Here is a 243793-nt window from a genome sequence, read left to right on the forward strand (position 1 = left end):
CTATTTTTAAAAGCGATTTTAAATGTAAACAGATATCAATCAATCAATCAATCAAACTTTATTTGTATAGTACCTACCTATAGTACACAAGGTGCTTGATAAAGGGTAAAAATATGATAGATATCGCTGTCATCGGCTTTGAATCAGGTTTGTCTGAGCTGGGAAGTCCTTACGCAGTGCTGTGCGCTGTGGTTTATCGGCCTTCCAAATACAACAGAGACTTTTTAAATGACTTTTCTGTGTTCTTATCTGATATCATGCCGAAATATGACCGGGTCCTGATTGTCGGTGATTGTAATGTCCATGTGTGTTGTCCAGAAACCCCCTGGCGATGGATTTCTGAAACATAATCGACTCTTTTAATCTTGTCCAGTCTGTACTGGGCCCGACACACGCGCACAGGTACACACACCTGATCTTGTTTCATCATATGGTTTGCCTGTTTTTAACTTGGAGGCCTGTGAAGCGTTGTTCTCCGATCTCATGCCTGTACTTCTTGAAGCTGCTGTTTGCTGTAGCTCAGTTAAACCTCCCGCTGCTGCTCGCAGATGCCGGGTTTTTAACTCTTCCACTGCTGCTCGCTTCTCCGCCGCCTTCCGTCAGAACTGCGTCTCCTCCGATCCTGAGTGCGGTGATTCAGAGGCTCTTAGCGCTCAGTTTCTTGGCACTTGTCAAACTGCCATCGACTCTGTTGCCCCACTGAAGAGCAGGCAGCATAAAGTTAAATCAGAGCCTTGGTTGAATGAAACAACCCGCACTGCCAGGCGGGAGTGTCGTAGAGCTGAACGCAGGTGGAGACAGGATAAACTGGAAAGTGTCTTTTCAAATATTGAGAGATTGTTGGCGCGTTATCAATCCTCTGTGAAAGAGGCTAAAAGAAAATACTTCTCTGATATTATTGTCCTGAACTGTCACAAACCTCGTGTGTTGTTTAAAGTGATCAGCTCTGCTCTGAACGCACCACAGACAGTGTGAATTGAGGCCTCCCCCTCTGTGTGTGAAAACTTTCTGCAAGTCTTCACTGCTAAAGTCACTTCTACCAGAGCACTGATTTCACCTCCTGCTTATGACCCCGCAGTGTTTGTCCCTTGTTCTCGGTTTAGTGTGATGAGAAAATGTACTAGTAACCTGAACAATGTCACTTTAGATATGAAACATATGCTGCATGTGGTTTGCGAAAAACATGGCAACATTTTGGACTGCACGCAAGAGGCTAATTAAGTAATGGAAGGCAGTCAGAAAAGGTTCCGCGTGTCCGTGTTTGTACATATGCAGCTGATCTCCAGAGACGTGGCTAAATTCAGATCTTTTTTTTTTTTTTTTTTTGAAGTGAGTGTTAAGTAAACATGTTTTTGGGCAGCAGTGGAAAGAAAAGGTGAAGCAAGTGCCGTAATAAGCCTGCAGGCACTGTTTGTGTGTATCAAGGTGTTTGCAGGTGAGAGTTTGGAGTTTTTTCTTTCTATAAAATCAAAAATAAACACCACTTTCAGCAGTTATCTATAATGTCCATCCTTAGACGCAGCTGGACACTGAAACTCTTTAAATTCAGGCGAACTCATCCCATCAGCCAGGAGAGGTTTGAGGCTTCAGGTGTAACTTTCTTCTGTCAATCACAGCCAACCAATTACATAGGAAGCTGGAGCTATAAGGAGCGTGCAGGCATGCCATTCCACGTGCGGCGATTTGATCTCCTCCTCCTAAACTTACCTGCAGCTGGTAGCTAGGAGGAGGCGGGAAACAGGCATGTATCTTAGGAATGGGCCGGGAGGGTATTGACCCGACCATTGATTTTTACTCAGAGGGTGGAAGAGAAGTAGGAAATAAATAATTATTCTTGTGGAGACACCTAGGGCTTTATTTTAATGAACTGGTGGTTTCCTTGTAACTCCCGCGTGCATGTCGTGGCACATGCTGACAGGTCTGTATGAGGTGACAGTCATTCACGCCGTACCCACGTGTGCAGTGTTAAAACAGAAATGTGACAGAAGTTATAACAAGGGACCTGTTTCAAAGCCAAAGAAGCCAGCTGTCTTTTAAAGCAGTTGGTGAGATTTTGCTTGTGCACAGACTAGAACTTCATGTGCGCCTTTGATGTGGTCCGAGCAGGCGGGAAGAACAAGCACAAATTCCAGTTATTGTTGGCAAAACTGCTGCGCTGCTTTATTGCTGTTAACACATCGTCTGCTGCTCTTCCTCCGTCATTAAAGCTCGGTCAAGTTCACAGCCTTGGACCATCACACACGGAGAGCCCCTACATCTTTCTGCAGGAATATCTAGCTAACTTTTATGTCGGCTCCATATCTAAAATTGATGTGAGATTGCATTTTAGCGATGCTCTGTGATCCTTTTATCTCGTGTTTGTAAGGCCGTAACATGTTTCTGTAAGTAGCCTTGCAAGTTGTCCTTGGACAAAAGGCAAAGAGAATAGAAGAAGCCTACCATGAGCTCTGAGAAAAGTTGTTGATGGCAGTTTATGTAACAATTTCAAGAGTGAGAGCGTGCTTTCCTCTACTTTTATCTTGATTCGTTAAATGAAAAGGGAAGGAAACGGTGCAGAGGGTGGACGGAATGAGCAAACACACAGTATGAGGTACTTAATAAGGGGGTTAGCCTTGTAACCTCCCAGCAAGATGTTTTTCTTCCAGACCCTCTGTGTTCCTGCCCGACATTAAATGCTCTTCCCTGTGCTGCTGTTTCCTTTTACTCTGTGAAGGTAAAGGTTAGACTAGCCTCATATCTATTGTAGTATCCGTAAGGGTGAAGGTATGTATGGACGGGCATGTGTTGGTTTATATCCAGCACCAGTCCAGTACACAGCGGACAAGGAATGAATAGACGGAGTAAGACCAAGCTTTTTGGTTTCATTGTGCTCGTTCATCTCTTTTCAGTCAGGCTGTATTATTTTGGAAAATGCAATATCCACCATACACTGTACGACACAAACAGCTGTTTATTCTATCTGTTTCTTTGACTAATGTGTTTAAACCTGCATTAATTGGTTTTGGCATTTCAGGGGTTGCTCAGCAAGCCATAAATACGATATTACCATATTTTCACCTTATAAAGTTGATTTAGCATGACATCGTGGCAAACGGTGTCTGTGTTACACATTGAGCAGACATAAAGCAACATTAGCATTCACGTGGGGTCGTGTTTCAGGCCACTTGGGAAATGTAAGTCCAACATAGCTCTGATCTGCTCTCCGCTAACTCCTGAGAGAAACATCTGACTCTTTAGCTGCTAAACGCTCCACTGTGTTCGCCAGCAAGTTGCTATTTGTGCCCGGCTTTTTCCTGGCCGAAAACGGCGTTGATGAGAGCCGTGAGAGCGAATCAAAACAGGAGAGATGAGCTGTGAAGCAATCAATTAAAGGTCACTAACAAGCTGAAAAAGCTGAAGGGGACCGAGGAGTCAGATGATAATTCTGTGAGGGTTCGTCACTGCAGGCGACCCCCTTTTAAATTACACTTTCATTTGAGCCATTATTAATGTTAAAATATAATTAAGTGACTTTTCTGTACTTAAAACTTTCCCAGAGTGACAAAAAAGCCAGTTCAGTCAATTTAGTTCACAGAGGAGTATTAAAATAGAGCAGTCGTGTGTGGGTGGAGGACTCGACGTCGAATTCACCATGGATTTATATTTGAGTTCTGGCGTCAAAATTCTATTAAGTAATTTTCTACTTGTTAAAAGTTATTTATTCATCATCTCTGGCTGATGAGAGCCAGAGCAGAAGCAGAGTGCGGTAAAACACATCCTTTTGTTTCTCACTCTGTTCATTCGTCTGTCAGAGACGCATTTGGGTGAATGTTCTGCATCTTCGCTGGTCTCCTTCACTATTTCAGAGATACTGTTTTATGCCGTTCATTTGTTCCTGCTGTCCACATTGTTACAGCTGAACCATGACAGGCATGTTTTGATTTACTGCATGAGATTTGTTTTTCACCATCCTTTTTCCACATGCACACATGGCATAATTAGCAAACATATCGGGTACTTTTTGAGAACACGGTTACCTTGTATTTCCATGGGTAGTGATAAACTGCTACACATAATATTTGATGGTATTTATATATATTCAGGCCTCTTGTGTCTTGACTGGATGTCAGAATGCTCTGATTCATCTACGGCACAATATTTTGTTGCCCCGTTAAGACACTGTGATTACAGTAAGTCTTCTGTAAAAGACCCACAAGCTCAAACTGATTTGTAATGTGTTCTGAGTTAAACATGGATGAGTGTGATATCTTCAAGGGACTGTATAGTAGTTGAGAAATGGTTATGGTCTCCTATCTCGCAACAACTTCCTTGGTTCTTGGCTTTGTGTACTCCCCTTCTGGGCCCGAAGAGCTGAGAGCTCAGACTAAAGAAGGATGAGAGAGACAGAGATAAGAGGCCCATTAATCATCTTTCCTCTATGCCTGAGTAGTTTATCTAGTCCTATGAAATAAAACAAATAGAGACAATGTGATATGAAAGAATCTGAAAGTTGATCTTGTACACTGAAACAGCGGGATGAAAGAGGTCTGGACTACAGCGACTGTGCTGGATGTGTCATTCTGCGATGTGCTCCTGCTGCTGATGGGAGCCTCCTGATAGGCTTTTCTCTTGCCTCCAGCGCCTGCCTGGTGGTATTGGACAGGCTGCCACCTGTCAGGACCTACTCCAACCCAAGAGGCTCCAGGGCTGTCCTCAGCGGTAGGCGAGGATGACACCGAAATGGAGGTGGATTCCCAGGAAGCTGTCCTCTTTCCCAGCCTGATTCACAAAGCTCGACAGTGTACTGACATCAGTGACACTGAAGCAGTATTTCACCTCTGCAGCAGCCAGGGGCATGATGGGAAAGTTACCTTTGTGGCTGTACTTTAACCGTAATCATGGCGGGGCTCGCGATGATGATGTGCCTTCCATCAATCAGGCTGACGCGACTGGGAAAATTCAATCTATCCACGAGCATATCATCGATGGCCCTCCAGTCGTCCTCCTTGAAAACAGAAATGTAATCAACAGACAATCCCGAATAGCCTCTGTCACAGAGGGGACAACGGCTGCTGCCAACAACACTCTAAAGCAAACAACAGTTCACATGTGAAGTACATGTTGTCCGTATCTTGCGGAATGATCTAAATGAATAGTCCAAATAGTTTTTGGAGCGGAAACGCGATTGTTCCAAAAGCGAAAAGATGTAAATGTCTGTAATAACTTCTCCACTGTGGTGTTTGCAGAGTAAAACAAGCACCTGGCAGGTTGTGTAATGTTTACAACTGACAGTGTTCCAGATAATGTCAGTCAACACAGAGGTTCACCTTCACAGATGTGTCTCTGCTGTCTGATTTGGCTGACGTTATAAAAGAGAATAATCTTACAGCAAAGTCTGCTAACTGCCATCTACATGAAATCTTTCAGGACATAACAGATATTTTCTTCTCGTCTGCCATTAAGAGATTAGCACGTGGCACAGTTTCTAATTCTTTTGTGCTGCAGCTGGCTCTTAGCATATCATGCAATCAGCCCCATTATATCAACATCTGCAATCAGCTGCACAGCTGGAGTTCTTCACGACCTTCTACCTCAGTCTGAGAAGACAAAAGTGCGATAACGCCCCTTTTTTTCATGGTTTGGGGGCTGATTGTGACACTCAGTGCATCCCAGTCTTGATTGAGTTTGATTGCACTCACTATTGTTTTTTTTTTTTTCCCCCATTTGCAATTTAGCCACGTGGCAGAATGAGACACAATTAGAGAAAAAGGAACATTGCTCAAGGATGAGTGGGGCAGGAACCACAGATTTAGTCAATTATATTATTTTTTAAGTATATTCCTATTTTCTACTGGCCATTCATGCAACGTTTTCAGTTTTCATTTTCATTTTTTGGGGGTAAACACTTCTGTCCAGTCCTGTTATTTTCTGAGTAATCATGCACACCAGCAGCTGTAAGGCTCAAAGAATCTGCTCTAGCATCTTGAAGCAAAGCAGCATTTTCGACACACTCACTGTCACAATTGTCATATCCAGTCTACTGTACCTTAACACGAGAGCTAGACTTCTTCCATGGTGTTGCAGCTGTCGTCTTGTCGTCATAGTGGACGACCCAATCCGGCCAAAGTGTCATGTTTCTACTCTCTGGAAAGAACCGCAAAATAAACCATTTATGCAAAGATTCACCAGAGCCTAATGAACCACAGTCTGCAGTCTGGGACATCAGGTCTCAATTCTTTTTGTAGTGTAATTCATTAATAGCAAGTGTTTAGGAGGTACATAAAGGTCCTAAAAATGCTCCTGATTCAGCTGCACCTGGTGCAACATCTGTCCTATCCCTCGGTTAAACACCTGCCACCCCGACCCCCACCGCCCGCCTCCAGTCTTATTCATCACAGAGACAAACACTGTGGAGAAAAATTGCCATAAAGTATACTGTAAAGAAGATTTTGGCATACAAATACACTTTCTCCCTACAAAATCTTACAATGGGAACAATATAATACCCCATACGAGCAGCTGCGAGGCTCGAGACAGAACAGCACTCTGTCCTACTTTTCCAGCATCAAATCTGTTGAAGAAAAGCAGCATTTTCTTCACACTCGCTCCCTCGACTGTCATCCTTTCTGTGGTGAAAAACCTGCAGTTTGGACCACCTGCCATAAAGCACACTGTAAAGAAGATACAGAATACAATACGCTTTCACCTTAAAACATTGTACAATGGGCACAAACAACTTCATTTATCTGAGGATAGCAGCCGATATGACTCTGAAATTGGTTATTGACCGTTAACCACCATGGTGCAGACTCAATAAACAATTACAGCCTGGCATGAAAGGTATCCTGAAACCAAACCAGAAAGACTGAAGTGCAGCCCTGAGGGTCGAGAGAAACTTCCACCAGAACAATCAAGTCACTAAACATTTAAGTATTTGTCCTTTTGAACATGGCTTCAGTCAATTTAAGCAATCACGTGACTGTCAAATACTTATTAAAAGATATGATCAGCCTGTCTTCAGGTAGGAAACAAGTGAAAAGCTGCACAGATATTCACTTACATGCTTGCCCTGTAGGAAGGTGTGTGTGTGTGATGCAGTATTACTTTAATGATAGTAACTGCACTGTGTGTGTCAATCCAAAAAGAATGATTTTGATCATCAGCTATATGTTTCCATCCATTTTTATATGCATCCTCCTATCTTTTACCAACTAAACCGAAACGTTATCATGAGTGTGATGATGATAATAATAGGAAAAACATAAGCTGTGCTTCTGGAGCAGGCCCACGTCTCAAACCACATCTCCTCTCGTTAACTCTTCACATTAAAGAGTCATTCCCGTTTGATGTAATGGACTCTTTTAATGAAGGTACCTAAATGTAAGGGCAATGTAAGGACAGCTTCCCTCTTCTTCATGCATGATTTAACAGACAAATGTGGAGGCCTGTATACTGTAATTTATAGTCAAAGTGAACTGCACAGGCTCCCCAAAGCTCAGCTCTGATTGGGCAAGAAAGCCTTTGTGATCTTTAAACCCTTTTCATGAAATGACCTACACGAAGACTTGGAACCTCTGGAACAAGCTTCTCTCTCTCTCTGTGACTTTAAAGCCGTAGTTAAGGTACTGGCAGATGAAACTACTGGGGATTGGTTTTACTTTGAATAAGTTGCCTCTCACTTTTTGTGCTCCGTTGTGGCGGCTGAACCCACACTCACTCTTTCTCCTTGTGTGTGTGTCTCTCTGTGCTCTCCCTCAGCAGCTGGATCACAGGACAGTGGAAAAACTTTCCATAAATGTGACACCTCCAGGGTTTAGCGTGGCATTTTCATCATTTATTTTGGTTTTCATAGGTTTTAGTTCTGCATAGTGTGATTTTTAGATGCAGTGGGAGACCACAATGGGTAGTTCTAAAATTGCTTTAAGTATTCACTCCTATTTCTGGTACTACTGCTTCTTTTACTGCAGCTAGTAAAACTGCAAACCTTTGGTACAATTTAGACAACAATTATACTGTGTTCTCAGAATTCAGGTATTCAGTACTTTGGCAAAAAAAAATTATGAAATTTTAAAATGTCCACTGTTTTTTGCAGGTTTCAACTCATTGTCTCAGTCAATGGGTGAAGATGGCGGGTGGCCAGGAGGAGTGACGGAAAAGCTCTGGAGAAGAGGAGAGAGCTGGACGCTTTGCTTGAAGACCTCAATGATCTTCAAATACCGGTAGGCGACTCACTACATTCCCTTTATCTCTGCTGAACGTTTGGCTTTCTTCATGGCAAAGTGGCCCGCTGCGGCTAAAAGCTGAGTTCATATGTTTACGCCGCTTTCAGCTCACTGTTTGTATGAATGTAGCTGTTTGTGCCGTATCGTCATTCGAACTGCTGAAGTTTGTCACTGCACGCTGTGCACACGCAGACGGTCAGCACCGCGGACAGAGCCTGCTGGGGTTTGAACTAATGTTGAATTCCTCAGTTTCAATAGTTGACATCACCTTTATGGCACCGAGAATTATTGGCTGTACGGAGTGTTGTGGTTGCTTGGTGGAAGATTTGGATGCTTTGCACCTTCATGAGAGACTCTGTCTTTATATCCTGTATATAAAAGGCCTGTGCAAGTCATGTGTGTTTGATGCATGCATCCACTTTGATATGAATGTAAACCTTTTAATGTTGTCTTTTGTGTGGTTCATTATATTTTGCTACTGATCTTCCCTTTGTGTCCGTATAGTTAAGAATGATGAGACGAGGGATAAGAAATCCGTGTGAGACCGTGTGTGTTTTGTACATTCCAACATCAACCGGTCTGTTTTCTGAAGGTCAGGAATAAAAGCAATGTGTGGCAGTACTTAAAATGTCAGGTTAACATTGCTCGAGAAGAAGGACCAACATCTTGTTTTTTTCCTTATCCAACACCAATCAACAGTCAGCCCAAATAAGAAGGAGTAATTCCCTTTGCCTTTTAGCATCATCTTGTTTATATCCTCATATCATAAATATGTACATTTTCTTGTTCTGTAAAGTCACAGTTTTGCGTCAACTGTGCCGTCTCCAGGATCACTGTACACTTCACTCAACACATGAGCAAAACGATGCTCACCAGTTGGTACGAGATCAAAATGTCGGCTAGTCTCAGAGGAGAAATCTATCAGTGCAGTGTGCCATCGCCGATCAACAGAGAGAGCTCATGGTTTGTTTATTTATTTACTTATTTTTCAAGTGCAGTTTTAGAGATGGTTGCTTTTGTCTTTCATGTGTTTCTGCAGCCCTGCTTTAAACTGCAGGCTGATTTTCCCGGAAAGACATCAGTCCCAATCAGTTTTCCATTAGCATCCAAATGTTAATGCTCCAGAAATGAATGGGCACCAGCAGTTGCTTTGTCCTCCTTCAGACCACATGCAGTACAAAGCAGAGTCTTTGCTGCCGTTTGTTCTCGCCTGAAATGCGGAACTAAAACAAATTTCAGGGCTGCTGACTGTTATCGTCTCATCTTGTAAGAAGTCTGACAAATCCTATTGATGTTTGACAGGATCCGAGTTTACTGTCGTCTTCGATAAAGTGTCCTGTTTGTGAAGTGATTAAATTTTAAATTTATGTAAACAGCTGGGCAGCACTGCACTCATGTTAACTCGTTGCCACAGGTAAAAAGGAATCCCAACGACACATTTTTCATACCGCGCCGAACAATTTAACAACAACTGACAAATATGAGAAATGGGATTTCTTTTAATAAACAGGATTTAGACAATTTAAACCCGGTAAAATTACTGCAAAACCAACAGAGGCTTCCAGGTTTAAATTACAGACACTGCTTGTACTGGAATCGGTATCTTCATTTCACATTTTCCACATGAGGGGAATCAGTGTTAGATTAATGCAATCCTCTAAACACCTGCTAAAAACAAGTCAAACACTGAAAATAAAATTAATGTATTAGTGTTAATTCAGCTGCAGAACACTCACACCTGTCATGCTCCACTGAAGTGGTTCGAGTTTTAAATTAAAAATGTTCACACACACACACACACACACACACACACCGACACACACTCACACACATGTTCGTCAGCGTGCACACTGGGGCATTGCCGCCTTGTCCATGAAAGGCCGTGAGGGAAGAAGTGAGAGATGACCCCTGAGGATATTGTGGCTCTGTGATGTGATTGTATGTGCGAGTGTAGCTTGATTGCTCTGAAACAAGTTGCAATTCAGCATCTGACAACCCCATTTCAGTTCAGTACTTTCAAAAGAATCACTGTGTATGTGTGTGTGTGTGTGTGTGTGTGTGTGTGTGTGTGTGTGTTCTACCTCTGAGGAGTACAAATAATTAAGGATGAAGTACTGTAATCAGTTTACCTAATTAAAATGGAGCTCGATCCACTGTCTACACTACACTTTTCATTAACCCCAAATTTGCTTCTTTACGACCACTTTGAGTAAAAATTTGCTAAAATATTTTCCTTTTTTTTGCGTCACTCCAGGTTTTAGCACTGCAGCACTTTGCCAGATTCTCACTGGCTACTTAATTTGTTAGCTTGTTTGTTGAACGGTATGAAGACAGTTGCATCTTTTTCTTAGATACCGTCTCCTTGGTCAAATGCTCTGGACTAGCCTGGGACTTACCTGCAGTGACATGCAGCTGAAAAACAACGCAGTAATCCAGCAGATGAGCGCAGAAGTAAAGATGAGGCCATTTCCCCCGTTGTAGTCTTCCATATTCAGGTGATGGACGGAGATATTTTACTTATTATGCAAATAACACTGAGTCGTTGAGTTCACTAAAACTTTAACGTGTGTGAACTTTAGTGTGACTGCAATGTGTAATCAGCATTTGAGAATGACTGTTACGGCTGCTGGCATTATCACAGTATTGTAATTAATTAACGCACCCGCTCTCAGCTGTTTCGCATAGTTGTCTGGCAGACCTAACAATACAAATGATTTCATTTAGCTTTTTTTGCACCCCAGAGCTAATGTCATTTTATCAACAAACCGACTGCTGAGACGATGAAAAACAATGCGGACGTTTCTGTTTGTTTGATGCATCAATGTGAGGAAGATTACATCCATGTGTTATGGGAATATCCGGGAATACGCTGATAGCGGAAACGACTTCTACTGCTTCTTCTTTGTGAAGTTAAATGCTCATTATATCAGAACTTATTTCGAAAGGGTGTTTCCATCTCACACTAAGTGCAATAAAAGGCAAAAACCATCTCAAGTGTGCATTAAAAGCCTTTTTTTTCCCCCAAATTGAGCACATCTTTTTCAAATTTGGACGTTTTTGTCAGGTTAAACAAGAGCATAAGTTAACTTTTGACAAAGAGGATCTGGAGGTCAGTGGAGAAAGCTTGAGCACAACCTGACATCTCTTTTCTGCACATCCCGGAGAGTGCTGTGCGAGCATTGATACAGCAGCTTTTCAAATAAATGACCTGTTACAACCACTCCTGCACAAAGTCAAGGCAGCGGGACAAACCGGTTGTGAAAGAGATTACTTGTGCTTTGATCAACTAATGTGATGAGATCAAAGGTGGCAAAGGTAGATCTTTAGGAACTTCTGAAAGGAGCTTTGGAACCGAGTTTCCTTTGTAATATAGAATATGTTGTTAAAAAGGGCAAGAAAGCACTTGTATATTTTCCTGTACAGCACACATACCAGAAAAACTGACATTTCAGATAAAGCTCTGTCAGAAAAAGTGCAAGTTCCACATGAATTAACCATATATTGATGGCGAGCAATTTAAGGAAAATTGCCTTCTTACTGTGAATGAGTTCACAATTGCACTTGCACTTTATGTGGATGACTCTGAAGAAGCCAATCCCTTCGTGAACATCAAAGTTGAAGCTAATTTCACAGAGTCCTTATGGCACCCAGAAGTGACGCTCAGCAACAAGTATGTTCTGGTTTCTTCCAACTCAGACAAAACCTCTCATGATAGACATGTGCAAGAGGTGATGGAAGGCCCAGTCCAAGACTTGGGTCCAGTCTAAAGCTCGTTCTTACAAACTGGGGTTCAGGTCTGGTTGCAGGTTAGATAACTGACAATGTTAGTCTGCTAAACTGACAATTTTTCTTTCTATATTGATCAATATTGATATTTATCACAATAAATAATTTGATAATGCTGCCAGTTTGACATTCCTTGGTTTGGAATATATTTTGAAGAGGTAACGGGCAGCAAGTTACTGCAGTCAGGGTGTTGGAACACGTCACATTTCTGCACGTTTGTGTTCTGCTTCTTCAGCAGGTCTTTGATAAACTGACTAGCTTTTGTTGCGTTTTATTTCTCTTCTGCAAGTTTCTCTGAAACTTCGTTCATTCATCGTTATCGACGTCAGTGTGATCGTGAGCTGCTATCGAGATCGTTTTACCTCCCAGCCCTACTTCACATCATCCCCTTCACAGCTGTTTTTATCGCCTTTAGTGAATAGCTCTGATCTAATTACACGGTGTGCTGTAATGAAATGCTGAATTTTTCATACTGTTGCAAAGTGGCGACACACCTGTGAAACTGTGCAGCTGTCCTGTGGATGTTCCGGTGGCGGACGGGGCGTAGATGACATTTCCTGAAATGTGGCTGTCATGCATTTGCTAACAGTGGTGGAAAAAAAAGAAAGGGCTGGGTTGGAAAATTCAGCTCTTTCAAATCTGACATCTATTACTTGTGACCTTTTCAGTCTTGACTCATCTTGTCTTCCTCTTTCATCGTGACTGATTTGTCAGGCAACATGGCTTCACCATGTCTGTCTGTATACCTGGCAGAGAGTAATGCGTGCTTTTTCAAGGATTCCTCCTTCAACATACAGAAGCTTCACACAGTATGAAAACTGCTTTCCACTATCAAACCATTCAACATGACCAGTTTGATTCATGCGTGAAGGGGCACCATTGTTGTTAATGTTTGCTTTGAACATTGGAAAGGGCAACTGTTTGAGTGAAAGACATCACTTAACGTCCCTAAGCAGGTTGGAATCTCATAAAATCTTTCAAAAGGCCAAACGAATAAGAAAATTGCTTTAATTCAGGAAAGGAGACGAGGTAAAAGTACAATTGTCTGAGATTCAGAAGTGTAGAGGGAGTTGTCCCAAGAGGGTTTCTTGGAGCTCATCAAAGCTCCTTCCATAGTTACCTGCACGGTAATTGGGCAATGCTGTGCTGAATTACTAAAATAAGACATAATGTACAGGTTCTTAATTGAAGTAACAGGGAGAAAATCCAGCCGTTTTCTTCTAGCCTTCAATGTGTCTGGCTGTGCTTGTTCCAGGAAATGATGGCTCAGCACATAATAGATCTCTGCATTGTTATGTTTTATTGTGAAAGTAATGCTCCAGTCTGCCTTTGGGGTTGTGGTGCCAACTGTATCTGATATTGGGGAAAATATTAAGTATGGTAATTACCCACTCTGGATGAGATAGGCCCCTGCACCTATTTTTTTCCACAGTTTAATTGCTTCCTTTGGGATAATTAGTAATCGTTAAGAGATAGTCAATTGGGCATTTATGCACTGTCATGATGCACTGTACCAGACGTCCAAACATTAAGTGGTGCGTCATTAGCTGAGAGGTTAGCAGAGTGGTGCTGTTTAAACTGGAGCCCCCACCAGTAAACTGTGTCTGTTCTGCTCCAGAGCGAAATACCGAGCCGTGCCGCTGTCAATATTTTTAGGATTCCATTGTAAACTACAGTTTGCAATCACCGTATTATCAACTGTCTGACAGATCTCGTCTACAGTTAAGACCCACTGCACAAGAAATGTGAAGGAGAAATGTGAAATGTCTGTGGGAGTGTGTGTGGGTGGGTGGACGTCAGTGTGTGAAAGGGTGGAAATGGAAGTAGTCAGTGGTGCGATAGAGTTCTGAAAATCTGTCCTCAAGTAAAAGTACAATTGCTCCTAGAAAAAAATGTTATCTACTCAAGCAGAAGCAGCAAAGTTTGTGTTTTAATATTGTTTAGTTTGTGGGGACCAGAGGTCCTCACAAGTCATTTTATGTCTGCAAGTCCAAGTCTTTGGACAAGACTCTGAGTCTGTTAAGTCTCTTTTTGAGATGTGGCAGTAACAGAGGAGCAGCGCAGTGTTGAATGAAGCAGACGGTAAGCCCATGTAGAGAGGGAGACCTGTGCGTCACACGTGTTTGCTCTGTTCCTCTGCTTCTAAAAAAATAGTTTGCTGAATAAATAACAACTGGTGGCCCCCAGAGCGCGAACCAAGATCAGCTTCACCAGCGAAACTGGATTTAATAAATTCACCATCAGCCATCACTGTAAGAAAGATAGCAACTAATGTGAATCAGAGAAAAGAAATGGGTGAGTTTCCATCAGGAGGAAGCCATGCTGTGCACAATGATGAGCCTCTGTCAATATCAGAATCAGTCCAGTCATTATGTGACTGTTGAGAAACAGCAGTGCTTGTAACATAATACTATACACAGCAGTATATTATCGTAACACTTAATTTTGTTAATTGGTAATACCCATCAATACAGAAATCAAGCGTTTTTACGGTGTAAAGATAGCTGATGTTTGCAGTGCGTGCTGGAGTTTAGCACATGTTGCTGTCATGGACTCCGATTACATTAGCATATTTTCGTGTGTGTGTGTTCTCACCTGCATTGTCTGGGTGTCATGTTGAAATTAGTAATGAGATTTTTCACTGTGCCTCCTCGTTTTCTCCTCTTTCATCTGCCACATCAGATTAGGTCAGCAGCTGGAAGGGTTTTTCCTACTGTAGATTTGTTTGTACCCCTGTTTGGAAACAGTATCATGGTCCATTTAGTCATGTCTATGTTGATTAATTAAAGCGCGGTGCTCTGAGTGCTCTCGGATGTACTCCTGCACAGCTTGATTGTTAGTAAGACATTTTAACGGTGGTAGTTACACCATCAGAGACTGTACTGGGTATAATTATGTCTGCACACTGTAGTGTTGTACGAGAAAGGCCACTTGACTGCAGTGGTTAATGCACTATATGCAAGATCCTTGATATAAAATAGGAGGTTAAAGCATAATTACACTACCTACGTATTGCTAGACATGGCGATCATAAATGCACAATGCTATATAACTTGAAACATAATGAAAATAGTACAGGGATTCTCAAGGTTACTAAATTACTGAATTACTCAAATGTCCACATAAGATTTTTCTTCAAGGTCAGAGGTCAGGAACGATGGGCGATAATGAAATAACATTTTATCAGGTCTCCCATATGACGTTAATGGCAGCAACAACACAAAACTCAGTTTTCACAAAACCTGTGGTCCATGTGTCCTGGAAGATTTCAATGACGGATAAATGGGGGAAATTCCTGTCAAATACATTCTGTGTTTTGGACCCTATTTTCCTGTGTTTTTGTGTCCAAGTGACTAATAGACCCAACGATTTTTGAGCGAGAGTGCTGCAGCTGTGAAACAGGCTGCAATGCAATTCCTCTGGGCGCTTGCACACGTCAGTGTGCGTCCACTAAAAGTGCTTGTTATTTGCATTGACAGGCTCAGACTGTTACTCTCAGTGTCTGACAACAATATGGAAAGGATCCTGTCAGAGATGGACCTTTCTGTTAAAGAGAAACATCATTTTTTTCTTTGAACAGAAACAGAAACAGCTGTTGTATCGCTCTCGCCAAAGCCGCCAGACTGCATTTACAAAAGAGTCATTTTTGTAATCTTGAAACGCTCTTCATTCAAACTTGACAGAAACAAAGTAAAAGTCACCAAAACCTTCTTGGTTCATCTTTCCACTGTTCCGGCAATCAGCGTCAACTCTGGTTTGGTTGAAATAAACCCTCAATTCACCGAATCGTGAGAGGAGCGAGGGGGAAGGTTGACGTCAGAGGAGCAGCAGTGAAAAGATTTAACATATTGTTCCAGTATAAAAACATAAATGACCTGAGAACAGACACCCTGTCTCCAGCTACACACAATATTTCAGGAGAAAATGTACTCCAATAATAAAAGCGTCACACTTCATATCATGTTATTGTCTTTTCATAAGAGGAGGTAGGCTGTGAGCTGGGTCCAGACTGGCCTGTCATTTGGTCCACTTCCAGACCGAGGTCCAGACTTTGGGAAGCCCTGGTGCAGCATATGCAAGAGAAGTTCCCTGCTTATGGGATACTATAACTCTTTCATGTCTTTACTTTATCCCTCCACATTACCATTGTAATGTAAGGACGAAGGTTGAGGTTAATGTGAAGCAAAGTGTCTGCATCAATATCTGCCAGGAGGAAATGGCTCGAGAGCAAAGTACCTCACCTTGCGCACTGGATCATATGCCGTCTCATTATCTAATGATTTAGTCAAGAAGCTGGCAAAAGCAAGGAGAGGAGGAAGTGTTTTGGGTGCAATGAAAAATTTAAAGGATGCAATCACGTGAGTCAGTTAAGAGGCTTAATTGTTCCTGTAAGCCCACCTGATGTAAAGCACTTGCAGGCCTGTATACAGCACTTTCCTGCACATGTAACAGTTAATATCGTCTGCGTTTTCCAAGCACAGTTCTCGGTGAAGTGCCAAGAAAAAAATGCCTTGGAAATAACTCACAGACCCAGCACTAAAATTGAGGTCCTGAAACTATTTGCATGTCATATCCTTGTAAATGGAGGGCAATTGCACCGGGGAGATTGTGTGGGACCTTAGGGAGTCTGCCCTGGGATCTGTGAAGTTGCTGTAATGTTATGATCTAAACTATTGCCTGCAGCAATTCTATATCTCACCACTGTCCCTTTCCATCGTCCTCTCCTGTCAGTCAAAGGAACAGAGGGCCTGTGGCAAATTGTGTGCGTGCTTCCTGCAGGTATGTGTTTTTAAATGCACACCGGTGAGTGTCAAGAGGGGTCCACATGTCATCCCCACCGCTGTAAGGGATCCTACATGTTCATTCAGTCAGCATAAAAACCTCACTAACGCCAGCAAGTGGGCGTGCTCCCTGGAGCCCGAGGGGATGGAGAAACCTGAATCCATTCAATAAAAATGAAACAGATAAGACATCCGAGCTACTGCGGCCAAAATGCAAGCGAAGCAGGAGCCGTCTGATCCTGCCAGCTCTCCTGAGGTCATGAAGACCTTGGTGGTTGAAGCTTTAATCTGGAGTAAAGGGAGATGGGAAGGAATTCAGGTACCTCGGGGGTTGGAGGTGGCGGTGCGGGAAGAGGTCTGGAACAAAAAAAGACTATTTTGTTTAACCATTATAATATTAGGTGTTAAAATGGCCCCCCTGTTGCAACATCAGTGTCGCTGAAACGTTGGTTAAGATCAAAAATGATTCTACTCTTATCTTTTAATGATCCCTTCGCGCAGTCTCGGTACTACAGAAGCAGAAAATTTGCATTTCAATAGTGTTAAATTAAATCCACTGAATGTATTTGGTTCCTAAAGTGTAAAATCTTATGTTAAGTGTTTGTGTTCAATGATGAACACCTGTGGTTGCAGGTAAAAGTACATGCAAAGACATTGGAATGCAGAGTAATAACAGAGACAATTTCTTCATCTTCATTTCATTAAAAGTCAGACTCTAAAATCCAAATTATTGTAGCTCCAAACAAGATCTGATCTCAGTAATGGTGCGATTATGATGTTGAGCTCCCTGTTGGTTTTCCATTGTCCAGATGACAAGCTATAGTGTTTTTCCTGCCTGCCATCTCTGAGGTACAGTAAATAGCACTGACTCAACTCGTACTCAAGAAAAGCATTTCCTTCCCCTCTAACCTTGGGGGAAGCACATGCAGCAAGTTATGCATTATTCTTATAGCCAAATCAAGGAAATTAAGTTCATAAGTTCAGTACAGTTTGTGCTATGTGCAGAAACATGTGGTGAGCTGTCTGATCCAAGATAAACCAGGTCTGATGACAGACCCCAGGAAAAGGTGGCAGCTTTTTATTTTTACAGGAGTAAAACAGCACATGCAAAAACATCAGCTTGATAACCACAAAAGATGATGGAAACGTCACGCTAACGTGTTAACGTTGAAAAGCGCGTTGAGGTCAGGCCATGAATCTTCACCTCTCGTCTGTCGGTACTTCACTGAATGGAATTTCTACATCTGTGGCAACCAAGCAATGATATGATGATGATGATGATGATTGTGTATGCATGCTTTTGTACAACGCTGAATTGCTGATTGAGGGGTTGACATCGCAGAGGAGGAGAGTCTCTACACATGGTTTTCAGAAATTTCTACAATACGTCACTGATTGCTACAAAGCCGATGGATTGAATATCTGTCTTCATGCATTATGTCCATTAGAGGGCAAGCCAATACAGACATATTGCTTGTATAGGTATAATTTTTGCAACTTAAACATGTCTTTTAAAAGATCAACATACTGGCACATTACAAAGTAAACAAATAATGTCCTATATTGTGAAATTAGTCACTTGTTTCAGCTTTACCTACATTTCTTTTTCTATCAATGGAAGTGAGGTTGTGTGCGGAGCTTCCAATGTCCATGTTGCTCTGGAAGATTTCAATGTTCCGGACAAAAAGCAGAAATTCTGCTCAAATATTATCTATTTATGGACCTTATTTCCAATGTTTTTGTGTCCAAGTGACTAAGAAAGACAGCAGTTTTTGAAATTAGTCCAGTGTTTAGTGAGAGTGCTGCAGCCGGCAGCTGGGAAAGGGCTGCAATGTAATCCCTCCTGGTGTTTGCTCACCCTGAAAATAGGCCCACTAAAATAGTTTGTTTTTGCTGCAGACAGGCTTAAATTGTTATTCTAAGTGCCTGACAACAAAATGGAAAGAATCCCTACAGAGATGGACCTTTTTGTTAAAGAGTACAATCCTTTTTGTTTAAACAGTAACAGCTGATATCTCCCATGCCAAAGCCACCAGACTCCATTCACAGAAACAGTCATTTTATTATCGTAAAACACACTTCATTCAAAACTCAACAAAACCTTTTTGGTTCATCTTCCACTGTTGCAACAATTACCACAAACAAATAAACCATTAATTCACCAAATCAAGCTGCAGGAAACCAGAATATTTACTTGGGAATTATTTAATAACGGTTATTAGTATACAATGGAAATTCTAGTTGTGTGTTTAGGGTCCATCATGCAGTGCGTTCAGTGCAGCAGCCCAGGCCCCTGCAGGAACAGCCGGCATGATAATCATTGACAACCCCAGTACAAGCACGCATATGCATACACACACTCACACACGAATATAGTAAAGCTGAAGTGTATGAAGAATATGAGGAAATGTGACTTTTCCATTTCAAGCATTTAAATTTACCAGGCTCAGAGAGTGGATCTGTTCCTCATATGTGCAGGTAATGACAGCCATCACAGAGGTGCTTGTGTTTAATTGCACCAAGTACAGCATAAAAAAGAAGAGGGTGGAAGAGGTGAGGGGTGGTGGGAAACAAATGGTGAAAAAATAGGGTAGGAGTGGGAGTTTAAGACAGGCAGGGAAGGAACGGGAGGTAGATTGATCCTGGAGGAGGTTGACTGTGAGGAACTGAGACGAAGAAAAACACCAGAGAGAATAAGATGATAACCAGGTGTGATATTTCTTTTCCCACATTTTATCTCTTCAGTGACATGCTATTCCCCGAAATCTTTTCATTGCTTTCCCTTTACTTGTTACATGGCGAGATGAACATTGAATTAGTCACAAACCTCCAAAATAGGCCAAGACCTGCAGCGCGCCTGTCCTTTTGATCGACTCAGAAATGTACAGCGATCCATTGAGTAAATGCGTTCGCCTACATACGCACATGTACAGTCCCGCACGCACAAACAGAACACACACACACACACACACACACACACACACACACACAGAGGAAACAACAGATTTGCTGCTGCAACATAAATGAACACTTGCCCTTTGATACTGTTGTAGCTGTCAGGAGCAAGGCGGCATCATTGATGCAATGGAGAGAAATCCCAGCAGTTTGATGTTTATTTGTTGTGGAGTTGGTGACAGCACAAGCTCGAGAAATTAATTTATTTCATCAGAGAATGGGTCTAATCCAATGCACAGCTGCTGATTTCCATCATGCCCCTGTGAACAGGACATCACTTCGAGGAGCACAGTTCACTTAATTGAAACACTTGTAAGCGGAACAGTAAAGAAAACAGAAGAACTCTCCTTCTAAATGTCATTTCAATCCGCTGAAGTCCAGCGCCGTGAGTTTGTCAAAGTACGAAAATCGATTTGGAACTCTCTCTCCCACGTGCACACGCATGCACACACGCACACATCCAAACAAAAGGGTGGCCCCTTGCTCCCAAGCCCAGGCCTTCTGGAAAAAAGGGTAATCTGAACCATTAAATCATCATTGACAGAGCAAGGGGAAGGCAGATACACTCGAAAGGTTACAGGACACTGAAAGCGCATTTTAGTCGTATCACACACCTTGCAGCTCTCCAGGCCATTTGTACAATCAATAACTGGATTTGAAACCACAGGGGAAAAATCATTTCTGTGATATAACAGCTAGATGAACTGCTTTTATAACAATAATATATTTCACATGAGGTAGTGTCATAGCTCCTGCAGGCAGGAGGAAATTCGTTTTAAAGTAAAATCCTGTCAGTGTTTTAAGACGCAGAGGTTTGCATTTAAAATTCAATAAACAGCTATTTTCATATTGTCTGTATTCGTGAAAACTCTGTTCATTGTAAATAGTTTATTGTAGGATTTACAACATAGAAACTGTGAGGTCTTACTTTACTTATCTCAGGAAAAAATGTCCACTTTGACTCAAGGATGAACTGATTAGATTTTAAAATGAAAAGAGCTCATATGCTAATTGTGACAACTTTTCAGTGATGACATTTTATATCTAAGACATTAAGGGTCAACTTCACTGTGACATCAAGACGTCCTGCAAAAACACCTTTCTGACCATTAATCAGCACCATAACTCTGGAACAGAAGGGGAGACTGTGACCATTGGTCAGATACTGAATCGGTGAAACTAATCTTGGGTGTCCACCTTGAAGCTGTGCTGATTGTACAGTATGGTCGTGCACCACGAGCTCATTGGTTCTGTTGATATTGAGCTTCAGGTGATTGTCTTTGTGTGATGAAGCTCTATATCAGTCCTCTGTACTCTAAATGAAGACTGCATGTTTCGCACTGGACCTTATTCACTGGAATCATACATGTCAGTGTAGTGATTTCACCAAAAACGCACTTTTATTAAATTCTTTCAAAGTCTTCTCTTCAAGGGTTTCTCCTCTCCATTATCTGACTCTGGACAGACGTCGATGTAAACTACGGCTTGACTGGTTGGCGGAGGCATTCAACATTGAGGTGGTGATTCTACATTGTAGAAAAATCAGACTGTTGAAAACTGGTTCACTCTGTGTGCTGCTTTCAGCTCATTCATTCATTCAGTGTTCCAAGGTCTGATTTGGGCCCCCATTGGTTTCCGTTGCAGCGTGTGACAGTGCCTTCTGTGATACCGCCACAAAGGTTTACCAAAGCCAGAAATCACTTTTTCTATCTATTTTAGTCAATAGAAAACAATTCCAATCAATATTTTAGCCACTAATGGCTGCGTTCTTGGTTTGTGCTTGTCCAGTGGTTCAGTAGTAACACTGTAATCGACTGCTCTCTAAACCCTGTCTGCCTTAGTTACTGTGGCTATGCTCATCAAGCTTTCTGTTCTAGCATTGACAGTATGACTTAAATGGTTCTTCATTTTCATGGAAGAGTATAAAAAAGAAATCCACGTCAGGATTTTGTTGGCCGAAATGACCACTGTCTCTAGCAGATTTTATCAGTTGTAGCTGGTTAGCTTAAGCTAAGGCTAGAGTTGGTGGCTGGCTCGATTCTTTCCATGTGGAGCTTGTATGTCCTCCCCGTGCCTGCCTGGTTTCCTCCAGATGCTCTGGCTTCTTCACACAGACATGCAGGTTATGTCTATTGGCGAATAAATTGCATAGGTGTGATTCCATACCTGTATGCTATTTGCAGAATATAGAGGATACCGTAGGTGTGATTGTGAGTGTGAATGTTTGTCTGTGTCGAAGTGTCAGCCCGGTGATTGACTGGTGAGCTGTCCAGAGTATACACTGCCTCTCACCCAGTGTCAGCTGGGATTAGCTCCAGCCCCCTGCGACAGCGACCCTGGAGGATAAGCAGGAATAGCTAGTGGATAGATGGATGTTCGAAAACTCTTTCTCCAGCTGACATGTAAGCTGATATTTATACCTCTAAAGCATCTTAAATATGCACATGATGGCTTCATACATGATACAATGCTAAACAACAGGCTAATGCTTAATGTCTTTGGTAAAAAGTCAGAATCCTACCAGCTAGTAAATTAAGAACCAACATTATAACAGAAAATATAACAGAAAATGAGCTCATTTCTTACACTTCAGCAGCTGTTTTATTGGGTTTGTTAAAAAGTCACCACCCTTCAAACTCTTAGAGGTAAAGCTCTTACTACAGCCCCCTGCACGCTGCTTCAGCATATGTAGAAATCCAATGCTTGACAAGACAGCTTTGCCTACCTTTATGGTTGCAAGGCTAGAATTTCATAATCAGGATTTAGCAAACAGTTAATTTAAATTTCAGTCTCACCAAGTGAATGAACTTCATGGTTTTGCTCTTCAGTGCACCTCATCCTGCATGGCTACGGGCGGATTATCAATCAGAAAATATACGAGTGAGAAAATTACATTAAAAGGGCAAGAAAGAACTAAAGGGAAGAAAAGGACGATGTGGTTTGAAAGAGACAAAGAGGGAGACATACATACTTAAGTATGTGTGAGTGGAGGTGTATAAGCTTTTGTGTCGCACCTGTATTCTCCGTGGTTGTTTTTCTGTGTCCCTGTACGTGTGCAGTCAAGCATGCACGGCCATGTGCACGTATGCTCGCGAGAGGCACACCTGCAACCTGTGATGGAACGGCCTAAAGGCAGGAGGTGGATGGTGTGACAAGAAAGGGAAAAGCAGAGGAGGGAAGGAGGACAGGAGAGGGTTATAAGGGTAGTCGGATCAGTGACAGTCAGGAGCTCCCCCTCCCCAGAGAGAGGCCATTACAGGGGGATGGAGGGGGGGGGCACGTTGGCGGGGCCTGCCACCTAGCTTATTGGCAATCTGTTAGCAAGGCCGCGGGCAGGAGGGGGAATAACAGGTCCAGGGACAGAAGAGCGCCTGCGAGAAAAGAAAAATCTACTCTCCTCAGGATTCCTGGCAATGAGAGAGGGAGATATGTGAAGTGGGTGGCGGTGAGGGGTCAGCAGTCGACAGGACCAGAGGAGGACAGCAGAGAAGAGACTGGAGCAGAATATATTGTGGCATTTTGTTACTGTGGAGGCCAGTTGGGAATGTCCCAACACTTGGATTGGCATTTAAATTTAGTGCAATACGAGAGAGGTTAGAGAGGTCTGCAGCGGGATTGTGAGCACAGAGCATGAAGATGGATTACAAAAAGAGGCATTAGGATGGAAGGGAAATTAATCAAACGGTGTGCTTGTGTGTCCAGTGAAAAGTAAATTATCCCGTTAGACAGAACAACACAATAGATCCCATTTTAACCAGGTGTTATGTGCAGTTACTGACCTGCTGCTGCTCACGCTGTCAGACATGTGCGTACTCTATACGTGGAGCAACCGTTGGTATGACAAAGCCTCACATTTGGAGATGAAGCAAGCAAAGTGAGGATTCATCGAAATGTCTACACCCGACTCAAGAACCTTAAACAGTGTTGGGTCAATCTGTGAAAAATACTGGAAATGAAGCATGTTTTCGTACAATGCTTTCATTTCAAACTTCAAGCTTTTTTTTTTCTTGTTTCTCTCTGGTTTTGCCTCCAAGGCCTTTAAGAGCAGTGCAGTCTGACAAAGGCCTCAGGGTCTTTGTGTAAGTCAAGACATCTAGAGTAGAAAAGAAATGCATATATTCTGTCAGCGCTGCGGTTTAAGGACTGTAACTTAGGCGTGATTTGGATCCTCTGCTCGGTTCTCCTTGACATGCTGTGATGATATACAGTAAGACTGATTAAGTGTGTCAGTGAGTACAGTATGTCACCACGAGAGGAATGACAAGAACCAGTAGAGGATAATTTCAGTATGAAAACCGAAATCTCAGCCAGGTTTATTTGTGTTTGACATTTCTCCTCCTGGCAATAAAAAAAACGTCACTGATTTGTTGCCGTGCTGGGAAGAAGAAGACTGGGTTAGTAATATGATGAAATGTAGACAGAGAGGGGAAATTGGAGAAATAGCCAGGAGTTAGGAGAAGCAGGATAACATCTCTCATAACCATTCAAAACAGGCACATTATTTCTTCCCATTTTCACGCCGTTTGATATCCAGTCAGATCCTGTGCTGCCGTGTGCAGCCTTTCATGTCATTGTTTCCAGCGACTTTAGAAGTTTCACTCTCCCCGATGAAGTTAATGATGTCCAAGGGGAGGATGAGACACATCAAACAAGAGTTGAGGTGACGGGCAACCTCATAGGTGAATTACCCACACTTACTGTAGGTAATGTCATATTAACCCCTTCCTCAGAGCCAGGCCAGCTCTGGCTTCACGTCATGAAGCAGAAGGTGGGTGGGAAATCTGAGAAACCAAGATTTCCCATAGAATTCTGTGATGGCGTCACATTGGAGTCTGTTCTGAATAGAAATGATGATATTTAAGACTTGAAATCCTTCAGTGTGACAGGAATAGAGACAGACCTTTGAGAGAAAGCAGCAATAGTTGATGAAGAGGAGCTGACCAGGAAGTGTTACCAACCGGATGTCATCGTTCATGACCTGTAGCACACGCTGCAAAATGTATAAACCATGCTGATTGGCAGCTGCGCCTGTGGTTGTTTTTTCCTGAAGTCATGTTTGATCACGCTCGTTTCTGTGAGATCCCAAAATCCCTGGAATCAGCACTCTGAAAACCTGTAGTGTAAATGGCCTCACTGCATCGTCAGGTGAGGTCATTCTTACCATTCAGATATTAAAAATGAGATAAATCTGTCGTCATGTCTGTGGTCTCTATGTTTTTAAAATGAGTTCAAATATGAAAATCTCAGATGTGCCCCATGTATAACCCAGTTTTCCAATATCCTTGATCCTTGGGGAAGCAAGAAAAGGGCAGAAAAGAAACTCTACTCCACACTTCCAACTAGGAGTCATTTTTCTCTCTAACGGATGAGGAGGGAGCATATTTCCATTCCAAATGGGCTTGGAGTTATTAGTCTGGTTGCTGGGTATTTTGTCACTGTCACAAGCACAGTGAGAATTAATTGTTGAAATGGTGCCCCACGAGCCACCTTGTGGGGTGCAAATGACATTTTCTTAACCTAAGGACCTTAATCAAAAGCAACGAGGTGGAGCACCCCTACCAAGTGTGTTTAAGCAGCGCCAACAGGTGCAGGCTGACACCAATTTAGACAGTCAGCAGGATTGGCTGCTAAAACAGGATTAGAGTGAGTCTGATTTACCATTTGTGTCCTCTGGCAAACAACCAAAGTTGAGGCTTTAAAATTGTCTAAAAGCTTAAAGACATGGCGGTACACAGAGCCGCAGTTATATTAGCTTGTATGTTTTGGGCTGACACGCGTTCAAAAAGATTCATCAGTGAAATGTGACTCAAAAACACGGCAGGTGCTGACTTGAGAGTGTGGGTGGAACATTTTGCATTGCCCTTCCATTCACAATAAGTCACTTGGAATTTAATCATGTGCTTAATTAACAATTGTAAACACTTAATTGCCAATATTAGTTCAGAGCTTGTGCCTGAATGACTTTCACACTTGATAAACAGTTGTGTGAAATACGATAAGTTGGGTGAAGTGGAATATATTTAAAAAAAAAAAAAAAAAAAAAACTAATTTGATGCTTGTGAATACAATCCAATTAACCTCCTCGAGGCTTTTTATATTTACAACGGGCGAGAAATGATTCCAGACTTCAGGAAATAGCTGCAGTGACTAAAGGCAGAGGAAATCAGCAGCGCCTGCAGAAAGCTGCTCTGTGATTTACTCCTCCAGAAGAAATGAATGCAGTGATTAAACACAGGCGTTTGGAGGGACTGAAGAAAGATTCTACATTTGTGTAATAATTGATATACTCTAAAAATGTGTCTAAATTATCACCACTTTATATATTTTAATGAAAGAAGTAGGGGGAGTATCATCATCTCAGTGTTGTCTTACTGCTGTAACGTCTTTCCTCTGCCATAACTTAAACTGACTCTTATTTCAGTAATAGCTGCACATTTAGTGAATGTTCCCACTCAGTGATACAAATCGACCCCTTGAAATACTCTATAAACCTCTCACTTTCTCCCTCTCTCCCTCTCTCTGTCCATTTTTATCTCTCCATCCTTTTCTTTTCCTCCCCCCTTCTCCCTCCATCGCTGGCCTTGTCTGGAGGGGTAAATAATTGATGCCCTTCTTCTCGCATTGTGAGAAATTTATGAATAGAAGGAGCAGAGGGATGGTTGTATTTTTCCTCCTAACTTTTCACAGTAGCCCTTCTTGGACTTATCTGTGTATCCGCACCAAGGTCAAAATAAGTGTATATTTTATAAAGATGGATCACTCCAGCAAAACTCTTGTATTCAGACCCGGCCAGCACTCTCCATGCCAAGATGCTTCCTGGCCTTAGCGAGCCCCGGGACGCCCATTTCTCACCGAGCACGCTCGTGTGTTTGCGAGTGTGCAGACATCCTTTTGACGACAAAATATGGAACATCAGCACCTGATTTATGCTTTAAGCCGACCAAATCAACATCTTTTACCCCACTACTAAGAGGGCATATGGGTATAAATACAAATAAAACGCCACTTCATGAATAGCGTTGAGCTTTCTAGCCCGCCACAATGTCACCAAAGAGAATCAGTGCTATCTTTAAAGGAGTGTGGAGCTCGAAGTTCCATCCAATTATTGTGAAGTACAGTGAAGTAAGACAGAAAAATAAGTTCTCGCAGTATCTTCTAAAATATACTTTTAAAGGCGGCCTCCGTGAACTGTACCGCGGCACGGTCTTCAATCACACTTAGCGACAGACAGGGAATTATAGATATCCCCTCACTGCTATCTGCTAGCATCTGTCAGCTCATGGGTGTATTTTGGGCCAGCTGTACAAAGTCGAGTCAACTCCAGCACAGAGCGAAAACGTCTACAGCGCAAATATCCCCAGCGAGACTCAAAATAGAGGGACCCCGAGCCGCTGTTAATCCCGGCGCTTCATGGATCATTTCTGTTGTTCGGGAATTCATTTTAGAGTGTGAAATTTACTTTGCGGTTGCTGAATTGGAAGAAGTCTGTATAGGTGGACTGTAAAGGAAGTCAACGCAAAGTATATATGATGCTGCTGCATAACTTCTAGCTGCAGAGAGTCAAGTTGATAGTTAAAAAAAAACCCCACCATGCAAGAGTCAAGATAATAATTGTGGAGGCTCAAAGACCCCATGCACACTGGGTTTTATATTTAGAAAAAGTCCAGATGAGGTTTAGCAAATGCTGCCACAGCTCCTTGTGCCCTCGCTGTGATTGTATAAGTTCAGATTACTTTTTCCTGACACTTTAGCGACGCAGGGAGAGCGACGGCTGATTACAGCGGCATAACTTTAGCTGCCGTTATCACAGGGGACAGCGGCTGTTTCCACAGACGGCCCGCTGACATAGTTACAGTGAGCGGTTTTGGAGACATGTTAATCACATGTATTTACTCCTTTGCAGCACCTTTGTAGAGTGCATCTAAAACCACCTCAGGAATGGGATTTCAGCCTGTCATCTGCCTCTTTTTTTTTCTTTTTTTTTTTGTGCTTCCTCAGATAGCTGTCTGATCCGCCGAAGACACTGTGTGGGTGTAAATGGTAAAAACATGGGTCTTACAATTGGATTTACTGAACAGGGAAGACCTCACAGCGAGGGGTGAACAAAATCCCACAAAATGAATTCAATTCTCAGACGCATTCAACACTTGTAAAGGCTGAAAGCTGCAGGTTTTATGTCCTGTTTGCCACCTTAACGTATAAATCAATTAGCTGTTAATCACAGTTAAAGGCTCACGTGACTCCAACATGACCACATAAAGGAAAATGGAAAGAAATGAAGATTGAACACAGGATTTTCATTCAGAATACACTTTAGCCATAATTACACACAGTAAGGCTGCAACTAAAGGTAATCTTCATCAACTGATCCATCAGTTGTTTTTTTTTCATTAATCAACAAATCACTGAAACAAAGACCTTCGAATTGATTGTTTTCTTCAGCGAGGGGTTCAAAAACCCCAAAGCATTAAATTTATAATCATATTAAACAGAGAAAAACAACAAATCGTCACATCTGAGAGGCTGAAACAGGTGAACGTTTGTCGTTTTTGTAGATAAATGATTTAATTGATGAATTGACTGTCAAAATCGTTTGGCTGTTAACGTTCAGTCGCTCAGCTAAACAATTAATCAACTGATCTGAGTCGACCAAGGCAAACTGGAATGAATGTCAGTTAATTAGATAGAAAACATGAGACAAAAAGGTCTAATTTGCCTCACACCACCATTTCTCACTTTTATTTTCTCCTCCTAAAGATCGAAATGAACAAACCCATCAGCAGCCGCATTTACTCGACTTTTAAAACACAGTCTGCTTTTTTTTCCTTCAGCATTAGAGTACTTTGTTGTCAACAGAAATTAATTAGAGAGGCCCGTCCTCACCACAAGCCCCCCACGTGTTCTTCACCCGCCTCCTCCCTCTGTTGTCATCCGCAACTAATTCACCTGGCAGCCGAGTGTCAGGGGCCTTAAGTTGTATACTGGTTAATGAAGCATGTAACCTGCATTTCTCCAGCCTCTCCTTCCTGCCCTGGGTGACATGTGCTGCTCTTCTGTGCTCTTCACTCCACGCAGCATCAAGGGCACGAGCACTGGGAGGCAGCTTAGTGCTCTCGGCCTGTCTCAACCATTCTTTTCAAGCCCTGCCAAAATGCTCCCTGGGTACTGTATGCAACACTGCTCGCTGGCCAAACACAGTTTATGGAGGGCACATTCACGCTAACATGCTGTCTGTCAGCACAGCTCAACTTTGTCACGCAGGTACAGTATTTCTGAAACGGTGACGGGTCAATTTACAGCTCAAGCATCCCTCTGATAAATATTTCAGAGTGAACGTATTGAGCCATTTGAAAACAGACATTACTGGAAATTGACTCAGCGTCTGTGAGCAGACATCCCTGTGAGCAAATGTGCTTCCAAAGAGACCAAAAACAGAATCGCTGTCTGCTTTTCTTGCCATTGGCTTCAGTGCTTGTTGACATCTAATATATTGCGTAAAAGCAGGAGTCAGTCAAACGCAGTCCCAAGTCTAAAATCTTACAAATCTGTCATTTTTCTTAAAGAAAGACATCAATAAACGCCATCACTTCTGTCCAATTAACTCTGCATTACTGTAATTATGTCAGGCATTTGTTGCGATGGCATGTTTACATTGAGGTGTTAAACCTGTCAACAAGGAGCACATAACTAATCCCTGTGAATTCCACTGCAAACAAACAGATTTCATGTTGTTTGAGCTGCAAATAGACCAACACACACTCACAAATACCACTGAAATCATGTAAAACACAAACAGAAATGACAGAAATAATGCTCTCCACAGTCACTGATGTACCTGGAATCATAAGAGCAGACAAATCCCCTTCACACATGGATCTATACAGATGTGTAACCAAGTGAAAAGTGTGATTTTCTTTAAGTCAGCGTTCAATAAAATCATAAAAGTGTGCAAAACTTTTCTAAATGCATTCTTGCTTTTCCTCTATCCCCCCTGTTATGGCTCAGCACTCGCTTTTATTGACTTGTTTACTGTGTTGAACTCCATGGCCGTTTGTTTAAAGGTCAGCACGCTTTAACACTGCGTTCTGTTAGCATGAAATTCTGTTTCACCATCAGTGACACCTCACACATCGCTCAAGCATGATCCGAATCCCAGATTAGACCCCGCAGCTGTTACATGCTCGGTTTCAACCGTTCTGGCCAGGAAATTGAGCCACATGTCACGCAGCGCACTTCCTAGAATTAGACATATTCACCGTAAAGAAGGGTCATTGTTCTGTGCTTTGTCTGAGCATGTCTGTCTGTGTGCGCTCTGCACACATGTTGTAAGGACAGGCTCTGTTGGCTCAGGTAGCTGTTTCCCCCAAAAACATGACCCACTGACCGCTTGATCCGTTTGTAGAGCTGCAAGTGAAATCCAATTACTTGTTTTTGTGTTTTATTTTCAGCATTAGAAGTGAAAGTCAGGCCTAGTCATTTCAATTAAACTCTGGCTTATTGAACTGTAACTGCTTTCTATTAACTTTATCTTAATTACTTCTCAGTGTCTGCTGTAACCTTGGGGGTGGCAATGGACTCGCGTGGCTATTAAGTGTTAAAGATATAGGTTTACAAGAAATCACTGCTTACTGTAAATGTGTTTATATCCAGAGAAATTAGTTTTTTTTCTGTTGTATGGAGTAATCAAATTAATACTTTTTGATGCAGGTCCCCGTGGGGACCAGTGGGGACTTTTCTGTTCTTGGCTGCTTTGTGCAGTGAAATGGTTTGGGAGCCGAGCCTGAGCCGTTACAGGCGAGCTGAGGTGAAATACGCAAACTGCATGGAGCGTATTGATCTCCGGGCAGCAGAGATCAGCAGCGCAGCCTCTTTTGCTCTGCTGATGAGCAGGCTGTGAACCTCTGACCTTTAGCTGTGTCAGGCTCTCTGGGTTTTGTGACTCTTTCGGGGTCATAAAATGATGCTGGGGTAGCAATTTCAGTGTTGCATGCTATATATTCTGATTAATTATAGCCTTAATGGGTCGCATTTATGAAATAATAACTCTTTTAGAGTGCGAGCATCTGATCCTTGCAGATCATGCAGCTGGTGTGCATGGTGAAATCAAAAGATATCCGAAATGAATTTGCATCTTTCTTTTACTATTTGATTTGTCTGGAGATTCTCATCTTGTCTTCTCCAAGTTTTCCCCTATGCTGCCCTTTGTTTTTACATTTCTGCTTCCGTTCATCAAATAATTGTATTATTCTTTGTAGATTTGCGTTGCATATCGAACGCTATTTTAAACAAAGATGTCATGGTTCACTTCAACCATATTGAAAGATTGATCAAAATTCATTTTAGAATGGCTGAAATATTGTTTTCGCCTGTATAGAAGGGGCCTCTGCGCTCCAATTTCCTGAATTTTGATTACTCTTTTTGAGAAGTTTGTGTCATCAATTATTCATCGCCTCACTCTTTTCCTATATATCTGTCTCTGTCTGTCTCTGTCTCTCCCTCCTTCCCTCTCATGCGTGAATATCCTTCCACCTGAGTAAGCACACTGTCATTCATAACAAACCAGCCTGGGCAGAGATAAATAAGTAAACCAGGCACATATAGGCCTCATTTCATGTGCCATTTCCATTTTCTTATCCATCACTTTCCTGCCTCTTTGGTGGACTATCATTCAATTAGACACCATTATCTGCCGGTGTGCTTGGGGAATTTTGCACACCTAAGTTGCCCCGTATGGCTCAACCTTTAATCTAAATCAAAAGGCAATTAATCAACAAGAATTAGTGCTAAAGAAAACAAACCAGAGACGGACGGACTTTATCAAATTTTCTATAATTAAGCAAATTACTTCAAGGGAGTGTGATGCAATTTGAAATGTACAAAAACAGTATTGGGGTTCAGAGGGGAGAGGCTTTGAAACATCTCTGAGAGGCGTAAAGCAACAGGGTTTAGCCTGGAGTGTTTTGATGAGGCGTTCATTTGAAAGGGATCAGATGACATGTTTGCTTAACTGCGTTTTATCCCACAGGGCTTATAAAGAAATGAACTGTGCATTCTAAATAATCCCTCGGTTTGTCTCACATTTAGCATTCATCTTACCAACAGTAGTAATAAACAAAAGCTGAGCGTGGACTGTCTTTCATAATGTATGCACTAAAGGAGGTAATGATATGAAGACAGCATGTTCATTCTGTCTGTCAAAGCGTTTGATCTGAGATTATAATACTGTGTTTAATCTAGCGTCCTGGAAGCTCCTTGTAGCTGCCCTTCATCGTTACATGTGTCGTCCACATGTTGTTTGAACGTGTCCATCTTCCTCCAAGTCATGCTGCCTTTAATGTTCCCCCTTGTGGCTTCAGCACCACACTCAAATCTCACAGCCTCCCTGAAAGCAGCTCATCTCAGAACGGTGATTATCTTAGCTGTCAGACTGCTGTTTCTGCTGCTAGGAATCAGCTGGTGCTCCTGCGGTGCTTTGCCAAGCAATTATTTGCTTGCTGTTGTTTGGCAATTTTCAAATTGATCACTGAAAGGCGGCTACAATTTTGTCAAAAAATAGAGTTGGGTTTACTGAAACTTTGTCAGATTAGCACTTCGAGATCAGTGCAACAATTCATCTTCAGTCTTCACTGTATGGAAACTGTGACTGCGTGTTCAGCAGGGTCTGTCATACAGTCAGGACAAATTCATCTGCAAGTAATCAATAAGCCACTGCAACCACTGTTTGCTTAATTCATAGTGAAGCAGGTGATGAGCTCGGACTGCTAGCCGCCGTCCACCACAGGTTCTCCTCACACCACAGCTAATGTCAACATTATTTCTCCTCTCTTGTACCTATTCCCAGTTGCATGGACAGAAAGCTGGCATAAACCTATAAGCCTGAGGTCCATCAAACTTGTAAGAGGGTATATTTTACATTTCGAGGGTGCTGACACTGGCTGACGGGCAGCTATCCAAAACATCAAAGAAATTAGTCCAAACGTCACCATACATCCCCAAATTGCTCTTTAAACTAGTGAGATGAGCTCTGCAGTGTATGTGGGTATCAGCAGTGCTACCAGATTCAACTGTCCAGGTAGAATTAAAAGAGGTTGGTGTAAAAACAGTGCTGTCCTCTTTCCAGGCTCAGCTGAGGAGGGTTGTGAAAGGTCACTGTCGTCCTCCTTATATTAGATGTCAAATTGATGGCAGGGCCCTTAACTAAAAATCTCACTTCATAAAACATGCATAAAAAGAGCAACAGGCACACTTGAAGCAGAAGTCTTGGTCACCAAATTCATGCTGAAACCACAGAACTCCACCTTGCCGTGAATAATGTGAACAAGCAGAATGATTCAGACATATGTAATAACCACAAACTCCCCCCATGATGCCGAATCATAAAGATCTGCTCAAAAGGCAAAGAGCCCAGTCAGCTTGGCAGCAGTATCTGCTGCAGTCTGATCTGTGCACATCTGTTCCTCCAACAGTGATTAATTGCTTTATTTAATGATTCTTCACATTGATTTAACAAAGGATATTTGACTTTTTATTTGGCAGGTATCAGAATGAGTTTGATTTCCTCTTGTGGAGGACAAGTAAGACTGGGGGTCACTCCCTGCTGCAGTGATCAGAAGTTTCAAAGACGCTACCTTATGCACCCAAATAAGAGAGAAAGGGCCGAGATGACCTGTGGTTATATAATATTTAACCTTACTTTCAGGGTACAACATCGTATATTAATTAGTGATTTTATTATGAAGGGTTACCTGACATTCTGCCTGACATTCTACCTCATTTAAACGAAGAAGAAGAAGGGGGATCAAATATTTAACTTGCTCTCATGACACACAAAAGGTCATCTGCACCGCACCATTCATGTGCTATCCATTGAGCTGCCGCCATCAATCACTCCATCAGTGTTGCTTTTGAAATAAAACTTTGGGATTTCACTTTCAAAAACTGCCAGAAAGTCCTGTGTGGACAGCTGGCCTCTCATCTCCTTGTCCTCGGTCATGCATATTTGAAAGCGCCTCCACCAGAAAGTACAGACATTCCAGATCATTTCACAACCTGACAACATTATTTATTATCTTCCTGACATTACTGTGCATTTGATAACGAATACGCCATCATGTGGGGTTGAGGAGAGTGACGGACAAGAAAGGAAGATAATGAGGATATATTCTGATGCGTATCTGTGTAACTTTTCCAACGTGGCCGTGAAAAGACAATGATCATGTTACCTGATGTGACCTGCTGCTAGCGACAGAGCAGAATGAGCTCTGATTTCCTGATCACTTCAACTGCGGCACAAACAACTGATACACAAAGGTCAAAGCCACCGTGCCCTGATAGTTTTAACTGCAACTTTAACGAGACCCACAGGGAAATTGGGTCTTAATCCTGGCAGGGAACAGGATAAAGATAAGAACCAGACAAATAGTGCTCACATATTGGAATAATGCTGAAAATAGAGATGCATATTTGCTTAAAGATAAACCAGATTTGTCTCAGGTTCAGGCCCTGGAATGATAACATGAGAGAGAAGTGCTGAGAAAAACAGCTCGATAGAAGGGCTTTTTATGACATGACTTGAAAATGTGAGTTTTCGGTCTAAATTCACACAACTCTGTCACCCACAAAATGGAACATATTGATAATGCCTTTTAGGTGGTTAATTTCCTCAGTTTATAGAAGTTTATATCCAGAGGTTATGTCTCAACAAATGGAAAAAAAATTGTTTTTTAGGTGGAAAATGTCATTGTCTCCTCTGTCATAACCTCGTATGCAAACTAGACGGCTAGGTTTATGTGTTCCAGTCCATGTAAATTCCAGTAATCTGATACCTTACTTTGGATATACATTACTGAGTTATTGAACTAACGTAATACCCCTTTTATATTGTATATGCATGACATGAGTCTCCTCACTGCATGTTTGACGTTATTGGACAGCTGTCGGTGGTTGTAAGTGTTAGCTACAAAGTGAGACTTCAGTACTGGAAACTGAAACATAATTCGAAGTGTCTGCAGGGAAGAAAAGCGGCATTTAGTGTCAGCTTCGAAACGGTTGGAGCATCTAAACGTGGGATCTAAAACGGAGGCCTTTTTAGTAATGACAGTTTCACATTATTATACCTGTTAAGTCTCAAATAACTGGGAAGGAAATCATGAGAGCACAGATCCCTCGTTCTGAAGGGATGATGAGGAACGGCTCGTATCAAAGGGTCAAAGAAAAATTGGGGAAAATTACATTTTACATTTACTTCTGTGCTGCTAAAGAAAACTACCTCATACTAATATGCTCTGTCTGCCTCTCGCCCTCGTGCTTCCTCCTGCTTCTTACATTTCCCTTCACTTTCGACCCTTCCTTTCCTTGCGAATAGCCAAAAAGATGAGCAGTAGAGAGTCGCTGTAATGCAACATTTAAATGAATCTACTGTTAAACAACAGAATACATTAAAGTGGGAGAGAATACAGGTTTTCTCTCTCTAATTGGCAGATGTGCATGATAAAATTCAGCTGAGAAAAACTCCTTTTGGAGGTTATGGGTGATGAAAAAGAAATTCAGGTCATGCAGGTCGAGGCCTGAATAGGAGTCACATGGATCATGGCGAGAGGCCGGTCTGCTGTTGGAATTGGAGAGCTGGCTGAATTTGGGGAGTGAAGAGAGGCATTAAGCCATGTGTCACACGGCCTAGAAGAGGAAGCAATCACTGATTTATTTTGAGGGTTGGAGAGGAGCGAGAATGAGCCTTCATCTTTTTCTGGGGAAGGAAGCCTAAAAGTTTCGAGGGGTTTGAAGTCGTATGATAGTGGCTTGATTTAGCTGAGGAAGTCAAACCAGTCGTTTTTCTTTGTGGTGCAGCTGCTTGGGGGTCAAGGAAAGTACTGGTTGTTCCACAGATTGATCCTGGCCCGGACGCAACTTAAATTTGTGGTTTTCTTTGTGCAACACAATGACGTGATCTTCAGCAGGCCAGTCACTCTTCCACTACGAAGGATTTCATTGGACTGCGAAGTAATATTAAGTTTTAATCATTTAGGACTAGTTATGGTAGTTTTACCCACTACAGCATCTGTAGCTGTACCTGCATGCATTTAGAGTGTCGATCTGCCTCTGCACATGTTAAAAAGTTGTCTCTCTGTACTCTTTTCTCTACTTTTTAAAGTAAAAAGTCCAAATCAAATTCACCCACACAGGGAACTCAGCAAATAATGCAAACTCAGTCACTATGCTGGTGGAAAACACTTGAAGAGCAACCCAAAGCCTGCTAGTGAATCTTTAGAGACTGTGACAATAGGATTAACAATAGGATCTATTGGGACATTGTTGCACAGTAAAAAGCAGCAGACAAGTGTAAATCTACAATAACAACACTTCTCATCCGGCTCCTCTTCTTTCCCTTTTTCTTTCCAGAGCGTCCCCCCTTCTTGTGTGCTAGCGTTGCCTTTTGTGGCATCACCCACTGCTGCAAGCCAAGTTTGAATAAATTATTGAACACACCTCAGGAAACGTGCTGATTGACTGAGAAGTGCACTGGCAACATAGAAATGAATAATGCCACTTAAGCTTTGTGGAGAGTGAGAATAATTACAGATTTAAGGAGAGAAACAGAAGCTGAAATGTGTTCGACAAGGTCGACTGTTTTTGTATCTTTAAAACATTAAGATGTTCATACTTTTTCATGCTCAAGTTACTCACACAAGAACAGAGCTTCTGGGGGAGGTTTTTTTTTTTTTGTCAATATATGGAGGAAAAAACTGAGAATATGAAGGAGAATGTGAGAGGATAGCAACCCAAAACAGTACAGAACAAAGCAGAAAACATAATGAGGTAATTAGTGAACAATCCCAGATGATTATCAGTCATCATGAGACACGCTAGTATTTCACAGTCATATAGAAACACAAAAGTCTGGATGTGTTCATTACTTCGGCTGAAGCGCCCCATCCCTCCACCCTGCCTGCTCATTTTCTCCAACATTTCTTTTCTTTTTTTTAAATGCCTGTATGAGAAAAGGATATTCAATTAACCAGACAGCAGTGGCTGTACTAAAAGCTAGCGTTAGTGCTAAAGCTCTGCCAGTAAATTGCAACCGGAAACCATATGGATCTACTGTAATCTGAGTATTTAATGAGATGGAACTGAAAGGCCTGCAGCGTGAGACAGTGAAGACATCCCTGTGCCTTCAGAGGTTACGCTGTACGCCGTCAGGCTTTAATCCTCATAGCTGTGCTTTGTCATAGATATAATTGTGCTCGGCAGCATTTGGAGGTTAATATGGCCGTACTGATACAGGATTTATGAGATAACAATAGTAATATAGATATTTGAGTTTTAAAAAAACCTGTAACATTTTCCATATGAGTCCAGTAATTAAATTTTTTTAAACAATTATGACCAAGACATGACTGAACAGGACATTTTGATGTTAACATACAATTATATAATGAGCTCACTGTTTACAAGCTTCCTTAAATATGTTGCTGTATCTGTACAGCAGTATCCTGTTACTCATTGATAGACATAAACACAGGTGCTGATATACTGATAAGTGAATATCCACCAATATATCGGCCTGCCATATGTTTTGGTCATCACTTTTTTAAGGTATCTTCTCCTGACAAACATGGACGAGTGAGAAATGCGACTTGATGATGGGACTAGATGAAATGTCGGGGGATCACTAACTTGCCATCTGCACCTCTAATGTGGCTAAAAATAGTAATAATTAAAAACTTTAAGCTGGCAAATTTTCAGTTTTGGAAAATCAAAACAAACAAACAGAAGCCCAGAAGCGTTGCCAGTTAAAGTCTGTTCAGTTTGACACTGCCAACACATTTTCCTCTTACCTCCATCCAAAGAGCCCCATGGCTAAACCAGCAGCACTTTCACTTATCACGGCGTTGGAGATTAAACTTAGTTTTACTGTTTTATCATCGAAAAGAGAGTCAGAGGCTTGTGTCTGAAAAGTCTGAGGCATTCATTTCAAGTATCTGAGATAATTGCTGTTTTATCTTTTTTTTCATACCTTTGCTTTAGAATTCTTGTATCTCAACACCATGTACTGTGAAAAGAGAAGGTGTTATCGCGTACACAGAGGATTTCAAGCCTTTGGAGATATCGGTTTGACTGCACAGAGTGTTTTAGGGAACTGCCCCCTTTGAGCTCGTCTGATCCCATTTAAATTGCTAAGTTGGTTCTCAGACTGTTGCACAGACAGATTCAAACTGTTCTCATCCATTTACTCGGATAAAAATGTTTGAAATGACTGGAAAACAAATGCATATTTATCACATTGCCAAGGTTAAGATAGAAAACACATAGCTCTGAAGTGGGGGTTTCACAGAGGAGCTGACTAATAAAATAATAGTAATAAATGCATCTGCAGCAGATATGCAGCTGCGGCTGCTGCGAGCAGTTGTTGTTGACAAGCCATGAGTTGTCCTGCATGATTTTAACACTGAAGTGTGAGGCACTAAAGCAGCAGACATGCAGCAAAAGGCAGAAAGAAACATGGCCGTACGTCCCAGTGCATGACTGCCATCAGCAGCATGGAAAACTCTAACAGACACATGACATAGATTTGTTTCCAGAATCATTTTCTACATTACGGTATGTTAAATAAACAGAATTTAAGGTATTTAGAGAAGGAAAAACCTGCAAGAAAGCAGTCCAGAAATGCTTGCTGGGGGTTCAGGTAGTCCAATCAGATCACGTCTCATTTGTGGACAGCCTCCCAGAGCCAATCGAGGACCCCCAGGTCGGCCCCACCCACATTATTTAACCATTTTCTGGTTGTATTTGAGAACTTTTTGATCAGTTGATCATTGTTATTGGATGGATGTATATGTAACGGTTATCTTGTGCAATATTACATATATTTTTACTGTGCTTGTATGTTTTTTCTGCTGTTTTATATATTTTTCTAAGATATAGCACAAAATAACAAATAAACTGTTTTTTATTGTCCATATCTTACCCAAGTGCAATTGAAAAATGTTTCATTTTTAGGCAATATTATTTTTATACTCTTTTGTTTTCTTTTTATTGTCTATTTGTTCTTTTTCTTATCTTATGCTGTCTTATCTTAATTCCCACTATTAATCAACTAGTCAACTACTTTTAGGGTGTAGTTGATAACCACTAAAATGCTGCAGTCATGAATGCCCGACTCTGAAGTGTGTAAAATATTTGTTGAGCGCTTGTTTGGACTTCACATGGGATTCATTTGCACCGTTTGTTCAGTATGTCACAGATGTAAAAATGTGGTTTTTCTCATGGTCAGTCGCCAGTTTTCCGGGTGATTGGTCGCTAAAACTGAATTGTGGAAAGTTGAGAAAAAGCAAACACGGTGCTAATGACAAAGAGAAACCCTTTGGATAGAAATGACTCAGCAAGTTTAAAAAGAGAGAGAAACATGCTCCGTCTGAGGGTGAATGGATGGGCTGATAGATTAGACATGAGGTATCAGGAAAGGGAAGGAAAGGAACAACCCAGAGCTGAGAAGTAGTGAGAGTATATGGGGAGAGTGACGAAGAGCTGTGTGGATTTCAAGCATTTGCACTCGGCTCAGCCTTGGTTAAGAAACTAATACCTCAATTCAGCACCTGCAGCCCAGTATAACACTGCCTTTTCACATATTCATCTCTGACATACAGAAAACCCTGAAGGATAGGGAGAGAGAGAGAAGCTCACCAGCCCAGTTTTATTTTAGCCCCCATGAGGCACTGCAGAATTTGTCATATGGAGAAGCTGAATTTTTGACAGCTTCCAGAAAGCTGCAGAGTTGGATTTTACACTGCTGTATTCAAGCCTTTTAGCCCTGTGGTTGTCTGTCTGTGAGTTTTCCTGTGAGACAACATCAGACGTCAAAGTGAATGAGAGCGGCGGTTTAAAAAGGTGAGCCGGTGTTTAGCAGGAATTTTCAGAACTGGATGTTTATCAGTAACCGTGAGGGCACAATGCAAAACATCTTGGAATTTCTTTTCCTCCCTCTTCAAGTTGGCATAAACCTTTCCCCACATATGAGCAAAGTGAAGAAAAATAATAATGAGGTTGGATTTTCCAGATTCCAGAACGTTTCTGATATTTTAATTGGGTCATGGTGTCACCGAAATCCTGATCTTAATGAGTATCCTGTTGTGAGACGATTTAGCTACAGTGGAAAAAGACTGTAGCTCCATGTAAAGCAATGCTCTCTCTCGCCCTCTCTCTCCTTTTTAAAACAACAATAGTCTCCTGTTTGTTTATTCGTTCTGGAAATTTATGGTATGTCGTGCATTCAGGAAGCGCCACTGAGGTCCAAATCCACCTCAAGGGCGGCTGACGCGTTTCTACAACTCAGCTGCTTCAACTAAGTGCACCGAGTCGTCATCATTTTCACTAAGAAATGTATGTAAATGAAGCTTAGGCTTGAGAGTTTGGTATGATTCACTTCTCCATCCACAGACCCTGGGGAGGAGAAGCTTCTGGTCGTAGATCCACCGCTGCCTCGTGAACTGCTAAACTCAGGGTAACTCACAATGCGGCGTCTGACTTTGTCATTCTTTAATTTAACACACAGCAACGCACGCAAGGGCGCGCATAATATATTCACTCGACACTCAAACGCAGACCCAGCCCCACATACATACATCACATACTAAACACGACACAGGGCTCTCTGAGAAGCCTCCATGGATATGTGCTATATAAATGCTAATGACGCAGGACACACAGTTTTTCCCCTTGATACTCGCAGAGGAATGGAACAGCAAAGACAAGCTGCACTTACCACAAACTTATCCTTATTTTAAAGGCTGTTTTTTAAGGGGGGTGTATGAGTCCAGAGTCAGTGTATTACCTACAGTCGATGGTGGTCCGCACGCCCTGGGTTTGGAGAAGCAGCAGGAGTACATGAGCAGGAAGCTAAATAATGTACTGCTGTGGACTGGAGGCAGCAGCAATGCATTTTATTCACCCAAAATATGGCGGTGTGACTTTTGGAGCTTTATAGGTTTATTTTGGATTCACCAGAGTCACACAATAACACAAATAAACTATCCAATCAGGGCAACAGCAGACCAGTGACTCTGTGTTCCGTGAGGTAAAATTAGTGTTTTTGTCAAGGGAGTCTGGTGGCTTTGAAGTAAACGTGGATGATGTAATGGCTTCAGTGTCCCATCAGAAAGGACTGTCTGATTTTAAAAAGACAGAACTCTTTAATTCTCCAAGAACACACATAATGTTTGTATGGTGCATCTGTGCATGTCCACTGTGTCCGGTACTTAAAGAAAGGAAGAGACAGAGGGAGAGTCGATACTCTGGCAGGTCGTTACAGCAGTCGGGCACTAACATATGACACTCTGCATCATTTCTGAAAGGTCACTCCAAGATGGAGCTGCAGCAGGAGAATTAAAGATTCAAGGAGTGTGCACATGGTAGTGTTTCAGTGAGATATACTGACACGCATGTGTAAAAAACAGCTAATGTACATGTAAGATGCATAATCATTAGTGAAAAGACACATAAAACTCTTACCTTTACCTAATATATAATTCAGAACTCAAGTTAAATTGCATGCAACATACAGCAGGACTTAATTATGCATCTGAAAGTATCAAACAGTACTTACTAATTACCTGTGAAGGCAAACAATGTGACAGTATTAATACAGATAACATCATAATGTAAACTGCCAGCAGACATTGATCGAAATATTTGAGCAGAGTTGGAAAATCTACTGCAGCCTCTTCAAGCGTTTCCTGCTTCCTCACATGCTGATTTGAGCGCCTTTGTCAGGAGGTGACCAGTGTTCTCTGGCCTTTTGTCTTCCATCAGACCCACAAATAATTTCACAAAGAACCTCTTTATGACTCCTTTTCATATGATTTCAATGGCGCAGTCGGTGCATGGAATTATTATGAAATTACAGGAAGGGGTTGATGCTGGCTGAAGGTTTTGTACCATGAAAGCTCTTATAAAAGCTAGCACATAAATATATTTGGTACATATTATCAAGGCGGGTGACAGAAATGCTTGATTGTAGTGTTTCGGCTCCGTTTTCTCCTCAATTTGTCCTCAGTAATATGATTTCCTTTTATATACTATCGGCACATATGGTGCCTTGTACTTTGTATGTGTGTAATCCTGACATCCAGATACAGTGTTTCCATTTTAAGATAAAGAAATCTACAAGGAACAACTCTGAATACTTAGACAAAGGTCTTCGTACCACGCCATCGTCAACAATCAAGGTTCAAACATTTGCTGGAAGAGCTGCAACTCTGTACTACAGCTGCAATGATTTAAGTCACTGGTTAGTTGATTGATAGAACATTAGCAGCTATTTTGATAAGCAATTAATCATTTAAGCATTTTTAAGGCAAAAATGTCAAACATTTGCTGGTTCAAGCTTCTTAAATCGAAAGATTTGCTGCTTTCATAAGGACATGAACTAATTTTATTGACAAACTGAGGAGAATATTTTTCACATTCTTTCCACAGACCATCAAATGCCATGTTATAGCACATCATTAAAATCAGTCTGGAACAGCGTGCCGCTTGATGCAGTGATGCGACTTGTCTCTTTGCCAATCTGAGAAAGCCTAAGGAGAAAGTGAGGGCCACGGGAGCAATAAACCGCTCTTATCGTGACCAAAAGAGAATTTAATGATCCGAGAGAGAAATGGAAGGAACGTTGGGTATCTCCTGCTCAGCATGCTTGACAGGGCGCCACAAATGAGATTTATTCCCATCAAGCCATTCGCTCTGCTACTTAAAACAATCACAGAAAGCCTATATTTGACAAGCTGTCTTGCCAACCTACATATCCCTCCAATCTCTGCCTTATCAGTTATTCTATACCTCCATCAGCCAGGTGAATCATGATGGATATTCTTTGGCCAACTGCCCATGAATTTAACCCACTAGCAATAATAACTCTACTGTATTAAGTTCACACTAGGGACATGTGCACTGGCATATATCTGAGTTCAATTTCAGCTGCATTGTAGTCTTGACTGCAGTGATATAATAGGCCTGGAGCCAGAGGGCTGTGTTGTTCTGGGTGAAAAAAGTCATCACAACTTTAAGCTCTGGATTAGATATTTTATCATATTTCAAAACTTCTCACCCTAATTTATTATTAAAGTCAAACGCAGCAAAGACAGTGAGAAAACTCTCTGTTTTGGTGTTGATTGAAAACTGTATTTTCTCTAAGAGTTCACTTTCAGCAGAAGAAGCGTGCACGGTTTTATATGGAGCACGTGGCTAATGCGGCACCAGCTGCTATTTTTAGCTGTACTGTTCTATAGAGGCCTTGTCAGTTTGCAAATTGGGGGATGTGACATGGCACCGGTTGGCTGCAGATGAGCAGGACATAAACTCAAGAGGACAAAAGGCCAAAGTATGAGAGGATGTTGAAGTCTTTCAGTCTTAAGATAAATGCAGAAATCAGTCTTGCATCCTACAAGTATGTTATTGAATATTTTTGCGAAAAGGTGCACAGCATGGGTGTTTGGTAACTCTGCTGTGACTGCAGAGCTAAATCTCATGTCTGCTAAAGAACATGAGCAAGATGTTAATAACCAAAACCTTTTCTCAGTAACCCAGGGTAGCTGTGGCTGTGATTGAGTTTAAACATACAGTTAAGTGGCATTTGCTTTATAAGCAACAAAAGGATATAACTTCAAAAAGTTGTGCTTATCTGCAGCAGTAGACATTCTGCAGCGCTCCTCTTGTGGTGTGTTTCTGGCATGGTCCAGCTGCAGTATTTTGTAATAAGGCTCCCAAAAGCTTTTGAACAAAAGGCACCTTAAGTGGATGAAGCCATGCTGTCTCAGTCTACAATGAAGCAGTTCAGCTGCTCATTTCTATTCTGTAATCATGAAGTGGTTTTAAACGTCTTTCATATTTTTTCTCTCATCTCATTCAAAGGGATGCAGGAGAAATGCTAAAGAATTACATAAAAAGATCACATATGAACAAAACTCAAGCCTTCTTACAACCTCATGAACATCTGGCGCTAAATTAAATTAATGCCTGACGAGACTGAAGAATTTAGCTGAATCGTGGGGCTCACCAGACGCAGCCTGTTGAATTCAGTACAGTAACTGGATCCTTCCACTGGTTTCATTCTAGCATTATAGAAAATGGCACATATTCTGCATATGTCAGATAATGCTAATTGGGCGGGAATATCTCGCAGCGTTTCTTCTGTATATGTACAGAATCTTATCACTGAGGGTTGAGCGCTGCGGTGCACCTCTAAATCTGTCCCCGGAGAACATGAATAATTACAGACTCCTCGGGTATGGAGGCTGATCCTGATCCGAGGTCCTGATTCCCATCAACCAAATAACCCGAAAGCACACTTTTATTCCATTTGCCTGAACACATTTGAATGCAGCAACTCAAAGAAGAATGTGCCTGCGACTGGGCCGTTTGCTTACATGCATGAAGTAGCCTCAGTATTTGAATTAAAGCTTAAAATGACCTAATTCCCAGTGTTCTGGCCTGCTTCTGTCATGCCTGTTATGCAGCCTCATCGTGTTGGGCTTTGCACCTCAGTGTTGCCTCCACAGACACAATAGCTTGTATACACTGCTGTCAGATTTTGAGTTGTTTTCACTGTGTATCGATTGTGTGAAATTCACTGCTTAGCACATATCCTTTGACATACCTTCACTGTTAATCATCTCTGTGTGTTTCAAAACAGCTTGAAATTGGTGTTTAAAATTAAACCTGAATGAAACTGCAGAGTCATGCTGGATGGGGAGGGTTCAAAGGGGATTTGATTACTGTCCCATTCCATGAGGAAGAAAAGCTGGTTTTTGAAATGCCATCCCCAAACTGCAGCTGGTGGGAAGGCAGCACGGCCTCCACGGCGTACAGTATCACCGCAGTCATCTTTCTCTCGCTTGCATTTACATGGTAGATTCTTGTCCTCATTTACACATCAGTTGCTGTTTGATCTCCATCAGCCATGCAAGTTAAAAGTGGCAGCCTTGCATTTGGGCCAGGGATGAAGAGACATGGATGTTTTAAGCACATGCAGGCAAACATCATTATGATTTCCCCTTCCTTCTAATTAGTTAATTGAAAGGACATCTGTGTAACATCTACAGCACATTAGTGTTTCCCCATGGATTTGCTCTGGTACTGGTGCCATGTCAGTTCACTGTAGCAGCTTTTGAACAATCACTGCAAATTCTGTTTTATCTTGGCCTGTTAGTTTGACGGTCAACATTTTCAATCAATGCTCAGCCCTATATATGAACATTTTCAGAAAAACTGATTTTTTTTTTGCACATATTATGATAAGATGAGCCACAGCAACTGGTTTCATGGTGGGAATGCACAGGGGAAACACACAATTAGGCAACCAGTAAAGCAGCTGTCTCCAAAAGATTCTTTTACTTTCTCATCCTACATCAGGTCACTGAATTCATTTTCCCTTGCTCTCCTTTTAATACCTCAATGTGTTTCATATAGATTTTGTCATAAGCCCCAATCAATACCTCCACGTGAGATTTGTGTTTGCTGCTAAAGCCAAGCAATAGGCTAAGCAAGTGAAAAGAGTAAGGCCTGCAGGACTGCTGTGACGAATGACTAACATTTAGATGCTAGAGCGTTCAGAAATATTTGGCCTAAAATCCACCCCTGAAAGGAGGCTATTTGGTATTGTTCTCCTTCAAAATTAAGACATGTAATGTCGACAGTGACTGTGTGCATCTAATGTCAAATGTCTCCTATGCTAACAGCATATCAAAGCAGACACTGTGCGTCTCATTAAAGTATGGCTCTCTTTTTGTTTTTCTGTCTTCTTCTGTCCATCTCCATTCTTCTCTCTGTGTCTCATTTTCACTTTACTGGCAGAGGGGTGCTTCACTACCTAAGAGGCAAAAGGTGTGATACCAGGAAATGCATTGTAGGGCACACTGACACCCCAATTACCTGCTGGCAACAGCAGGGTTAGCTCCTTGTAGTGTCCTTGGGTTGTGACATTTCCCTTTCAGCTCCTGCTCAGATTTACTGGAATGAACGGGGTTGCTGAGCAGGGCACTTTATAAATACATCTCCTCTCGATTACTGTGACCACCGGCCCTGGGCAGCTGAGTGCAGCTGGGATGGCTTCATCCCTTGAGATCCGATGCCGTAGATCAAGGCCCCAAATGGCCGTCCTAACTCGGCTATCAATCTCTGTTATTGCCAGCCACTGACGCCGGCGTAAGGGACACACACAATGTGCTGCCATGTAATCAGCGCGGTGCAGATCACTGGATGGGGAACATGAAACAATAGCTCCTGTGTCCCTCACTACAGGTTGTGTGCAGACAGACAGGAGTGTGTCATTAGTGATTGCTGATGAATACTGTTCTGTGCTTGCATCCCCTGGACATGTTCATAAAGCACGTAAACACGTGCAATAATCTGCAGGGATAATAGAGCACAGTGTGGCCATTTCACATATGAGGTATACAGTACTGTAAGACCATATTTCCATTGTGTGTGTTAAGTTCATTATAATTATCTCCCCTTCAAGCTGAGAAGCTCTGCTTTACAGTACATCAATGGAAAGTGTGTGCCTTTAGTTAAAGTTCTTTCATGTGTTTCAGTAATTCTGGCTGATGACGCCTCTTTGAAGGTTTAGCAGAACTATGCTGGGACTTTTCTAAGGTCGCCGTGTGCAGACATGAAGGAACTGATAAATGAGTTAGTAGTTCAGATGTAACAGATGCAAGAAAGATAAAATGAAATCAGAACACGGTCTGTGCATGCCCATGTCTACATAAAGCATGTCCGTATGTGGAGACACCGGCGTGCATGCGCTGGAACAATGGCTGGTTGAGATTTTAACACAAAGTTGACATTAAACTTGCACTTTGATTGAAAGGATTTTAGGACCAAATCCAAAGTCTACCTGTATCTCATACAAGCTTTCTGCTTTCCACTTTCTTATTTTTTCTTCCTTTTTTAAGTTTGTCTGAAAAGTATTTCCAGCTCCAGGGACATAGAGAGGTTCTGAGCTGATAATTGCTCGTGTAAACACAAGTTTTGCTGCTATTGCACCTATGCATTATTTACACAGCTAACTCCCGGCAATAGAATGTTAAACACTGGTTAAGTCTGCTTTGGCCTCAAGGCTTTTTACATTCGCAGCGGGGAAAAGAGCAATCTGTCAACATACTGAGGGTGTATTTTAGCTGCAAAGATGAAAAGACAGAAAGCTGAAGATCATGAATCCAGCACAGAAAAAAGATGACATCTTGTCTTTGACAAGTTGATTAAAGTTTATTTTAAACTGTTTTGAGTGATGTATGCATAAACACATAAACAGCTAAAGATATGCATACAACAACTGCTCGTATGAAATATCAGTTGCTTTACAGTCTCTTTTTTTATGCCTCTGTGGGGCAGCAGCCATGGTCAGAAATATATATTTTCAGGTGGTCTGACTTCTCGTGCACAGGATATCTCAGGAATGCCTTCAAGGACTTTTTTTCACATTTGGCACAAACATTCACTTGGACTCTAAGATGAACTGCTTAGATGGTCAAAGGTCACTGTGACCTCATAAAACACTTTTGGCCATAACTCCAGAATCCATACACTAATTATGACAAAATTTCACACAAATGTCTTCTACGATAAATTGATGAAGGGATGACATTTTATTTTAAGGTCAACTTCGCTGTGACATCATAATGTTCTGCACACAACACTCTTATTCAACACCATAACTCAGGAACAGAAGGGCAGACTGTGACCGTATTTCACATTTTGTCAGATACTGAATCGGTGACACTAATCGTGGGTGTCCACCGTGAAACTGTGCTGATTGTACAGTAGGTCGTCCACCACAAGCTCATTGGTTCTGCTGATATTGAGCTTCAGGTGATTGTCGTTGCACCATGTGTTGAAGCTCTCTATCAGTCGTCTGTATAAATAGTCTCTAAGTGGAGACAGCACGTTTCTCACATGTCAATACTGATAACATCTATTTTGCCAAAAGAGGCACTTAATACTTTTTATTATATCCAGTCAAATCTCCGTATATATGAGTCTGGACAGACGTGGATGCAAACTGCTGCTTGAGTGGCTGCCAGAGGCATGAAACCACTGGGCAGGTAGTTCTAGTTTCCTCCATTTCTAGACATAAAGCTGCATTTCTTAGGCTGGTAGATGTCCAACCTAATTAGTGCTGATGGTTATAGTTCACCACAGCTTTGTTTTTGGTGCAGTTTACAGAGCACTGCTTTGATAAAGTCATCTGATTTCCTTTCTTGTTTTGTTTTTCACAATCTGAGACTTTCACATTTCAAAATCTTTCCAAATCAGCTCATTAAGTTAAATGAGTCCTGTTGTGTACTAAGTATAAAAAACAAAAAGGTCATGTATCCGTCATTAGTTTCCATTTTTCATTTTGGATAACGCTTTGTATTTTCCATTGAGGAAACCAAAATAACTTCTGATTTATCAAGACTGAAGTGGCAGATGGCAGCACACTTGATATGTTTGAGGTAGCCTCTTTTCTCTGTAGGTGGCATGCAGGCAGTGAGGATGCCATGTCATTAGCATACAATGCTACCCCTGTCCCAGTTCACTGAGCTGGTCCAATTTTAATTTATCTCAGACCTTCATGTGGTGCGCCCCGAATGTGATCCCAAATTGGCTCCACCTTTGGAGGAAGAGGAGGCACCCTTGGCGTTCAGATGGTTCAACGTTGAGCAGTCAGATCGCGCTGTTTACAGCGTCACCCAACACAGCGAGTTAATACACAGCTAAGAGACAAGAGTCAAGAGATGGCAGCGTTGGTCCGTCCATCTGGCGGTTCAAAGTGATTGCCATGGAATAAAAACAGACTTTCATGGACCCAGATGGATGAATTCCAATGACTTTTGACCCTGGACTCATCTAGTTTTAGTTCCACTAATGGGACAACATTTCCACATGTTCAGTGTTTCAGTTCATGACTGGATTCCATAATTTTTTTCAATCGTCATAACCTCTTCATGGTTGTGGGAGGCCAGAGATGGACAGATCACTGGTCTGTCGCAGAGCTAACAGATCTCAGAACATGCGAGCTCCTTTGCAGAACGGCCGATTCATACCCACGACCTTATTGCTGTGAGGTGCCACAGTGTCGCCCCTCGTTTGTTCATCCCTCTGACAGCTTTTTTTCTGCGCCACTAGCTTGACTACAAACTTTTCTCTTATTGCGTTATAACAACGTTTGAGACAAGGCTGCCTGCAGTGTTGCAGCAGCAGACACTTACTGAACAGCCACGTTAGCAGTGTGTCTGAGTTTCTTGAGAAGGCTTCCTGGAATTAATTCTGACTGAGAAGACTCAGTGTTTTTATTCTCTCTACCACACTGTATGTGGTGGCCAGTATACTGTCACTGCAGTCAGACAGTACGTGCTCCATGCGTATACATCAGCACGTGCACCTTATACAAACTAGCCTGACATTTTGTGTGATAATACCAGTTTATGTTCAGTACAAGTTTGTATTTAAACCCTGACTGGAGAGATTATTAAACTTCAAAGAGCCATCAGACTATCATCCATCAGCCATGCTTTGTACCCTTGAAGAAGTTGTAAACACAATGAAAAATTAAGGCCGTTATAAATAAAACAGGTTTCCGTTTTTTCAACGGATCTGAGCCTGACTGAATTAGTACAGTGCTGGCGTGAATAAAATAAGAAGATTTAGTGCGTTATTCTACTTAATATTCTGTTTGCAGTGAACAGTGACTGAGAAAAATGGCATTTGCCCCAGGATGCAATCCTACCTCCAGTTTATACGTCTCAGATGTCAGAGGACATAACATGCAGACAAAGGACATAAACACACAATTGCGGCAACCGCAGGCTGGAATGCTCACACGCTAACACAATCATGTTCAATGCAGTAGTGTGGCCCAAGCCATGAAGTGTAAATTTGATTAACCCTGTTGCAATTTTGTGTCACCTTGCTTACCCAGGGGCTATTTTAATGGAGCAATTACTCTATCACCCAATGTGCTGGTAATATCTTTAAGCAACAATGTGCCAGTACCTTAAACAGGTCTCCTACAAAGAAAGAGTCACAAGTTTTTCCATTACCTTTTGCAAAGAAAAAAAAACATTAGTCCGAGGTGATAGGAAAGGGGCAATTACAGCAATTAGAATGAGCCTGGCAGTGATGCACTTAATGTGTTTCTTGGAGACCGCCCCTTTGGCGGATTAGGTTGTTATGAAGTCTCTCTGTTTGTGACAGAAGCGCTGCCTTCTCCTGTGTTTTGCTCACAGTCGATGGACCAGCACAGTTTCAGTGCAGCTTTTCCTTAACTAAACTAAGTAATGGTTGAGTCCGCTGAAACTGGACTGAAAGAAGTGGTGATGTTAGGGCACTGGAGTGAGTTATTTTTTAAGTGTATTTCTTTGTGCATTGATTTGCCAATGAGAAGAACTAAATGAACAGTTTGAAATCCAAATACAAGCACTTCATTGCCCCTTTCCTTTTTTCTTTTTTTTTTTTACCATTTGCAGTAATCTCAACACAAGATAGACATTATTCTTTTGTAAAGACATCATTTGTACACGAGGGAAACAGAGTTAGACGCTGTATTTCTTGGTCACCGAGGACTCCTCACAGGCTTGGCTCGTGGATAACATGATGTGTGTTATGGGTCAGTGTGTGGGATGAGGTTCCTGAGTTATTCCTGCTTTCACATGGGCGGACAGAAGAATAACAGCCGGATGGTGTTGTAAACAACCAGCTGTAAGTGACTGTGAGGGCCTTCTTATGAAGCCCATTTTAAATGAAAGAGGACATTGAGTAAATTGAAAGAGCACAAAGGAAACCAAATGGGTGCAGTAATGATACAGTTACAGTGAAGGCTGTTGTTTCTCAGGGTTTAGCTCCTTGCAAACATCTACAAGCAGAAGGCAAAGGGAGAAATGAGCCAGGGCATCACATCCAGGAGTGAGTCATTTCCTTACTGACTTATAGCAACCGAGCAGCTTTTGTGATTCAGCCTGTTACATTAACAACACATGGACTAACAGATGGAGGATAATGATTAATCCCAAACTTCCTCGTAAATTCGTAATGACACCAGGATTCAGGTTTCACAGTGGGTTGTTCTTTGCTTTATTCTTTACTTGTCTCTGAGGACAAAATACAAACACTGTAATAATATGAATAAAATGGCAAATGGGCTGAAATCAAATATAGAAAATGACACAAATATGACTCAAAATGACAGAACTGTTAGGACTTGGAAGAGAGAACAAACAGAGTGCATCCAATAAAAAAGGAAGGCTGATTCGCTGTTTAGAGGCTGTAACAGCAAATGCTGAGACCTTGAGTGGTGAACCACCAGCTGCTGTCCAATAATGGAAAAACACAGAAGGTTGTAGAGTAAGGATAAGTTAAAGGCTGTGATATAAACACTTCATGCTTTAAGGAATTTAACATATAAATGCCAACACTTAAATCTTCCTGTTTTTTTGTTAGAAATGTAAACAGTGATATTTAGGATTTGTGTGAAAATACACACCAACACATTACTGGAAAGTGATAATGGGTGCCAGTCCCTTTTCCAGCGCACATGCTCAATACTGCCAGCTCTTGTCCGTGGCATCAGCCGTGCGTTTGCCCTAATTGTCGGTGCTTTGATAAAGAAACCAGCTTTGTTGGTGAACCTGGGAGTGACCAACAAACACAGTATGTTTGATTCATTATTTTCAGCTGTCACTGAAACCTGCTGGTGGCGCGACATAATAGCCGGCCTTTTGCTTTTTAGCTTGCAACTCAAAATCAGCAGATCCCCCAACATGTTTTGGTTTGGTCCAATCTAATCTGTGCAAAGAGCACAACAGAAAGGAGGCGAGAGCAGCAGCCAAACAGAGAGGAGGAAAAATCAGGCTCATCAGGCGACAAAAGCGGGGACCAGGACCTTTTTTTTGTGTCAAACACTGGATCAGTGCAGCAGGCCAGAAACAGCAGCTCACTGGCTTCATGCCGTCAGAAACCTGTCACTAAACGCTCCCGTTTTAAGACAACCGTGGATGCCACTGGGAATGAAAGTTAGCAGTTTTATTTGTCTGTTTATGTATCCACTTTTTGTTTATGAGACTGATAACACGTTCTTATGAATCTGCCAGTCTCTAATTATCTTACCCCTTTCAAAACATCTGCCAGTGCATCCACATGATCTATGTAATTACCATATGCTGTTGCAACAAACCTTCATTTTATATCTGAGAGAAATCCATCTGTGGCTTGTGCCATAGAAAGTCATTTTTAACACAGAAAATCTTTTTTATTTTTTTTTTTTCTCACACCACTGCTGATCTTTTTGTGACCCTAGGGATAAATCATAAAAAGTCTTGTAGTGATAGTTGTGTTGAGCGACACAGAGCCAGGCAGTTCCCCCGTTTGAAAGGGCTAAACGGCACCTCGAAATGAGATTTTTGAATGCATTTTTCAGGATTTATTGAAAAAACGTTAATACATCGGATCATCCAATACATCTAAGACCCCAGAAAAAGTATTTTACAGTAATGCAGGTCAGCAAGTCAACAACAAGGGAGCGGCAGTTCTTTTTTCTCTTCACCCAGCCAAATTGGAATAAATGCGAATACAATCAGTCAGTGGTCAAGCACACATTAAAAGAAAATGTAACCTTCTCCGAAATAGGACATATTTCATTAAAGTCATATTTCACATCCATCACAAATAAAGTGTTATTGATTTTCCTCGGCTGTGCTGAGGCCGCTTTATACTGACTGCTGTTGCTCAGTCTCTGCCAGCGCACTGAGACTGACAGAGGCTTTATGTGGCCGGGCAGCCAACTACGGGACAGAATAAATCTGACAGCGGGATATTAGTCATTCTGTTGCCCCAAAAAGGGGCAGAAAATAGAGAAAATGAAAGTAGAAGATCCAAGTAAAGCATTGTAAACCACTAAGCTTGTTAAAGTTCTGACAGCTCACCTGGCGGGTGCCAGAGGGCCCAGATCCATTTAATAAGATGAACAGGAACACTTCTAGTTGTTTGTCTTTCACAGAGAATCCATTAAAAAGTTCCCTCTCCTCTGGTTTACTGTGCATTCTACTTGTAACCAATAAATCATGCCTCTGTCTTGGGCTTCTGCTACCGTGTTCTCCCATTTGTACAGCCCAGTGTGTCTGGTACAGAGTTATCATATGTTGCACAGGATGACGATGGTAAACATCAATCAAAAACAATTCAAAAAAACATTGATTGATTACATCGATTAGTGCCGGCTACGATTTTGAGGCGAGTGTCGAGCTAAACAGGGGCTTCAGCAGTATGTAACGGCTGGGAATTTAAACAAAAGGTGCAGTTGGAAAGTCTTGCAAGAGAATGAAAAAATCACCTTAACAACAACAACCTCGATGCAAAACAATAATTAACCTCTCTGTGCATTGCCCCCTGGTGAGTGGATGCCAGCATCCACACTTTATGTGAAACAAGCCGCTCATTAACCAAATTAAGGCCTATATCATACAAACGCAGGTCTCAAATTTTTAAGCACCTCAGTAGCTACAAATATGATAAATTAGAGGCTCATAAGTGCTTCTGTTAATAACAATATCTTCCAAACCCCCTTCTATTCTAATTACAACAGAGTGCACCATGTGGACATCAAAGGCCGTTTGAAGGCGTCTTTCACCACCAAAAAATCGTTTACTGTCATAGCAACAAGGAAAAAATGTTTTCATCCTTAACATATGCAAATAAGATGTTTAACATGAGTGTTCACTCATAAGGAGATAACTGGAAGAGTAAACGTGCTGTTACCTAGTTTTGAGAAACAGACTTTTCTGCATCCAGTGCATTAATGTACAGGTGTAACCTTTAAGATTTGATCAGTGGTGATAATATTAAAACAGTTCCTCATTAATTAGAAGCTATAAAAAGGGTAAACCAAGATGTTTTTATGGCAGTGATTGCAGAACTCTTGGGAACCATCATTGTTGAATCTGCTGCTGTACATATATGTTGCAAAATAATGACAAGCTGATCTTTATGAGGTTAATCTTTTGTTCAGTGTTTGTGGCAGTTTGTGCCAAGTCATTTAGAAAGGTATAAGAAGCTGTCCTTTACGTCTCTAAAGTGGGAGTCTTAAGATGCAGAAATTACTGGTATGAGATACTAATGTTCAAAGGCGGCTTGCAGAGCAACATGGTTCTAATTGAAACAACGTGATTATAATTTGCCCCCCTGTTTTGCAGATCCAGGGAGAATACTAATTTGCAGTGGAGGGAGAAAGGCACAATGTGGAGTGTTATTGAACACGAGAGTGTAGGGGGAGCTTCTGCCACGCCAATATAATTTCTGATTCACTCAATCACTTTTTCCACCAGCCTCCTTACCCCTGCTCTCCTCTGTCACGCACACAGACACACATACTTAATAAAAGTAAAACAAACGTGTAATTGAAACAACCAAAGCCTCTATTTTTCTAGACAATGTCAGCACTGCGACAGCCCTTATAATTCACAGCCGAGGAGCACATTGCAAGAACATTTCTCTCCCTGTCAAATTTTGCTGTCATGGGTGCAAAGTTTCCTGTGGCTTATTCACCTTTCAGAAGAGACATGACTGGGAGAGGAAAAACGGAGCCTGAGCTCAACTCCATTCTGACATTCTAATGAGGACAGTGAATTTGGATGAGTAAGTATCCAATTTCAGAATCACCAGCAATCCACCATCGCAGTCGCATCAGTTTGCTGCCTCACATCCTTTGCACCCGCAGGGCAGAGATTAAATGCGAAATTATTGGACATCTGTCATATTAAAGAAAGTTGAAATGTCCCTGGGTCTTTTGAGACTGCGGGGAATGAAATTACAATGACATGACAAAATGAAAGCAGGTGAGCCAGTCGTGGATTCTGTCAGTGCTGCAATATCAGAAGTATTAAATCAAATGTTTTACAGCAAATTCCCCCTTTCTCTCGTTTCGCCTCTGTGTCTCACTCTTTCCGTCGAGCTTTGTCTCACTCAAACACACAATATACTTCTTTCTACGTCCTTTGTCTCTCTTTGTCTGCCTTGTTAATTCTGTCATAAATCATCCTGTGACAGTGACAGAATTGCTTTTGATTGTGATCTTGCAGCTTCCTTGTTTGATCGTGTTCGTTCCTTGATTTAGCCCTTTTCACTGAACGTACATCAAGCCTTCCTTCTCAGCAAATGCTGAATAAGGGCTCCCGAATGGACCCTGGTCAAAACTTCTCTTTGATTGGAGAAGGAGCTGCACGGGTTTTAACAAATATCTATTTCCATCGCCAGTCTTTCTTTTGATTTCCTTCCTCATTTACTGAGAGCTGCTTGGCATCTGCTTCACTGTGATGTGGAGGTGCTGCATGGAGGATCTGCAAGCTGATTAATTACATCTCTAACAGGCTCTACCTCGGGGGGGTTCTGGAATAGTCTGCTCAGGATGGGCTAGATTTAAGCTCTAGCAGCATTTCGATGCCAAGAGGAAGGTCAACGCAAAGGAGTCTGCAGAGGGGGAGAACAAGAGACTTAACACCAGATGATGGATGCAGGTGGTATTTCAACAGCATTCCCTCAAGGACGAGGAGTTTGGCCTTAAAGTAAAAGAAAATAAGTAAATACAGATCACCTAATGAGACAGACACATCAAGTCATCAACTTTGAACTTTGTTGGCAGTAAAGCTCTGAAGCTGTGAGATGTATTACCTTTAAGTGCAGACGGCTTCTTCAGAGAACATACTGGACCACTGATAAAACCTCTCAACCATCCTAACATTTCCTTTGATTTCCTCAAGTATTCAAGTATTTTCGTCCAATGATTGTCAGCTTTATTTACAGACTAATGGGTTTGACCAGTAGCACTGAGCCAAGGAGACCTCCAGGGCCCAAGGCAGCAAGTCACATGAGTTTAATTCACATTTGCTGCTGGATTCAATAGAGGTGGAACGGGCAGCCTGCAGAGGCCATGAGCACCGTGACACGTCTTTTCCCTTGGCGGTCAAACATCCCCGCGGCCTCATTTATAGAACAGACTCACAATCAAGTTTCATCTTGAGTGTGATGTAAACAGAAAACCATGCATACGTGAATATTCGGCGTCGTTTGTCAACCCACTAATTACTCCACTGAATAAATCCTGTTTCCTGCCTTCTGTCTCCTCTACTGTCGCCGTGATCTTCTCTTCCAAAATGTTTGCTTTACAAGGCAAGTGCTGTCAATTTCTGCTAATTTGAGAGTTATAGATCACAGATGCGTGTTACGAATGGGATTCTTAAAATCTGCTCAGCATCTCAGCATCTTCATAGATGAGGCCCCAGGCTCTTTGATGTGCATCCACACAGAGTAACATGCAGTTGATGTAGAGAGGTGTCGGGTGATGAGTTGCCCCAGTGCAGCACCCCGAATTGGCTCCAGCCACTAGACCACCTTTGGATCGATTCGTACACTCCTATGTGTTTTTTTTTTAACATATTTTGTAGGAAATATAGTAAGAAACTGCTACATGGCTTACGGATGTTCACCGGCAATGTGTATATTCCTCAGTCCACAAAGCATCTTTGTTTTCTACCATACTATACCCACGTGGTTTGTCAAGCTAAATGACCTGTTGTGCAGCACGACACCCTGATGAAAAGTCTAACATGTCAGAATTATTTTCTACCATGACTTGTTCCTCTGGTGCTCTCCCCATATCTTGAATTATCAAATGTTTATCTATCAAATTTTTCAACATACAGCCGCAACATCATGTGTAGGAAAATATGTAGCTCGCTAGGCACCTATGGACTACATACTTGGTGTTACCTCAGCTTCTGTTTGAAGTATTGACGGCCCACTCTGTCCTTCAGTGCCTCCCAGGAGCACATCCACAGTCATTTTTTCATTCTTTTTCTTGTTTTTTGTTTTTAGCATTACGTAAGATACACATTCACAGAAAACAAGGTTTTTTGGGAGCTTTGACAAGTCCAGAGTCTGTTCAATGTGCATTTGTGTGGCTTTTCAAAGGGGTTTGTTATAGTGAATTGTAGCAATTCTGTACTGGTTTTATATGATGTCAGGCACTTTGCAGGAAGACCACGAGCCTGCATTTCTAATCTTGTTCTTTTCTTTTTTATTGAGCAGAGAGATGAAATTGTTCTGCGAGGCCCCTTTAAACTCGCTTGATAAGAGCTGATTTATTTGGATGCACACATAACCTACAAGTTGAAATAGCATATGGACACATAGGATAGCTGAGTTTATGCCTGCAAACGGGAAGCAGTGCACAGATAATTCATCATTATTCTGATACACAAAGAAGAAAAAAGTGGGGAGAGGCAAAGTTGATGAAAAGAACCAGAATTAAAAAAAAGATAATTGCCTTTTGAAAGACCATTGTTAAACCATAAATGCCACTTTTTAGATTTAAGCCTTTTTTTCTGTGCTTTGCTTTACGTAAATTGGAGGTATCGCTGTTCAGCCAAGTTGTTATTGAAATGTAACAACAGCCAGCACTATTACTTTGGGTCTAAAAAGCACAGAGAACATTTTAATTACTTAGCGCACACATTGTCCTTGGGGTTCAGAAACCAATCAATCTCCTACTTCACCTGCCCCAGGGACCTGCTCCATCACCCACCCCCAGCCTCTCTCCTCTCACGTCTCAGTGTGTTTAACGGCAATCAGGCAAAATTAGTTCTTGAAAATTATAAGCATGATTGCAGAATGAATCAGCATCCCCTGGATCGGCCTGTACGCGCTTGCATTGGATTTCCAGTAGATTTTTGAAATACAGGAACAGCAGTAACGAGGCGAGGTTTTAGTGTCATTAACCAGGTCTTATAGTCTTTTGTGCAAGAGAAAAAAATATTAAGAGAAGGCTTAAATAAAAAAAATTAAGATCAACTACAGTACTCCAAGACACATGACTTATTTATTTGCAAAAATCTGGTCTCAGAATGAAAAATTAGTCCCTCTATTACCTGCTGATTGCATCAAGTGCTAGCATTTTTTATTATTTCTGTGCCCCATTGAATCCTTCCAGAGATTGAATAGGAAATTTGCAGGGAAAACTGCATGAGTGATTTTTCTTCAATAAATAAATAAATTAATAAATAAAAGTTTTCTGCTTGGCTGATGTGAAAGAGAATGAGTGAATTTCTCCAGCGCTCTTTTATTCAGAGGATAGACACCATGTGTGCCAGTGAAAACCATGAATATTCTCCGGCTGTGAGTTCAGCCCTGGAATTCAAGCGGCTACTGGAAATTGCTCTCTTAACATAACGTAACGGCGCACGTGGCACTGTGTTTAATCATTGGGCTTATTGTTTTTGTTTGTGTACAGTATGAAACAACAAAAGCGAAGAGCTGTTATTTCTGCAGAACAAAGATCATTAGTTGGATGATTTGCACTTGCGTGCTGTATGCTGGGGTCACGGGAGACGAAGTGTCTCTGCAGCGCAGCGTCATTAAGATCTTATCGAGGATTAAGCCTCTGCCTCCTGCTTACTGTGAGTTCATTCCCTCACTCGTTTTACCACGCTTTCATTGTGCAGCTAAAAAGGTTGTTGGAGTTTTGATTTTGGCCCTGTTCACACCTTCGCACCACCACCCTGAAACATACTACAGCAAAACAACTGCAAACTCCGTCAGTTTGCATGGTGCGTGTTTGTGATTTAAAACCCTCCAGATATCTCAGTGCCAAATTATATTCCTATAAACCCAGAAACTGCCTTAAGACGTATCCTTCGAAAGAAAAGCTATTGCAGACCTCACACAGGCGCAGACCTACACACTGTAGTGCGGTTTTCCAACGTCTTTGAGTCAGACGTCAGTCAGTTCTGGAGTTTATTTACCTTACAGTGTGTTGTCCATAGGAGCCAGAGCCAACGCTGTGTAAACACTGCAGGGTGAAGGACAGACAGCCCGCCACTTCACCAACAAAGAGAATGAGTGGTAAAGCTTCCCCGCTGGCTCTGTGGAACTCCAGCTGGTGTCGGGGTCCCTAGAACAAGGCAGGACCCTTTCAAGCCATCTGTCCTGAGCTGATGGGTGAAGGGGGCTTGCAGAGTGACTCAGGGGACTAACTGGAATTTTAGGAATCTGTAGTGTTCGAGTAAAAAAAAATAAAAAAAATAAAAAAACACCAACAGAGGAGCTGAAAATCATTTATTTGTATAGCCTGCGACTACGGGGGAGCCATGATTTCCACAGAGAAAACACAGCAACCAAGAAATGAGACAGGAGGAGAAGGAAAAGGAAAAACAGATGTAATGATTCACACAACAATGGGTCAAAGCAAACAAACAGACCTACAGTGTCTTGTTGTGACACCCAGGAACACCAGCCAGATATCCTGGATAAATGACAAACCGCTGGGTTGTTCCTGCGATGCCCCTGCTGCACCCTAACGAGCAGGCTGAGCTCGAGACTTCGGCTGCTGAAACATCTAACCTTCAGTTCAGCTGAACTGCCTGTTTGGTCTGTCATTGTCTCTGAGGAGAGTATTGGTCCGGCTCCAGGTGAACTCTGGCATGAAACCACACGATTGTGTGATGGTCAATATGGGATTTAGCATGAATTAAAAAGCTAAAATGCAGGTTGTCTGCTGATTGTTAAGAAAATGATCTGTTGGCTATGAGCAGAGTCTACTATAACACACCCTGTATGCATGTAGCTGCTATGCACTATTTCTGTAATATTCTGATACAAAATGGATCTTTTTGTCTCGTTTCTATCTGCTCATCAGTATTTATATGCAATACGATGAATAAGGTCCAGCTTATGGTTCTTGGTTTGTTTGTAAAAAGTCATAAACACAAACCGGACCAGCTCTAAAAGGCAACACTTTTCATCATAAGATGGCCTTATGAACGATTCACGATCAGGAGATGGATTTAACGGTCATGATGCTAAAATTTAATATGGTTTGTCTGCTTTGCTTTCAGACCTTGAACACCTTTTCAGGCAGGCTCGGTCTGGTTGTTTAGTCCACACCAGAGTCTGATTAAGAGCTTTCAGACCAGCCAAAACAGACAACACTAAATGGGCAAACACATCAGAGTTTCTTTTTCCTGAATCCATCAGGTTAGGTGTAAAAGCTCCCTGAGAGACAGGAGAAATGGACAGTTCACAGCTTTGTTTTCATGAGGTGAAATTAGAGCGTGTGTGTCGCTTTTAGCAGGTTGCAGTCAGTGTTTGTTGTCCCACCAGGAAACAAAGAAAGGGGACGTTCCACACCACAGTTTGTCTTTTTATGACTTTCTTTATCTTGTTTTTTTGTTGTTGTTGTTTTTAATTTTCCTTCTTTTTATCAGTATGGCTTGTGCAATTACCAATACGGGCATATAAACGTTTAACGGGTATAGGCTGTGGAACTACAAGAGCGCAAGTTCCCTTTGAAGTTTCTCTCTCGCGTCTCAGTTTTAATATCCACTTTAATTTTGCTTATTCATTGGGATGTGAAATTTTGCACTGCAGCAACAAATAAGTTGATGAAAACAAGAATAGAAGAACTGGAGCACCACAATATACATAAATATATTATATACAACTGTATGCAAGGGAGTTTGCTCACATTATACAGACATGCTCAAATTTGTTGGTACCCTTGTAGCTCATTGAAATAATGTTTCATTCCTCTTAAAAAGTAATGACATTAAAAGCTATTTTGTCATGTTTACTTGCGTGCTTTTTTGCGTGTCATAGAATAAAACAAAGAAGCTGTGAGAAGAGATAAATTATTGCTCATTCTACAAAGATGTTCTAAAATGGCCTGGACACATTTGTTGGTACCCCTTAGAAAAGATAATAAATAATATTTCAAACTAATTAGGCTCTTTAATTAGTATCACACACGTCTCCAATCTTGTAATCAGTCGTCCAGCCTATTTAAACGGAGAAAAGTGGTCACTGTGCTGTTTGGTATGATTGTGCGCACCACACTGAACATGGACCAGAGAGAGCAAAGGAGAGAGTTGTCTGAGGAGATCAGAAAGAAGATAATAGACGAGCGTGGTAAAGATAAAGGCTACAAGACCATCTCCAAGCAGCTTGATGTTCCTGTGACAACAGTTGCAAATATTATCAAGAAGTCTAAGGTCCATGGAACCGTAGCCAACCTCCCTGAGCACGGCCGCAAGAGGAAAATCGACAAGAAGGATGGTGCGAATGGTAGAAAAAGAACCAAGGACAACTACCAAAGAGGTACAAGCTGAACTCCAAGATCAAGGTTCGTCAGTTTCTGATCGCACCATCCGTCGCTTTTTGACCAAAAGTGGGCTTCATGGAAGAAGACCCAGGAGGACTCCACTTTTGAAAGAAAAACATAAGAAAGCCAGACTGGGATTTGCTAAAATGCATATAGACAAGCCACAATCCTTCTGGGAGAATGTCCTCTGGACAGATGAGTCAAAACTGGAGCTTTTTGGCCAGTCACATCAGCTCTGTGAACAGCATACCTACAGTGACACATGGAGGAGGCTCCGTTATGATTTGGGGCTGCTTTGCTGCATCTGGCACACATGCCTTGAATCTGTGCAGGGCACAATGAAATCTCAAGATTATCAAGGTATTCTGGAGCCAAACGTACTGCCCAGTGTCAGAGAGCTCGCTCAGTCGCACGTCATGGGTCCTCCAAGATAATGACCCAAAACACACAGCTAAAAACACCAAGAATGGATAAGAACAAAACACTGGACTATTCTGAAGTTGCCTTCAACGAGTCCTGATCTGAATCCTATCAAAAATCTATGGAAAGAGCTGAAACTTGCAGTCTGGAGAAGACACCCATCAAAGGTGAGACAGCTGGAGCAGTTTGCTCAGGAAGAGTGGACCAAACTACCTGTTAACAGGTGCAGAAACCTCTTTGAGAGCTACAGAAAACACCTGACTGCAGTGATTGCTTCTAAAGGTTGAGCTACAAATTATTGGGTGAAGGGTACCATCATTTTTGTCCATGCCATTTTCATTTGTTTTATTTTTTTAAATATCATCTTGAAAAAAAAAAAAAAAATCAAAGCAAAGTCTGATTTCTATTAAATATGGAATGAACAATGGTGGATGCCCATGACTTTTTGTCAGTTTCAAATTATTTCAGAGAAAATTGTGCATTCTTCATTTTTTGTGGAGGGGTACCAACAAATGTGAGCACGTCTGTATGTGCTGTATGTACTATTATCTCGACCACAGGGAACATTTGAGTGACAGTATTGATGCTGGTTAATCAATTTAATCTAACAAATGATTGAATGCATGAATATTCTTCTCTAAAAAAGGGGGAACATCTACTGTATCTTCCGTCATATGATAATATTTAGTTGAGCAGACTTACATGTTAGTCTGCAGGTATTTTTTCTGAGATGAGACTGAATAATTCACAACCTTTGCCAAGTGAGTATTTTGCAAAGGTTATGCTTGTGGAGAACAGATTGTACACAAACGCCACAGGGGAGTAGAATTTAAATGAACGCAAGAGGAGCAACATTGTCTGGATTTAAAGTTCCTCTGCGTGGTCGGAGGAGTCATTATTTTGTTCAGTGTCACAGTTTCATTTACATCCATAAATCCGACGGGCATTTATCTGTAATAGCTCTCCACAAACGGACGTCACGTAGTAGCATGAATATCTTTAGGCTTATGGCAGTAAAATGATTATTCAAGCTCCAATTATACTCCAGGCAAATTTTCTCAACAGCAGTCCTTTAAGGGCTAATTTACTGCACCTTTTCGGCTCCTTCACCTGAAAAATCTGTTACAAGCAACAGCAAATTACTGTCAAACACACAAACAACAAGACAAAGGAAGGCCAAAAATAGAAACATCTGGATGTCTCCTCTAATATTGCCAGAGATCTCCTCATAGTCTGTCTGATCCCTTGAGGTCACCCAGGAACAATTTATCAAGCTTTTTTTTTTTCATGTCATAGCCTTCAAGAGCTATAATTTGCCCCGACAGTGGAGCAGCAAACTGATGGGCGAGTACATCCACGTGTGGAGATTTGCTGTCGGGCCGGGTCAGACCTGGAATGCTTGTTCGCTCGGTGCGCTGGGTGTCGGGACGGGAGACATTAGCCAGTAAATTCTACCCAAAGCTCCAGCAACAGGCCGGCGGGGCTCATTCAGTGTAAGAACAGCTGTGACAACAGCTCACTGCTGATATATTCAGGAAGCTCACTAAATACTTCAGAGTCTGTTGTCATGGGCTAACCCAAGACTGCTGGAAGCTTGGAAGACACTGGAGCAAACTCGGTTGGAAAAACTTCTTTTTTTTTTCACTTAACCTGTCATGTTTAACTCATTTTCCACTTTACTTCTTTTTCCACAGAGAGGAGGTTTTTGTATGTGGTCCTTGTTTTCTGACCTCCATCATCACAATCAGTATTGTTAACTTCAGTGTTGCCTAAGTGCGTGTAGTGCTGCTTCTCAGAGGCGAAGTCAGCTCTCAAAACCTGATCAGGGGGTTAAAACCACATTTTAAGTGCTGTTCCTGTTCTTTTGGTGCACTGCCATGTTAACAGCATATTTCCGTTTTGTGAGACTTTGTCTTCCACCTCATTGTAAAGTAAAAATTCTTACTGTTGTTGTAGCTTCTTAGAATCACAGCTTGGAATAAAGTCCTAAAATCCGATGCACTGTGCTGAATCTAATCTAAACAGAACATGAAGTAGGTGAGTACATGTGCATTGCGTCCTGGGCCACCTGAAAGATTAACATGCTGCTTACATGCAGACGCATCAATAATTTAAGACTGAAAGGGTTAATTCCTCAGAATGAGCACTCCCTAATCCTTAATTCGTCAATTCATCAAAGATCCTTCATTTAATATAGAAAACCTGCATTTTATCAAGTTTCTGTGAATCCAAACTGCCTACTGGCAAAACAGATCGTGCCATCTTCCTGAAATGAGCTTCATTTTGCGTGTTTACTGTCAATCATGACAGTAAGTAAATGGATAGTAAAACTGAAGTAAGCTGTTTTTCACCAATGTAAAGGTTTTCAGTATTTCAAAACGGCCTTCAGTCACATACACCACATGGTATACTTTCAACTGTCGAGCCTCACTCACAAAAACACCTTAGACACATATAACTGACCTGATTTTGAAGAAATCAGCACAAGATTTGAACAACTATCCCTACAGCAAATGGAAAATAGCTGTTTAAGTGATAAGTGCACAGGAATCTACAGTTATTGTCAGAACTCTGTTTCCTCCTCCTCACATTAAAACCCCCTTTTTTACTGCACATCGCTGTTGTCGATGTTTTTTTTTCTCTCCTCAAAATGTTCTGCTTTGTTTCTGGTTAATTTGGTTAGAAAATTAGGTTTTGTAGCCTTTGCAGGTGAACTGTTCCTCAGAGTGGGTTGAATTCTGATGGAAGTGGCATTAATCAGCAGCCTTGTCTGGGTATCTTATTGTCATTTTAAGCTTTCGGTCATCAAATCTCTTCCAGTCCCTCTCCATGAACTGCAAACTTCATTTAAATTTGAAAGCGGATCATAATGAGACATCCCTCGTTTGCTTTTTAAAGATGCATTCAGTTCAGAGCAGTTTGCTCATCCCATACTGAGGCGACGTTTCTTTGCAGATTACTGCGTCGTGTCTCATCTCTCCTTTGTGGATTTGGAACAGAACAACAAGCCTCATCCTCCAGCAGAAGCTGTATGTCCCCTGAGGTGTTGCTGTATTTCAGCATTGTGCTTCTCCAACCACTGCAGAACTTCACCATGAGGCTTTTTTCCCTTTGTATTCTTTATAACATAGTTGTGCTGGTGGAGAAAACCAGTGCATTCTCACTCTGAGTGTGAATCTGTCTCAGCAGAGACGGCTGCTCCGCAGTGCACCGTGGGTGTTATGACACATGTAAATGTAAATGACCAGTGTGTTTAAAGTAGCTTTTAAAGGGACGGATACGTCTTTCTATATCTACTGTATACGTTTAATAGAAGTATAAAAAGTCTAATTTGCCAGAGGCTGATCCCACACTGGTAAACAGAACTGCTGGCCCTGCGAGCTCCTTTATGGATTATGAGCTTTGCCTTATCAGTAGATTGAAGCACCTGGAGCTCCGGAATTATAATGCAGCTGGGAGTGTGCGGGCAGAGAAAGGCATTATGGCAAAGGGCTCGCTCCAGATAGATCTGTCAGGTGTAGCACGCGCATACGGCCACACAGCTGCACAGTCCCACATGTGCATACAAGCAGGTGCAAACTGATGTGAGCTTGACAGAAGCTCGTGTTTTCCTGGTTTTATTCAGTTGTAAACAAAAGTGAAATGAAGTACTGATCTGGAACTCCACTGCACTCACATACAGCACTGAAGGCAACACAGGTAAATGGTTTCTCGCATGCTGTTGCAGGTAAGCACTTCGGCCAAACATTATGCTCTAGTGGGCTAAAAGCCACGGGAGGCTTTCTCCACTCAGCATTGCATGTCAGATACGTGGCACCGGCCCATAACATTCAGCGTATTTGACGTTTACAATGGCGAAGCCCTGACTCTGCTCTTTTCCCCTGCTCCTGCTTAATATTTCAAATGCCGCAATCTCACGTTGTTGGACAGAGGGCAGGTCCACCAGCAGAGTGCAGGACCCTGAGCTGAGACTTGAGCAATGACTGACGCCCCAGAGCTGCCTGCTGTGGCGTGCCCGGGCTGCCCCGAGCAGATCGATCACGGCTTTAGCTGCAGCGCTGTGGCATGGCACTTTTACAAACACCGGTGAAGAGAGATGGATTCTTCCCCTGTGCTCGCTATTTCCATGATGAATTGTTTCCTGGCATCATTTTTCTCCACATTCTTTATTTTGGCTTCTTTTTTTTTAAATATTCAGTACAGCTGAGCACCTGCGTGTGTGCGCTGAGAAAGACGATGAACAGGGACTCTGTCTAAACGGTATTTTAGAGTGGTAAGTCAGATAAATGTTTCTAAAGATTTGTGAAATCTTCCGCAACCGCGGCTTCAGATTTACGCATGAATGAGTCTATGAGACATATAAATAGTATCGGGTATGGATTGTCTGTTCCACAAACAAAACCGAAGAAGGATTTTCTGCTCGAACAAACTCAAAGATTGACATGCATGAGCCATAAAATAATCTACTGTAGAGCAGATTGATGTTTGCAAACCACAAAAGACACGACAGACTGAGGCAACTTTCCTCTTCATTGGATCATATGTAGTATTTGTACAAGACTAGTACTGCTGGGCCCGGGCCTTTCTGTGTGGAGTTTGCATTTTCTCGCTCTGCTTGAAATAGCCAAAACACATTCCCACAGTCCAAACACGGGAGGATCAGGCGATGAGGAAACTATAAATTGCCCTAGGTGTGGATGTGTTTGTCTGTCTCTGTTTGTCTGTGATACACCGCCAGCCTGTCCAGGCTGTTCGCTCTGCATTTCACCCAGTGCATGCTGGGTGCAGGCTCACGCTCCCCAGTGACGCCAATAAATAAGCCAGTAACGAAGATGGATGGATGGATGCCAAGACTGATGGATGGATGAATAGTGTCATGTGCAATTCAGAAAAACATAGCTGAGTGTTAGATATCCCAAACTGCAATCAGCACCTCTTCCTGCTCAAACTGCTAACAGAAAACCTTCTGACCTTGATTAAAACACTCTAGTGGGCCCCAGATTATTGCTTAACACATCTTGCAGGAAAGCATTTATTTTCTTTGGAGGGCCTGAGTAGGCGGAGAAGGTGCAGCATTTGTATAAATAACAAACCGGCACTGTAACACACAAGCCTCAGCTCACACCACAGCTGTGGTCTGCAGCTCTCACTCTTCAGCATCTAAGTGATTTTAAACCTGTGTGATATTGTTGACATAATATGTAAAGCTAACTTACAATGTGCTTGTTTGGATGCTATATTACTTTTTTTTATGTTTAGAGGACAAAGCTGATTAGTTTGAGACTTATTATTGCCCCTGTCAGCATTAATAGAGACAATGGGCACCTTCCAGTCGACGCTCGGGGAAAAGTCCCTCCTCCAGTTGTTAGAAACCCGAACACATAAAAACTGAACTGAAATAGCAAAATAATTCAAATTTACAGTATAAGCGTGATAAAGTGAAGCAAATACATTATTAAAACATTTGCATTAATTTTAATTTGCGCTGCATCAATTCAAACTTGAAATCTGTTCGTTCAGCATATCTCTCATTTTAAGTTGAGCAATTTAGTGTGAGTTTGACTAGTTCATATTACTGCTGTTTAAAGACAGTCCCTGCTGGCACTGATCTCTTTTCATATTTGCTGTCTTTGCAAGTCGTTTTCACACGTTTCCATATTGATAAGCATAGGGTGGTGTAGATGAGTGTTATATTTATTCAGAGCTACGGCACTACATTATTGTAGTGGTGGCATCGAGTTTGCTCCAAGGATTAAAAGTTGTTGCATTTCCTTATAGATTGGACATCAGAGTGCTGATGCATCAAGGCACCGTACCCCTGATGGAAAACAAACTGTAGCCTGTTCTTCAGGGAGCTGAAGTGCATTATGCCTGACTGTCATTCTGGAATAAAGAAACAGGCTAGATAGATGAAGTTCAGATTGGATGGCGCACAGCTCGCATTCCTCGTCGGCAGAATCCCAATACTTAGTTTGGGGTGAAGTGACACATGGCGAAGACATTAATGGTGCATTTATTGTGCGTTCTCTTAATGTTACATACGTAGATAAACTAACCGAGGACTCCGTGCCCCATCAATCATGGAAATAAGGCCTCCATTTATCTCTCAGACCCTCGCTGATGTCGCTGTGAAGTCAATGCTCAGACCTTGAGAGTTGAGATTTGGTTATTGTTATTAGTATATTGTACCTTGTGTCAAGCAAGTAACAATGAAAGTTAATGAAAATATTGCTAGTACTGCTTCTTAGGTCATAGAAACAGTAGTAGCAGTATTTGCTAGTTATTGTGTTAAAAGATAAGTCAAAAAGTAAATCCATCCATTGACCATCCTCTTCAATCTCAGCACATGAAGACATAAAATATTCCCATTAATGGAATCATGGGTCTGACAGTTCCACTGACTGTAAGCATTGATTAAAAAAGACATATATGTTTTACTGTCAGCCAAAAATACTCGTCAGATGTCATGGTCAGAGAGAGATAGAGTCAAATTTAGGTGGTTATAGTAGCTTAAAAACAGACGAACACCTGCTCTGATATATAGGCTACAAATCAGTCAAATGAAAAATGGACAGAACATTTAAAACCCGTTTCACAGCCTGTTATTACACTCAGCGATCGAAACAAAAGCCAGCTGATTCTCAGCATTGATGAGCGCTGCGATGTGTAATAACAACATTGACCCTTGATGCTAGTTTTCACAGCAGAAGGCAACTCCCCGCTGCTCAAACTCATTCCGCCTCGGATTTATCGACAGACCTGCTTGTCATATTGTAAGTTAGATCATAGCCGCGCAGCAGTGCGGTCCACACCTGCAGCTTTCAAGGTCAAAGGTCAGAAGACTCGAGCGCTGTCAGATCAATATCTCATTTCCCAGCGGGGGGGGTTGAGCTCATCCTTTCACACTTAATTTAGCTGGGCCAGACCTGTAGAGAGGAGTAATTATGATCCAATTGGGTTTTTGGAGATTTGAATAAAAATGCGTTTGTATCAAGACCTTGCATGTTGAAGCACAGATGACAGTAAAACTCTTACAGTATTGTTCTGAATGAGCGGCAAAGGAGGAAGCAATGTTAATTGAATGACCCGAAGTGTAGTCTCTCCGTTTGAGTTAAATCAATTTTGCTCTGCAGCAGTGCAGTGATACATTGTTAAAATCCATCTTTTTAATCACTGGACGTGAATATTTAAATATATAACTGAAGAAATGTGCAGCATATTTTCCTGTTCTTGTACTCTTAGTATTCAGAGCAGAGCGGGCTAAGAGAAGAAGGCTCCTCTGGCTAACAAGGGCAGACTCTAAACTTACAGCAGCTGCATTGAACATTTTACAACCAAAGCCTCCAAACTACTATATGTCTCGAACATTCACCAAAGGAAAGAAAAACAAAACAACGATGCCCTTGGGCAACAAGTCATGCATAAACAAGTGTATAATAAATTATGCACCATTCATGAATAATTAAACAAAAAAACTGAATTGAAGGTGAAGGAAAAAACGAACAGTTTAAAAATAATAAGGAAATAGATGAAATATTCTCTCTCAGCTATAGACCAGCACTCCTATGGCTGACCTAAATTAACCTTTCTGGGTACTCAAATGATTCAGAGCCTCAGTCAACCACCGGCGTTGTGCTGATCAGCCACAGTTCAAAGTTATCTCCAGGCTGACACACACACACACACACACACACACACACACACACACACACACACACAGAGGGAAGCACATTTTCGCGTGTATTCATGAAGAAAATGGCAAATGGAAATAAATCGCCAGCAGTCCCGGGGGTGAATTGCATTTGAAAATTATGAAATTAACCTTTAATTGAGGAGATAAATCAAATGATTTTGCTTCTAAGTGAAACACAATAACAGTCTAAATGAAATTAGGCGTGGTGGTAATGAAAACAATAGCCATAGAAACTTTTTTTTCTTTTTCCAATTGTTAGTCTGAGCTCATTCAAATATTGATTGTTGCTGCTCAAATCAAGGTCTAATTGACTTTTTCAATGTTTCCATAAGGCATCAGTGAGGAACTCACGACCAGCAAACGGTTTCTAAACAACTTCTTCTTTCTCCTTTTGAAACTCTTAACTCTTTTTCCAGTAACAGCTCATATTTACTAACATATAAAAACACTACAAATGGTTTATAACACATTATAATGTCATTATAACAAGATATACAGGCATTTTTATTGATGCAAAATGCACTGTGTTGTATTAGTATAAGACCTTATAAATGCTAAATGAACATTTTTAAATTGAATGAGGCTTTTACTTGCAGCTACGTGATTGATGGAAACTGCATTTAACTGGGGAAATGTACTGGGATAGAAGTGAAAGAGTAAGTTGTGTAAAAACCTGAGAACAATGAGTGTTGAATGAGAGTCCCCGGTGGGGTTGGAGGGGTTCGTTGGCCTGTGCTCAAAATGCTGCTCCTCTCCCTCTTTTCCCCACTGACTTATCAGCACAGGCAGAGTCCATCTTGATTCAACACACTGATGCAGAGAGAATTAATCTCTTCAGAAAATACTTAGAATGATAATTACAGGTTGTCACTATTCACCCCGTTCATTCAAGTGACTGGTATAATTGGTTGGGGGGAATCCAACTGCGTAACACCTACTCAGCCTGTGCTGCCAGCATAAGACCCTGAAGTTTACTGTCAAGAGGAGATCGAAGCCAAAGGAAGCGCTGAACGGCTTCTGTCAAAAAAAAGGAACAAATATGTTCAGGTTGAAAATGTTCAGATCAATATGGTAACAGTGCTGCTGTGTGTTTCACACTGAATTACACTGATAAATCACAGATCAGCTGATTAAATAAAGGTTAATGTCCATTCCTACAAAAGAAATAAGAGGAGATGGAGAACGATATCAGAAAACAAAAGGTCCCGAGCCCAGCACATGCCCCATGGCTGGGTTTTGAGTTTTATCTGTGTGGAGCCGATCACATAGGATTTATTCAAACATGGCTGACACGAGGAGCAGGAACTGAGCTGCAGCTTCCTACTGCTGAACCTCCACCAGTAAGATCTTGTTCTGCTTAGGCTTTGGTCATAGGTGTGTCATAAAAACTTGTAAAATAATATATTTAACTGAGGTCTCTTGACTTATGGACAACTGTTGTGATTGTAAAATCATTACTTATCTTGGTTTATATATCCTGTTATTCTATGTTCTGTGTCACAGTGATCTGGGAAAGTGGCCCCATTGAGTGAGGCAGGATGAAAAACAGATGTTCTGTATGGGATAAACACAGGATGAGAGCCATTATGCCCTGTGTGTGTGTGTGTGTGTGTGTGTGTGTGTGTGTGTGTGTGTGTGTGTGTCCATGTGTTAAGGAATATGAGAAAGTAAGATCAGTGCATGTCCAGAACATGAGTTTGTGGCAATTGGCCAGATTTTAAGGCGGAGTTAGCAATAAGCCAATAATGTGCATGCATGCCTCATGGCTGCTTGGTCAAATGTTGGGTAACTTTGAAGAAGAAGAGTGCGGAGTTCATAAAACAGCCATATGGATCTGCGTCGGTGGGGGTATTCTGTGTCAGGCTCCGTCGAGACGATAAAATGCAATCCAGGCGACAGATCCAGGAGTTTGAGGCTCATAGATGCTGCACAGTGGTTTATGATACTGGAAAGTTTTCTTTGTGACAGTAATTGTGTCCTCTGTCACAAGATTCACAGTAGAAACGCAGCACTCCCCGCACAGAGTAATCCCCCAGGCAGATGTAATTTCACATGTGTAATTGGCCAACACAGTGCCCTTCCAGATGGTCCCGCATCGCGTTGGGCCAGGTTCAATATTTCTGCTGGACAATCCAGATTTTTTTTGTATGTTTGTTTGGTTTTTGTGACTTCTCTTTGCATCGTTAACCACCACTGTGCCGAGCCAGCCTCATTGAAATGAATGAGGGTGAATGATTTGTATGGAGCCCTTCAAACAATGACCTGCCTGAAAGGCAAATCTCTGGGCAAATAAAACCCCCTTTTGTAGGTTAATCTTTCTTCTGGTTCTGTTAAAGAAAGTAATTTGAAGCAAACTTAAGCTGCTGCGATGTTTGTGTGTGTGTGTGTGTGTGTGTGTGTGTGTGTGTGTGTCAGTGCTTGTCAACAGAGCGAAAACTTTTTCCATTACAAGTTTAAGGTGAGCAGCGATGGAAGTGAAGTTGAATTACCAGAGCACTGCATTAACTGAGATGTTGCCATTACAGCCACATCAGTAGAACTATATCATTTATCTGTCAGCACACCAAAAACGCGGCGGGCTAAAACAGCGTTCCGGCGGCTGATATATACACTCTGACAACTCCATAACAAAAACAGCTGTCAGCAGGGACGACGCTGCGAGCACTTGCGTCAGGAAAAAAATAAATGAAATAAAAACATTTGAAAGCCCCGTCGCTCAATGTCAAGTCGTCCTCCTGTCCTGTGTGTCTTCTTTGTGTCTAAATGATTTGGTCAAGTCGCAGCTTTGTGAAAAGGTACTCAGGATGTGTCCTGTGAGTGATGGCTGCTCTCTCTCTGTTCCCCTTGTCTTTCAGACCTCTTACGCAACCACTCTCAGGAGATGTCTGTGCGTGCGTGTGTGTGTGTGTGTGTGTGTGTGTGTGTGAAATCATACTCCGGGACTTATTACCCAGCAGGGCTCTGGCACATTCCGATGGTGCCCTTGTGGCCTGTGGTGATGGACTGGCCTATCTCCGTCTCTGGTTCTCCCCGTGTGTCTGATAAGCTGCTTCAGTTGTTGTTGCAGGACCTGAAAATGCCACTCTAGAAGTGATGGATTTTGGGGATCTGTAGAGAGCTTGATGATATTGTGTGGTCAATCCAAGAGAAGAAGCAGAAATGTCATAAGTCAATAGTCTTCGATGTGAATTGCTCCCATCTAGACAGGCGATTATTGACTGAGGGAGTGCGCCATTTAGTGTGTGATACTGGATGATTGTGGGGTAAAACGGTCAGTAAATCCACTAATTATAGTTTATGGATGCTTGACTTTGGTTTTTTTTGTTTGTTTTTTTCTTCTTATGTGATTTGTTCACACCACCTTTCGTGTATCCATATCATCAATTAACTTCTAGTAAGTATTTTACAGCATTTAATATGGAAATGCTAAATGATATGCTGCGTATACAGGCTATCTACAGAGACTTATTGATTCCAGGCAGACACATTTATCATTGGTATTCATGCCTAAGATATTGATGAAGTTTTCCCTCTACTGCAGAGGTGATTTGCATTTAAAATCTCATTTCTATGAAGGTCAGGATAATTTATTTTTAGAGGGATAGACACTCTTTACGTGTTTGTTTAATGGAATATGAATCACTTCACACCTGAGAAATGAATAGATGCAGTGGTGACATTTCCAAGATCTGTTTTGGTGGTAATAGCATAATTTGGAATTGATAAATGGCGCGAGCCTTTCATGGAGTAGGAATACGCTCAAAAATAACTTGAGCATCATCAACTATGTTCACTGTTTAATTGTCACATATTGTTTCCTAAATGATTAATGATGAAGTGTCACTCCGTTATTTGCTCAGGCAGCTGCCATTATGGAAAAACATTCGGTCTGGCAGAATAACAAGCCACTAATTCAGAGTGTGTTATTCCAGACAATGGAGCATTAAGATAAGCGTATTAAATTGTTAGCGTAATGTTCACAAATAATTTCAATGGCAAACTATCTTAAGTACCAAGAAACACATTTAACATGGAAAAAATTAATTATTCAGAATGTCCTCACTGCTATTTCTTAGAATATTTCTTAAACTTGAGCGGTCAATAACGTTAATTAGATTGAAGCCACACAGCCCGTTAACCTGCATCTTCCCCCTTTCAATTCTGTCACATTGATTTGGTGCGTTTGACAAGTTGCAACTCACTCTGCCCTCAAGAAAAAATGAAACACAACCATCTCAAATAAAAACAAGTTAGTTCAAATATATTTTCTGCCTCAGTGTCGCTCAGAGCTCAGAGATAGCAGAGGATTACTCCCTGCCCATAAATAATATAAAGCGCTGTGTGTCATGACGCTGATGAACTCTCCTGCAGTTTGACCTCTCCTGTTCACCCCGCGCAGTGATTGGGTTTGACACACCAAAACATCCAGTAAAAGGCAGGAAGTGTGTAATTACAGACATGGAAGACATATTAAGTAATTTCAACAATACCCCCGAATGTTGACCGTACAGACCTGATAGCATCTTTCTTTTTCATCACATAAAAAAATGTATCAGTGCCCCGGCTGGTGCGGCAATATAAAATCCATTCATCAGGAAAAAAAGAGAAGAGTTGGGGAGCGGATATTAAACGTACGGGGAAGGGGAAATAAAACAATAACACTGTCACTTTTACAGGGTGGTGGGCTGGACTTCATCAAAAGAAGATGAAGCGATGAAGGGAACAAGTCTTCATTGTGCGCATTGAGAGTAAATCAAAGATCTGCCACGGTGAATGATCCTGTCTGACTGAGCGCCTGATGAAATTAATTTATACAGTTTAATCAGTCCACGCTGAGCACTTCTGTCTCAATATAGATTTTAAAAGTTCCCCTGTTTTTCCACAAAATGAGATGAATAGCTGTGGACTCTCTTTCTTTCACCTTTATTAAAATTTCTGACAAAAAAGGAGCACATAGCAACATTACTATAAGGGAAGAAGTCGTCATTTTTTTCTTTGTTTCTTCATAGAAGCATTCATATAATACATTCTACTGCATTAGAGCCAGACAATTACATTTCATAAAACAGAATAATCTGTAGGCCAATGAAATTAAATGGGATTGTAGCGGATTATGCAGGAAATAAAGAAGGGAGTAAAATGCATTATGTGCAGATTACAGTAAACCCCATAATCTGTTTGTCCTAAATGGGCTTTGTTCATTGGAAGCCACAATCCATCTGTCCCTCTGGGACATTGTTTCAGCGATGCCATCTCCAGCTGTTAGTGTTGAGGCAAATCTAACCTCCTGCATTTTCATTGCACCAGCTCAATACACTATACGGTGTGAAGCTCATATGCTGTGGTCATCCGCAGGTGCACGAAAGGCTCAAAGCCATTGAGCATGTGGTTTAGTTAGTCAGTGAGTGTAAGACGGGTTTTCATGTCATCTTAAAATCCCATCAGTTAGGAGATGCAACACTTAAGAATAAGAAAACTGAGAAAAGTCATTTTTGAACTGATGTATTATCAATTAGTCAACAGAGGTTTGAGATTTTAAGTGACATGGTTTCCTGCTGTTGACTAAACACAGAGGAATGCAGGAATATATTTGAAAGATATACTAAAAAAAGACACTAAAAAGGAAAATCATGAGCTCTTTTATTGTAGAAAGGCTCATAGAAATAATGCACGAATCAACTATCGATTTTGTTTTCTTTAATTCTCTACAGACGCTCCCTCCTATCTTCACCAATTCATTTATTCACAGATGTGAATGTAAACGAGCCGAGGCCATGATGCTGATTTAACATACAGCGCTGTAACCTCTGCGCTCGCCTGACTAATTAACTTAATTTTTCCCTCAGCCATTTCCCTCAGCCATATTTAGCTATCTGTTCTCATTCTCTCACACATCAGCCCCCTCAGTTTTTTTTTTTTTTTCTTTCTCTCACAAGAGATTGCTGAGAGCAAAGTGAATTGCCAGTATGTAGTCGCCCAAGTGGAATGCAGGCTGACGGGAGAATGAAGAAGTTTTAACACAGAGGCTTTATAGCATACCTGCGCAAAGCTGAGTCTGTCTTTTCTAAAAAGCCACAGCAAACTCAGAATTTATTCAGCAAACGGGAAATCTGAACAAATATGTAGAGCAAAATCCACAGCAAACTGTCCTTGAGAGGGAACAATATTTAGGCAAGCAGTGCAAAATGGCCATTGTTCCATTTGTAATGGCTCAAATCCACCTTAAGTCATATAACAGCACCACGGCAGCCTGGAATACAAAAAGAAAAATGGAAAAATGGGGGGAATTATTTGTCCCTCACAGCTTTGGCTTTAAAGTTTTGTTTTTTTTTCTTTCTCTTGCTGTGGTACACGTTACTCACTGTTGGTGATTAGCAACATTAGCTCAGTGTACAGATCATGTAGATGCTCCTGATGAGCTTCCAGGAAGCTCATAAGACAAATGAAACATGAACTCAGTCATATGACAAAACATCTTTTCACCTCCAGCCTGTAGCTTCTGCCTGACACACTGAATCTCATCGTCTTATTATTAGCTCATTAAGAACTGAAGGGTGGTAAACGTCCTAAATATGACCATCGGCTCAAATGTGTCACAAAATCTTTCATAGCATACAGTGAGCGTGTGCTGCTCCCTCTGTCGTAACTGCTGTTATCTACTGAGCTTTCTATCCAGCCATTTTTGCAGCAGTATTTTTTAATACACTGGCAATTCTGAATGTGATCACCAATTAATATGTGAGAACCTCGTGGTTCTGCACACATCAGCTCACTTTTGTGTGAGTGAGGAGCTTTGTCGTGAAGCGTCGACACTCGATCTGCCTCCTATTAATAAGACACAGAGAAATTTGTGCCTCAGTCTTGTAATGGTGTGTGCACGATATTCACACCTCTCACACACCAGTGATGTGTAACATTGAACTTGGGTGAAAATGTGAACATGACTGCAATCTCGCACATTGCCTCCACATACTGAGCCAAGATTTGACAGACTGCGCACGAGCTGTAAGATAGTTAGTCACAGCTTAAACACAGTGATGCTCTCTGCTCGCTGCCTAGTGGTACCCATGAATATTTAGTTTATTTGTTGGGCCCAGAGTGGCTTAGAGAGAGCGCTGGTTTAATGCCCAGGATCGTCAGGTGGCAGGTGTATTTCAGCTCTCAGTTAGAACTGGAACTGGCTGCTGTGACGTGTTCAGTACCCATGTCTGTGCTAAGCAGTGCTTGAATTACACCGAGCTTTTGGGAGAGCCCTATTTCAAGGGGGTGGACGGGTGTTGTATTCATGCACACACATACATGACTGCACCTGCCTACGTACAGTTTCAGCTCATATAGAAAACACTTAACAACAAAGAAATGTAAAAAATATTCACTATGGCAATGTTTTTTTTTAAATCACTCTCCTCCAAGAAAGAGTGAAAAGGCCAACACACAGTGGACTCGGCTGCATCCCGTGACAATTTTGGACATGCTCACAGGCAGAAAATGTTCACTCGAAAGACAACATACAGTGCATAACGTGTGGTGAGTGCGTCCTCATGCTGGGGCGGACACAGCAGGACGAACACCAATGTGTGAATACATGCATGTTGAAAAGTGCTTTACTGTTAGACTATTATTTGCCTAAATTTACAGGAAAATATACATTTATATAGAAAAACGGTGGCACCAGAAACCCCAGTATTTTAGAGCTGACCATAAATTTCTCAAATGAGGCTTCTTGGGGAGCTCAGGTCTCTTTAAGGTGAGCTGGATTCCCCGTAGCTCCCCTGATGCTAAGTACTTTTGAGCAAGGCACTGAGCCCATAAAGCTGCTGCAGAGGTTGGAAAGTGGCTGAATTTAAACGTATAGACCGAGATTTTAACACTATTTGAAATAAAGATGGACCAGAAAAAAGCCAGTGGACGTGCTGACATAGTGCACAGATCACAGTGAAGCATGCTGGGAAACATACTTTGAAAATGAGAGCTTTAATAGGCAGGAGTGAGTGCGAAACCACACCGCGCTGTACGCAGACAACAGCTCTCTGTAGAATAACACCATTAGCAGTTGGCTGCTCTTCAGCAGGGTTGTGGGTTCAAGGAGATGCAGCGCAGTGCCAACAGGCTGATGGGTAATCTAACATGACAATATTATCGTGTAGGAGGGCACAGTTGGCACTTTCCCCTGCCATCTCTGCTCCGCTCAACTCCGCTCCATTACCACACACAACACAAGATTGTTCTCTTTGTGAATGTCCCCATCAAGAAGGCATAGACGGAGAGGAGCACAGGAAAGTCAGGGGCCGTGAGGAGGAAGGCGGACGAAAAGGCTGAGAAACATAATGGAGAAAGAGCAACAGAGAGGGAGAATTACCAGGAAGAGAACTTGGTCTAATGGACTTTCACTAATGCATCTGTTCCCTCTTAAGTTAGTTTAGCACGGCATGCAGTTCATCTTATTGTCATTCAGCACGCTAACTTACGAACCGCTGACTTTGGGTTACTTTTAATTTTCTTTATTGTAGCCTGCTGACTTCACTTATTGCACAAAATGTAAACTGGAATTTTATCAGTACATTTTACATATTTTTGAATATTTAGAGGGACTAAATCCTGCTTGTCTTGTGTCTGTTAATTGCTTGAGGATTTTTTTTTAAATGTGCGTCATTTGTGCCGGCGTTTGTTGTTCGCTTTCCGTGGCGTGAGCTCGGACAAGCTGGAGGGCTGATTCAAAATACTTCTGATCACAAGAGCAGGGGCCAAAGCTATTATGTTAATTAAAATTTTGGAAGAGACGTTTGGATTTTGCCCAACACCGACAAACAGTTTACTGCCTTTTCAGTTCGAGTCACGATCTTATGGATGTTACTTGAAGGCCATGGTGAAGAATACTAAAATAGATCTTTAATAATATAAAAAAAAAGGAGAAATGATAAAATAAGTGAAACATACTTGTCTTGTGTTAAGATTAATGCAATGATATAAGGAGAGTAAAATCACTCAGTTAAATAACCTTGCTTAAAATAGTGGAGAGCTGCATTAATCTTCATGTCATCCTTCAAGGATAAATGGGATGGGAGTAATTAGAGCTAATAGGAATTTCATTTTCCTCTCTATTTTGTGGAGTTATTATTCACTCTCTGTCTGTAACGGAAAAGAGAATTGCCAGATTGCATAGAGAGAGTCAGTACTTCAGTGGATTATATGATGGAATTAGGCTCTTACTGATTTTCTTTCCTGTTTTTGAGAGTTAACTGGAAACTTTAGTCTGTTTCACTGCCAATAATAATGATGTGATACTGTAAGACAACATGCTACATGTCCGATTATCACAGAGTAAACTGTATATGAACTTAATGCATGTAAGCATTACACAACAGTACGACAGATGTCTAATGAATGCAGATGACATGTAGGTCAAGCCTACCTTAAAGCTACAAACAGAAGCAAGCAAAGCTGTTGTGCTAATCCTAACCAAGATATTCAGATTTTGTATTATACTGCGGTTTCTATCAGTCATTCAGGTTGTTCTCAGACTCAACTATTTTCAATAAAAGTACTTCTTTGAATATTTTTATTTTTCTCTCATTTGATTTCAACTACAATATGTGATTTTTGTGATTTTTGACTAAGTGAAAAAAGCAATTTGTGTTCGAGAAAACAGGAGCGATGCCGGTCTGGTCAGCTCTTACATATTTTCAAACCGGAAAATGACCCTAAATATTAATGAAGGATCTTTGTTAACTTCTTTGTATAAATGTTAACTAAAAGGTGATGGTGTACGAGTGACATTTGAAACATCGACATTGTCAGGATTGAGTATACAGTCTCAGTTACCGTCACAGAGAACAATAAACAGACTGATATGTACATACAGATTATCAACACAGCAAAGTTCAAGACTCAATTCACTCTCTGTATGTTTTCGTCCGACAACCATTTGAATGACCCTCCGTTGAATAAACCAGCTTTGAAAACCTGATGGTGGAAAGTGAAGAAGTCCCGCTCTCTGCCGGCTCGCCAGCTACCCCAGAGACGGCCTTGATCTACGCGCTTAACCTCCAGCTTCTCAAGTCGAGCTGCTCGGTGGCCAACTGCAAAAGACCCGCAGTCACACTGGGCTGCTTCCAGGTGTCATTAAACATGACTGTGTGAATGTCAAAGCAGGCAGCGGCGCTTTCTTCAGGAGCTTTTCAGTCACAGATGACAAGCATTTGGACTCTTGGCATTTGATAAATTGTGATTCTTTGAAGGACATTTTACTTGAAAGGTCACGTGGTAACATGTGGTGCACTTTACATGAAAAATGATGGCTGCAAATGTGCACTGACACTGTATGGACTAATTGAGGAAATGATCATAACAATAATAATAATACATTTAATGAATCGGGATAAATGGGGAAAGTGAAGGGAAAGTAAAAACAATTAAGTGCAATGTATTATTTATATTTAAAATTGGCTGATGATGATTAAAACTTCATTTACTCAGTGTCCCCAGAGCGAGTACTGTCACTTTTTATCCCAAAAACACTTCAGTTTTGAATTTTCTTTCCAGTCCATCAAACTGTAATTTACCCTCAGTCATTACTGGACCACTAAGATTCAACTGGGCTCTAAATATTTTGGGAGCTCGTTTTTCTTTGTGCCCTCTGCAGTTGACTCCTCGGTTGGATTGAAAAGGCTTAAAGTGAGATTACAGTCCATAGAATGTTCAGCTGATATTCTGTGATCCAGTTCCAACAGTGCAGACTGTAGAGCAACCTTCTATTTCTGTCTGGGAGTTTTAAGGAAAGCTTTGCCGAAGCTGCACACCTGCTATCGCAGCTTGTTTCAGGCATTACTGTGTACTTGACACTGACGTAGGAGCCTGTTCCTGTTTAAATCTGCGCTGATTTTAATTCCAAGCTTCCAAATCAGTTTAACAATGACTGGAGATTTTTATGTTCTCATTCAGCAGCTGCTTAGAAACGTCTTTGTCTTTTTCTACCCCTTCAAATGTAAGTCTGGCTGAAGCATTATGCAGCGTTTTGGTCTCTGTGTCTTTTTTTGCAACCCCTTCATCCAAAATAACATCTATAATAAAAAAGACTTTCATCAGAGACGTCCTCTCAGCCTCTCAGCGACTGTACTGAATCAAGCTTTTGTTGCAGGCGATTCCTAACTTTTGAATATATGCATATACATACATACATACATGTCCACCTACACACATATGGAGTACACGGTGCACATACAGACCAACATTATGAAACTGCTCCTTTTTTAGTTCGATGCTCGTTAAAAGCCTGGCAGCTGAATTCTGAACCACTTGTGGGCTTGAACGTTCCTTCAGCGTGAGACAAAGAGTCGCCTTGAAAAAATAAAAGCATGAATGATCCTCTCCAAATCAGTGAAGGAAGGAAAAGATTTTATTTTGGAGAAGCTTGAATGACTCTCTTGGCCTGCTCTTCAAGTACGAGTCGGCAGCGTGAGGAGCTGAGGGACCAGCTGCACCTCGGCGCTGTGCGGACTGATTGTTTATCTGCAAGCGGTTTTGATGCATCTGCTCTTTGACTTCAGTTCAACAATTATACAGGGGAGTAAGGCTGTTAGGGTTATTAGGGAAACTGGCACAAGCAAACATGACGCTTTTACTGCTGTGGCGCGTCAATCCACTAAATCCAACTAACAAAGCCAGAGCACTTGTAGAGCATTGAGTTGTTTTTACCCAGAAATATGTCCAAGAGTTCCTGTTCAAGCTGCCACACCAGGATGGGTTATAATCATCAAAATGCTGTTGAAACAATGGTTGTATCTATGGTGTCAAATGCTAAGAAAAAAATCTATCACCTGCAAATCAACAAAACCGATTTTATTGTGCCACTGCAAGAAATTTCAACGTGGCTTAGAAGCACAATTATATGAAAGACAAAACACTGCAAAAACGTGAATTTACCAAAGTACGATTTCATGAGACACGTTCAGTCGTGTTAACTTTAGTTCAATTCAGCGAACATCCAAACGAACCCTTCCCTTTGTGAATTAACGATGCTCTAAAATGACCCAAGTTTGGGAAAGACAGAGAGAGTTGAGGAATACTTCTGAAAGCAGTGCAAACCTCACACTTTTAATTGTGCTGAGAGAAGTTTGCAAATGACTCATTTTTGTGGAGTTAATTAAGTTTTTATGATTAAAAAGGATCATTCACCTAAGAGCTTAAAAATCAGGAGTTTTTCAACAGAGTTCTGTCACGCTAATGAGCACAGATAATAGAAATGAAATACACAAGCCTCCAAATAACCAGGAAAACAGGATATTTGTGTGCATTCCATATATAGATTCATCCTCCCTGAGATCTTCATCTTCTGTCTGCTGTTTACATGCATTTGCAGAAAAATGTGATCTTGTTATGCACTGGGGAGAAAGGAGGATTATGAGCAGTGAGGCCATTTCTCACATGAACTGGTTAAAGTCATGCAACCACTCCCAAAGCGCCGTAGTTTAACCGTGGGGGCCTCCATGCCCATCCATCTCAAGAATCGAAAAGATGATTTACAGGGGCTCCATAAGACCTCCAGGAATCCTACCAGAGATAAATTAAGTGGGAAAAGATCCTTTTCATCCCCAAAGGATTCCACACTGAAGGCCTTTATTCCCGACAGTATTGTATTATTTTACTTCCAGAAATATATAAATATATACGTGGCTTTTCTAGTGTCAAATAGTCATTCTTTTAACCTTCATGCTGGATCATCAAATTAGATTGTGCCGCCTTTATTAAAAAGAAAAAAAGATGTGTGGGTTGCAGCTTTGTATACTAAAAAGGATATGCTGTAGGATGCAAGGACAACATGATGGTGGCATCCACCAATGTAAAAGCACATGAATACAATCATTCATCACGTGCTGCAGCTCTGGAAATAAGTCATCCAGTTGGGCTTTTTTCTTTCTTTTTTTTTCCTTTCTTTTCTTTTTCCGGTGGTGAAAGATCATGAGCAATTTCGGGGACGGGTGGCCTGGAACACGTTTTGCCTGAGGGGACTGAGTAATGGTGTAGTAGTAGTGCATCTTCGGTAAGTGAGTCCTCCGAAAGGGTGTGTGCGAGAGAGAGTGGGAGTTTTTGTAGGTGGTGGCGAATCCAACACCCCTGACGTAGCATACAAACACAGCTCCTAAATAACTAATGTAGCGTCATCAATCTCAGTTATATCATGCGACCTGCAGCTGGAATATGTTTCAGGTTTAATAGTCATTGCGGTGCTGGGCGTGCACCACAGCTTACGTCATGCCAAGCTTATTGCATGTTCCCATGATGTGATATTGTATATCATAAGGGCAGTAATAGTTCCATAGTCCGTTCAAAGGCCACATACAGAAAAAAAGATACAGAACAAATGTTTTGGCATTCATTTGAGGTACTTATGCAGATATCAACCGGTGCTCAGATCGCAAGCGCTCTGTCCCACCCTTAAAGCATTTTTGCTAACCTTAAATGTTCATAAGCTTCTTTGAGCTGTCCCTGCATCTGCGCCGAGGAATCGCTCCCTGTCACCACATCTAAGCCACTTTGCTCACCTCAGCAGGGAGAGAGAGAGAGAGAGAGAAGGAGGCACTCTGGGATGATAACCGCTGTTCAGAATTTCAACCAAAGAGAGATTAGGCCGCACTCAACTACAATGGAGAGATGACTATAGGGAAAGACCTTCTTCAGAATCCAAAGCAGCATCAGAAGAAGTGTAGCATAAACTGAATATCCTTTTCAAAAGTGTCAGAGGCGGTTGTGTAATAAATCTATCTCGCAAAGCACAGGCACAGCTGAGTTCATACTGGGATTTTTAACAATGCACCAACAGGCCCCTCGTGACAACACGCCACTGACACCACCTCTCACGGATTTTCCACATCTCCTTATGTGACGGCGAACGTCTTTGCATCCTGCTGATGGATTCATCCCTGCCGTGCATTTAGACTGCCTTGTTACATAACTGCTTCAAGCAAGCATGAGCATACTGATAGCAATAGCATGAACAATAGCTTGCTTTAATGAGTGGTGCATGTGTGTGTGTGTGTGTCCCTGTGTGTGTGTTTGAGAGTATAAGCCACTCCAGACAGCTTCACAGTTGATGGGATTCTTTTTAGCACACTCAGCAATATGTTGATGCATTTTTTTCTACTCTTCCCCCCCTACTCCGTTCCCTCAACTACACATTGAGTTGGTATTCTATAGCTGGCTTAGGGGTGCTTGAAATGCATGGTTCTGCAGCACTATGATCAACACCATCTCAGTTAGGCCACTGAAGGAATCCACATCAGAGTTCACTTGAGGGCAGACGGCATTTGTCACTGAAGTGCTGTGATGTGAGTTATGAGCCGCTGCGGCTGTCATTATGGGTCAAAAACCTCCTGACAGTGTTGGAGTACAAAGATGCTTTGACTACAGGAGACATAAAACAAGAGCATCAATATGGCGGCTCTTTGTTGTGTGATAGTGAGCCAGCAAGGCGACCAAATCTATTGAGGAAGTCCATTATGAAACTTGAAATTGGTTCTGTCTGGCTGCTTGACCGTTTGACTTTCCTATCCATTTTCAGAATGTCCCAGACAGTGCAGACAGGGGGGCCTCTGCTTTATTTTCTAATGTGGCTGCTCTGTATGCCTCCACAATCTTCCTGTTGCTGTGAGAACCTTGGATGCCATTAGAAATGCGCTCCAAAGAAACGAATGCAACCTCTGCCACAGAGGTTATGTTTTGATCCTGTTTGTGTGTTTGCTAGTTAGTACAATATCTCAAAGGCTACTGCATGGATTTCAGCGATGTTAGTGGAACTGTTGGATCAATAAATGGGAAACGTCTTATTTTTCATGGCTAGTTGCGAAATGTGTGTCTTCTCCCTTGCATCACCTTCTCCCTGACTGAAGTTACCCAAAAAGAAAATAGAAATCAATAATTGACCAGTTTCCTGAGATCATCTGAAGAACGTTTTCTACCTCCAGAGTAGTTTTGCATCATGCTAAAAAAAAAAAAAAAAGAAATCATTCAGCTGTCTAGACAGAGTGCTTACATTGTCATGATCTGATAACAAACAATCCGTCTTCATTACAGCCGCCGTCCCATTTCTACCCCATTTTTAATCTTAAATTCATCTTCACGACTAAAGCCTTTAACTGCTCAGTCAGTCAAATGAAAAGCTCAGAGATTCTCTGATTTTTAAGACGTGATGAGCCGCAAGTATGTCTCAGTATGTCATTTATGGAATATAATGAAGATGCTTGGAAGCAAATCCAGCAGTTCAGGTGAAAAAAAGGAGGAAATGGTGATTTTTTTTTTTTTTTTTTTTTTTTTTTTTCCCAGCTATGTTATAAAAAGAAAAGAAGGGAATCCTGATGTTTTCTATCTACACAGTGAGCACACAGGATGCTATCATTTCATTTGCACTGCACACATTGCAGTGCATGCTGTGCTGTGATATATGTTTCACTGTCTTCTGTTTGATTATTCTGAGATAGCCATGTTTTAGTGAATCATTACCCGCATGGCTGTTACTATGTTACTGGATCTGTAGCTGTGCGACATTTTCATCTTTGCGTGACCGTGGTTGTTATTTTTTCTGTTCTGCAGTTATTGAGACAAACTATGATTTGGGTTTGTTGCATTCTCTTACTTTCTTTCCTCCCAATTTGGGATATTTGTCCAGCTCCAACCAACCATTACCAGCATCCCAGGGGTGAACAGAGCCAACCTTGTTTGTGAGAGCCAGCGATTGAACCTGGCTTGCAGTTTTACAGTGTTGAACAAGTGTTTTTCCTCTGCGCCAGCGGGGCTCCTCGTGAAATTTCTCAGATAAAACGAGAAACAAAAACAGAATACTGTTAGTGGCAGGTTGTCATCTGATGTAGGGCTCATGTATAATGGAGCGCTGTCTCAGGAACTTAGACCTCAAGACAAAAACATGATTCATACAGTGCCTGTGAGAAAGCATTGTTCCTCTTTTCTAATTAATGGTATCACAGCTGTACCAAAAATAAACTCGAGGACTGATTTGTTTTAGACATGTGGAGCTGGGGGAAAAAGATCTTCAGATAGAACACCCAAGTCTGTGGGGAGAGAGACCCTGAAAGCCTGCATAAATTACTACGAATATTGTACACAGAAATCTCTCATTTCTCTGCATAACGTGACCTAATTTCTTATACCTGGGGGACCCGGCAGCATCTTTAACTCCCCCTCTGTCTCATATTCAAACACTCAGGCGGGGAAAGCATTGCAGCAGAGCACAGCACATGAACAGCATGGACTTCCATGACTGGAGGTAAAATGCAGGTCAGCGTGGGTCAGACTGGGCTCTCTGTGATACAAGAGTCTGTGTTGATTGTTGCTTTGAAAGCAAATATCAATGTTAAACCAATATCATTGGTTACCTGTGCATGTTTTCATGAAAGAGATGTCACCGAGATATCCAGCGGCCAATGAAACCACACCTTAAAATGCAACACACTGTTCTCAGCGCTCTAAAATATTTAGATTTTCCAGCTAAACCTGAACTGGAGCTCCAGCTCTCAACACTACTGTACATTATATTAAATGATAATAGTGTGATTAAAACAGTATTACATTTCTTAATGTTTTTAATGGCTTTAACTTTCCACATAGACTATTGCTGCCTGAGATTTGCCATGGAAACTAAAAGCTGCACTTACTGTACATTAATGTTTTTACATTAGCGATGGATCAAATGGCTGTGAGTAAAGTGAAAGGTGTAGCTTGCAGTAATGAACCCAGTAAGAACCGTCAGCTGATTTCTCCAGCTCTATTGAGTGTTTTAGCCTCTTCCAACCAAATGTTTTAGTTTCTGGCTCTGTAATTTTACAGTTTTGGTTCAGTCTCTTATCTTCCACCAGCCACATTTCTATGGCAGCAGACAGAGGCAGCTGTTTCTACCAAAATCCCTAATAAACCCTCTGTATGCTGCCTGCCTAGCATCAAACTGCCAATAGACAAAGTCAGCAACTAGCTGGACAACATAGTGGAGCGTTGAACTACTGACAGATACTTCCCTCAGGATTTGGTGGAGACCAACAGGACTCCAGATGATGCTAATGCTGCCCTCGTAGTGACAAATCCAGAAAGAATTGTCAGCTTATTCTGCAGTTCCCACAAGTTCCATTGAGTGTTTGAGCTTCTTTCAGCTAATTGTTTTAGCAGGCAGCTGTTTTCAGCTAAAAGAATGTCTAATAAATCCTCTATGTGCTACCTAACTAGCACCAAATGGCCAACAGACAAAGTCAGCAACTACCTGGTGAACATAGTGGAGCGTTTAACTGCTGACAAGCCACATACTTCCCTTGAGCTTTGGTGGAGACCAAAATAGAGCTAAAAGGAGCGTCAGTATTCCAAGTGGCCATAAACTGGAGTCCAAATGAATGCCATGTGTGGCCTGTGTGTGCTGGATGAATATATTCAACCGTTTGCTTTAACATTAACCTTTAGAACATTATAAGGTGATAATTGTCAATGCTGTGTCTGCAGCTTGTTGTTCAGCACCCCAGTAGTAAGAAATAAATAAAAAAATGTTAATTTGGGTTTCGATTGAAACACATTTTTTGATTATAAAGTCACATCCATTTTGAGGTTCTAAAAGTGTTGTAATTAGGCCAAGAGAGCACAGGCAATATGTGAGGAGATCAATAAAGCATAATGGGAAGCTCAGTGTTTCAGCTGAACAATTGTCACTCTGAGAGCAGGGATAGTTCCACTTAACGTGTGCCTAACAATCCCACAACTTCAAACCAAACAGAAGGAGGGTGTATGGACTAAGAGCTTGATATGCAAACAGGCATAGCAGGGCAACAGCAAGCAATAAACATGCTAATTTAGGAGAGTGTAACAGTCACTTATCTGGAGCCAAAAAAAGCCACATCAAAAATGGCTCATAGCATTCTCTACACCTCTGCAGCTAACACAGGCAGGAGTTAGCAGTCACAGCAGGCATGGGCTTGAGTGCCGCAGCCGCAGTTTGTTTTGTGCCTTCCACCCACAACTTATAAAATATTAAAGGGCTATTTTGATTAGAATAACATAATCATCACTTCTGGCATTTACATATAAAGTGTACGCTTTCAATGGAATAATGCTTTTGCTCAAGGACAGGATAATATTGTTTACGGAAAAAGTCTAGAGCCTTTTATTTCTCTAGGCCTTCACGGCTGTGTGTGTTTAGACTGTGTGTTTTTGGGACTCATTAGAATATAGCCATTCTCGCTTAAAGAATAAAGAAAAACAATATAAGTGCACATAAACAATAAATTCTATCCGGTTCAGCTCTGGCATCCTTTGAGAATGTCCATCAATTTAATGTTCAAAGTGAAAATATATGGGCTCGAATTAAACTTTCTGTTGTCTCTAATTGCTTAGTGTGTGTGTCTGCTAATGCTTAGACTTGTGAGTGTCTTGTTGTATTGTCATTTGCTTAAGCTGCTTGTTTTATATTTAATTTCCTTGTCAGCTGACCAGCCCTCACTTAATTCAGTTATGAATAAAAGTAAAACTTCCACAGTGGGTATTCAAAATGAGATTTCCGCCCATATTTTCATTAAAATGGCATTTTATTATCTTGCCATAGTACGTGCAAGGAAAGTCAGTATAATGGAGACACATTTTTTTATTTCCCTGTGAGTGAAAGCCTCTGGTGGTTCTGCGCTGTTATATAATGCAATGCTTTCGCTCCATGATGAATTCCTGTCTTGATGGGAATGGTGTTTCCAGGATGACAATGTCCCTTTTCACCTGGTGATTTGAAAAGCATGACAAAGATGTTACAGAGTCTCATCAACAAGCAGAAATAATGTCAGATGAATTGTGGGTGATTCTGAAAAGGCATTAGAGATGATGGAGTGCCACCATGATCGCTCCCTATCATTTTGTGTGTTGTTGCAATCTTCGCTGTTGCCCTTGAAGAAATAAATGGGCCTGGTGCATATCAGAGGACACCAGAAATCATGCTATACATTTCTTTTTTTGACAGCATTGTCAATCTACCCTTCGCTGATGGAGCTGACAGAGCATTGCCTGAAGACCACTACATCCTGATTAATAGAATTAAAGATGTGCTGAATTTCCAATTCTGGAAGTTCTAGCCGAGAAAATCAATGCACAATCTAAATGTCTTCAATGGGAATTCAGGAGTTTGAGCGCAAACTTTTCTCCCAGCGGGGAAAATTGTGCAGTGGTGACCTTGCAGTTTTTTCTTTGTTGCATTAAGTTTCTTGAAAGTTTTGTTCACTTCCCACCTTCAAATGACTGAAATCATGTCCTCAAGTAAAGAGTGTTGCATTATACCAGCAATCCTCATCCCATCGACAGTCTCACTGTGGACTGCTTGGGTGTAATTTAATTTTATTTTAATTTAAGGCTGAGATATGTTTATGCAGGGCATAATGCCCGACGAGGCGTCGCTTATCAGGAATTAATGGACAACAGAGAGGCCATGAATTCCTGATTATGGACACCTCAAAGGGCATTATCCCACTTATACTATGGTTACTCGCCAAAGAAAATGAATTAGTACCATTAATTTACATTTCCATGCATTTTGCAGTCAGGTTTTCCACAAACCATAACTCACCTGAGGGTTTGACTAATCCCTGGAACAATGACTGCATGCCATCAAGTTCTTATGCAATAAGAACATTTTCTACTCCAGTGAATGAGACGCACCTCATTGTTCCCTAATCAATACCAAGATATTCACCCACAGCTGATTTGCTGTGTGTCCTGTCGGCTGCAGCCCGAAGTAGCAGTAGTAGTTGGATAGCAAATAAGGTGTGAGATGATCGCTTGTGCCATACAAAGTATAAGTAAGGTCAGAGGGGCAGTGTACTTCCTGCAGCTTGTGTGTTACAGTCACCGTCCTGTGGTGCTCAGAGGATGAGGCACTGAAGGACCACACAGTGTTAAGAAATATTATACTCAGATTTTTTTTTTTTTTCAAGGTAAGATTAAAGTGTGGCTTTAAACGCTGCATGACACTGAATTCATGGCATAACCATGGTGTATTTATAGTTTTTAGATTTATTATATTTATATTTCTACAGCCGTATAAATACTTAAAGTTTGCCTTGGCCTTACTGCACAGGCCATGCATGCCATCAACTGGGTTTTACCTCGGTTACATCTGCTATAAGGCTGTAAGTGTATCACTTTAATGATTAAGAGTTCGTTTTAAGTGTTGGCCATTAGCCATTAATTTTCCCACTATCTGAATGGAATCTGTTGAAGATGTATGGCAGAGCCTCCTGCACATACCTCATTACACAGATGTCTTCTATCCCTTTTTGTTGTTGTCTCTTTAGTCTTAGGACACAGTGTTAACATGCAGTTAACATTGCATTAATTTGTGGATCCTGTGTATTTAGTGTCATGTGCTGACACAAATAAAAGATTTCAGTCTTTCTTTTTGTCTCTCTTTCACTCACGTTTTGGTTCCATCTTAAACCAGAGTCGATTTCCCTCCTGCTTCGACTTTTTTCTCTTGATATTAGCTCTGCTTTCTGTCTGTGTGTCACTGCAGCTCCCTGTCTCCGTGCCCATCTGCCCATCTATCATCATCTCTTATTTCCAGCAAGCATCGAGAGCCATGGGAATCTATGAGGTCATCCCAAATCTAACTTCTGTAGCAGCTGCCAGCCACACCGTCTATTTGATAAGCACTTCGATTTCCAGCTAAGATCCTTTCATCAAAAATCTCCAGGGGAGTAAATTCAATTTCAGTTTTAAAGTATTTCAGGTGTTTTGCAATAAACAGGCCCAGGTGCCAATGTAACGTTAGGGCAATCTCGGCATGTGTCACATTTATGTTGATTGTCTGTTTGGTTTATGATCATGCTATTAAATCTAATGATACTCAATTTGATCCCCTGTGGAGAAGGTGGGGAAGAGAGCACGAGGAAACATACTTTAAAATGAAGTTTCTTAATATTCAGGTCAGCTGAATGAAATCTGAGATGAACTTTCTCAATGTCTTCATTGCCCTTAATGATACAATGTAACATATATTTTATGTCTAATTGCAGATATTTTGAGAAAGTAAGTTACCAAATACAAAAGTGACCTACAGTAACTGCTGTAACTGGTCACCATTATATACAGTAGATCTCAGCAGGTGAAATATCTGTTTCTGAGTTTCATGGTACATCCTATTTTAAAATATCTATTTGCCCAAAAGCCACAATTTGCAATATAATGCGTGTTCCTTCTCAGAGTCATAACTCTGAATACAGATATGATACACACATTTTTAGATTCGGTGTGACTTAAACTTTATGAGTTTATCACTATGTCCATCGTGAATAAACGATCATGAATAAACCTGGAAACCAGAAGGAAAAATATGCTTTTCATCGCTGTAGAACTTTTTTTTTTTTCACTGTCAAAGTAATCCAGTGGTATTTGTCTGTACTTCCGTGGGTACATTGCAAACAGAACTGCTAATGGCATACTTTTAATGGTACCAGTTTCCAAATTGTAAACATATACAGTACAAGCTAAAAAAACTGAAAAACTTCTGTGCAACCTTCTGGTTGGTAAGCTTGACAACCTCTAGGCCATGTGTCACGGAGAGCAAAGTTTATACACCATGGACAAGTACTCAGTAAAGGCAGTTTGCTCGCTGTATGGTTGTGCTGAAGGCATGCATATTTTAGCCCTGGAGCACATGAACATGTGTCTTTGCAAGGCCAGCTTTGCAAACTTCACAACCGCAGCCAACTTTATTTGTAGGTTCATGCATTTGTTCACTCACCAACTCACCCAGTCTCTTGCAGTTAGTCGGGCTGCTTTGGAGTGGCTTTGAGGAAACACGGTGTGTCTGTGGTTTGATGTCGTTATAAGTTATTTAACGATTCTGAAGTGTAAAATTGTCAAAGGAAGCTCCAATCTATGGTGATAAAACCCCTCGGTCAATGTGTTCATGCTATCTGAAATCCAGAGATGATACACAAATATATAATTAGGTATCATCAGCATAACTATGAAACTGAACCCTGTGCATGTGGAGGTACCTGAGAGTAAGCATGCAGTATTTGAACAGTACATGGCCCACAGTCGTGCTCTGCAGAATATTTGGACTTTTTCAAGATGGAGCTGAATTTTTTATGTATTTATTTATTTAGTTATTTCCTGTCAGAGAGCTACATTGTTTGTTTTGTACCTTACAGTATTAGGACTGACACATTGAGGACAAATTTATTTTAGAACTGTTCGGATAGCTCTACAGTTACTGTCAACGTATGCTTTCAGTTGACCAAAGACTAGGAAAGCATGACTTCCGTGGGTTAATGGTTGGTTAAAGATGAGTTTTCTGTTAGTAAACACACAGAGAGTGGCAGCTTCAACCTCACACAGTTATAATGTATTTTCTTAACTGCTGCAGTATGATTGAATGAGAGCACATTAGCCTTTACTGTATGTTATAACTGTCCTGAACAGACCATCATCGGTTGTCGTGCGGTACCTGAATTCTTTTGAGATGCAGTGACTTGCAGCCCTTTGAGTAGCCGACGCCCACTGATGTTTACAGCAGTCATAAACTTCTCCAAATAAATTCATCAGGCATGTTCTGCCATCACTTGTGTGAGTGTATTGAAGTATACTGTGGGCTGCGTTGGTTTATGTAAACACATTTACTGCATGCCATCTTGTTGGTGTCAGTTTATGATGCAACTACTCAAAACTTTATAATGGCAGAATTATATACAATATATGACTAATCTTATTGTCTGCTCAGCAAAAACAGCTCAACCAGATGTGAGTTCAGGGTGGTAATTATCTCGTATGCAACTAGTTTTTGATTGTACAGCACTGTGGTGGAGCTCTCTTTGATGTCGTGCATCCCTGCCTTTCTAGCATTACAGATATTATAAATGTGAGATTATCTGCTGTTCCATGACACATGACAAATAGGCTGCTGTAAAAGTGTAGCATGCAATATTAATGGCAGGTCTGAGTGGAGAGAAGCCTTCAGCTTGGGAAGATGATTCATGGTGATCAGTCTTGTACTTTTAGCCACGCATGAGTGAGTCAGAAAACACAGCAGATCATTTCTGTTTTGTTATTATGTTTGTTTTGCTTTGTGTTTTGTTTACTTTGGGGATGCTCTCTCAAAAAATAAATGAAAAGCCTCAGGTTTTGATGGGGTTTCTGATTTATTTAGTGAGTCACAAGTATTCTCGAATGAACTCAACGTACTCTTGCGTTTTAATAACATGTTTCATTGTAGTTTAGTGTTTTTTCCTAAAATATATATAAGAGCTACAGTATAGTGTATATTTTTGCGAGTATTTGGAGATATCAAGCAGGATCTCTTTTGTTCCTTTTATGATCAGGGTGTGCACAATAATATATCACATCATTTGTTCACCTAATTATGGTGGAGTCAGTCTGGCTGAGGAACTGTAGTCTATTGTGTTGAATCCCTTCCTTGTAATTTAATATAATCTGCACTGGGGGAAACAATGGAATGTGTGTTTCGGCACTGATTTATGACATTTATGATGTTTAAAAACATTTTTCTGTTCACACATGATAAGATTTTTTTCTTACGCTGTTGTTTCAGCCAGTCATCATTCAATCAGGCAGCGTTTGGTACCAAACCAGCGGTGACTCGATTTCCACTTTCAAGACTTTCGAGACTCACAGATGGCAGAGCGTCGAGCCTCAAACGCAGCAGTAGAAATCTGCATGGCAGGAGCTGTGTGGTGTGTGTAGTGAGAGCTTTGCAACCCCCAACCTAAATTTAATTTGTCAAGAAGATTAGTTGCATGTTTAAAACCTGTTGTGCGTCTGTTAACATCATTTTAAATGCTTTAATCTCTTTCTGCAGTTGTTTGTTCCTCCTTTTTTAAATGCAAATATGCCTATTTAAATACAGATTAAATCGAGTAATGGAAAATCATCCCATACCTGAGAGTACTGCAGCAACATTTTTGTATAGTGTCTCTCACCATAGCGTTCGTGGAGGTCGGTATTTTCTTTTCCAGACAGGACAGATGTGCCCATGCAGATCGTTTCTAATCATCAGTCTGAATTTCTTATTCAAATCTGACATGGAAGTGGTTAAACAGAGAACAATTATGATGTCTGTGGATAATGTTCAGCTCTCATACGCTCACCTTTCGTTGAAATACAGACAGCAAAATGGGTCAGAAAAGGTAAATCACGCCTGCCTGTGGTTGGCATCAAGGCCTTAATGCAGCATAAACCGAAAAATGTTCCTGCATTATGCACATTGCTGCACTACTGTATCCTATATTTAGCATAGAATCCTCTGCAGTCGACAGAATAGCACTCTGTGTCTGTGTGTGTGTTGCATGTAGTGCAGTGTGTGTGAGTGTGTGCACCGACACTGGTGTTATCTTCCTCACGGAGTTAGATAATAAGTGAACAGTCTGCTTGGTTCTCCAATTTTGCTCGCTGACTGACAGAAATCCTCTCGTGCCTGGAGATAGCCAAAGCAAAGCGCATTTGGCATGTTAAGCCAGAGGAGGAAAATGAATAAATCATAAATAAGCAAACATCCACACATCATAGACATCTTCCATTTTCCACAGAACTGATGTGTCAGATGTTTGTACAGAGAGACTCTGCCACAGCTACATATCCATTTCTCTCTCTCTCTCTCTGTTTATGCACAAAGGGTGTTGAACACAGAGATAAAGTTAACCGTGATTTACTGGGAGCAGTCTGGAAGTGACCCTGTGTGAGGTGGCCATGATAAATCTGCTCAGATCTTAATAAGAGATGGAAACGAGCACATCGCTCCATCAGCAAAGGAGAGAGGAACTTTCAAAGGTTGAGTGGTTTATGTTGCTCTGGACTCCTCTAACTATCACACAGCTCTCACATACAGAAATAAATACAGGCCCTTTAACAAAATGGCTTCCTGGAAATGATGTGTGACTGTCTTCTTGCCAAAGCAGTAAACTCACTCAATTACTTTCCACGGCAAATTATTTCAGTATTCTAGACAACTTCTAAGATACTCTCATCACTGTGAACCATAAAAACGCTCTCACTGTCTCTATTTCACGGCATTATTCATTTTCCTCTTTATTTGCATCGTTCACATCATTTGGCCAGCGCCACATCCTCAATATTAAAAGTGCTGCAAGAAAACGATCTGACCTCACATTCGTTTCAGTTTCCATCAAGTAAGAGAGAATTTTCTAAATAAAAACACCAGCGCTCCCCAGTGCAGTGTCGTTCGCTCACCGAATACCAGAATCAATTTGACTTTACATTGCGAGGAACATTTTCAATGCATAAACAAAGTGCATAAAACATTTACAAGCATTTTTTTCCACCCAGGGTATCAGTTTTATGAACTTGGCTCATTTCCACATGTGGACTCTTTTCATCTTGACCGTATGACACCTTACAGTTAATCATTGTCTTTACTCCGTGACAGATAAATTTACTCTCATATCCCGAGGAATTCGCCCAGTCGGCAGCGGGTCGTGAATTCCTTTAAATGTCCCTTTGGGAATCGATAGGTCCATATTTTTTATAGTATGCAGTCACCACAGTCAACTATCTGTGGAGAGAGAGCTGTGTGACGGTGGATGGACACTAGCTCCCTGGAGTCATGTTGGTTGCTGCTCTGAACACTATCGGATGCTGTCTCTCTTCAGGTTTGATCAGGGTCAGCCGAGTTACGCTGTTAATAAAAAGGATGTGCTTGACAGTGATACTGGACGCGACTGTGCAGCTGAGAGAAACCCACACAACCTTGAGGGTGGACATAAAACTGACCTGGTGAGAGGTTGCATTCAGATGGCTTTTAAAGTGGTCTTGCTGTGTTTATTGTTAAATGGCATCAGTGGTGATCTAACACCAACATCATCTTAGATGCACTTCAGGCCTCAAGGAAACAATTTTCTGATGGAATATTTCTTCTGCAAACCGATATATATTTAGAAAACAACATAAGATTACAGTTTTTCAGTCTTTTCATCTTTCTATAGGTAGAGAATTTCCATTTTATATATAGCTGGAATGCACACAAACCAGGGAAACCTACACTTTGGTATAATTTCACCCTTTGATATCTCCAGGAACCCTTAGTAATCTGGAGAAATCCTGAATTTACTTGTTATGATCAGTCATTCAGCGCTGCTTCAAGAGCTACCTACTCTGCGTAAATGCCAAAGCCATAAAAAGATCCTAAAGTCATACTAATATCTTGATGTTTCAAATGTAAGACATCAGTGATTGAGTTGTATCCGAGTATCTCGTATTGGGTTCATTTTGCAGTCGCCTTTGATAGAACAACATGCCTGCATCTAATTCCCACCGTAACGTGCTTGCATGAGCGCAAACCCCGAGGAACCCCTTTCATATCAACCTCCCTCTCTTCTGCGTCCAAGACATGGAGGATCCTCCCATGTGATATCTGACTGGGGACCGAGCAGCACACCAAAGACAAAGTCATTTACATATCCCACATCTCCTGTTTACATGGTGCCCATTTATCATCAAAGACAACGTCATGCGTAGGTCTTTCAGTGGGCGAGAAATATTAATCAAGCACGGATCCAACAGGAAACGGAGAAATCAAATGCCAGAGGCCAGCATCTTCATGTCTGTGTGGTGAGGGCCCATGTCTGGGGTAAATATTGCATGCAGATAAAGTGTAGGAGTAAGCAGAAAAGGCAAAGAGAGGCAGCAAAGTTTGCAGAAAGCAGGTTTCTTGGACTCAGCATTTTGACTTTGCCCGATGTGCTGGATTATGCACTACGCTGGTGTTTTTGAGGAGCGCAGTGATATGTTTTCAAAAGGCAATGTTAGTTTTCACTTATGGTACAGAGCATTGATAACATCAACTCCAAAAAGAAAAAATATATACAGTGTGCTAGACGAGCGGCAGCGTAGACATGCTCCGTAAAGACGGCTTTGATCAGTCGTCGCTAAGCCTGAAGCTCCATGCTGTACATCATGGAGAAGAGGGGAAAAAAAAAGCTGTTACTGTGGCTCACAGTGGTGCAGTGGTGGTGATATGAGCTAAATACTCACACAGCCCAGTCTCAACAGAAACATTAAATTGACTGTGATAAAATACCCCGCAGCAGGGGTCTCTCACTGTGGAGATCCATCCTTCCTAAGGTCTTAAGGTTCATGGCTGCAACTTTGCACGGCTCTTAAAGAACATCTCCACACTAAATCTGCTGTGGAGGAACAGCGTCGCTCCGCTGACCTCTGTAGGTTAAAAGGTTCAGCTCCGCTACACCCAGCACCGCAGCTGGGCGTTATTATCTGTATTTCACCTCGTGCCACATTGACCACTTAGCCACCACTTGACTAACTACAAATAGATGAGAGCATCTGAACACACAGCTGCTGTGTTTGCCTGTGGTGACTGACCATGGCGATGGAGATTGGGGCCGCAGCTAATGAGTATTTTCATCATCGATTAACATTTTTTTAATTGATCTTATCAATCACTTAATTGTCTAGTCTATAATATGTCTAAAAACAAAAATTTCCACCAGTGGTCCCAAACCCAAAAGACACTCAATTTACTACATAAAACAATTATTCTTCAAGTCTTTTCAATTCCAATCCGGTACAGCAGGTGGCAGTATGTAGAACATTAGCTGCAACATCTAGTGACAAGAGGCCAGTCACTCAAAGGGCACCTCAAATAGAAGAAGAAGAAGAAGACGGACAAACTAGAGAGGGATGGAGTACCAGTTTCTGCAAGTATCTCACTCAGTGGGATGAGGCGGACCCGTACATCAGTCAAAGTCCTGCTTTTTCTAAAATATGCCACACGGATTTCAGTGTATCGCACAAAGGGAAAATCGATGTGAGCCTGCATGACAAATCTGCCCAGCACAAGCCCAAGAGGTGCAGAAACATGGTCCACCAGAGACCGCATTAACACTATCGGTAACATCCATTTTCATAATCAATCTCTCCTACCAGTTGTCTCACTTGTCAGCAGCCTGCTGAATTTATATGGCCTTTTGTCTTTTCATTTATATAATGCGGGGAAGTTCACAGCATTTCACTTTCAACCAGGTATCTGATTCTGACCACATAATCGCAGTCACTTACTTAATGGAGGAACGATTTCACCCAATCCTCGTTGCTCTGATATTTTAAAGCAAGTGTTTTGAGGATTTTCTGTGTGTCCTCTTCTCTAAATGTAGAGGGGATGTGGACAGTGTTAAGGGTGGTGGGACGGCACAGGGCGGGCGCCGGAAAATTTCACTTATTTTCAAATCCCAGTGTTGACAGGTATGGCACACGCTCGGCTAGGTGAGCTACCGGGGTGCCACAAGAATTACGCATTTAACCCAGGAGCTGGTATACAGGCACATACAGACACAGAAAAGCAAATATCTACAGTAACCCCTCACACACAGTCATGGCTGGCTATACACACACACACACACACACACACACACACACACACAGAGTAATTAACAGACAGAAAGACACACTCGTACACAGCAGACCAATACAGTGATACACACACACACACACAATTTCTTCACGCTTTGTATCATTTTACATATCACTGATGTCAACAGCAACACACATACACGCACACACACAGACACACACACACACACACACACACACACACACACACACACACACACTGGGACGGGGCACACATCACCAGCAGCAGCTCTCCCGACATCCACCACCGGTTTGTTGTGTTGTTCACATGCAGTCCCTGGAGTGAGAAGCTCCAAGCGGGGAGTGAGAGCAGAGAACAAAGACTGGAGACAGCGCTCTGAGAGAGGAGCATCGGTAGCCGCTAACAATGCCGTGTTTGTGTCTTCAAGGTCTAAAGCATAAAAATTATGTAATAGCTTTTCATATCCATACAGCAAGGTGCCATTTGTCTGTCAACAAGTTTTATCATGTCAAGGTCAATAATGGAAAGACTGCAAGATTTACACATGAGGTCAGAGTTTGTGTTGCAGTTTTCGCACTTCTGAAAAACAATATATACTCAACATAAGACTGTACAGTCTTCACATTTTCTAACTTCACCACAACTTTTATTCACTAAAAAAGGTGAAGACACTTTCTAACCCAGGCTGACAGCAGAAAAAATATAGCAGCGAGATGATGTAAACAACAGACCACACGACACACACGTTGCACTGACTACAATGTAATTGCAGCATTCAGGGACCGACTCCAGCTCCGAGCTAATCTTGCCTCATGCCGTGGTCAAGGGCACTGACAGAAGAATTGACCATCAGTGTTTTGATGGTGGGGGAAGCCAGAGTCCCTGGAGGAAACCCACACAAACAAGGGGAGAACATGCAAACTAGCTGTGAAGCAACAGTGCTAACCGCTGAGCCACAGTGCTGACAGATGCATATTCATAGATAGATATATATTAGCATAGTATATATATTAGAATAGTATATTAGCATTGTAGAGACTTCAGTGTTGCAGTGTGCACTATTGTCACAGACGTTCTTTGACAGAGAAAATGTTGGAAAAGTGTTATATTCCACCATTTCAGCTTTTGTTTATGACAAAACTTTGTGGTACGGGTGCTTTCTCCTGATTTACGATCAGGAAATTTAAAAGAATAGTTTGAACATTTTTGGAAAGATACTTACAGTATTTGCTTTCTTGATTTTTATTTATAGGTGCTGGTTAGCAGTTTTGTAACTTTTGCACAGAGCCAGGCAGCGCAGAAGCAAATGAGCAAATTTCTATTCCTTTAAATCCATGTAAAGAAAAGTCACTTCATTTTAAATTTAACTAATATCATTTCAATGTTTCACTGTGTGTAAACATCAGAGTCATCTGTAACCTGACTAGGACATGCATTGAAGAGGGTTCAGGTTTCAATAATATTTCACGACAGTAATGAGGTATAAAAATGGTTTTGGTCTGCAACACCCACAGCAGTGTCGTGGCGAAGTCTGACGTCTCTCTCTGCATAGGATAGAAACAGCACAAACTGGAAAGCTGTAATCATGTGTAGGCGGCCCTACGTGCACATTGGAGATACATGAGCATCGCAAATAATCCCCTGAAGACCAACGCAGAGCCGCACCATATGTCCAGTTAGCATGCTGCGTGATTGCAGCACAATCAGGATTACCCGCATCCAAAGTGAATTTACCGCTTGCAACCATTTAGTATTTCTGCAGAGCAGGAGTCGAGTTTCCTTAAGAGACACAGCGTTCCCTCTTGGTTTCGTCAACAACCCCCACAGATGTATGCAAAGGCAGGATACTGCAACAGTATCTTGGAGCATACAAAACATATTCTGTCTGTAGAGATAAAACTATGGTTGGAGCACATGCTGCTTCCTGGATATCATGGACCATCAGTGGCTCCTGAGATTACTGCGTATCTCTGAACACAATGTGGATCACCCCAGATGGTTGCATATTTAAATTTCAATGAAAAAAAAAAACATTGTTAGTGTGGTTTTTTTGAGATTCAAAAATGCCACCATCTTCATCACATTCTTCTCAAATCAGAATTTAAAAACCATCCACAAAGCAGGATTTTCTGCTTCTCTCCTTATGCTCTGCAGAAATGTTGAACTACAGTAGGTGTAAATCATGAGCTGACCTTGAATAACTTACTACATTGCAGTCAGACTTGAAATCCAAAGACATAAAATATATTCAACCAAACAAAAATAAATGATACATCCTTTCACACGTCAGGAAAATATATGCCGCGCACATATTTAGTCTTTTCCAGTTCCCAGCTATATATGATGGATGTTGACTTAACGCAAGCTTTTAAGTTATGTTTGATTTGACAGAAAGTAATACCTGTGAGTTTGAAACAACTATCAGAAGGTTCACCTTTCTTTAAGGCTTGGCATTGTTTACATCCTAGTTAGGTTCACGGCAAGTGTCTGTGCTAATCTGGCGTGTACCACTAAAGGAAGTTTCATGCCTTGAGTTAAGCCTCTAAGGCAGCACTTCCTCTCGGGCTGTCTAGTTCCCCCAACAAGCTCACAGCGTGAGACTAAGTGCAGTCTGAGAGTCTTAATTTAGGCCAAGAGAGTCCCTCTAATGTACTGCTGTAGCCACAAAGCCCCAAAAGGCATGACTGGCACCTGGTGAGATAAAAATGCAATTAAAAAAAAACAAAAAACTTTTTGCAGTGAATTAACTTAGAAAGAACTAAAAAGGGATAAGTGTAAGGGGTACTAAACCAGCCTGGTTCCACCACCTGAATCGTGTGGCCACTTTTCAAATTCGCCCGGCGATTCGAGGGTCTGGCGTTTACGCCCGAACGACTTGTTCTCAAGTGAAGACAGAGCTAAGAGGCACCTGCGTGATGAGGCCAGAGCTGCTGACTTATCAATCTGTGTCAGAGACAGGAAATGGGCGCTGGATATTCCACCATCGCTCGGTGGTGATGTGACATTATGCATGCAGACCCCCTGGAAATGAGCCGCCCATACAGAAGATGAAGTGCGCAGGAAAACACCAGTTTCCAGGGTTTGAAGTGGCACTCATTCACGAGTGCCACTTCATTCCCATGACGAGCCTTCTTGAAGCGGTATGCAGACTGTGCTGCCAGATCCGACTGTGGGTTTGGCTTGAAATAGATACATGAATGTATTAAACAATGATTGAGGTACTCAAACATGGCCGCTCATTCATTCCAGTGAATGCTGCTCACAGTTTTTCATTGGAATCAGTAACTCGGTGTCTTTGACTGAGCCCAGCTGAGAGAAATAGTGTCTTGATACAGTTTTTACTGGATCTTAAATATATTGGACCTCATGGTTGAAATGTCTCTGATCCACTGTAAAACCTTGTTTAATTGCTGCTTCCTATGTGTTGGTTATGAATGGGAGGATGAGGATGAGCGAGACAAACTGCACAACCATTAAAAACAACAGGTAGGCATAAAAAAGCAAATACCACTATTAAAATGTTAAATTTTTCTTTGGCTTAAAGGCATTAATATTTCTTAAAGGAAAGAAAAGGCATCATTGAAGGAAGCTGAAAAGACCACAGATTTAGCATTTCACTCACTCCATGATACAAAAGATCAAAATCGATGCAGCAAAACCAGACAAGATCTTTTCTATGCTGCACATTCTCTTTCCTTGTCAAAACCTGGCATCTACATTACCCACAATGCAACTCCACCGCAGACATTTAGGTCAGAGATTCAGTTGTGTTTTGCTAGTAGAGGCAAATGTGGCCTCGACCTGCTCGCCTCAAGTAAAGACGAGGAGCCGGCTGCAGAGGTCTGGTAAACTCACTGTTTTTTAACTCCACGCCTCCAGGTCTTCAAACTTTTAGTCTTCAGCCAACGTTATTCATCAGATTTCATGGGGCTCCCTTTGGAAATACCTTTTTCACATATGCAGTCGTACTCCCCATGACCTGTAAACAGACTCTGAAGCCTCCCCTGCAGGCATGCATACCTCCCTGACGCTTTCCAGCAGGAGTAGCAGGCTTATGCATTATGATAGTGTAATGCAATTGCATGCACTCTGTTTTCTAACCTTACGTAACAAATCGCTTGCACGATGACCCCTGAACTGCGCATTTATGATAATGACAGTCTGCAAATACCTCCAGAGAAAATGTTTACATTACAGCAAAACACATCATGCAAATTCAGATTCCATTAATTATGATCAGCGATACGTCTGCACATAGTCTTAGACACTCATAGTTCTGTGAAAGGTTGAGTTATGAGTAACACACTGCAATAACTAGCACAAAATTAAAGCATGCCTGTCACGAGAGATGGCGTCTTAATAAAAAGAGGCTGAGTCGAAACGTGTAATAGCATTCGAGTTCCTTTATTCTCATTATGTTACAGTTCTCGGTAATCACGTGACGCTGCAGGTGGGAATAACCTAAATGCAGCAAAACCCATTCATTATTCATAGTTTCCTTCCGATGCCGTAGGGGAAACATCAGTCAAACAAAAGCGAGCAGGTGAACTGTAGTCACTCCCTTTCAAGGCATCTATCTGTTTTCACCCCAGATGAACTTTGTCTTTCAGCCTACGTGGTTTTATAGATTACACAGAATTCCAGCGTGGCCCTGCGCTCTGGTAGGTGGATGATATCTGACTTGCTATGTGTTAATGATCTGTCTGACCCCACGACAGACGCAAGGGAATCTCTCCTGGGTGTCAATTCTTAAGAAAAAAAAAACAAAAAAAAAAAAAACACTTGAAAGAGAAACGGTGACAGACGCGCTGACAGGAAAGGAGACGGAGGACTCGACTGGCTTCAGCGTGAGACATGTTCATATGTGCGTGCTGTGTTTGTGGGGGATGCATGGGAGAGAGAAGATCAGTCAAATAAAAACGGGGAAAATTTGAAGGTGGGATCCCATAAACAGGAGTCAGACTTATTAAACAAGTCTGGAACAATCTGCTTTATTTTAAATAAAACAGTGAGCGTTGAGAGGGGGGGTTCAGAGGCGACAGGTAAACAGAACGCTCGCTCATCGGTCGTGTTGACAGTGGGATATTGTCTCTCAACAGGGGATTCACTTTGTCAAATAAGGCACTGGGGATTTAGACTGCCGTAAACTCATCCACGGGTCTCTGATGTGCTCAGAGTAGTGTTGCGTAGTTCTATTTATTTCAATACCGGAGCACACGGATGACGAATGGGTTGGTTATGGCTCATTTCGACGGTTATGCCATGACTGTTCCTACGGTGGCAAGTTTACATGCACCAGTCAGTTATAACTGACCACAATCTAAATGTTAGCCCGACTTTTTTGAATAGCTGTGCTGAGCAGATGAAGCCGCTCTCCAAAAAGCCAGTCAGAAGAAAAGCTGAGGTCAAGCTCATCTAATAGGCGAGGCTATGAAAACATAGCTTTCACTCCCTGCTGGTGCAGCACAAGCTGGCCAATAGGCCGGTTTTGGAGTGTTTCTAGGGTCCTGTGATTCCAGCGATGCCGAAATTGCGGAATATGCTAATCAACCCTTAATCAGCGGTGAAAACACTGTGGAAATTGCCAAAATGTTGATGCAGTTTATAAAAATCGTGCATTTCCCTTCCATTCTAAGTGTTTTTTCATACCGCCTGAGCAGAATGAACAGAGAAGAAAACTATGCTGCTATGTTTTGGTGTCACACACGCACTCGCGCACACACACACACACACACACACACACACACACACACACAGAGCCATGCCGAAGACGTCCTCTGAGAGAAAGAGACAGTGCTTTAGCAAGAGCTCATCACTTCAACAAACTCTCAGAAGTGCAGCCACATTGGCAGATGTAAGACTTAAGTTCACTGAAGACTGTGTGGCTCTATGCACACACTCACATATTCTGTTGGAAAAAATGAAAAAACTATGTCCGTTTCTGGTCACGCATCCGAAACAAGGGGGAGTGCTGCCCGAGCGAGAGCAGCCTCCGTCAGACCGTCTTAGCCTGGTGTGTTTGAGCTGCAGATGGAGGCAGATTTGAGGAAAAAATTAAAACATCATCAAACCGGCAGAAGAGTGAAGAGTCAGAACGATGTTTTGCTGCCTTTTCATCTTTATTAGTTAGTTAGCTGTAATTTCATTTGCTGTGTCACTCAAAGGCTACTGACACCTGACACCGACGTCAGTCAGTCAACACACCTTAAATGTGACACCTTTGACCATCCAATTGTTTTTATTGCTGAATTTATGAATTTCAACTGGATTATGCAAACTGTCAGCATCAAATCTGTGTGCAGTCCAAATTTGTCATCATCAAAACTGCGTTTTATCCGATTAATAGTTTTGTTTTCTAATTTTTATTCCAATGAAAGCTCACATGCACTTATGAACAACAATCCTCAGTGTGTTCTTTTGCATGTGTACAGTTAGCAGTGATGAATAAACATGAATCAGAATGTGCAGCACTGTATTCCACTCTGTATCTCTTCCTCTCCTCATCTTAAAACTGTATCATTACACTCGCGCGTCAGCATCACGACTGACACCAATAACGAAAACCTTGTACATTCCCAAAAGCAAGTAGATTCGCAGTCAAATGGAAAACAGCTGCAGCTCCTCAGATAGTACAAAAACACGTAGACCGTTTGGGAAGTGTGACTCCCCAAAGCCTTGTGTTCATGTGCGCTGCCAACTATTCATGAGAAAACAGGAGACAGATCCAAACACGTGGAGCCTGCATAGTTTTGTTGCATGCAAACTACGGTTTGTCTCAGGTCAGTGGTTCTTATTGTGTCGGTCACTCTGCAGCACTTCTCCACACACACACACACACACACACACACACACACACACACACACACACATTCACACTGTCTCTATTCTGTTATTGTCTATTCAGCGTGGACAGCTTTGTTCTAGTTCAACTGAACATGTGATTAAGTTTTTCTAGGTCGCTCCCAAAGAAGAAAAGCCGGCAAGGACATTAACTGGTGTAAAATGCACATTCATAGATTTGTTTTTCATTTTCTGTCAACATTAAAGGCACAGCTTATCGTTGAAGTCCATATTGTGGCTCCAGTCCGTTGCACATTTATGTTGAGAACAGTGTGAAAAATGAACAAAGACACTGTCGCACTCTTCACCTCCGACCTGTGATTGGATAGTAGATTTTATTTCTCTTTCAGTATGAAAAATATGAGTGGATTGCAAAATCAATCAGCTTAGTTGCATGCTTTCCTCAAGTCCAGTGGATCTGCTTTGCATGCAGGTTAGTCAGTCAATGATTTCAAGAAAATTCAATATGCCACCTCAGTGTTTTTATGGTTTCTGATTTGGGAATGATGTGATGCACAAACTGTGTGTTCCAATGAAAAAAGACGAGAAGGCACAAACCTTTACTGTGTTTCTTTCCATTTAATTAGGTGTAACTTACCGCTGAACCAATCAGAGTTTGGAGCTGAGTTTATTATCCAGGCTGTGGTTTGACAGGCAAAGATTCAGATCAAAGCACCTTGTTTGTGCTCCTGATCGTTCGTCGACCCAGAGCTGACATTTGAAAAGGTTCAATCCTTACGTACAGACACAGAGCAGACTATGGATATACTGTACATGTGTCAGTTTATGTCCTTTAAATACATGTTTTCATGGAGGCTTATGTGGGTGGTGGTAGTGAGGACTCAGGAGAGACTTTTTACCCGCTCAGGCTCTGCTGTACTTATGAGCCCGCTTTGATTCAGAGAAGTTCATGTGGGTGGCTTAGGACATGCCTGGGTGCAGGTTTTCTTTGTGGAGTCTTAACTCAGTCACAGATGTAAAGATTCTTTACTTTTTCTCTGCTTCTTCTTTAAGTCAAAATGATGCCGTATTTCTATAACTTAGATATATATATATATTTTTTTGTGTTTGTAGGAGCATGTTTTTGCTGATATTCAGGAACATGATGTAATTAACAGTTTGCAGGTATGATGAAAAAAAAACTATTTTAAAACAGCCACAGCAGAAAGAAAACTACTGTTTTCTGGTACATTAAACCTTGCACTGTATATTCGTAAGGACAGCTTGTCTCTGTAATTTTTTAACGTTTTAGTGCAGCGCTGGGCTGAGCCTAACTGAGCTGTATCCAAAATCATTCGAGCTAATAGTCCCTGTATTGTAACTTGACATTTTCAGAAGTCTTGTGAAATCTCCTTATCAATGACGAAAAGCAGATGCAGTATGGCCAGTTTCCGCCAGCGGTGCACTAATTACCCCGCAGCTGTTTTCCAGATCTCTGAAGGGAAAAAGAGACAAACTGTGGACGGCTTACGTTGCTCTAAGATGGCTCTTGAATGGGAATGGAGAAATGTCAAGTGCACGGGGTACTCTAGCAGAGAGTTTCTGGCTGCCTGGCACAGGCGCAGCCGAGACAATCGCTTGCATAACCTCTGAATTATTTACATATTCCGGTGGGGTGCATAAACATTACTTTTATATGCCTGGCTGGGTGAGAACGGACACAAACATTCCCTGACAGCTATCATCTTACAGTGCTCAGCCTCAGACCACGTGATGCTGGAAGAATCCATGGAGGAAAGGGGGACAGTAGCCGCGAGCAGGCTCGATATATCGATCGTAACCCAGGGACCAATGGCGCTGTCATGTCAGTGGCCATCCTGGCTCTGCTTAACTTATTGATCCTTTAATAGTTTTTGCCAAGGCACTCGATGGTGATGCTGGGATTAATCCTTAACATCTACCTTCCCACTGTTTGTGCGAATAAACCTGCAGAGTGCATGTCAGGGCATTGCATTTTTGATTGGTTTCAACCTAAAGTGTTCCAAAGATTGAAAACTACAAAAAAATCTGCTCTGTTCTGGATGATTGCCTACCATGAAAAGACAGCTTTTCAAGGATGCTGGTCTCCTGGGCACAGTTCTCTATCAATACCAGTTAAAGGAATGTCTCTATAGCATACTAATACAAGGGCATTGGATTGTTGAACATACCCATATGCTTGTTTCCATTATAAATGAGGTCCTTAGTTTGGGGTGCACGTCAAAAGAGAAAATAACCTTGGATTGTTCTCAGCTCCTTTCTCTTTCTTGTCTGTTTCATTTTTCAAGGCACTTGTCATCACAGCTTTCTTTGTCAGTTAGTAACCTATTAAACATACTCTTTTGACATTCAGTAACATAGTGCGCGCGCACACACATACACACACACACACACACACACACACACACTCTTTAATGCACATTAATGGTAAGTCTGCACATCTGAATCGAACATCATCAATATTTTTGCACATTTCTGCACAAAACTATACAGCGCAGTCATTTGAATAAGTACTTTTGCAGTACATACTGTTGTCTTCATCTTATATTTTCTCCCACTATGTTTATTGCTATGGACCGACACAAATTCCTTGTGTGTGAAAACCTATTACCTGCAACCCGATTCTGATTTTGATTCTGATGTTTGCAAGAAAAAGTTCATCTAAGCTGAACATCCTCCCACAAAAAATTGAGCAATGCAATTAAAATAAGAGCCCAGCTGACATTTAGTATTCTGTGACATTTGCTGTCGTTACAGTTTGTCAAAACCTTCCTCAAGTTATTCAATAATTCAGCGTAGCATAAAAAGTTTTCACACGTGAGTAAGTAAACACTGTGATGCTGTTGTTTGCTCTCTATAAATGGAAGCTTGATGTGAAGTGTCACCTCTTGTTTCTCTCTTTCATCTCCTCCTTTTCCACCCACGGGGTGACTGCATGTGCTTTGGCATAAGATGTATCATCATCGTCGTGCCCGGGCTCTGAGGGGAAAAACAGCTTTATGAGTGCTCACAGGCACAGAAACATTTAGTGTAATATCGTTTGAACCGAATGACTTCAGTTCTGCAAGATCCAAACCCAGGTGTTCCCTTTATCATCGGCAGAGAAGAGCCACCGGGCAACTAGCGGAGAGGCCGCTGCACTGGCACGTTAAAAACAGTCTATTGCTAAGTTCTTGGTGTTTGTGTGTGTTTTCTATCTTTTAACATTTGTATATTCTGCATCAGTACAGTTCGGTGCTCACAAACCTGAATAAAGTCAGATTAGATTTTAGATTTTTTTGAATGTCTGAAACATTGTATGCATTCCAAATCAGAGACTATAAATGAAAGAAGTCAGCCTACTGGGTGTTAATGGAAGAGTTGGACATTTTGGGATATATGCATATTTGCTCTAGATGGCAAGATGGACAACTCACTGATGGTCATTTAATCTGTACAAACAGTTTAAAAAGAAAAAGTGAAATATAATTCGTCTTTTTACGTAGGGTTAGGTCGCCAGTTACCAGGCAATCACTGGATAATCCTGGCCAAGGGATTGGCACATAACCCCCCATGTAATGGAGAATGGTGCCGGAAGGCAGATTGTCTTCCCTTTGGATGAAGTCAGGCTAGTTGTTTCCCTCTGTTTGCAGTCTTTATGCTAAGCTAAGTTAGTGAGCTACAGGGAACAGCTTTAGCACACAGACACGAGAGTGGGATCAATCAATATAAAATCAATATCAGTCTTGGCAAGAAAACTAATAATGCTTTTTCCCAAAGTGTCAAACTCTTCCTGTGTTTACCCTGAACTACATTTGACTAAAATAACTCACACAAAGCGCCTGTTCAAGATCATGAACGACATGTGTGTACATGCTCTTTACACAGACAGTCAGCCATGTTGATGAAATGGGTAGTTTAGGTATCCTAAGAGGTATTGAATAATAGTTTTAGCACTCCAGGCATACTGCCATAAAACAGAATGTTTATTTGTCTATGTGGCCTTTTTATGACACTTTAAGTACTACACAAACACACGCAATCGCAAGCAAATAATCCACACGCATGCTTACGCAACAAGCAATAAACACACAAATACGCATTAATACGATTCCCAAATGCCTTTTGTGTGCAGCTTAATAATATGTGGGCCCCTCTGGGTGTCAGTAAGTACTTTCTATGGTTCCACTGGAACAGACGCCTTGAGTAGCCTCAGTAAATGGTTTTATAAGCAGTTCACTGAGGCATGATGTCTCCTTACCTGAAACCCCCTACCATTATCCCTCACATATTACCACTGATACAATTTATTTTCAGGCAGTTGTGGCACAGACCAATGGTTCTCGTGATTGATTCTATTGCTTTGGCTAAAAATGTGATCTCACTCTTCAAAGACAGCGACTCACCCGTGTGGCTCCGTCCTCCAGACACGGACTTTGCAGCTCTTACATTAAGAAAGATCCAAACCAAAGCCCAAGTTCTTTATGACTCAAGTTTTCTCCAGATATTTTTGGTTTTGGCTGAATAGATTTTAAGAGGTTTGTCTAGACTGAGGTTAGCGCAGAGGGCAAACAAGGGCCAGCTGCGACTGCTTATTGCCAAAAAGCAAACTTGAAACAAGATTTATGATCACTGCACAAAAAAAATACAGCCTTTAATAACTCTTGTCAGAAAAGATACTCATCACCAATACCTAAATTTATGAATTTATCTTCATGTTTCATAACAAAATGTGACGAAATTTCATTTTCAAATTTGCTAAAACGAGCATTTACATCAGTTAAACTGTATCAAATGTGTATCACTCACCCCAGCTCCCATTGTCTGCATTTCTTCATATTTACTGCTGAAAAGATGCAAAGCAGAGCAGAGTCAAACACCTCAGACCACCGCGGCTGTTGATTCGATCAACCTATCAGCAATGGAACAGTTGATTGATGAACATGCTGATCAAATCAAACCAAGCAAGCTGTAATTAACTCACTTCAGTCGACACGTTTAACCAGTAAAGACTCCTCTTGGCCCATATGATAATGTTTAGTGGACTTTTGCTGGATCTTGTTCTAATAGTTAACAAATAATTACAGATGAGCGACAGGAGGGAAGAATAGGGGGGTGTTCTGGGGTGGTTGGTGGTGCTCATGTGTTTACTGAAGTCTCTGATGATCAGTGGTGGTGGAGGAGGCGGATGGGACGACTTCCTCATGACTCAGATCGTTACATTATAAATCCTGCTGTCTCGAGCAGGTGAATGGCGTATTGATCTTTGCACAAGAAATATAGTCCATCCGAGCCATTTGCCTTTGTTGATATGTGGCGTTGCCGTGAGCAAAAATGAGTTGCTGAGACCCACAGACTTAAAGAGCCACCCCTGTGTGTCGTCACCATGGCCTGTTCGGTCTGTTTGTATCAAAGTACAACAGTTGTGTGTCTCATGATTGCAGTGTGTGTTTCCGCAGGTTTTGATGTTAAGTCCTTGGTGAAGCATTCCATATCTCTACACATTTTTTCAGTCTTTAAATTGAAGGTAAAGGTTTATAGTCTTTAAATTGAAGGTAAAAGTTTATCCTCAGCATTTATATACAACATCTGAATGTGTCTGAAGACTTAAAGGGGGGAGAGATGCTCTTAAACAAACTATACTCGAAACAGAATCCTGGAAAACTGAATAAACAAAGCTGTTTGTAATTAAAAGCTGCATAAAGCCCAGCATGAAATTTGAGCCTGTTAAAGCAACACCCTGCTAAGTCTTCTTGATTTGACGAATCTGTGGAGTTAAGTTAAAAGGAGCCCTGCAGAGCTAAACAGTGAATATTTGACTGTTTGAAACACTTGTTTCCACATCCTAAATTTGGTGATTATTGCTATCTTCAGCCTGTTTGAAATGAAATTATTTTCAGATGACTAATGCTGCGCTGAATTAAAGCGTTAGAAACAGGGAAAGCATGCCACTGATGCAGATGTTCAGTATATATGGTGCAGGCACACGGTGACAAATATCCGAAATGTGTGACGTCATTTGTTTCAAAATGCACCTTTGCATACCAGGCAGCAGCTGTCATTGGTCGTCGGTTCAGCGTTGACACACATTTCTTGTCATCACATTTGACCCAATGAAGTTGTCTACTGTGAAAGATGTCAAAAAAACAGCAGACATTGAAGCAGCCACCGTCAAACCAATCCCGCGCAGAGGAAGATGCGTCGTGTCTTGAAGCCAACGATGACTGCACCGAAATGTGGCACAAAATATGGCGTTCGCATCCACGTCTAGCACGCAAAACAAGAGCGTCTTACATAGGATCAAAGAATTACAGTCATTCATTGATAAACACAAAATGAGGGTCGCTAACAACAAGCTAGCCAAGCTGAAAAGTCCTGTGGCTCACTTGGCTCATTAAATGGTGAAATGAGTTGAATGAAGAACAATGGCAAGCTGCGTGTAATGTTTTACTTCGAGCATTTCAAACGACTGAACATGCACATCCTATGTTTTGCTTTGCACATCGTTGTCATGCAGGGGGTGACCACGATGTGCAGGGGGTGACCACAGACAGTCGACCTGTGGATGTAGACAGCTTATCCCAGGGACTGGGAGGTGCATCTTCATTATCTACCATACAGGTAGAACAGCGAGGAAGGTTGTGTCTTTTTAAGACCATGTGTGGGGTGAAAAAGTTACGTACACCCCTGACTATAGGACAACTTGCACATTGGACATCAGTCAGTTCTGTCAGATGTTAAATCACAACAGAGATGTCTGAACAGAAGTCAAAGGCTAAACTCCTGCCTAATTAAACAATGGCAATAAACTATAAAAAGGGGAGCTTAGCTAGTGTGAAAGCTTGTGTCATTCATTCAGTAGAACTTGATATATATCACTCTATTATGCATTCAGCACAAACTGACAAAAACGCTGTGGAGTGGAACGTCAGCGGAGCGTAGCTGACTACTCAGCAAACCCAGCCGCCAAATGTTATAATTCTCCAGCCGTACTTTAAATAAGAAATGCAGGTTTCTGGATGTGGGGGCTCTGACCAGGGTTTCAGGCAACCACCAGACTGCCGCCTTGGATGTAGTCGTAGTGGAAACAGATGGGATGGGGTGCACAGTGGCAAATCATCGTTATTATGGTGACACAGTGGGGGCGAGTTATGGAAAATGTTCCTTGTGAGGCAGTGTATCATGGTTCATTCACTCCAGAAGTCTAAAAAGAGGATCAATGGATGACACTGCAGAATGACAAAAAATAGAAATACTGTGGATGTGAATGCAGCATCTTCACATCTGTTTATTTCTGTCTCTTTTTTTAATTTAGAGAAGCTGTGCGGTTGTAGCAGTTGAGTAATTTGTCTGATTTTCAATGATGAAATGCCCAAATGTTCAAAGCGGTTTTATACTGAGCGTCACATCATAGCCTCAATCAAAACCTCGTTTTCGGCGCGTTTGTAATGCTAGCACTCCGTGTGTTTGCTGCAGAAAAAAAGCATAATAATAAGCAGAATGACAAAGAGAGGGAAAGCTGATGCCAGTATCAACGGCCGGGGACGAACAGAGGAGAGGAATAGAGGAGCCTGCTGGGGGACACACATAACTCCGCTCTGCGTCCCAATGCTGAGAGAGGAAAGGAAAAGAAGACACAATGCAATATTCTCTTTGGAATTAATTCACTGTCTCTTCTCCAAGAGCATCTAATTTAGTGTTGCTTGCCTTTCTTACTGTCTCAATCTGCCCCTCGCTCTCTCTGTCTCTCCCACTTTCTTCATCCATCTGCTTTACTATCTCGCTGCTTCCATCCTACTCTGTGCACCCCCCCACCACCACCACCACCACCGCCGCCCTTCCAACCACCGCCACCCCTCTGCCTTTATTGTCTCTCATTCTCTCTTTCTCTGCCTCAGGCCTTTGTTAGACTGTCTTTGTGGCGAGCTCGCAGAGAAAGAGGGAGGCCTTGAACACGACTCGAGCAGTGTGATTGGGAAGGAGAGCACGAGAACCTGGAGACATGGGAGATGAGAGAGGGAGAGAGTGGATATGAAAAACCTCGTCTCCCTCCCTGTGAGAGACGGAGGGAATGAGAAAAGGGGAGAAGACAGAACCACAGACAGGCAAGGAAGAAAAAAAAGTGGTTATCCTCTTATCCACTGTTTTAAAGAGGTTAACCTCATTAAAATTGTGGTTATGAAAATGCTGAGGGCACAGTAGATAATAAAGCCTCATGCCAATAGTACATTCACAGTCTGAATTCATAGATTCCTCGCCCATGAAGTTTCAATTTGAGATTATGTCTGCATCCTTAAGGTGCTTTAGCCCCCTCTGTCCCTTTGGATGAAAGGATAAAATCTCGGTGCCCTTCAAGGTGTGGATTATTGCCGGAGGAGAAACATCAGCCACTCCTCTCCAACTCTGTAACTTTTGCTCGAAATGAAAACACGGCGCCCGTTTTATAGTGGCCGAAATAAAAACAGCAGTAAATGAGTCAAATATGAGAAGGTCACTGTGTTTTCCAGCCCGTTGCTCATCCTAAATGGGTCCCTGTGGCCTAAATGAGGATGGATGTGAGCTGAAGAGGATTCACTGGTCTGAGCTGCAGCCTCTCGACAAGCCGGGGGGGAAAAACAAGGGCAAAGGAGATGAGAAGAGTTGAGTTCGAAGGCTGGACCGGCTGTGACGAGGTTTAGAAGGCGCGGAGGCTTTAGCTGGGTTCAGTGTGTAGGCTGATGGTGGAGACTGGGAGGAGGTCAAGGGGCCTGGGCTTGTCTACAGATTTACCAGCAAGCCGCTGTGCTGGTGACCAATCCGCTCTGATCATCTCTCTGTTGTTTGATTTTTTTCTCTCGCTGTGAAACTGAAGCCTAATGGGGGAGTTTTGTGCCTCTTTTATCACCGTAAATGCACACTAGCTTGTCAAATGAAAATGGATTTTATGTTTATCTGAGTGAATTTTTACTCAAACTCCAAAGAAAAGGTAATACTAGTAAAATAACACCATTTGTCAGTGTCTTCATACGCAGAATTAGCATAAGATATTTTCAGAGGTTTCATAAGTTGGGACCAGTGGAACCAGCTGTTATCTTCTCATTAATAATCCTCCTTCGTGATAATAAGTTTTAAAGAGATTTTCCCCGAAAAATGATCTGCTGTGGAGACAGAGGCTGGAAACCTGAAACAACGGGAGGCGCCGCGATCGCAGGAATAGAGGACGACGTCTCATTAAGATGATAGCAGACTTTACTGTGGGCACCGCGGATGATTTATAGGTCTTGACCAAGTGCATACAGTTATAGGTCTCTATCTACATTATACCATAAGACACTCGATATCTTTCATGATTCATTATGAGGAGCTCGAAAACACCTCAAGGTCAGACTGATAGCTATGGAGCGGTGGATGATGACATCAGCTTAAAGTCTGAGCCTTGCCCTCTTCTCTCTGCAGTTGTGGAGCATTTTCACTAAAACGTGTGGAAACTGAGGTCACAAGTGTTGACCAGGATGCGTGATGTCCCTTAAAAATGATGCATTCTCCCTAATGACCAGTTACTGACCTATGATAAATGAGGATGACATCAAATCTAAAACTGCATGTCCTTGCAAGAGACCACTGTTGTAACTAACATCTTAATATTTTCAACATGAACAGCAAAAAATAGCTCTTGATTTGCCCTGTAATGACGGTCCCCACCATAGGTTCAACAGTGTAATTAAGTGCAATTGTCAGATTCGTTTAACCCCCAAGTTTAATCAAAATCCAATCAGTGGTGGCTGAAATATCACACGACACATGAACAATCAGTGCGATGCCACCCTTGTGGAAATAATCTCATTCTTAAAATGCCACCGCTCAGTGAGGTACCTCCAGCACCGTACATCCTAGTTCATCAGCGCCTGTGCAGTGGTGTCTGAACGGATGGACAGGTGGAAATCATGAGATAGCCATTAGCAAAATCCTTTCTGTAAGAGCATCAGATCGTGTTTCCTTTCTCTGAGCAGCTGAAGTGACCTTTGAGGCTTTGAGGCCTTGAAATTGTTGAGATTGGTGTGAAAATAAGCAGCTAGTAGTACTACGGGCGCACACCCTAAAGTTTGACCTCCTTGTCTCAGTGACCAATGTTAGGATGACATCATATATATGATGTCCACAGAGGACCTAAAGACATATATTTATGAATGCTGTTCATGAGCAGCTTGAGTCAGGAACTACAGAACTGACTGACTGAATCTTTGCAGTGGAATTAACCCTCCTGTTATGTTCGTTTGTGAGGAACAGCAATGATGTTCCCGGGTCAATTTGACCCGGTACCTGTTTAACTATCAAAAAGGTGTCTGAAACCTAAAAAATCCTAATAAGTATTGTTAATATTTCATTACTAACTCCATTACTAACTATTCTATCAATGTTTAGTGCAATGGTGTTCCTTACCTCTCACAATTAATGGTTCAATTAGGATAATTCACTCGTTTTTCAAAAAAAAAAATACATGTTCAAACTTTTTTAATGTTTCACCACTTTATTACTTTGGAAAGACCAACACATAAAACACAATAGTTTTACATGACATTGAAACATAACATTTCAATTTTGTTTTACACACATGCACTGCTTGTGAACCAGAAATGAACAAAACAAGTGTGTGTGTGTGTGTGTGTGTGTGTGTGTGTGTGTGTGTGTGTGTGTTTGTGTGTGTCTGTCTGTCTGTCTGTCTGTCCATCTGTCTGTACATCTACACAGCACAGGAGTGACATGTCACCACACTGTGCTTTGTGCAAATGAATTTTGCACCTGTGTGAACAGGTCATGCTTGTGTTGATCATCAGATGGCCTGCAGACCTGGCACCTCTTCCTCTTCCTTTTCCCCCAACCTAGAAACAAGAGGACCATAATCACTTTACTATGATGTCTTTCTGTTGATCCCACACAACGCGCTCCCATATACTTATACACACACACACACACACACACACACACACACACACACACACACTTACTTACTTACCTCATGCACTGGTGTACTAGGTGCAGTCCTCTCCTGGATCTCCCTCGCTGTGGCTGCAGCGGCTGGGGTCCTTGGTAGGTGCTGCCTCCGTTGGATGTGCGGTGTCACAAATACGCGTCTGAATGTGTTTTGTCCAGCTCCTTCCAATTCTCCGCCAAAAACACGGCTCTCTTTGAGATTAGTCATTTCCAGAATGATTTTCTGGATTGAATTAGGCATGACCAGCTCAAAAGCTGACTTGATGTCTGTCACAGGAGTCACTGCCATCCTAGTGGGCCCTGGCACTGTCTTTATTATATTTTCTGCAGACAGTTTTGCCTGACACATATTTGTAGATGAAGACCAGGGGCAGGGCTTGCGGACAGGCAAGCCAGGCAGTTGCTTGGAGCACCCGGCCACTTATTTACAACAACGATTATTGATAAGCCTGGGCTTTCAGGGACCTCTGTTGGTCCCTGGACCTCACTTTGAGAACCACTAATCTATTTTTTCAGTATTCATCTCATTCAAATGTCCCAGAAATTGTGCATTTATGTGTGCAAACATCACATTTTTGCAGTGTGCACAGATTGGGTGGGGGCCCCAGGGATTTCTTGCTTGGAGCCCCAATAGACCTGAGCAACGCCACTGATGAAGACCACTGTATTTCACCATTTTTGACATGAATGTCTTGCTTGGAGGAATTGGAATAGCAATTCCCTCATCTGGTTCAAAATCAGAATCATTAGAGTCAGAGTTGAGCTCAAGATAATCTTTGTTTTCAGACACATCCTCCTCATGATCTAAGATGACTTCCAGAGCCTCCTGGACTGTCATCTTTTTGCTTCTGCTGGTCATTTTGTAAAATTCTGAGTGTAATGTTGGTAGGACTCCCATGCAGAGACCCCCCCCCAAAAAAAAACAAAAAACAAAAACTGAATGTGGAGTTTTCCCACAAGAACATTAATGGCTCCCATCAAAAGTCATAACACCTGCACTGTATGTATGTGTGTGTGTGTGTGTGTGTGTGTGTGTGTGTGTGTACGTGTGTGTATGTGTGTGTGTGTGTGTGTGTGTGTGTGTGTGTGTGTGTGTGTGTGTGTGTGAAATATGGTGAAATATGTCTCACAGTTACAAAGAAAGAAATAGTCTGACATTTCTGACACCCTTTTACCTCCACTTTGACTGCCCGGGTCAAATTGACCCGAACAGTATCTATGTGATATAAACATGCAGGGGGTGGTTGCAAATATGTGAGATGAACCATTTTCATTTTATATGTTCATTACGCTAATTAAGGCAAGCAGAAGAAGTTTCATACTGAAAAAATACTTTTAACTATTTTTCCTAGATCTTCAAACTTTAAAACGGGTCAATTTGACCCGTAACATAACAGGAGGGTTAAGATCTGCACTTTAAAACCCAACCAGGCTTTCCAGAGAGTAGGTACTTGAAACAGCTTCTTTGGGCTTGAAAAGGAAGCCATGGGAGTTAAAACAGCAAAAAAAAAAAAAAAAAAAAAAAAAAAAAAAAAGAGGGTAAGGAAAGGCTGAAGAGCCTGATTATACACAATTTAAAGTCCCAGCCCGGCAGGCGTTTTGGAGGTGCTTCAGGAGGAGGGAGGGGGAGGAAGGAGGGAGAGTCGTCTCCATCAGCGAGACAGCGCCCCAGTCGGTTTGCTGTGACTGACCGTGAAGTGCACATCCTCCGGTGAGCCAAACGGACTGTCCCTGAGGCTGCGTCAATGCGCGGCGCCTAGCCCGGATGTTAGGTCGTTGTATCTTCAAAACAAATCTTATTCTTCCCTTCTTTCGTTTTTTACTTTGGGGAAAAAAGTTAAATCATGGACTCCATGATGTATAAATGTCAGTAAATTAAAATAATGCATTTAATATGCTGGTGAAAGTTTGTGCTTGAATGCGTATTCATATCTTAAAAATTGCAATCCACGCAGAAAAACACACGAAAGGAGAATGAAATGAAATAACAACTGTAAAACCTATTAACCCCTTTTGCACTTCTAGGAGTTAAATGCAGCGTATTTTGAATACTAATGAAGTAATTTTTATTTATTTTGGAAGTTTTGACCGGAAGTGATGATTGTTCTTACTCAAGCGGTCTTGACGGCAGTTGTCCGGGAGCCTTGAGCGCACACGTCGCTCTCTCCACTACATCGCACTACTGCGGTAGGAGCGGGGGAAGCAGCAGCGCAGGGGGAGCCGCCAGGCACACTTCACTTGCTCTTGCACGAAAAAAAAAAGAAAAAAAAAGAAAAGAACATCCAGGTGTCGAGGGCGTCTCTCCGCCGACTTTATCACAGAGGAGGACTTTACCTGAGAGGACATACACCGACAGCTCCCGGGGCAGATCCCGCAGCCCATCCAGAGCGCAGGAGGGACAACTTTTGGCTTTTGCTCCGTGATTTTTTACCGCGTCTCCGTCACCTTGGAAGTCAGCCCCGTTTGTCGTGAGAGAGGATGGGACCGCTTCTCCTTTCCATCGCCCTGTGTTTGAGCGCCGCTGTCCCGCAGCATGTGAAAGGTGAGTGGAAAAGTGACTAGCTGTCATTATCGGTCTCTAAACATCTTCACCCGACCAGCCCTGTGGTGTGCGAGTACCACAAACTGATCAATAGCGATCGGAGCATATTTACAGTTTGAAAGTGACCAAGCGGATCGATTATTTAAATGAGAGGGGGCCCAGATCAAAATGTTGTGCGCCCGCGGAGAGCCTGTGTTGTTTGCGGTATGCGCGCAGCCTGTCAGCGCGGTGTGGAAATAGAAAACTACCGCTTGCAATCTGCGCACGACTCGTTAGTTAATTGGTTTACTTGTGTTTAAAGGACACTTGTTTGAGTTGACGAAACAGATGCTTACATTTCTTCTTCTCTTTAATCGGTGCGTAATGTCTCTGTGATAAAATCAGCCCGTGCATCAGACGCGCACATTTAAGGTGGAAATGTGCACAGCTCCAGCGTTTTGCGCGCCCTCCCGGTGATGATCTTCAGCTGTGTGCTTCGCTCCTCTGTGATGCTTCCTCAGGATAGGAAGAAGCCCTGCGTCCAGGTCCGGCTCCGGTCCTTTAAGACAGAAATGACGCCACTTTTCCTTCTCTCACAAACTGAATTAAGAGAAGAAACAAAGAGATTAATGGGAAGATTTCTCGCATGTGGGCTTCAGACAGACCCAGATGCTATCACTTAGGGGAGATACGCCAGAGAGCCTCCTGTATTAGTTGCATCGCGGTACTGCTGCTGACACCAGGAGAAGGTCAATTGTGCATTACGAGTCTAATGTGGGAACAAAAACTGTCAGGCTGCCTTATGTTGAGAGAAGGTGTCTCAAAGCTCATAGATTCACCTGCTCCTCTGAATCAGCATTCAAATGATTTCACCCCCCTCTGCTCTGCCCTTCCAGTTTTCTGGTGTTGGGAATATTAAAGCTTTTGCCTGCTGTATATTTTCCATGAACAGTGCAGAACAGTACCTGTGGGATCTGTGGAAAGAAAGCAGTGTAGCCCTTATGGAAGTGGGTCATGCCATCCTCCCTGTCTCTGTTCATTTAGCAACGTGCTTGCCTCAGGAGTCACACATGTCAGACAGACCTCTGTCTCTACACCAGGAGAGTGCCTTAAGCAGACTTTCTGAGGCTATCCAAGCCTTGCAGTGTCAGCTCACAGTCAGCCGTCACAAGACGTGATACTCCCCGGTAGGCTGGCATAATGAATGCAGACGAGAAGCAGGGAGCTGTGGTGCCGTGGGTCGGCTCCTTTCAAGGCTCAGTGAGTTAAAAATACACCCTGAACTTGTCCCTCAATTAATCATATCCCAGTTAAATTTATGGTATTGTAAAGGGATTTTTGTACATCTGTTTCCTAGAGGAGTAAAGCTGTAACCTCATTCACAGTGAGGGGCTGCTTTTAGGAGCAGATGGAGGGTGTTAACAATATCTGATCTGATCTTAGAGCCACAGTGGTCACCCTGGTAGCTATTTTAGCAACACAACTTGGATGTTGTTTGATTTTTGAACATCCCAGAGTCAGCCTGAAAAGGGCTCCAGACTCCCTGCCATAAAGAAGGAGACAGACGGCGCCGTGGTGATTAGAAATCTTATTATAATTGTACAAAGGCTGTGTTGTGCTAACCTTTTCTTGTGGCTCTAAGGTAGCAGGTGTTTTCAGAGACAGCTGCTAACAAACACTCTATTGAGGATGTCACAGGGCGCCTCTGTCCACTGACACAAATTGATGGGGTAGAAACGTTCGCCTTCAGGTAAAACAGACTGCATTGTTCCAAGTCAGTGTGCAATACATCACTTCCTCCGGTTCGTTACTGGTGCTGACTCTCACACATTGTTTGGGAATCTGGACAAAGCACATGACTGCACCAGTGGGCCCTCTGTATGGAAATGTAAGATGCTTTTGTGCTTGTTTAGAGAGTCAGTTTTAATGAATTTTATGCATCTTAATTTTGAGTCTCAGTCTTGTTATAATGGCTGCGCAATTAAAGCCTTTTAGGCAAATGGACAGCCATCTGGAGAGGCGATGTGATTGTCTGCTATTGGTGAATCATGATTAGTATTATGTTGTTGGTCACCGTTCATTTCGCTCACAGATTTCACTCGCTTGACACAGACAAAGAAGCTGTCATTTCTAGAGCGATTGTGGGTTGAGATTGGCTCGGTGAGATCCTCATTGTGCTCGCAGACTGTTGATTTGTCTGTTTAAAACTTGAGGCGAAGGCTGACTTGCCTGCTTGCTGCATCTGGTACATTTGGATAAACAATCGACCTGGCTGGAAACATGAGGCATGGAAATGTTGGCTGGATGTAACTTTATACTGCTCGGGACATCATGGAGCCATCTAACTTCAGACGCAGCACTAATTAAATTACATGAAATCAAATTTTCCTCAGACGCGTCATTTGACTACAGTATATGCAGGGTGGGCCGTTACTGTCATGAGTTATTTGAAGTATGATCACTCCAGAAATATGACAGATTTGTGCACAGTTTACTGCAGCAGCACAGTTGATTAGTTGATCAGTCAAAGCACAGAAAATTAACTATTTTGATTGTCGATTGATCTTTTTGGTAATTTTTAAACAAAAAGTTAAAGCGTCTCAAATGTGATAATTTGCTGCTTTTCTTTGTCGCATCTGATTGTAAACTGAATATTTGGAGGTTTTGGACTGTTGGTCAAACAAAGGAAGTAATGTCAATATATTTTCTTTGGCTGTGGGAAATTAGAGCTGTTTTTAGACAGAGAAAATACTCTGCAGATTAGACGATTATGAAAATAATCACAAGTTGCAGCCCTAGTATTTGCTTCTTCCACAAAAACAACTAGATCTTGTGTTTGCCAACAGTTGATGAAACGTGTCTTAATAGACGTTAAATGCACACAGATGATAACAATCTGTTTAAAAGCCCGTTACATCACCGCCCACTGAAGGTTATGGTTGAGAGACACGTGACTTTTAATAACAATGACGTGCAACCTACCTCTACGGTGCCCTTCACTCCGGTTTTAAATGGCACAGTCTTCAATCAGTCGAGGGAGGTCAGACCTCTGTCAGATCAGCAGCCGTGATAACCAGAGGAATCGAAGCAACTCATTGGACGACAACCCTCACGTAAGACAATGCAACACGGGCTATCAGAACACCGGAGTCAGTCCTTCCACGAAGCCTTCCCACGCTGCTGTGCTGCCATTGGCTACTGTCTTTATTTTTGGCAGGTTTGCAGAACTTGATTGGGCTATTCATTGTCAACGCAGATGCTCTTTAATTCCATTAATAATTGAAGGAGAGTTCATTTGTCTCCTGTGCTGACAAGTTAATGGATACGGTGCTATTTGTCTCCGCTGTAGTCTGGCCTCTGTTGTCCTGCCTGTATTTCATGCTTGACTTATTGGGAGGGCACTAGAGGGACGGTTATAGAGGTTGCAAGGACACACGCTGAGGAAGTGCTTACCAGAGAACCTGAATATGGCCCTGAGATGAGGACGGGCAGCACGGTGGTAAAATAAGTTGTCTGATGCTCATAAGCCTTCAGGCGGAAACAAAACGACCACGTCGCTGTGTATTTGTGTCTGATTTTCACCTTGTAATTGACTAATCACCTCACCAGTCATGTGTGTCTCCCTCAACCCAAATATTGGCATTGGCCACGTGCTGCGCTTTAGGCCCAGTTCTAGATTTTCAGGGTGATTCGGGCTCATCAACTCTGCATTTGTGTATCAGAGAGTGAAAAGAGCTCGTGTTTAAACACATCACACACACAGAAGACAAACACAAAGACCGATCGGCCCTCTTTTCACACAAGCCTTTGCCTGTATTTCCCTAATCTTTAAATCCATGCCTGATGTTTCTATTCACAAAACTTGGAAACACTGATTCTGACTTTTTCCAGTCACGTTAAAGGTCCAACGTCTGCTAAAAGCAGCGTGTAACATTATGAAGGCTGGCTTAAGCAGCGACCTTCTTAGCACTCTATTAATGCCGGTGTCAAAATTCAGACCGTGACTGTGCCAGGAAGGGAAAAAAAAAGGCGGAAAGAGCCCTGTGAAACAGCAAAAAGATTATACGAATGTTTCGTTTGTAGTGTCATTTCATATTGAGCGTACTTCAGGGAAGAATGTGCAGCAGCCCACCCTGTCATAGTTTGAGCATTCATAAGACCACATGCTGGTTTTAAGTAATCCCACTCGGTCACGATTAATGACTCAACTTTGGGAGGCACGAGCAGAGCAGATAATGAAGTTCTATGATAACTTGCTGGCAAATCATGCACTCTAACGGCTATAACATATTGTTGGGGATTGTTCATGAGTTTGTTGAGGCTCACTGCTTTACTGAGTCAGGTCTTATAAAGAGAAATACATATAAAGAGACATCCAGAGCCATCCAGACAGAACACACTTAGCCTGAAGGAGGTAATGGAATTTTATGCCACAGTTGGTTTTAAATTGTTGTTTAGACAAATAATTTTTAACATGCAATATGCAGCAGGCGCATTTAAACACTATTCAACATTACTGCATGGTAGCCAGTCCTGCTGTCAGTGGGTGCTTGTACATGGCTGTGCTAATGCCTTAAAGTTTCTTTGCTCACATGTCAGCGTAGACTCGCCGAAGACTTTTTGAAATCCACGTGAACCAACCTTCACATGAGCATGTGATCCACTGCACAGCACCTATTTTGAAAGAAGGTACATCACTTTTATGGCTGGTTCGCCTGTTACTCCCATTATTTCCTTCTTCCAAAACAATGGTGAAGAACACCGGCAGCAAATGTCAGGGGGAAAGCTTTCATTCAAGCAAAATTATGACTGGTGTGTTCGCTGCATGCCAAATTAATCAGAGCACACAAGGCCAAATTGCCTCCTTTGGTAAGGTATCATATGACAGGTTGCTGGGAGGCAAGGCAGCATTTAAAAGGCTGTTTTTTACATGGAGTCTGGTGCACTGGGGCTCCGTTGCATCATTTCCAGCAAACGTGACAGAGAACAATGAAGGCAAAACAGCATCACAAGTCTGTTTTAACCAAATATTCTCTGGTTTAGCTCAATTAAAAACACCCAGTCCGTAAGCAAGTTAGCATGTCTTTCACTACAGAGCCTCTTTGTAACAGTACCAACGACGTTATCTTCACTTCCTGTCTCTCCTCTGCTCCGCTCCACATGAGGAGGGGCTAATCCCACCCTCAAAATGATAGGTATTAATGATTGTGTGAGATTTTAGCTACGGCGCTTATAATTCTGCAGAGGCATATGCATATTACCCAACATCGTTTGCATTTTAAGATTAAAGAGCACGTTAACCCCCCCCCCATGCATTGATTTCAGTTATAAACAAGACACTTACTTTGCCTGATAACTACATTGTAGTGTGTTTTCTGAAATGTTTACAATGGCATCCACACAAGTTCAAAAACCTGGCCACCACAAGATGTCCGTCAGTTTAGTTTTAGCAGCCCGAATGTTTCAATGCATCACCCAGAGGTGAATTATTTGCTGAGGCGAGGACGTGTGTCTGGAGAAACCGACTTTAATGCAGCGTTGAAATAAAGTTTTGAACTCTTGATATTGAATATGGCAGAAGTTATTTTTCCAATTATTATAGAAGAAACCATACTGTTACGTAATATAATTCTACACATACACATATATGTTTACATATATTTTATATTATATATATATATATTGCAGTGCTTGCTATAACTTAATATAGAGGCCAGGGTAATTACTCATGAGACTCAGTGAGTTCACATACAAACACAAACATGGCTTTACATTCAGTTAAACTCTCCACAGTGCAGTTCCTTCATAATGCTCATTGCAATAAGTAACATTAGACAACACTGTATGTTATATAGCTTCTCTACAATAACACTTGAGGCGGTGATGGTGCGTCGTGCTAATTGCATTAGGAAACATTAGTTTAGACTCCTCTATCAGCCACACACAAACCTGGCATCATCAAACCGGCTGTGCATGTTTGAAATCAACACTCCAATAAGATTAGAGCTCTTAATCTGAGAAATACACTGCAAAGAAATTTAGATTGGCTCCGTTCCGAAAGCTGCGTTCCTCATCCTCCGCTTCTTTTGCTTGTGCATGAAATGGCAAAGCACAAATTTCATCCCTCTCTGTTTACGTTAACGTATACGGTGTGTTTACACAGTCTTTCAATCTATCTGCTCTGTGCATGGCAGCTGCTATATTTTCAATATAATTTAACAAGCAAGGGTCCAGAGTAAGTATTGACTAAATAGCTGTTCGCTGCAAACAAAAAGCACGTCAAGTTGAAGCCTGCAGACTGTTCCGACAATCGGGCATGTAATTACTGTATAAATGAATCTCTTTTGCCTTTTTTTTTTTAATTGTTTTGTTCTTTTAAGCATCTGCCTCTACACATAAACAGTGAGTCAGAGCGTTCAGATATTGCTAGACGGCTTGTGCATGTTTCTGTGTGTGTGTGTGAGAAGGGAGTTGTGAGGAATGCACTGACAAGCATCAGGGTGGATTTTCATTGCATTCCTTATGCGAGCCAAGCACAATTTTTGCATTGTAGTGTGAGTGGATACCGATCCGCTTTGGACCCGCCCTTTCTGTCAGGGAGGTGTCAGAACAGCATCAGACATTCATTATCAGTGTTGGCCACGAGTGAAAGAGTCCACCTTTCCACAGCGGATCAATAAGCCGAATAAATTATTTTGGATTAAGTGCGGAACTGCAGCAGCCTGTAAATCTGAGGAGGTGCGAGCAGTTTCAGCCCGTTAAAGCTTTATTGTGAGACCAAAGCTTTCAGACAGCGAGATTAAAAATGGAAATGTAATTTTTTTTTTCGGCAGAGTTTAAAGCTCACGCATGGTCGTAATCACTCAGAGACCTTTGAATGTTTCAGTGTTTTATCTTGACACAAAAAGCCAGCTCCTGGCACATTTTTGTGATCTAATATCTGCTGTGTGTGAGGGCATAAATGTCTTTTATGTGAAGTGCGCGCCTGTAATTTAGACAGTTTTTCCATCTCTCAAAGACTCTTTCCTAACAACGTGTGTGTGATGCTTTCAGTTTTATAGCAGGTGTGTGTAGGCCGGCCAGGCTCATATTAAGTTTGTGATGGGAGGAGATTTTGTGGGTAATTCTTCAAATAAACCCAATACTTGCAACATTTATGCTTGTATTTATTGGACAGGCGTGTTTTAGTTGCTGCAGACTGACATTAAGCCTGCTTTAGTCAAAATAAGATTGTGGAGTTAAAGCAATGAGCTTTGCTTTGGTCTGATAAAGTCTCTGGGCTCTGGAGCGTCGCTGCATTCTCAATAAGTCCAATCTACTTATTTGAGATCAGATGGGTGCAGGTGGCTTAAGTTCTTACTTCCAACAAGCCCAGAGGAGATGTGGGCTACTTATTCCTATTCTAGAGGCATATTGAAGTCGTGAGCCTCCAGGGTTAAAACATGCCAGGGTTAAAAAAGGTAACTCAACCCTTTTCTCCTTTGTCAGTGTTCACTGTTGTGCCAGTTGCTTCCATCTTGTACTTTTCTCTTTGCATCCACCTTTCAGTCTGAGTAGAAGACGTGTCTGAGGATTTGTTTGTTCGTCTCATCCCCAGACTCATCAGCTCTGTAGTTTGCAGCGTTTTAACTTATATTTGAACACACCATTACAGTACCTGTGCCGAAGACACTGTGTTTCTTTTCTGTGTGTGCGTGCAGTTGTGTGGGTTTGTGCGCTCGCAGCTCGGAGAGGTAACCCAGAAATGTCATCACGCAAAGTCTAGGCAGCATTTCTGGCTCTTCTGCACTGTGTGGATGTGCAGCCGCACTTCACTCGTTTGCCAAAAAACAAAAACAACATCCCTTTATTTATCGTGTCAGCCCGCCTGCTTTTATACTAAATTGTGCTAAATGCCAACAAGGGGGTGTTTGGTGAGTGATTGAGAGCAAGAAGGAGTGTATCTGTTAAAAAAAAAATGTAAAATATGTTCTATGATATTAACAATCTGTAAATGCCAAATTTCACCTGAAAGCGTGTCCTTCAATTCAGATGTGGAGAAACTGGCTCGGACTAGTGCCAAGTGCTTTTCAGTAGGCTTATTTGAGGTAATGGCATAAAGTGTGTGCTGTCCGTTGAGATGTGAAGTGCAATTTTTTAAAGTGGAATATCTCCTGTCCAGATGTTTTAGATTACCCTTGGGGAGTGTAATTCCAGACACGCGAGAGGGAAGGGAGGGAGAGGGAGCTGGATGAAAATCCCCTTTAATGTGAAGTTCAGTGAACAGCAACCACTCACCTTCAAACTTCAAAGCAAAGCCCATTAGAACCCCCCAAAAAACCGTCTTGTCCACTGTGTAATCACACTCCATTGTCACTTATAAAATGGGCATGGGTTGCAACAAGTTGCACCATTTTGGTAATTGTCAGGTACAGACGTGAAACTGATGATTAGATTACTTTTTTCTCCATATTCTTATTTTTAAGGGCGTATGAGGCAATCATAGGCAAACTCAAGTCCTAATAACGTGATAAATGTGCAATCAAGTTCCTCTGAGTCTGAGGCAGCGACAACAAGCGATAAGTAGTCACAGGTTTCACACGAGCCCTGGAAGACTGGCTCATTGACAGGGAGAAGTTAAATTCAGCTTAATGGCGAGGAGCAGCGATGCGGTTTAGCATTAACTTTTTTAATGTGTTTTTCTGCTTTTCAGCCTCTTTTGACTTCAGTTCAATAACAAAACCAGAGGACAGGCTGCAAACACTTGTTTAGGTTGTGTCAGTGTCTATTTACAGTGCAGGGCTGTCAGTAAAAGAATATGGTGGAGGGTCTGAGCTTGAACAGATTTCTATATGAACTGCACAGCTGAATAGAACGTTAGCTTAGCGCTGGCTTCTTTAAAGGTTTGTTATGATAAAATATTGCTCACGCTGTTTCCATGTAGCACTTACAAGCTAATTCCACTGCACCGCTGAATGTTGTCTAAACCAGGGAGTTCGACGGCGTGGTCTCTGTATTATTCACCACTGTTTGAGGAATATGAAATATTTACGAGTGTGATCTTTCTAACCTGCCTCAGCTGTTCGGGGTAGGTGTGCTCCACTGCAGATGGAGGCAAAATCATGCTGAAGTACAGTGTGAGCTCTGCGCTTGTAAATCCTGCTCTGTATCTAGCACCGAAGCTGCGAGCTGCCTGACGAGTTAAATTAGGAGCTGGAGAAGACGAAGTTCAGCTTCTGTGCCTTTCAGAGGAATCTTGGTGGGATATCTCACTCTCCGCCTCGGTGTGTCTCTCTCTCCGTCTCTCTCACACAAACTCTAGAAGTTATAATTATAACACATCAAACCACGGTTGTTAGGTGGCTGCCGCGGCTGGGCGAGGATTTGATGTTATGAATAAAACTATCAAATAGGTTTTGCTTGTACTGTGTGTTGGACGCGCGTGTTTGATCGCAGATTCACGCTTGTCTGTGTCTGATGCTCGTGTCTTCGATGCTCTCCTTCAGTCATACGTCCACTGGTCTGTCCAGCATGTGTGTAAAGTGATTCTCCTGCTTATGTTTTGCTTCTGTGGCTGAAATGAAGTGAGTGTTTATTCAAAGAGGCACAGAAAAACCGCAGATAAGTAGCTACAGTGTGATTTTTTGATGTTCGGTAATCACCCGTGAATGTACATTACCGCTCATAAGGCTACTCTGCGCTGAGCCTCGTCTTGCTCCAGACGGAGGCTCTTAGAATAAGCAGCTCCTGCTACATGAAATTCACTGACCAAGGGGTAAGCAGGATGAAAAAATTCAATTTGTCAAGGCCTGCCCTTTTCAGTACACACAATGCACAGCTTAGGCCAGCAAGTGTGAAGTACGAGTGGAACAAGGATCAGGAGATATTTTCTAACTACTTCCTCATGTACTTCTAACATGCATGCGGTGTAATGGAGTGACATCACATGCAGCTTCCCTGTTTTTCACTCTTTAAATTGCCAGTATGACCTTAAGGAAGTATTTCACCGCCGGAAAAATGGTCTTTTCGTAACACTGGGCTGTCTTTCCTGTAGATAGACTCAAATATTTTATAAATTTGCTGCTACATGACCAGAGAGAGGAGATAAAAAGGGCTGTGGTGTTCCCTTTTACTCAAATGCTAGAAAAAAATGCAACAACGTGAATCCAATGAGCTGCACCGGACCAATAAACACTCCTGCTGATGTACTGCGAGTTGGGTGGCACTTGGCTTTGGCTCATCTGGTTTCAAGCAGCGGCGGCCTGGTCGCAAACGTCGTCATATATTACAGCTAAACAGAGCACTAAAATGTGTTTCTGGAGAGATTTTAGGCGAGAAATGGGCGATGCAGCAACAGAATCGTGATTCATATTTGATGAGCACTGCCTGGTTTGACAGTCTGATCTGAGTTTCGTGCCCCTCTCTCGATCCCACTGTCCGAGGCAGGCGTGCAAAAAATGTGAAAGTACAATCTGCAGCTCAAACAGCGGCCCTACAGCTAGCAAAATCCTTTGGCTGGCAAATAAGCGGGGAGCTCTGGGTGCAGGCAACACGGAGGGAAGTTTAATATCGTTCATTTGAACTCACAATGTCATGATGCAAAACTGGTTGAAAGTTTCCCTTTAACCAGAAACATATGAAATACCTGCTTTGAGACAGCGAGAAGTGAGTTAACTGTATAATAACTGTCACATGACCCACACGTTCAGTGTGCCTTCAATTAAACGGGATGATAGCTGTGCTGAAGCTGTGATGAAGCAGGTTTCAGGACTGTGCTTTATGTGTGAGATGACGTTCAGAAGAGATTTCAATGGACCAGTTTGGGGAAACACACGTATTCCTTTTTCAATGTGTAGCTGGAGCTAGCAGACTGGTAGCTTATATCTAGTTTGTTTAATCCTGATAAAAACCCAACTTAAAAAGTTGTGTCTGTTCATGAAGTCTTGCAGTCACCCGGACTGTGCCAGGCAACCAGCCGAGATGCCAGGAAGTCACAGCTCCTAGCCAAGAAGCAGTCTGGCACACAAAGCCCCACAAATGTTTGCCATCACTTTTTCTTGTTTTGTTTTTTTTTTTGCAGTTTAAACAAACAAGCTTTAATGATATAATTAGCGAGCTTTAGAGGTGCTGGTAGGCGTATTTTGGTTCCTCTCTACAGAGTCAGAATGGTTGTTTGTCCTTGTTTCCAGTCTTAATGCTAACCTACACTAGCCTAGCTGGCTCCAGCTACATGTTGATCATTGTGATCATCCCAGTCGTGTCATAGGCGAATAAGCATCTTTCCCTAAAAATGTGTCCTTTAATGCAAAGAAACATAGACCTATGTAATGATAATATAAGAATAATACTCACTGGAATGCTTTCCTGGGATTTGTCAAACTTATAATTCAGTCTTTGAAGCGATCTTGTCTCGAACACACGCAAAAACACAGAAAAAAAAGACTAAACATTTTAATTTGCTGTACGACTGCATCCTTAGTGAATTTTGAATCAGAGGCTTGCTCAGTCACAGCGTGTCTTTGTGTGGCATAATTTCCCTTTCATCCAAAATGCCACACAGAGAACATCATGACAACAAGGGAGCTAATGAGGTAAACATTTAACGAACAGGGTCACAGAAATGCCTTCATGTGCTGTTGAATATGCATTAATCCTGTGAATTAGTGACACAGTTTTCCAGTAAAACACATTTTCCCCTCGCCCCTTCTTCTTTCTTCGCCTGTTCATCTGCACTGGCGCTTCCCATCGCCGACACCTTCCTCTTCAGCGGTTACTGAGATTCAGATGAGATGTGAGCTCCACTTCTTTATACATGTTTGATGAAGCTTTTTTATGCCGCTGCTGGAATACAAGCATGAATGTGGGAGATCTTGTCTGGAAAAAAAAAGGTGCAAAAGATGGGAGGTTTCTGAGTTTGTAATGAGGCTAGCACGGCTCTCCTGGCTCACGAGCAAAGTAGGGCATCTGTAATGAGCGTGCAGAGAAACGAGGAGGAGGGGGGCAAAGAGAAGGGAGGGGGGCATGTCGCAAACCTGGATTAAGCCACAAGCTGGAACATCAGCTGTCCAGTCAGTCATAGTAGCTCCCACTCAACAGGAGGTGCTGAATGAATCTGATAATTACCTCCCCTCTTAGACCTGAAATGTGTTTTCCCAGAAACTCCAGGCTCGGTTGTTAGGCACATGCATGTACATGTGTGTAATAGCACAACAGTCCCGTGTTATACCGCTACATGCGTGTGTGAAGAATAGCAGTAATAGACAAAACTGTACATCACAGCAGCAATCTGCAAACTGCAACCTTTTTAAATTGAATGTCACCACAAATGACATCAGTCTCTCCACGTAATGCCATTATCGTAAATAATACTGTGAAATGTTTACTAAACCATAAGAGCTTAGCAGACACTTAATTAGCGAGAACCTGGAAGAGGATGGATGTGGATTATTATATATTATGTTAATTAACACAATCCATCATAGGGCCTTGATGCTGTGTTTCTCTGCCAGTCTTTGATTTACAGCAGAGCGAGATTCAGACATAACAGCAGTTTGTTTTGGTGATTTACTTTTTGCTTACCATTGGATTGACAACAGTGTCTGGAGCTCAGTGAGCACATTTTTCCTGTAGACTTTAATGATCACTGAAGAAGTGAAAGAAAATTATGCAAATGAGATTTTAAAGGCTTCTTTTAAACTTTTCTTCCTGTTTTTTTTATAACTAGAACTATACTGTTGATTGCATAGTTTGGGACGGTTACACATGATTTTTTCATAAATGTCAAAGATTAGAGGACTTACGTCTGTCAACTCAGTATTCCTGCCAAACTTTATATCACATAAATAACCAAGTTACAATGTTAGCGGTGTCGTAATCCTCGTTAGTTATGCCTGCAGGGATAGTAAACCTAAAAGAAATACTGGCGCAGCAGTTAACTTGCATCTCAGCAGTTTTTATCGGTTACCTGCCGAGGCGGTCACATAAAATAAATCACTTTACGATGTAAGACCAGCTAAGGGCGGTCAGAGGTTAGCTAACTTATGGCTCAATTTGATGTAGTGGTCGGAGTATTTATATTTTATTGAGCCTGCGGTGTCATGAGAGGATGCTGTATGTGAAAGGAAAATGCTCAGGTGCATTGTGTCATGTTGGATCTGTGAGGTTGGACCACCCGGGCTTTGCTCGGTGGAGGTTGGGTGCTGAAGGTTGCCAAATCCAATTTTTCAACCGCTGGATGAATTAGGTGTTGATAGGAAGGGCACAATGCAGGCAGTGAATAACTGACCCTGTAACGTTTATATTAGCTGATGCTGCTGCATCTGATTATGCTTTATTTTGATTTATAATGGCAGCGTGGTGTAAGAAAATCCCCAAACCATTGCACACTTTTATTCCATAGTGTCTTCACAGTTCATATCGTACATGGGTAACGGTTTCACCTCAGGAAAGACAGAGTCCTTGGTCCCCCGTTGCCGCAGAATCCTGTGAACCCTCCAGACCCCGCGCTGAGTGCATTATCGCTGCCCCTGGCCCATGATGAGGACAGGTATCGATCTTATCCTCTGACAAAAGCCCTTTGTGCACCTCTGCAGGACTTAGAGTTGGCTGAGGCAGGATACACAGTAATGAGAGCAATAGAGGGCAGAATGGGGGAGCAGCTGATTCCTAACAAGGACGGAGACCTTTACACTACAGAAAAGAAAGAAGCTAGGTGGGCTTTTTTTAGTTTCATTTTTTTATTGAACCCCTCCCTTCAAGTTCTTTTTCCGAGCACAGTTTACATCTTAACCATACCGGGCACTCACGCCCTGATGGTCTTATCTGGAATTTAGGACTCCTGTGGGAATATATCGCAGCCCAGACTGTCTGAAAAGTAAATTTGGTTTAGTCCCAGCGTGGAGCGAGAGGAGCACAAGTGGTCATAAACGATTAAAAGCATTTCTCAGAGAAAGCGGTTTGAGCTTACGCAAGCCTAAGAGGGTAGGAGACCTCTGGCCGAGAAGAAAGATCCCACTCCTTTGACTGCTATGGTCAGAGGCTTCTGTGGCAACAGAAGTCGTTTCTGTGCCAAAGAATCTGAAGAGAGGGCGCCTTTGAGGTGGTGGTTACGCTGGGTGAAACCTCCAACCTCCCAGTGACCAGAGCTCAACCACACCATCATCATTATGGGTGCTGATTCTGGAGGTTTTTGTTAGAGAGTCGCAGAGCTGAGACAATAGTTTGTTTCATGCCCAGTGACAGATGAATAAGATTGACTTAAAAAAACAAACAAGTTACATTGCATGTCTATTCCCTGCTGGTCCTGCCAGTCTGTATTAGTGCCTGTTCACACCACAAAGTGGCGAAATCTATTTCTGCATCCTGGCAAAGTAGATGGTGCTGGAAGCTGAATGACATTGTGTGCGGTCTGTGTTTGCTAACTGTTTGCTAAGCTGTTTATACTCCCAACACTGCAGCTAATATTATAGTGTCTTTAATTGTGGACTCTCTGGTCTCAGTTTAGCATTGTCAAGACAGTTGACAGCTATTGATCAGTGGCTCAAATTTGCATGTCAACGTTCACCAAAGCTCCAGAACAGATTGATTTTGTAGCCATGAATAAAATTACCGATCGCCACCATTCCATCGCAGTGTGAAATTTCCTCGTCATGACCCCTGGTCTGACCGAGCCCTTAGATTTCCACCTGTCTGAAATGAGGAAATCACTGGTCGTATCTCTCTTTGCCTCAGCTCCACCAGCTGTGGAAATCAGTTGAACTCATTGAGGAGGAAAGTTTAAAGGACTGCCCTCAGCAATTGACCGACTTCACAGGAGCACCTAAGGTTTCTCTCATCTTCAAATGTCCCTGCAAAATGAAGACCTAGATCTCGTCTCTGTGGACCGGGTCCTCCCAAAAGCTCTCACAGAGTTAGTGGCCGGCGTGCTCTCTGTTATCGACACCCATTTCATGTGTTTGAAGTGCTGCTTTTAAAAATCTCTCTCTCTCTCTTTTCCGTCGCTCTCGTCTGCGGATTAATTCCAGTTAACGTTCAGCCGTCTTCCTTTCTTCTTCTCCTTTGTAGAGCTGCTTCTGAACAGTAGGCTGTGTACTGTATGTGTTCAGCTTACTAGGGCTACACTTTCTGTCTTTCTACTCTTCCATGGATGTTTAGCATTTTCAGCCCTCTCTAAACATCTTCTTTCTCCTCTCGCTTTCCCCTCCCCGAGGCCACAGCGAGCTTATTCCCTCCAGCTATTACATCCAATTAGGAGGAGTGAGAGTTTCACCCCTCCTCCCTTTCTACGCTAACAATGTGGAATACTGTGGAATGAGTCAGGGTTTTCTCTTCTCTTCTTTGATGTGAACAAATTACACTTCAGATACACACTTGGCAAGGAAACAAAGATCCAGTTTACTCTTTCAAGTTTGGATTCTTTGTCATTCGGTGAACAAGAAGATACACAATGGAAGAAGAGATTGCTTGGTGTGGATTGATGGCTTCTTTTATGTCAGCTTTCTCTTTCATCTTTAAAAAAAAAAAGGAGTGAAATGGGATTTGAATAACTGCAGTATAAATATATATGTATCAGGGCTCCAGACCACAACAGTTTGGTTGCATTTTCCAACCAGTTTTGGAATTATGAGCACCAGTGCGACAGAGAAACTAAGAAAAAAAATTTGATCAACATTTGGTCAATCGTCCGATAGCTTCAGCAGTACAGGTGTTGTTACTGCAACATGTTTCTTACTCCACCTACCCCTGTGTGCATTCAACCTGCGCCAGACTGGTATGAACTGGTGAGATTCTGTCACTGCGGGAGAAACTAGTTCATGCACTTGGCTTTTAAGTTTTTTGGTACATTGTGATTTCTCTAAATTGCCTATTTATGAGCAAAGCATTTATCAGTAATACAGTTAAGGCAGAAAAATGAGGGTGTTGCATTGCATGTTGATTCTGCTGAAAATTTTCAGCAGCGAGCACCAGTGCTGCTAGTCTGGAGCCCTCTGTATAAATATATAACAGGGGCATTGTGATAACATTATAGCTGGTCACAGGCTATGATCATCACATTGCTAAGCCCTACCCCTAAAGCACAAGCTTCCTCCAGCCTTTTCCCAGAACACTGCCTGCTGTTCTGATTCACGTCAGTTATGCTGGCTTACAGTGATGTGGTTCCCTCGCTGCTTCTTTCCACAGAACATGTGTACAGTGTTGAGGCAAATCTCTGCATGGACAATTCTGCTACCTTCAGAGGCTCTTCAGTTGAATTTAAAGCAGCGCTGCACGAGAAGATTATTCAAGATGACCTTTAAAGGCATCTTTCTTTTGCATGGCTTCCAACAAATTTAAAGTGCACAAAAGCTATGTGACCCATATCAGCACGGTCACAGTGCTTACAGCCAGTAATGTTGATGAAAGGAATGGAATGATAATGCAGTTTTGCCTTATCATTTTCCTCTTGTGCTGGGAATCCTTGTGCATCACACTAAAACAGATGGCAGCCAGTAGGTGTTTGTGTGCATCTGCAGCCCATGATATTAGCTTTCTGTGCCACACACGATAAAGCAGTTGACAGTTTGGTATTACAATTCTATTACAACAACAACAACAAAAAAATCTCACCATATCAGTGAAAACTCTACGTTTCTCTCTTTTCAAACACAATGGGAGTTAAAGTTTAGAGTTCCACCTCAGATAATTGAGGTAAACAGCGGTTTGTGATTCAAAAGGGGCGGAAAATTACCATAAACTTTCTGGAAGCAGCTTGAGCAACATGATGGGGTCGTTGCGCTTTGGCCCTCAGGGAGCTTGTTTGCTTTTGTTTATTGTTCGTTCACACTTTGGTGGGATTTGAGTTACGCACAGACAGGAGGATGCAGGTAGTGATTTCGGTGCGAACTGCTCCTTTAAGGTGGCGAGCTGCGCCGTATGAAGGCATTTGCTCCGCAGCTTGTGCTGCTGTCGTCTGCTGTTTCTGCCTCCTTCCCTCCTTCCCCACCTCCCTGCTCCATTTTTCTTCCTGCCACTGTTGCGGTTATAATCCTTATTTGCATTATTCATTTGGATACACGGTTCAAATAAATATACATTCATCCTGGAAGGTGAGGGGGGCGGGGGGGCAGCTTCTCTCTATATACTGGCTTTATGTTTTCTTTGCTGTTTTCAAAGCCACAAAAAGTGAAACCAGAGAAGTTTTTGATCTGACCACATGTTCATATTGCAAGTGTTGTGGTATTTATGTATGTAGCTTTTGCAGTAGGAGCAGCAGTGATGGTCTTCATACTGTTTACGTAGGTTTCTGTTTTCCAAACATGAGGGAGCACAGTCCATTTAGCTGTTTCAACTTCTGTGTGCCATCAGAGATTCCTGGGATCTTTAATTGGACAGCTTTAAACCCCGACCACCTCATCCATCTGGGTTAAATGCTAAGTTTACACCACCTACCATAGACGTTTTGGTTATAAGGTTTCTTTTTTCTGCACAATGGGATACACAAGCTGCAGAAACATGCCCTAGATGCAGCATCTCTGATAGAAAGGAACACTTGCTGCATTTCCATTTGCCTCTGTGCCAAGGCATCTGGTTGCTGCTCATTAAGCAGTGCAACAACCGTTATTCAGTTTGGAATAATTTCTGAAAGAACAGCAACAATTAATCTGTAAATTAATAGTTATGTTATCAGACCGGATGGCATTCGGCATTCTTCAGTTTTCTATCTGCTGCCTGAGGAGTCTATCAAATCTGAGGATTTCTACACAACTCAAGCTACCAGCATCAGGGATTGCATTTTATTGGCAGAAAAAAGATCAATTTTGTTTACTTCTGTGTTGTATAGGTAGCTTCGTATAGGGTCTGGACAATCAATACTGACCATAGCACTATAGAAATCATATTATCTCTTGACACTTGGTTTTGCACAGGGACACTGAAGCGCGGACCTCTAAAAAACATATCGATTACGTGTCAAAAACACAGTATGAATCAGACCTTTGACATGTCTGCACTCTGCATTGACCACATTACAAGAACGCTTCCATTTGGACAGTCTGATCCGGTGGGTTTTCACACAGCTCGAGGCATTTTGTTCAGGTAGTTTGGCACAAATGTTGGACTCAAGGATGCACTGATTAGGGTTTGGTGGTCAAAGGTCACTATGACCTCTCCAAACCACATTTTTGGCCTTAACTCAAGAATTCATTTGCTAATTATGACAAGATTTCACACAAATGTCTCATAGGATAAAATGATGACGTGATGACATTTTATATCCGAAAGCTCAAAGGTCAACTTCACTGTGACATCATGATGTTCTGCACAAACACTTTTCTGCCCATTATTCAACACCATAACTCAGGAGCACAAGCGGAGACTGTGACCATATTTCACATTTGTTCGGATACTGAATTGGTGACACTAATCTTGGGTGTCCACCTTGAAATTGTGGTGATTGTTTGGATCTTCTGTGCTGCTGGCTTGAAAGTGTGTGCTGCATCCACTTCCACTTGAACCATTGTCTTCTGTCATGGCTACAACATACGGCAAAACAGAGACAACAAAGCTTAACAAAGTCAAGTCGAATCAATATTATTTGTATTTCCTGATAATTACGAATCAAAAAATTGCATTGTATGTGTCTGGACAGGTTTGTGGAGGCGCACAAACACAACGCCGTGAGTCTAGTTCTTTACATTATGCTTGGAATAGCAATTTGATGCTCTATTTGACTGAACATGCAATCACAGACAGCACACAGTCTGTGCCGTTACGGAGTTTAAACAGTTTGATGGCTTCTGTCATTCGACTCAGGCACACTCAGATCCCTGCTTTGTTTAAGGCAAGATCAATATATCAAATTCATACTGAGATCACGAGTCAGCAACACATTACGTACATGTCAACGGGTATTTTTTTTTTTTGATTATTGTGAATATGATACCATTAATCATTAATAAAGACTACTGAGTGAGTCTCCCTGTCCAATGTTATTTTAGATCTGCCTGGTAGTGAAATTAGCACATGTTAAGAAATGCAGCTGAAAAGACTAATAACAGAGTTAACTGTTATGGTTTTATACATTTCATATGTCACAACTGGCAAATTCAGTATTGTGTGTAAGACGTTACAGTCATGTTTATTTCAGGAACTAAAACAGTTTGGGATTATTTAACATTTCCTCCAGTACAGAGCGCACTTCGTTAGGCTGACTCCACTCTGCTACAGTCACTTTTAAAATTTAATAAGCTAATATTACAATTTTGACACGCCTATCATCCATCACTGCTTTATTGAGCAGCGTGTGTATTCCCATAATAAACTGTTTTGGCACTGCTTTCACCCGCTGTTTTAGGAAATACAGCTCTCGAGTACAAATACACTGTAAACCATACCACAGTTGTAGTATTTGTCAGAAAAATTCCGATCTGTATGTTTCATATTATGCATGCCCCCTGTCATGCATTATTGCTTAATAAAAAGTGGCTGCAAAGGCATGTAAAGCATCCGAGTTGGATGGAAAAAAAATCCCTGATCCTGGACTGTGGTCTATGTTTTTTTTTTTTTTTTTTTCCTTCCTAAACCACATGTCAAAGAGCCTTTCTCTAATGGAGGACTTTACCCTGCGCTCCTGCTCCGCTGACGGAAAAAGTAAAATGAGGATGGATGTGTTATTTACTTACAGACAGATAGTGTTTACCACTCTGCTTGATATAAAGGGGTTTGCTTCTGCACTTCCTTGTCATTAGTTGGAAGAACATCAACAATGCCTCCCTAATTATTGTTGGTATTGTGTCTGTGAGTCATTTCACAGTTAGCCACCCACTCCATAGCAAGATGATTTAATGTTAATAAGCCCTGCTATGATGGAACAAACACTTTTAAGGGTGATGTTACGTGGGAGATGGATATGCAGTGAACATCTGCTGGGGGTTGGAGAGTGAGTGTGCATGTGTGTGGGTGTGTAGGGGGTACAAGGAAAGGTGATATCTGTAGTGCTAATGTAGTGCACGTACACAGATTGCCATATGTGCCACACTGCAGCTAACTAAATCCTCATTTGCACAAAAAAAAAAAAAAAGCACTTTAGACAGTTTTTGCTTCGTTTTCTGTCAGAAAAGCAGTAATGAAATTCTGAGTGTTTATTGCCAGCTGGACTGAATTCTGCAACTATCTTCAAGCTGCAACAAGTCTCAGCTGTGTTCTCACTCTTTCGCCAGTCGAGTCCACTTTTCCAAATATTCTGACCGCGCAATACGAGTGGCATTAAAACTTTGTGAGTGTAGCTGCTGATTTGCTGAATTGTCTCACGTATATTAATGGTAGCGTTACCGTTTCAGCTAGTCTACAACAATTTATGTCATTCTCACTCTGCAGCTGCCTGCCAAGTTGATTGTGATAATTAGCACCGCTCATTTATAGCTGAAAACACATGGAACGTTTTAAACTGCGACTTGAGTCATGCAGTAATTAAATGCAGCCCTGTGACAAATTAAACTGGTTTATGTGATCATTTTATGGATTTTGTCTTTCTTCAAGCTACTGTATGATGATTGAAACAGTTTATATCTGCTGCTCGCTGCCAAATGCTGGAAAGACACATGAAAACTCCAACAAAAGTTTTACTGCTTGAGATTCATAACATGCGACACTTGGCAGACACAAACAGGATTTGTCAGCCCCAGTGAGTGGTGTCTGGGCTGCCAGCATTAGCAGTGACAGCTGACTGTCACTCTCAATGCTACGCTGCTAAATGGAAGCACGATCCATTACCCGGATTGTTTCTGACTTTGTCTTGCACCGACCGGCCGTGAAGGTAAGAGTGATAAGCTTTACAGAGCCATCAAGTCAGATGGAGCTAAGTTGTAGTGCTGTAGCAGCCGTCATTGTCTGGGTTTCGGTCGTTACATCCAGGCTAATCACTAATGTTTGCAACATAATCAATACAGAGACGTTTCCTGCAGCAATACCTACAACTGCAGTTCACAATATATGGCCAATACTTTAAATTATATTAGGAAGTGTTGTGTGCAGGTTAGTTAGCTTGGACCAAGCTTGTCTGTAAGCTCCTTATCTTAAACTTATCTTAAAACAATCACAGGAAACTGTTTTACTATTATGTTGATATCTGTGGGCCAACCACTCATACAGTATATAACAGCGGCCCTCAAAAGTCTGTTCTTGTAAGTAACTAAATATTAAAATGAAGTTCCTTCCTGACATTTCCATTAAAATGTCCACCAGGTCAACACCATCAAACAACACGATGAAGCAGGCGCTGCCTCCCATGACACAGTCATAAATGCAGTATTTGCAATCATCGCGTTGACCTCTCCCCCGGACTAATGTGGATACATCAAAGCAGTACTTTCATCTTTATTACGACTGTGTTACAGGGTTGTGGGGTTAATGCGAATGCTAAGGAAAGAAAGCACAGAAAGTATTTCCTGCACCGTCGTCCCACTCGAAAGATACATTTACCTCATCCTACTTCAACTTATGGACAGTTGTCTCGAACATATTTTTCTCTGTAATGAAAATTGACAAATGAAGCAGCATGTTAATCTCACACCTACTTAGACTTTATTAAAGCCTTACGGTACGAACGTTACTCCCCTCAAGGTGACAAGTATCCTGTCTAATCTTTTCGTTCCCTTTGTCATCTCAACAAGTACTCTGTATTCACTTAGATTATTTGCTGAGACGCTCACAGCTGTTAAGAGTTTAAGCAGGGCTAAGCTCTCACTTGTCTAAATTTGAAGAGGCCACATTAAAGGGGAAAGACTGAACACGACCACAGACCAGATGAAACGCTTTACTTTGAAAATCTCACACAGAATGTCTTTATGCTGCCAATGTGGCCCACGAGCTACATACTGTGCAAGAAGATCTACCATTTTATCAGCTTAAGTAATTAACCAATAGGATGACGGCATTGTTTGCCTCTCAGGTGTTTGAGGCGTTTTTCTCTTTTCTCTCACCTTCTCTCATTCCATTTCCAGGTGTCTGTCAGTTTGTGATACTGTGATCACATGGTCTATCAGAGGTGATCCAAACGCATTTCACACATTCCCTTTTCCTCTTGGCACCTCATACAGATGTATCACTACCACCATCGTGGAGGCATCACCAAAAATCTTGCCATTCGCTTCACCCTCTTCATTTTCTCATTCCGCTGAAACTCTAGTTCAGTTTTGATTCTGTTGAGGAGGATTTCACTGCTAACCCTGCTCTCTTTCAACACCTCACTATAGGCTGCTGGTAAGAGTACCTAAACATAGCAACTATATCTAACATGGTGGGTGGATTTTGAGGCCAGTCTCATGCATTGATGGCTTGCTTGCTTGCTCAGTGTGTCTCCTGATCTTCACAGTGAGGTGGTTACTGTTGATATAAATTGGACATTCCCATGTTAAATGCACAGGAACAATCTGCTTAAGGTCTCATGCGGTCTTCATTTTGGCCATTTTCACTCTTGTCGCGCCAGAACTACGACCAGCAAACAATGTACCTCACCCTCTGCGAGAAGCGCCTCGACTTCACATCTGTAGAACTGAATGAATGCTTTAGATGCATGTTGGGCTTCATTTATTAATTTACCATTTACAGTTAATAGAATGTGGTTGCACTCCATTTCACCTCTGACTGATAAAAGCAGTCACTGCAGGATTAAATAAATCCGATTTTTTCACATTTGTTTTGTGAAATATGACAAATGCTTAGATTATTACACGTGTGTTATGTATTTTAAAATGTACTGTTTCATAATCCATATTGTGTTATTGATTTCATGTCATTCATATTGCATGATTGGACGCGAGCGTGTGCATGTAAATCAGGTTGTTGCTGTTAAAGGCCATGTCCGCCCCGCTTAAACAAAACAACCTGCTGCTGTTGACATGAATTCTGTTTCAGTGGTGAATCCACTGGTTTCAGTCATTTTCCAAAGAAACATATTTCCTCCAACCCCAACCCAAAGCTGTCATGTGGCGTCTATATATGTGAACACCTTAATTTGTGTGTTTTGATATATGCATATGCATCCTCCTCCGTGTGTGTGTGTCTGTGTATGTGTGTTTTGCATTTGTTCAACCTGTGCACCAGCCCCTCTATCTCCACTGAACACCTTGAGGTCATATCGGCCCGGTGCTGGACAGGCTGGCTGGTTCCCATTTAGATTATGGATGGTTATTACTGCCTCGCGGCTGTCAGTCAGATTAAACCAATATGTCCCAGGATGGAGGCTCATCGTGCAACAGAGAGGACCTTCTGCAGGGGAGGAGGAGGAGGGGCGATTTAAATAAGTCATCTCCAGAACCTTCCATGTTTACAAATGTATTAGTGCAGTTTCAAGATGTTTCCATTTGTTGTACCAAATGGAACAATGTGTTAGGTAATGTCCTTGTCTGTCTGTCTGTCACCTGGGGTTAACTACCCAGTGAAAACATGGAGGCAGGATTCCCATATAACACTCTCAGTCGACTACATAAACCAATTTGTAGTTTGTTGGTGAGCGGTCTAGTTTTGCTGCCGAATATATTTAAGGGGAATATTAACACAAGTTGTTTGATGTTGTGTTTGCTTACAGCTCTAATGTGCAGTTTTCACCACTTTGAAAGACATGATAGACCTTAAAGTGAAGGGATTGCTCAGTGTTTATCACAGCGCTCTTTGAGACACAGTGTGTTACGAGCACACTCGAGCGGTATTTTATGATTGTTTCAAGATTAATTATATGTCTGTTTACAGCCCCGCTGCTGAGGGAAATCAGCCGGTTTGGCTTTGATGACAGTTTATAGGAAGAGGATTTGAAAGATGTTAGATTTGCAGGATGTTACGAGCAGAAACGTTTCATGTGCGGTCAGTCATGTTACCACGATATGACTGAAAGAAAGTGTCTTGATCACTGAGCGTAAGAACCAGCATAGCACCAATTTCCTGCCATCCCAGTGGTATGTTATTTCATGCTAATTTTTCTGCTGTGGCTTTGTGATACAATACTACAGCATTTCCAACAGAGTATTTCTAGCAGTGGCTTCAACAGCAGCGATTCACTGCATCCTCTCTGAAAGGAATGGCATAATGACATTTTCGACTCAAACCTTTAAAAAATCCTCACACCGTGATGACAGAATAGGTCACTTGTGCATGACTTCCAAAATACCCCATGTTCCAGAAACTACACATGCCTGCTTTATGGTTAAGGTCTGGATGAGATTAGGCAACTGAAACTTCTTGTTTAAGGTCAGAAAAAACCCCATCATGGTTCAGAGAAACCAGGACTGACTGTACAAGATGGGGCATGAACTGTGCAACCCTGAGTCAGCTGACCCAACCAGCTTCCTCCTTAAGAGCCTTTGCAGTGTCGTATTGCCCATGATTTGCCCAAGACACATATGATAAAGTGAGATTCTTTTTTCTGCAGCTGTGTCCCACCCAGTACACCCTTCTCATCTCCTAATCTGTGTGTTGAACGTGGAGTACGTTCTCCTTTGTCAGAGGTGTTCATTTCCATGACAAATAGGTCATATGATGCAACTCACAATGGGGTGTTTTGACTCATCTATGTGGAACAGCATAAATTTTGCCATCCCAGTGTATTGTACAACTGACACTCAGTACTTCATGTACTTTTATGATTCACCACTTGGATGAACAAAGAAACTTCTTTTTATGTATCTCTATCTTCTTGGCATGTGTATTTATGTGTGGGCGTGAATAGTTGTCTGCACTCGGAGGCGTATGGTTTTTTTTTTTGGTTTTTTTTTCGTTTTTTTTTGTGGGTGTGTAATTGTGTGCATACTATATACAGTATGAGTCTGTGGGCTGGCATGTGTGCGTCTTGACCCTGACGGTAAGAGGAAATGGCTGAAGGAAAACTGCAGTACAGCAAGTGACGCATTACAGTGGCCCGTGTGGAAGGGAACGCACAAAGGGGACCCTCTGCTGCCAGACAGAGGAGAGGCTGCGAAAGTGCCTGGCTTCGGCTTTTGGCTCCTTGTGACTTCGATTTAAGCATTCTCTAACATTTAAAGCGGAGTTAAAGGCTGCGGTTCGCCATTTAATTCTGTCTGTTTACCGCAATCGTGTCTAAGTGAATCGTTCTCCCCTTTACTTTGCAGCTGCTGAGAAAGTGATTCATGGCTGCTGTCTGAGTTGAAATAATTTCTTCCAGGGGTGTCCTAAGTTTGTCAAAGCAGTAACTTGTCTTGCTAAACACTGAATGTAGACCCCCCCCCCAGCCAAAAAAAAGAACCACATTAAATTAGATTGGCAATATAAAAGTTTTTAAAACCCTCTGAGAGCACTTTGTGAAGTGATTGTTTTCAGATCCAAAAACACCACAGGGAGCGCAGACTGACAGAGCACTGATGTTTGGTTCGTGAAGAGGAGAAAAATCCACTCTGTGCATCTTTCTCGGTGTTATGATTGGAAATGAGACTTGATTAGTTTTCGAAAATGGTTTTGGATGCGTTTGCAGCTGCATGAGATGCTGGCATCCATAACTGTCTCCCTGTCAGCCTCATGATCTACGTGGCCCTAACCGTCTCCATATGCTAATGCATGATTAGTATTCAGGGCTGGGGATGAAAACATGTACATGACATTGAATCATACTTTAATTAAGCTAGCTCATTGGAAGGCGGTATCATTAGCAATTGGGAAATAGCAGGCATGCATATTTAATATGGTCTTCAGAGCACCAAATCCCAATACATTGTTTGTCCATCCATCCATCCATCCGTTCATTGAACCCTTCCAAGGAAATTGTTTCTTCGTGTAACACATTTATGATCATCACCAGCAGAACGACCAATTTTATTTGTCATCCTATGTATTGGACGCCCTTGGTCTTTTGCTTCTGTGGCCGTGTCCAGCTTTCGGGCACATTTTCAGAGCAATTTTACAAGTGATGATGGAGATAGAGGGTTGCAGTAATGGCGGTAGACAGGCCAAAACTCAGCCACGGAGCTGGACTGGGGCTCAGGAGCCAGGGATGCAGCAAACAAGTATGTATGCCGCAGGGGCTAATCCTACACTGGTCCAGAATGATGAACACATATTAGTCAAAGGCCACCGACCAGGACATAGCATAGGAAGAGCGTATAAACGGGGGATGGGCTGGGACACAGTGCCAGGTTACGCCTCATGGAAGCAGCGTGGAGTGTTTCTGCTGGCAGGACGCTGTGCCCTACAGGTAGCAGGTGCGCCTGGCTTTACATACTGCACACTCCCTTGGATTACATGTTAAATGTTACTGCACATATGGTAGTGCATACTGCAATTAATGCCGTAGTTGAATCAGCTGTGTTACGTGCAGCTGCGGCGCTGAATACTGTGACATAGTTGTGATAAAGCTAATAGCATTTTTCTCTCTTCCCTTCCTCCCTCCTTTCCTCCTCTGTGTCTCAACAGCAGCAGATGGTGAGGAACCAACTTCAGCAGGTGGGAAATTTTTATGCTTGGTAACGTGATTTCCCTTCATTTGTGTATGTCTGTGTGTGTGTGTGTGTGTGTGTGTGTGTGTGTGTGTGTGTGTGTGCTTGAGAGGGAGGGAGAGAGCTTTTTCAGTTTCCAAATCTTGGCCAAGCCCCTTCCCTCCTTCATTACCACAGACTTTAATTCCTGTATCGACTCACTGATCATGCCTGGTCAGCAGCACTCATGATTATATCATTTGGTAGTTCAGTTCATAAGGCAGACCCATTTAAACCTCCTCTAATAGTGTGACTCAAAAGAAATATCTCATCTTTGTCTGGTACAGAGTTTGGAGATTGTTTTCAGAACCTCTCAGTCCAGTGATTGCTTTCACTTGATTGCTTTTCATCACGAGTGAAATTTTCTGAATACCTGAGCAGTGAGCATCACTTCTAGGGCTGTTTTTGAAAACCATTCCTGTTATGATCCATTAATTTAAGAGCAGCATTAATACACAGCGATGCCAGTATCTCAGTACCTGCCTTTTATCTTGTCTTTTAGCTCAAGTGCATCCTTGCTCCATGCAATTAGTGTAAATCGCAATGTACAGTGCATACAATCCCTGAGGAGTGTATAGAGTGTGTTTTGTGCTGCTCTGAGTGTTTGCATGAAGTAGACAGTAAAGTAAAGATCTGGGAATTTTCATATAGAAGCTTCCTTTTAAAATCATCTACCTTAGAGGCCATATTTGGTATTCAGAGGTACTGCTTCTCATTACTGAAAGAACTAATGTAACGAGAGTTTCATTACAAAAGCAAGACCACAGAGGACAACAGTAAACAAGAACCTGATTTATCTTCATCAGTGATATAATTAAAATGTCACTTCACATCCCGGAGAAGTACTGCAACTGAATACAAACTTCCTACTTCTAAGTGCATCCTCAGCATCTAATTGTCTTTGCCTAGGTTTCTTTCATTAATATTAATCGCTGCTTGTTTATTTGAGATCAGATGGGTTAAAACAAGACTGATTTATTTAGATAAGACATAATAACCCAGGAATCAAAGTGCTTTGTTGACGCGGTGCTAAGCTCAGTGACATCTCGGAGTCTAATCGGTTAGTCAGATGACGGAAACGCATGTATACACACCTGCATCCACATGCATAAATCATACATGTAATCTGAATGTACATTTGCTGCAAGAGAGCTCTAAAATAAACCAGTTGAACTAAAAGTGAATATGGAAAAGTTTAATTTCACACACATGCATGCAAAGTAAAATGCGGAAAAAAAACCTCATTTGAATTTCAGCATTCAAATGTCAACTTTTCACCGAAGGCAGAACCCGTGATTTAGATTTAATTGTCTGGTAGCACAAATGTCACACAATAGACAGACTTAAAATGTCCAAGACAGCATATGGAGTTCAAATCAGAACTGTAAATGATCGTAAATGATCTGCAGTTTTTCTAATGCATATTAATTCAGTCTGAATCTGCTCCTTTTTGCTGCCTGCAGTAAATTCTGTTGCCAAAGCTGTTTGTCTCTGTACTGTACACATTATCGGATAATAGAGAGAATGAGGCAAACAGTCCAAAAAAAATAATTACCAGATCTGAAAATGACACGAATTAGGTGTGACTTGTGACCACTGACCTGGAACTGGACTTGGAGAGAAAATAGGACAGGATGACGTGGAAGGCCAAATTACTCATGACAGGCTTGAAGAATTTACCATATCAGCTGCTATTTCACAGCCTTCAGATCTGCAATCTACATATTCACAGGATTCACGCCGTAAAGGGGTCTGGTCCTCAGCACGTTTGGCCTGTAGTGTGTATGGCTGTGTCTTATGTCCACGCTGATTTGATTGGACTGCAGTCGATGCTCACTGGCTCATCATCCGCAGCACGCGGCATCTGGAGGTTTGACGTTGAAAGAGGAAATCTGCTTAGTGTGCTAAACCTGTCAGAATATTGGATTTCATTTTGTCCTCAGCCCCAGTGGAACAATAAGGAAATGAGGAAACTGGCTACATTATATTTTTCTTTACATCTTGAAAAGTCTGCTCGTATTGAAAGGAATGGGAAATTCCTGAATACAATAAAAATACAAAGGACAAGGTCTGCCTGCGCCTCCGTCTTTTTGCTGAACAATATTCCACAGAGAGATATGACTGAAGGTTAAACTGAGCAACAGCAATACATGCAGTGAGCACACCGAGGGTGCCTCACCTGTTTCACTGTGTTTTATGTTGCAGTGGGAAACTCTGCATATTCATTACTTACCACTTTGATTGTTTTGATTAATTCTTAAATGCGATCTTGAATGTTCATTTGTTGAATGAGCATCTTTTCTTAATTGAGTAGGATCAGTCACGCACACGCACACAAAGATGCTCAGTGAACATTAGCATGGCTGCATTTCAATTTTAGTTTCAGTTTCAACAGGAAGTGATTTTAATGGTCACTGGTCTTTCGTTATGTGTCATGAGACTCAAACGCTCAAACGTCCACGTTGAGAAACGAGTCCCTCTTCAACATCCGTTCCGCTTAACACTCTTAAAGGTCCCATATTATGAAAAACCGACTTTTTCTGGGATTTGGGGTGTTATTTTGTGTCTGTGGTGCTACCACACGCATACAAAGTGTGAAATAAGACCGTCCGTGCTTTTTTGAGTAAGATACGGATTTGTGAAAGCACCCTTCCAACCGAGCCATTGGAGTTCCGGGAGTACTGTTGCGTAACAAGTCCGGATATTTGCATGCTCCCACCCACCAGCCACCACCCCTACTCCTCTCCCTGGCGTCTCTCCACCCACCAGATACGTTACCTTCTCACAGATCTGCGATGTCGCTATCGAATGCACCGTGGTAGGAATCATGTCGAGCTGCCACACACAGTGTTCTGTTGGTGGCTGTAAAGACGAGCACAAATCGCTCCATCGGCTCCCAGCCGCAGAGGACAGAAGAGCGGCGTGAATTGAATTTCTGAAGGCAACGTCCCCGCTACAGTTGGCAAAAACCTGCTGGTGTGTGCTAACCACTTCGAGGCTGACTGTTCCGCCAAGCCCGGTCAGTACGAGGCAGGATTAGCTGGGAGACTTTCTCTAAAGGAGGGCTCACTTCCAGCTTTGCGTGGATTACGTGCAGACGAGGGACATGTAAGTATACAAATAATTAGCTGTCTGTTTCTTGAGTAGATTAGCGCGAACTCTTGCGTGTTGTAGCGTGTGTGTTTTGCCATTGAGAACGATGTCAGGCTAACCGCTAGCTTCGAGACTACGACTCCAGCCATCACAGGTTAACTCGCTGCCACCGTAGCTTTTGGTCCATCACACCACGTTTCTGATCTTGCAAATGAGTGAATACATGTTCGAAGGAGATGCCAGCATTCACAAATATTAAGCTGTGTTCATTTTGCAGTTTAACACAAATTAACCAAGAAGTGCTTTGCGACATAGCACAAGCTAACGCTAACCGCTAGCTTCTAGTTCGCAATTAGCATGGTCTCCATATGCAAACCCAGCGACCCGGTCGGTCAAGCGATACATACGCAGACGCTCCGCAGGGCCTAAGCTTCAAGAATTTATGAAAATAATGCATTTGGAAACGTTTTCTAAACTGGAGTATGTTAGAAAAGCCCAGGGCAAAACGAGTGTATGGTTGAGACTGCTACATCCCAGCCCACACTCCAAGCATTTTTTCTTTTATTTTTACGCTGTGTATAGCTGTTGGCATAGCTATTCATGTAAGATAAGGTTGATGTCACTTCTCTCTTTTTATATAGGCCAGTGCATCATTACAGTTACCTGCTACTGATCAATTGTAGCAGTGAGCTGTTGCAGCCTTTAGTGCTTGAATTTACACTATAACAGTGCTGTCATGTTTTACTCCTAAGTATGCCCTGTTATCATAACAATATACTGTTGTTACAGCTGTCCAGGCTACTGTGTCCTGCAAGGACTACTGTTGTTATGCACTTCAGTACAACGAGAATGCTGATAGAGGACAAGCGACCACATCATCAGGAGATCCTCTTTTCAAACTGAGCTTTCCAAAGTCCATGAACGGAGACAGCCAAACCAGTGAAGACTAACCACATTCGTAAGTGTGAACTCCTTTTTTTTATTTACTCAAAGAACAAACATTTATATTGTACATGACAAAAAGACACAAAGTACCACACGTCAGTACTTTCAACACAATAAATAAACCAAAAAAAATACACACTTAAATACCTGAGAAACAACAAAATGCAAAGTGCAAACTCACTATATTTGCAGTTGCTGAATGATCTAATAAATGATACTAATGATGCACTTTTTCCTGTGTGTCTGTGTATTGCACAGGTTATATTGATGATTTGATGGACATGATCATGGAGAGGATCTTTGTCGACCCATCATCGTACAGAGCTGAGATTCTGAAGATAAACATCCTGCTGGACGTGTCGTCGGGGGGGATCTTCCCTGGGCATCAGGAAACTCCCAACGTCAATCTGCATGATGGGATGACTGCTCGAATCTTCTGCCCAAGGAAGCTCCGGCACCAGCTCACAAAACTCATTGGCTAGATACCTGTAACGACTGAGAAAATTTGAACATTATGTTAGTCAACAGGTTCTATAATGTCAACATCTGTATTCACATTTTTCTAATATGGATTCAGAATCCTTCACTTGTACTGTATTTCCATGTACAAATATTCATGACTGCAGTAAATAAATATTTATTTATCTGTAAAATGTTTCATGTGAAGAAATGTATAATATATAGCATTTGCTAAGGAAAAACCTGGTTATATGGTCAAGATAAAATATGACTGACTATATTTAGTTTATTATGGTGTATGAACAGTGAAGTTGGTTATTATAGATGAAACTCACTGCTCTGTCCCCCATAGCGGTAAAGGGTCGTATTCAGCCCTGTAAGTGTTGTATGCGTTCTGCAGTGAGAACACATTTAGACAAACAGGTTCTAAACCTGGATGGTTGATCATGCATGGAGGCCTTTCATCCAACTGCTGCAGCCTTGTTGTAACCTATTATTCATAACATAAGGTGAGTATCTGCAGTGGCATGTTATCTGCAATCATACACTATGATCATACTGTAAGTGCAGGTAAAGATACTGTGACCTGTGGCACCTCCTGGCAGCATTTGTTCTCAGGCTGCATTGTTGCACGATTTCCACATAAGCGCTGATACGAACAAGTAAAAAAAATCATGCATGTATAAAGCTAAAGAAATACGAAACCTTGCATATCAACATTTGAATTTGATTTGAATGTGTGTGCTCTAGCTAGCTACTTTTTCTCAGCCTGAGGTGAATGGTCAGTAGTGCTGCTCAGCAGTGTCGCCTGTGTGTGCTCTGCCCGTTCATGTGTAAATGAGACGGAGCGCTGAAACTAACAGCGCAGTTAGACCGGTCAATGTCTCAGCAACCCAGTGATTACTAGAAACCCCCTCCTCTTTATGTAAACAAGCAGGACCTTCCGACTCTGCTTTCATATGATACCAGGCTTGTGTGGTTTGTGTGATGTGGTGAAATCAGCAGACGCGCAAAAGTGGACATACGCTATTTCCGTGTTTTCGTCACATACGCATTTATTGCGGTATGAATTATGTTTTGTTTGGGTGGCAATCCTTGGTAGAGGCTTTTAGCTGAGTTTCTCCCCGTCAATCTGGTATGCTACAAGTTAGGATTGGTGCTTCCTAGCGTGAGCATTGACCGTCTGAACTGCGGGCCTCTCACGCTGCCACCTGTACAGGCCGTGTTGAAGAGAAAAAGATAGAAAGATGTATTTTGACTAACCTTTCAGGAGCGTCCTGCTGAATTCTCTGAGGTTCTGTAGGAGCCTTCCCTCCTTCAGGATCCGATCCAGGTTCGAACATGTACGGTTGAACTACTGAAGAACTCGGTCTATTCACTACCGTCATGTCCGCTACTTTCGCACGGGCAGAGCTACGTGAGTCTACGCTCTCCCCGTTACCACGGTGACATGGGTGGGACAGCAGCAGCTCATTTGCATTTAAAGCTACAGACACCAGAAACGGCACATTCTGAAAGGGGCTGAAAAAGAAGGATATAGAGGGGAGCAAGAATCTTTTCCTAAAAGCTATTTCCAGCAAACAGCATCAAAAACATGTTTTATGGAAATCATAGACCTATGTAACTTATTGAAAAATTGTCATAATATGTCACCTTTAAGGACAAAATTGATTTCTCTACATTGAGTCTCTCATCAGAGGTTATAATTATAGACGAAGAAAAAGAGGGAGTGCTGTCATCTGCTTGAATTCACCTTAACATTGCAGGTGCCCCAACAAATACTATGAAGGCAAAGTCCCGTGGTTGCAGCATGTGCGCTCAAAATATCCCGAATGCCGCTGAGACCTCAAGAAGCATAATTGAGCCTGAAGTAAGGTTAAGTGGATAACTAACAGTCTCTTTGCAGAGCACAGAACAATAGTCCTCCATTGAACAGGTTGGTGCCAGCCTCTCTCCGATTAGCTTCTTGTCTTGTTAGGTTACAGCTAATTTCTTTTACCATACACACTTTGGCGTTGTTCACAAACATTAGAAGCAGGAAGATGCCTTTGTTAGAGGAGACCTTTGGGAGGCAGGGACAGCGCTGTGACATTTTCATGGCATTTAGTCTCTGACAGGACAACCTCCGTTTCTGCCTTTCCCTGGATCTTCTAAGAATGATGCCGAGCCTTGGTGTGACCTCTCCATTTGGATATTTGTTTGACATATTCCAAACCATTTTGTTTCTGCGTGATTCTCGCTACTTTCAATTCTAAGTGCATTTGTCCGACGTTGTCGAATGCTGATGGGCTGAAACGGCAGCGTGGCAAGGGCACAGGAGAATAGGAGGCCAGAGATTCGCTAAAAGCATGGCCGTACGGCGGCTCATGCTGAGAGCACTGATGTAGTATCGGTGGTACAGTGCCAACTTTCATCAGTCGAGGTGAAGGATGGGTGCAGTGACCATGAGCCCGTGAACCAGTGAAGCCATCACAGAAGAAGAGGCTGGGCTAAAATAGATTTGACACAATTAGGCCATGTCAGACTTCTCTGAGATGTGGCTGGGTGCACATTCAGAGCCGAGGGCCTTCAATGTAAATTTCACCCTCTTCAGGCAGGTAAGAAAAAAAAAAAAAAGATCTCATAAAAGGTTAAAAAAGGGTTGAAGGGCCGGCTTGTCGCTGTTGACTCAATACTGGTAGATAAATTGGAAGTGAAACTCATTTGACAGTTTCATTTTCAGGGAGGTTTTTCACTGACAGTCATTTCAGTTGTGTCATTTAATTATCTACCAAATCTCCTTGAGATAAAGGTTTTTCAATAAAGGTAGCAGTGTGACGGGGGAAGTGTTGCTCACTGCAGCTGTCAGCAGAGGACCGAGTCATGTGTAAATGCTTGTTTGTGGTAGTTAGGAGCATTAGAGGCTTCCCTGCTGGAAATGGTCCGTTTGCCCTACACGCTGATCCACTTCACTGGGATCAACAGAAATCTTTGTCAAGGAACAGTCAGTAATTCTTTGGCAGACCTTGTCTTGACCTCAACCAATCAAAAGTTTGACAGTGCACATGCAGCTTCGGCGCCCAGTCTTCATCCGTAAAGCTGCCCGTCCTCGCCCTCAAGTCTTGACTGCATTTCCGCATCCACCCTCTGGATGGTGGTGGCACTGACCACAGCTGAAATAAAAGCAGCTGCATAAAGCGTCACTCTCCTCTGCTTTCGTCTTCGGCATTCCAGTTGTCGGCAGCGTCTTCCCCGGCTTTGAAAAGAAAGCAGAAGTCCATACAGTGGCGCAGCTTCATGGATCACTGCCATTTTTTGTTTTGTTTCTTGCTGTTTTTTGGACCCACAGATGGAAGAAGAAGAAGCTGGACAGATCAATCGGATCGCAGTGTGGGCACTGGAGACACATATTAATACCAATTGCAAATGAAATCAGACACATCATGTGAGGTGTAAAGGGGGTGTTCGAAAAACAGAACGAACAAGAGGCTCAGAATTTAATTATATCCCTCATGAATTCAAGTGAGTCTTAATACTCAAAGCTTCTCTGCGTCAACGGTGCATTGTAAATCTTTGCATTGTCAACTATATCTTCCATATGAGTTATAAGGTGCAGTATAGTGAGATTAGTATTCGCTTGTACATTTGAAACACGCTAATGTTTGTGACAGCTGTCAGCTGAGATGTAAGAGCACATATGTAGGCTTAACCCTGAAAATGTCAGGCCTCCATGATTGATCTGCAGGGAAACAAAGGATGCTTTCCTGTGTTTAACCACTGGTCAGGTTTTCACAGCTGATTGATTGGACTCTCTTTGCAGCCGGAAAAGAAATCACGGCGCTTGTGCCGGACACAACACAGGCTCACATCAATCACAGAGCGAGCGTTGGCTCGCACAGCAGAGCAGCAGCTGACATTCACACAAGAAAGCTGCCAATGGTTCCTCCAGACACGCATCACACAACTTACGAAGAGAGCATCCGCTGACAGCCTGATGAGATCTCCTCAGATGACGCGCAGTGCCCACCTCCTCGCCTTTTCTGGAAAACAGTAGCGGTGTCTCCACCTCCAGTTTTGTGTCCTCTCTCAGGTGCAGCAAATCTGATCCTGACTCATAATTGTACGTCAGGTTTTAGTGTTTATTTCAACACACAGGGTGTAAAAGTCTGCAGTGTTTCCCTCACCTTGGACTATTCTTGGTTAAGAGTTTTCCTCCCGCTCCATCAATGATCAGTAAATCAGGCTTCTAGAAATGCTGGTCCGTAATGTTTTGGAGCCTTTCATATCTAAAAATTGTGATACATATCTGATTCAAGCTGTCATACAGGACACAGCCTCTCGCTTCGACTCTCTCGTTCTTTCTCTCCGTCTCTCCGCCTCCTTCCCTCCCTGCTTTTTTCTGCTTTATGCGCTCTCCATTATGGAGGCTGTCAGTGCTCCTTGGTGCGACTATAGATCGTCACGTCAAAACAGCCCTGAGACCTGTCACCCCCCACCCCCGCCCCCCCCACCCCCTCCTCAGGGCGCAGGGCCTTTGTGAAAGCTATTATACATTTCTCTGTTCAACTGATTAGGCAGCGCTCTCATTATTACTGATACAGGTCCTGCCTTTGAAATGGCATGACTTCAATAGGATTAACTCCTTTGTAATTCATATCCAGAGGCCTACTAATTTCAACCAGAGAACAATAATAAGATTGCTAGAGGTGTTTGTTTATTTATTTCCTTTAGTTCATTTGCAGCCTATACATTTTCTGGGCTGGTGCTAGCTAGCTAAATGGTCAGGCAGACGCCGTAGTATGCGTTCCAAGGCCACGCCTGTTTACTTGACATTTTGGGCTCATCGCTGTTCATTTGTCAAACTGACTTCAGAGGGCATTGTAGTCTCACCCTTGAGACTCCTTCTTGTTGCTTATCACTTAAAATGAAATAAGAGACCTGTCAAAGCACAGTTTACCTGCCAACAGTAAGATATGACTGTAAAAAGACTAGAATGGAAAATGCATCAAGAGACAGGAAGCTTAAACAAAGTCTCATGGAAGCAAATTTGTTTTGGTTCTCGTGTCGACAGGCTTTTAAAAGTCTTCAGAGTGACTGTAAGTTATCACCACCAGGTATTCCTTCCACGTCGGCCTTTTAATGTTCAACACCTGCTGAGCTTTCGCCAAGTTTGCATTCATATCCGATGGGAGGCTTCAGAAGTTTTTCCATCCAATCTCAACCCACAAAGTTTCGACAGTCTCGGTGCAGTTGTACAACTCAATGTTTAAAAGATGAGACAGCTATTGGCAGACCCCTGAGTTATGAAACCAATAACCCTGCATCAAGGCCTTGTCATTTACGTTTGGCCCCACGCTGCAGGTTAGTCCTAGAAAGATATTAGATGGCGGTAATGTGGCACCATGTCGTGGGCACTGCCAATGCTAATATATTGCTGTGTCATATGCATTTAGTTGTGATATGTTTGACTCAAAGCTGTTGTTATCACCATTAGTCCTAAAGAAATAAATTATGAGGAGAATAAATTGTTAAAAAATCTGAAAAAAAAAAAAACCTCACAGAAGACAAAGTGCCCCAACTGAGTTATTAATCATTATCAGCATAACTTTGAGGGGTTTTTTTGTGATTCTTTAAATTCTTTCTTCTTTTTTTTTTGGCTAAATCCCCAAAGCAAGAATTCACTAGCGGCTGCAAAGCTTCCCAGTATTCACTGCACCCAAATACTAAAGAGACAACAATGGTAATGATGAATGTGGTGCTGCACACACAGCGAGAAAACATGTGCTTTGTGGCAATGAATGTGAATTCCCAGTGCAAATTAGTGTTTGGAGCATGAGAGCCTTTTCTGCACTGACCCTCGCGAAGGGTGCTGCATAAGCTTTGATTTTCAGTGGGAATGCTGAACGGCAACATGTGGAAACTTTTACAAAGTAGGCCAATATTCAAAGTGATCAGAGTCTTACACATACGCACAGTTAGCTGCCGAGACGCACGGTCTCAAAATGTCTCATACGCACGATGAGAATTTCTTTTTTTCTTGGAACATTTTTTTTTAGACTGATGTAAAGTTGGCCACTAAAAAATGCTGTATGATAGCTCTCAGCAGTGCCCACATCCCGTTAATGCATCAGCCACAACGCTGCATCCTCCGTCATGAACAGAATAAACAGCAGCACCAGTGGCAGATTATTAATTATCCAGTGAGACTGTGCATCCAGCTGTAGCAAAGTATACCTTAAAGGATATTAAATTATTATTGCAAATAACTTAATTTTGCTGAGAGGAAGTATTGGATTTGCGCTCACATTTGCTATCAGACTTATATTAAATAACAAAATTTAGCATTAAGTTCACCTTGGGGTAGCATCCTTCGGAAGGAAAAACATAGTAGGCAGTTCATTAATTTAGTCTCCATCTGAAGGTTGCTGCAGAGTTCTTGACTCATGAACAGTGCCTGTAGTACTTCATACACACAAACTCATGTAACCAACTTCTTTATGAATGAGAAATGTATCACTGCAAACCACACAGACAATAAACTGCTAATTAAACACACAGCTAACAACTACTGAATATAAAAATGACTAGATAAATGAATATTAAGTGCACTGACTGCAGACACAACTAATAACCACTGAACAAATAAATGTGACCATGATAGGCTGAAGAATGTAATGAATAAATAACTGAATGATGCAACATACAAAATACAGAGGACCATCACACCAGATCCAGCATGATACCAGATGCATTAATCAGTGGAAGAGCTCTTTAAGATTAAACAGTGAAATATGCAGAAGGCAGCTCTGAGAGGGACGCAAAGCCAAAAGGAAATATCTGAAGTAATTAGATACCGTAGCTATGTATATTAATAGAGATCCTAATTTTTGATCGGGTGCTCTTTAAGTATTAATCTACAGCATCGACCCCAGTATCACAGGAGAACATGACGTGTCTTTGAGCTTCGTGGTCTCTGGCATTTCCAGGCATTCTGGATTGCATGTGGCGTCTTCAGCTTGGGTCGGCAGGGTGACACACATCCACTTGGATGACTTCTCTAACTTTTGGTCCGGTTAGAAGTGACGTCACTGGGCAGACTGGAGCGGAGTTCTTGCAGACGGTTTCCTCCTTTGTGTGAGGTTCAGCTCTCTTTGGTGCACGGCAGCGTCACACCTCAGCGAGCTGGGTGTGTGGGATTCAAAGTTTCTTCAGAGTTGGCTGGATGGTGTGGGGCTCAGCAGATCACCATCCTGGGGAAAGTGAGCTGGTGTCTGGCCCGTCAGCCCTCTGGTGGAGGGTCGAAAGCTGGAAGAGACTGAAACTGGTGAAGCTTTAGCGTCTTCTCACTTTGTAGTCTGTAGAAAGGGACGGCGGTTTCTGCTGTCAATGGCATAAGACTTCACCTCCTCTGGTCCACGTCCACCTCTCATTTGGTCCTAATTCTTTACTTTGTTCCTCTTTCTTTATTACTCTTAGTAATAAAGATGTTTATTACATGTTTAATGCTTCCATGGTTAAGAGCTGGCCTACTCAGCTGCAGAAAGGTGCTAACTCATATTTAAATGTCACAATTATACACAATTAACTATTAACAGATCCACAAACAGGTCATAGCATATAAAATAATATACATTTTTAAACCCGAACGGCAAACTGTGGGGAGTACCGGTAAATTAAAGTAAATTTGGCCAGCTGTCACTTAACTTTCCATTAGCATCATCCTTGCGTCCAGACAGGGCCTACTTCATGACCCTGAGGTCAAGTGAGCAACAAGTGAAGCAGAGCAGGAAAGAGCATTGAAAGCAAACACTGCTCTGCACTGTGGAATGGAAATATAGTCCGCTGTTGATGTTTGCCTGTATAACCTGGGGGATACAAAGACCAAAAATGAACTCTGTGGTTTGACATTTGTTTATTTCAAAAGGAATTCTCATTTCTGTTGTATTGAGTAACCTGCTAATTGTGTTTTAGCATCGTAATATCATGATTCTGTCTCAAATTCAAGCTACTCCTCTCAGTGTTCACCCAGCCCAAATCCAACCGAGTAATTCACTCTCCCTGCACTCTCATCTGTGCACTTGTGCGTGTGTGTGCGTGCGTGTGTGTGCGTGTGTGTGTGTGTGTGTGTGTGTGTGTGTGTGTGTGTGTGTGTGTGTATTAGCATGCATGCTTCTCTATGCATATAGGTGATAGTGCTCTACCTTGCAGCTAGTCTGTGCTCTCCTCTTACTGCTGTGAGGATGAAGCATTGCCTTCCTGGAGGGGACATACTCAATGATTTTTAGACGGTGCCTTGGGCTGCCCTCCAGACCGCAGAGACCAGCAGCAGCCACTGAAAGCCACACTCCCCCTGCTCTCCTGACATCCTCAGCTTTGCTTGTCAAACAGTTTCACTTACAAGCTCAACAAGATCCAACTTCTTGTAATTTATTAATTTAAACTTTGTCAGTGCAAGTGTGCTCAAATGCACAGGCAGTATGCGCGTTTGATCCTGAATCATTGGTTGGGTAAAGTTGTGCAAGAATGTTTTTTTTTTATCACTGTTGCCATGGCAATGCTGACTTTATTCACACACACACTGAGAAACGGTATGCGACATCAGAATGAATCAATTATCGAGAACATTGCGTACTTGCATGCGCAGTAAATGAGAAGGTTAAAAGATGCAGCCCATTATCGGTGTCTCACTGCCTTAACACAGTCTTTTAATAGTGGCTACAAACAGATGTCTTAACAGTGTTTTTCCATGCAGGCCCTTGCCATCCAAACCCTTGCCACAACAGGGGAACATGTGAGATCAGCGAGACCTACAGGGGCGACACCTTCATTGGTTACGTCTGCAAGTGTCCACAGGGCTTCAGTGGAGTTCACTGCCAACACAGTAAGTCAGACTCTCTCTTCCTCTAAAGAGCCCTGACGCACTTAAATTTTCCTAAAACAGAATGTTACATCAAAGAGTTTGTAAGGTTGTGGAAAATCTGCGCGTCTCCTTTTATACATTCTCATGAAGCGTGATTTGTGTGTTTTATCTGAAGGGTTTTCCAACACAAATAACGACCTTGAGCTGTGAATAAATGTCGAACAGCTGACAGGAAGTAAATCGCCCTTGAAAGGATGAGTTCAGCAAAACGATAGCGGGTCTGGTAGAGAAAGGAAACGCTGAACTTGCTTTCTTTACTTGAGTACGCTCTTAATAAAGGTTAATGTCAGAAGATTTTTGCTGCCTATGAGATAATACTGCTTGAGACCGGGAGCATTGTTCTCAACCTCAGTGCAATTCATCCTCCATCTTTAAACAGACTCTCTGAACTCTTAAGCCTGAAACTGGACACAAGGGTAACACCAGCGTGAGGTGCAAACATGTGGGTGCGACTGTGAGTCGTGGGCTTGTACCCGACTGCTGGCTCTGCAGCGTGATGTAATTAGACGTCTTCCTATTGTTTTCTTTATGTTACTGAAGGCATTTTACAATGAAAGGAAGCAAAGCGATGGGAAATCGCTAACATGGCTTTTCTTAAAATGCTAAAAAGTTCTATTGATTCCTGCAAAGCCTTTCTCCCCCTGAAAAATCCACAACATGCAGCCGAGCTGTTTGATTTGATAACTGTGCACAGCAACAGCAAGAAGCAGCCGGAGTGAGCTGTTTTGACATTTCAAAAAGTCAAGCTACTTTTTTTTTTTTCCTTTCACAGAGGCAGTCTGTTTCACTTTTCAGGATTCTCAGAAATAGTTACTGCTCTCAGAAGTTTCAAAGTCAAATACTCAACACAGAGCAGTACATGGTGTCATGGCTGGCTTGTGTCAATAGCGCTCGCGGCACCACTCCCAAAAAATGTGTTACTTAACGCCAGGAAGTCAAACCTTGTTAATGTGCCATTTTACTTAGAAGAAACGACTATAACAGGTGGAATCAAAATCAAGTATAAACTATATATTGATATCTTGCCTAAAAACCTTGACTACATCCCAGGATTTGAAAATGACTCTAAGTGCTAAATCTAGCTAAATCCTGCAGTATGATATATAGGCCAAGTCCTGTGGCTGCCCTGCCTGTGTGTGTGCTTGGCAGAGCATTGCATTAGCCTGCACAACACAGTTGTCCTTCATCACAGGTGTGCTTGTAAGTGATGGATTTAATGTATCATGGTGCAAGCTGTGTGGCGAGATGGATCATTATTGGTTTGAAAGAGACAGAGGGATAGACACTCAGAGATAGAGGGACGCTAGCCACTGCTTACAGAAACCATTTGTATCTGTCTCATAATTCTGCCACCCTTACACCAAGGTTAGACAAAGACAACAATTCAGAGGTAAGCTGAACAGAAGAAAGGGGCTTTTATTTTGGGGCAGTCAGTGTCAGTCATTATTTGTTTCCGTGTCATTTTTCCCCCCGTTTTATGAAAAAGCACAAAACATAAAGGGAAATGGAGCGAGTCACAATATCAACGGTACGTCATTGTGTTTGTTTCCAGCTCAGAATTGTGAGCAATTGGCTAGCATTCATGTCATAATTCAGTTATTCTTTCCTATTAAGCCCTTAGGGTGGTGAGAAACTGATTCGATATGGGCTGAATAGACATTAATGTCTGCCAATTTTCCTCACGGTCATTACAGTTGAATGGAGGAGAGTGGGTGAGAGAGAGAAAGAAGGAAAGAGAGGAACAATTTTGTATCTGAAGACATTAATAATCAAATCTAACGTCTGGATAATTCCCGCAATTAAATGATAAAGGCATATAAATAATTGTTCCTTCACAACGGCAGCTTAGCTGGCTCTGATATGGTATGATGTTGGCTTTTAATGGATGACGAGCTTAATGAAAAGGATAGAAATTAGGAAAAAAAATGTTGGCTGGGAATTTCGTTGGATGCAAGAAATAACACAAAAATGAGGTGTTTTAGTCTTGCTGAACAATCTGTCTCAGTGTTTGTGTTATTTTAATGAATATCAACCAGTTCAATGGGTAAATAGTGACGCACCCATTTTCATTGCTGATGACCGCTCAAACCAGCATTTGCTTGGAAAAAATTGTAAAATATTAAACCAAATCCTTAAAGGAACCAAGATTTCACTCATGATACAGTATTTAAAGACAATTTCAAGTTGGATTCAGGACTGTAGGATTACCTTTATCTTAAGAGGTATCTCCACTAATCCAGTGTTTTAAATCAGTATTGGCCCGGATCAGTGTGTGGCTTTGAATATACTGTGTATTATACAGTTGTAACATAATATATGTGTAGGCCAGCCGTGGCTTTTTACTGTTGCTCTTACTATCTCCTTGCTCCGTCAGAGCCAAATCCAATTTCACACCTTTGAACGTTATCCTGAATACATGCACTATATATCCGGCTTGTTAGACCAGTTTTATGAAGCACAGCCAAGAATGATGTCGCACATGGACAGCGAGGATAAGTGCGTTTTATTTCAGACTTCTTTGATGGGCAGGTACTGTACTGTAGGTGTTTTAAGGAACAGTCATCAGTGAGTCAACTTGAGACGCTGAGGTTTCCATTTCCAGGGCAGATGTGAGACAATCACAGCTGCAAGTGATGGCAGCGTGAAGTCACAGCGCGGATTAAAGGGAAAGTTTCGAGTTTGATTTCACTGAGGCCACTTTACATGCAGCTAAACTCACAGTATCTTGTTTGTAGCTTATAGATTATTGCTTCAATAAAAGTCTCTTTTGCACTTTGCATTAATATTGACTGTTATTGAATTTTAAACTTCAGTACAATACTGCTATAAAAATCAATTCAATACCTCTTTTGATACGACAGATAAAAGGAAAAAGTATTTCCTTTCTTTTTTTCTTATTTTCTTTCTTTCTTTTTTTTTTTTTAATCAACAACCTGCAGACAGTGCTGGTAGAGAAAAAGTCACATTCACAGGCTGAAGGCCAGTCTGTCTGTGCAGGATTGTGTTGAAAATCTGATTGCAGATCTGTTTTCTTCGCCGCTTTGGTGCCTTGGATACTATCGAATGCACGGCATAGTTAACAGAGATCGGGCTGTTTTAAGCACATGGTATCGTAACCTTACTTTGAATTGAGTTTTTAAGGTTTTGCTTTTGAAAGAGGACTCAGACAAAGCAGCTGCGTACCATTTCCAACGCCACCTGAGAAAAAACCAGGGTTAACTTTGGTGTAGCGTCACTGCTTTTATTATTAGAGTCCTTATTATCACTCAGTCATTCATCTTCTGCATAGTGTGCCGTCGTGTCCCTGAGAGAACAAGTGCCACTTTAGTGGGCAACTAGCCAAACATTGTAATGAACTGTCACGGTGTGGAGATTGGGACTGATTGCCTCAGTCATCGTGAGGTTGCAGATCATTTTTAGGGTACACGTTCCCAGTCTGTCAAGGACAAATGAAGTACAAACTTTTGGGATTTTTATTGGAGGTGTTTGATTTTTCCACACAGAAACGTGTTGCTGTGTCTCACCATAAAGTGTCTTGTCTAACACGCCCTCCTCTTGGTGAGGTTTAATTTGACGCAGTAACGCTAAGTCGTATCTTGCAAAGTTAGCAGATCACATGAGGATGTGTTGCCCTCTTTTCTCTTTGAGAAGCCTCATCGCTCCTTCTTCTCTCGCCTCTTTGAAAGACTTTGCCTTTGTTTTATTCCTTTAAGCTCTCACTCAGTGATACTGTATGTGGAGCTCGCTGCAAATCACAGAGAAAATTAAAGCTCTTAGAGAAACTCTTTCCAGACAGGATGAGTCAGTGTGTTTGGGCTGGTGGTTATTTATGCAGAAACATATACAGGCACTGTAAAAGGAAAAAAAAATGAATTAACTAGTTGCCTGAATTGTGTTTTAGATGACTGGTGCTCATGGTCGAACTCTCCCTCCATCCTTCCGTAGCCTGCGAGTCCTTTGAGCTGATTCCATCTTGCTCTTTGATCAATACGCGTCTTTGCCGTCTTTCTGAAACACACCAACAGGGCAAGATTGATTGAGGCTAAATGTAGGATGTGTGAGATATTTTTAAAAGCGTGGCCCTGTATTTGATCATGTATTGACAGTTGCTATCATGCTGTATTAGCTCTGCTGCCTCCACAGCTTCTTGCCACAGGATAATCAGCCACTGTTTGTGGCTGTGGCCCGGTGTAAAGCCGCATGGAGCCATTACTGTTGGTCAGTCCACCTGGGACGGATCACAGACTGCCTTTCATCAGCACAAGAGAACCAAAGAGACTCCATAAGGACATGCTCTGTCTTTACTCTTTGATATCGCATTTTGGACTCCATTAGCGACCTGTTTTCGTGTGTTTCGCGGCCGGTGAGGTGGCATCCAGTGACGCTTGTTTTACCTCTTCCTGTTTATTTTTTCCTCTCTAATGTTTCACCAGGCTTTCTGACTCCACGCCTCCACATGGATTTTTTATGGATAGCGAGCCAGAGAAACAGAGATCTGACTTATTTTCCACCTTCATCTGCTTGTTGTGCTCAATTTACTGCTTAAGAGCGAAATTATAGCACACACAATAGCACTACAGCCTTAGGCAGCATGAATGAGTGTCAAAAGGACATGGTTATGAGCATCTTAACCCTTAAACATTTGACTACAACTATAGACTCTATTTATCAGGCACATGGCGGAGGCAGACAGCAACCTTTCCTTCCCCATGAACGCCCACCACTTCACTTTACTAGCTCACCTCGGAGTGGTTACCTGCACCTCTTCAAGCGAGAAATGACTTGCCCTTCTCAAACCTGCCGCTGCCTCACAGGATGTGACACTGTAGCAGCGGATCTGCGCTGTGTTGCGATGGCAGGGGGAGGGAGGGATGGAGGAAGCTCTTGTTAGCCGGCCTTACCTTCCACTCCTCCCGTGGAGGCCACTGAGAGAGGACAGCGGGTGGGGTGAAGAGAGATTGGTGGGCCTGTGGTTTTCTCCTCCCTCTCACCATGATTGAAGCAGTTGTTATCTCCTTCTAACTGTGAGGCTGCACTGTTAAAGTCACTCCAGCAAAGATCACGATGAAGCATGAAAATGTCCTTCTCCTTTTGTTAAATGTTAATGGCACATCGCCAGGCCTTAAAATCCCATATCCGTGCAGTTAGTAACTTATTTTCTAACAGCTAATATGGTGCTGAAGGAAAAGTATGTTTATATGCTTCGACATTGATATATTGATCTCAAAATGTAAAAAAACAAGCTGGTTAACATCTATGGGCATGTATCAAGATCAGTTCTTCAGTTTCCTCCATAGCACCATCACTTCTGGAGCTGCTCCTCACACAGCACCTCCTCCCAAACGTGGCCTAAATGAGTGTCTGTTTGCTCCTTCTGTTCATAGTTGTTTTGTCGAAATGATAACAGTTCTGGACCAGAAAATGGACCCATATTTCCAACAAATGATGTTGCAAATTGCCACTGTGTCCACAGAATCAGCCTCCTATTCATCTCGGTGGTGAAGCTCCACAAAGTGCTGCTGCTGTTGTGTTTGTAGCTCCGGGGGGAAAGTTGTTCATACGCAGACATCCGCTAACCTTCTTAGATCATATGAGAAGCAATGCGGGATTTTGTTTTAGGGCAGATTTTCCCTTCAAGTTTTAGAGAATTACGTTTTCGGGGCAGGCTTAGCTAACTGGATTAAGATTGATTTAAGTGCAACTATAAGTTAGTAAAAAGTTTGTAAAAGAGAAACTTTTCCACGGTAAACAGGCAGAAGGAGCACTTTGTTCACAGAAAGTTAACCTATTTTCAAAATAAACAGAGGCATCAGTTTAGTCATAGTGCCTGAGGTCTGTTCTCGTAGGTAGAAATCTGTCTCGTCTTCGCAGCCTCTGGGTTACAAGAGTTGGGAAGCTTTACTGAAATGATGCTAATCTGCACAGCAGTTTTATTTTCATACGCATAAATTAGTGTGAATAACTCTGTTTTCTCAGAATAATTTAGACCTTTTCTAAAATTTAGGACTCCTTCCTCTTCTCTGGGTCCCAAACACGACTGGTGATTGTGTTGCATTACTTCAGACTGGCAGTGCAGTCGCAGCATAGCAGCGCAGCACCATTTCATAGCCTGTATTCAGGTTATGCATTCAAGAGTGTCCGATGTGTTTTACTTCACAGTGTCGTGCAATTCTTGAAAAATTTTGCGCTGTTTATCTTGTGAGCAGAGATTCACTTGTGCTACGGTTTCCCAAGGTTATCATTGTATCACAGATCTGAAAATGTGTCTCCGCTACCTGAACTATTGTGAACACTGGCAGCCTCAAGGCTCTCCCCACTGCTCCATTACTGTGATGTAGAGCTGTGGGGAGGACACGGCCATTTCCAGACACCCTCTCAACATTACATTCACATCCCACAGCCCACCCACTGCTCTCAGTCTGTGGCTAGAAAGCTGCATTTACAGGCTGAGATGAGTGTAGAGAGTCCTGGGGGAAGGGTCCGTAGTTCACCAAACATCCGAAAGAAGCAACCGCAATCACGCAGCCAAACCGTCAGACGCAGATGATCAGCTGCTCATGGAGCGACTGTCTGCACGCTCTTTTTCTGTCTCACAGGAGTCTCTGCGGATCAAAATGGAAAGATGGATGCACTTGTGGGCCAGCAGTCCTGTTGTTTTAGCTCACTGCACATCTGGTCTCTGTTCAAAGCAGCACACATTCGTGTCACTGGAGGGGAAACGGCAGAGCACCTCTTTATGAGAGGCTTCGATGGCCTTTATTTGACTTTTATGTTTTTTCTTTTCTTTATCTGCATAAATAAATAGAGATTAAAAACAGCTTTAACGTGTGACATCTTAACACGCTACATCAGCGTCTGCCGTTTACACTGTACACATTCATCAATGCATTTGTGGAAGTAAAAGAATGGAAAAATTAAAGAAAGGATAGAATAAATTGTTTTTGTTAGCATGTCTAGCAGGAATAGATCCCCTTATCAGTGATTCTGATGGTGTTATTGTGAAGGCCTTGATGTAGGCAGTCTCACAAAAAGCTTTCAAACAACAGACAAAGGTTTTTTGGTTTCATAGATACCATCATAGGCTGAGATATATATATATATATATATATATATGTATATATGTATATACATGTATGTGTGTGTGTGTGTGTGTGTGTGTTCTTTGGAGTGCAGTCTGAGCTCTGGTAGTGGCACCATCTCATTTGAATGTATTAGTTCCTTCACGCTTCTTTTTCGAAGGACAACACCACTCATGTCTCCTTGCAGTGGGTCTCACAGAGCATACATATGGAATATGTGAGTAGGTGAAAAGCGACTGGGCCGTGACCCTGTGCTGGGTACACAGTAAAGAAATCAGCTTTCTGTTGACAGTGAGATAAGGCACTCCTGTCTTTCCGTGCACTGACTCAGCCATGCCCATGTGTCTGCATTTTGTTAATTAGTTAAAATTAGTCTTTCTTGTAAGCTATATGGGATTTTGTTTACTTTCAGTGTGTGTGTGTGTGTGTGTGTGTGTGTGTGTGTGTGTGTGTGTGTGTGTGTGTGTGCATGTGTGCATGTGTGCATGTTAAGGAGGCCTGGTCACAGATCAGGGTTGTTCTTCAAATATCTATTTTCTCAAGCATCCTGCTGCCCCTTTCTCCATCCCAGGAGGAGCTGACCCTATCTCGTCTCTGTCAGAGGGAATTTTGGATAACAAGCTGGGGAAACAAGCGAGAATCAGGGTGTTTAGGGCCACTTTTGCTTTGCCGCTGACATATTTTATTCAGCCTCCTAGATAGAGCCTTTCTGCTTTATGGATCAAAACTGACCTTTTTTTCCTCTTCAAGTTCATTGAATACAAAGAATGGCATCAGACACTATTTACCAGGATCAAACTGTGCTTGGCCCTGATCTTGTCATTGTTAGCCATGTTCTTACACCCTCATCTGTCAGTGCTTTTGCTTAACATTGATAATATAGAGGTGTTATGTCACCTTTTCCATATTCCTCCAGTAAGCACTCAGTACTGCAAATCCTACCAAATAAAAACTGCTGTAGAAACACACTTTGAGTTAGATGACCTTTCTTCTTTGGCAAGGAGATGCTTTTCTAGCAAAATTACAGGTGAGAGTTTTTGTCCACAATGCAGCTTTGCTTTTAAAACCAAAAATAATGACACAGAATGCCTTCAGGAAGTTGAAGTTATATAAAATGGTCAGACTGGTGGCTTGGAGTGCAGACTTGTTAGCAAAACATAATCTTCCAGGGAAAGGGCAACACTTTTGAAAGACTGTGAATGTGTCGAAGTGCTGCAGGAGAGGTTTTTTTTAGACCTTTTTTTCATTCTGGATTTCTTCAGCAGTGTTTGTTGAGATTAAAAGAGAAAATGACAAGAAACAAAAGCCTTGTAAATGTGTACACTGGGTGAAAACAGCAAGGAAATAATAAGATGAAAATTGCCAAAAAACAGCCTGGACGTATTTATTCAATTCAGTGTTTTTTTCCTCGTCCCTTGCTCCCAGTCCCTGAGCACCCATTCGCCTGGTTTGTCCTGTGGAGGAGTTGTAGGGAGCTAGCTGTTACCAGGGTCTAATTGTGTAAGGCTCCCTCAGACACTTGAGCTACGCTGTCACCTCCTAGCCTCTGCGGTAAGGATGGACCTGCTGGCAGATGGCCAAAGCATAAATAGAGATGCATTTCCAAATCCCAGGCTGAGGAAAATAGTTAGACTCACTTCTGTCCAGGTCTTTTGGCTGCCACTGCAGAACTGAACACTGATAAATGTTGAGCTTGACTACACAGAGCTGCATTCATTCAGGGTGGTCAGTGTCTGGCCAAATTAGCATCAGTGTTGTTTTACAACAGACAGAGTTCATTCAGTGTGACTGAAACAGAGATTAAGGTCGATGGTATTGAATGTGCAGTTTGTAACCCATAACAGGATTTTGGTGTCTGTCAGAGAGATCTTATATTATAGGTCCACCTTTGAGTTAGAGAAATGATATACTGTAGATGTGTGAATGGCCGTTATGGGAATGACTAAAGCATTCACAGATTCTCCTCGTGTGGAAATTAGACACAGAAAAGGGTAGTTTAGAGAGAGGGTCAGCAAGGAAATGAATTAATAACATCAGTGTCAGCTGAAACTGCTGAAGTGTCTTCATCTGGTAGCACTATCAATATTAAACTGCATAAGCCACACAGAATCTGACCCCTGTGAAAACTTCTTTTTACTGGATATTATTTCAAATATTTGGTTGTAATCCAACTTTTTCTTCAGATGTCTTAAACTAAAACTCATTAAATCCCATAAGCCTACATTACTTCTTGTAACGTCAAGCCTTTGAGTTCTTCCCTTTAATATGACTTTGTTTCATTTGTTTGATTCTGAAGAACGTTTGAGGAATGACAGTGTTGGACAGTCGGCTGGTCAACCACGTTGGTCCCACTTTTGGATGGATTGACATGAAATTCTAGCGGCTCTGATGATCCTCTTACTTTTACAGACATGGTTGATGCACTCTAATGATCCAGACTTTTCCTCTAGGACGACCATAAGTTTGACATTTTGCATTTTTGTTGCAATATCTCAGGAACAATTGGATGGATTGCCATGTATGCACATTCAGGTTCCCCAGCGGATGAACTGCATGAGCTTTATTCCCTGACCTTTAATCTAGTGACATCATCTGGTCTTTTTGTCCAGTGACTTGACTGAATAAACCTGACGCGCCAGATGGTTTGTTAAGCAGAACCATCTGGGAAGTCGTCCATGGAAACTGTTTGGGAATGGGCAGGCACTTTCAGAAATACTTGGCAGGTGATTGGCTGAACCATCTGTCTATCACCTTCTGTCACAGGCTAACTTAAACCAGTCAGCTTAACTAACCGTAGATTATAGTCAGACTCTTTTCCGTGGAGAAAAGCTTTCAGTGCTGATCTTTGCTCTTCTTTCAAAAGAAGCACTCTCCAGTTCTGATATAACTGATGCTATAGCAGCTCTACGCTAACTTCTGTAGGAGCCACCAGAAAACAGTAATCGACTGCCAGTTGTTCCTCATAGGATGCTGATTGGTCCACACCAATGTGATCTCAGTACCTGCAGAACTAAGGCCAACTTTGTCGCATTTAACTGCATATTGTGTATGATGCTAATTAGAAAATGTTAGCAAGTTAACTAGAAAAGATTTATTTCATTTCTAGGTAGCAGTGCTGCACTTATAACGAGTTTACGCTACACAATTTTACCCTTGATATTCCACTCACTGGCAGCTTTTGGAGATCGCAGACAGAAGCCTCAGATCAGAGGCAAATCGGCACTCGCCCTCATGAGCGACGATCGCTATGTGTGAATTTTCAAAGACGTGATCTGAGAGATGAGCTGATACCAGGATATACCTAGAAGGAAATATCTGAACCTGTCAGTGAATCAAAATCCTGTAGTGAGAAATCTATTTTGACAGACAATGACAGCAGTAACGATCTGAAGCCAATGAGAACGCAAGATACAGGGTGAGGGAAATATCGAGAGGAGGAGTCAGGACCCCGGCAAGACAACATCAGCGAGCTCCTCCGTATTCTTTTCTTTTTCACACTTGGTTTTTCTCTGCAAATTAGCCCACAAGCAGCCATTTTTGGAGGAACCCCAAACTCTTGTCTTGCTCGTGGTCTTGCATCATTTCCCGTATCACTTCTCGCATGCCTTTGATGAATAAACTTAGTTTGGAGACCTGACAGACTTGTCAGGGATTCCTCCGACTATAAAGCCTCATGACGTGTGACCCCCTGTCACTGATTACTTGTGTAATGCGTTAACCATAAAACTTCAAGATATCCCATCATTAGACAGACAGTCGTGTAATGTGATCAGAGCAGCAGTCTGACAATTTTGAAAGTCATATAATGTGTAGGTGACTTAAGGTTTGGTTGTCATACTTCAATGTTCAGTCCACAATCCTGCTGACATTTGTTGTCAGTAATGTTAAAAAAAACTTAGTGTATTTCTATGTTATATATATATATATATATATGTAAACAGATAACGTGGTCTTGTAAGAACAGAGGTCTCTCTTTCAGCCCATGCTTGCTCTTTGCCCATCACCTCCATCCCCTTTCTGTCTGCATTTCATACCATTTAAGCGTCCCTTAAACATTCTGGTAAGTGAACCTCAGTGATGTTAAAGAGCTTGTGGATGACACGGTTGTTCCGAGGTAGATCAGTATTCCCCCCACACACCTGCTGTGGAGGCTCCATCTGTAAGCTTAAAATCACACTTATTTCCTCCGAGTGTCATTCTGTCTCCTCGCTGAGGGCTCTTCACATTCTGCACACCCCAGCGTCAGAGGAGCCCCCCGGTCTGCATGTCTTCGAAATGATGAGTGTTTTGCTTCTCAGAACCACTCTGCAATGCATCCTAAGATACCTTTTCAAGGGCTTCTGGAGTGCTGCTGTGAATAACTTCTCAGTGGGCTAATCCCACTTCAAAAAGAGAGTCCTTGGAATACACTATTCTTAATCCTGAATTCACAGCTTCATGCATCAGCATATCCCTTGAAACATGCATCATGCACCCCTGTGAAAACTCCCCTTCGTATAAGATGAGATTTTGGGAATTTCAGTATTGGAGATCAATCAAATCAATATTCTTGCTCAGCCTAGATGTGTATAACCAAGGCTGAGACGTATCACTGTGGAAACACATTTCAAGGATTCATCGCATCGCAGACTGCTTTCAACTGGTTGTGGGACTTCATCAGACCACAGATAGGAAGCCTGTCTCATGTGGTGATAGTCACTTCAGTGGCATGGATGAGGCAGGGATAGATTGACAGGCTGGATCGACAGTGGAGACAGACACTTCCGTGTTCTATCTTCTATCCCTGACTCAACTTGGAGAGACAGGTCTTGTCTTGGCCTTGTGTAGTGTGGACGAGACGCATTTCACTGCGGCAGGACCTGTCAAACACAACATCCAAGGCCGATGGCCCATATACGAAGATACAGCTCTGAGGGCACGTCAGCACTCCTTTGAGTAAAGTAGCATTATAGAACTATCCAAACTGGAATTCACATAGGCAAGCAGCAGTCTGTTCAACATAGATACTGTATGTACATGCATGTCTGCTGCTTCTATATTATGCTAAAGCTTGTTTGAGCATTGAACCATGAAAGAAATGAATGAGCAGCATATACACCGACAGGAGGGAGGAGATTAGATATGACGTGTAGGTGGAAAACACTGCGTTTATCTGACTTTTACTGGTAATAAAGCCGTCACACATGGAAGCTACCGAGGTGCTATATCTTTGCAGATGAGACGTGAGCAGGTGGCTCTTTTATCTCCGCCTCTTTTGAGCAAGTACTGCGTTCCATCAAAACTGACAAAAATCAGGGGAGAAAAGTAATATTCGCAAAGCAAATAAATAACAATGAGCATTGTATCACAGGATAGATGAGCAGGCTAATCACAGTGGGAAGACAAGACAGGACAGCACAAGATATGCTGTGCTTATCAGAACTGCAGCTCCATGATTGGCTGAGCACGTGTTTGTGTTGTTCCCGTGGTGTTAATACAGTATTGTCATGTGTGTACCGTGACGCGGGAGGCAGAAGACGTTGTATTGTGCTGTTTTCATGCTATTTTTAAGTATGAAAAGCACTAAATCGTAGGTAATTTTAACTTTTCCTTTGTGTCACTGAGTAAAACCATGGGCTGTATGCACAGAGCTGAGAGGCGTAGAGTATATATAAAGCTAGTGCTGTGTATTATGTCCTTGAGGTGGATCCCATATTGATACATCAATGGTCTTTATTCTCAGACATGAAATACTCATAAATGTTTGTTCTCATAAAAAGAGCTGAAAGTGAACGATTCTTCATACTCAGACTAGCATCCATGTAATGTGAATCACCCACTGTGTGTTTTCCATGTTTTTCCCTGATGAATTTGTTCTATGTTCAGGGATTGCGCCATCAAATCCAACATCGACACCAACACCATGAATCCCTGCATCGGCAACAGCTTCACCCATGGGAGAAGCTACCCACTCTAAAAACAAAAAAAATAGGCTGATTACATCCAAGGAAGTACGAGTGTTGAAGGTCAGGGGTTAATTATATGGCAGGCGTAACAACCGCTCGTCCACTTCATTCCTGCCAATCACTGACCACAGAGGTCAGACCACTGCTTGGATAGAGAGGTCACGAGGATCAGCTTGCCCGCCGAGTCCACCGGACATAAAAAACATATACGTTCAGACGAAACATCCCCGGGGATAGAGAGTCCAGAGACGTAACACAGTGAGACATTCTCCATATGAAGGTCTTCACTAGCTTCCAGTTGTGTGGCTCACAGTGTCTTGGCAGAGGAGAAAGAAGGCTTTCCTCAGTTTTACCAAACATCTGACTGTAATTTAATGAAGGAAGTGGGTGAGATGTAGGGGCAATACTTCTGGGACATTACCTTTCATTCTGCTAATTAAGTTTGGGGGCTTTACAAGTCTGAGAGGATTACAAGCTATTAGCAGGCTTTTATTTCAATCATTTATGTGATTTATGTTGTTGTTTGGGGCCAGTTTAGGCTTTCTGATGCTCCTGTATATATATTTAATCCTGAAAATCCAGTGCTTTATTATTATTATGTTGAATTGGTGTAAAGCAGTAAACGCCATTGTTTGATCGCTGGTGTGATTTTGCTGAGCCACAGCCAAACACGAGCCTGTGCACAGACAGAAAATCAGCTGTGAATTGCAGCCAACATTGCTGCAGTACACGTTGTTAGCTGGTCAGCTCCAGCAGCTTTGAGCAGAACTTACCTACAGATGTCAACAGCAGTCAGGTTAGATGCTACATGATGTTGTTCTTTAACGCCATGTTCATGCTGTACCTGCCCCTTGGTTTGTCACCCACAGTTGCACCGTGTCTTGTTGTGTTAACTTTCTGACATAACTCAGAAAAACTTGAAGGTTAAAGTGAAATTTCTGAACATGTTTTCAAAGACATTTTCTTCTAAAGTCTTAAAAACATACTGGCCGTGTCTTCTGACAGCAAAAATGATCCCTTTTCTAGCTTTGCTTTGCGTCTCATTTGAAGTGTTTCCCCACACCAATTACTGCGCAATAATTTCCACTCATACGGTCACAAAAGGTTTCATACACTTGATGGAATTTCATCATTTTTCTCCTCTTCTTTGTGGCACATTTACGTCTTCAGCGACTCTCCTTTGTGCAAGATTTGACACAGCACCTTTACTGTTGAATGAACTGGAAAGCAGATTCATCGGGCCGTGTGTTTGTGCGGCGGTAGCAGGTGCAGGCGCTGCAGAGGTCAGTGCAGCCCTGTGGAGAGGGCACAGGTGACCGCGGGCCTGTTCCTGCTCTCTGGCCACACCATAGCCAATTTAGTACTCGCAGCCAGCGTTAGTTGCTGACACATAGCGCTATTCATTGCTGTCATTACTATCCGGCTGAGCCACTTTTTAGAGAGCAATAGAGGAGCAAAGTCAAGGAGCGAGACATTCCAGTGAACCAGTGAGAGCATGGGGAGAGTCTGATAGGTCTTAGGGTTTAGCGCCGCAGTTTTAGGAGGCTGCATCTGTGCGCAAGGATTAGAGTTGATCATGTTAATGATGATAACAGGGAGTTTGTGGGACTCATCCTTTTATTAATCTTAATTTGAATATGTCTCGCAGGAACAACCGATGAGTTTATAAAAATAAAAACACTGCAGCGCAATACAGTATATTGATTAATGAATTAAGAAGAAGTGGTGCATTGTGTTTCAATGTATGTGCAGTGGATGGACAAAATAACAGGAACAGTTTGAAAAGTATCACAGTGCCACTAAATACAGTCTCAGTTGAATCAGCCTCATCTTGGCACCGTCGCAACGAAAAATGAACATTACAGGCTTCACTAAAGGAGTATTATTGGAGAGCCAGTGTGTCGTATTGCATTAAATTGTACGCCTGGTGGTTTTATTGTCTCCGTCCGCTGTAGAAATCTTTACTCAAACTGGCTTGTTAAAACGTTATAACCAAGATAGCATCCTTTCCATTAAAATGGAGACATCGGTTGCACGATGTTGTTTTACCACGCTTAAGCCTTTAATGACATATTTAAATGTGGGATGGTAGACTTTGACTATTATTAGTGGGGGACACCCCCTGGATGCTCGCCTGTAACTGTGTTAAACAAGTTGTGTAAACAGAATTTATTTACCTGACCACTAGGCTATCACATCTTCCCCTCTTTCCATTTATTTTACCCTCTCCTCCCTTTCTTTCACAGTTTCAGTCTCTCACATCCTCTCCATGCCGCTCCTCACCTCTGTTCTCTACTTTCTATCGGGTAGATTAACTGCATTCCCTGAAGTAATCCCTTTTCTCCCACCTGATTTGCTGGCAATACACCGCTTTTAAGTCTCACTTTCTCTGCGCTGATCTCCCGGGGGCTGATGGCCCCTCATAAAAGGGAATCACATTGTAAGATGGGCTGGCTGTGTTTCCCTCTCTCTCTGGTGTGTTGTGCTCGAGGCTATTTGACTTGCCCATTTGGCTCACCTTTGTATTTGAACCTACAGTACAGGTGGCAACAAAGCAGGATATGAGCTTAGAGGACAAGTGTCACTTATTTAAGTGGCGTGATTGCAGTGGCACAATAATAGTGGATCGTGCTGTGTGCACAGTGCACTGAGGGTTTTCTTTTTTTATGCTACTGTACGTTCTAGCTCTATGATTGACTGGTGACCCGTCCAGGTTGTACCCCGCCTCTCGCTCAATGTCAGTTTGTATTGGCTCCTTAAGGATAAGCAGGAATAGCTAACGGATGGATAGATAAACATCGCTGATTCAAAAGCTTTTTTTCTCGGTTTCTTGCTCCTTTGACATTTGAGGTAATGGGCTCTATAGAGAGTCCTCTGCTCACTTTCCACCTATTATACTCAAGAGCACGCTCTGCTAAGATGTACGGCAACATTTATGTCATTTATGCTAAGATATTCACATTAATGCTGTTGCGTTTAGTCACAGATGGATCTACATTCAGCTAATGTATTGAATTCATTACATTTCAATGTTCACAAGTGGCTATAAAATCACATTTCCATTTGAGTGTCCCACTAAGGCAATTAGTAAACACCAAATATTCCCCGTACAAATTACTCTACCGTGAAACGCATGAATGATGTGTCTTATGGCCATGCTGTAGCCGTGATTAATAACTGCAATGTGTGCAGTGCAAATTGTTGTTGTCGGAGTTGCTAACAGTAAGTGGTTCTTGAGGATTATAGCCATTAAAAACTCAAAAACTGAATTGTTGAATGAGGATCAGCCATTGTTGGTCTTTGATGTAGAAGGCGGGCTCTTGTTGGCATTTTTCAGGTCAACAGTTCTTAACAGGATCGTAAGGTCCCTCCAACTGGATTATTATTACCATTAAAACATAATCCCCCTTGATTGCAGTAACCTCCCATAACCAAGATGTTTCCTTAATGACAAGTGCTTGTTTGTTCATCTCTGCGCTGCCAGGAGGAGGCGAGTTTCTTGCATTAGTCATGCTGGCTGTTTTTAGATTTGTAATTATATCAGATTGTCCTGCGCTATAGCTCATCAAAGTGCAGTTACAGCAGAGACCGGAGCGTAAGAAAGCTCATCTGTAAACATGAGGAAAAAGCACGAATCACATGTGAAACATGACAGATGGAAATAGCCATAGAGAAGCACAATAACAGCTGATTACTGTATGCTTTGCATCTGATTATAACCAGCAGCTAAACCCAGACCGACCCCATTAATGACAGACCTTGGGTCAGTGAGTGATTTGCTCTCTTATATGCATCAATAAGGCTGATTTACATCACGACAAATACCTGATCTTCAACATTTTCCATCCAAATTTCATGAAATAACATCAGATAACTGTTCAAATTTAAGTGTTTCTAATGAATATACAGATGTCACACAGTTGTTATTGCTGTAACTAAGATGATATCAAATTTGTCCCTCTCTACAGTCCATATTATATATACAGTGCATCTCTGCAGTCATCTGGTATTGGTTGAGTCTCCGTGGTGCAAACCATGTAGAATGAGCTGCATGGTCCCCAGCAGACTACAGATGACAGTTGATGTAATTTTGGGGAGTTGGGGACTGTGAGCCAACTGTGCATTGAGGCTTTAATGGCTTTATTAAATGCCTCTGAAAATGCCTTGGGAAGCAGACACTGAAAAACATACAGATAATCACAAACCATTTGTGCTGTGATAAAACGCAAAAATAAGCCGACACCACTCATAATAAATGTCATCTGCACAAATCTTCACAGCTTGATATGCAAAATAATTGGGTAAATACTGTATGTTACACTTATCTCTGTTATAATTTATATGAAAGTGGACTCTGCAGTCTGTCTTTGATCTGCCTACTTCATGTCCAGCATAGTTGTGTGTTGATACGGTCTCTCTTTCAAGAGTCGTGTTTTAGTGCCAACTGTGAAAATCTGCTCTTTTGTTTTGCTTTGTTTGACACAAGATGACACGCTGGCTGATAAAACTATTTTCTTCAATCTTCCCAACTATGTTGCCTTGAAATACACAAACATCATGCTCATAGGGTTGGTGTTTTGCTTCATGTGCAGTACATTTGATATCTTACCTCTTGCATTTCATATGCGTGGCTGTGTGCAGCAGCAGAGCTTTAGCGAATAGCAGGGCTTCTCTCTCATCAGCTGTATCTGAAGCAGGACGCAGGTGCCACATTAGGCCAGAGATATACATGCTTTTAGGTATGCATTTGCATGATGGCTGCCTCACGTATGATGCATCTGTGTGGAGCGTTGCATGTGCATATGCGTGTTGCCAGACAGCTGCTCTGGTGAACTGACTGGCTCACTGTGTGTGTTATGTGGTGGACATTTGAAAGCACTGGCAGTGTTTCTCATCATCAACTGTTTGCATTCACAGAACGACAGAAATATACTTGCTTTTGTCACGATGTACTTGATTTAGGGGCCTTACATGTCATTTACAATGACACTGTTTTTCTGCTGTGAACTCAGAATTAACAAATTCTCAAGTGTCGTGTTTATGTAAATGTTTATTGTGTAATCATCCAAATCTGGTAGTTCTATATGGTGTGCCCTCGAGTGGTATCCTCCACTAACACGCATAGTGCATGGGCATGTATGTGAACAGTTGCATTCACAGTGCAGCCGGCTGTCTACACAAGCGCGTGGTTAAAATGCACGTACATGTCCGACCAGAAGACACAGCAGGGCCTCGCCTTGCATGTGCCGGCTGTGTGCGCACATGGAAGAATAGATGAAATAAAAAGGCGGCGTTGGATGGTTTTCTAAGCGTCTGCTCTGTACGAATTCTGCACATCCAGGCAGACACACGATATCCCCTCATGCATGCCAGATAAATGAAAACAAAATAGACGTTTCAAGTTCAACCTGCACAACTTTTTTATGGTCTTTTGGGAAAGGTTTTACAGCTCAATTTCATCAAACATCTTTTCACCCAAATACAGTTGCCTCGCGGGGCCACCATGGATTTTTAGTTGAACCACAAGCCATTTCTCATCTCTATCTCTCTCTCACTCTGTTATTTGACTCTTTTCTATTTATTTATTTTTAGTTCTCTGCTCTGCTGCAGATTAAAGATGCCACTGCTTCCAGTCACAGTACCTCAGTGACCATTAAGTGAGAAGACCATGACTACATTTCTCCTGAGCTCGACATTCACCGGAAAAAAAGATGTGTTTTGAGATATTGCAGATGTGCCCAAGTGACTATTATAGATATTGTAGATACAATCTCAGAGAGATGAAGCAGCGTGACAGACTTACTTTAATCATGTTTCACTTCCTTAAGCTTTCCAAATCTCAAGCCTGGTTACATATTCATGAGGCCAAAATGTAGCTATGAGTCACAGCTGACTCACGGTACGTTTTAGAGGATTAAAAGTCGAAAAGCAGCCATAGGCAAGTTTGGAAATTATTAGAAATGTGTTCAAAATTGTTCGAAAGTTGACCCTTTTTCATCCCTCCCTTCGTAAACTATCCATATCGATCCCTTTTCCTTAAATGTACCAATAGAGCAGAGTGCAAATGGCTGTGATGTGTGGCACTGTGGGTCTGTCACTGTCTGTAGTTGATTAGATGAATCAACGAGAGGAGAGCTATTTCAGAAAGCAATTATGCTGATGATAATTCAGTGACAATTTAGCATATTGATACTCTGCTGTGCTCTTCAGTGTTTCTGTGATACTTCAGTGAAGAGACTGAGGATATTGACCAAGCCTAATGCAAAATCCGCTGCCAAATCTTTGTCATTGCTATTTTTTTTATTTAGCATAAGTATTTGCTCACACTACAGATGTAAGTGAGTCTGGGCGCAGTTCATCCGATTTGCACAAATAATGGTTGAGTAAAATAAATCTGATGCTGGCTGTTAAGACTTGCTCGTGTTTGGAAAGCGATGGAGCACAAACAAGACTTCACTGCTGCAGAACTGAGTATTACTGAACAGAAGCAATCCTTCTCACAGGGGAGAGGCTGCATATAAACAACATCAAATTCAAAGGCCTCTCGGAATTATGAGTATGAATAATATTCGGTGAATCTTATATATAAAAATCAGTTCTACTGTTTTGATTAGATTATTGCTATAAACAGTTATATAGAAAACTAACAGACCAACCTAAGTTTTTATTGAATGTGTGCAGTTTTTACGGTTGCTGCATAAAACCTCGGTGTGGCCCTTTGTTCAGCACTCACTGCATCCACTAACGCAGTTTGCCTGTGAAGCACCCAAAAGAGGGCTGCAACTCCACCGCAGGATCATCTGCATCATATACGATATATTGTTCTTATTATCATTAATTTATCATCCGTGTGACTACTGGCAGACATTCCTAGAAACTCACCAATCAGCAATAATACTGGTAATTTCTTATGTGGCTTTGCAGAATTCAGCAAACGTGCTCTGCAGCGCACTCACGTTGAAAAGTCCTCTCAAAAGCATGATAATTATTTCAATTAAAAAGAAAGTACACTAGGTTAATTGTTCTTCACATCCAAAAACTTGGGCCTGTGTTCTAGCAATAATGGCCTCCCACGGAGCGATGTGATTTATTAGCATCAAGAAACCAGTGTCTTTGTGAGAGCTTCTGTGGGCAGACAGAATCAAGCAACACACAGAGAAAATTCAATATATGCTCCCTACCAATGCATTTTAATGAGGATGAGGTCTTTCTAATTGCCTGCATGTCTGCTTCAAATAAATGAATGCACCTTTTTTTGTTTCTCGGCTCTTTCAGATATTAACGAATGCGAAAGGGACCCGTGCAAGAACGGGGGCATTTGCACGGATCTGGTTGCCAACTATTCGTGCGAATGCCCTGGAGAGTACATGGGGAGGAACTGTCAATACAGTAAGTGCCCATGTGTCTTTTTAAATGTTTGTCTTTTAACTCTTTTGCAACCATCCATCCAATTTAACGGCACACCTGGTGCTGCACGTAATTGCACCGTAGCAGTAGTGCCATATAAGAGAGGCAAACTGATCGATCAAAGACGTCTAACCGCGCTTCAGAAGATAGCGCGCCGATCCTTGATGAAAAGATTATTCAAGGTTGCTAAGTCTTGAGGACGTTTCTTTGCTTTTGGATCTGTTTTGTCATGTCCATTATTGTCATTGTACAGCAGCATTTTTCTGTGTTCAGCAGTGTCTGAAAAAGAGTTTGAAAATTTTTGAAAGGTGTTAATTTTAGTCCACATTCTGTCTCACACAACTTTTGGAAGTTCAGGGTTTTTGTAATACATGAGGAGAAGAAGGAGAAGTCTGGAGTTTTAATAAGTACATGTTTCTTCCTTTATTATATCTGGCAAAACATAAGGGGTTGATGTTTTCTGATCCTGGACAGGATGATTCAGGTAAAGTGCACACATGAACTGAAATGTCTGTATGTCTGAAGTCTTCACATTTTGCCTAATTTCCATGTTTTCCAAATAAAAGGCATCAGAAAAAAGCATTCAGTTCAGTTCAGGTATATGTACGTATCAGCTAAAGAAGCAGACTTTCTATCTGATGTTCCAGACCAACAACATGAACATGAGATCTGAGCCACATAAGATGTACAAACGTATGCACAGCCCATGAATTTCATTAACATCATAAAAACCAAATTCCTCTTTCTATGAGTTTACTAGAAAACACGAATAACAAGAAAAAAATGCATGTTCAGACAAGCACAATAGGTTTTAAAGCAGAATAACAATAGAAAAAAAATTTGAATGCTGGGAAGTCACGGCCACTTTGGGCTTGCGAGCCCTCATTTCATTTTTTTTTTTTTTGTCCAGTGGCTGTGCAGAAAGAGAGAGAGCTCCGTCTAATCAAAAGTGTTTTTATTTTTGTCGGAGAGCTCAAAGGGTCCTCGTGTTTATTATGCTTTTTATGGGGATTTTGTCTTCTCAGCCTGCGAGCGTATTCGGATTAATGTATCAGTGGACTCGGGGCCCCGAGCCAGCCCTGTGCTGCCACTCGCAAATTAATTCATCAGCTTTTCTATCTTACTGTAGGTGCAGCACAGTTGTTCTGCAACGGCCCTGAATATTGAAAGAGAAATTTGGCAAGTTACTGTAGTTGTTTTGATGAACCGGGTGGCAGAAGGCAAAGGCAAATTTGTGAACGATGGAGAGGAGGAGAGAGGCGCAGCCGGACTGATTGGTTGGAATAGTAAGTGAAACACTTCAGGAGAAAGATTCGGTCTTGCTGATTGAACATATGCTAGGCTCCGTTATTTGTTTAATGATGCTCATTTCCATTTTCCCATAGAAATTCAATATTGGTACAGCATATTATACAACCATTAATTCAGCTTCAGTTATTTTCAAAGTTGCGGCGCAGTCTACAAGAATTAGGATGCTTTGTTTTGGGTTTTGCACTTCATTTGAAATGAAACAGTTGCTGTGAGCCCAGAGTGCTGACTCAGCTTCAGTTTGATGGTGTTTAAATCCACAGTGGGTGAAGTGTGCAGGAACCTTTTTATACATGTCCCAGAGGGTGAAAAGGCCAATAAGTCCTACAGTTTTGACCCAGTACAGTTGTTAACAATCCCAAACACCCCTCAATTTAAAAACCAGCACTATGACTGTTTGTTTGCTTGGTTCATTCAAATCCTGTGTGCTGGACTACAGCCAGACTTACCTCAGACCTCATACTGTCAGACCGAGCTGTATGTTATCTGACAGGGCAGTTTATTACAAAATGTCTCAAAAAAAAAAAAAAAAAAAAACATTACAAAGACAAATAAGTGAAAAAATTGCAGTTGCTCCTCTAATATCAGTGGCCATCAAATCTCCCTCAGCTACATTTCTCAACATAAATGATATGACTGATAACTAGCAGGATTTTATGAGGTTCATGTGATAAATTACTCATCACTGTCAGTGTCAGTTTACCAGAAGCGCCGATATTGCAGCAATTGGAAATGTAGTCGCATAAAGCTGGAGAATTTGGACTCAAATCAAAGCAGCTTCGGATTTTTAGTCCTTACTGTTTACTCCTTAATGCTGAAGCCTCCATTCCCCATAATGCAACCCAATGCAGTCTGTCATTCCATCGTCCCTGCCGGACGATGAACTGAACACGTGACCATGTTTTTAGCCTTCGAGCCCAAGCTGAGATACCCTGATGACATCACTGTGACATCATTTGAGTCGTTGGAGTTGTTATTCTAACTTCTTCTGACGAGCTGAGTAGTTCTCCTTGTGATGAGTAAACTGATCCTATTGTGCAAAAGTGTTGGAACGCCCCTTTAAAATCAAAGTCCCAACTTTTTCCAGCATAAGAAGTACCGTCGGTAGGCTCCCCAATGAATACATAGAAAAATGTAGAATTGCTGGAATGTACTTTTTTGCAAGGACTCGTCATCGACTCTGACTTGTTCCTTCAGCCCACGTCGGGTGTGTGGGCAAGTCGTGCACACACACGTTGGCTGTTGCCGATTAAGCAGCTGTACATTTTCTGACCACACCAGAAATTTGAATATTATGTGAAGGCAGCAGTGAGCTTTTGGCCGGTGCCTGTCTGTTCAGTGATTTTGCTGAAATAATTACGGTGCCGTCAGTATCGATTCCCATGATCCAATGGAAAGGGAGAAGTGAGAAGAAGAATCATACCTGTCACTTACCGACATGAATCCCGGTGAAATATACAGGGAGGCATAAAATATAATGAGATAACACTTGGCACAAGCTGCCTCAGCCTTTCTGCTGACAGAAGTTTGGGAGTTGCTGTTCAGAGACATTCGCGTTCAGACTCTAATACGGGTTAAAGATCCAATATTGAAGAAAGCTGATGACTATTCAGGGCTCTGTTTTCCAAAAGCACTTTAAGGCTGGGGCGACTGTATAACCATCTGTCTTGAGCAGAAGCTAAATCAGCTAAAGTACACCAAGTGTAGCTTGAACTTACTTGCACCCTGTAACATCAAATAACACCCAGTAGCCCCATATCAAATAAACCACACCAGGCTGTGGCTGTTTACTGCAAATTAGCCCAAGAGTTCATGATGCTGATAATTCAAAGTGTGAATAGTTTTATTGTCTTCTTTGTTTCATTTCTCTTTGCATTTAATTTATCCTTAATCAGTGGCTCCCAAACTTTTCAAGAACGCAGCACCGGGACCCTCCATGTGCCTCCAGACGAAGCACTGCCTTCACCACGAAAAGCTGCGAGCTGAGCAGCTGTTACTCTGATTTCAGTCCCTTCAGCCGCCTGCGTCAGCGTTTCTTTCAGCTCTAATTACAGTGACGGATCTTTCCATCACTTCTTCTGACAGTCACGATTCCTGACCGCAGAACCTGCCAGTTGGAAACTGTGTCACGTTACAATGACAACCAGCAACCGTGAGCCTTTGTCAACAGTCTTAGCTTCGTCGTAACTGCATATTAAACATATTTGATTTGAATCTCAATGAGGTAAAAATTGCCTTTTTTATGTGGTGGTGGACCGTGGCCTGTCCAGTGTGAGAACGACTGGTGTGTCAGGTTACTTCAAATCTATTAGAATTAATTGACCATCCTGTTCTGCGTCATGGATAACGTTGAGAAGCTGTGTTTGTGCCCCTTCGTAGGTTTGATGATCAGTGCTTTTGTTATTGGTTATGATGCAGTTTACTCCTCAACTAACTCAAGTATAATCAGGAATGCACCGTTATTTTTCAACAAAAATGTCTAAAATGTCCATTCCAGTACATTTCTTGGACAAAATTGCTAAATTAAAAAAGGACTGCTGATTTACTTCATGGGCTGTGTAAAGAAAATCAATATCAACCAATGCGTCATCATCAGGTTTTTTTTCAAACCCCCAAATAACAGCACCGTATTGATCGAGATGTCATAAAGCTGTAATAATGTGCATATCTGCACACATGCTGCCACACTCGTCCACCCACATACAGTAAAATCCATGCAAGTCCACTCATTCAGTCTCATTTATCACCTGTGGAACCTCGAGTGTGTGGCTGACGTCTGTTTGGTGTGTTTGTTATTCTTTTCCCCTCTCTGCCGCATGCTCATTAGTATTGGTGTGCTGGCATTAATTTCAGCGGGGCTCTAATTTGTTTAGGCTGCAGGTAGGGCTTGTGGGAGATGGATTCAGCTGTCACATCACGGTAGTGGTGGCGTTAGTGATGTGTGCTGTCGCAGGACTGATGTATGCTCGGGGGCCAGCAGGCCAAGGCCCGGGGGCTGGCGGGCTCTGCTGCTCTGATGGACGACTGGCAGGCAGCTCGTTAAGAGTGGCCCATCGTTGCCGCAAGGTGAGAAGGACCGCGACTTTGGAACAGTGTCTTGCCACAACATCCACAGAGTGCCTGACAAGAGAGCTGCACAAACTTGGGGGGGCACAGAGCCACTGCAGGGGGGGGCGTGGATGACTCGGAAGGGGGGGGGGGGGGGGATGGGGTGGAGTGAAGTTGAATGAGCATGATTTATGTGGAGAAAAGAAACAAGCCTGCTGATGCCATCACACTGACCTTTATTTCACTAAACCTCAACTTATTTTTTTTTTTATTTTTAGTGGTTGCTTCCTCCTGTCGTTAGTGATGATTGATAACAACTGTGGGGTGAACTTTTTTTTTGGCTTCTGAAGGGGGACATGCTGGAAAAAGTTTGAAAATGTGTAGATTTGTCTGGATTCTCAACAAATATGATGCTGTGTTGATGCAACATTGCTCCTCGGTTGGGTAACATCGGCTTGTAATGAAGAAAAATGGAAATTCCATTTCACTTTCAGGAGTTCAGTCAGGCTGGTGTTATTCAATGCTGGAGCCTGAGTAGCATGTGTAAACCCATGAGGTCCCTAACAAGTTGGGATTCGTGATGAATGTTTCATAGTATTAATTTGCGCTCTTGACATTTATTTACATTTGGTCAGGGAATATCACCTCAACTTAACATCCTTCAAACTGCTGTTTATGGACATGCATAACTGCATGAAGGAAGTTCCAGACTGAAATCTCTCAACAGCTATTTCATGGATTTATATAAAATTATGTACAGACATTCACTGATCCCAGAGGACGAATCCTAATGACTTTGGTGATTCCCTGACATCTCAAGTTTTCACATATGTTGTAAACAATCTCAACATACACAACATGAGCTACTGCAAAATTTGATACAGACATAATTACTTATGTCAGCAGTACTTTGTGTTTTGTGCTAATGTTAACATGCTAATAGTCTAAACCAAGATGATGAACACAGTAAACCTTACACATGTTTAACATCAGCATACTAGCATTGTCTTTTGAGCGTGTCATCATGCTGATATTAGTATTTAGCTTGAAGCAGTACTGTGCACAAATAGTCAAGTCAAATTTAATTATAGCCCCCTATCACAAATCACAGGTTCCCTCAAGGGGCTTTACAATATGTACAACAGCCTCTGCCCTCAGACCCTCCATTCAGTCAGGGATAAATCCCTGTAACAGAGATAAATATAGATCAACAAAAATCACAGAATGATTTATGATGACAAAATGCGTATGTATATTTTAAAACGTGAGTGAAGAGTTTGAATTCGGGAGGATGATGAGCAACTTCAGGTGCAGCCAGATAGGTAGGACCTGAGCCACGCAGCCTGCTCTCCATTGTGGAGACCTGGAAAAAGGATAGGCCACACAAACACAGAGGAGGCGAGCAGCATTTACACAGATAGGGGGACAAACAAACACAAGGAGGGAGCGAGGGACAGGATAACAAGCAAACTAGGGAGAGATGAGGAGAGGCTGACTCTCCCGGGGGACAGTCATCCAGATCCAAGCATCTGGATCAGCCAGAAGGAGGTCCCAGGACGGCCGATGATCCAGCACAGAGGAGCCTGGGTGAGGAGAGAGGAGGAGGAACAAACTAGAGAGAGAGAGAGAGAGAGAGGGAGAGAGAGAGCTTTCCCACAGCTTTGCAGAACCATTAGCATGTCTGTAGACCGTTAGCCTCGGAAAAAGATAGCATTCAATGCTTTGTGCATTTTTAAAGAGGCACATTCCTGTCACTTCAGATCTGAGTGGAATTGTTGCTTAGCCTGCAAACATACCTTCAGCTGTTTAAATCCATGCATGCTGCTTGGTTATTTTGATAGTTATGGCTAAAAATGATAGAAAGAGAGGAACATATTGTAATCAGTGGCCCCCTGGACCAGCGTGTTTGTTTGTGTTCTTGTTCATGCAGTTTGAATTATGGGATATCTTTCTGACATATGAACCTCCTTTGTTGAAGCAGAAAGGCACATTTTTCACTGAGTTGAGGAGAGAAAGCTACTAAATTATACGGATATCCATTGTCCCCAAATTAGGCAGCGAATGCTGAAGTGCGAATGTGACTTAGATCACTGTAGATGCAACACAGAGATCATTTTGGAAAGTCCCAGCCCACAATCTGACACGGAGGGACCCCCCATGGGTTTGAACAGGATGACCGAGTCTGAAAATGGGAGATGTTTGTCCTTTCTCAGGCTTTTTAAAAGGACCAAATGAAGTTTATCCATCAGATATCAGGAAATCAGAAGCTTCTCTTGGCTTCAGCAGTAGGCTACCGCATCCACCTACACCATCCTCTCATCAGTCTGGAGGCGATGAGTCACACACAAGAAAGAACTAGTGAAGCAAGAGTAATTTACCATAGTGGAATATATAAACACATCTCTGGCAGCACACACACACACACACACACACACACACACACACACAGATATCGTCTTTGCTCACATCCAGCCTCCAGTCGATCCCCCTGGACCGTCCTCAGACATTACTCACTGTCTCCACAGCTCCCTGTTGCCTAGAACCCCACTGTTTTAGCAGCTGGATAAGTTGAGCTAGGGTTGTTTTCATTCTTCCATTCTCCTCCGACTCTCGCTTTCTTCAGCGGCGAAAGTCTTCTCACAGCTCTCAGCGCTGCCAGTTTCATTGTCTCCTGGTGTGTGTGTGTCAGTGCTGAAATGCTGAGGTGTTCAGCTTAAATGGTGGGGATGGCATCACAGCCTTACGGTGACCATCGCTCCAGGCTTCCCCTGAAGGCTGGTTTACACGGACACTCGCAGCTCAGCCGGCGAGCGGCGCCTCTGGCTGAGCTGAACGCTTCAGATATGTCCTCATTCTTTTGGGACGCTTCCAGCTTCCAGGTTCCCACAGCTTTTCCGACACTTGTGGTTTTTAGGCTCTTAAGCACACACATTTAATCATCTGTGACCAGAGACACGCTAACAGGAGAAATCAAATGAGTTATGTGCATTTTAATCAGGTCCGGCATTGTTCAGCAGAAGAAGCAGAATAAATGATGTGTGTCCTCTCTTTATTGCTCTAATCCTTTTCATCCCTGTTGTCATTAGAAATAAACACCAAGAACAGAGTGGGAGGAATCCCTCCCACGTCATATCCATCACTAACTGCATGCAGTTGTGCATCAATGAAATGAAACACAGCATCAGGAATTATCTTTTCTCCTTTGTGAGACTAAACCATCATTCCATTCAGAAAATGAATTTGAGGAGGACAATAAAAGTGAAAAATACCTCAGACTGTCATGTCTGTTTGTTTACTGCTGTTACACTCTAAAAAGTTATTGGGAAATAAATCCCATTTTGCTGCACACTTGAGGATTACATCCAACCTCATGACTTTCAAATCTGATAGAGGATTAAATGCCCCAAACGGCAATTTCGGGTGCTTTCTGTGTGTAGCACACACTGCCATGCCATTACATCAGTACTCTCTCGTAATATTATTTAGACTTGGTTCTGTGAGTGTATTTTACAGTGGATGTTAATCTTTTTTTGGATCATACTCGACTTTTTCTTATACAGTTAAATCTGAGAGGGTGCAGAACTACACTTGTGTTCATGTCAACTTAAAGATCTGACTTGAAGATTAATTAAAATTTAAGCATCTGTCACAACTAATGCAGCACATTTTCAGTACAGCTGTGATGCTGTTCATGTTTAAGAGACTGTGGGCTCGAGGAGCGGCGACGCTGGGGTCGAAGCATCGAGCCTGTTGAGCAGAATTCAGACTGAGTTCGCGTCACCTCTCAGCTGTTTTGTTTTCCTTCAAATTACACTTTGCGGGAAACCAATTTGTAACCTATTTCTTAGTGATTCAGCTCCATATTACAACTTTGAATGATATCCAGTGGAGAGACAGTCTTATGAACAACACAGCTCTCCACCACAATGCATTTAGGCTGAAGGATTCTGAAGACCTGGAAACACATCTGATTCACTTTTCATGCAATATGCCACAGCTGTTTGGATCTACAATTCAACCCCGGTTCAGCTGTTCGGGCTGTTTTCTTGGCACACCTGAGTCCTCAATTGTGATGCCTTTCCAAAGGATGAGATGTCTTATAATTAGAGGCAAGCTATACAATTTGTATGCACATCCCATCCTAATCTAATCCATCCTGAGCTGGTGAAATCTCACAATCCTTAATGTGTTTTGATAGAAAAGCCAGATGTTTTGTGTGTAAATGAACAATTAAGAAAACCTCATTTTGGGAGCAGTGGCAACTTTTTAAAACTTTCAATTGTATGCAATAAAATTGTATATTGCCGTATGCCTTATAGTGATCCAGCATACCATATGGATGCATGCCCCCTTTCCATCTGTTTCTTCATTGTGTTTCATTTCTCATGTGTTTTCTATGATTATTTGATTTCCCAGTAGTTTTATTTAATGGAAACACAAAGAAGTACCTGTTTTGCTGAGCAGTAAATTCTCTCTTGGATAAACATTGCCAGAATCCCTTTCACCACAGGTGTGTCTATTAAAATGCTCTTGATGTGCCTGGACATGCCAGTTAGGATTAAGAGGGAAAACAAGCTGCTTAAAAAAGGAAGGACAGTGCTTTTGTCTGAAGATATTACTGTCATGGCGCTATTAGTACTGGAGCCTGTAGGGTGTTCAAAGCTGCAGGACAGCTTGTTGACTTTGGGGATGATGCTGTCCAGAAGTGGCCGCAGCTCCTCGGGTGGAAGCCTGAGGCCTCGGTTACTGATGGAAGAGATGAAGGAGCAACCGTTCCTCAGATGTGAACAGCATGAAGGCAAGAGGCGTCCTGTCATTGACTGCTGGGATTCAAAGGGATATTGCCATTAGGGACTTTCTTTTGATGAATCAGAGCGACATTTATTGTCCAGAGGCAGGCGTCAGAGTGGACAAATCTATGATGGCCACAAAGACCAGGTCTCAGTAGGGGGGCATCACAAAAACAGCAGAGACTGAGGCAAAATGGGAGTTTTAATGACTGATACTGATGCTGATGCTGTAGAGTGTACAGAGTTTATCTCAGTCTCTGAAACTGAGACAAACAAAGATATTGACTGTGATGTGGATACAATTGAAATAAGATGTGACATAATCACTGACATTACTGAATGCAGCGTTTGTGGTATTTTTAAAAATCTATATACATCCCATAGACTGAGTTTCACATATTTTTGAGTGCTGAAATTACACAAAGTCTCTTTCTGCTACTCTTCCCTCAGAATGCTCTGGACCACTGGGCATGGAGGGCGGCATAATCTCCAACCAGCAGATAACAGCCTCCTCCACCCACCGTGCTCTCTTCGGCTTGCAGAAGTGGTACCCGTACTTTGCACGCCTCAACAAGAAGGGCCTGGTCAATGCCTGGACTGCTGCCGAAAATGACAGATGGCCATGGATCCAGGTAAGACACAGTCACGGGACAGGAGACACACAAAGCCGGGCCAGGACCAGGCACGCATGAATCGAGACACGGGCACACTCTTAATTATACATAGGTTTTATTCCCATGTTTGTTATGTCGTTTTATACACGGTGATGACATATTAGATAAATCTGCTCTGAGTATTTAAGCACAACTCTGTTTAATGTAGCTTCTTTCAGGGCCAGCCCACAATCAAGGTCACACTGATGATTTGGGTCTGAACCTTAATGCTCTATGCATTGAGGATTTTTCATGTCTGACCACCAGTGTGTTATTTTGAATACTCTTTAATGCTGACACCTGACCCATTAAAACACGACCTGCCAGTTTAAGACAAACCTCCCTGGATGAACTCACAGCCAATGTCTCCAAAATGCGCCTCTCCTCAAGCCACCTTGACATTGTTCCAACCTCTCTTTTAAAATAAGTTTTTAGCTCCTTAGGACCATACATGCTCTCCTTTGTGAATAGCTCTCATAGCACTGGCTGCATACCTGATGATTTTAAAAATGCGGTTATTCAGCCACTCTTCAAACGGCCAACACTGACTCCCCTATAGCCTCACAGTTACTATAGACCTATATCCAAGCTCACTTTTATGTCCCAAGGACTTGGAAAAAATAGTATGTAAATAGTTGCACAGGTCCTGAACAGCAGTGGAATCTTGGATGAATTCCAGTCTGGTTTTCATTTGAAGCACAGTCTGTAACAGCCATGAAGGACTGGATGTTTAGAAATCAGGTTTTCTTACTACCTAACTTACTTGTACTTCCTACTGTAAAACATCACTTTCTATTTGATGCTTAGTGTGAATTGTTGAATGTAAAAATGCAACTGCTCTAACTTTCGAGTTAATCGTTGATACTGTACATTTGATGGCTCACCTACTGGTAATAAAGAGCAATAGAAAGTCTGAGCTGGGAACAGATGCAGGTGTAGTCAAGAGTGAGAAACAGTGTGAAAGGGCATAACGGTTGTCAGCTAGCGGCTGTTGCATCTCGCTCTGTGATGATGATTTGCTAACCATTACCCAACTGTGCCGTCTCTTGTTTTGACATTTAGTTGCGGCATGCTCACAAATGTAACTTCACTTGCTGTACTTTGTGTCCTAAACTGCGTTTAGCAATACGGCTTTTCCTTGCAGCAAAACTACAGAGCACAGTATTGTAATTATTCAGTCTGCTGATGCTTTGTTATGCATTATGGAAATTCTGATCCTCAAATCACTGTGTTGTCAAGAGAAATTTGCTGTATCATTTTACATAATAGTCAGCGGTAATATTAACAGTAATTTTCCTGTTATCCACAAAAAAAGATTGAGTTCAGCATTAACCGTTCAGTGCCTCTCTATCCTTCCCTGACCACCCAGGGGCCTTCATATAAAACAGCCCTATGAATTGTGAAATGAAGTTAGATATTTACTGCAGCAAAGCACTGATACACACAAGTCTCCTCTTACTTACACTGTGTTAACATCAACCTTCATGCTGTGCCATTAGTCACTGCTTGTTGTCAAAGATAGACAGATAGATGAGAGAACCGTGAAATAGACCACCTGGTGGTTCTGAATTATCACTGCACATCATATTTAGACCTGTTTTAATGCAGAGAAATTACTCCTAATGTATACGACCACACAGTTTGAACCCTGTATGGGTTGCATTGCAGAAGGAAGCTGCAGCACTTCTTCTCACCTAAAATGGTATGGCTTCAGTGTTTGAACACAAGACCTACGTAGAGCTGATTGACTGGATTTATGTTGAACAAATACTCATACATCCTGACCCTGTGCTGAACCAGCTGTGGCATATAAAACAGCTGTCACATGATGTGCAGCTACCATATATAAAATCCCCTCTCGACTCCAGTCTGAAGAATTGGTCCAGTTTCGATGACGCTCGTCCCACAGAGTGCAGATAGAAAGGTAGATGGACGGGATAAAGAGTAAAATTGATTCATCATTTAGCAAGTTAATTCATTAGCTATTCTATAAATAATTGTTTTTCAGCTTCTTTTCGTCGCTCTTATTCTTGATTCGCTTCTGCCATGACAGAAATGCTGACAGCCACCTTTGAAGTGGGCTGTTGTCAGATACATGATACACAGTCGGTGAACCGTGAACAAAGTATAATAGAAAAACATACTACAGCGTGACAGCATGATGGAGAAAGTGAAGCTGTACCTAACAACAATAGAATAGTAAGAGAGGGCAAGAAAAGGAAGGAGAGATAGTCAAAGAAACAGGCAACATGAGTGAGAGAAAAGGAGCCTGGCGCATGGAGAGGCTGAGGAGAACGGCACATAAAACATTCAGGCGGTTTGTTTGACTTTAATGATGCCACGTGGGATGTTGCGCGGGATGCTGTAGGCATTGTGTGTTTCTACAGAGGGCCCGGATAATTGGGACGTGAGTACAGTGAGGTGTACAGTCATGTCAGTGTTTAGGGATTATGCTAAGGAGTCGCTGCTGTGCCTCTGTAACGCAGAGTGATGTGGTGTGACTGTTTGCATGTCTGTCAGGTGAAACAGGTTATACCGACACACGACAGCCCGATCAGGATAGGGATCAGATTTCGCCGGCTATTTGTAAGGTTTTCTCCGGTGCACTATGATTCTTTGCATGTCAACCCGAGTCAGCTTCTTCCCCATAAACCTCAACAAATGAATCAAACATAGAGCGGCATACTGTACCTTGAATAATACATCAAAGAACTGCAGACAAAGCATTCACTGTATATGTGTTTGTTTGTGTTTATGTCGGTTCGTGTGATTGTGAATGGTGTGTGTGTGTGTGTGTGTGTGTGTGTGTGTGTGTGTGTGAGAGAGAGCGAGAGAGAGAGTTCGCTATTGTTCACACATCTGTGTTGTGTGAGAACATCAGTTTTCCACAGCCTTGCCACTAGTAGCTCACACATAAAATTGCATTGAACACTCAAGGGAAATATGCTGCCACTCTGACCAATATCAGCAAAATATAGCTCTGGCCAGCTGTGTTGGAGGAGTGACACAATCCCAATTGCTTCCTTAAGGTCTGTACTTTGCTTAATGAAAGATACACACTTAATGATTTAACGTTCACATGCAGATCTCCCACGGCGTGTTCGCCTTTGCTGGCATGTGCCGGTATGTATCTATCAAACTTGCTTAGACTCTAATTGTGTGTCTGTCTGGGGAGCGTTCCCCTTTTCATTCCAGTGTAATCTTATAGTAGTTATTAAAACATTCAACTCTAGAGTCGGCTATGTGGTTTGAGATCTGCCCCTGACAAATGCCTTTCCATCACAGTTTATTTTATGATCACAGAGCATGACTTCAGTAATAAAGCATTGATTCATAGAGCGCGGTAAAAAAAAAAAATATGTTCTTGCTGTTTGGACTTAACGCCATCAGGTTTTTCTACAAAATCTTAGATAGATAAAAATCAGTCAGGGGTCATGGGCCTGAACTTAATGCAGCACCTTTAGCACCTTAGAGCTATAACAGATGTCAGCTATGAGTAAGTCACCAGTCTGTAAAAGCAGTCTAACAGTTGTGATCACCTCCTCTTAGATAGAACTGCCTCAAATCGCTGCCGATGATGGCGCTGCCTTCAGCGGCCCTGCCTCAGTATCTCAGCGATGTTTTAAATCTGAGCTTTTTGTTCATGCTGGTTCAAATCCTTTAAACGTTTGCACTGCTATGACCAATCACAGTCACATGGTTGCACATCACTGACTGTTACTGTGAGGTTGTGACACGGCCTGGATTAATTTTACACTCGGCTCTTTGAGGGTTAGTGGTTGAGTGGCCGCTCTCACAATGAGTCACAGGAATCTCCGACTGACTCTCTCTGATGTGTGACTGTGGTTAGGGTTTGATTTCCGTCCACAGCAAACACGCAAATCGACCAAAAAGGAGGAAAAATATGGATGTAATTTGAATATGGACCTTGCACAGGTGTGTTATGGAGTCCAGTGAGAGAGATAAGGCTGTCTGAATGTGTGTGTATGTGCTCACATGCTTCTTTCCAACCACAGTGCCACAGGGCTTTTTTGTAGCTTCAAGGGCACAGGGCACTTTAATTGAGACAATGCTGCTGCAATTCCCACAACAGTTTCCATCTCGGTGTGTAATCAACAGAGGATGTTTTTTCCCTTTATATGCTCCTGACCTTTGCATGTGTGTGAGGTCTGGCTTGCTGGTATGATTATATGTGGTAATAGTTAGTGGTCTTGGCAACATAAAGGACGGGAAGTCAGCCACAGCGAAGTCGGTGCCATTTTCACCCAAAGGCTGTAGCTATAAATAAAAGTGTTTTCAGCCATTTAAATAAGGCTTAATGAGCTCTGGAGAGAATATAATGGAAAGTGTAAAAATGTGATCTTATGTTGTGCTTCATTGTTTAGTGGAGGACTTTCAGGTTCTGCTATAATATGGCATAGTTAACTAGTTCCTTACAGCGGCACTACAACAAAACAAACGTTTGACATGAGGAATTTAAGTTTAAGAGATGCAAACATTATTGACTATACTATTGATGGTTTTCTCCCTTAATCAATTAACTGTGCTGTCTGTAAGATGTCAGGAAATCTTGAAAATTGATGGCTGAAATTCCCCAGAACCTAAGATGACCAATTCAAACAATCCAGAATCCCCAAAATAGTCAGTTAACTCTTATATACCGTAGGAACAAGATAGCAAATACTCACATCTGGAGCCCGACCATTGTTAGCATTTTTGCTTGAATAAATGACTGAAATGGTTATTAAAATAGTTAAAATAGTCAATAAATGTCCTGACAGTTGATCGACTAATCATCTCAGCTCTATTTCTTATGGTTCTGGCCACTAAATCTAGATGAAAACATAAAAGCAAAGAACAAAAACAATGTTAAAACTGCCATTTTCTGTGCATCTTGACCCAGTTTGTGCCTTTGGTCACTGTAACTCAAGGTCTGCCTCATTAGCAGCATAACAAACATGTCAAACATTGCTACTAATAGTATACGTGTGATATCAAAAGGCCAATGAGAAGTCAAAGATACGGTAATGGTCAATGTGGGACCATGACCTGAAGTAATTTCTTAAATTTAACTGCAGAAAAACACTTCCAGACAAATCAGGGTTGCCTCAAACCAGTGTTTCCTGAATGCAGGGTGGGAATCACAGCTACAGGACATGATCCAGGATGTTGCCGCTGGTTTCATGCTGATCATTTTCTCACAGCACTGATGTTTTCTTTTGTTTGTTTTTTTCAGAGAAATCCAGTTATATCACACCATGCAAACAAGTGGTATTTTCTTTGTGCCGCAAATAAAGTTGGAGAGGAGAAATGATTTGATGGAGCAGTTCTTTTCTTGCAGGCTCATGCATTTCACCTAGAGCACTTCATAAACAAGATGCTGTGTGTTTCGGGAAAAAGAGAGGGTGAATTGGTGAAAGGGTAAGAGTTCATTTACTTTGTCTTCTAGCCTTGTAGCGCTGTTTTGCACAAAGTCTCTCAAGCAAACTCAAACATAACCGAGCACACATAATTCTGTGACCTTTTTTTTTTTTTGCGAATAGAAAAAGTTTATACATTTCTATTGTACACATCATGATACTCAGAGTGGTAGACTATGAGTCTGGAACTAAATTTTGGAACAAAGTGTCTGAATCATTGTGTCCTCTCAATTTGGGTTGAGTTGCACAGTGCAGTCAAGAAGTGTGGCAGTTTGTACAACAGTTCTCAATGTTATACTTTCCCCATTCTGCCACTTTAAGCATTTTAGGTCGAGTGTCTCTCACACTGAGACGTTTCCTTCAACTGACACTCAAAAGTCTGCAGACAAAGGTCTGCTAATGGAGACCTTTCCGCTGATGCCTCACTCAAACAAATAAATGCACCATTATTAGCGCTGAGCTGACAGACGTATGTTTCTGAATGGTCATTAAAAATGTGAATGATCACCCCAATTAGCCCGGCAGTGGCCTTTTAGTGACAGGGCTCCTAATTAGTGCGAGAAGTATCTTTCTCTATGGAGAAAACGGAGGAGAGCGAAGAAATGCTGCAAATGAGAAAGAGTGGGTCACTGCAGCTCTGAGGCTACAAGATGGGTCCTTATGTATAATTAACTTGATATGTTGGTTTAAATATGTTGAGAAATATGTGTAATTGAGTCTTGTCTCTACAAATGGAAATTAGAAAGGAATTCCACGCTGCAATAGAATTATTAGACATTTCTCCATTAGCTTTTGACAGTTCAGACAAGGTTGGCGAACATAAACAGTTCTTTTTTTGTGTGCTGGATCCGGAAGAGCCAATACTCCAATCTCTAATGTCCTCAGGAGCCACAGCTTAGAGTTTTTTCATTAACCGAAAAGGGGAGTATGACTTAGTGGGTTCAGACTTTCTGTTTGAGCCTTTGCGCTCAAATATTTTACTTGTAAATTGCCTTACATAGTAATGCTAACATCCCTGCACCGGAAAATGAGCTCAAGCCCCCAGAATACGGTCCTGAATGTGGTCCCATTGTCGGTGAGGTTAGACTTCCATTTCATGTGGATCAGCTTAAGAAATGGTTCTTAAATAGAAACTGATTCGCAAACATCAACTGAAATGCGGTCTTGTTTGTATGAAATGTCACATTAAGTTATGGATTTTGTTGTCTGGAATGCACAAGCTTAAAAATCAAATGGCGAGAAGAAATTTGACCCTGAGCTATTCTGGTAGGATCAGCTCAAAGGCAACACCCTCCTCAAAAACTTTATACAGCACGAGAGGCACAAGAGGCCTGGTTTCCAGACTCACAGCACTTTCATAGACCCCCGCCAACCATTTTATACACTGAGTGTATATGACACTCACGAAGCTTCAAAGGCTGCTGGTACTAATTTTCATATGTTTTAGGAATGTTCTCTGGTGGTTGAACCCTCTGATATGTCTGATCTGTGCTTCATTCACCTGTCACGCTCATTCGGTACGACCTGTCCAAGCTGGACTTGACACTGATCAAAAAGCGAGCGCCATCAGCCGGGCTTACAGCACAGAACAAACTGGTTGCAACACGTTGGACGCCACCCAGTCTCTCACAGCCCTTCGAGTGTTGGTTCTCATGTACCTTGATATTGTGTACTCAGAACTATCGACAGTCCGTGTTCATGGGGCGAAGGACTCACGGTAAAGATGAGGAATTCGGTCTTTGGATACTGATTGTGAGCGTTGTTACTCATTTCCTTTTCTTCCCCATATTTTATGCTACAAAACAAATGTCAATAAAAGAAAAAATTAGTTAGTTAGTATTTCCAATTGTGTTTTCCTCTGCATCTCTTTTTCAGGTTTGGCCATGCATGCATGTGGTCCTTTAATTAGCGCTCACTCAATACCGTATTATTGCTGCCCTTCTGTTCTGCAGCTATCAAAGACTGGACAGCTGTGTTTTTATATTTTGTCAGAGGGTGAGCTGGATGAGCCAAAGTTTCTTCTTTTTTTTCCTGAAAATGAGGCAAGTTGGTGCGAATGTAGTGCCAGAATGATTAATGAATAATTGTCGTCACCGTTTATTTACCTTATCTTGTTTGTCACAGACTCTCACAAGTGTTACAGTGTTCTAATGATGAAAATGCCTTGTGTTGTCCTGTCCTACTTCTTTTTTCATCAATATTAATATTCACTGTAAAAATTAGGCTATCTGTGTGTGTGTGTGTGTGTGTGTGTGTGTGTGTGTGTGTGTGTGTGTGTGTGTGTGTGTGTGTGTGTGCGTGCGCGTGTGTGTGTGCGCGCGCGCGCGCGTGCGTGTGCGTGTGCGCGTGTGTGTGTGTGTGTAAGCCATCTCAGCACTGCTCCATAGCCACCACAGGCTTCTCCATGAAGTCAGCTGTCATCAGCTCTCATCAGCCGTTAAGATGAAAAACAAAATAACTCTGGAGACATTTTTTAAACAAGTTCACCAGAATTACAGGACGAGTGAGCCACTTTTGAAGCCAACCACAACTGATGGGTTTAAGACGGTAGAAAAACATGAATATGACATGTGTAACTTCACTCATCGGTCTCCAGGGCTCGCTGACAGTGTGTAATTGGAGGCAGGCTACGTTCAATGTGCAAAGACATGGGAGCAGAGGTTTGTTTCAGATGTTTCGAATAAATGCTAATCATGACCATGTTTTAGAAGACAAATAGAATAACTTTGGGAGATGTTGGCCCTTTAAGGAAGGATCCTGTAGGAGCCACGATGCAGCATCCATTAGTGATATGTCATTAGCTTCAGTTTTGGCCATACAGTGTGAAGGCTGCGCGGTTTCGAGATATAAAGTAAAGAAATAAAAGCAAACAATCAGTGACAAACATGTCAAAGCGTACCTTAAACTGGTGTCTAACACGTCCATCGCACTTAGATGATAATGATCCTGCTTTGTGCCCGCTGTGCAGGATCTATGGAAACATTCATCACTTTCCTCTTTCTTAGCTTTCTATTTTCCTCTTGGCCCTCCAAGCCACTTTACATTGGCACCATATTGACAGTCTGCACAGGGTTGACAGACTGGATCTGGAGCGTGAGGATTGATTAAATGTTCCATTTGATCACAGACTTTCTGAATAAGATGGATGGCCCTGACAGAAAAGATACAAGGGAGCGAATTGATTCCCATGACTTGCATGCGCACAGTGCTCGAGCGCACACAGACGCACGTCGTCAGACTGAAAGTGAAGCTGTAATTTTTTTGGATTTTGCCCTTTTTTCCGACTCCACAGATAAATCTGCAGAGGAGAATGAGGGTCACGGGCCTAATTACCCAGGGTGCAAAGCGTATCGGCAGCCCAGAGTACGTCAAGTCTTACAAAGTAGCCTACAGTGATGACGGGAAGACCTGGAGAACGTACAAAGTCAAGGGCAAAGACGAGGATATGGTGAGACACACACGCGTGCGCACAAACACACCCAATGCCATCTCTCCACTCTTTCCCTTTAGCCTCTCACTCTGTAACACACACACACACACAAAGCTGCACACATGCCCACACTCACACACGTGCACACGCAGCGACTAGAGACGGTGCACTCAGTCAAGGGCAGGGTGGAGGACATGATGAGATGGCTTTTTAATTAGCTAGCACACACCGGGCCCATCTTGCTGCCCCTTACCCCCCTCCACTTTTATGACTTCTAGATTGAATTTTTATACTATTTGGGGATGAACAGCCACCAAATAGGCCACACGGCGTTCTATCATTCCTGACAGCAAACCACGGCTGTCCTCCATTTGGCCGAGCTCCGAATGACCCCAAACCTCCAAACTTCCTCTCAAATTTATCACACGGAACAATGAGCGGGGAGTTGAATATTCCGTGATGTCAGTCTCGTCTGTTGGCTGTATTTTATTTTCCTTGTCAGTCAAAATTGGCCACACGGACGAAATGAATGTGCCTGATTGGGAGTAAATTCGTGTACAGTATTTTTAGAGACGGAGGTGATATGAGTGGGCTGGGATAAATGCCTGTCAGTGTGTTTGCAGCAGTTACACGCCCTCTTACTTGACCTAATATAAGTTGGGGAATATTTTTCACATTGACCCGTTGCCCCCCCGATGACAGCTCCTATTTCCTGTATCGAATGGAAACGCACTGCTCCGTCTCCTCCTCACCTCACACATCCACTACATCAGTCACTCAAATCAGAGAGTTTCTGTCAGACCATCTCAGGTCATTTGGATAAAACACTCCAGAAGGTATAGCGATATAATTGGCGCACTAATTTAAAACACACCACTGTTCTTATGAATTACGGGCTCAAATGGTGCGAGAAATTGTCTATTTTTCCCTGTAATTCTAGCTCATTGACCTTGAATGACAGCAATTTGTTGAGTGTGGAGTAGACACTAGAGACAGCGGCAGATAGACTGCCACATTACAGCAAAACTGATCTGCCCCCCCCCCCCCTTGTCTGCTGTTATTTCATCCCCTGAAACAGATTTTCAGGGGAAACGTCGATAACAACGCCCCATCAGCGAACTCCTTCACCCCTCCCATTGAAGCCCAGTACGTGCGCATCTACCCCCAAGTCTGCAGGAGGCACTGTACCTTACGCATGGAGCTGCTCGGCTGTGAGCTAACAGGTGAGTGAGCTGAGCTACATCAAACTGTACGCACGATCCCAAAATGATTTGAAAATCCACTGCGGTGTGTCTCCTGCACAGTTGTTTCATGCTACATCTTTTTTACGTGTTAGCTGAAAAGAGGCTCATTTTAGGGGGAGTGGACTGGACGGTCGGAAAGGTTAGGACAGCTGTTTGTTTTGTTGTTGCCAGGCTGCTCTGAACCACTCGGGATGAAGTCGGGCCATATCCAGGACTACCAGGTCACGGCCTCGAGCATCTTCAGGACTCTCAACATGGACATGTTCACCTGGGAGCCCGGAAAGGCCCGTTTGGACAAACAGGGCAAGGTCAACGCGTGGACAGCTGGACACAGTGACCAGTCGCAGTGGCTACAGGTGAGATGCTATCCGAGCTAAATCTGTTATCTGCTGGAGCTACTGTAGAGATTAGATCGATACAGTATTATCAGGGAAATGAACAACAGACGAGCAGGTTCTTGCAGATAGCTGGTTTTCACTCTGCTGAAGGATTAGCCTGTACCTCCCCAGCATAGTAATTGATGGCGTGTACATGGTAATGCATGCCAATGGATTCAATTATATTTCATAGGGAAAGACTTCAGTGATGTGTACACTGTTGGTTGTGAAGAAAATTATATCTTGAAATCCTGCTTCTTTTAGCTAGGTCTCAGTATTATTCTTAGAAACAGTAATAGGTAGTCATTTCTGTACTTTATTTTTCATGCCAGTCTTTTTGAATCCAACACCCCCACTGGCTGTGTTGGAAGAGTTTAGCCTTGTTATCTTTGGCAGCAGCCCAGGCTTTCTATCTCTGTGAAAACAGCCGAACCATTTGTTTTCATTACAGTAACTGATGGCTGAAAATGTCTCCTGAAAGGGACAAGGCACGTTTCTAAGTGAACGTTTACACCCCAGTCTTTCTGCTCAACAGTATGTGAGCCTGATGGAGGCCTGGTATCAATCAGATTCAGTCATGCCCAGTATGCCCTCACATATAGCCTGACATATATATTGGATTTTTTTTATTTTATTTTATTTTTTTGTTCTGTTAAGATTAAAGGCAGTAAATGCTCTTTGCTTTTAGAGTGAGAAACCACATACTTCAAGCTGTAAAACTGATAGCATAGAAGAAATTGTGATGTGGATCATCTTCTCAGGGAATTGAAGATCAGAGGGATTTCTTTGATATCTCGGCCTTTCTGCTGCAGTCGCTCCATGCATACCACCTCCCTAGCAGTGACACAGTTAGCGCTCTGTAGTCACACCGACTTGTCTGGCCGTTATTAGATTGGTCGTGTCTTGAGTCAGATCTGTTTTTTATTACGCTGAAAGCTTTTGGCTGAGGGTGAGGGTATGCGGGGCTGTGTGGCAGAGGAGGCAGGTACTTAGGCGGGCCCCATCCAGACCAGGGAGCTCGGCTAAGCAAAATTGATTGCTGTGGGTAAAGGAAAACTTGTGGTCTCATATTACATGCTGTGCAGGCAGTAAAGGGGAGATGCTATACAGACGCAGTGAGAAAATCAATGGCTTCCACTGCCAAGGACCATTTCTGCGCACAGGCATATACAATGTCTAGCTTTTGAAAAGTAGACATTAAGAGTCATATACTATACTATCACATGTATACTGATACAGCTGTTGAAACTGACCCATTTTTTTACATTAAGTGATCATCCCATATGCATTTGTTGAACTCAGTCAGTGTCTGCTTTATACTGGTCACCATGGCAAATAATTGATTCTCAGTGACATTACGGAATGACTTCAAACCTCACGGATTAATGGAATTAATCAGGCCTAATGGCAAATTAAGTATTCCTATTAATCAAGACAAATGCTGTGGTGCGCAGTGGAAGCAGCGAGAATCTCTTTCCAGAAACCGAACGTCAGACTGGAGTTCTTGATGCACAGCACCGGACAAGATCCCATTTCAAAGGAAAACAGTGGAGCCATGAGCCGTCACATTACTCTCAGTGCTTACTTATCATATCACAGTTCCAGCATTTGAACAATATACAAGACATCCAAGCTGTTAATATGTTTTCACTGGTCCTGGGTTCGAATCCCAGCTGGGGACTCTGTGGTAGTGCTCTCTCCATGTTTTTGCGGGTTTCCTGCAGTTTTCCCCACTATCAAAAACATGTATGTTAGGTTAATTCTCCTGTCAGTGACTTGACAAAGGCACTGGCTTAGAACTGGAGTTAGTCCCTGAGTGGTGCACAGTGGCTGCCCTCTGCTCCTAATACTAAAGATGGATTAGATGTAGAGAACGGAGGTAATGGTTCTCAGATTCAATTTAACAAGACATTGACAGTACATTATTTTTCATCATTTGAGAAAAAGGATTGAACTGACACACTGATCCAATTAGTGGTCATGTCAAAGATAGAAATACACAACTCAAACATGCGATGGATCATTTGAATGTAATAATTTGATTAACAAGTTCAGAACATACGTAGTTTTCAGCAGACTTAATACTTAAGAATGCAAATTTTGTGGCACAAAAACACTGTCAAATCCAAACACAAACACCAAGAACTGGGCATGTTTGGGGACTGTCCAAGCTAAAGTTATTCTGGCCTGGCAGTAGATAAAATTACACAGGGAGAACCAGAATCTTTCAAGATGTTTTCAAGAGAGGAGCTGAAGCTGTCAGCCTGTGCTGCCAAGTGTTCCAGCTGGCATAAGCTGATTAGTTAATTATGCACATTAACATGTCCACATAGCAAAGAGAAATTGCCAGAGAGACAGTAGCTACTTTTCAATTTCACAGTGTCCCTCTTAATGCAACACGTACACTGCAAATTTTCTTAAGTACTGTTCCAAGACTGTGGAGGGGTTTTTTTTGGGTGGATTACGGTAAACATCCCTCAGACAAAGACACAAGGTTGGAATGGAGTGATTGTGTCTATTCATCTCGTATCTCTTAATGGTATTGCAGTCAACAAACTACTTAGCAAGGATTCACTTTGCATGGTGTTGAATTCTGAGGCGCATCTCTTGTTGTGGGTACCACTCAACATGTTCCAGGTGCTTTCTCCACTGGCAGGAAGTGAAGGAAGGTAAAACTCTGAGTAAGTTTTATGTTGTTTCCTGAGTTGCAGAGGACAAGAGCTCCACTTAGACACGCCTGGATTCACCATTTTCCTCTTTCTCATCAGGTCGTTTTTCTATACTTTGACATACACATTAGCATCACGGATGGACCGGGCTGGTACACTGACATGTAATCTTTGAGGCCATTTAGTGAAATATCTAAAAACAAATTCTTAGTTTTATTTTCAATGCGTTTAACACGGATCTGACACCAAGTTTGAGAACATCAGAAGTATTGTGTACTTTTAATTTTGTAATATGTAAAGTTGATCCTGAAATAAAGGGAAAATGTCTCAGCATGTTTGTTGTACAGTTGGTGTTGTTATATATTCACTGATCCATTCAGCAGTGAAAGACTTGTAATCCTTCCACATGCAAAGACATCAGGTTAAAAGTTGGGTATGAACTGGACATTGGCTGGTTGACAAGTCTTATTATTCAAAGTAGGTTGAAATGATTACAGGTTTCGAGTAGCACTCTCCTGAAGAATTTAAGCATGTTTTCTTCATCCTTATGAGCTTACAAATCCCTGTGGCAAAGCAGCAGAAATAAGAAATGGTCTTTGAGTCCGCTTTGGTCGGGTGCCATCTTTAAGCTTTGTACACAAGATTAAACTAAATGCTAACCCTTTAGTTTAGCTGCAGCGCAGCGGCAGGTTCCAGTGAGCCTTAAGCTACTGCTGTGCAGGCACTTCACTACAGAAGAGATTTATCACTTAAAACACTTCACATTAAATATACTTTGCTGTTGTTTTCCCTCATATCAGGAAATTCTCTTTATCTGTCACACAGCATCCCAACAAGCAAATTAAGCACAGCATACAGCCACCACTGTACTCTGTAGGTATGATATAGTGTATGTTAGTGGTGGAGTGGTTCACAAGTGGAGCAAACAGAAAGGTTTTTAATACTATCAGATATGTTCCACATAGCTGCAGCTAATATATTTGGAAAGAGGACTCCGGTAACTGCACTGCTATCTAACTCCACTTTTGGATAATGCCTTTCACAATATCCACAGTTCCAACCAGGAGTTGCCAGTCGCTCGCTGTATAACATGACCACAGCCAGCTGTGTGTGTTGTAGAGGCATAAACACAGTTACATGATCACACATGCAAAATAACTCAGTCCAATAAAATAGCCTCAATAATTCTGCACCCTTCCGAGTATATGACCATATCATGTACATATTATGAGCACTGTGGGATTTCTGTAAACAATGTCCCCTCATGTAACATACAAACGTCTTAACTATCAGCACTCATTGATGGTACAAAATGCATCACTTCACTGACAACTCGTTAAATTTATTTGTTGCCTGCAAAGGTTACAAAACAAGCTATGAAAGTAATTTTGTTCTGGTGGTTCATTTGTTATCCCCTGTCTCCAAGGTTTTCACACCCAATTATCTCCTTAAAGTGATAAATATGTGTGGTGTGTGGCTGTGGCACCCTGATAATCACCTCTGCCTCTGATGATGCAGAGTGAGCTCCAACTTGTGTGTGAAAACTTTGAGAGAACTACAGTAGCCCCAATGCAAATGGTATGTTGGTGCTAATGCGAAATTAATCATACAACCATTGTCACACATTAGTGCACCCCTACTCTCATAAGGTAATTCAGTTTGAGCTGTGGTATGATATCCTTTTTTGCAAACAAGTAATTCGTGCACCTGCTCAGGTAACAGACCAAAGGCCTCCATATGATATTTATACATGCACTTTTACTTCTGCATCCATGTAATCAGAGACAGGGATGATGCTGTTGATGGTCTCCACATTAGGCTTCTACTAGCAACCCTGCAGTAATTACATAATAACCATTTTCCTGTTAACAAATATCTATGTTTACATTGTATTAGTCAAATTTATCCAAATATTGTTGTCAGCATTTAACTTGAATCACTCTTGGACCCAAAAGAAAACACACAGCTGCAGGCAGGATTAGAGTTTGTCAGTTTTTTTGATTGAAGGCAGAGCAGTAAAATCACAGGATCCTGGAAACTTGAGCAAATGTCGATTCACTTATGCAGAGCAGAGCACACATATCAATTAGGAAAATGACTATCGTGGAGTGGAGGTTTGCATAGGCAGATGCTGAGGAGGTAAACGGTGACAGCACCAGCACTGCATGCACATGGGGAAAATTGTCTCTCTGCTGGAACACATGGGACCAAGGGGAAAGCACAGTGGTGGACTATAAACCCAGACAGGGGAGACACAGTAGTATCAAGCCTGCTGAGTGCCCCTGCCAGTCTTTACTCTAGCACCAGTTTAGCTGCATGCATGCCTTGATTGCCAATATCAGTTTATTTCTGCTGGTGACAGCTGGTTGGAGAGGCATGCAAAGGAACTGAGTTTCTGATTATTGAGGAAATGGAGTTACCCTCACACTGAACTGAATGGCTGCCATGATGGTCAGGGTGGATCAATATACAGCAGGTGCCATGATGAAAGTTTGCTTGAGCTCCACAGACACACTGTATTGGCCTCAGAAGTCCAGATGAATAATGAGAATTGAGTGTAAGAAGAATAAATGGCACTGCCACAAAAGTGCAGCTTTTGGTGGTAGAAGTTGGCAGTCCTCAGATATCATTACAGCTGTATGACAGAACTGGGTTGCGGCCATTTGTTCCCTGTCTTTGGTGAAGTCCATCTGTACTGTGCTGGCTACCAGACAGCAAGGGGGTGGTTTGAGAGACTGAATTCAGAGTTTTTAGATTTGACAAAGAAATGATTCTCCTCCATTGAGGGACCTGGAGACATGTTTAGCATCGTCTGGAAAGGATACACAAAGATGAAGCATTAGAATATCACATGAAGAACCACGTTGTTGTGTTCGTTGAATGCAGCAGGACGGTAAGACATGGCGTCATCAAGTACTGTGTGGTTCAACTGCCGTCTTCCTCTCATTGCCTTCATGAATGAACATGAGATGATAGGCATGCAAAAGCCAAGCTTCAAAAGGACGTTTCTACTCTGCAGCTAGAGCCTTCTCAATCTGTTTCTCCATGGGAATCATTTTGGGCCTGGTAAAAGAGTACAGTCTCTGAGGAATAGTACTTGGCAGAATGGCGTGGTTGTTCACGGCCACAAGTGGTCACACAGTGCTTGTCAAAAGAACAGATTTGCACACTCAAAGAATACTACAAAGGTTTGTGGGATCGCTCAAGTTGATGAAGACAGCAGAAGATTAGCAAATTTCAAACGATTAATGTCTTTTAACCAAGAGAGAGATGTGAAAGTCCTTTAACATTGTTCATCCAAGGCACTGGCTTCCACTTGAATTCCAATAAGTCAAGTAGATATACTTAATTCATGGTCCAAAGTTCTATAAGTAAAACACCCAAAGTGTACCAGCACCAAGGGGGGCTGGCTCTGGTGATACCAAAGGAGGTTGCCAGCAGGCTGCATGTCAGAGTCTGCGTGTTCAGGATGGGTACGGTGCAGCACTTTAGATAGATGCGACCCAACAGTTGATCTGGGTTGACTGATCTTGTACGGGCGAGCATCGGGTCATCTCGCAGGCTAAACTACTGCAGCGTAAATAGCTGTAGATATAGACAAGGACAGACAGTGTAACAGTAATGAATGGTATTGACAGGTGAGGCACTGAATGCATGAAGGGACATCAGTGAGTCCCTCTGTTGGTCAGCCACAAGCGTACGGGACTAATAAGACGACAGGGACGGGTAGAGAGGCAGAGGCACACTTAGGAGTTTTTATTTTGCAGACAGTAATATTAAGTGAAATACAAAGAGCAGTGTTTAATGGATTTCACTTCAAACTCTAGCTTTTACTGTTTCCAAAGAAACAATAATAAGCCAAATCAAATGAATGTTGCATTTCTGTGGTGGAGCAAACCACAGAGCTTCAACCATTTAGTTACACAGACCCTACATAATAAATGATGTACATTTCATCATTTAGATGTATCCGAACATTGAAATCAAAGTTATTGGAATAATTCTGACTGAAAATAAGAGTCTGATGTCCTAAAGAGTGTTCTAACCCTGACGTGACCATAAAATGAGGTCTAGGCTCAAAAACATGGTAATATGTAATATGGGTTTGTCATAGAAATAACTGACAGCTAAAATCAGTTTCAGCATCAGTCAGGTGCCTCTTTATGTTTCAAATGCTTTTCATCATTTTCTGCAGTTGGTTTTAATTGTCCTAAAAGTGCTGCACTGCAAAGTAGATTTTATTGTGTCGTGTAATTCAGAATGTCCTTGACAATTACAATTAGATAAATTAATACAGTATACTGCAGAAGTAGATTACCTGTTTGCCAATGGTTCCTAAAGCATCAATGCATGTTGACACTTGGCATAGAGCATTTTCCCATGTGGAGCAGAGGCTAGAAGGAACAATAAGTAGACGTAATGCAAGATTGATTCCCGCTCAGTGCCTGTGAGCATGCATTTGTTGTAATCAAACCGGGTATTACCATTACACCAATTTTGCCGAGCACAGCTTCCTAATCAAATCGCTACCTCAAATACAGCGCTGCTGACAACAAACTCTATTTCTTTTAATCAATAGAATTAGCTTGGTGTTTGTTTCATCCATCCACAGAAGAGAATGGCTTTAATTTGTCCCATTGAAACTCTCATCTCTTCTTGAGTGTTTATGCAGCAAAGATGAAGCGTGTCCTGTCTAAAAACAGAAAAGCTGCACAGAGAGAGTAAAAGCATTGTAGCATGAAAGGATTTAAGAGGGATTTTGATCATCTGGAAAAGCAATGATCATGTCTTTATTCCAAGAACAAGAGGCTGGTGCTTTGTAGAAATTACTTGCATGGGAAAACAGTAAAAATTTATTGGGAACTTTCAAGGGTGAGCCATCTTCTGCATGCTTCAAGCTTGATCCCCCGCCCCAGTAGAAAACACAGTCCTTACTAACATGAATTGTAAGGCGGTATGCAGAGGCTATCCCCTTAAATCCAGCATTTTTATTAGTCATACCATATTGATCTGGTCGAAACTAGATAAAGGCACTTGTCCCTGCAGAGCTGACTATTCAAAGTTCTAGTCACATTAGATACAGCCTTTATTCTACCAACTGCTCAGCTTTTTATCATTATTTGTCCTACTACCCTACACACAAAACTGAATCAATAGGAGCAGCGCCTGCAGCCAAGTTTTCTTGCTGAACTAATTAAAGAAACAGAATGTAAGAGGGACAACGTCTCCAGGTGGTTTCTGTTGCAATCAGTGAGAAGCACACAACCATTTAGCCACAGCTGTGGTGCTGAAAAAAAGGACAAAATGTATGATGACTGGTTTGAGCAGACTTTTCAATCCAGTCCAATCCAAGCTCTGGCTGCATCTACACTTTTGTGCATGTAAATCTCACCCTGACTCAACTTTCACAGGAGTTAACATGATGATATTAATTATCTAACATAACACTGGTAGGTTTCACACATTTCCAACAGTTCATCAGTAAAAGTAATAACAACTTTAATGTATTACTTGCATCGTGTCTTCTTTTGTTGTTTTGCTTTGTTATTTTGTGGATCTGGGGATCTGAGCAATGACACTACCCACTGATACAAAGCCTAGAAGCCAGGACGACAGATGTAACCATGAGTGCAGATTTCTCAGCCAGCACTTGCTTTGGCTGATGTGCCAGCCCGGTTTCAGAAAGGCGAGATCAAATTTGCGCCATGTAGTCGTGTACAGTGTGTACATGATTATAAGACTTGGCAGGTTTGTTGAATACGGAAGATTATCTTGGGGGGGACTTTCATGGGTCATTATCAGACTTCTATGGAGAAGCATGTCAGATGGGACCCGTCTGATACTGGATATCTTACTGCCGGCTACCCAGTTAGAGACTCTTTCACATTACAAGACTGCAGAGACATAAATACAGTATGTCGGTTTAAAAGCGTTTCCTGTTGCTTTTGCTAATTCAGTAATCTTGAGACCATTATCCAAGAATTCAAGAAGAAGCTTAGAAAGAATCTGCGCTCATTTGAAAACATGCCTGATGTAAATTCAGGCGCGATCGTCGGAGTCTCATTTTAGTCTTGTCCAATACGACTCGTTCTTGCTCTGTTTTATTCAATTTCCCTGCAGCTAGTATGCTGATTGAATTAGCTTCCAAATGAAGTTACGGAAGGGAGGGTAAACCCATCTGCTTCCCTGATTCAATTGGGTGGTTTTTAGTGCCCCCTCCCCCCAACTACATCCTTTAATATACAGGTCTGCATGCAACCTGTGTAATATTGCTCCTTTGTTTTCATTATCCAAGGAAGCCATTTTCCCCTTCAACACCACATCCTGATGCTCGTCTCCCTCTCCCTCTCTCTACCTCTGTCCCTCTCACTCCCTCGCAGCCAACGTAGGATGCATTTATCTGTTTTATCTCGGGATGAGTGATTCATGAGTCTGGAGCACTGCCGGCTGTAATCGTGGGATCTGCAGGAATTGTCAGAAGTGAAGGCACCAGAGCTTAAATCAGTGCAGCAGAGATTGGATCCAGTGTGTTCTGCATGTGTATCTTATGGTTTCAGACCATCTCTGAGCCGTCTCTTGACAAGCAGGGTGTCCTCCACTCCTTTCTCTACATTTAAATCGGACATCTTTATGTTACGCACTCAGGAGAGCGTGGACTGCACTTCAGCAGCAGAGCTACATGCTGTTTAGTACGGTATTATGATTAATTCAGAGTTGTCCACAGTGAAGCTATGGTTCTCCAGAAAACTGCCTATTGATTAATTCCAGTGTCACATTGAGAGGACCTTTTATGTCCATAAATGTTATCTATTTTGTAATGTCACGGTTTCCTTTTTATTGCGTGTGAAGCACAGCGTATTTTTTGTGCAGAGAGTGTTTGTGTGTATGCGCGCACATGTGTGAGAATTTGATATGAATATTTCATATACCATGCGAGAGGCAGGAGAGGGGAGGGAGGTATGATGAGCTGTGAGTGCAGCAGCCTGAGTCGTAAATGACTTTATTTTTAACTCACCTATTTTGTAGGACCTTTGAAACCCTGTGCCGTCATTGTGAGAGTCAGAACACCATACTTTCGATCATTAAATCATTTCACATTTTACGCTTCCCTAATATTCCAACAGAAAGCAGTTTTTTTTCCCTCCGGCACGAATTACAGATGTGATTTCAGACAAGCTCACACAGGAAGACAGACTACTTTAGATTTTATCAGTAAGTGTCCATCACATGTTTAGTCACAGTGAACATTAAACAGAGTGTGAAATCCCACAAGTCCCTTACTAGCCATTTTTTACGCATATAGATCTGAGTTCCTCACTTCACTCATGCTGACACGGCGTGCAGCTCTCTAGTTCTACAAAAGCTGTTCTCTTTGCTTTAATAGCTCTAAATGATCCAGACCACCATGGTTGGTTTCCTTCCTGTTCCTTCCTGCCATGGACAATTCCCTTCATTGGTTCATGCAACCATTCAGAATTGATATGCTAACTAAGGTTCCATCTGTTTTATGGCTGTGTGCTCTGAGTGGCCTGTTAGGATTCCAGGTAGGAATGTTTGTGCTTTAATGCACTGGCTTTGATGAAAGGCTGCCTTTGTTTCAGAGGGAAGAGTGGGGATTAAATAATACTTTAATGGTCTAAATGTGCACTTTCTATTTTAAAGCACTTAAGTTACTGTGTTAAATTATAGATGGAGGCAGAGATGTCTACAAAACAAAAAGCTGACCATGCAGGTGTTTGTGTTGCAAGGAGAGGGTCACTTTTCTACACAGACTTTATCAAAAACATTAGCATTTCTAGTTGTACATAACACCACCTATTCTCCACCCGTGCTTCTCCCAGTTCTTCACAGTGGGCAGAAACAAGACGCATGTGTTAAGCTCCCCCCAAAAAACATATGACAAAACCTCCGTTTTGAAAGCAGGAAGCTCAAAGGATAGTCACATGTTTCCCGCCATACTTAGACAAAGTGGTGCTTTGAAGGAAACGCTGTCTTCCTCATGCTCACAGTAACAATACTAGCATGTTGATGGCTAACAAGTGTGATGTTTGCCATGTTCTCTATCTTAGTTTAATGTTTTGCTAATTACTGAATTACTTGCTTAATGCTTAATTACACCTGAGGCTGATAGTAATGACATTTGTTTAAACACTTCCATCACCAAAGATATTTCAAATCTTTCTGACGGTGCCATGAATGTCTGCACGAAATGTTCCATTCCATCCGACAGATCTTGAAATATGTCAATGGATAAATGAAAATTATGATCCGCATAATCATGATGCCTGATCAGAAATTAAGGGATCCCAAAAAGCAACAGGATTCATCCTCTGGGCAAATTTCTTGACCAAAGTAGTGGCCTGGAGCCATGTCGCTACCATGGCGAAAAATGTTTGACTGCACTGTGAGCATCCTGTTTTTGAAAAGGAGATTCATTCTGGTCTTTGTAGATTGCTGAGGGTTATCTCCATGCAGGTGTTATTCATTGTGTGTTTAAGCATATTACGCACACTGTGAAGATGCAAGTGTGCTGGCATGAAGACTAGAGTGAAGAGGAGGAAGGGGGAGGATGTTCAATGCATAGCAACGTCCGTGCCATGTAAAACTGTTTGGCTTATAGATGTGTGCGCTTGCCACCATTTTGCAATTGCCTGTGAGTCACTGCATAGTGCCTTCCCCATATTTATATCCCGAGCATTTTGGCTGTAAGATGTGCCTTGACCAGCCAACCAGCTGACTCTCTTAATGTACTGCCAAAACAAGTCATCCCGTGCTGCAACAAAGACATCTATCCTCATGTCAGGACAGCTCATTCCTCATGGAGATGTTTCTTTCAGCAGAGTGCATTCATAGTCCACATTTAGCACTTTCAAAAAAGATGCTATACACAAGTCGAATTTCAAAAAAGAGAAAATGTCGAAGTTAATGCTGAACGTGCTCAGTGCCACGCTGACCAGCCAGAGACAATATGATGCAGCCATGAGGGGATTTTCTCCCTATGACATTGCCTTTACCATCGTCTATGCTCCAAGGCGACTGAGTCACTCTCCAGACTGCCTGCACACCTTACTTTCTCTGTGTGAGCACTCAGCGGGCATTTATACACTCTGACATCCCACCACCCCATGTGGAAACACTGGTCACAAAAGGGGTCAGGAAGGAGATTCACTCTGTGTGTGTGTGCTGTGAATCCATAGCAGGTACAGTATGTGTAAGAGCTGTGCTGAAATTTGTGCAACTGAGGCTGTTAACTTGGAGGCTTTGATGTAAAGTCCTGCACAACATGGCAACCCACTGAGAGAGACAGATAGTCAGAGAAGCACAAAGAGGGATAAATCACACAATACTAGAAGAGGAAACAACAAAAGAATGGAGAAAATGGAGTTGATTAATAGTTTGACTGTGGGGGTGCGTGCATCCCTAAGAAAGAGCAAGAGGGAATGAGTCATGATGTAGTGATGGAGGGTGAGACCACCTCCTCAGAGAACGTAAACAAAAGTGTAACATCAACCCAGTTCCAAACAGTGTGGCTGCACGTAAAAAAAAAAAAAAGATGCATACGTCCTGACAGTTAGTCAAGTTTTGGTTGTTTTTACTTAAACTAGTAAGTGAGAAAATCGGCGGTACCTACAGCATGTGACTGATAGTCAGCCAATCATATTCTCCAGAAATTAAAGGACCAGTGTGAAGGATTTAAGGGGATCTATTGGCGGAAATGGAATATAAGTATGTTATCATTAGTGTATAATTGCCTTAACATAAGAATCATTGTGTTTTTGTTACCTTAAAAAGAGTTCTTTATATCTATATTCTCTGTATATGCTTCCGTACACTCAACCATGTTGTAGCACCATGTTTCTACAGTAGCCCAGAAAGCACAAATAAACACTGTCTTTCACTTTATGCAGCCACTGTAGGAGAAGGTGAGGCGAGGTGTATTCATGTGGTTGCAGTCTGCAGTCTCACCACTAGATGGCACTTAATCCCACACACTGGTCCTTTAAGTTACCCAATTCCAAACAAGGCATCAACTCATTTATTGTAATTAACTTGTAACCTGAGGCCCTCACAGAAACCTTGTTAGTTGTTAAGTCATACACCTCTGCTTTCTTTGCTGTCCATGAGCAGTGCTTTTAATTTGTTATTTGTCCGGTGGGACATGTGGGTTAATTTTTAGATTTTCATCCGTAAACAGTTTCTTATGTAGGTGTTACCAAACACTCTGCCCAGAGGTGTAAAGGTATACCTTCTCAAGATATTCAATCTGGCCATCAGCAAGCTGTTTGCTCTTATGAAACTTTTTACTCTTTCTTTCGTTTTGACCTGCAGCTATTTACCATCGGCACCCTCGACTTTACATTTTAATAAATTATCTGGGTTTCTTTGTCCAACAGAATAAGTCTATGAAGGGCTACAGGCTGTTTGTTTTCTACAGTAATTAATAAAACAAACAAAATTAATGAATACGAGTTTCAGTTCAATTTCTCTGGGCAGATGAGTAGGGCTTTAACAACGGCGTACCCTATTTTATATCTGCTCCTTTCCGCTCAGGTCACTTTCAAGGCACTGAAACAATGTACTTTCACACAGAAAAAGCCATATGTGTCACATAACAGCATCTGAAGGCCAGTGAGACTCCTGGTTCATCTCATAGAATTGGCTCAGCCTGCTCACCTCTGTGTAAAGCGGAACATTTTTAAACTCAGAAAGGTGTCACGACACAAACAGGCTTTTCTTTGCACTCAGTAGAGAGGTGCTGTACTCAGTCAGCCATCCGCCTGGAAATTGTCTGCCTTCAGCCTCATCCCTCGTTTTTTAGTCAGTTAGGTTTGCTTTTCGGCTTAAGGGGCTTTTCTGAAGATAGTGGGGTTTCAGCATGAGAGAGTAGCCTTCTTTGGCACGTGGCGTGCAATGCTATGTTCATCTCGTGGAAAAGTTCGTGCACATGGCACCTGAAATCAGTCCGGTCACCCAGAACACACACTTTTCCCTCCATGTCAACCAGTGACAGTGATAGTGTGTGATATTCATTTGGGTTTTGGTGTCATAAGGTTACATGTATAGCTTGCACAGTGCGTCTTTTTGTCTGTAGCATGATCCATCATGCTCTTTGTCCTACACTGGTAGTTTCCATCCTGGTCATCAGGAGATAGAATTGTTCTGTCTGAAGCATCGAAAACCAACCGTGCACAGGGCCCAGAGGACCAGGATTTAAAGACATACATACAAATGTGATGCTTTACACACAAACGCCACACCCCCAGTTTTTAATGCAGACTTTCTGTTGTTCTCAGGAGCTTTGACCAGACCTCACTCTGTTACATTCAGCATGATAAAGGCTGTGTTACGGTGATATTTTGGGGCATTTTATTTAATTAAAAGAACACGAGGTTCAGCATGTTGTGGTGTTTCAGTGTATGATAAAGAAAATGATTTCGAGCTCTCGCCACGGCTTTACGCTTTAATGATAGCTGTCCTGTTGTGAGGTCGATGGGTCATAGCAATGTCCTCCTCGTGGCTCTGACACACATTTCTGAATTCTGCACTGTGACCTAGGAGAATATATACAAAGTATGCAGCACACGCACAGAGAGAGACACACATATTTCCTGCAGGCTTTGAAGATCAAATGAGTCTTCAACCCGTAGTTAAATTAGCACAGCTGGAGGGAGAATGTCAGCAGGATGCAACGTATGCATATACTGTATTCATAAAAAAGGAAACTTGGCCTCATTGGGATCCTTATAAGGCTGCCTCTTACTGCATTCATCTCTTTATCCTGCATTGGCAAAGCCACTTCAAATAGGGACTCGAGATTTACACACCAACTCTCGTCTTAATGAGCCGAGGAGATGAGTGTTTGTCTGGCAGAAGTGCACGAATGTTGCCCCTTTGCATGCTGCCATCAAAGAGAACTACAAATAAGTAATTGACCCTGTCTCCTTTTTCGATGTTTAACTGCACGGGAGAGAAAACTGAAAGCTTATACTAGACCGACATGATTTTTATTTTTTAATCTCAGACACAGCAAGCAAAATCCTCAAATTGATTCTCGGGTTTTATTTCTTTGGAACATCGATGCCACGAGAATACGAGATTGCTACAAAGACTTAACACACTCCTAGTACGTCGGGGTTAACAGCTCATGGAGGGGAGAATGGGGTTGAGACTGTGATGGAAGAAAGAACAGAGGGTGGAGGCTGGAGGAGAGGCCTTAATTTAACAAGCTTATCTCGCTCCCTAATTCAGTTTGGGCCATCAAAGTGCTGAGAGCCGGCGTCGCTGGGGGCGCTTGTATTTTTTGACCGCTACCTGTGACAGCAATTACAGGTTCCCCTTCAAGCCTGCCTTTGTTTTGGTGGCAGACTTGACTGCATGGGTAGAACGAGATTACCTCAATGTTCTGCAGCCGGAGCATAATCAAAGCCTCACAATGTAAGGTGTCATGCCCCACTAAATCAGCCAAGTAGCCCATGCCACTGTTTCTTTCTTTCTAGCCACCTTTATCCAGAGGGTTGTTCTGCCATTAGTGTCATTATAACAGAGCTGTTGTTCATATACATCACAGGTAAATATTCCACTCTGCAGCCACAGTCAGAAACAGAAATGAACACTTCTTTATGGCAAAATGGAAGCAGAGGCTGAGGGAGGAACGTCATGAATAGTGTATTCACAACAAATGAAGCATGCATACGTACTGCGCGCATCTGCATAATTGCATACCTGTAACCACTGCATTGTTCAGAGTGAAATTATGCCAGCACGCAAACTTCAGTGGCTTTTGTCCTACTTTCATTAGCTTAACATCTCGCAAATGGATAACTGGGAGTTCATCCACTTGGATGCCTGTTAGAAAGACAAGAGTTGGCTTTGTAGCCGCTGAGGCACGGCTTTGTCTACATGTGTGTCAGGCCCATGCCTTTACAGTATGTGCACAGCAGGCGGTCTGCATTTAAGAGGGCCCCTCCAGTACCCAGGGAGCACTCCTCAATCTTAGAGTAGCTGGGAGGAAAGAGGAGTGTTGAAACCTTGAGAGAGATGAGACCTCTGAGTGAGCTCACTCACATCACTGCTCAGACAAAAGAAAAAAAAAAAAGTGTTTCAGGGTTTGTAACATATTGTGGGCAATAAAAGTGTGGTGTGATGTGCTGAGATGCACAGTGGTGTTCTGCAATGTGTCAACACCAGGAGGTGGAATGAAACTGTGCCAGCATTACTTCGGTTTGTCTGCTGATTTGTTTAATCTATGCAGGGCGTTATTTTGCTTTGTCGGAGCGGTGTGACAAAGTATACGTTGGCCCATGACCAGGCCAATTAGCGTGATGTATGGTTGTCTCAATGTTGTGTATATTCAGCAGAGGAAATAAATCCACATGCTGCATGTTTCTCTCTCTTGCTCTCCTTGGGCGTCTAAATTTTGCCACTATCTTCCCATGTGACAGCGAAATGCCAAGTCGCGCCCTGTTTTTCATCTGGTATTGACTGCGAATTGATGCCTCGTAGATGTATGAGATAAGCGAGACAGCTTTACAGTGACATTTAGACTATTAGCATTTTAAGAATTGAAGATGCATACGGCGGTGCTATCAATTATTTACATCTTTTGACATAAACAGCATACCTTTTAAAGAACCTGACTCACATGGGAAGTGATGGAAAATTCAAACCCATCATTTATCATATTTTTGATATTTAGAAGTATTAATGTTTGAACAAACAATAGCTGAATGTGCCATAGAGATGTGAAAGCATTTCTGCACAGTAGAATACACACAGCTGCTTTCTGCTTATGAAAGATAAGCAGGATTGATTGACTCTGATTGATGTTCTGTTACAGTGTGCGCTGTATTTTTGCACTGCACTGCGTTTCCAATGTTAGTAGGCAAGGCCTTCCTCTTAACTTCCACTTTAGATTGTTCACATACATTATTCATTTGACGTAATTAACAAAGTGGAAAGATCTCCCTTAGAAAAATTCTTGACCTGTTTTAGATGTGACTGCCCAATATTCTCTCTGAGGAAGCATGAAGGAGGTGAGCGTGATGGAGCCATGATGCTGACTCTTGCTGTCATGTATTTGGGGTGCAGCTTAACGACGTTCTGCATCTCAACCCAACAGTGTTGTGTACTTTTCTAAATTCTGAAGCATAATTGAACCCAAAAATGCCAATAAAAGTAACAGTTTGTGTTTACAGGCTAGCAACCCTGCGCTGTAAATTGTTTGCAACAAATGAGAAGCTATTAAAAATTAACCCAAATGGAGCAGTCTGGGTCTCAGAAGCTGCTGCGCCGTGCGGTTTCAGTTCTGCTGAGGCGAGGTTGTGGACTTAGCCTTGTTGTTCAATATTCTGTGAATAATTGAAACTGACTTTTTGCACCAAATGTCTTTATACAGTAAATCCTCTGATACTGACGAGTCTCTGGCACTTTTTCACAAGTCACAAGTCAAGAAATTAAAATGTCATTCTGCTGTCTTTCTCTCTGTTTCCTCCCTCTTTCAGGTGGACCTGCTTGTGCCAACCAAGGTCACAGGTATCATCACCCAGGGAGCTAAAGACTTTGGGCATGTGCAGTTTGTTGGTTCCTACAAGGTGGCGTACAGTAACGATGGGGAGCGGTGGAATGTATATCAAGACGAGAAACAGGGGAAGGACAAGGTAAGGATTTTTCACAGCCCATAATAAGCATGGTCGAACACGTCATGCAAGATTTTAACTGACAAACATTTTCAGTCCAATAAAACAAATCTTTATTTACACAAAGCAAACATACCGACGAAATGCTGTGGAATCATAAATGCATGTCTGTAGGTGCTGTGAGTGCTGCAGTTTTGAATTATATATCAGACCATGAAGGAAAGGGGCAGAGAAACAGACGTCACAACAGAAAGATGCACAGGAAAGACAGAAACCTGAAGCAGACAACATACAAAGCAACAAATGCCAAAAAGTTTTAAGCATGAAGAGTGAAAATGTCCATTTCCAGGCCTGTCTGTTTCTCCTTTCCACTTCCCTTTAGCATCTTCTTATCTGTGGCTCAACCTCAGCTTGCCTGGTCTGTCCCACTGCCTCTCTCTGCTTTGGGATCAGATAAGCGCATGCTGTCAACCTGGCCTGGCCAGCGCTGTGCTGAAAATCTTGTTTACGGCCCTTCAACAGAGTACACGTCCATTCCAATCGCCCACGACAGCCGAGACAGTGCAGGGCTGCAGCAGCCTCCCTGCTGATATCAGGAGAGCTGCAGGCGCAGGGTTACAGCTAAAGCTGAAGCCCCTTGTCTTTCAGATACTGGTGGCAAGAGAGGTGCTGTTTACTTTTCTCTCCGGCTGTGTTATTGAAAGATAAGCCCTACCTCGTCTGTTTATTCGTGTATTGGTAATGTGTTGACTATGGAAAATCAAGAGACCGAAATGTAGTAGAACCCAAACATGCACAAAAAAGCAAATACTGCAGAGGTGCTTGAAATCACTCTGTTTCGTCTGTACACTGAGATCTTGATATACATATCAGCAGTATAACCTATATTATCTCTTCTGTTCTACTCTTTAAGTGCAATCTTCATCAGTGTGTAGAACTGAACTTCAGAGTAGTTAAGACCATACAAAGAATGCCTCAGAGTTACTCCTGTAAGACATTTGCATGAGTAAACAACAGTGAATATGCATTGAAAATGTCATGAAACAAAACCCAGCTCTTTGAATATGTAAAAGTTGTTCCACTTAATTGAAAGGTTTGTTGCTGTGCATAATATTTTGTGAGCAAGAGGAAAAGTTTGCACACATAATTGGAGTGCTTCTCCAGATACACAGATGCAGAGAGAATGGCTTCTTGCTTCCGCACGAAATGTGTGTCTTCTAGTAGTAGTGGTTTATTTTGCCATTTGTGGATAGTTTTCTAATAGCTTAGACTCCTTGAGTCTTTAATTTGCCATCGCACATGATTTCATAGTTCAACAGCGGCCAGTGCCCTGCAGACTGTGCACACATAAAGCGTCAGCCATGATGTCTGGTTTCTCATAAAACTGAGCAGTTTGTAGAGGTTTTGTTGTAACTTCAACTGATGTTTCAGAATTTGGTTTTCCTAAAGAAGGGCTTCTTCTTTGTGTGGCTAAGAATGGCATAGCTAAAATATGACAGCACCTTGTTAAGGCAAATAATACTCCTCCGTCAACAGGCGATAATTTATGCCCTTATCCTTGATGCAGAGCCAGTGTAGCAGCCAATGCCCAGAAATATTTTCCATTTCTGCAGATTGCCTGCTTGAAAAGTTTATGATTTCAACACCCATGATGATCTTTGGATACAGGCCAGTGCATGCTCAGCGTGATCTTCACTCTAGCAGTGTTGATACTGAGCACTGGATGACTTCTGAAGGCCTGGCAAACATCATCTGAGAGAGCAAAGGGAAGGAGAGAGTACATGTGCAATCCTCAGGAACCCATCACGTTTTTTTTTTAGGTTTTATTTTTAAATATAATGTTCAGAAATAACTTGTCAAACTGCAAATGGATTTAAGAAATCTCTTTAAAACCAGATGCAAGCCATTACTGTAACCATCTGTAGCCTTCCCCGTGTTGTTAATGCTGTATAAGTCAGAGCAAAACCAAGGATAGGCAGTCAATCAGAGTACGTGTGCTCTGTATTAGAGGGCAGGCGTGTTTAGCAAAGCTTCTGAGAATGTCAATCAGTTTGTCCCTAGACGGAGCCGAGGGGCTGTTCAGATGTATGATTCTTCAAGGTGTTTTCCCCCTTCAGTCAGCTGAAGCAGCCATTAATGCTAGAGGACACATTTGGCTGTTGGACTCCCGAGGCTCCTCCTGCCACACCACAATGCTTGACTTGGCAGGGATTTACTGTGAACGTACGTGTGTGTGTGTGTGTGTCTGGGTGTCTGGTTCGGGCACAGTGGTAGAGGCTTGTAAGTATTCTTCTCAGCTCCCCCCTCCAGCTCCTGTGTGGCAGAGGCTGCAGGCAGTTAGATCTAGATTGAGAGAGGAGGCTCTGTCAGAATACAGATGTTGTCAAAGCAGGGCACGGCGGCGCACACACACACACACACACACACACACAACAGTATCCCTATACAAAATCCACCGAGTGCCTTTTCTTTACACACAAATCCCAAATACCTGTGTGCTGCACTTGTAACTGAGACAAGTAACAACATAGTCCATTGTTTAAACATAATTAAACTGGGATGCATTCCATGCTTATACGTATCGGCTCGGCTGCATTCCCACACGCGCACGGTTTCCACACCTGGGTCACTAGCCTGCCCGGTCCTGCACCGCTGCCTTTTCCTGGGTGTCAATATTTACACAGTCAGTTGATGGGGGGCAATCAAGCACAAAAGTAATTGATTTATGTTTAATAGTGTTTCACTCAGCTGACACGGGGTTAATTGGCCATTAGAGTCTTCAATTCCCTCCAGGTCAGAGGGTTACCGAATGTGACATAGCTGAGAATACAGTCGTCTTAAGATGAACCACTAACAGTCATATTTTCTTTTTCTACAGCTTTAAAAAATATTGCCTGTGAGGTTTAATGCGCTTCAGGATGAGAGAAACACATAACTGGATAGCATACCGCTGTCCTCTTAGAGGAGTGGTTGTGCATTTCAGTTTGATTGAGTGTAAATGCCTCTTCTAGGCTGGCAGGCCACTCTTGACCTTTCAATGGAGACGCGGTTCAGTTTTCCTGGTATCACCTCGGCTGGCTCAAGCAACACGAGGCCAGAGTGCAAAGAGATCTGAGCGGCCTGCCCCCTCGACCTGTGCAGCAGGTTTAACTAATAGTATGGGAGTATGGGCAGTGTTGTGTCTCTAGAGGCATACCAGGCCTCCCTTAGTAATGCGTACCAAAGTCTAAACCAGCCTGGAAAATCAATAGTTGGGAGCAGAGTTGTGGCTCCTGGGTCAGACTGAAGAAACACACAGAGAAAGGTGCTCTATACGCTTGTGTCTCCATTCTTGGATAGCATGATTACACTTGGGGGGGGCGATGAAGTGAGATGATTTCAGTTGGCAGCTAGCAGAAATACTACCAGTCTGCTCCAACAGTGGGCTCCACCAGTCAGCAGCTGGCGGCTCATCCTGACAGGTTGGACTTCAGCTGCAGCGGCTGCTTCATTTAATCTCTACTTTATCTGTATTTTATTTTCTCTTGGCTGTACTGGGACGCAAATAAAATCCATTATTTCCTCTGCTTAATAAAACCTGGATGTAGTTACAGTAATTTGTGTGTGGTGCTCTTAAATCACCAGTTAAAGCAGCCACTCTCTAGGTTCTGTCTCTCTGCCAGTAAATGTGGATACCCAGTGCTGAACATTTCATAGGACAAAACAAGAGCTTTTCTAGCCATTAATAATTCAGTAATCATAACTGATTTTCAGTAACAATAATCCACAGAAGGAGCTCAGAAGCTGTTCTGGCTTCTGTGCTCGGTGGCAGCTTTGGCAGTTTGCGTTGGAAATATAACAGGATGGTCACAAAATAAGAATTTGAAGATTCCATCAACTTAATCAGGATAGAAAAAAGCCTTATTTCATCTTCTGCACAACTGGTGCAATTCAGATGAGATTTGGAAAGGTCGTACATCAGGACAATGTGTGTGGCCTTTGGCACATAAACAAATAGATGAATAAATAAGTGTAGTTTTGAATTGTGATATCTGTACTTCGCATAGACTTGCTGCCCTTTCTTTTATGGCAGCAAACACTGTTCAAAACGCTGTGGGGAGACAGCTAAACATCATACAGCTTGCATAGAGTTTGGCTGGGAGTAATGGATTACATCCGTTCTTTACAGCAGAGTAGCTGCGTGTAATTGCCTGTGTTGCCTTCTGAATCAAAATGACATACAGTGTTTTGTACTCACTTTCCTCCTTCCCCTGAATTATTTTACACACTTTCAGTTGTTTGCCAATGTGTTGTTGATGATACTTTCATCACCTTGCTCAGCCCTTCTTTTTCTCCCCTTCCGAGCATTACACTATTTGTCCTGTTATTGTGAATCTTCACATATCCTGTTCCAGACTGTTTATTTTGGAGACATTGCCTCTGACACTGTGCAGCTCCCCAGACAGTCTAGGTGAGATTCTTGTCATATTTCAATCAGCTGCTGCTTTTATGGTCTCTCTGTCCTGCCTTTTATATTGTGCTGTCATGTGCCCCGGTTGTCACATTACAGGTGAGGCAACACTCCTGGAAGTGACACATTTCTTGCTACCAAATGTGAAATGTTGCACTTCTAAACCACAATAAAAAGTGAAAAGAACATGTCAACGCAGGATGAAGGTAGAATGTCGGGGTCCATGTTGGATTTCTAAACCTAGGTTTATTATATTATTCATACATGTAAGCAGTATGCAACTGGGAAATGCTATGAACAGGACAGGAATAGATGTGGGCCAGCACACACCGCTGCTGCTCTGTCAACCGTTTGTGCCACTTTAGCGCCATGAAACGAGAAGTCAAGCTGCTCTAATACAACCTACAGTTTCTAGACGGCTGTAATTTAGAGATGAGTTAAGGTTAGGTTTTCAAACAGTGAGTTTACAGTCATGTTTCTGAGTTGTCAGGTAGCTGGAAAGTCCTCAAAATCGTTTGTCCTGGCTCTGAGAGACAAATATTCAGTGATCACAGTAATAACTCATTGTCTTCCGCTCAAGGTTTCCTGTCACCATGAAAATAAAATAAAAATAAAAAAAAAAAACATGGTCCAGCATTTTAACAATGGAGCTCTGTGGTGTTGGTGGGCAGTCCAGAAGGAATCTGAGGCACTCCGGCTCTCATTATGAAAATCCTTTATTCAATCATAATTCATCAGGGTCATCCTTGAATAGCACCTGTTATTTTTGAGCCAGTGCAGCACTATGAGTTTTTTTCTTTGAACACTGTTACAGACTTGTCTTTCATTTAAGGGCAGGTAAGAGCAATGCTTTCTGGGCATTTGTTTCTTGCAATACCACAGTTGGCCACCAGGGGAAACTGGCAGCACTGCAGACCCTGCAAGTTTCCCGCTCTGTTAAAACGTCTGTGCACCTGTTAGAGCTTCAGTCATGTTGTTTTATGTTAACTAACCCTAACCTTTAACATTTCCCCCCAAAATCAAACCTACAGTTCTCCTCTTAGCTGTTGTGCTATTTGTCCATCTGGATTGTTTTGGTGTGAGTTGTCAAGTTCTGGAGACATAGACTGTAGAGATGTTTGCCTTCTCTCGAATGTAATGGAGCTAGAGACTCAAATACATTTGAAAAACTCAACAGCAGTGTCTCCTTCTGTTTTATGTAGGAACCTTTTTCTTTCTACCGAACTGCACCAAACAACCATCTCACTCTGCAGGAAGGAGCGTGCATCTGTCTTAGTCTGACATTGCTAGCTTGTGGTGATAAGTTGGCTAACCAATACTGCAAACTAACATTACAGCTCAGCTGAGGGGGACCCCATTAACGTTCACATCCCGCTCCGTCACGAGCGCGAGCCTCTCGTCCATGAGTGGATGCACACTTCCTTGTGCGCAGTGATACGGTTGGCGTGTGCAGTGAGAGAGCAGAATGCCATGTGATGTAGTGTTGTTTGCTTGTCTGCAGATGCAAACCTTATCTGACTACAGCGTAAGCCCTGTGCTACAATATAGATGAGAAAGACGGGGAGAAAATAGGTTTCACTGCAAGAGGAAAATGATGAAAAAGAATGCAGGATGAAAAAGTGGCCTGCGCTCGATTGTATTAGACATGTGAAATATGGAAAGTAATGAAAGTGTACACCTGTCACATGATCTCAGCTTTAGTGTGCAGCAAGAGCAACTCATGAAAGCGCTCAGAATGTCAGAATAAGGAATTGCACGAAAGCAGTCATATTAATGGACACACACAAACATGCTATGAAAAGAAGGCGGAGGGCTGGAGTCACGTCACATCATCACATACTGATGGGGGACATTTACATCTTACATGTCCAGCTGCCTCTGCATAGACAGTGCTCTCATGAGACTGTCGCTTACACCTGTAAACCAGGTGTTTCGCACAGCCTCCATTAACTGTAGCCTTATTGAGATCTGTACAATCATCACAAGACAAGATAAAACAAGACAATAAAAAGGATCCAAAACAATTAAAGTATATCTGTACATCATATACAAACAAGTATAAGAAATAGTATTAAATAGTGGTTTAGTTTCACAGTGGAAAATGCATGTAAGTGATATATGAATAATGAAATACAGTGTCTTTGTACTGTTGCATGATAGAAAATATATAGCACAGTAAAAAATATGAACAGCAGCATGCTCGTTAAAGAATTAAGTGTAATACAGCCGAGACAATGGATGGACGTGTAATGAGAGAACAAAAGGAAGCGACATTCTCTGAGCTCGCGTTAGAAAAATCTGTTTGTTTGAGCTTCGTATTCTATCTGAAGAAAGTTAAATGAGACGAGCCGTCGAGTTTTTATAGAAGGGACAAGACGTTCACGGTCACACACTTCAGTCATGTTTTATTAACGTCTTTATCAGCTTAACTTGTAATGTAAAGCCACTTTGAGGTTTGTTATGATGGCGGGTGAGACTGCAGGCTCACGGTGTGTAGGTGAAGTAACTGCATCAGCATTTTCTCAGCTGTGGTGTAAACAGATGCGTGTCCCTTTAAGTACAGAAGACTGAGTGAATCTTATTTGTGCAAACTAATCTATGCTGTGCTTGTAATTATGTTTACAGTAGCCTGAGGGCATTTTGAGGCAGGACTTAAAAAAACACAGATATTCTGGTTGTCTGTTTGTAAAAATATGTTAATTCTATGATGCTTCATTCAGTGAGTAGTTAACATTTTACACACTTATTTGCACATTTGGATTCACAGTGGCAGGTTCTCTCTTGCCTGTCGTTAGCCTGAAGCTCGGGGGCATGTTTGCATTGAACATTTTTACATTTTTTCTGCCGTGATCGTCCAGTTATTTTCTCATGTTGCCACCATAGCTTCGAATGACAAAGCACTTCATTTCACAAGCGATGTGTTTCCATGCATCGTTTTTCATATTCAAAGTTATGTCAGCTGACTGCAGCAATCAGCTTTTCCTCCAGTTTTCCTGACTGAGTGTGGATGAAAATAACTGTTTCTGTTCATGGGTGCGTTAGTTTGTGGGTCCTGCTTGCAGAGGACAGTTTGATAGAATAGGACCTTCTCCACGTTGGGCCTGGCAGTGTGCACGTGCATGCTTTTTTCATACTATTCACAATGAAAGGACGCCTGTTGCTTATGCAGCATTAAAGTCCACAGGTGTAAATGAGGCATTAACTTCTGATTTCTCTGATCAGTTCCTACTGTGAATTTCTATTATCCTATTTATAATGATGTAGGAGGTTTATATGAATGGTTTCTTTCAGCTGGCAGTGTGCTTATGGCTCTCCACCCGTGGTATCAAATATGGATAAAAAAAACTTTGTATTTCTCTCCTTCAAAGGCTGTGGTGCTTAAAGCTTAAAATCTCATCTCTGACCTTCTACTTGAGGATTCATGATGAGTGAATATTTTACTCAACCGCACGAAATCTCAACTATTTTCCCCCCAAATCCCTCATGTGATTTTTGCTGCATGGCCGTTGTTTTTAGCGCTTGTTATAATGACACCTTCAGGACCCTGTTTGGACTGTCTGAATCCAAACCAGCTCCGACAAAACTATTCAAAAGAGAATTAGCTGAAGCTTTACTCTAAAAAGGTCAAGCTCCGTCTCCGGCACCTGCTTGGATTTGGCCTGTTGATTTTCAATTCCACACAGCAGCGAATCCCAATCACACAGGCGTAATGATGTCTGTGTAATTGAAATGATCATATCCTTCAATGAAGCAGTCCCCGTAGATACATTTCTTACTAATATACTTCATTCTACCGTCTATTAGGCACACATCAACATAAAGCATCTACGTGATAATCAACAATAGAGCACATATCCCAGTATGACAATTAGCTTGTTTGTATGTGGTAGTTAGTTAACTCTTCAACTGTTGTTTCAAGGCGTTTCTAAAGGCTCTTAAGTGGCACTGAATTGTTATAAATGCGGTGAAATCTCTGTTGAGGACTCGAATGCTTAGCTAGACACAGTACTCACAGTGAAGGATATGCCGGTGGCTTCATAATGACAGTGTGTTCATCTAGGATGCATTTTAGTCTGTAGCACAATATGTTATGAGTTCTGCAGAGCCAATGCGAGACAAACAGGGTTTTCTTTTATAGTAGCATTTCTGGCAGCCACCAAAGCCTTCCTTTTATTGCCAAGATGGAAAATACAAAAAAAAAAAAAAAGCACAACTAAATCGAAGGAAAACAATACCAGCGAGCATAAGGCGCACATTAATAACACCATTCAGTAAGCAGGAGAAACAACAGTAGATGTCTGTCACTAATTGTGGAGGTGGGGCTTCCAGCTGTGCCGCTCTAACAACGCTCAATTTTCCACAGGGGGAAACTGTTGATGTGCTCACATGTGTGGCGCGTTGAAAAAGAAAAAAGCCAAGAATAGGGCTGAGTTCAGAGAATGTACAACTGTTATTGGCAGTGTTTGAATTGAAGCTCTGATTGGCTGCACTTCATTCAGTACCTGCTCAGGCACGAGGCCTTCGAGGTCACAGTCTGGAGGAATAGAAATGCAGCATGAATGTTCTGCACCTGCCTCTCAGGGAAAAGCCATCAGATTTGGTTTCTGCGGTTTTTCACTGAAGATTTTGATGTTGACTTCTAAAGCGTTTGACTACCATTTTTTTTACCTCAAATATTGCTGCAGCATTAAAATTGAGTTTTCGGTCACACTTTATATCACGGTGCACCACCGTTAACTGGTTTCTTATTAGTGTGCATGTTAGTAGCGTATTGGCTCTTTATTAGTTATTATAAAGCACTTATGAACACCTTATTCTGGGATTAGTGGGTTTGGGTTATTTCAGGTTAGATTATTAAGATTGCAATTCATGCACAACAACATCCTTACTTACATTTATAAGCATTCATGTTAATGTAGTAATCGTAGTAATTATTGAGGGAAAATGCTTCGTTAAAGACGCAGTAGTTGTTGAATATGGTCGTGCAGAATAAGGCATTAATAAGTGCTTTGTAATGGAGCTAATATTCCATTAATATGCATTCTAATAACAAACAATGTGCACCTTAAGATAAAGTGTTAACCAGTTTTTAGATTAATGAATGAATTAAATGAATTTTGTTTTTGTTTTGTTTTTTTTAAGATTAACTGGTTTCTGGTTATGGGAAGCTATGATAAGTTACAAGGATAATAATCCCTCCATGCTGCTGTTTTTCTAGGTTTTCCAGGGGAACTTTGACAACGACACACACAGAAAGAACGTGATAGATCCGCCCATCTACGCCCGGCTCATCCGGATCCTTCCCTGGTCATGGTACGGCAGGATCACTTTGCGCGTAGAGATACTGGGATGCACAGAGGAAGAGTGAAGTCCTTTCCTCCATCTTTCTTGCCATTGTCCCCCGTCCCTTGGCATACTGGAGTATCTCAGCCAGTATTTCAAAAATAAACTGTGCAACCTGTAAAAAGAAATCAATTTCCAATGGATTTTTCAAGAATACGTGTTTGGTTGTGGTGGGTTGCTGTTTGTTCCTTTTGTACAATGATTTAAAACCTGCCCCTGATCCACTTTTGTCTTTCAGTTTCCTCTTTAAAGCGTGATCTTTGTCTTTTTATTCTTCTCAAGATTTACCATCCTGTTTGGAATGAACTTCTGTAATATATACGGGAGGGGTGGGGTTGGGGGGTGGAGTCGGAACAGGGGGTCTCGCTGTGGTTTTAACTTGGCGCCATGGAAGCTATTGTACAGTGTCACTTTTTAACAAAGATGTTAAATCTGTCTGCCGTGCTCCATTGGACATGATTAACCAACTCCATAACATAACTAAACTGTCTAAAATACCATGTAGAGATCACATGTTCTCACACTGTCAGATCTATTTTTGCTTTGGTTACTTTCACCCTAATGGACACTGACATCATTACATCCATCAAAACACTATTATTGTATTATATGTAAAAGACTAAGAAATTGCATGGTGCGTGAATTATAAATGTATATTATGACAAATCATTTAAAACCTCCAGCCCTGAGAGCAACGGCTTTGATTTAGGGACCTATTTTTATGTGCATTTTTAAATAGTTCTGAAACATTACAACACGCTGCAAAAGCTAACTGAAGACGACTGATGTGTGAGACGATAAACAAGCACTGCAGCTGAACGTGGGTCTGCAGCAGCGACACTGAGGCTTACAGCTGCCTCTAGTTGAAAAGTCTTAATGCTCTCATAAGGAGTTTCCATTGTTTTTATTTCTATCTGTTTATCGCTTCACTTTTTCGAAGATATTTAGATTTTTTTCCTTTTTTTTTTTTGTATTTATTTACATTTATTTGTCTCCGCCATCAGATGCATAAAATCTGTGTTTAACGTCTTCGTGTTGTTTTGGAGATCTAAGTTGAATCACTTTAAAAGCTCAGGATAGATGTCATTCAGTAACCCACAAATGTATAATTTATGGCCACCTATTTAAAGATTTTCGTCTATTATTGTTTTTAAAAAATGTCAAATGAGTGAGGGCAATTACTTAAATCATGTCCATATATGAATAATTCAGATATTCAGTATTTAGCAGTCTTTATTTTCTTCAATCCCTTTGATATGATAAATAATAATTGTTAATTAATTGCTTTATTTTCAAAAGAGAGCAAATGTCCAAGGGTAATAATATATGAATATATGTCCTTAGGTAAAACCTACAGTGATGATGGACTGTGGCAGCAGTACAGAGCTCTACATTCAGTATTTCAGGGGATCTGATTGTTATTGTCATACTGGACTGAGAGATGATATAGTAATGAAAGAGCTCGTGGGTATTTTCACACGACATGACAGCAGCTCTCTGCATGATCAAATGGTTGCAGGATGCTAAAAATATTTAGACACATTAAGGTTACCGGGGATAAAGATGCTGCTAGGCCAATCACGTCAAAACATTCTGTTTATGCAATTTTCACTGTATGGGTTCTGCTGTTGGCTGCATCCTGCAGTAAATGAACAGCGATGCTTGGCTGGTTAAATAGATGGAAGCAAACAAGTAGCTGAGGTATCGCAGCATGTCAAACCTTAGAGCCCATCCTACACGGCTTAAAAATAGGCCTGGATTACTCCAGTGGTTTCCACTCTTGACTAGTTTTCCCAAAGCTCTCGAGTGCTAGAATAAGAGCTGAAGGGAGCCGTGTCTACTTTTATGCTTCATGTTTCACTTAAGACTTGTCAGCTTTCCGACACTTAACAAACCAATCATTTCATATTTTGGGAACACGGCGTATTTGTTCCGAGATTGCAGCCCAGCCTTAAAGAGAAAGTAACACATGTAGAAGAAAACCACATTTAATTTAATTCTGCATAATGACGGTTGCCTAACTAGATTGGAAATACAAATATAAAAAGTGCCACGCTTATTTTCACCACTTTATATATAATGAATAAAAATGCATTGGAATCAAACCTTTTTGGACTTAATTCCACATCCAAAACGATGAAAAGCACAGGAAGAAAAACCAAGAAATGTGTCACCGTCCAAATGTTTTGGAGCTTACTTTCTATTTTTGTGTGCCAGGCTATTCTCCGCGGTCGTGCCATCAACATGGATGTTGTTGTAGTTGACGAGTAACTGTACGAAGTCTGAAAACAAAACAACATTTTCGTTTGCTATCTGGATAATTGGAACTAAGTATAGCCGATTGTGTGCTGGTTTGGCAAATTGTGATATGACATGCAGTATACTCTAATGGCAGCCTTTAATCGTGTTTAAAGGGATATCTTATGTTGCCAAACTTGATGTAAGTCACACTGAAAGACTTTGCTGTAGATAGATTAATATGTGAAAACTGTTATTGGTGTGAATCAGTCATTCTTAAATTCATGGACACAGCAGAAACAGATTATTTCTCACAGATTATGTGTCTGTGAACGTTTTCCATTTTGACTCTTCAGTTGTTTATCACATTGAACTATATCTTGGCCAGCATCTGCTCAGATTGATCTTTGTAGTCTGCTTCCTGTTGGCAGGACTGCTACGAAGCTTTGAGGAAGTTTGCATGATGTATGAGTTTGAACAGTACAGTATAACAAAGATGTCCACAGGCACATTTTGTTCTTGCATATCATAAAGATCTAATAGCCTTTGCTTTGTACTCACCATTGATTGTCTTGTGCAACGTAAAACTTCATCTCACAGGTTGAAAAGGGGAGCAAAGTGAAAGCTCATCTTGTCTTTGTATTTCTGTGTCCTCTGTTCACGTATTATTTCTTACCTCCTCGGTCTGAGTGTCAATCACTATCTAGAAAACGTACCTATGATAATGCTGGTTAGGTTCAAGCCTGCAGAGGAGAGTGAGAAACTGTGTACAGTCAAAAAATGTGTTGCTTCAAACAAAAGCTCCTTCAGTTTGACAAATAAAAACATATCTGTGAAAATGACGCGGTTGCTTTGTTGTCTTTAAATGTCTAATTGCTTATTGTTTATTCCTTCAGTGTGAAAGTTTATATCTTGACACAGGATGTATTCAGTATCCCGTCTTCCTCAATCCCAGTCAATCAAGTCCCCATCTCCACACTTGTCAGTCATCTTGATGAGCTGAAAGGTTCACCCGCAGCAGCCTGAGGCTGAGGTGACTGCTGTTGATACAGCCATCAAGTGCTGCGGAAGAAAGCATCAGGTAAAGGAAATGATCACTATTACCCCTTGGTTTCTGAAGTCGTTTTTGCTTTTCACTGCATTTTGTCTGCTGTCGTTATAAAGTTGCCGTTGCCATTCAAATATATTCATTCATATATACTCCATCATTCGTTCTATACTTCTCTTAATAGCCTCAACCAGCCTCACTGTTGGCTATACTCTGGACATGCACCCCAAAAACCCTGACCCAGTTTCACAGCAATGGCAGATTGTGGCTTTATTCTGTGAGTAAATAACAAAATGGCATAGGGGATGCAAAGATTGGAAGTGCACTCGCCAACTGAGTGTGTGAGGAAGCATAATGGATGGGAAGTCTTTGGAGTCGTCGAATGAATCGTGCACAGATCTCTGCAATGTTGCAACTCAAGTGAACTGAAAGGAAAAACTCAAGATGTGTTCTGGCTTTGCAGAGCTTTTTATGTCAGCTGAACACTTCTGAATATTGATTTCATAATGACAACTCATTAAAGGAATAGTTTGACACTTTGGGAAATGCTGCCATTTGGTTTCTTGCTGAGAGTTCGATATGAAGATACCACTTTCGTGTCTGTTCAGAAAATACACAGCTGGAGCTAGAAGTTGTTAGCTTACTGTAGCTTAGCATAAAGACTGGAGACGGGGAAACCGCTAACCTGGCCCTGTCAAAGGTGACATCTCGTTTGTCTAACAAAATCCAAAGTTTAAGCATTACAGTTCTTGTTTTAGTGGTCTCAAAGCTCAGAAAATGTTCCTTTAAATTACAAGGCAGAGGCAGCATTACGGCTGGAAATGGTGACTCATAAAACATGTAAAAACACCTCTTACCTTACTGTTAGCGTACTCTTATTGTTATCAAGTGTGACTGAAACTTTTTAAGTGTATTTCATGGTAAAGCAGTAACAATCAGATCACAAGTAGATGCATTAAAATTGAGCTTGTTTTGCATTTTAAGTCTCCAAATGATTCCAGTTTTATCTCTTGGAGTTCACTGAGGTTGCATCAAATAGTGACAGTAACCGCACAATTTATTATCCATCATGTCATAACAGCTCTATAGTTAGAGTATAACAGTTTACAGCAGAGAGTGTGTTGGCTTCGCACTGCTTGGCCCTCTACTCCATCAAGCTTGGCTCAGTGTCAACATGGTTTTACCACATTAAGCTGCTTTCATTGATTTTCTTTGTCCTGCCATCGGCAGTTTCTGTGTCTCTCAGGTGAGTTCTCACAGTTGTGGCAGGGGATCAAAGTGTGAGTCGCAGGGCCGACACGGCTGTGGAAACTGAAATGTCCAGTAATGATTCTGTTATCGAAGTGTCAGTGTAGGGAAGATAATTGCCTCGTAACTCAGGTGAGTGAAGCTACTTCGCAATTAAAAGCTTATTAGAAAACAATCAGTTTAGTTTGGTGGTCCTTTCCATTACAGCTTGATTACTAAAGATTCCACATTCAAAGCCAGAGCGATCACTTTTTGTGGTGTTTGAGGGGAGTTGTTCCCTCTTTAAATGGATGTTTCCAATGTGGTATTTTACCTGCATCAAATCAATACAGAACACAAGGTGTTTTCTTACTAGCAAAGGACTCAGCACTGTGCGAGTGATCTACTCATTTTGTCTGATGAAAAAAGCTGTGTCGGAAACAGTTCACAATTAAGATACAGTGATTTCCTCCAACTGCAATGATAGCCATTATAAAGACATCATTTTATTGATTGAGTTGGATGGCTGGACAGAACTGATAATACTGTGTTCACTGAAATGAAGTGTGAAATGTGTTATCAACGGTGGGGTTCACCTGCAGAACAAAGAAACAAGAAGATGTTTGCTAAAGCACAGAAGCCCCATCCTAACATACTTTAAATACTGCACACATCAAGGTAATAATGTAAAATAATACCAATATTTGTAATATTGTAAATACATTTTGTTGTCTCTTGTACAGAAATGGATTTGTGATCTGTTTCATTCCTTTATTGGTATAATTTTTACATTGTTTCTGCATATTCATGTTTAACTCTACTTTCCCACATTCTACAATCTATTAATGTGCCTGTTTGTTTCATCTTATTTCAAGAAGCTCTTGTTTTAATGAATGAAGCGAAGAGCAGCCCCACATTGTTTGCCATCTTAATTTCATCATTTGTGTTTGGACTTCTCTCTGTTTCTTGACCTTTTTATTCCCTTTCCAATTGCACTTCTTTTATCTTTTCTCATGCAAGGAGAGTAATTCTATTACTGCAATCAAAAGGCAAGTCATATTTGTTCTGGTGACCCACTGATTTAATTTAGCTTCGCAAACTGATGAACTGAGTCGGCAGATTAAAGCGTCACTGCACTGTGTAAACCTGAGGTGGAAGAAGGGGAAGACACATTCATTTACAAAAGGCCTTCTGTGAAGAAAGACCTTTTTTTTCCACCAAAAAAAAAAATGATGGTTTGATAATGCTACACTTTTTTTAACGTAGCAAACTGTTTTAAATTTTAACAAGGCACTTGTATGTGCCATGTGTCTAATTTGAATGGTAGGATTGCACCGCTGACACACATGAAATTGTAAGACAAACCACAAAATTGAGGAATAACATACATAATGAATCAATGCATATCAAAAGAGATAGATATATATGTGATAATAACATTAAATACCAATGAGATCAGTGGAATCAACTGCAAGTAGAGTAGTGGTCCTTCACTTGAAAAGTACTTCACTAACACCAAACTCCAGAGTGGAAACTGCAGTAAAATATTTCACAGCAGCGTCACAGAACTTAATAATATCAAATATGTACAAGATCTTGCAAGGATCTGTTTCAAACACTTTCTTTTCCATCTGAATTTTTTAAAGTTTCAGGAGTGATGTTACATCGCCTTAGAGATATTAAGAGGAGCATATAATGATTCAGAGAGGTTATTTTTAAAAGGCCAGTGTAAAAGAGCGAGGAATAAAATGTTCACAGAGAGGGCGAAGTAATCTGCAGTCTCCCTGACTCCCTTTCTATTATGGTATTTGCAAAAAGCTGTTTGTAGGAATGTGCAGAAATTACAGGTCTTGTTCCCATCAGCATGTCCACCCCATGCTGTAAAATGTTATTTTATCAAGTGAGCAGATATGACAGCATGGATCACATTAAATCCTCTCCTGCTGTTGCCATGTGTAACTGATTGATGGGGCTGTAAAGACATTGGCAAAGACGTGTAACCACAGCTGCTTCCTATAGAAAAAGCTGGGACGTCGAAATCATTTTGAAAATTTTTACATTTTCAAAACACATCCTACATTTCTGTCTGTTTTTAAGTTTTGACAACTGAGGCTAAAACTGTGCAATATGGTTGAAAGCTCCACCTCTCCTTGTCATATATTAACCTGGTGAATACCCGCTGTACTGAACACATCTCTGTATGTTGCATGACTGTTAAAAAAAAAAAAAAAAAAAAAGTAGTTGTTAGGGCTACAAAGTCCTGCATTTGTTGTGTTTCCATGTTATTCATTCAGTGCCACAAAGAAAACATCCAGTGAATCCACAGCAATAAATCTATTGTCAAGGATGAATAAGCCAATTCTGATTTTGGATAGCATTGTGCTGGATACACAATAGGTTACACTCAGTTGGAGGAGGAGGGGGGAAACCGTCTCCTTGTTAGCAAAATGACCAAAATGCAACCCCTTGTTCACCTGCCACCCCTCACACTACCCTCACCCTCACATCCTTCCCCTCGTAGCAGAGAGAGTGCAGGGGCAGAGGGGTTGTTTAGTTGAATATATTAGCTTAGTCTGCCTGACTCATTGATCCTTTATCTGACTGAGGTTTGAGCACATCAGAATCTGTGGCCCCGACCACGGATCTGAAGTATCAGTAGTCTAACTGTGCTGTGTATTGATAAATCCATGAGGCTGTCCGTGGTGCTGAAGTAGCACACAGATTTGTAGTTGCACCTTTTTCTCTCAGGCTTGCCCTTCTGTCAATTTCATCATGGATCTATAATATTCTCTTATGTATATACGGCAAATACTCGGTCCTATACTATATTGTAGCCTATATAGTCTGTAGCGTCACCTTCATGATCAGGTAGCAATTGGACGAGTGAGAGGGTGGACGAGTGAGAGGATCATAGAGACACACTGCTATCTGTAGTATTCCTATAATGTTCCTATAACATTTCTGTGATCATTCAGTAGCATCTTTGCTGCGTAAAACAACCCACAAAACCACGCCACCTTGAACAAGGTTAGGTTAGAGGACTGTAATCCTTCAGATTTATGAAGTTTTGCTGCTGCAGCTCTTAATCATAATGATAGCTACTCTTTGCTGCTTAACAACCAATTCCCAAATATATTTAAACCTACATAAAAGCATTCACAATAATGAATTGACCCTAACCACTGGGCAATCCCCAGTGTTTCATTTGTAAATCAGGAGGTGCTGGAACGCAGACAGGGCACACTTCTGGCGGGTCGGACAAAGAGGAAAAAACCACAGAACGCATCCAAAATCCACAGCGCCTGGAGCACATTGGACAGTGCGTAGGTGCTCGTTATAACAAAGCAGTATTTATTTACATTTATTAACATGCAAAACAATCACTCAAAATCAGCAGGGGGTGCACGTAGATGCTGTTTGTAGTTCTCAACGATGGTCCCTTCACTTCCCTGTTGTTTCCCTTCTGTCTGTGGATTGATAAAATGGTGGCTAAGAAACCAAACTCCACCGTCCTGGTGGAGACAGAGGCTGTCCACCACCAGGATGGGGTGGGTCTTTTATAACCTGGAGACGTTGGCCAGTTGCTTTCAGTTCATTAATGACCTCTGGCTACAACAAACCGGTAACAGGCAACACTGAACGGCAACAACAGAACACACAGCCCTGGCAGAGGCCCTGCGGCTGTCACGCCATCAGTCCAGGATTTCCATCCAGATGCCCAGCAGCCCTTTTCCAAGAGGTAACACAGGTGGTGTACGAGAGGGGGCTTTGTGATTAATGAAAAAGGTAACTGAGAACCCAAAGCAAGCGTTGTGCCAGTATAAACCAAGCCCTTCATAAAGAGTGAGATTGTAGAGTTATGAAATCATAATAACCAATAATGACATGTGCAGCATAATCAATGGAACCATTTAAATGAACATTGTTTATCATGATTATTAATTAACTTACATTCATCTGTCAAGCTCTAAATATCTAACAAATATCAATCTATTTTATATCATCTTGTCAAGTATAAAATGTAAACCTGCCAAAGAGAGGACTGTGGGCCAAAGGTGGCCCATCAGATGTTTCTAGTGAAAAGTTAATATGCTTATATATGTATGTATGTCTATACTGTTTTATTCTTTGCAAGATAAATGATCTTGAGATATAATTATTATTTTTCATAATCTGAGCATGGTGGGCAGAGTGACACGGTCAACCTTGTTCCAGTCCAGTAAAGATTAGTCTTAAACAGAAATGAAGGCCATACCCAGAGTAAACTGAGATCTGTTGCAGGTATGAGTGGTTTGGGTCTCTTTTGAAAGGTAACACTCTGAACTTTTATCTAGAGCTGCTGGCATTGAGTAATAGATGTTTGAACACACTGGAGTAGAAAGTTTTTTTTCCACCTGAATATTTTCTTATGCTAATAGATATGGGACTTTATGACACATTATGAAACCTTACTCTAGGCCAAGCTCAATAAAAATTATTAACAATGAATAGAACACAAGGAACATGAATATTTTCATATCTTTTCTATAATTATATATCTAAGCATACTCCCAAAAAGGCAATTTATTATATTTATCTACATAAATATTTGTATTTATATTCATGAAATCTAAATGTTGGCCATCTGTATTCATATTTAAAGTATCTATACCTTTACTATGCTTATATTTTGATTATCATTTTTATATTGAGGTCATTTACTATATCTGTCACTTCAGCCATGAGTAATATTCCCATTAGCACTGAAATTTGAGCCGGAAATAATCTACAGATGTGGCCGATCGGCCTGCTCAGAATTTCATTGGCTATTTGAAGCGTCAGTCATTATTTTCACACGCACACAAAAAGAGGAGGCGGACCTTCTGTTCAATTCAAACTGTTATTGGCTTCTCTGGTTGCTAGACTTCATATGGCAGATCGTGATTGGTCATTTGAAACGCGATACTGCACAGCCCGTCCGTGTATGTTTCCGGAAGTTGTGACGGGAAACGAGCGAAAGACAAGCGGAAGACAAGTATGTTGCGCGCCAATTTTAAAGGAGAAAACATTTTTCTGTGGATTATTATCATGTTTTGGACTAAATGTTTACCCCAGTGGACCATCTTGACCTTTGTCGATGTTACCGGGCCGTTTTTGTCAGAGTGTTTTCGATCTGTGGATTAATAAGAGACGTAACTGGTAAGTTGCCTCAAAGCTGTGTCAGTTTTAAAAACGTTTTTTTCTTCTGTTGGCATTAATTGTGCCTTCTGTTGTGATTGTACAGTGACATGGTTTGCATCAACTGATTCACGATAATCTTAGTCTTAGAATAGGGTATAATTTGAGTGTAAACGTGATCGTTGCGTGTGAGTCAATAGACGAGAGAACAATAAAAATCACAGTCAAAACTTTCTTACAGCCCACCCCAGGTCATTTTATCTATATATGTATCTAGAAATAAATATAGCCATATACAGTATATTATCATGTCAAAGTCAGATGTGCTGTACATCTGCCCATTCAGCATTTAAACAACCAATGCAGGTTGTTTTTGTTTGTTTGTTTGTTTGTTTGTTTGTTTTTTACCTGGATACTGTTTCCGCTACTACAAGAGGTCACCTGATGAGAAAACATGAACATGGGTTGTTTCAGAGCGTTTGAAAAAATCGGCCATTGTAATTTTTCCAGGAGGGACTCCTGCACAACGTTCTGAAAATGAATGTGTTGGATCGTCTTCGAGGCAGTCAGAAGAAGCGCTCTTATTATAGCTGCTAATGTAATGATCTGTGCTCCATGGGATGAATCCACCCACAGTGTCTGCTCAATGCTCTTACATGGATTTGGCTTTTTACCCCATTTGTAAAAACTGTGGTGACATATTTCATCATGCCTCAGCAGAGCGTTTTATATCTGGAACATTACAGCACCACCCAATGTTTGAGCTATATATAGTGTCACTTATCATATGGACTAAATTTGTCTGCATGGCACTCTGTTTGTCACAATGAGTATTGAGGGCAAATGAGTTTCAAGTGCCCTCTTGTTATCTTGTTTGTGTAGTCTTTGGGGACTTTTTTGGCAGAACTGGGCCAGTCTTGTGTGCGCTGTTCACTTCTCTAATGAAATTGATGCAAATGTTATTTTGGGTTCAGTTCTTGTACCTGTAAAACATTCAAGTGGGACAGAAATTACCACTAAAAAGCTTCTGAAGGCGTCAAACTCATCATTTCTAATTGAGGTCAGCTTGGATACATTCTTACATATGTATTTTGCACCAGAAGTATTTCAGAGCAAGTCTCATTGAGGAAATGAAACAACTCTGGTTTCTGTTAGAACACATGAACAGAAGCCTGTTTCAGTCTTTCTGTTCTGTAATTCGTAGATATCACAAGGACATCTTAAGAGGCATTGTGGATGCAATCTATGGATATAATCTCCAAGTCAGGAGATTTTATCCATTATTTTATACAACCTTTTCATGGAGGTGCATGTTTGCAAGCCGTTGCAGATGATAAGTCATTATTTCACTCTGTGATGTGTATCAGCTCACAGGAAGTGTTTTCAGAAAGGGCGACAACTGACAAACCAAGCTGTCGTTTAACAATTCAGGTGTAATGATCTTACTTTTGGGAAACACGTCTCGCTTGACCAGGCCTCAGCAGAAAGTGATCATCCTCCTCTGTAGTCCCCCTCAGCTCTGCAGGGCGTCTTTCAGCTCATTTTTGCACCTTTACAGCCTGCAACTGTGTGTTTTACTTCCGTCTTTCTGCTCTCAACAAGCATCATTTCCAGCCTTCCCTTTGACTTTTGGTTTCACACAGGACATGAACCCCAGTGGGTGAGGGTCCTGTGTGTGACCCACCACTCCACCACAACCTCCACCCCTCTAGGGACTTTGGAGAAGAGTTGCTATGAGCATCTAATATTGCTGTGAATGCATGTGGAGTTTGTTGAAAAACACTGTATAAACATTCTTTTTCTTCTTCTTGTGATAATTGTGGTAGCAGTAATGACAGAAGTTAATCATTTTAAATGAACACATAGTTACAAAGAAACTGTGACATAGTGAAATTGCAGCATCTCATCAGGCGAAGTGATACTGACCTTTAGAAAGACTTTTAGTTCGTACAACAAACACTGACAGTGTGGGATGATACTGCAGTACTGAACTTTCTCTGGACTTGGATATAATTATCATTCATAGCTTTGTCATGATTTAAACTTAATGTTTCATTCATCTGTGTGGTGTTAAGGGTTGAGAATTATGACTCTGGCAACAGAATGTGAAAGGTTAATGAGAAGATTTATTAAACAATGCAGTAAAGGCTCCAAATGATTGGCAAGAAAATTAAAGGAAAGCAGAGGTTAGAGGAGAATAATGGCCTGAAATTACCTATTAACTATATTTAAACTTGATCAGAACTGTTTCCTTAATAGGCGTTCTCAGTGATAAGAAAAAAATGAACTGCTGCATTTCATTAGCTTTACATCATTATGAAAAAACTGGGATTACTGAAGAGCTGCACCTTTTATCCTTGGCAGTGGTTTTTAGATACTGGTAGTCTTTGAACTTCTTTTCTTACTTTGAGTATGAATATAAGCAAACTGTGGTTAGCTAGATGCATTATAATAATTGTATGAAATGATAAGGAGATGAGGTAAAAGCGCTTCCTGTTTCATGACAGAACGAGACCAATGAGCCGTCTGGAGGTGAGGTCTTTGTCCCTCAGTGATGTGACTGTTTGATGGAGGTGATAAGAACTTTGCAGCAGTGTCTATGAAAGATACATGAGGCGAGCTCTAATGAGCCTCCAGTCCTTGTCAAAAGGGAACGTGAGAGTTTCAGGCCTGTGAGAGTCACCTCTTTAACGACTTGCACAAAGCCTGAGCAGAAAGTCTCCCAGTCTCAGCCGCTCACTCCTGGAGGTAAAGCTTAAAGCTTTGACGACGCGGTGAAAGCTTCAGAGTCATGGCAAATAGTCCTTTGAGACCTGAGCAGGGTCCACTTCTTTAGGTCAGCATTTCACACTGCACTGTCAGACTCTGGTCCTCCTCCAGACAGTTCCTCCAGAGTTTCCACGGCTTCGGCTTCTTGAAGGTCAGAGTTTACATTTTGTCTTCTATTGCATTGATTCCATCTATTCGTATTTCTATTTATGTTCATACAGATATGTGAGACGTTAGTGAACATTTAATCAGAGATAATCAGAATGCACGTGGGCAAGCAATGGTTGATGTACTGTTCCCTGCTTAAACAACAAAATATGTCTCTTTTCTCATGTCCACTGGTTCTGCTTTCAGAAAACTAAATGTCACCGGAGGAATATTGAGAAATGTTTTGATATGATAAAATTATTTTCTCGCACCTTGCCGTCCGTTTGTGGCTCTGAGGAGAAAAGCTCTCTCAAGGCCACAGATGCTGATCCAGCACTTTGCCATCACTGACTTTTGAATGAAGTTTTGGACTTCTGAATTATGCAACTCATTTTCGAATAAATTATGGCAGCTCTTATCTTTGTTGATCCTGCAGGCTCGTGAAACCCAGCCAACATGTTTAAGTTACTTCTTTGTCTGGTAGTTCAAATATGCATGTTTTGTAGACCCTCTGTGGACCCAATTAGAATCAAATAATACAAACAAAATCCCTCAAGGCACTAATAGTCAGGTTTGGATATTTGTATCTGTAGTGGTATCGGGTGCTTTGTATCCCAAAGCTTTTTCACTGCATATATTCTGCAACAATACTTTGGCCTTGCATCATTTGCATTTGGGATGGTCCGGTAATGCTAATTCATATTTTTGCCTCTGTATTCAACCCTTAGCTAACAATCTGGCTTTTATAGAACAAATACTGTGGCCTCTTTTTATTTTGCCTGTCACAGGTTAGATTTTCTTAATGACTTGTTAATAACTTGTTGCCTTCCACCAAAATACGCTCCAGATTTATGTAGATTCAAGTGGTAATTTCAGGAAAAAGTGTAAATAAATGCCCTTACGCACAATAAACTCTACAAAGTCAAAGATGCTATCATCATGAGACCAATAATGTGATGCTAGTGGAACTGATTCCATGCAAACTTTATTAAGCTGCTCTGTTAATATAAAACAGATGGTTCCACATTGCTGATAGGAAATGTTTACATTACTTGACGAATGTGTTCATAATTCTTGGTTTTATCAAGAAAAGAAATTAGTTACCGTTATGCAATACGTTTATTGCTCATGGTGCCCTGACTGTGAATCTAAATGATCTTTATTATGCTGATATCTTTGGTTGAGGTTAGTGTGTAGTGAGGTTTAGTTAATGGAAGCAGCTGAGTCCATGCATTCCACAAAATGTTTTATATGCATCATGATTATTAATTCATTATTATTCTTTGATATCTACATCCATTTATTTCATAGTTTCCTGCTGTATATCTGGGTGTTTTCCTATTGTTCAGCAGGCTGTGGGATTCACACAGTTGCGAGCGTCTATTAGCTTGTATGTTCTCATCATCATTTCATCCCCTGTATTGCTCCACCAATAGACTGTACTCGGATGTAATTAAAGGGCTTTAATGGGGCGATTCCCTCAGAAAACACTTTGCAGTGACTAGTGATCCTTGTGCTAGACCACCAGCAGAATGCAAAGTGTGCGTATGTCTACATTCATATGTGTATATATGCATGTTTGTGTATGCATGCATGCATGAGTGTGTGTGTCTGCGTGCTACTGAGTGCAGTGCTGACAGCCACTGTATTGTTACAGCTGAGCAGCTTCACAAACCGCCTGAGCAGCAGGAGATGGTCACACAGTCAGACTTAACTGAGGAAGCCCTACCTTGTAAATGAGCCATGTTGAGCCTGAATGCTTGCCCTTTGTTTGGCTATTTGAAGGGTGATATTGTTATCTAGAGGGTAAACATGGTATCTGAGTCATGATCAGAACCTCAAGGACATTTTAATGAGAGAGAGATTGACTCCCTGGGTCACTGTGATAGATGTGCTGGCTTTGTAACTGATAACACACAGTTGTTCAATGGCGGTGAATTTACTCAACCTAATTCAATGTGGCATTTTGGTGTCAGGTCATTTTCTGGTCACTGTTAATATTCACGTTTTTGAAATGTTGATCATCTCAGAACAAAGGACAATCTGTAACTGATCAGCAAAAAGCCACGTTTTGATTTCAAAGGGAAATATTCAGGATTAAAACAGAGCATGAATTTAACCACGATAATGAAGTTCACGTCTTTTAACTGTCTTCATTATGAAAACAGCGCTGGCTGACCTCTGACCTCGTCCTTTTGTTTAATTTATATTTACATGTTGTTGTGCTGTTGTGGTGGCCCACATTTCACAATCAAGGTAACATTATATCTTAAAAAGAACATAAAGATTTTGTGCATTATGAGCAGCATATCTGTTTCTGTTGATTTCCCATTTCTTTCAGTATTCTGCCCAAAAAGATAATCAAAAACCTGTCATCAAAAGCAAAAATAAGCCAGTATTATCTGCATATTCATACAGTATGTTTTCCCAACAGCTTCATATAAAACACACACACATCCTCCCTGGGAGTCATATGAGTAAACAAACATTTAAATCCTTGCAGAAATATAAAATCCTTCCCATTTGCATAAGCTTTTTTATTTACATTTTGAGATGGCAGAGATCATACCAAATTGGCATGAAAGCCCAATGAGCCATTTGGGTGCAGCGTTACACTTCAGAGAGCCTTTCAAACCAGCCGCCCTCTCATCTCTGCCAATGAATGCTGCATGTCATTAAAACTTAATGCCAAAACACAGGAAGCGACTCAGTAGTTTTATCAAGAGTGAAAAATTGTGACTTGAAATCCACATCAGGAAGGAGAAAAAGACATGACGAGGAAATGAAAAGGAATAACCACTGAGCTCATCTCTGCAGTTATGCATGTTTCATCGCATGAAATATATTCAGTGCAGAAATTGAGTTCAGAGAAACTAAGTGGAGCTGCAATATGCATGCAGGAAATAATATCCTCGTCCTGAGAAAGAAAGGTAAAGCTGATTGCTGCTGAGTGGGTGTAAACATCAGGTGGATTGTAATGTTCACAACGGTGGCAAAGACGCTTCTGCCAACATCAGAAAAGAACGTCTTCATTTCAAGCAACGTCAGAAGGCCAAAAGTCAAACAGAAAGTGCCTTCTCTGTATATTCAGTAGTGTTATTTCCAGAGTATACTGAGGGATATAATACAAATTGAATCCTCTTGTCTGTTCAGCCTATTGTGTGCTTTGCTGAATCTCTTTGTAAACTTTTTTCTTTTAAATTGATTTGTAGAGGAGTTTGGTTCTTTGGCTGTTTCAGCATTTAATGTCATTTAATGTGTCAAGTCCAGAAAAAGCAGCCCGTCCTCACCAGAATAAAGATCATATTGGGCGCCAGCAGGTTATCACAGCCCATGTTTACATTTATTGTTAAGTGGCGACCTCTAGTGGCTGTAGTTATTATGACGGGAGCAAAGGAGAAGGTCAGGTGATGATGGAGTATAAACAGCAAGAAAGTCCACATGTGGAGGAGGTGGACTTTGACCCAGGAGGCCGCTGTTCGTGTTCTTAACGTTGACTTATTTTTACTTGCCTAATTTACGTACATCACAAATGTAACAGTAACATACGTATTTTAAGCCAAACGGTCATCTTTTTCTAAGCCTAACCAAGTCGTTCTGATGCCTAAACCGTTTGACAATGGTAACCGTGTGACGACTACGGTCCAGTACGATGATGTGTCATTTTAGGAACGGTCATATATGTCATTTTCTGAGTCGTTTGCAACATTTGGGTATGAGGACGTGTTGCAAAAAGAGAACAAACTTTGAAGTCAGAGATGGAGAAAGCAGACCGGAATAAAGAGCAGTCAGGTCTGACCTGAACCAAACCCAAAGAAACCCTTAAAGCTTGAGAGACAAGACAGGATAAAGAAGGAAATATAGGCCAGGATGTGACTGGGAGGAGGAAATAGCTTTGATGCCTGCAATCTCAATCTGGTCAATCAGCAATCAGAGCGCACTGAAACACTAATGAGGGGTTTCAACACAGGATTCAGCACCACTGCTGCTGATGCAGATGTGATATGACAGTTAAATCAACTACAGGAGGAACATTCACTCGGCCTGTTTAGCGCTCTGACAGGGTGAGCTGCAGAATCACTCTGATTTGAAGGGTTATTTGAGAAAAAGAAAAATATCATATTCCTACAGGTATGATATCAGAATCGGAGCAAAGTGGCAGTCAAACAATCCAGGAGAAGTGATAATAATATACATCACTGACGTTTCACACGCTCTGATGTGAGAGACCCAGTTTTCTAACATCCTCAGTCTGTCTACTAATAGTGATACTGCGTATGTGTAGCTCATCAAACAGTACAGATTTTATTCTTCCTTCATCTCATTTACATGTTGTAACATAATACAGACTCATGCAATATGATAATTGTGAATATAAAAGGAGTCTTGTTAAACCTGTCCTGCGATCACAAAGTGTCATAAACATGCCAGATAGACACATCAGTAACGGGCCTGATGGCTCTAATATCATTCCCTTGTGTGAAATGTATGCATGGTGGCAGAGTATCTCTTGGAAAAGCACGACAAAGGGAAAACCATTGACGGGAACAGCCCAACACTTGTCTCCCTCCTCCACACAGAAAGTGGAGTAGATGGTGTTTTAATAAAGCAGCCTGTTGGGGCATTGTCTGAGCTTGAAAAACCACAGTGCACAGCAGCTGCCTAAGCAGCGACTCCACTTTGAGGGCTGCTTCGACAACCCAGCCTAATAACACGGACGGTTAAAACCCACTATTGCTCTCCAAATGGCAGCATCTGTCCCCACCAGCTGTCCTCGTTTGTGTTCTCATGTGTTCAGGTCAGGCCACCTACCGCAACCTCTTTTGGCTGGCTTTGGGCTAAAACATCTTCAGGACTGACGCTGCCAGTTGTTCAGCTACCAGGACAGGTGAACAGCCTTGGCTGCATCCAGTCATCGCTCAGCCTGTTTGATCCTCATCATGAGGCCCTTGTGCAACACGGCACATTCAGCCAGCTCCGCTCAGCAGTAGGCCTCGGTTCAAGCACGAGCAGCTAAACTCTTACAGGGGTGAAACAGATGGGAATGATGGATGGAGGAAATTCATCAGCTGAATTGTCGTATGAGATCGATTATCTATCTCTTATCTATATCCATCTCTTCTCCTCCTATACTTTTGCCATATAGCTGTATCACTGAGCATCAAAAGGCAGTAGGCATAGGCAGTATGGTCATTGTGGGGGGGTTCAGCAGCAGACATGCTACAGAATGATGATAGAAATATTATAGGAATACTACAGGCATCAGTGTGTCTCTATGATCCTCTATATGTTGCTGCTGTTATCATCAGCATTGGTCGCATGGTGACACAACGCTGTGGAGTATACAGGCCACAGTACAGAATAGGATTGGGTATTTATATTATTTATATATATTTATAGTGTGTCGTTTCAAGAATGGGTCGAGGATAAGACTGAGGGAAAAACGTGCAATCACAAATCATTCTGCTGCATCAGCACCATGGACAGCATCATGGATTTATCAATAAACGGCACAGTTAGACTACTGATGTATTTCAGAGCCGTGGTCAGGGCCATAGGTTCTAACTTGCTCAAACCTCAGTCAGATAAAGGATCAATGAGTCAGGCAGACTAACATATCCATCTAAACAACCCCTCTGCCTTTGCACTCTGCTAGTAGGGGATGGAGACGGGGGATAGCATGTCAGGGGATGCATTTTGGTCATTTTGCTAACGGGAGGATGGTATTCCCTGTCAAATCACCTACTGGTACAGTCCTGATTCTAAAGAAGTTGTGACACTGTGTAAAACGTAAATAAAAACAGAACGCTATCATTCGCAAACAAACCAGAAAGTTGGTTACCAACTGCGTTTGTCCAGTGTTCCATGTATTAATATCCTTTGTACCATCATGT

General features: G+C 41.9%; 1 protein-coding gene and 1 long non-coding RNA gene across 3 annotated transcripts; both read left to right on the plus strand.

Annotated features, from left to right (window-relative positions):
* Window positions 1-117288: 117288 nt before the first annotated feature.
* On the plus strand, window positions 117289-228386 carry edil3a (EGF-like repeats and discoidin I-like domains 3a). Of its 2 annotated transcripts, none has more exons than XM_076730253.1 (10): window positions 117289-117707; window positions 144057-144086; window positions 157347-157475; window positions 177814-177927; window positions 187542-187723; window positions 196457-196612; window positions 197673-197817; window positions 198010-198194; window positions 215386-215541; window positions 225189-228386. In XM_076730253.1, exons 1-10 carry the CDS (start codon window positions 117644-117646, stop codon window positions 225336-225338), a joined length of 1311 nt encoding a protein of 436 aa, XP_076586368.1. In that variant the 5' UTR covers window positions 117289-117643; the 3' UTR covers window positions 225339-228386. The 2 variants fall into 2 exon arrangements, with proteins under 2 accessions (XP_076586368.1, XP_076586369.1); XM_076730254.1 differs by having other exon boundaries at window positions 117292-117707; window positions 144060-144086.
* Window positions 146926-148534, plus strand: LOC143321141 (uncharacterized). The gene is made up of 3 exons (XR_013077201.1): window positions 146926-147226; window positions 148001-148169; window positions 148415-148534. It is a non-coding gene; the product is annotated as an uncharacterized LOC143321141 (long non-coding RNA).
* Window positions 228387-243793: the final 15407 nt, after the last annotated feature.

This window comes from Chaetodon auriga, chromosome 5 (genome assembly GCF_051107435.1).
Source record: "Chaetodon auriga isolate fChaAug3 chromosome 5, fChaAug3.hap1, whole genome shotgun sequence".
NCBI lineage: Eukaryota > Metazoa > Chordata > Actinopteri > Chaetodontiformes > Chaetodontidae > Chaetodon > Chaetodon auriga.

Excerpts from the sequence above, each read along its gene's own strand:
- edil3a (XM_076730253.1), top strand. The coding sequence starts at position 117,644 with ATGGGACCGCTTCTCCTTTCCATCGCCCTGTGTTTGAGCGCCGCTGTC. Across the intron at positions 144,087-157,346 it reads TGAGGAACCAACTTCAGCAG|GCCCTTGCCATCCAAACCCT; the intron begins GTGGGAAATTTT and ends TTTTCCATGCAG. Across the intron at positions 157,476-177,813 it reads TGGAGTTCACTGCCAACACA|ATATTAACGAATGCGAAAGG; the intron begins GTAAGTCAGACT and ends CGGCTCTTTCAG.